Source organism: Ovis canadensis, chromosome 23 (assembly GCF_042477335.2).
Source record: "Ovis canadensis isolate MfBH-ARS-UI-01 breed Bighorn chromosome 23, ARS-UI_OviCan_v2, whole genome shotgun sequence".
In the NCBI taxonomy this organism is placed as follows: Eukaryota; Metazoa; Chordata; class Mammalia; order Artiodactyla; family Bovidae; genus Ovis; species Ovis canadensis.
Window position 1 is genome coordinate 17,914,666 of NC_091267.1, and position 288,358 is coordinate 18,203,023.

Genomic DNA, 288,358 nt, shown 5'->3' on the forward strand with positions numbered 1-288,358 from the left:
ACTGGAGTGGATTGCCATTTCCTTCTCTAGGAGATCTTCCCGACCCAGGGATTGAACCCTGGTCTCCCACACTGTAGGCAGACGCTTTACCATCTGACCCACCAGAGAAGTCTGAGACAAGTCCACGCTATAATCATCTTCCTCTTGTCAGGCCTTGTGACTGGATTTTCCATCTCCACTCATGTACTTATTTAATTTGTTCTTTGCAAACACCCAGTTACAGTGATGTGTATTGTCAGCCATGGTGACGATTGCATAGCTCTGTGAATATATTAAAAACCAATGAATTGGACACTTTGATTGGGTGAAGAGTCCCTTGGACTACAAGGGGATCAAACCAGCCCATCCTAAAGGAAATCAACCCTGAATATTCATTGGAAAGACTGATGCTGAAGCTGAAACTCCAATACTTTGGCCACCTGATGTGAAGAGCCCACTCAATGGAAAAGGCCCTGATGCTAGGAAAGATTGAAGGCAAAAGGAGAAGGGGGTGACAGAGTATAAGATGGTTGGATGGCATCACTGACTCAATGGACATGAACTTGAGCAAACTCCAGGAGATAGTGAAGGACAGGGAAGCCTGGTGTATCGCAGTCCATGGGGTTGCAAAGAGTCAGAGATGACTCGGTAATCAAACAACAATAACAACAACAAAAATACTGTTAAGGTGGCTGGAACAAAGGGTGTTCAATAACTAGTGCCTGAATGAGTAAATGAAAGAATAAGAGATAAAGGAAGACTTTTATATTTTAGGATAAGTGAGACTTGAATATGTTTATAGACTGAGAAGAAGTGACAGTTGGGAAGAGACAGCTGGAAAAAAAGGAGAGAAAAGATACATTTTTGGGGTCTAACTTTCTAGTAGAAACTGAAATTGATTGACCTTTGTATTTGTACTTGCATATTCAGAAGTGTATATTGGGACTTTTTTTCAAAGAGATTTTGTTAAATGTAAGCACCAGTAATTGATCTGTGGTTATTTTCAGTATCTCCCTACTAGGGAATTTATACATTCATCTCATTGGCTTTCTTCCCGCAGACTATTCACCATTGAATAAAATGCTTTCTTATTTATTGTAGTTTTGTGATTAAGTTATCAATCTTTATCCTGTTTATTTATTCTGACAGCAGTAAAACAGCAGAGAAGAGGATTTTTTTGCAGAGCTTTTAAGCTTGCATCCTACATGCCATGGGTTAAGGACTGCTGTTTCTTATACAAACAGTTTTTTTACCTCAGGATTTTAATCATTCTCTGAGAATGAGTATGTCACAGCAACTTAAACTATTAACCTTGATTTTCAACTTGTGTTTATTCTCTTGTTGAGTGTCTCATAGGAGGTTATATTTTCATGAAATATTATTTCTAATAGAGATCTGGCGCTTGGCAATTACTCATAAGTGTTGCATCTCCAAGGTTACCAAAACTGCTTACAGGAAACGAGAAAGGAAGATAGAAACATCCTCCAGGGAATATTAGACATACCCCATTGTTCCCTCACCAACTGAGAAAAAGCCTTGGTTGATAGTGTGATCACATGAGGATCAGAAAGAGATTGTTCTACAGGCTTGTTTCATGGGTTTTTGTATAGGAGCTAAACATAGAAATAGTCCAGTATAAAAGGAGAGGAATTAGGAAAAACAGGAGAGATTTAAGAAAATCAACAGGGAGATCAAAACATCTTTGAAATCATCAGACTCTTTGTGTACTCTCTCAACAGCAAGAATGTGTATTTTCTCAAAAAACTTTACATACTTGAATAATTCAGACAACTATTGAATTAGATAGATTTTGAAGCAGCAAAGACTATTTCTCAAGAGTTCTCTTACAGAAAATTGGTATAAAGACAAGAAAAATGAAAGTAGGGAAAGAGAAAAAACAAGTAAATAAGAGAAGAAAAGGAAACAATGTTATGGGGAAATAAAGACGCATGAAATCTGAGAGGTCCAATGTTAATAAAAATTTATGAGGAAATTAAAGAAAAACAGTAAGCATCGTTATTTCCATTGCATCTGATGATAGCTTTTATGCATATTTATTTGAGCTCTTTTCCACAAGTATGAGGGCTTCCCTCATAGCTCAGTCGGTAAAGAATCTGCCTGCAGTGAAGGAGACCCAGGTTCAATTCCTGGGTTGGAAAGATCCCCTGGAGAAGGAAACGGCAACCCTCTCCAGTATTCTTGCCTGGAGAATCCCCTGGATAGAGGAGCCTGGTGGGCTACACAGTCCATGGGGTCGCAAGAGTCATGACTTAGCTACTAAACCACCACCAGCACCACCATAAATATGCTTTGCCCTTCTGTAGTGGTGTCCTGTTAGGCTATGAAGGTGAAGACGGGAATGATGTCCTTTGACATTGAAGGACTCGTAGCAGAATATGTATCCATGAGTCTAGAAGCTCCCATCTCTTCTCATCACTTCATTTTCCCATGCAATAATAGAGGACTTTTCCTTAAAAAGAAAAAAAAGAAAATCCCCTCTTTGCTTGAGGTGGTTTGAGCTTGCAATTTAAATGCCTGGGTCCATATGTTTTCACATACATGAAGGTACCTGAAGGCATAAGAAGGTACAATACTGTTACTGAAAGGTGCGGGGTCTGGCTGCTCACTACTCAAAAGCCAATAAATAGGCTAGGTTGGTGGAAAGGAAAGTTTGATTTATTTCAGATGCCGGTAACTGGGGGAGGATGGACATCTGTCCGAAGGCTGACTCCGCCAACCCCGGGCAACCAGTGGGGCAAGAGCTTTTACAGACACAAGGAGGGGGCCACGTGCAGAAAACCAGCACAGTTGTCTCTGACTGTTCAGTCACTCAGTCATGTCCTACTCCTTGTGACCCCACGGCCTGCAGCATGTCAGGCTTCCCCGTCCATCACCACTTCCCGGAGCCTACTCAAACTCACGTCATCTTCAGTCATCTTTAAATTGGTCACTGGTGGCCTGGTCATCTTGGTTGTTTTAGGTACAGTTAATCACCCATTCCTGGGTTTGTTTGTTCCTATTTCTTTGAGGCCAGTTCTCAGAATTGTAGCAGTTTATCTTGTGGAAACAGTCTTGTCATTGTATGGTTAACTTCTCTACCTGTTTCAATATCTACAAGACAGCTCACAGGATACGGCTCAGAATATTATCTATAGCTCTTGCAGGGGAACAGGTCTTTGACTTTGCTTAATGACTACATTATTATTATTTGGTCTCCTTTAACTATTTTCTTTGCATCTGCATGTTCTCACTTCTCTGATTAAAGTTGTTCTTTGACTAAAGTTTTCCACAGAGAAATGGCAGGCAAAAGACATGGGGGGAAGGACCACAGGGTCCTGCTCTGTCTCAATACTACATGTAAGCCATGGTCCTTCCTCTCGCCTGGGTCTAAGCCATTGCATGCAAAGAGGAGTGGGTCAGGAGAGGAAGAGTGATGGGGAGAAGGGTCGGCATGAGGATCAAAAGGTTGAGACAGCAAGACTGGAGGCAGAGAGGAGAGAAAGCCATCGACAGCCCCAAGATGCAGAATTTAGGGAAGAGAAATGCATACTGGGGTTTTAGGAAGCTGCCTTAATCTGTTCAGCTGCTATAACAGAATGCCATAGCCTGGGTGGCTTCAATAAAACACATTCATTCTCTCACAGCTCTGGGGACTGTGAAGTCAGAGATCAGGGCACCAGGTTGGTTGAGTTCTGGTTGTAGAAGGCCTCCTTCTTGCTGTGTGTTCACATTGCAGAAAGAAGGAGAGAGAAAGGGAGAGAGAGTGAGCACAAGAGCCTGCTCCCCAGAGATGCTTGAAGGGCACTAATCCTATTCATCTGGGCCCCACCCTGGTGACCTCATCCTATCCTAACAAATTCACCCCTCGCACCAGCATGTTGGCAGTTAGAGTTTCAATATATGAATAAAAGGAGTTGGAAAATGATGCAGGACTATATAGAAACTCTTTTGAAATAAATGAGGTTCTTCGTATTCAAAACTTATCATATACTTCTTTTTATTAATTAGCTAAGATTAGAGTAAAGAGTTACCATTTTCTCTCTGATGACAGAAACAATATATACTGAACTTTGAGTTTCTAATGTTTTGCAGCCAACCTGAAAATTAGGGGAAAATACATGAAAGACATGGTAAGGAGAAATAAGAATGTATTGGGGAGCTTGATTTTCATCAGATGCTTTTTCATTACATATATACCTGTATATATATCTAAAGCTAATTGTATTTTGGTTTTGAAGACGTGGATTTTTAAACAATATAGAAAACATGTGCATTTGAATATCTTTGTCAAAAAAGGAAGTTATTTAACGAACAAATAATTGAAATCCAAGAAATCACTGAATAGGTTATAACAAGGAATTCTGATTAACCTTTAAATCCTTCAGTGTAGAATCACATCTCAGAACAGTTTTGTCATTGAAAACTCATTGTGCAAGTTTGTCTGCTTCATTCTATTTAAGTTAAAAAATAACTTTTGGAATATTTTGTGTTCAGTTCAGTTCAGTTGCTCAGTCGTGTCCGACTCTTTGCGACCCCATGAATCGCAGCACGCCAGGCCTCCCTGTCCATCACCAACTCCTGGAGTTCACTCACACTCATGTCCATCGAGTCGGTGATGCCATCCAGCCATCTCATCCTCTGTTATCCCCTTTTCCTCCTGCCCCCAAACCCCCCTCCCCAGCATCAGAATCTTTTCCAATGAGTTAACTCTTTGCATGAAGTGGCCAAAGTACTGGAGTTTCAGCTTTAGCATTGTTATGCCCAGAGTCCGAGTCCCCAAAACTGAGAGAATAAGACGTTCACAGCAATGCAAAAGCATGAAGGGGTTTTATTTCTAGCTCGAGCTAGGGCTCCTGCCACATTCAACACAGTGGAGTGGAGCAAGGAACCCCAAGCCCAGATTTACAGCAGTATTTATAGGTTTTAAAACAGAGAGTTGGCAAGGGCTGATTGGCTGCAGGAGTTTCCTAGTATTTACTAATTGGCTAATCTTTATTGGCTGCAGGGGTTTCCTGGTATTTACTAATTGGCTATTGGCTGCAGGGGGATGTCTTTTACATCCTGATAAACTCAAATCAGGTTATGGGGAGTATGCTGATTAGACAAGTCCTGGCACCCGCAGGGATGACCTCACTGGGCAATGACTCAGCTTTTCCCATGAGTCCTACCTTAGTCCCTGAAGCCTATAATGGCATTTGTTAGGTCCCAACAAGCATCACTCCTTCCAAAGAACACCCAGGGCCAATCTCCTTCAGAATGGATTGGTTGGATCTCCTTGCAGTCCAAGGGACTCTCAAGAGTCTTCTCCAACACCGCAGTTCAAAACCATCAATTCTTCGGCTCTCTGCCTTCTTCACAGTCCAACTCTCACATCCATACATGACCACTGGAAAAACCATAGCCTTGGCTAGATGGACCTTTGTCGGCAAAGTAATGTCTCTGCTTTTGAATATGCTATCTAAGTTGGTCATAACTTTGCTTCCGAGGAGTAAGCGTCTTTTAATTTCATGGCTGCAATCACCATCTGCAGTGATTTTGGAGCCCCCCAAAATAAAGTCTGATACTGTTTCCACTGTTTCCCCATCTATTTCCCATGAAGTGCTGGGACCAGATGCCATGATCTTCATTTTCTGAATGTTGATCTTTAAGCCAACTTTTTCACTCTCCTCTTTCACTTTGATCAAGAGGCTTTTTAGTTCCTCTTCACTTTCTGCCATAAGGGTGGTGTCATCTGCATATCTGAGGTTATTGATATTTTGTGTTACTGTATTTTATTTTATGCAAATACATGGATTCTCATGCATTTGTTTTAATTCCAGTTAGTTTACTTTTGTTTTGTTCCCTTCATTCAAATGGCTAAGTACTTTTTATTTTGGCATATTTAGCTTGGGTGTTTAGATTTATATTTGTGCTCTTCTGTATTTTTTAACTTTTATTTATGGACTTGGAAACTTTTATCCAAACATAATTTCTTTATGATGGAGAGTAGGAGTGAATTTTAAGTGTGGAGAGCTTTCAGTAATGAGGTATCTGTGGTGTAAAACTCTGAAGAGATGCAGTTTTGGGAAATGTACCTGAAAATGTATGTTTGAAGTGATTGCACTCAGGGATCATTAATTGTAACATATCTAACCTGAAGGGAATGGTAGAGATTATTTCACTTCCATCCTCTTGTTTTATAGCTAGAGAATGATCTTTTGAATTTAAATGAACTGCCCAATTACATTAATCCTGTTTCTCTTCTCCTAGAAGTTGATCTTGAATTCTACTTTCACAGAAAAATTAAAGAATAAGTACAGCACCTATTCCTTTAATCTCCACACTTCAACAGGACTTGGTCACCAAGCAAGTACAGGAGATGAGGGGAAAGGGAGAAGTGACCTTGATTCCTGGCCTCCTGACAGTGGGCAGCTGGCTGTTTACCAAGGTGACAGCCAGGCTTGGCATGGGTGTTGATGGAAGGACTGAGTTATTTTCAGGATACAGGGCATTGGAGGTGAGGTGCCCAGGAGATATTTTCAGGGGCAAACCTCAGAAGTCAGGAGACAGGTATCACGACCATTCCCTACAACAGAGAGCATCACATTTGGTGTTTGAAGAGAGAAGGCAGGTGAGTCCACTGGGATGCTATGAGGCCTCAGCTGGGAGGCACTAAAGAGAGACCCATGGGTGCAAACCAGTGGAGGCAGAATTCTGTGAACTGCAGAAGAGAGGGGTTTGAAGAAACAGCAGAGGGGCAGGTGGTCTTGATGAAGCCACACCAAAGATGTAACGGAGAGAGTTTGAGTATTAGTGGTTTATGCAGGAGGTAACTCAATGGAGCTAAAGATTCCAGAAATGGTACTCTTGAGACATGACCCAGCAGCAGCTGTGGCTGTGGAGCGACCTTAAATTACTCTGCTACCTGAAGTCTCATCTTTCAGAAGATCCATCATCTACCCTCCTTTCCATGCTGTGAAAGTGCTGCACTCAATATGCCAGGAAATTTGGAAAACTCAGCAGTGGCCACAGGACGGGAAAAGGTCAGTTTTCATTCCAATCTCAAAGAAAGGCAATGCCAAAGAATGCTCAAACTACCGCACAATTGCACTCATCTCACATGCTAGTAAAGTAATGCTCAAAATTCTCCAAGCCAGGCTTCAGCAGTACGTGAACCATGAACTTCCAGATGTTCAAGCTGGTTTTAGAAAAGGCAGAGGAACCAGAGATCCAATTGCCAACATCCGCTGGATCATGGAAAAAGCAAGAGAGTTCCAGAAAAACATCTATTTCTGCTTTATTGACTATGCCAAAGCCTTTGACTGTGTGGATCACAAGAAACTGTGGAAAATGCTGAAAGAGATGGGAATCCAGACCACCTGACCTGCCTGTTGAGAAACCTATATGCAGGTCAGGAAGCAACAGTTAGAACTGGACATGGAACAACAGACTGGTTCCAAACAGGAAAAGGAGTATGTCAAGGCTGTATATTGTCACCCTGCTTATTTAACTTCTATGCAGAGTACATCATGAGAAACGCTGGACTGGAAGAAACACAAGCTGGAATCAAGATTGCCGGGAGAAATATCGATAACCTCAGATATGCAGATGACACAACCCTTATGGCAGAAAGTGAAGAGGAACTAAAAAGCCTCTTGATGACAGTGAAAGAGGAGAGTGAAAAAGTTGGCTTAAAGCTCAACATTCAGAAAATGAAGATCATGGCAACCGGTCCCATCATTTTATGGGAAATAAATGGGGAAACACTGGAAACAGTGTCAGATTTTATTTTTGGGAGGCTCCAAAATCACTGCAGATGGTGATTGCAGCCATGAAATTAAAAGACATTCCTTGGAAGCAAAGTTTTGACCAATCTAGATAGCATATTCAAAAGCAGAGACATTACTTTGTTGACTAAGGTCTGTCTAGTCAAGGCTATGGTTTTTCCTGTAGTCATGTATGGATGTGAGAGTTGGACTGTGAAGAAGGCAGAGCGCCGAAGAATTGATGCTTTTGAAGTGTGGTGTTGGAGAAGACTCTTGAGAGTCCCTTGGACTGCAAGGAGATCCAACCAGTCCATTCTGAAGGAGATCAGCCCTGGGTGTTCTTTGGAAGGAGTGATGCTAAAGCTGAAGCTCCAGTACTTTGGCCACTTCATGCAAAGAACTGACTCATTGGAAAAGACTCTGATGCCAGAAGGGATTGGGGGCAGGAGGAGAAGGGGACTACAGAGGGTGAGATGGCTGGATGGCATCACTGACTCGATGGACATGAGTCTGAGTGAACTCTGGGAGTTGGTGATGGACAGGGAGGCCTGGCGTGCCACGATTCATGGGGTCGCAAAGTGTTGGACATGACTGAATGACTGAACTGAACTGTTTCAGTTTAGGCTGTTGCATTCCTTTTCTGGTTATTCAGTAGCTTTCCAATTTCTTTCCTTCCCTCCAATTCTTCTCTGTTTCATCTGTTAAACTGTGGCTGGAGAGTCCTCTGCCATAAGATTTCTTAGTTTCACCCCAAATGGTTTCATTTCTTTAGCTAGACACGTATCTATTTCATATATTCTGTTACATGGTTCACATCCCAGGTGGTGCTCCTGATAAAGAATCTACTGGCCAATGCAAGAGACGCAGAGATGTTGGCTGGAACCTTGGCTCCGGAAGATCTGGAATAGGAAGTGGCAATCCACTCCAGTGTTCTTGCCTAGAGAATTCCGTGGATAGAGGAGCCTGGTGGGCTACAGTCCATGGGGTCACAAAAGAGTCAGACATGACTGACTTGCTCCTTGGAAGAAAAGTTATGACTAAACTAGACAACATATTAAAAATCTGAGACATTACTTTGCTGACAAAGGTCCATCTAGTCAAAGCTATGGTTTTTCTAGTAGTCATGTATGGATGTGAGAGTTGGACCATAAAGAAAGTTGAGCACTGAAGAATTGATACTTTTGAGCTGTGGTGTTGGAGAAGACTCTTGAAAGTCCCTTGGACTGCAAGGAGATCCAACCAGTCAATCCTAAAGAAAATCAATCCTGAATATTCATTGGAAGGACTGATGTTGAAGCTGAAACTCCAATACTTTGGCCACCTGATGCGAACTGACTTATTGGAAAAGACTCTGATGCTGCGAAAGATTGAAGGCAGAAGAAGGGGACGGCAGAGGATGAGATGGTTGGATGGCCTCACTGGTGTGATGGACATGATGTGAGCAAGCTCTGGGAGCTGGTGATGGACAGGGAGGCCTGGCATGCTGCGGTCCATGGGGTCGCAGAGTCGGACATGACTGAGGGACTGAACTGAACTGAATGTCTCTCCTTCACAGACTAGAAGTCCTTCAGAGTAGGAGCTGGGCATTCAGTTTCACTCTCCCCACTTCACAGGGCACTCAGCATCTGGCCGGTTTCAGCTCATGTTTGCTCACTGAACGAATGGCCTGATCACAGGAAGGGAGTGAGAGGGCTCCTCGGGTGTTCTTTCACAGACTGAGGAGCTCCCAGTAAATGATTGAGGGTAGGGGTTCTTCTGCACTCTCCGCTCTGGTTTTCCTGGACTCATCGTGATGAACTCCCTCCACTGATGGAAAGGGAGCTGCCACCTTTAATCATTTCCATTCTTTCACCCTTCTCTGGAACACAGTGGGCTAAGGGGTCAAAGCTGAGTCCCTCTGAGGACTTTGGTGTTTGGTTTTGATTCGGTAAAGTAAGTGAAAGTTCTGCCTTCTTTCTTCCTTTCAAACATTTGACCAATTTTCTAACTCATTTCCCTGTAAACTCCCCTTCACATGCCATTTTCCACTCCAATTCTATGTAAGATACCTTATATTAACATTCTCTCCCTATAACCTACAGAGCACATATTGCTTCACTGATCAACTGGAAGGAGATGCTGCCTGGAAATAGAGCTAAATTATTTCTGCAGTGAAGGCATTGTGCGATGAGAGCTTACACCTTTCACGGGTCTCCCGCCTGTTTCATTTTATTTCATGAAGATCCTCAAAGTCTGAGTCTCTAAGAACTGTGCCTGCATAATGCCTCTCTGTGCTCTGAAAATAGTTCTCATAAGAAAATGCAGAGCATTCGTTAAACAGATCAAATGAGCCAGCTCAGATTGGACCGGAGATTTTCCTAACACCTGCAGGAGTTTATAGCACAACTATTCATTCAGCCATGCGTTCAGACACCTTTCCTGGTATACCAACGAGGACCATCAGTAATCCTCACAGGTGCAGTAAATCTCCTTCCTTGGCATTCCCATTTTGTATACCACAAGCCTAATATCCTATCATGAATGTACAAAATTTTAGATGACGTCTATTCCGCCTTCCAGTCATTATACTTGGCATAAATAGTGCTTCCTGCCAGGGCTGGTCATCTATATAGGTAGATTCATGATGCTCCTCATTTGCCAAGCTTTGTGGTAGACCTTGGGTTTGCAAAAATGACTAAATGTATTCCCCCTTGAGGTGATCACTAGCTGATTTACTCTAAGTGGCCACATACTCTGCCAAATGAAGTCACAGAACGTCTGCTGACTATCCATTTGCATCCGTGCCCAGACTCTTTCTCTGTCCCTTGAGATCTTGCTCTGTGTGTCAGAGGCTGACTGCTGTGTTATCTCCCTGAGGTTTCCTCAAGAAATATATGTTCTTCCTATGTCTTCAGTCCTGGTGTGTATATGGTGGGGAGGTGCGAGAGATGGTTTCCCTGTTGCTAGTGCATCATGGTCTTGGTTGGTTCCCTTTATTGTAATGATTTTTATTTAAACCTTTGAATGTGCCATTCATTTTTTGCTGAGACTCACCTGACAAGTCATAAGTCTAGGGCTGAAAGGGACCTTTTAAAAAATCTTAGTTTATCTTCTATATTAATTTCCTGGGTCCATGTTTCTGTATCTTATTCTTGCCTTTTCAGATCTGTCTATAGTTTACACTGTCTTTCTCTACTTTCTAGATAAATTGAGGCAAGGTCAGATACACATTTTTTACATTTATTTTTGGGGCTGACCCACAGAATTTAACACACAGACTTGAACATAATCACACTCGATATACATGTTTTTGAGAGTTCATTTAGAAATCAGTTTAATAAGCCAGCCTGATAGAAAGCTACCAATTGACAAATAATTTTAAATGAAGCCAGACTCTATTGCCTTTCCTGGTGGCTCAGCTGATAAAGAATATGCCTACAAGGCAGGAGACCTGGGTTCGATCCCTGGGTTGGGAAGATCTTGTGGAGAAGGAAACAGCTACCCACTCCAGTGTTCTGGCCTGGAGAATTCCATGAACTGTAGAGTCCATGGGGTCGCAAAGGGTTGGACACAACTGAGTGACTTTCACTTTCAGACTCTATTACTAGTAAAGTAGGAAATGGCAACTCACCCCAGTGTTCTTGCCTGGAGAATTCTATGAACAGAATTACCTGGCAAGCTACAGTGTATGGGGTCGGACAAAGCATAGGACACGACTGAGCGACTAACACACACACAAGTATATATGATAAATATGAGGATATATGGATGGTTCAGTATTTTCATTTAAAAAGATGAAAAGAAATTCAAATAAAGACACATATTAAAGCAGTTGTAATACCAAAAGAATATGCAGAAACATTTCCAAAGAGTGTGGGAAACAAGTCAATTCATTTAGATGTATTTGATTCAACAAAGAAATAGATTTTTATCTTTTAGAAATAGCACTGAGTACTTCAAAAACAGTACTTAGAATCAGAAGGCATAGATTTTTATCCTCCTCTATCATATTTTTTCTGGTTACTAATGGGGAGAGATTTGAGAACTACTTCAATCCTTCATTTGTGATATTTTGATTAAATGCTATATGTCTACACTCATGTTGGTCCAAATGTGTATGTTGGGATCACTTGTTAATATGCTGGCTGAATATGTAGACACCTGAGCCCCTCTTCTGAGGTGGGGTATAATTTGAAAAAGAGCTTCCGTCAGTTCTTAGGTGCATTAGATTTTGAGGAATAGTATTCTACAGGAAATGGCAACCCACTCCAGTGTTCTTGCTGGGAGAATCCCAGGGACGGGGGAGCCTGGTGGGCTGCCGTCTATGGGGTTGCACAGAGTCGGACACGACTGAAGCGACTTAGCAGCAGCAGCAGCAGCAGCAGCAGCATTCTACCCAATTCTATTAAATAGAAATCAGTCCGGTTAGTCTCTACATGTAGTAACAAAACAGCTAAGAGATTTAAGATCACCTTGCACAATCTCATCAACGGTTCTTGTTCTCAGCTTCCTCATTTGCAAGTGAGCAAGCCAAGGAGCAAGGACAGCCCCACAGAGGCTCTAGGATTCTAGATGCTCAGGGTGCAAATGAAGAGCTTCACATTTACAGAGACTGTGGAGTATTGTTGTGCCGTGCTTAGTCGTGCCTAACTGTTTGCGACCCTATGGACTGTAGCCAACCAGGCTCCTCTGTCCACAGGGATTCTCCAGGCCAAAATACCAGAGTGGGTTGCCATGCCCTTCTCCAGGGGATCTTCCCAACCCAGGGATCGAACCTGGGTCTCCTGAATTGCAGGCAGATTCTTTACTGTCTGAGCCAGCAGTTACATTTGTGCTTCTCAGTTGGTGCTAGTGGTAAGGAACCTACCTGTCAAAGCAGGAGACACAAGAGATGAGGGTTTAATCCCTAGGTCAGGAAGATCTCCTGGAGAAGGAAATGACAAACCACTCCAATCAATATTCTAGCTGGAAAAATCCTATGGACACAGGAGCCTGGCCGGCAACAGTCCATGGAGGTCTCAAAGACTCAGACACAACTGAAGTGGCTTAGCACACACATACACACACACTTGTGCAGAGAAAGCTACTCTGAGCTGTTAAAAGTCATCATTGCTCCATGTCTTAGCACAGTTCCAACAGAGCTTAAAATTTTAATGAGAGTAAATCACTCTCATGACAGTTCTAGTGTTTTTATTTTATGTTCCAATAATTTATCAGCTTCCTTAAAAAAAAGTGGCTTAATTACCCGTAACAATGTTACATCGTTCAGAAACTTTAGGAGGCAATTCTTTTCATTTTACTATGTGCTAACAAAACTATAAGGTTTATTCTCCTATGTTAGGAAAACAAATGGGCAAAAGGGAGGAAGAAAGATTGCAAACTGCAATTTAATCTCGAGGTACTGATAATGTCATAAACATCACCACAATCTACAGATTGAGTTACAACTCTGTAATCAGTCTCTCTCCCTTCCTGTTACCCAGCACAGAACAAGTGAAGGCAGGGATCCAAATCAGAGAACGTACCCAGCACAAGACTGATGGATGTAAGCTCCTTCTGAAACTTCCCCAAATGGAGCCACCACTTACTGGTAAAAATAAATGGATTTAGAGCTTTTCATATTCCAACTGGGGCTAAACCCATTAGATTTCTTTATGAAGACAAAGTAAGAACTTCAGAACCGGAACCCTTGGAACTTCCGCTTTATTGAAATAACTCTTAAACTTGAAATTCTGGGTTGCCTTAAATGGACAAACCCTCAGTTCTTTGCTCAAAGACGGCTTTGCCATCTGGGATTTTCCCATCATCACAAAAGCCTAAACCATATCAGAAATAGATGCTTCTCTGTTTTATAGAGTGATTCAAAATAAGGTATTGTTTTTGAATCATAGTTTATAAGTTATAAAATGCCCTGAAGTGCTTTGGCCCTTCATGATGCTGGAAAGAAGAAATTTGTGAAAATTAGCAAAGTCTTTTTATGTAATTAGAAAGTGGCAGTAAAGGAGTGGACTCATAGAAGGACAGGTAGCTAGATATATGAGATCCAGGTATAGATGCCAGGATCTGGAGGTCGTCTCAAATTCATACAGGGCATCATTCCATACCTCACAATTACCGTAGAATTAGTCTTTGAAGATTCTCCTTGCATTGTTATGTTTGTAATTGTTAAGTGTGTATCCTTTTAAAGAACTTGGTAATTTCCTAAGATGAAGTGCATTTCTCAGCACTGTTATAAAGCATTGTAAAATTAGAATTGTACACAATTTTAAAATGACCCTGGAACATTTTTAGTGAGATAGAATCAAATCAGAGTGATTGTTGAAAGTAATTACTTCTGAAGTTAATAAGCAAAACAAAACTCAAAGTTGGAAGACAGTGTAAGAGTCACCTTTATGACTTTATGCTCAAATTACATTATGGGTTAGTAAAATATCTGCAGAAAGATATAAATACTCAGAGAGAGGGTTTATTTTCTAAATGTATGTTTCCCCCTGATATCAGAAGCTGCTAAAAAAAGGAGCATCAGTTTTTCTAAAGGTACTGGGTGGTATTGATCAAATATTACATAACATTATATATTATTATAATATTATTGTATAATATTATATATTATAATATATTCATTTAAATAAAGGAAACTCATTGATACCTGCTAAACAAATATCAGTGAATGTGATAAGTAATATGTATTATAGTTAACAATTTTTAGTGTTGTCTATGTGCCAGGCACTACTTGAAGGACTCTATATTTGGAGTCATTCAATATAACAACCATATGAGATGAGTTCTCATATTATCCCATTTCACAGAAGAAAATGTGGTACAGAGAAATCATAAAACTTGCTCATGAACATGTGAAGTGGACATTTTGGAGCTGTGATTAAAGGCGGTAAATCTGTTTTTAGAGCCCACATATCTATCAACTATGATATTCTGCCTCTCACAAGCTAAGACTAATGTCAGGTCCTATATACTCATTAAAAAAAAAACCTAAATGCATAAATACCTAGGGCATTGGATATTTGGTATTTTCTAATCATTCCAAAAAATATGCTTTGAGACTTGAATTGTTTCTAATTTAAGTGTTATGCTGTCAGGGTTCTCCAGAGAAACAAGGTCAAAAGCCTTTTTTCATTATCATTTTTATCTTGGATTCTTAGCTTTTATTTATCTGTTTGTGGGGTATTTACCCTGCTTGAGCAGGTCTCTGAGCTACTTTTGATTTGTGGCTTGCCATTTGTCATTACATATGAAGTATCTCTGCCATTATCTCTTCACTATTTTTTCTGCCCATTCTCTCACCCTCTTCTCCTTCTGGAACCTAGATTTATCTTTCTTTAGTGTCCCAGCACTCTTCCCCTATTCTTCATTATGCTTTTTGTTCCTCTTTGGGTCTTAGTTTGGGTGTTTTTTTCTTGATTTAGTTGCAGGTTCACTGACTCTCATCTCAGCTGGGTCAGGTTTGGTGATGAAGATGTCAAAGGAATGCGTCATCTCAAGCATTTGCCTTCTTTGCTTATGTCTGCTCCTCGGCTGAAATCTGCCATCTGTTCCTCTGTGATGTCCATCTATTTCACTAGATTAAGCAATATATTTGTCATATTAATTTTAACTTCTCAGTCCGAGAGTTTCAACATCTGGACCATTTCCACATCTGTTCACTGTTTTGTTTTGACAATGGGTTGTTTCTCTTTGCTTCTTTGTTGTATCTCCCAATTTCTGGCTGAATATTGAATATCATATGAAGAATATCAGAGACTGAGATGAATAGTGCTTACGCCTAGAAATGAGCATGCCTTCTATTTGCATTGAAGGTGGTCAGGATCTGGGCTAGATGAGAGGTTTATGGTTGCTCGGTTAGGCTCCTGGCATCAGAATCTTCCAAGTCCTCTCTCTGGTCGCTGCTTCTGTGCTCTGATTAGCGAGGAGGCTGTGGCCCTAAGGGTTTGTCTGTCTAAGTGTTTCTCTTCTCCCTGCAGCCGTTAGCATTTTCTGCGTGGCCCCAGTAAGGAGTGGTTTCTTTTCTCCAAGTTCTTATCCATCTCTCATCTGTAGACTTCTAGGCTGATGGTGGGGTGTTTGAGAGTTCGTTATTGTCCTGACTGTGCAGGGGTTTAAGACGGGCTCCGTGGTGCGTATGCGTGTGTGTATATGTGTGTGTGTGTGTGTGTGTGTGTGTGTGTGTGTGTGTGTGTGTGTGTGTCTTTCTCCTCTTCCCTGCCTCTGCTTGCTGCGGAGGCAAAACGGTGGTGACTGCTCGGTCTCTCCCGGGGCAGTGCGTCCTCCCCACTGCCCGTGGTCATCACCTCCTCCTGCTGCCAGAATCCCAGGTACCAGATCTGACCCTCCTGCAGCTTGGGGGGTTTGTTTGCATTTTGTTTTTCCTACTCCAGCCACAAGACAGTTGCCGGCTCCATGTCAGGTGGAGAAAGGCACATTCTTCCTCCAGTCAAAGCCTGTGGTCTCTGGGAGAGAGGCTCTGCCCGCTCCGCACCCCACTTGGAAGAAGACGAGGTCAGGAAGTTGTCAGGGCTCCGCGCCCCCAACCCTGTCCTCCTCGGTGGCTGCCCACCTCCTGCGGGGGTTGAGGATCTGTTCCGCCGGCATCCGCACCTCCAGGGCTCTGCTCGCACGAGTGGTGCCCGCTTCCCCATCCCTGCCCGGGTCCAGGAGGCCCTGTCCAGTCGGCCCCTCTGTCCACAGGGACCCGCTGCATCCGTGTACTCTGAGGGCGAGTGGGAATCCCGCCTCATGTCTGGGCTTTCCACTGTCTCTCCACTGTGCCTTTATCCTACACTCAGCCTGTACCAGTTCATTCAAATTTAGGTGGTCCTTTCACACCGTGGGTTTTCTCCTCGTCCTCCCAAGCACGGATGCGCACATGCCCCGGTTCACCAGTCCTCTCTCTCATGAGTCCTCTCTCTCATCGCAGGGGACTGTCTTCCCTTGAATTTCAGGTGACCTGGTTGCTCTCCTTCAGCTTTCTGTTAGGATCAAGAAAAATGATCATTTCTTACAGTTAGGATAAGAAACTGTAAGGGCAAGAAACTCTGTCTTTGTATATCCTTGGCAGAAACAGGGTTTCAAGGCTGTGTATTTTTAAGAGCCAAGCATCAGATAAATCACGTTGAATTCTGTCATTTTCCAAGCCCGTGAATCATAGGAATTGAATTGACAAACTTCAGGATGGGAATTTTGTGCTCTATAGAGAGTAGAATAAATGAAAAAATCAAGGTAAATGTAGAAGTGACACAGACGAAATCCGTCTTCTTGAAACTAAAGTGTACTTTTCCTTGTTTTTTAAAAAATTACATTTATCCAGATGACCCAAACTTTTAACTGGACATATTGGCTACAGAAGTGTTCCACTGCATTTTCCTTTCATAGACTCACCTGAGCTATAACCGAACCATGCAGCCATAGGTAATCCAAGTCAGAGCTTAATGCATTTACTCATAAAAAGAGTGTCTCACGGTGGAAATGAATTTATATCTAGTTAGCTGAGGATGTTAGATAATGTATTTTACTAAAGTTTGTGCCTTATTATTTTTTACCTTTTAAATAACTTTTTTTCATATGCCTATTTCTTCTGTTCTGGTGATGGTGGTGGTTTAGTCACTCAATTGCGTCCAGCTCTTTGCAACCCCATGGACTGTAGCCCACCAGGCTCCTCTGTCCATGGGATTCTCCAAGGCAAGAATACTGGAGTGGGTTGCCATTGTCTTCACAGAATCTTCCCAACCTAGGGGTTGAACCTGGATCAACCGTCTGAAAGATAAAAAATGCATTTTGTGCTTCGTTAAACTATACATTAGGAGAAGGCATTGGCACCCCACTCCAGTATTCTTGACTGGAGAATCCCATGGATGGAGGAGCCTGGTGGGCTATATAGTCCATGGGGTTTCTAAGAGTCAGACATGACTGAGCAACTTCACTTTCACTTTTCACTTTCATGCACTGGAGAAGAAAATGGCAACCCACTCCAGTGTTCTTGCCTGGAGAATCCTAGGGACAGCGGAGCCTGGTGGGCTGCCGTCTATGGGGTCGCAAAGAGTTGGACACGACTGATGTGACTTAGCAGCAGCAGCAGCAAACTATATGTTAGGATTTGTGAGGTTCAGAATTAAGGTGACATTATCATGAATAAAATGAATGAAGCATAATCATGGCATAATTGCCAACTATTAAGATACAACCTAAATAGTTATGTAAATAAACATAATCATTATTTTTAATTTTTATTGGTGTCAATTATTAATATAGTTTACATTTTAAATGACTGTTCTCTCCAGATTATAACTTAATTTTATTGGAAGAATAATGATGACAATTTTAAATCTTGTGGTAAGTGCACATTCTAAGTGTCATGGGAGGGATGAGAGAAAGGTCAAGCGAACTGTGATACTTCTGAGATTGATGGCAGACTTGTGGGGGGAGTGCAAACACACAGACATTGTCTCCACCTGAGATTACTTCCTGGTTCCTTTCTGCCTCTCTATAAACTTACAGTGGGCACACTAGAGGGAAGAAGAGCTGTTCCCACCCTAAACTTCCAGTTTTATTTTAATCAAGTCAAATCCATTTTCTGATCTTGACTTTAGTAATGTCCAATTGTGTGTGCTTTGTCGCTCAGTCTTGTTCTACCCTTTGCCATCCTATGAGCTGTAGCCTGGCAGGCGCCTCTGTCCATGGGGTTTTCCAGGCAAGAATATTAGAGCAAGTTGTCGTTTCCTCCTCCAGGGGATCTTCCTGACCCAGGGATCGAACCCATGGTCCCTGCATTGGCAGCGGATTCTTTACTACTGAGCCACCTGGGAAGCCCCAGGAAGGCTTTGAGAACAACACAGAAGGAAAAAAATGTCAGCACTTGCAACTCACTCAAAATAAAATCTTTCAATCTCATTTATCAACAGTTTTGCACATGTACACTAAATTTCTTAAATTGAAAAATAAGTGAATCAGTTTCTGAAGCAATGTGTTTTACTTAATAGAATAAAAGGTTTTGTTGCCAAAGACAATGATTTGCACAAAGTCAGAATTCAATCAAGTTCATTTGGTGAATGCATTAATAATCAATATCCTGAATTTTTAATGCAAAGCATATGTGTTCATATTTCATCATATTTATTAAGTAACTCATTCATCATTCATAGATACTAACTCTGTTGTGTGTCAGATATTGTGCAGGTGCTTAAAAACCCTTAATCAAGTCTATGTGTATTTGGATAAAGTGTGTTTCTGAGTTTCAGCCTTAGCCCAGGCATCTGAACCAACATCACCATCGCAAGTAAAAATTGAGTCTCCCAGTTTCAGTTGCTGTCTGATGAGGAGTGAGATTGGACAATGTGAAATCCTGGCAAAATAGCTCACTGATGGTTATTTCCCTGAGATGTTGCACATGTTTCAGGAGTACTATAGAATAGAGGGTGTAATGCAGGATTCAGTTCAGTTCAGTTCAGTTCAGTTGCTCAGTCGTGTCTGACTCTTTGTGACCCTATGGACTGCAGCATGCCAGGCCTCCCTGTCCATCACCAACTCCTGGAGTCTATTCAAACTCATGTCCATTGAGTCAGTGATGCCATCCAACCATCTCATCCTCTGTCTTCCCCTTCTCCTCTCACCTTCAATCTTTCCCAGCATCAGGGTCTTTTCAAACGAGTCAGTTCTTTGCATCAGGTGGCCAAAGTATTAGAGTTTCAGCTTCAGCGTCAGTCCTTCCAATGAATATTTAGGACTGATTTCCTTTAGGATTGACTGGTTGGATCTCCTTGCAGTCCAAGGGACTTTCAAGAGTCTTCTCCAACACCACAGTTCAAAAGCATTATTTCTCTGGTGCTCAACTTTCACATCTCTCACATCCATATGTGACTACTACTGAAAAAACCATACCTTTGACTAGAGGAACTTTTGTTGGCAAAGTAATGTCTCTGCTTTTTAATATGCTGTCTAGTTTGGTCATTGCTTTTCTCCCAAGGAGCAAGTGTCTTTTAATTTCATGACTGCAGTCACCATCTCCAGTGATTTTGGAGCCCCCAAAACAAACTCTGTCACTGTTTCCACTGTTTCCCCATTTATTTGGCATGAAGTGATGGGACCAGATGCCACGATCTTAGTGTTCTGATTGTTGAGTCTTAAACCAACTTTTTCACTCTCCTCTTTCACTGTCATCAAGAGGGTTTTTAGTTCTTTTTCACTTTCTGCCATAAAGGTGGTGTCATCTAATATCTGAGGTTATTGATATTTCTCCTGGCAATCTTGATCCAGCTTTTGCTTCATTCAGTCCAGCATTTCTCATGATGTACTCTGCATATACAGCTTTGACCTACTCCTTTCCCTATTTGGAACCAGTCTGTTGTTCCATGTTCAGTTCTAACTGTTGCTTCCTGACCTGCATACAGATTTCTCAGGAGGCAGGTCAGGTGGTTTCGTATTCCCATCTCTTTCAGAATTTTCCACAGTTTATTGTGATCCACACAGATGAAGTCTTTGGTATAGTCAATAAAGCAGAAATAGATGTTTTTCTGGAACTCTCTTGCTTTTTTTTATGATACAGCAGATGTTGGCAATTTGATTTCTGGTTCCTCTGCCTTTTCTAAAACCAGCTTGAACATCTGGAAGTTCACAGTTCATGTATTGTTGAAGCCTGGCTTGGAGAATTTTGAGCATTACTTTACTAGTGTGTGAGATGAGTACAATTGTGTGGTAGCAAGAGCATTTTTTGGCATTGCCTTTCTGTGGGATTGGAATGAAAACTGACCTTTTCCAGTCCTGTGGCCACTGCTGAGTTTTTCAAATTTGCTGGCATATTGAGTGCAGCGCTTTGATGGCATCATCTTTTAGGATTTGAAATAGCTTGACTGGAATCCCATCACCTCCACTAGCTTTGTTGGTAGTGATGCTTCCTAAGGCCTACTTGGCTTTGAATTCCAAAATGTCTGGCTCTAGGTGAGTGATCACACCATCGTGATTATCTGGGTCATGAAGATCTTTTTTTGTATAGTTCTTCTGTTTATTATTGCCACCTCTTCTTAATATCTTCTGCTTCTGTTCCATTTCTGTCCTTTATTGAGCCCATCTTTGCATGAAAATTTCCCTTGGTATCTAAATTTCTTGAAGAGATCTCTAGTCTTTCCCATTCTATTGTTTTCCTCCATTTATTTGCATCGATCACTGAGCAAGGCTTTCTTATCTCCCCTTGCTATTCTTTGGAACTCTGCATTCAAATGGGTATATATTTCCTTTTCTCCTTTGCCTTTTGCTTCTCTTCTTTTCACAGCTGTTTTTAAAGCCTCCTCAGACAACCATTTTGCCTTTCTGCATTTCTCCTTTTGGGGATAGTCTTGCTCCCTGCCTCTTGTACAATGTCATGAACCTCTATCCCCAGTTCTTCGGGCACTCTGTCTGTCAGATATAATCCCTTGAATCTATTTGTCACTTCCACTGTATAGTCGTAAGCAATTTGATTTAGGTCATACTTGAATGGTCTAGTGGTTTTCCCTACTTTCTTAAATTCCAGTCTGAATTTGGCAATAAGGAGTTCACGATCTGAGCCACAGTCAGCTCCTGTCTTGTTTTTGCTGACTGTATAGAGCTTCTCCCTCTTTGGTTGCAAAGAATATAATCAATCTGATTTTGGTATTGACCATCTGGTGATGTCCCTATGTAGAGTCCTCTCTTCTGTTGTTGAAAGAGGGTGTTTGCTATGATCAGTGTGTTCTCTTGGTAAGACTCTATTAGCCTTTGCACTGCTTCATTCTGTACTCCAAGGCCAAATTTTCCCATTACTCCAGGTATTTCTTGCCTTTCAACTTTTGCATTCCAATTCCCTTATAATGAAAAGGACATCTTTTGGGGGTGTTCATTCTAGAAGGTCTTGTAGGTCTTCATAGAACCATTCAACTTCAGATTCTTCAGCATTATTGGTAGGAGTATAGACTTGGATTACTGCAATATTGAATGGTTTGCCTTGGAAACGAACAGAGATCATTCTGTCATTTTTGAGACTGCATCCAAGTACTGAACTTTGGACTCTTTTGTTGACTATGATGGCTACTTCATTTCTTCTAAGGGATTCTTGTCCATCAGTTCGGTTCAGTCGCTCAGTCGTGTCTGACTCTTTGTGACTCCATGAATCGCAGCATGCCAGGCCTCCCTGTCCATCCCCATCATCCAGAGTTCACTCAAACTCATATCCATTGAGTCAGTGATGCCATCCAGCCATCTCATCCTCTGTTGTCCCCTTCTCCTCCTGCCCCCAATCCCTCCCAGCATCAGAGTCTTTTGCAATGAGTCAACTCTTCAGATGAGGTGGCCAAAGTACTGGAGTTTCAGCTTTAGCATCATTCCTTCCAAAGAAATCCCAGGGCTGATCTCCTTCAGAATGGACTGGTTGGATCTCCTTGCAGTCCAAGGGACTCTCAAGAGTCTTCTCCAACATCACACACACAATGGTCATCTGAGTTAAACTCACCCATTCCTGTCCATTTTAGTTTGCTAAAATGGAGAATTAGAAATGTAATAACAAATATACAATGGAATATTACTCAGCCATAAAAACAAAATAATGTCATTTGTAGAGATTATCATACCAAGTGAAGTAAATCAGAAAAAGACAATGTCTTATAATATCACTTATATGTGGAATCTAAAAAAATTATACAAATGCATATATACAGATACAACAGATACAGAGCAGACGCATAACAGAAACAGACTCACAGAATGTGAAAACAAACTGATGATTACTGAAGGGAAAGTGCCATGGGGGATAAACCAGGACTTTGAGATTAACATATACTGTGGCTCAGTGGTAAAAATCTTCCTGCCAATGCAGGATATCCAGGTTTGATCCCTGGGTCAGGAAGATTCCCTGGAGAAGGAAATGGCGGCCCACACCACGATTCTTCCCTGGGAAATCCCATGGACAGAGGAGCCTGTTGGGCTACATTCCATGGGTTCGCAAAGAGACATGACTGAGTAACTAAACCACTATATATCAAACAGATAATCACCAAGGATCTACTCTAGAGCCCAAGGAACTCTATACAATATTCTGCAATAACCTATATGGGGAAAGAATCTGAAGAAGAATAGATATATGTATGCATATATATAATATATATGAATCACTTTTCTGTACACCTGAAACTAACACAGCATTGTAAATCAACTACACTCCAATATCAATCAAAAAAATTTAAAAATAAAATTGCTCACATTTGTTAAAAATAAAGAAAAGTAATAACATTCAGTTATCAGGTGGTTCAGATGGTAAAGCTTCTGCCTGCAATTCGGAAGACCCGGTTTCGAGCCCTGGGTTGGGAAGATCCCTTGGAGAAGGAAATGGCAATCCACTCCAGTACTCTTGCCTGGAAAATCCCATGGATGGAGGAGCCTGGTAGGCTACAGTCCATGTGGACGCAAAGAGTTGGACATGACTGAGCAGCTTCACTTCCATCAATTTGGGATGTTAGCTATCAGCAAATACTAAAAATGGTTTAAACTATGGTATATTAGGACTTCCCTGGTGGTTCAGATGGTAAAGAGTCTATCTGCAGTGCAGGAGATGCAAGTTCTATCCCTGGGCGTTGGGAAGATCCCCTGAAGAAAGGAATGGCTACCCACTCCAGTATTTTTGCCTGGAGAATTCCATGGACAGAGGAATATGGCAGTACATCATCCATGGGGTTGCAAAAAGCTGGACAGAACTGAGTGACTAACGCTTTCACACTTTCAAACTGTTATTAAATATTTTATACTAAACACAAAGTATATTTAGGATTTTGTGATTTTTTCAAAATCTTATCTACCTTTGGATGATTTCTTTTTAAATTATATAGTCATATATAACTTGAATTTAAAACAAAAATTTATTGAAATAAAGTAAAAAGTAAAACAGTCATGATGTTACAGTCCTATACTTGGAAATGTATTTTTTTTGCTGTAAAGTTTATTGAAAAATACTACCATGGTATAGCAAAGTGCTTCCCATTGGCATGAGTTGTCAGCTGCCATATAATCTACTACTACAGCAGAGCCCTTTGCTGGGGGAGAGGGAAAAAAGAAGCAGTTTTTATTTAACCCTACTAACCAAGGCTGTCTAAGCAGATAAGAAAAGGGAAATTGAATTTCTCAGAAATAATTTAGTAATAAATGGGTCAGAATGGGATGGAAATGGGGAAAAAAAGACAATACAACTCTACTTTCAAAATAGGAAGCAGACAAAAATTCAGTATGAATTGTCGATAAAAAGGCACTCACTTTCCAGCCTTGCTGTATGTTTCTATTTGCAGAGAGCTCAAATAGCTATCAACTGGATGCTCTAATAAAGGTGTGATTTCTGGAGGAAATATCCTAACTGTCCTATTTCTTATGGAAAGGGACAAAATCATGCAACTTCCACGTTGACTTTCCCACTAGATACAAAATAACACCCTCTATTTGTACACTACTTTAAAAATTACATCTTTGTAAAGAAATATTCATCTCTCATTTGCTAGTTTATTAAAGCCATAAAGAGAATTTTTAATAAAAGAATAACTATGGATATGCCTACCTCTGATACGCTCCAGTAATTTTCCCATAAACGCACTGCTGAAGATTATCTGTCTCATACAGCATGCATTCAAGTTATCTTGTAGACACAATTTACTTTCAAAGGCGAATCCCAGTTGGAATCCATAATTGTTTGCCTGTAAAATGAAGTGTATGTTGCTAAAATTTTACCTAATTAGTTACTTCAAAAGTCAAAGGAATAATTATCTAAAGATTAAATGAATCCTTTAAATATCCCACTGTGAACACAGGAATGGGCTAAGTGTCCTGTTCTGTGTGGTTCTTACTGTCTAATTAGAATAGACAAGATGACAACAGATTACATATATTTTATATTTTACATAACAATTTACTGAAGTATAGCTTCATACCTAGCAAAACATTTCTTACAAACTGTTGTCATGCCAATATTTAATGTCATTGTGTAGTTGCTAAGTCGTGTTTGACTCTTTGTGACCTGATTGGATTTATTTAAATTCAAATTGCTTCTCAAAATCCAGTACATTTATTTTTTTCTGGCTTTATTGAGGTGTAATTGACAAACTTAAATTGTATGTATTTAAGGTATACGCCATAATGTTTTGAAGTTATGAAATCATTACCACAGCAAAGCTAATTAATACACCTTATCAAAATATTCAAACCAATACAACTTATATGTAGAGAATACATATTTCAATTTCTTTTCTACAAAGTTGTATGAAGATAGATATTGGTTAGAAAAGGTATTTTTAAAACTCACACGCCTTAGAGACCAAGAAGTGAAAGTTGCACTCATTATATCTTACCTGTAGAATGTAATGGGGCTTCCCTGGTAGTTCAGCTGGTAAAGAATCCATCTGAGGTGCAAAAGACCCTAGTTCAATTCCTGGGCCAGGAAGATCCCCTGGAGAAGGGATAGGTTACCCACTCCAGTATTCATGGGCTTCCCTGGTGTCTCAGACAGTAAAGAATCTGCCTGCAACATGGGAGACCTGGGTTCTATCCCTGGGTTGGGGAGATCTCCTGGAGGAGGTCATGGCAACCCTCTCCAGTATTCTTGCCTGGAGAATCCCACGGACAGAGGAACATGGCGAACTAGAGTCCATGGGGTCAAAAAGAGTTGAACATGACTATGAGACTAAGCATAGCACACACATAGAACACAACACTTTAGGGTCTTATGTTAGGTTCTTCGGCTTTAGAAAAACAAAATTCATATGCCTTAGCCTTTATTTTCTTTCCTAATTCTGGCTACTTTATACTGTCTGAACAAAATCTTTTGATGTTGCAGGAATGTTGCACTTTCAGATGTAACTCTATACTTGGAACCATTGGCCCTATAGTGTCAAGAATTCCATTCACACACACACACACCCCCCAGAAGTATTAAGAAGAAGAGTCACAATATTTTATGTATATCTCAGAAAGAAAATTACAGGTGACCCATATTGTAACCTGTACCTTTATTTCTTAAAAGTCTTTCCTTCTTTCCTCAGTTCTCCTGGTCACAAGAGCTGCTCAGCATGTTAATATACCACTAATCCTAAAAACTTTGCTAGACACTCAGCCCAAGGATTGTATAAAGTTCTGATAAGATGGAAGGAAATCTTAGGCTGCCTTGGAATTGCTATAAAGGTTCAGGGCACCACATCACGTGGTTTTAAAACTCAGGCTCGTTACCTGGGCCAGGCAGAAGTGAGTCTCTTATCCAGGTCTTGCTTCAAATGGGTTACCACTTTCACAGGAGAAAATTGTGCTGAGAAGTCACTTTGTTGTCTAGGCAGACACCTCAATGGTCCCAGAAAGAGTGGATCAGGTGGGAATTGAAAGATCGCCTAACCTTATCTTTCTCCAGTCATCTCTCTCCATCTGGGCTCCCCTTCTTGCCTAAGGATTCTGTAAAATGATGACTTTTCCTAGAGCAGCCTGAACTGTCTTGTAAGTTTCTTCTCCACTAAAATATAGACAGGGACTTTCCTGCTGGTTCAGTGGCTAAGACTGTGTTCCACCGCAGAGGGCATGAGTTTGATCCCTGGTTGGGGATATTGTGCATGCTGCTTGAGGTGTGGCCAAAAAAAAAAAAAAAGGTGTAGACAACTCCAAGGGTTATCAGATTGCACTGACTACTTCCATTTTCAAAAAGGACTAAGGCTTTTATAGGCAGTAACATTTCTAGTGACATAAATTTAAATGAAATTTAGTAATAGAGATATTTTGGAATAATCAGAGCCTTCCTTCAGTCACCAAGATGAAAATAAAAGAAATAGAACAATAACATATCATAGCTATTGCGTTTGAACAATTTTATGGTAATAACAATGACAAAGTATTAATTATTATGATTTTTCCCACATTAATGATGATACAACAAATGAAGAAAGATGATGTAATTGTCCCACATTATCCCCCTAGTGAGTGGTGGAGCACAGAACATAAACCTTCAATGTTGGACTGATAGTCTCTCCTAAAACTGGACTATGTTCCATGCTCATCTATGTCAGTGGATAGTGAATTTTATGACGTTTTGCTTCATCTGCTTTGTGATCATTTGACCAAACATTCCAGACTTTCCTCATTCGGTGAACCATCTATTTCTTCTCAAAGTGGAACCACATATATATTTAACTAAATACTTGAATTCACTGGGGATTAGGGTTATTAGATAAAATAAAGGAGACCCAGTTAAATTTGAATTTCAGATACACATACAAATAAGTTTTTAGTAGAACTATAACCCAAACATTGCATGAGCTATATTTGCAATATTTAGACACACGTCTAGATTTTTTTTTCTGAAATTTGAATTAATTTGGTATCATATGCTTGCATTGACTAAATTCGGCCACCCTGACTGGGGCACTCCCAATTATGGAACTATCGGTTATAAATCCATCACTTCTTATCCTTGCTTTTATCCTTGTGTTGGGTATGTGACATTCGTTGCAAAATGTTGTATTGCATTTTGTTGTTGTTCAGTCACTCAGTCGTGTCCAACTATTTGCAACCCCATGGACTGCAGCATGCCAGGCTTCCCTGTCCTTTACCATCTCCCAGAGTTTGCTCAAACTCATGTCCATTGAGTCAGTGATACCATCCAGCCATCTCATCCTCTGTCCCCTTCTCCTCCTGCCTTCAATTTTCCCAGCATCAAGGTCTTTTCCAATGAGTCAGCTCTTTGCATCATGTGACCATAGTATTGGAGCTTCAGCTTCAGCATGAGTCCTTCCAGTGAATTTTCAGGGTTGATTTCCTTTAGGATGGACTCTAGGTTTGATCTCCTCACTGTTCGAGGGACTCCCAAGAGTCTTCTCCAGCATCACAGTTCGAAAGCATCAACTCTTCAGTGCTCAGCAAGAATTGCACTCGGGAGACTGTTGAGGGTACACCAGGGAATTATATCTTTCTATAATTGCGTTTCCTAAATTTAAACAGTGATTCTATCTTTCATTTTTTTTAAAACCAAAGGAAAAAAATGATTGGTGAAGAGTATAGCAAAATATCAGTTTATAAACATTATGAGCAGTAATACATGTATTTTCTTTCAGCACTAAAACATTTCATTTTGCTCTAGAGCTAAATTCAGTGACTCTTCCAATAAAGCCTGTGGTGATTTGGTATGTTTCTCATCCATCACTGCTGGCAGTTCTAACACACTTGATTGACTATTTAATGAAAAGGACATTTGATTGTACTTATTTTTTCATAAAGTTTGTAATGTTTTTCTCCTTATTGCAGTTGAAAGCACATAGGTATATGAGGGGCAATTTTCAGCAACAGGCTAATATCCCCAGGGGTCTGATGCATGTAGAAAATCTGTACAGATCAAAACTTAAGAATGTGTCCTTAACCTTTCTTTTGGCGAGGATAGTTTTATTTACTTACCCCAAAATAATAGCTGTAACCAAGAAATCGACATCGTGCAATACGATCATCACCCTGTAGCTTACAATGCATTTTTACTTAAGTTTTATTTAAGTCATAATAATAGCCTAGCGAACTAGAGGGTTTCCCTGGTGACTCAGTGCGAAAGAAGCCCTTTGTCACTGCAGGTTATTTGGGTTCGATCCCTGGGTTGGAAAGATCTCTTGGAGAAGGAAATGGCAATCCACTCCAGTATTCTTGCCTGGAGAATCCCATGGACCGAGGAGTCTGGAAATCCTATAGACAGTCCATGGACCACAAAGAGTCACTACTTAGTGACTAAACCAAAAAATAAGTGAATTAAACAAGGATTACTCCATACACAGCTGAACTAATTTTACTCCTTAATAAAAAAGTTTATGCCTTCCTGGGTTTGCTCAAATTCTGTGGTGGATTCATTTGGAAAAGGCAACTGTTTCTGAACAAATAAGAGGTCTTTAATGGAAAAGCATCCTGTAGTTTAAAACCTGTCAGCATGAGGGTTTTCTAACATGTAAAGAACATATTTGCTTTTTCTCTCTGCTAGTACATTAGAATATGAGTGATGCACTGTTTCTTATTGTTACATATACCCTTGTGTTGGATTATATGAGATGAGTTGCAAAATGTTAGAGAGAAATAGGACATCATTATGTAAAAATTGCATTTTTTTCAAGACTTTCTTTTTTAGAGCAGTTTTAGGTTCACAACAAAATTGAGAGAAATTGCAAGGATTTCCGATATATGCCCTATACCAACACACGCAAAAATATTGAATTAAAATATAAATATTTCACCAGTTGTATCAATAAAGTCAGGAAAAGTTAAATGGGATTAATGTTCTCAGTTTCTTGTGTTGTCCTGGGGGAGTGGACAGGTATTGATTAATATTAAACTTTGATATATTAAAAAGCTGTCTATGATTTATATGATAGAAACAAGAGCGTGTAACTTCTGAATTAAGCATGGATGCTCAATTGCGTCTGACTCTTGGCAACCCCGTGGCCTGTAACCCACAAACCCCCTCTGTCCAAGAGATTCTCCAGGCAAGAATACTAGAGTTGGTAGCCATTTCTTCCTCCGGGGGATCTTCATGACCCAGGGATAGAAACTGTATCTCCTGTATTGGCAGGCAGATTCTTCACTACTGAGTCATAAGTATAATAACTTTTTGATATTTAAAAGATGGCAAGGGAAGACAGAGAAAAGATACATAGAACAAGCAGTATAGTCAGGCTGAAAATAATTAACTATAAATTATTTATCAGAGATCTATCTAAAACATAAGAATACAAAAAGACTAAAAGTCAAACAACAAAATAAGACGTTACCAAGAAAATATTGAACAAGAAAGTTAGTGTAATATGCCACTGTGTGATAAAATAGGCCTTGAGGCAAAAAGAATAACTGGACACAAAATCTCATCTCTATATGATGACAAAAGATCCAACTTCACCAGTAATATAAAACAATTTGAATATTGTATCCTTCTAATCGTATAGTCTCCAATATACAAAACAAAAATTGATAGAACTACAAGCAAAACCAAGCCACTTCAAAATCGTAGTTGGAGATGTCAGCACATCTTCTTCAGCCAGATAAAACCAGTGGAGATGTTACAAAAGTGGGGTTTGGTCATTTGCCACTCGAAAGCCAATAAAGAGGCCAGGTTGGTGGAATGGAAAGTTTACTTTATTTTGGATGCCAGCGATGAGGCGTAGAGGAAGGCAGATATCTCTCCAAAGTCTAACTGCCCCCTTCCAACAATCAGAGGGTAAGAGCTTTTGAAGACAGAGGGAGGGGGCTACATAGTCATCTTCAAGCTGGCCATGCAGTGTTCTGACCAGCAGCATCTTTGGCTTTAGGTTCAGTCAATCTGCTGTGCGGGGGTCGGTTTGTTTCCGTTTCCTAGAGGCCGCTTCTCGGAATGGCAGCAGCTCATGTCATGGCTATTCTGGAGTCTTCGTGGAGGAAACTCCCTCCACCTGGTGAGAGTTTCAGTATCTACAAGACAGCTCACAGGAGGTGGCTCAGAATACTATCTATAGCCCTTGGAAATGAACAAAAGTTCCTTGACTATAATGACTGCATTATTATTACTTGGTCTGCTTTAACTGTTTTCCTTTGTTTCTGCATGTTTTCACTTCTCTGATTAACTTATTCTTTGGCAAAAGTGTTCCACAGACAAAAAGCAGGCAGAGGAGATGGTGGGTGGTGGCAAGGACCACAGGGTCCTGCTCTGCTTCAGAGGGACACAGTCAAACAGAATGCAGATGTTTTAAACAATAAAATAAGCAAACTTGGCCAACTGAATATAAGTAAGAAATCATCACAAACGCAGACTGTGCATATTTTCCTATGAATATGAAATATTTATAAGTACTGGTCCTATTTCAAGTCCTGAATGGCAACTTAACAACTGGCTGAGCTTCGTAATAAGCCTGCATTCCAGGTGACAGTGAAATAATCTGTCTCTGGCTTTTTAAGCTTTTGTAGAGGCAATATTAGAAACGAATAGTTTAATATCAAAACATTTGTTGGGAAAATTGGATGTGATTATAACTTCATTTCACTTAATAGGTCAACTATATTCTTCAGTAAATAGTCTTCAAGGATATTCTTCAAGTGTATGCTTTCTAATATTCTTTTTTATAGCATACTTTCTATACTCTTATTCTTCGGTAGGTATGAACTGTACCGCAAACACACTTAGGTCCAGCGTTGCTAGGGATGTTCTGATTACTCTTCCACTGTGATGGAATAGACACATATACACGTGCCTATTTGTAATCACATACACAACATGTATGTATGCATGTACCTACACATGGACACACGTGCAGCTATTTCCATATAAATAGCACATATTATAATGTTAGTCGCTCAGTTGTGTCTGACTCTTTGCGATCCCCTGAACTGTATATAGCCCATCAGACTCCTCTGTCCATGGAATTCCTCACAAAAGAATACTGGAGTGAGTTGCCATTCCCTTCTCCAGGGGATCTTCTCGACCTTACTATATCAGATAACTTCGAGCAGAATTTTTCATTATTTTTTAAATAAAATTTGAATCATTATAACATTTGTATCACTCGCCGTCTCAGGTTACTAATAATCACTTACTTCTCTACCTGCAACCCTGGTTCAGAATCCACTCTAAGGAATGAGTTTGCATTTTGAAAAGAGTCTTTGCTAATATACTCTCAACGCTTTTTGTATTTAAATAATGGCTACTGATAATGATCCCCTTTGACACTTTTGATGGTGGTTCTCATTTGAAACTTTGATAGCGTCTGGCTCCGGTACAAACCCCACGTAGAAGTCGGCTGGGGCCTGCCAAAGAGGTTAGGGTGTGAATCACACTGCCAGATGGTTGGAAGCACATTTCCAATTACAGACAGCGAGGAGCTAATGAATAGAGAAGCCTCAAATCGAAGGTTACTGGAACAGTACATCTTATTCGGCAATTGCAGTTCTAATAATGGTGTGAATGCACCTATGAATATGAACAACATAGAATTTCAAGCAAGAACCCTTTTTTTCTCTTGGAGCATATTTTTTTTAGTCACACTCAGAATTTAAAAGTGACATTTCCTCTAGGAAATTTCTACAGAGTTTGAAGGATTTTCCTCCCGGTAATTTTTCCCTTCGTAAGAAATACTGATAGCAGTGTCTGTGTTGAGTTAAATCAGTCTAGACCAGTATCATCCCTCCCTCCTCTCTCTCTCTTTTCTCATCTTATTATATGTCAGGCCTAACCATTTAAAATTTTATAGCCAATTGATTTACTGCTACAATTTCATCCCAGTGTTTTTGTTCTCAGGAGTATCCCTTTCAAGGACTTCCCTGGCGGTCCAGTGGTTGGGACTCGTGTTCCCAATGCAGGGGCTGCAGAGTTGATCCCTGGTCAGAGAACAAAGATCCCACACACCTAAAAAATATCCTTTCAGTCTATTCACGCAAACTCTACAGGCAGAGGAGAGGAGAGACTGGGAGAGACTGATTTCTTGGGAGAGAACACAGACAAAGGAAAGCCCGCAGGATTCTGCAACAGAACTTTAGAATTTGAATCCAGGTGTTTAGACTTTATGAGTTTGGGACAATCACTAGCCTCCATACACCTCGGTCTTCAATCCATAAAATGGGAACAAGACCCTTCATGGGAATGAATCTAGTGATGAGCAGAGGCCCTGTGGGGATGGGTGTTAGGCTGTGTGCGCAGTCGCTCGCAGCCGTGTCCAACTCTTTGTGGCCCCATGGACCATGGCCCAACAGGATTCTCTGTCTGTGGGATTTTCCAGGCAAGAATTCTTGAGTGGGGTGCCATTTCCGCCTCCAGGGTATCTTCCTGACCCAGGAGTTGAACCCACGTCTCTTATGTCTCCTGCATTTGCAGGCGGGTTCTGAACCTCTAGTGCCACCTTACAATAATGTCCAGGATGACAAATTTCTCTTTTCTGTTTATCACTCTTTCTTTCAAGCCCACCATTTTCCCTGTTCTTTTTACAGACATCTATAATTGCTTTTGTCTTTTGATGAAAATAGGGATGATGGGACCTGTATCAAGGGGTCACCATGATGACTAAGTAGAAAAAAGGAAAGCGGTCCCCCTACCTGGCACAAGGCAATACTCAGCAAGTCCTCGAAACTGGTAGTGCAGCTATTTCCTGTGAGTACTATCTCATCACAATATTTACACTTTAATTATTTACACATCTGCTTCCCATCTGCGTATCTTGCCCTTTGAGGATCAGCATGATGTGTCCTTCAAAAGTGTCTGTGGGCCTTATCTCAAGTGGTCGAGAGCATCCCGACTCTTACACTTTATGGATGATCATGTTCTGAGCAAGAATAACCTTCCCTAGGAGGAAGCAGAATTGCTGGGACACAATGTGGAGGAGAGAGTAATTGGCAAGTCCCAGATTTGCTGACTCTTTCCAAGCTCCATGGCCCAACTCCAGGCACCACGCGGTTCAAGATGTTCAATTTTTAGCCACGCAGGAGAAGCGGGTGTGAAATGATAGAGCCCAGTGCTTAATTGTTTTTACATCCTCATTTAAATGCAAGCTGAGTGTCAAAGATACACATCCTTTCATATCAACAAAGGACAGATTTCACTGACAAAAGTGGATCCTAAAACCACCACCTCAGAGAATCATTAGACCGCAAATGTTTCACTGATGCTCGATTCTGTTTTCCATCAGCCTGGGAGGCATTTACAAAAGCGTGGGGCTATAATACAATATTCTGGCAGACTGTCTCCTCCAGGGTCAAGATGCTTATGAACACAATAGGTTTTACTTTAAGCTACACACAGAGGCCAAATTAGTCAGACTGGATTTTCAGGCAAGCTTTTGTGAGAGTATTCTTATTAAATGCTGATTTACAGAAAGAATGTAATCACAAACAGATATTTTAGGTTGACTAAAAATCACGTGCTGTATGAAACCAAGATGACCTATGATTTCCAAGCTTTTTGCATTGACCCTGTCAAGTGAAAAATTAATAAATTGTTTAAAAGCAAGTTTAACCAGCCTACCAATGCCATATTACAACCTATACTTAGGATTTTGCTTGTGTTATGACCAGAAGCACAAGCCTGTGCTTCGTGAGATTGCATGCACATATATACATAAAAATTTCAGTCTTTTATAATATGCCAGGTAGATTTACTTTGTTTCAAAAGGACTTATTTAAGAAACAGAAAAAGAAATGATGGAAGAAATGAAAGAAAGGGGAAAAAAAGAAAAACAGTTGTTTAAGAAGTAAAATGAGAAAATAATAATGGGATATGTTACTCAGGGTTTAACATGATAGAGTTTTAAATAAAGCTTAATTTTCTCCAAGCCAATAGATGTTTATGGCACATAGAGAGAGATTCTGAAATTTAAAACTATCCAGTGTTACATAAATTGATCAAATTGAAGTTCAAAATTCCATCTCAAGTAACAGCATTCAGTTTTCGCTCTGTGTGGTAGAAATGTTTTGCTTCTTGTTAAAGATGAATGGCCTAATTTGGGATCTTTTCAGCTTTAAATAATGTTGTGAAATGATATAACCTGAGCCATCATACTAGACTGAAAGGAAATTTGCTCTTGTGTCAAGCAATTAATTTGATACTTTGGAATAAAAAATGAGCAAGGAGACATTTTTGGCACATATAATTATAATCGATGTACTTAATAATGACCACAATATTTTATGAGATAGAGATGCTTTTATAATTATCAATGTCAAATGCCTCAATCTGCCTGTGGTTTTAAAAATAAAGTGTCTATTTTCCCTCTGTCCTTAAGGATATACTTCAGCAGAATGGGAGTGAGACTTGTAACATATTTTTATAAATCAAGTCAGAGTCTATGACTATCAACCCAGTTTAAGGAATCATAGCCCATATATGGTTTTAACTAGTTTTTTATGTACACAGTTTTTCTGTTGGTATTGCACTTTTATACAGTCCCTTTGGGAGCAAGAATCCTCCAGTCATTTAGTGTAACTCAGTGTTACCCAAACCCTTTCTAAATGTCTCCAAGTTTCACTTAGAGGAAAACCAACAACAGCAGAGTACAGTGGACCCTCCTTTCACAGATTCTGTATGTGAAATTGCCTCCTTGAGAAAATTTATTCATAGCGCCCCAGTCAGTACTCACAGTGCGCTCGCAGTCATTCTTGGGCATGTGCAGGGGTAGAAAGTTTGAATGACCTGACACTCACATTCACAGCTGTGGATGCGCAAGGCTGCACTCTGCCTTGTTTCAGATCTTATTCTGTACAAGCATGTCTTTTCCTTCTATTTAGTGCCATGCTTTTCTCATTTTCGTGCTTTTGGTTGGTGGTTTTGCATTTTGAATGGCCTCCAGATGTACTGCTGAAGTGCTGCCTGGTGTTCCAGAGCTCAAGAGGGATAGGATGCCTCTTGCAGAGAAAATGCATGTATTGAATGCATGCGTGTGTTGCCTGCTAAGTTGCTCTGCTGCTGCTGCTGCTGCTAAGTTGCTTCAGTCGTGTCTGAATCTGTGCAACCCCATAGACGGAAGCCCACCAGGCTCCCCCCTCCCTGGAGAATCCCTGGGATTCTCCAGGCAAGAACACTGGAGTGGGTTGCCATTTCCTTCTCCAATCCAACTCTTTGTCACCCCATGGACTGTAGCCCGCTGTTGAAGTCCTTTAATGGACTGGAACCTGGTGGTCCGGAGTCGATGATAAGAAAGTAAAGGAGAGAGAAAGAGGCTGATATTCCTTGGTTTACGCAGAAAACCAATAAAGCTCCTGAAACGGGGCTTGCACTGTTCACAAAGGCACCTGGCACCCTCTCGATGGGGTGAAGGCACAGAATGCCTTCTTGAGAGGGTCTCAGAAGCCCGGGCAGGAAAGTGAACCCAGAGGGCCTCTGCACTCCAGAGAATTAGTCTGAAAGAGAGAGAGAGAGAAAGAGAGAGAGGGAGAGAGAGAGAGAAGACATGGGGACCCAAGCTCTGATGGAGCAAAGGTGTTTTATTCAAAATTGTGTGGTATTTATACTGTCTTACAAGGGAGCAATTTTCAGCAGAGATAAAATAAAAACTTACAAGTTATCAAGGAAACATGAGGTCATCCATATGAAAGAGAGAGTGTTGTAAATAATCACTTTTACCGTATGGTTCATAAAAAGGAAGAGGGTCGTAAATAGTTACTTATCACCATATGGAAAAACTAATGAAGGAAATGCATGCATCCCTAAACCCCAGGGAGTAGTTTGCTACTCCACTTAATTCTGGAAAATTGAGGAATTAATAAGGGATGGAAGATTCATGACAGATCCAAAACAGCACACAGGTAGCCTCCTGTTAAATGCTTCCTGACAGCTCACAAGGCTCCTTTGTCCATGGGATTTCCCAAGAAACAGTACTGGAGTGGGTCACCATTTCCTCCTCCAGGGGATCTTCCTGACCCAGGGATTGAACTTGCACCTCTGAAGTCTCCAGCATTGCAGACGAATTCTTTACCACTAGCACCACCTGGGAGAGGCATGCACATATACTAAGTAGATTAAATGTGCCTGAGAATAATTACTTGTTTCATGCCTGCTGCCTTAGTAGAATGAGATTCAGTGAAAGAGGGTTTCTTAGTTTCCCCGTTTTCTTGGCTTCTTCAGGATCTTGTGCAGAGCCTCGAAGATGAGCACAAAGGACAGAATTAAACACGTTGGGCATGTGTCTCACAGAAGGCAGAGTTTGAGCCCATAATCCATGCTAAATGTGACATCTTATTGTCACAAAGAGAAAAACGTCTTAGGAGTGTTATATCATGAGAAGAATATTAGTCCTCTCTCTGGGAATAAATAGCATTGTCAATGTTGGAAAGTCACCGAATCAATCAGAGTCATATGTTTTGATCTATGAAATGGGAAACTGTTGCCTGTCCCTTACCTGATCTGTCCCTTACCTCTACCCTGAGATATGTATGAATATCTAATGATGCACTAGTGGCAGAAGCAGGTTCAGATGCTTAGGGACATGGAGTCCTTCCCCTTTCCCCATCACCGTCCAGTAGTTTCTGTCATTTTGTCAATGTTTCATTCAACATTTAGAATTTGATGATTTCTTTTTAAAACTATATTCAAATAGAATTCTTCATATCTCAGGTTTTTCTGCTTGTCTTGCCCAAACTTTATGAGAGCTGGACCATTTCTATGTATCACTGAAATTTAAAAGAGGAGTTTCTTTAACTTGTATTTTGCATGTTTTCTCTGAGTTCATTTTAGCCTAATATCTTTCTGCATCAGAATGAACTATGAAAACAAAGAAAAACAGTTCTGTAAGTAGCCATCAATGGAATACATATTTTTAAAAAGATTTAAAAAATTTCTTTGCATATTTAGCTTGAGGTCATTAGATGATACTTAAAATTCTGGCTTTAGCTTCTCCCAAAAGTGAACAGTTTAGCTTTTCAAATGGCTGGTAGAAAAATTTAAGAGCTACATTTTAGATTAGAGCAATTTATTTTGTTTTTATGATGTGATACATTTTAACGCTTGATAAGTTCAATGAAAAAAGTCTTGTGTGAAGCATTTACTCAATAAATATTGATGCGGGTTGATTTACAGCACTGTGTGCCCTGTCAGATGCTTATGTTTTAGGGAAACCAATTTAAAATGGTAAACTGCTGAAGAATTTCACTTCCAAGAGCATGCTTCTTTCAGTCCACCGACTGCATGGATTACAAATGAAAATGTATTTCTCACAGCTCTAGAGGCTACGAGTACAGGATCTAGGGGCCAGCAGATCTGGTGTCTGGTGAGAACTCACTTTCTGGTTCATAAACCCCATCTTTTTGATGTAACCTTATGTGGCAGAAGGGGCAAGAGAGCTCTCTGCAGTCTCTTTTATAAGAAAAGTGGAAAAAACTAGCTTCAATCAAAAAACTAAGATCATGGCATCCAGTCCCATCACTTCATGGCAAATGGATGGGGAAGCAATGGAAACAGTGACAGATTTTATCTTGGGCTCCAAAATCACTGCAGAAGGTGACTGCAGCCATGAAATTAAAAGACGCTTTCTCCTTGGAAGAAAGCAATGACAAATCTAGATAGCATATTAAAAAGCAGAGACATTTTGCCAACAAAGGTCTCTAAAGTCAAAGCTGTGGTTTTTCCAGTAATCATGCACAGATGTGAAAGTTGAACAATAAAGAAGACTGAGCACCGAAGAACTGATGATTTTAAATGTGAGGTTGGAGAAGACTCTTGAGAGTCCCATGGACTACAAGGAGATCAAACCAATTCATCCTAAAGGAAATCAATTCTGAATATTCATTGGAAGGACTGATGCTGAAGCTGAAGCTCCAATACTTACCTGATGCGAAGAGTTGGCTCATTAGAAAAGAGCCTGATGCTGGGACAGATTGAAGGCAGGAGGAGAGGGGAGAACAGAGGATGAGGTGGTTGGATGGCATCACTAACTCAAGGGACATGAGTCTGAGCAAACTCTGGGAGATAGTGAAGGATGGAGAAGCCTGGCGTGCTGCAGTCCATGTGGTTGCAAAGAGTCAAAAAGAGCTTAGTGACTGAACAACAACATAAATGTGTGTTGACCAGCTGTATCTGCCTGTTGGTCCCATGGACTGTAACCCACCAGGCTCCTCTGCATATGGAATTTTTCAGGCAAAAATACTGGAGTGGGTTGCCATGCGCTCTCTCAAGGGATCCTTCTGACACCAGGATTGAACCCACGTTTCTTATGTCTCCTGCATTGGCAGGTGAGTTTTTTTTTACCACTAGCACCACCTGGGAAGCCCAAGGGCTCAGCTGAGTCATTCCAAAAGCAGAAACATTTTTTTAAAAGGTTTTGTGTTGTAACAGGAGAAGGCAATGGCACCCCACTACAGTACTCTTGCCTGGAAAATGGGAGGAGCCTGGTGGGCTGCAGTCCATGGAGTTGCAAAGGGTCTAACACAGCTGAGTGACTTCACTTTCACTTTTCACATTCATGCATTGGAGAAGGAAATGGCAACCACTCCAGTGTTCTTGCCTGGAGAATCCCAGGGGATGGCGGAGCCTGGTGGGCTGCCATCTCTGGGGTCGCACAGAGTTGGACACGACTGAAGCAACTTAGCAGCAGCAGCAGTGTTGTAAAAACATGATTGGTTAAGTATCTATCTTCTCTATCTGACCTCTTTGAGGTAAGTAAGACTCATTGTACATGAAAACTGATTTATTTCTTAAAACTGGATTTATATAATTTTATAGCCCCGAATCACATTAGAATTATAAACCCAAATAGCAACTATCTAGTAGAGTATATTATAGTATCCTCAAAAATGTTGACACTAAAACTACTTGAACACTTGATAAAGCAAACAATTTCTTTTAACTAAACATCTCACCAGTCCTACAAATGTCACTGATCAAAGCCAGTAGTGTTAGGGATTTAAGCTGAAAGTAAATAGCACACTAAAGCAGGGAAGAGTCTTTAGCCATAAAACTATAATCCTCTCTTAATATATGGGATTTCATTGCTTCACCAGAGTTGAGAGGCATAGTTTTGCTAATAAGTGGATAAAGGCATCAGAAGGAAGGTGACAAAGATAATGCCAGGGTGTTTTTTATTAGAAATAAGGAATCCTAGCTTGGCACCAGGCACTCCATTACCCTAGGAGGTTTGTAAAATAACAATCAAATAACTACATTTCTCTTTTATCAAATGCAAATGATCTTACTATATTTTACGTGTCAAATGACCTCCCTATGAATGGAATAGATATATCGCTAATAATTTGCACCTGTTTAATTTCTAGGTTAAAGTTGGTAACAATGCATTTATGTGGTGAGTAAGTTCAGTTCAGTTCAGTTGCTCAGTCGTGTCCGACTCTTTGTGACCCCATGAATCACAGCACGCCAGGCCTCCCTGTCCATCACCAACTCCCGGAGTTCACTCAGACTCACGTCCATCGAGTGGGTGATACCATCCAGCCATCTCATCCTCTGTCGTCCCCTTCCCCTCCTGCCCCCAATCCCCCCCAGCATCAGAGTCTTTTCCAATGAGTCAACTCTTCACATGAGGTGGCCAAAGTACTGGAGTTTCAGCTTTAGCGTCATTCCTTCCAAAGAACACCCAGGGCTGATCTTCAGAATGGACTGGTTGGACCTCCTTGCAGTCCAAGGGACTCTCAAGAGTCTTCTCCAACACCGCACTTCAAAAGCATCAATTCTTTGGTGCTCAGCTTTCTTCACAGTCCAACTCTCACATCCATACATGACTACTGGAAAAACCGTTGCCTTGACTAGACGGACCATAGTCGGCAAAGTAATGTCTCTGCTTTTGAATATGCTATCTAGGTTGGTAATAACTTTTCTTCCAAGGAGCAAGCGTCTTTTAATTTCATGGCTGCAGTCACCACCTGTAGTGATGTTGGAGCTCCAAAAATAAAATCTGACACTGTTTCCACTGTTTCCCCATCTATTTCCCATGAAGTGATGGGACCGGATGCCATGATCTTCATTTTCTGAATGTTGAGCTTTAAGCCAACTTTTTCCCTCTCCTCTTTCACTGTCATCAAGAGGCTTTTTAGCTCCTCTTCACTTTCTGCCATAAGGGTGGTGTCATCTGCATATCTGAGGTTATTGATATTTCTCCTGGCAATCTTGATTCCAGCTTGTGTTTCTTCCAGTCCAGCATTTCTCATGATGTACTCTGCATATAAGTTAACTAAGCAGGGTGACAATATACAGCCTTGACATACTCCTTTTCCTATTTGGAACCAGTCTGTTGTTCCATGTCCAGTTCTAACTGTTGCTTCCTGACCTGTATATAGGTTCTCTCAAGAGGCAGGTCAAGTGGTCTGGTATTCCCATCTCTTGAAAAATTTTCCACAGTTTATTGTGATCCACACAGTCAAAGGCATAGTCAATAACGCAGAAATAGATGTTTTTCTGGAACTCTCTTGCTTTTTCCATGATCCAGCGGATGTTGGCAATTGGATCTCTGGTTCCTCTGCCTTTTCTAAAACCAGCTTGAATATCTGGAAGTTCATGGTTCATGTGTTGCTGAAGCCCGGCTTGGAGAATTTTGAGCATCACCTTACTAGCATGTGAGATGAGTGCAATTGTGCAGGAGTTTGAGCATTCTTTGGCATTGCCTTTCTTTGGAATTGGAATGAAAACTGACCTTTTTCAGTCCTGTGGCCACTGCTGAGTTTTCCAAATTTGCTGGTATACTGAGTGCAGCACTTTCACAGCATCATCTTTCAGGATTTGAAATAGCTCAACTGGAATTCCATCACCTCCACTAGCGTTGTCGGTAGTGATGCTTTCTAAGGCCCACTTGACTTCACATTCCAGGATGTCTGGCTCCAGGTGAATGATCATACCATTGTGATTATCTTGGTCATGAAGATCTTTTTTGTACAGTTCTTCTGTGTATTCTTGCCACCTCGTCTTATGAGGTGGTGAGTAAAGTGTGATGCTATAGTTAAGTAGAAGCATTACTTGAGTAATGAAACACATATAGAGAAAATAATAACAAAATAGCTATGCATAGAGTCAGAAATGACATAAAATGCTGGAAAGTTTGTATACTTTTAAATTTTAAATAAGCCATCACTTAAAATGCAGCTACATTTCCCCCATCCCCTAGTCCCCTGCAACCACAGTCCTTAAAAACAATCTTGATAGATCCCAATTTTTTGCAGAAAGCTTTCCCTAATTCACTTTGTGAGTCTTGTTTCTTTCCTATGATTCTACAGTTTGTGACTTCTTCATTAAAGCGTTTATAACAGTTGTGCACTGGCTTACTAGTAGCTGTGGAATTGTTTCCTACAGCAGTGAAAGCAAAAGAAGCAACTTTCTCCTTTCCCCGTCTTCCTGTGCTGTTTCCAGTCGCGTTGGTTGTCAGTATGAAAAAGAAGAGGTTTGGTCGCAGTGGATACAGATTCCACGCTCTTCTTTCCTCCCCAGACTCCTCTAACCAACCATGCACCACAACAGCCACCATCATAAGCCACATTCTCTCCCCTTCCCCTCCCCAAATGTGTTCAGGAGAACCGATGCTTTCCATCTTTGAGAGACACGCATTACAATATATTAGCAAACTCCCATTTTTATCATTTAGATAATAAACTACATTAAAAATAGTAAACTTTGGGGGGGGCGGTCCTAAGATGGCGGAGGAATAGGACGGGGAGACCACTTTCTCCCTCACAAATTCCTCAAAAGAACATTTCAACGCTGAGAAAACTCCACAAAACAACTTCTGAATGCTGGCAGAGGACATCAGGCACCCAGAAAAGCAGATCATTGTCTTCAAAAACAGGTAGGAAAAAATATAAAAGACAAAAAAAGAGACAAATGAGGTGGGGAGGGAGCTCCGTCCTGGGAAGGGAAGCCCATCCCGGGAAGGGAATTTTAAGAAGAGAGGTTTCCAAACACCAGGAAACACTCTCCCTGCCGAGTCTGTAGCGAGCCTTGGAAGCACAGAGGGCAACATAACAGGAAGGAAAAATAAATAAATAAAACCAACAGATTACAAGCCCAACAATAACTCCCCAGCAGAAAAGCAGCACAGACACCTGCATCTGCCACTAACAAGGGGGGGGGGCAGGGCAGGGAGGCGTGGGAGGCGCGGGCTGCAGTGCTTCTTAAGAATCGGGCAGGAATGCCCCCGCGTAACCGGAATGAACTAACTTGGGCTAGCAAACCAGACTGTGGGATAGCTACCACGCGAAAAGCTTGAACATAAGACACCACCAGGACCGCGCACAGAACAAAGGATGGAATGGAAATAGCCAGCTGCAGACCATCCCCCGCCGGGGACAGGCAGCCAGAGCCGTAAGGGCTGGAAAGGGGCAATTGCAGCCCCAGAGGAACTTTACCTACCAAACTGCAAGCAGGCTTCTTTGCCAAGACTTCTGGGGGTGCTGGACAGTCACCATCTGCCTCACAAGGGGCGCCAGCCGTACACCCAGAAAACTGAGCAGCAGAGACGGGAAAGGCGACAGGTTGCAGCGATCGTGCTTGCCAAACACCTGAGATACTTGGACCTGGGAATGGCACAAAACACAGTCCCAACCGAATCTGAGCCTCTGAGGGCTACCTGAGTGCCGAACCCGAGCGGCTTATACCGGGGAGGTGCACGCAGCCTAGGGGCAGCCTCAGAGGGTTCCCGGCTGAGCGTCATAGAGCCAGAGCGGTTTGTGTGCCGCGAGCAGGGATAGGCCCAGTCGGGCTGAGACACTGTGTGCACACGACAGTGCTATTTGTGTGCAGCATCCCTCCCTCCCCACAGCGCGACTGAACAAGTGAGCCTAAAAAAGAAAAAAAAAGTGTCCACCACCACCCACCCCATGTCAGGATGGAAATCAGACACTGAAGAGACCAGCAAACAGAAGAAGTTAAACAGAGGGAACCGCCTTGGAAGTGACCCCATACTGCCCACAACACCAGAGAAACAGCCAGATATATTACTATTTTTACAATCATTCCTTTTTTTTTTCTTTTCTTTTCTTTTCTTTTTTTTGCTTTTGGTGATGCTGTTGTGGGGTTGTTTTTTCTTTCCTTTTTCTTCTTCTTTTTTTTTCTAACTTTTAAAAATTAAGTCCTCTATTTCTCCTCTAATTTTTATTTCTATAACCTACTATTACTTTTCAAAAAAAAAAGGACTCTATTTTTTAAAGCAAACACCGTATATAGTCTTTGTGTGGTTGTTGGTGGTGTTTTTTAAATAATTCTTGTGGCTTTTTCTTTTGTTTTTGTTTTTTTTTCTTTTTTTTTTTTTTTCTTCTTTCCTTCTTCTTTTCTTTAATATTGTATTTTTGAAAATCCAACCTCTACTCTAGATTTTTAATCTTTGCTTTTTGGTTTTTGTTGTCAATTTTGTATATTTAAAAACACAAACTTCACTACCCAATTTTACCTGAGAGCGAGATTACTGGCTTGACCACTCTCTTCTCCTTTGGACTCTCCTTTTTCTCCACCAGGTGGCCTCTGTCTCTTCCCTCCCCCTTCTCTTCTCTATCCAACTCTGTGAATCTCTGTGTGTTCCAGACGGTGGAGAACACCTAAGGAACTGGTTACTGGCAGGATTTGTCTCTCTCCTTTTCATTTCCCTCTTTTATCCTCCTGGCCACCTCTGCCTACTTCCTCCCTCTCCTCTCCCCTGTATAACTCCATGAATACCTCTGAGCGGTCTAGACGGTGGAGCACACATAAGGAAGTGATTACTGGCTAGCTTGCTCTCTCCTCTTTTGATCTCACCACATCTCATTCCAGTCACCTCTAATTCCCCCTCCCTCTTCTCTTCTCCATGTAACTCAGTGAACCTCTCTGGGTGTCCCTCAATGTGGAGAAACTTTTCATCTTTAACCTAGATGTTTTATCATCGGTGCTGTATAGATGGAGAAGTCTAGAGCCTACTGTAAAAATAAAACTGAAAACCAGACCAGGAGGCTTAAGTCCAAAGCCTGAAAACATCAGAGAACTCCTGAATTCATGGAACATTAATCAATAGGAGCTCATCAAATGCCTCCATACCTACACTAAAACCAAGCTCCACCTAAGGGCCAACAAGTTCCAGAGCAAGACATACCATGCAAATTCTCCAGCAACACAGGAACACACCCCTGAGCTTCAATATACAGGCAGCTCAAAGTTACTCCAAAACCATTGACATCTCATAACCCATTACTGGTCACTCCATTGCACTCCAGAGAGAAGAAACCCAGCTACACCCACCAGAACTCCAACACAAGCCTCCCTAACCAGGAAACCTTGACAGGCCACTGATACAACCCCACCCACAGTGAGGAAGCTCCATAATAAAGAGAACTCCACAAATTCCCAGAATATAGAAAGGCCACCCCAAACGCAGCAATATAACCAAGATGAAGAGAGGGAGGAATACCCAGCAGGTAAAGGAACAGGATAAATGCTCACCAAACCAAACAAAAGAGGAAGACATAGGGAATCTACCTGAGAAAGAATTCCGAATATTGATAGTGAAGATGATCCAAAATCTTGAAATCAAAATGGAATCACAGATAAATAGCCTGGAGACAAGGATTGAGAAGATGCAAGAAAGGTTTAACAAGGACCTAGAAGAAATAAAAAAGAGTCGATATATAATGAATAACGCAATAAATGAGATCAGAAACACTCTGGAGGCAACAAATAGTAGAATAATGGAGGCAGAAGATAGGATTAGTGAAATAGAAGATAGAATGGTAGAAATAAATGAATCAGAGAGGAAAAAAGAAAAACGAATTAAAAGAAATGAGGACAATCTCAGAGATCTCCAGGACAATATGAAATGCTCCAACATTCGAATTATAGGAGTCTCAGAAGAAGAAGACAAAAAGAAAGACCATGAGAAAATCCTTGAGGAGATAACAGTTGAAAACTTCCCTAAAATGGGGAAGGAAATAATCACCTAAGTCCAAGAAACCCAGAGAGTTCCAAATAGGATAAACCCACGGCGAAACACCCCAAGACACATATTAATCAAATTAACAAAGATCAAACACAAAGAACAAATATTAAAAGCAGCAAGGGGAAAACAACAAATAACACACAAGGGGAATCCCATAAGGATAATAGCTGATGTTTCAATAGAAACTCTTCAGGCCAGGAGTGCCGGGATCCAGTCCCGGTGGATCCAGGGAATTCAAAGCGGGGACAGCATTGGTGTGAGAAAAACTTATTTGTTTATTAATATAAGATTAGATTAAGAAACAATAGTGTAGTAGGAAAATTAAGTGGAGAAAGAGGGCTGAATAACTTGAATTATGTGGAAGACCAATAAAATTCCAGACAAGGAACTTGCACCATCTACGTTGGGCCACCAGAGCTCGCTTGAATATCTAAGGGTGCCTTGTCTTAGGCTCCCTTTCGCGTGCGTCTTAACAGCCAGGGCAAGTAAGTAGACTTGGTGAGCCTCCGCGCCCCAGATGGGAATTCAGCCTGAAATTAAAGTAAAGAGGAGAGGGAGGGAAAGGGAGAAAAGGAGAGAGAGAGAGAGAGACACGGGGGAAACCAGTCCAGTGACTGGCTCTGGCCTCTATTGTTCAGAAGGCCTTTTATACTTTTGATAAAACATGGAGATCAATGGGTAACACAAAGTTATGCAGCGTTAGCAGCCCAGACTCTTATCAAAAACCAAGCTTTTCTCTCTGCATACCTAGTTGTATACACAGGTCTTAGGTAATTTACATCATCTTCCAGCCAAAAGGGCCAATTAACATTTTACAGCCTTTTTCTGATAAGGGTTTGTCAACCAGAAGACTTATTTGTGTTGATCTTCCCAAGGTCTAGTGCCACTCTCAGAAAGCACTAAATAAAGTTACATTCTTACATAGCAAGGACACAAGAGGAGTGCAGTGATATATAACAAAGAGAAAAGTAATTAACTCTAAAGTCTAGTGTTGCTAACATCAAAACTACTATATATCTTTTTCCATATCCCATTTACATTGATTAACATCCTCCCAGGTGCCTAAAAGATAAAGAATATGGAGGCCTGGCGGCAATCATTGAGTCAACAGTGAAAACCTGTCACCAGTATGATTTTTAGCTCTTTAGAAAAGGCTCTGTATTTTTAAGATGCTTTGAGCTCTGTGCCTCTCGTGGTTGGGGGTTGTAAGCAATTCACAAGCTGTAAGAGATCCAGGGAACCTGTTAGGCAAGCTAGAGAGCTATCAGAGGGGGTTTAACTGAAACATCCCTTTCAAATGCAGAAGACTAAAGCCCTGAATTGACTTTTTCCCAGAGAATATCAAAAGAGTGGAAAAGCAGGCAGATTCTTATTTTTGGGGGGGTGGATGCTCAGGAAATTCCAGGGGGGAAACCTGAGGTCTGATTAGTCTTGCCATCAGAGCTCTGCCGCATGACCTTGTCACGGGTGGAATTCCTCATGTTGGCTCCCGGCACAGGGGGGAATGGCAAGACGTACTTGAAGTGATGAAAGAAAATAACTGTACCCAGCAAGGATCTCATTCAATTACGAAGGAGAAATCAAAATCTTTACAGACAAGCAAAAGCTGAGAGAATTCAGCACCACCAAACCAGCTCTCCAACAAATGCTAAAGGATATTCTCTAGACAGGAAACACAAAAAGGGTGTATAAACCCAAACCCAAAACAATAAAGTAAATGGTAATGGGATCATACTTATCAATAATTACCTTAAATGTAAATGGGTTGAATGCCCCAACCAAAAGGCAAAGACTGGCTGAATGGATACAAAAACAAGACCCCTCTATATGCTGCTTACAAGAGACCCACCTCAAAACAAGGGACACATACAGACTGAAACTGAAGGGCTGGAAAAAGATATTCCATGCAAATTGAGACCAAAAGAAAGCAGGAGTGGCAATACTCATATCCGATAAAATAGACTTTAAAACAAAGGCTGTGAAAAGACACAAAGAAGGCCACTACATAATGATCAAGGATCAATCCAAGAAGAAGATATAACAATTATAAATATATATGCACCCAACATAGGAGCACCACAATATGTAAGACAAATGCTAACAAGTATGAAAGGGGAAGTTAACAATAACACAATAATAGCGGGAAACTTTAATACCCCACTCACACCTATGGACAGATCAACTAAACAGAAAATTAACAAAGAAATGCAAACTTTAAATGATACATTAGATCAGTTAGACCTAATTGATATCTATAGGACATTTCACCCCAAAACAATGAATTTCACCTTTTTCTCAACTGCTCATGGAACCTTCTCCAGGATAGATCACATCCTGGGCCATAAATCTAACCTTGATAAATTAAAAAAAATCGAAATCATTCCAAGAATCTTTTCTGACCATAATGCATTAAGATTAGATCTCAGTTACAGGAGAAAAACTATTAAAAATTCCAACATATGGAGGCTGAACAACACGCTTCTGAATAATCAACAAATCACAGAAGAAATCCAAAAAAGAAATCAAAATATGCACAGAAACTAATGAAAATGAAAACACAACACCCCAAAACCGGTGGGACACTATAAAAGCAGTGCTAAGAGGAAAGTTCATAGCAATACAGGCATGCCTCAAGGAACAAGAAAAAAGTCAAATAAACAACCTAACTCTACACCTAAAGCAACTAGAAAAGGAAGAAATGGAAAACCCCAGAGTTAGTAGAAGGAAAGAAATCTTAAAAATTAGGGCAGAAATAAATGCAAAAGAAACAAAAGAGACCATAGCAAAAATCAACAAAGCCAAAAGCTGGTTCTTTGAAAGGATAAATAACCATTAGCCAGACTCATCAAGAAACAAAGAGAGAAAAATCAAATCAATAAAATTAGAAATGAAAATGGAGAGATCACAACAGACAACACAGAAATACAAAGGATCATAAGAGACTACTATCAGCAATTATATGCCAATAAAATGGACAACATGGAAGAAATGGACAAATTCTTAGAAAAGTACAACTTTCCAAAACTGAAATTGAAACTGTAATCAGAAATCTTCCAGCAAACAAAAGCCCAGGTCCAGACGACTTCACAGCTGAATTCTACACAAAATTTAGAGAAGAGCTAACACCTATCCTCCTCAAACTCTTCCAGAAAATTGCAGAGGAAGGTAAACTTCCAAACTCATTCTATGAGGCCACCATCACCCTAATACCAAAACCTGACAAAGATGCCACAAAAAAAGAAAACTACAGGCCAATATTACTGATGAACATAGATGCAAAAATCCTCAACAAATTTCTAGCAATCAGAATCCAACAACACATTAAAAAGATCATGCACCATGACCAAGTGGGCTTTATCCCAGGGATGCAAGGATTCTTCAATATCCGCAATTCAATCAATGTAATTCACCACATTAACAAATTGAAAAATAAAAGCCATATGATTATCTCAATAGATGCAGAGAAGGCCTTTGACAAAATTCAACATCCATTTATGATAAAAACTCTCCAGAAAGCAGGAATAGAAGGAACATACCTCAGCATAATAAAAGCTATATATGACAAACCCACAGCAAACATTATCCTCAATGGTAAAAAGTTGAAAGCATTTCCCCTAAAGTCAGGAACAAGACAAGGGTGCCCACTTTCACCGCTACTATTCAACATAGTTCTGGAAGTTTTGGCCACAGCAATCAGAGCAGAAAAAGAAATAAAAGAATCCAAATTGGAAAAGAAGAAGTAAAACTCTCACTGTTTGCAGATGACATGATCTTCTACATAGAAACCCTAAAGACTCCACCAGAAAATTACTAGAGCTAACCAATGAATATAGTAAAGTTGCAGGTATAAAATCAACACACAGAAATCCCTTGCATTCCTATACACTAATAATGAGAAAGTAGAAAAAGAAATTAAGGAAACAATTCCATTCACCATTGCAACGAAAAGAATAAAATACTTAGGAATATACCTACCTAAAGAAGCTAAAGACCTATATATAGAAAGCTATAAAACACTGATGAAATAAATCAAAGAGGACACTAATAGATGGAGAAATATACCAAGTTCATGGATCGGAAGAATCAATATAGTAAAAATGAGTATACTACCCAAAGCAATGTATAAATTCAATGCAATTCCTATCAAGCTACCAGCGATATTTTTCACAGAACTAGAACAAATAATTTCAAGATTTGTATGGAAATACAAAAAACCTCGAATAGCCAAAGCAATCTTGAGAAAGAAGGATGGAACTGGAGGAATCAACTTGCCTGACTTCAGGCTCTACTACAAAGCCACAGTCATCAAGACAGTATGGTACTGGCACAAAGACAGAAATATAGATCAATGGAACAAAATAGAAAGCCCAGAGATAAATCTACACACATATGGACACCTTATCTTTGACAAAGGAGGCAAGAATATACAATGGAGTAAAGACAATCTCTTTAAAAGTGGTGCTGAGAAAACTGGTCAACCACTTGTAAAAGAATGAAACTAGATCACTTTCTAACACCGCACACAAAAATAAACTCAAAATGGATTAAAGATCTAAATGTAAGACCAGAAACTATAAAACTCCTAGAGGAGAACATAGGCAGAACATTCTCCGACATAAATCACAGCAGGATCCTCTATGATCCACCTCCCAGAATTCTGGAAATAAAAGCAAAAATAAACAAATGGGATCTAATTAAAATTAAAAGCTTCTGCACAACAAAGAAAACTATAAGCAAGGTGAAAAGACAGCCTTTGGAATGGGAGAAAATAATAACAAATGAAGCAACTGACAAACAACTAATCTCAAAAATATACAAGCAACTTATGCAGCTCAATTCCAGAAAAATAAATGACCCAATCAAAAAATGGGCCAAAAAACTAAATAGACATTTCTCCAAAGAAGACATACGGATGGCTAACAAACACATGAAAAGATGTTCAACATCACTCATTATGAGAGAAATGGAAATCAAAACCACAATGAGGTACCACTTCACATCAGTCACAATGTCTGCGATCCAAAAGTCTACAAGCAATAAATGCTGGACAGGGTGTGGATAAAAGGGCACCCTCTTACACTGTTGGTGGGAATGCAAACTAGTACAGCCACTATGGAGAACAGTGTGGAGATTCCTTTAAAAATTGCAAATAGAACTGCCTTATGACCCAGCAATCCCACTGCTGGGCATACACACCGAGGAAACCAGAATTGAAAGAGACACATGTATCGCAATGTTCATCGCAGTACTGTTTATAATAGCCAGGACATGGAAACAACCTAGATGTCCATCAGCAGATGGATGGATAAGAAAGCTGTGGTACATATACACAATGGAGTATTACCCAGCCATTAAAAAGAATACATTTGAATCAGTTCTAATGAGATGGATGAAACTGGAGCCGATTATACAGAGTGAAGCCAGAAAGAAAAACACCAATACAGTATACTAACACATATATATGGAATTTAGAAAGATGGCAATGACAACCCTGTATGCAAGACAGCGAAAGAGACACAGATGTGTATAGTGGACTTTTGGACTATGTGGGAGAGGGAGAGGGTGGGATGATTTGGGAGAATGGCATTGAAACGTGTATACTATCATGTAAGAAACGAATTGACAGTCTATGTCCGATTCAGGGTATAGGATGCTTGGGGCTGGTGCACGGGGATGACCCAGAGAGATGTTATGGGAAGGGAGGTGGGAGTGGGTTCATGTTTGGGAACGCATGCACACCCATGGTGGATTCATGTCAATGTATGGCAAAACCAATATAAAAAAAAATAAAAATCACTTCTTAAAAAAAAAATTGTAAACTTTGGGAGGAAACAATTCCACCTCCCAAATCTCATCTAAGTATGTTTTTTGGCCTTTCCTAACCCAGCTTAATCAAGTTGACAGTGGACCTATGTGACGCAACCTCGTTAAGCTTCAACTCTCTCATAGGGATGGGGTGAAGTGTAAATGAAATAATTAGGCACTTATTTCACTATCTATCTTTCAGTTCAATTTTAGTAAGTTTGCTTTTTCTTAGTCGTACTGTTACAAAATAATCTATGTATCTATTTTAAGGGAAATGGCCTCATTGACACCCAGTGTAGCATGTTTTATGATGTGTGCCTGTGTGCTAAGTCACTTCATTCATGTCTGACTCTGTGGAAACCTATGGACTGTAGCCGGCCAAGCTCATCTGTCCATGGGATTCTCCAGACAAGAATACTGGAACGGAGAGCTATGCCCTCCTCCAGGGAATCTTCCCAACCCAGGGATCGAACTCACGTCTCTTACATCTCCTGCATTATTAGGCATGTTCTTTACCATTAGTGCCACCTGGGAAGCCCATGTTTATTATAATTGTAATTAAATGTTATTATAAAAGGAGAAAGAGATTTCTTAAATTTATATGGTTAGGAAAATACAGTAAATTTTAAAAGAACCCAACAACTAAATTAACAAATGTATCTAATGTGAGAGATGCTGAAATAAATTTTCTCTTCCAAAACTGCCTCTGGGCACAGTGCCGTGTTCTCTATGTGATGACTGAATTCTGCCACTTATTTCTCCATGAACATCAGAGAAATAGGATCAGTACACTATGCCAAGACATTATTTGACCTTTAGTTGGCTTAAATCAATTGTATTACCCTCTCTTTACAAGAGGATCCAAAGAATTCATAAACACAAATTGAATCTAGAACAATTAAAATATATGATAGTTTGGATAGAGAATAGTCATCCAGATTATCTAAAATTATATTATTGTCTATTCATTGCTCTTTTTGATAAATTTATTTTTCACTACGGATGTATTTTTGTGATATTTTCCATTGTTATAGGTCGAATTTGTTTTTTTTACAATGTATACATATTTTAAAATAATTGTTCCCTATTAATAAAAATTGTAAGTTCCAGAACCTTATTTTTAAAATTGTGCTATGCATGAAAAGATGCTCAACATTGCTAATCATTAGAGAAATTCAAATCAAAACTGCAACGAGGTACCACCTCACACCTATCAGAATGGCCATCATTTAAAAGTCTAAAAATAACAAATGCTGGAGAGGGTTTGGAGAAAAAAGAACCCTCCTACACTGTTGGTAAGGATGTAAATTAGTGCAGCCACTATGGAAAACAGTATGAAATTTCCTGAAAAAACTAAAAATAGAATTGCTTCTTGATCCAAAAATCCCACTCTTGGGCCTATATCTGGAAAAAGCTATACTTCGGAAAAATACAGGCACCCTTATGTTCACTGTAGCACTGTTTACAACAGCCAAGACATGGAAACAATGTAAATATCTATCAACAGAGAAATGGGTAAAGACTATGTGATACATATATGCAATGGAATACTACTCAGCCATAGAAAAGAAGGAAATTATACAATTTGTGACACCATTTAGGGACCTAGAGTTTATCATATGAAGTGATGTAAGTCAGAAAGAGAAATACTAAAGGATATCATTTATATGTACTTCCCGGGTGGCACCACTGGTAAAGAGCCTGCCTGCCAATTCAGGATACATGAGATGTGGGTTTGATCCCTGGGTCAGGACGATCCCCTGGAGAAGGAAATGGCATCCCACTCCAGTACTCTTGCCTGGAGAATCCCCAGGGACAGAGGAGCCTGGCAGGCTACAGTCCACGGGGTTGCAAAGAGTCCGACACAAGTGAGCTTGTCTGTGAAACAGAGACAGACTCACAGACGCAGAGAACAGACTGTTGTTGCCAAGGGGCTGGGGGCTGAGAGAGGCGGGGATTGGGAGTTTAGGATTAGCAGATGCAAACTATTATTTGTATGTACAAATGAACACACCAGAAGCTATCACAAGATCATAAATCAGCTATACTTCAATAAGGTAAATTTACAACATGCTGCTGTGAGTATCCTTGTAAGTGTTTCCTTGTCTTAATCACCAGATGCACAGCAGGACATAGGTACCTCCAGGTTCATATCTTGCACTCTCTTTTTCATTTATCTCTCTGTATCTATCTCTCATCACTTCTAGTTCACCCCATATGCAGTCCACATCTATGCATTCACACACCAAGTGTTAGATCACTGCTTTATAAATTAAAAGTCACACTATATGTAAGTTAGAATGGCTACCAACACAAACAAACAAACAAACAAAAAATGAGCAATTCTTCATCGTAGAGATTTAGTATTCGCTGGACCAATTTCTAGTGAATGTGATATGAGTAGTAGCTTGACTGAGCAATAATAGATACGTCGATTTCCTTGGTAAACCTACATTGGAGACCCGTCTTCGCTGGGAATAACCGCTGGGATGGAAATTGAATCATTTGATGAGAATGCCCTTTAATGAACTGTGTTTGCAATTTCCTAAATGGCAGGAGTGAGGGTGGAACGTAATTACACCTCCTCCCTAAATGATGGGAAGATGTTCACTAATCAGGCCTAAATGCTTTTATGTACTAATGTCATTACTAGGGAAAAAATTAAAATCACTTTAACTAAGGATTAAGCGTATGTGAGGATAGAAAGGCCATCGCTGAGCCCAGCCGTTCACTGTTCTTTGTAATCATATTTCTGTGCATTAAATGGCAAGAGCAACATGCTCAGATCAGGGGGCTGTGTTAACACCGCACGGCATCAGAGCAGAACACTGGCTTCCTGATCTACTCGCCAAAATGCTTTCTTGCAAAATCACTAGAAGATGTAGTGCCTCTGGCCCACTTGATTGCAGGCTGTAGACTCTGAGTCAGTTAGGTGGCTGAGCCTTGCAAGCTGAGTTGAATGCATAGTTAGTGGTAATGGCAGTGAAGGTCATCTCCACACAGCCTTCTAAGCTATTTACTGTTTCATTCATTAAATGTGTAAATTGGCAAAATCACTTAACCTAGTGTATATACAATCTGCCACTTACAAATGGGATAGAGTAGGCAGTAGGTAGCAGCAAGCCATCACTGCTACTGCATCAAGAATATCAATACAATTTTAAAAGCTGCAGCTTTTAAAGATACCAGGAGATTTATTAAATAAAAATTTTATTGCTGTATAGTTGATGTACATTGTTGTGTTAGTTTCAGGCGAACAGCAAAGTGAATCGGTTATGTATATACATTTGTTGCTCAGCTGCTAAGTCGTGTCTGACTCATTGTGACCCCTCCACTATCTTCTGGAGTTTGCTCAAACTCAGGTCCATAGAGTCGGTGATGCCATCCAACCATCTCCTTCTCTATCGACCCCTTCCCCTCCTGCCTTCAATCTTTTCCAGCGTCAGGGTCTTTTCTAATGAGTTGGCTATTCGGATCAGGTGGCCAAAGTATTGGAGCTTCAGCTTCAGCATCAGAACTTCCAATGAAAATTCAGAGTTGATTTCCTTTAGGATGACTGGTTTGATTTCCTTGCAGTCCAAGGGACTCTCAAGAGTCTTCTCCAGCACCACACTTGGAAAGCATCAATTGTTCAGCACTCAGCCTTTTTAAAATTCCCTTGGAGTAGGAAATGGGGAAATACCCACTCCAGTATTCTTGTCTTCAGAATTCCATGGAGAGAGGAGCCTGGTTTGCTACAGTCCAAGGGGTTGCAAAGAATTGGACATGACTGAATATACACGCACACACACGTCTTTGTTTTATAAGTGCTTTTGCTTGAGTTTCTTGTGGAAGTTGCAGAGTACACTTACTTTAAGAACCTATCAAATTGCTCAAATTCTTCTTTGCCTCACTTGTGTGTCCTTTGTTTGTAGAACATGCTGGTCTGCCTTTCTCAAGTTTACTGAGAGTCAGGCATTCAGATGTTATTATTTTATAACGGGGAACTTCAGCGTGTGCTGTGGCCACTTGGTGGGCCTAGCAGAGGGGCTGAGCCATCCCACAGGGTGGATCATGGCTCCCCAAATGCCAGTGTTCCAGAAGGGATGGAACAGAAGTTGTCAGCCCCCTTAAAGGACAGCTTGGAATGCATCCAGTGTCACTTCTTCCGCAGCTGATTCGTTGACCTGAGTAACAGACAAACTCTGCTTCCACGTGGGAGGGACATGAAATTACAGATGGAATAATCTCAAAAGATGACTTCGTGTACTTCTGACCTAAACGCTGACTCTTTCTTAACTAAGAAATTGGGGAGGCCACTTGCCAGGCAAAACCAAGATAGAAGTCTCTAGACTGAGCTGTTTTGCAACGTCCTCCTCTTTATAACCTTCTGGTCCCTTTTCAGTGACTGTATTGTTTGTGTCAAGCACCATCTGTATTGAATTCATCTTTTTCACAGATCAGAACTATCGGTACGGTGGCATAAACATTCTCAGTTTCTCCATTATTATTTGAATTTCATGCTTTTATGTTCATCGTCCCCCTGACCTGTGTTTGCAGTGATCTCCTTTCCCATTTGCACAGCTATGTCCATTTTCTCCTTTGCTGTCTTCTTAGCTTTGTTATAGCGTGCACTGGCGACATGCCATGGCAGCGTCTGGTTTGTTCTGTCTCCTCGAGGTGCAGAGTGACAACAGAAGTGGCTGCAAAGCACCTGGACGTGGGTGGCAAGGGACCTGCAGGATATGATTCAGACAAAAGGGCCCCCTCATGCATAAATAAAAGGGCTTGGGGAACTTCTTGAGTCACCCATTATCTTTCATATTTCTCAATACAGCCATTGACAGTTTTATTATTTTGCCATCTTATATCTCCAATTGACAAAGATAATTTTTCAGCTTCAAAAGGCTCTACTGAAAAAACAGGGTCCATGCTCAAATTTATGTTCACCCAAAAGCCACAGTCTGGAGTTATGTATAGTGAAAGTGAAAGCCACTCAGTTGTGTCTGACTCTTTGCAACCTCATGGGATTCTCCAGGCCAGAATATTGGAGTGGGTAGACTTTCCCTTCTCCAGGGTATCTTCCCAACCCAGATCTACCACATTGCAGGCGGATTCTTTACCAGCTGAGCCACAAGGGAAGCCTGGAGTTATGTACAAGCTTATTCTAGATAATATTTGATTAGAAAATTTAAAGGAAGAACAAACTAAAAGTGAAAGTGTTTAGTCAGTTGTGTCCAACTCTGTGAACCTGTGGACTATAGCCCACCAGGCTCCTCTGTCCATGGAATTCTCTAGGCAAGAATACTAGAGTAACTTGCTATTTCCTACTTCTGGGGATCTTCAGACCCAGGGATTGAGCTGACGTCTCTTGTGTCTCCTGCATTGGTAGACAGATTCTTTACCACTGAGCCACCTGGGAAGTTTGTATCTTGAGAGAGATTTAATCCATTTTTTACCTGACTCCAGTGCTGTGCAGTATGTTTTAAGGCCAATAATTCTGTGACTAAGTTAACTCTGTTTTCATCTGTGCTTCCCTAAAGCCATGGGGCCATCTTTACAGAAGTAGAGGTTGGCCCCGAAAGCCTTCAGGCTGGATGTATTTGAAGAAACACAAGTTGGGCTAAGAGAAACCCTACCCAGTGGGTTACATTATTTCTTTAAATGCAGTCTTCATTTTCCTATAGTTCTTTATTTTGTTACAAAGTCCCTCATCCAAGCTCTGGGTATGTTATACTTGTTCATTCACTACCTCTTTCACCCATCCATCTGTTCGCTTAGTAAATGACCATTTCATTCTCACTCACCATCAAGTACCATCGTCAAAAGCAGAGCAAGATCAACGTTATGTAACCAAATGGGGGTCTGGCTGCTTGATGCTAAAAAGCCATAAAAGAGGCCAGGTTGGTGGGAAGGAAAGTTTATTTCAGAGGTGAGTAATTGGGGGTGGGGGTGGGGGCAGCCACCAGTCCAAAGACTGACTCCTCCCTTGACAAATCAAGGGGCAAGAACTTTTATAGACAGAGGGTGGAGCTCCATGCTCCTCAGTCCGCTCTGACATTCATCTTCAAATTTGTTACCAGTGGTCTGACCAGCATCATCTTGATGGTTTCCTGTACAGTTAGTTTTCAGTTCCAGGCTCAGTTTGTTTCCATTTCCTTGAGGCCAGTTCTCAGAATTGTGGCTACAGTCTGACCATTGTGTCATTAACTTCTACCACCTGGTGGGGATTTCAGTATAGGACAGCTCACAGAATATGGTTCAGAATACTAGCTTTAGCCCTTGAGAAGGGACTAAAGGTCCTTGACCATGCTTAAAGACTGTATTATTATTATCTGGTCTTCTTTGACTCTTTTCCTTTGTTTCTGCATGTTCACGCTTCTCTGATTAAACTTATTTGGCTAAAGTTTCTCTACAGACAAGAGGCAGGCAGACGAAATGGGGGATGGCACCAAGGACCATAGGGTCCTGCTCCATTTTATTGAAACATTCCTCTCCTCCGATAGACCGCCTTCTGGCAGGGAGGATACATCACTAGAGAATACGTGAGCGTGCTTTGTGCTCTAATAAAAGGACTGCCATGCATCCTGTGTAATAGACACATGTTTTTAATAACTGCTCCAAACTCACACCCCATCTTTCCTGGGGTGAAGCCCCAAACTTCCTTTGGTAACCAAGTCTCCCCTGATCCGTTCATGCTATGTTGGATCATTTTGATTGAAAACAATCCGAGTATCACATTTTCTTGGACCACAATTAGTTCTAGGAGGGTCTTGGCCAGGAAGGACACCATGGAGCTTCTAAGAGCTTCTGTCTGGTTGGGAGAAGCTGAGTCATTTAAATCCCCAGGGTGAAGCTACAGGAGGACCCAGTCATGACCTGGGTTCTCAGGACCTGAGTCCTGGATCAAGCTGTGCCCGAGAACATTGTTACCTTTCCAGTTGTGGGAGCGAATAGATGACCTTTACTTTTAAAATAAATTTTATTTAGCATCTCTGCTGCATGTAAATGAGTGATTTCCAAAATACATTTGGAGATCACTTGTCTTTTTACTATAAACCAGCATGCCCCAAGGCGTGCTTCTGTGCAAGTAATAAGTACTGTTCTGATTGGAAGATGTGAAACAAAAAGTTACTGATTTACAAACTCAAATTGTTTTTGCCAGCTCATCTGGGAATATGCTTTTTGAATGTCATTTGAAATCTTAAAGTGTCCAAGAGCAATCTGTATAGGCAACGCTCAGTTGCTGTGTATATAATTTCAACAGGCTCTTAAAGAGATTATAGGATTGATTCAGATGCTTGATTTGATTTGAGTAAAGTAAATCTGGGCCTCAGAAAACTTTGTTTCCTCAGAGAGTATGCAATGCCATTCCTCAATGGCAGGGGTTGATGAATAATTGTGAAATGCTTAGATGAAAGAACAAAGGGTCCCCGTGTAAGTCCTAAAGAATCAGAGAAAAGCAAATGCAAAATGATAGTTGCTTTTTTTCTTTTCTCTATAGATTATGGGGGCTTCCCTGGTGACATAGTGGTAAAGAGTCCACCTGCCAATGTGCGAGATGCTGGTTGGATCCCTGCATTGGGAAGATCCCCTGGAGGAGGAAAGGGCAACCCACTCCAGTATTCTTGCCTGGGGAATCCCACGAACAGAGGAGCCTGGTGGGCTACAGCCTATGGGGTCACAAAGAGTTGGGCATGACTGAGTGACTAAACAGCAGCTATATATTAAGTAACCCCTGCCATCCAGTTTGTTGGTGTGGCCTGAGGCAGGGAGAGTTAACGAATAAACCACAGAGGGAAAATGGAGTAGGACATTTTTAGGAAAGAGATATCATTGATCTGATTACCTTTCTATGTTATTGATCTGCTGGTCTGCAAATAAATAACATATTTTCCTATTTTTAATATATTAGTGACTTCTGAGAAGATGTTATTTGGATATTTAATGAAATCTGAAGTAGAACACAATTATATTTGTAGCTCCCCAAGTATATTCAGTAACATAACCTTGGTGCATGAGAGGCTTGGATGCTCACGTCATGAAGGTCCTGCTCAGAGTAACAGGTGTTGGTGTCCCTTTGCTTCTTCAGCGAGTCCCTTTTGTGTATAAAAGGAATGTAAAAACCATATATTACCCGTGATCTCCCCATATGCCAAGGAAGCATTTTTCAAGTTACAGTATCTTTTCATTCAACACGATGGAATAGCATAAACTAGGAAAAACAGCATTAAATTATTTTTTAAAGTAGATTAACATTCTAATTGTTTCCCATTATTATGAATTTGATTAATTATGCAGGAAGGCCAAGATAAATAAGCCATGAGAAGCTCCTTTGATGCTGAAATGCCACTTAGGACTGATTTGCTAATTAAGAGACAAGCTGTAGTGACAATGCTCTTACTTCATGGGTGAATCCTCTTCAATTTCATTATTCTCAAAATCATGAAATTGACTGGTAAGTGTCTTGTTAGACTACTTCTTAAAGTACAGTATAACAGCATTGAGTAATTTTTATTAAATTCCAGCCAAACTCAATTAAAGAAAAGTAGTATATACTTATATCTTTTGTCTAAACACATCTCACTTTTATTATTTCCATTGAGATATTACCCTGAGACAAAGAAAAAGTTATGCCTAATTACATGTTCACTGACTTTTGTCTTTTTAACTTTGGCTGAATATTCATTGTTCTCCTTAACTTTTGGATTTCTCTTTATGTGTGCATGTGTGCTAGGTCGATTCAGTCGTGTCTGGCTCTTTGAGACCCTATGGACTGCAGCCTACTGAGCTCCTCTGGCCATGGGGATTCTCCCAGGGAAGAATACCGGAGTGGATTGCCATGCCCTATTCCAGGAGATCTTCCTGATGAAGGGATAGAATTCTCATATCTTGGATTTCCTGCATTGGCAGGTGCGTTCTTTACCACTCGCACCACCAGGGAAGCCCATCTTTATTATATTTGTCATATTATTGAAAGTCATGATGTACATACTAGCTTGGGTAAGTTATTTAAGACATCACCTTTTTAGGAAGCATTTTTGTCCAGTTTCAAATGAGCTATACAAGACAAATTTTGAAGCTGATCAGTTTCATGTGCACCTATAGGGATGACAACCAAGCTTTTCAGGAGCTCCATTTGGAATGGCAAACAGGAAGGAGGGAAGGAAGGATTTATTCTCCAATCAGCACAGACATCAGAGCTCATTATTCTGTCAATTTCCCTATGTACTCCTATTACCTTAATGTTGATAGTTAAGAAGTTCTAGAAGAGACAATGAAGGAAAAACAAAATCACTATGAATCCAGTACAGATAAATGTTGAGATGGGAGCTTTGGCCTTCTAATCTACCAGTAGGTGAAAGCATGATGCCAAATGCTACTGCAGGAGATTTTATCAGTCCTGAAGGGGGAAATGTTGCTGGTCAGTCGCTAAGTTGTCTGACTCTTTGTGACCCCATAAACTGCAGCACACCAGGTTTTCCTGTTCTTCATCATCCGCCAGGGTTTTCTCAGACTCATGTCCATTGAGTCGGTGATGCCATCCAAACATCTCATTCTCTGTCATCCCTTTCTTCTCCAGCCCTCAATTTTCTCAGCATCAGGGTCTTTTCTAACTTGGTTCTTTGCATCAGGAAGCCAAAGTATTGGAACTTCAGCTTCAGTATCAGTCCTTCCAAAGAATGTTCAGAGTTGATTTCCTTTAGGATGGACTGGTTTGATCCCCCTGCAGTCCAAGGGACTCTCAGGAGTCTGCTCCAACATCGCAGTTCGAAAACATCAGTTTTTCGGTGCTCAGCCTTATTTATTATCCAACTCTCACCTCCATATATGACTACTGGAAAAAACATAGCTTTTACTATACTGACCTTTGTTGGCAGAGTATGTCTGCTTTTCAATACTCTGTCTAGGTTTGCCATAGCTTTTCTTCCAAGGAGCAAGCCTCTTTTAATTTCCTGGCTGCAATCATTGTCCACAATGATTTTGGAGCCCAAGAAAATAAAATCTGTTACTGTTTCCATTCCTCCCCCCCCCTTCTATGTGCCATGAAGTGATCCCATCTACACTGTGACTATAGCCCATAATACCAACTCCTGCATCTGAGAGCAAACTTTTGTCTCTATAAGGAATGTTTGAGTCATACTGGCTATACCACGGACAAGCTTCTTGATGATTCTTTGAGCATCTACAAGTGTTTAAGATGCACGCAGATTTAAAAATTCCAAGAGGTACAAACTTCCAGCTATGAAGTAAAGCCACAGGGATGGATTATACAGCATAAGGAATATGGTCAATAATATTGTAACAACTTCACTGGGACAGATGGTTGCTACTTATTGTGGTGATCATTCATAATGTATGTAAATGTCTAACCACTATGTGGTATACCTGAAACTAACATAAAATTGTATGTCAATGATATTTCAATGAAACAAGTAACAATCCCAGGAAGTAAATAATTACCTTATGTGAAATCACTATGACAGATCCCTAATGTCTGATGAGATTTGTGAAGCATTCTGAGTCTCCTCTGTCTACTCCCTAGAGCATTTGGGACTTCTCCAGCAATCTCAACATGTCTGAACAAATATATTGGAAAAGCAACACTCTACAGAATCACAGAGCAGACTACATAGAATGATTCAGCTGGAGGCAGAGGAAAAAGGACAGAAAAGAGGGAGTTAACTTTTGACCAATGGTTACTCTAGCAGAAGCTGCGGTTGGTCTTCTGTAGCTGAGCATCACTGAGACACCCCAGTCTGCCTCCACTACAGAACGCAAGAGCTACTGGGAAATTCTTGTGCAGCAACCTATTTTAATACGTCTCTTCCTATGTTACAACTTTTGTGGGTTTTCTTTTCTCCAGATAATTTACTTGGGTTGATTCCAGCTAACAAGTGGGAGAAATGAAGTCAACCTTCAGATTCTGGTCAGTCAACAAAATGGTATAAATGCTGAACAAGTACTAAGCAATGTGAACTCTGAAGAGATGAGATATTTATGTCTAACAGGGCTCTGAGGAGTGGTCCAACCTTGGCCTGAGGCACATACCTTTTGAACATTGATTGATATCACTTCTCTTTGCATTTTCCATAATTTTGTGACCTGTTCTGTAACTCCAAGAAGTTTTAACCTCAATATATGATCAAGTTTAACCTGTGTTGTGGAAATGTTTGAAAAGTTAACCTTTCTATCATCAAGTTAGAGTAATTAAGTAAATATTGCAAATTTCTGTTTAGTTAACACGCACGCTAACAATTTTTAAATTTTACTCAGTGCTGGCCGTGATGGATTTTCTGTTAGTCCAGTGTTCACAATGTCAAGTGAGGTTTAACAGAATTTTAAACATCATTTTCACCCTTTTAATGATCCTAAGAAAACTTAGCATATGGGTTTCCTTCTGTTTCTTATTTGCCTGGATGCCTCAAGTTACATTGGCTGGAGCTGCCCTTGGTTAAGCCGGGATTCCAGTGCATCCACGCTGATTCAGTAAAACAGACGTTACAGATCTGAATGGTGACGCCATTTCTGGAACAGTGTTGATTCACAGGTCTATGATCCAAGTTGTTTGCTTTTGTTTTTGTTTGATTCTCACAGGATAGGAACATTTATAGTGTGGGAGAAAAAGTTTTGTTTTATTTTAAATAAGTAGAAATAGTCTTGCCACTCTGGTATTTGATATAGCCTGATTTTAAGAATGAAGTCGTCTTGCTTAATATCTACCTTTCTGCTCATGTGTCTGGGGTTTAATTTCATAGCTCTGTGGTGGTGACAGTCTCAAATGTGTGAATACAAATTGTAAATTGGTATTCACCTTTCGCTCTATCATTATGAAAGCGCCAGAGAAAATGGTGTCTGGAAAATTAGTTTGTGTTCATGCTACCTCATCTTACATTTTTTTTCTAACCTTGATTCCTTGCACAGGTAGATGCATTTTCATTGAAAAAAGGTTCCGTGGTCTTTTTTCAATGATTGAAAATGGTGCTCAATCATGTACTCATATCTCAATCTTCTTCCTGAAAAGAGCCACCATTGTCATGATGAATTATAATCCTTCAAATATAAATACATATACATAACAACAGATATTTCTGTATCTATCAATCATTCAAGTACTGTCTGTATAATCTATCATATTTTGCTTTTCAAATATAAGTGATATTGTATTGCTTCTTGTTTATTCACTTAACCAATAATTTGTTGTAGAGATCATTTCTATGTCTATGTATAGAATGTCATATATGTTAGATAAGTACGTTTCTCTTGGTAGAAATTCAGATAATTTACAACTTTCCTGCTTCAATCATTCATACAAGTACCTCATTATAAACGTCTTTCATATCTGTGCAAATATATTTTCTCAAATAGGTACAAAGCTTTGAAAATTTATGAATTTTTGCATGATACGTGAATAGTATGTTGCTTTGGGAAACTTTTAATAGGCTAAGAAAATTTTCCCAGTAAAAGATATGTAACATTTAAATAAATGTATCACATTGCCACAAAAATTTTTTTATCTTCAAACTTCTCATTTTTTCTAATCTGACAGTTAAGAAAAATTATATTCTACTATTTACTTTTCATTTTACTGATTATTGCTACAATTGAGCATCTTTTTTTAGGGTTCTTCAGTTCAGTTCAGTCTCTCAGCCATGTCCAACTCTTTGCAACCCCATGGACTGCAGCATGAGGCTTCCCTGTCCATCACCAATTCCCAAAGCCTACTCAAGCTCATGTCCATCATGCAGGTGATGACATTCATCATCTCATCCTCTGTTGTCCCCTTCTCCTCCCACCTTAATCTTTCTCAGCATCAAAGTTTTTTCCAGTGAGTCAGTTCTTCACATCAGGTGGCCAAAGTATTGGAGTTTCAGCTTCAGCATCAGTCCTTCCAGTGAATATTCAGGGCTGACTTCCTTTAAGATGGACTAGTTGGATTTCCTTGCAGTCCAATGGACTCTCAAGAGTCTTCTCCAACACCACAGTTCAAAAGCATCAGTTCTTCAGCACTCAGCTTTCTTTATAGTCCAACTTACACATCCATATGTGACTACTGGAAAAACCGTAGCTTTGACTGGATGGACCTTTGTTGACAAAGTAATGTCTCTGCTTTTTAATATGCTGTCTAGATTGGTCATAGCTTTTTTTCCAAGGAGCAAGCATCTTTTAATTTCATAGCTGCAGTCACCATCTGCTTCACTCTCTTCTTTCACTTTCATCAAGAAGCTCTTTAGTTCTTCTTCACTTTTTCTAGTCTTTCCCATTCTATTGTTTTCCTCTATTTCTTTGCACTGATCACTGAAAAAGGCTTTCTTATATCTCCTTGCTATTCTTTCAGTTCAGTTCAGTTCAGTTCAGTCACTCAGTCGTGTCCCACTTTTTGCGACCCCATAAATTGCAGCACTCCAGGCCTCCCTGTTCATCACCATCTCCCAGAGTTCACTCAGACTCACGTCCATCGAGTCAATGATGCCATCCAGCCATCTCATCCTCAGTCGTCCCCTTCTCCTGCCCCCAATCCCTCCCAGCATCAGAGTCTCTTCCAATGAGTCAACTCTTCACATAAGGTGGCCAAAGTACTGGAGCTTCAGCTTTAGCATCATTCCTTCCAAAGAAATCCCAGGGTTGATCTCCTTCAGAATGGACTGGTTGGATCTCCTTGCAGTCCAAGGGACTCTCAAGAGTTCTCCAACACCACAGTTCAAAATCATCAATTCTTTGACCCTCAGCCTTTTTCACAGTCCAACTCTCACATCCATACATGACCACAGGAAAAACCATAGCCTTGACTAGATGGACCTTAGTCGGCAAAGTAATGTCTCTGCTTTTGAATATACTATCTAGGTTGGTCATAACTTTTCTTCCAAGGAGTAAGCATCTTTTAATTTCATGGCTGCAGTCACCATCTGCGGTGATTTTGGTGCCCCCCAAAAGAAAAGTCTGACATTGTTTCTACTGTTTCCCCATCTATTTCCCATGAAATGATGGGACCGGATGCCATGATCTTCGTTTTCTGAATGTTGAGCTTTAAGCCAACTTTTTTGCTCTCCTCTTTCACTTTCATCAAGACGCTTTTTAGCTCCTCTTCAGTTTCTGCCATAAGGGTGGCGTCATCTGCATATCTGAGGTGATTGATATTTCTCCCGGCAACCTTGATTCCAGCTTGTGTTTCTTCCAGTCCAGCGTTTCTCATGATGTACTCTGCATAGAAGTTAAATAAGCATGGTGACAATATACAGCCTTGATGTACGCCTTTTCCTACTTGAAACCAGTCTGTTGTTCCATGTCCAGTTCTAACTGTTGCTTCCTGACCTGCATACAGATTTCTCAAGAGGCAGGTCAGGTGGTCTGGTATTCCCATCTCTTTCAGAATTTTCCACAGTTTATTGTGATCCACACAGTCAAAGGCTTTGGCATAGTCAGTAAAGCAGAAATAGATGTTTTCCTGGAACTCTCTTGCTTTTTCCATGATCCAGTGGATGTTGGCAATTTGATCTCTGGTTCCTCTGCCTTTTCTAAAACCAGCTTGAACATCAGGAATTTCATGGTTCACGAATTGCTGAAGCCTAGCTTGGAGAATTTTGAGCATTACTTTACTAGCGTGTGAGATGAGTGCAATTGTGTGGTAGTTTGAGCATTCTTTGGCATTGCCTTTCTTTGGGATTGGAATGAAAACTGACTTTTTCCAGTCCTGTGGCCACTGCTGAGTTTTCCAAATTTGCTGGCATATTGAGTGCAGCAACTCTGAATTCAAATGGGTATGTCTTTCCTTTTCTCCTTTGACTTTTGCTTCTCTTCTTTAGTCAGCTATTTGTAAGGCCTCATCAGACAACCGTTTTGCCTTTTTGCATTTCTTTTTCTTGGGGATGGTCTTAATTACCTCCTCCTGTACAATGTCATGAACCTCTGTCCATAGTTCTTCAGGCATTCTGTCCATCAAATCTAATCTCTTGAATCTATTTGTCACTTCCACTGTATAATCTACGGGATTTGATTTAGATCATACCTGAATGATCTAGTGGTTTTCCCTACTTTCTTCAATTTCAGTCTGAATTTGGCAATAAGGAGTTCATGATCTGAGCCACAGTCAGCTCCTAGTCTTGTTTTTGCTGACTCTATAGAGCTTCTCCATCTTTGGCTGCAAATAATATAATTAATTTGATTTCAGTATTGACCATCTGGTGATGTCCATGTTTAGAGTCTTGTCTTATGTTTTGGAAGAGGGTGTTTGCTATGACGAGTGCGTTGTCTTGGCAAAACTCTGAATGCCAAGCTTTACTAAGTTTGTCAGAAGGTTGCCTTCCCCCCACCCTGCCCTTGCTACTCATGAAAGCCAGCTAAGATCTTCTTCTCATCTGTTTTTTTTTTAGGGTAGATATTGGGAGGCTTAGACATGCACTTACATGAATTCCTTTTCTGCTGAAGGTAGTCATGTGACTGAGTTTTTGCCTGGGCAATGCTTGTAGAATTTACTGAATGGGCATTTCTACAAAAGAATTTTCTACAGGTCAAACTAACACTCCCCTTTTGACCTTTGCTCTGTCATGTTCTTCGTACTTAGAATATGGAGGAGAATTTGAATATGCAAATATCTTCAAGCCATGTGTGACAGAAATGCTTCAAGAACGGTATAACAGAAGAAAGAAGAGATCCATGTTTCTGACAGTGTCACTAAAACACTGTTTTCAGTGCTGAATTATTAACCATGATTTATTTAATCTTATATTCAGTTCAGTTCAGTTCAGTTGCTCAGTCGTGTCCGACACTTTGCGACCCCATGAATCGCAGCACGCCAGGCCTCCCTGTCCATCACCATCTCCCGGAGTTCGCTCAGACTCACATCCATCGAGTCAGTGATGCCATCTAGCCATCTCATCCTCGGTAGTCCCCTTTTCCTCCTGCCCCCAATCTCTCCCAGCATCAAAGTCTTTTCCAATGAGTCAGCTCTTCGCATGAGGTGTCCAAAGTACTGGAGCTTCAGCTTTAGCATCATTCCTTCCAAAGAAATCCCAGGGCTGATCTCCTTCAGAATGGACTGGTTGGATCTCCTTGCAGTCCAAGGGACTCTCAAGAGTCTTCTCCAACACCACAGCTCAAATGCATCAATTCTTTGGCGCTCAGCCTTCTTCACAGTCCAACTCTCACATCCATACATGACCACAGGAAAAACCATGGCCTTGACTAGACGGACTTCAGTCGGCAAAGTAATGTCTCTGCTTTTGAATATACTATCTAGGTTGGTCATAACTTTTCTTCCAAGGAGTAAGCGTCTTTTAATTTCATGGCTGCAGTCACCATCTGCAGTGATTTTGGAGCCCCCAAACATAAAGTCTGACACTGTTTCCACTGTTTCCCCATCTATTTCCCATGAAGTGATGGGACCAGATGCAATGGTCTTTGTTTTCTGAATGAATGTTGAGATTTAAGCCAACTTTTTCACTCTCCTCTTTCACTTTCATCAAGAAGCTTTTTAGTTCCTCTTCACTTTCTGCCATAAGGGTGGCATCATCTGCATATCTGAGGTGATTGATATTTCTCCCAGCAGTCTTGATCCCAGCTTGTGTTTCTTCTAGTCCAGCATTTCTCATGATGTACTCTGCATAGAAGTTAAATATGCAGGGTGACAATATGCAGCCTTGACATACTCCTTTTCCTATTTGGAACTAGTCTGTTGTTCCATGTCCAGTTCTAACTGTTGCTTCCTGATCTGCATACAGATTTCTCAAGAGGCAGGTCAGGTGGTTTGGTATTCCCATCTCTTTCAGAATTTTCCACAGTTGATTGTGATCGACACAGTCAAAGGCTTTGGCACAGTCAATAAAGCAGAAATAGATGTTTTTCTGGAACTCTCTTGCTATTTCCATGATCCAGCGGATGTTGGCAATTTGATCTCTGGTTTCTCTACCTTTTCTAAAACCAGTTTGAGCATCAGGGAGTTCACAGTTCACGTATTGCTGAAGTCTAGCTTGGAGAATTTTTAGCCTTACTTTACTAGCACATGAGATGAGTGCAATTGTGCGGTAGTTTGAGCATTCTTTGGCATTGCCTTTCTTTGGAATTGGAATGAAAACTGACCTTTTCCAGTCCTGTGGCCACTGCTGAGTTTTCCAAACTTGCTGGCATTTTGAGTGCAGCACTTTCACAGCATCATCTTTCAGGATTTGAATCAGCTCCACTGGAGTTCCATCACCTCCACTAGCTTTGTTCATAGTGATGCTTTCTAAGGCCCACTTGACTTCACATTCCAAGATGTCTGGCTCTAGATTAGTGATCACATCATCATGATTATCTGGGTCATGAAGATCTTTTTTGTGAAGTTCTTCAGTGTATTCTTGCCACCTCTTCTTAATATCTTCGGCTTCTGTTAGGTCCATGCCATTTCTTTCCTTTATTGAGCCCATCTTTGCATGAAATGTTCCCTTAGTATCTCTAATTTTCTTGAAGAGATCTCTAGTCTGTCCCATTCTGTTCTTTTCCTCTATTTCTTTACATCGATTGCTGAAGAAGGCTTTCTTATCTCTTCTTGCTATTCTTTGGAACTCTGCATTCGGATACTTATATCTTTCCTTTTCTCCTTTGCTTTTCGCCTCTCTTCTTTTCACAGCTATTTGTAAGGCCTCCCCAGACAGCCATTTTGCTTTTTTGCATTTCTTTTCCATGGGGATGGTCTTCATCCCTGTCTCCTGTACAATGTCACGAACCTCATTCCATAGTTCATCAGGCACTCTATCTATCAGATCTAGGCCCTTAAATCTGTTTCTCACTTGCACTGTATAATCATAAGGGATTTGATTTAGGTCATACGTGAATGGTCTAGCGGTTTTCCCTGCTTTCTTCAATTTAAGTCTGAATTTGGCAATAAGGAGCTCATAATCTGAGCCACCGTCAGCTCCTGGTCTTGTTTTTGTTGACTTTATAGAGCTTCTCCATCTTTGACTGCAAGGAATATAATCAATCTGATTTTGATGTTGACCATCTGATGACGTCCATGTGTAGTCTTCTCTTGTGTTGTTGGAAGAGGGTGTTTGCTATGACCAGTGCATTTTCTTGGCAAAACTCTATTAGTCTTTGCCCTGCTTCATTCGCATTCCAAGGCCAAATTTGCCTGTTATTCCAGGTGTTTCTTGACTTCCTACTTTTGCATTCCAGTCCCCTATAATGTAAACACATCTTTTTTGGGTGTTAGTTCTAAAAGGTCTTGTAGGTCTTCATAAAACCGTTCAACTTCAGCTTCTTCAGTGTTACTGGTTGGGGCATAGACTTGGATAACTGTGATATTGAATGGTTTGCCTTGGAGACGAACAGAGATCATTCTGTCATTTTTGAGATTGCATCCAAGTACTGCATTTTGGACTCTTATTGACCATGATGGCTACTCCATTTCTTCTGAGGGATTCCTGCCCGCAGTAGTAGATATAATGGTCATCTGAGTTAAATTCACCCATTCCAGTCCATTTTAGTTTGCTGATTCCTAGAATGTCAACGTTCACCCTTGCCATCTCTTGTTTGACCAGTTCCAATATGCCTTGATTCATGGACCTGACATTCCAGGTTCCTATGCAATATTGCTCCTTACAGCATCAGATCTTGCTTCTATCACCAATCACATCCACAACTGGGTACTTTTTTTTTTCCTTTGGTTCCATCCCTTCATTCTTTCTGGAGTTATTTCTCCACTGATCTCCAGGAGCATATTGGGCACCTAATGACCTGGGGAGTTCCTCTTTTGGTATCTTATCATTTTGCCTTTTCCTACTGTTCATGGGGTTCTCAAGGCAAGAATACTGAAGTGGTTTGCCATTTCCTTCTCCAGTGGACCACATTCTGTCAGGCCTCTCCACCATGACCCTCCTGTCTTGGGTTGCCCCACAGGCATTACTTGGTTTCATTGAGTTAGACAAGGCTGTGGTCCTAGTGTGATTAGATTGACTAGTTTTCTGTGATATGGTTTCAGTGTGTCTGCCCTCTGATGGCCTCTTGCAACACTTACTATCTTACTTGGGTTTCTTTTACCTTGGCGTGGGATATCTCTTCACGGCTGCTCCAGCAAAGCACAGCTGCTGTTCCTTACCTTGGACGAGGGGTATCTCCTTACCACTACCATTCCTGACCTTCAAGATGGGATAGCTCCTCTAGGTTTCTGTTAAACGCAGCTGCATACAATTTTAACTATTAGAAGTACAAACCAAATTTGAATATATTTCCCTAATTCTGTTTTTAGCTTTTCTCTCTGTTTCCATCCTATTGTTTTTATTCCTACACCAATACCATAATTAGTATGTAATTCATACAGATTATATGTATTTTTAGTATCTGAAAGGCATAACCTCATCCTATGTTCTTTATCCAATTTTTCATAAATTTTTTGCTTTCATTTGATTATTAAATTTATTATTTTGTCATGTTTCCTAAATAAGCCTTCTTAGATATGACACATATTAAACATTAACATTATTGAACATTTATCCTTTTTTTTTTTGGTATCTAAACTGATCAGGTTGTTCCCAGGTTTAGTGTAGCAAATTATAATATCAGATAATCTTCTTTGAATGGTCTTGAATCACAGAGCTAGTTGGGCATGGAGTACTTTTTAATTTTAATGCATTTCGATATATATGTAAAATTGCACAACCCTGTTTATGACTAACATTAAATTGTAGTTTTCTCTCTTTTCCTATCATTTTCTGGCACACTACCACGGTTATTTAGATCTCAGGAAATGATTTGGGTATTTTTCCATTGTTTTCTCTGGAATATTTTCTATAAGTTAGGAATTATCTGTTCTTGAACGTTTGGCAGAACTTGTTCATAAACTATTTAGGTGTTATGTGTAGGCTTAGCTCTTCAACTTCAAGGGTAGAATTTTTATTTAGAATGCATCCTTCAAGCATCTTATATAATAACAATTTCAATGTTGTTAAGTTGCTGATTTTACCATTTATACTTCATAATTCACAGATTAAACAAAGAAAATAAAATGGTTAAGTAGATATAAATTTTATAGTTAATATTGATTAATAAAAGATAGCATTGGGCATTTGAGTTTAAGTAACAAAAGGAATCCCTTATCATAAAGTAGAATTTCTTTTAAGAAAGTATTTTTTTATTTTATTAGGCCCTTCTAAGTAAAGGTACAGACTCTAAATTTTATTTATAACTGTCATAATATGTTTAAAATAATACTGTTAATGGTGATAATATTGAAATCATCAAGTAAGTACATGACAAAGAAAGAAAAATGTAAATTCTAGTGAGCATTATATAATATCTTACACTATTATTTCTTATGATTATAGGCATTTTCTATAAATGCAATTTTGAGTCAGTAACAGACAAATGACCTATTGCCTCTTAAAAAAGTAGGCACCTATTTATCTTCTAAAAATACTGAGCACAAAAACATTTTATATTCAAATAACAGGCATATTCATAGTTCAAATATTCAACCTATTATTAATAACACCATTGAAAGTCACTCAGTCTTGTCTGACTCTTTGTGATTCCATGGACTAAACAGTTCATGGAATTCTCCAGGCCAGAATACTGGAGTGGGCAGTGTCCTTCTCCAGGGGATCTTCCCAACCAAGTGATTGAACCCAGGTCTCCTGCATTGCAGGTGGATTCTTTACCAGCTGAGCCATGAGGGAAGCCATTAACACTACTACCAGGACTCTTAAGAGCTTTGAAGGTAAAAATTCTCATTTTGAATACATTTTGTGGTAATATTTCATGTAGCATTGTATTCATCTAGAATTGAAAAGCCATACATTTAGACAGTCAGAATCAATGATAATCATTCACTTATCTGGGGGACTTTTTTTTTGCAAAAATAAATACGTGTATTGGTATGGACTGAATTGTGTAATTTATTTGATGAAGCCCTAACCCCCAATGTGATGGTGTTTGAAGATGGAGCCTTTGGAAGAAAATTCGATCATGAGAATAGAGCCCTCTAAATGGGCTTGCTGCTGCTGCTAAGTCGCTTCAGTCATGTCCGACTCTGTGCGACCCCATAGACGGCAGCCCACCAGGCTCCCCTGTCTCTGGGATTCTCCAGGCAAGAACACTGGAGTGGGTTGCCATTTCCTTCTCCAATGCATGAAAGTGAAAAGGGAAAGTGAAGTCGCTCAGTAGTGCCTGACTCTTCGCGACCCCATGGACTGCAGCCTACCAGGCTCCTCCGTCCACGGAATTTTCCAGGCAAGAGTACTGGAGTGGGTTGCCATTGCCTTCTACCTAAATGGGCTTAATGCTCTTATAAAAAGAGTATTAAGAGGTCGTGAAAGATACGACCTGTCTGTCATGTGAAGACATAGAGTGCGGTCGTTTCCCAGCCCTGAAGAGGACACTCACCACATGCTGAATCTGGTCTGCTGACACCTTGGTCTTAGATGTCTCAGCCTTCAGAATCGTGAGAAATAAATGTCTGCTGTTTAAGCACCCAGTTCATCAGCCTGAACTGATGAAGGCAAACATTTTCAGAATACCCTCTCACATGCATGAACACACACACACTCATACTCCATGATACATGACTGGAAAGCACCTCAAACTTGATATAGCTTTAAATTAGATAAATTTTATGTTATCAAGGCTAACATCCCAATTTCTGCATTTGAAAATCAATTGATCTAAATTAAATTGAAGTCATAATCAATAATATTTCAAAAAAGCAAATTTAAAGCCCAAATAGAATTTTATAACGTTTAAAATTTAAAAAAAGCTCAAATTTATTTTTTAAAGTCCATACAAGAATATCAGACTGTAATAATTTAAATCACCTTAATGTTTTTAAGTAACCTATTATATACATTGACCTGCATATCCAGGACACACATTTATAAAAACTGTGATATGTAATATGTAAGTAACAGGGGTCAATGCTATCATAAATTTGCCCTCAAAACTAGTTTATTTGAAAGTCCTTAAAAATCTAGTAAAGATTATGATGTTTTATTTTTTTGTTTGTTTTACTTTAAAAGATATCAATAGCTTCTTACACAGAAACATTTTAGAAATTAAAGCTAACTATTTCATTTCTTTTTAGCTCATTATCAAGGTTTATTGTCTCTTTGTTTTGTTTCTCTCAGACTTACTAAGTTTATTAATTATTATTATTATTTTTTTACATTTTAAAACTTTTTTTAGACCTTACTGGTTCTAAAATACATATTACAGGGAGAGACTTCCTGGGTAGTCTTGGGGTATGACTGATCGACAAACAACTTTATGATAGTTTCAGGTGAACAGCGAAGGGACTCAGCCACACACATACATGTATCCGTCCTCCCCCGAGCTCCCCTCCCATCTGGGCTGCCACATAGCACTGAGCAGAGTTCCCTGTGCTCTACAGCAGGTCCTTGTTATCCATTTTAAATATAGTAGTGCCTGCATGACTATCCCAACTCCCCATCTATCCTTCCCTTCATCTTTCCCCCTGGCAACCACAAGTTTGTTCTCTAAGTTTCTCAGATTTACTTTAAAATGGGGAAACACAAAGCTTGGAGACTCCTATGATTACTTAAATAATAGATCTGAGTTTTTAAAGCCTCCTTATTTTCAAATCAGATTTTCTTACCACTAAATCTGCGAGGATTCTCAGAAAGACTAATTAACTCCTTCTTGTCACTGAAGTTGGTGAAAATGAAGTAGCTGTTCCTCGCAGAGGGGAAGATCTCTGGGCTCGGATTCTATGTGGGAAATTGGGCTACATGAGACCCTTGAGAAGTTAGGGTTGTTGTTTAAATGAATTTCAAGGTTAGTCCAAACACTGAATGAAATGTAAAGGTTTTTTTTTTTCTTCCCGGTTCATTTTCAAAGATTTTTGTTCCCCATATTTCATTTTTAAACTGCAGGTCTAATGGCATAGTGTCAGAAAAAAATGGAAAAAGACACCCCTCCCTCGCTGCCCATCACACACACAGAGTCAGAGAGAGACAGAAAGAAACAGAAAAAGGCAGAGGACAGACAGATGGAGCTGACACCCCTTTACCGTCTTTTGTGAGATTCTTACAAGCCCTGCTTCCCAGCCTGTGATTACTGCCTCCTAAGAGTGAGATGCAGTGTGACAAGAACAATTTACTCCTGTGAATAACAGCAGAAGGCACGCGCTTAGCTCCGTTATCCACAACAGGAAAACAGCAGTGCATTCTCTTTGCAATTTTGGTAATTTGTTTATTTCAAAGTTATGCTAATTTGATTCCTGGTAAGTTTGCACAGGTTTCTTCTTTTGTGAATTTCCTTTTAATTTTTTGCACTTTTTTTTTTTTTTACTGTTGATTCAGTGGTTTCGATTTCTTTGAGCCACAAACACCATTAAATTCTTATTACTTGCCTGATGCTGTGCTAGGTTTTGCCCGCTGGCTACTCCAAGGAGCGGAGGCTGACAAGACTGAGGAGTGCCAGCAGCTGTGTGGGTTTGTTGGGGACCAGGGGGCCAGCCTCTGAGAAATACAAATGGAAACCGGCTGCAGTCCTCAGAGAAGCCTTCAGACACAGATGCTGATCTGACATCCCCGGGAAAGGAAAGCGGGTGGGAGTTAGGTTGAAGGACTCTGACCACGATCCCAGAGCTGATGGTCTAGACCATGTCAACAAAGAGCTCCAGGACCCGGACTGCTGGTCGAGGCATCGCACAGGGCAGGTCCTGGCATCAGCTCCATGCTGAGAGCCTGGCTCTGCTCTGACGCTGAGGCAGCCCCCCAGGGACCACGTCTGGAGGAGACTCAGGAGATGCGAGTTTGATCCCGGAGTCAGGAAGATTCCCCTGGAGAAGGAAAAGGCAACCTACATCCATTGACAGAGGAGCCTGGCAGGCTACAATCCATGGAGTCACAAAGAGTCGGACACAACTGAGCACGTATGCCATGCCACGCCAGCCTTAGACCTGGATTCTCCCAATACCCGTCATTCACTTTCTTGTTCTGACTACAGTTGTATTCCCAATACCCACATCTTCCTAATCGGTCATCACAATTTGACTGATTACAATTGGAGAAGTCCTGACGATTCCTTCATTTGATGGAGTGATAGGGACCAGCTGGAGCAACAAAAATCATTTCTAGTGGAGTCAAATAGATTTCCTAAATAAGAAAGTTGAAAACATAAATGAATGTTACATTTCTAAACTGTCTTTGATATCAGAATCTAAAGCTCTTGGTAGAAGACAGATTGAAAAATAGTTTGGTTTCTAATTTTTCCACACAAACCTGAAGTTACATTAGTCTTTAGGCCAATCACATTTATACTCACTTATGCTTCATTCTTTCAACTGTTTATTGTTTTTCCAGGCAAAATGTAATTAAACAGCAACTAAGTGTTAAATTAATTTTTTAGGTGCAAGAGATTAGAAGATAAGTAACATTCAGTCTCTGTCATTAAGAATCTTCAAGTTTGGTGAAAGATATAGACACATAAAGAGACTGTATTGGGTTTCCCTGGTGGCTCAGTGCGAAGTAATCATATGTTGGATTCCTGGGTCCAGAAGATCCCCTGGAGAAGGAAATAGTATTCATTCAGTATTCTTGCCTGGAGAATCCCATGGACAAAGGAGCCTGGTGGGCTATAGTCCATGGGGTCACAAAAGATTCAGACACAACTTAGCAACTAAACAACAACATTTATGAATATTGTTATTACATGGGAAAGCCAGTGATAGAGATATGGTTAGTTGCCATAAGGTCAGATCCCCCAAACTGAAGGATGTGTTTAGAAACTCTACCTTAAAGAAAATGTCATGGGTGACTTTTGGTGTGCTTAGCTTAAACAAAGGGATGTGCGAAAGCAGCAACATTTGTGAAGGGAAAAGCCAAAGAATGATCTAATCCTGAGCGTCTTTCAAATTCTTAACATATTGGTACTAACAACACACCCTCTGAGTTTCACCAGATACGATCCCAAAGAATGAACTCAGAAAACTTGGATTCTGGAACCTGCTTTGTGCTTCTCTTCTGCTGGGGGTCACAGGATTTGGTCCAGCCTGTGAGGTGAGGCTGACTAGCTTTGACAGTTTTATAAAATAGAGCCACACCTCATTTAAAGGTAATAGGGATTAACACTCATTTTGCCTAACATAGTTGTGAAAATACAAATTATGACATATTTTAAAAGTGTATAGGTACCACGAACAAATTTGTATTAAAAAACCCCAGAAAATTCTTATTTTTCTGCAGTAGCAAGGTATGCTTTCTTGCCAGAATATGAATATTTTCTGTCTGAAGATCTATGTCTAATCAGAGTTATCAAATTTTTACCTTGTGGTTTATGATATGAGCAACTGTATATTTTAAGTTAAATTCTAATTAAGATATTGGGTGACATTTGAAATAAAGAGTAAAATCAGTTAATATTCTGTCAGAAAAACCATCTAGTGTTTTCCTGTTGATAAATTCAGACAATTAAGTTGTTTATTTGTGTATTTCAGATGACTATGGTACCGTCAAGGCATTTGTAAAATGTCTGATTAGTTTTATTACATTTAACCTTTTACCAAGGAGTAGAGTAGTGCCCTAGTACTGGAGTAAGAGGAGGCATTAAACTCTTGGAAGCAAATTCTCTTCTCTGAAGTTTTGGAGATTAAATATATTCTTGTCACACTGACTGAGAAATGATCTTTTTTACGTTCTTCCTAACAGCTTCAAGAGATGTTTGATTCTCTAAAACTGAACAAAAGGGAGCCTAAACATTGTCTTTCTCTCTCCTGTATCATTATGAATTTCTCTGACTTTCCAACATGTTCTTCAGAATCTTCAAATTAAAGTCAAACTAATGTCTAGCATATCATACGATCAGAGAGCTAGGACTCTTCAGTGTTCCCATGGACTAACACTCCAGCCCACAATTAGACAATCTAGGGAAGACTGATTTTTAACCTGAGTCCCTTAAAGTTGGTATTGAAAAGTCCCATTTTATTATTACTTTAAAATTGTATATGTGATTGTATGCAACCGAAGAAGTTCAGAGGGAGAGAGTTTTACCCTCTGTAAACTCAGAAGTGGTCACAGGAATTCTTTTACTAGCGCTTTCCCTAACCAACTTGGATCATTTTTTTAAAAAACATCTTTTTCTCACGTCCACCCTGTTTCCTCAGTATGGTTCGCCTGGGTCTGTAGTTTCTTGGTGGAGGTTTTCTGCTGTTGTCGTTGCGTTTTTGCTTATACAGCAGGTGTCCATTCCACAGGGTAGCAGAGTGGAAATCATAGTGAGCAGAGAATCAAGAGCAGCCCTGGCTTTGTCAGATAGCCATGCCCTTAGGCAAAGCATTTAACTTAGGTTTATACACCAAGATTGGGGCATTATGAAGGTTATTTTGTTTAACTTCTTATTCAAACATGAATCAGCTTGTTCTTGTTTTTCTCAGCTGCAAGTTAACTTGAACAATTGTATTTATGGCATAAGGAAGCTGGGAAGCTGGAATAAGATGCTGTGGGCAGAGCTCTCAGGGTGATGCCTGATACCTGAAGAGTTGCTCATATGTGTTAGACACTGCATTGTGGTGAGGTGGAGATGGGGCATGCCCGCATCCAGGCATTCAGGAAGGATGAGGATGGAGGTAAGATCACCCAAGAAGAGAGTTCAGAATCAGCCAAGACCCCAGAAAGACACAGGCTGATTCAGCAGCCAGTGGCTGCTACGGCTATTTCTACTGAAATTAATAAAGTAAAAACTTCAGTTCACCAGTCACATCAACTGCATTTCAAGTGTCTGGCATTCTCGTGTGTTCAGGGACAATGTAGACATGGAACATTTTCATCATCACAGAAAGCAGTTAACTGTGGGAAGCAGTTATCTAGAAGATGTTCATTCTTTACGTGTAAGCTCCTGCTCTATTTTTGAAATTTCTGTAACCTTAAGTGGTGATGAAGATTGGTGAGAATAGTGAAACAAATATTTTTAAAATAGTTCTTTTTAAACACATTTGTTTATTTGTCTGCATCAGGTCTTAATTGCAGCACGTGGGATCTTTTAGTCACACAAACTCTTAGTTGTGGCATGTGGGATCTAGTCCCCTGACCAGGGACTGAAGCCAGACCTGCGTTGGGAGCACAGAGTCATAGGCACTGGGCCACCAACAAAGTCCCTAAAAAATATTTCTGTCTTTTCTGATCTTCTAAGCCAAAAGATGTAGCAGATAATCTACCCAATTGCAATTTTTTCCAGTTTTATTGAGATATTATTGACGAATAGAAACTATTTAAGTTGTACACATGACGTTTGCTTATATGTATGCTTTGCAAAATGATGGTCACAGTTAAGCTATGAACACATCCATTTTCTCACTTAGTTACCATTTTTTGGTGGTAAGAAGACAAGATCTATTCTGTCAGCAAATTTCAAGTATACAGTACACATTATTAACTGCAATCACCCTGCTGTACATTAGGTCCCCAGAACTTTGATCTTATAACTGGAAGTTTGAACACTTCAACTAATATCTCCCCAATTTCCCCACCATTTAGTCCCTGGTAACTACTATATACTCTGCTTCTAGCAGTTCTAGTCTTTTAGATTTCACATACATGTGCGATAATACAGTATTTGTCTTTCTGTGTCTGGCTTATTTCACCGCACATGACATCCTCCAGGTTCATCCACGTTGTTGCAAACGGGTTGTCCCTCTTCCATTTGGTTGAATAATAGCCCAATTTGCATATATATATATATATGTATACACTTATAGATATATGCATATGTAGATATATGTAGATCTATATATATAGATACATAGAGGCCAGACAGCAAAGATCAAGTTGCCTCAGATTGGTCACTTCTGAGGCACCTCTCCTCGGCATGCAGATATCTGACCTATGGCTGTGTTTTCACAAGGTCATCTGCTGCCCATAGTTCTTCATTTTTGTATACGGTTGTTGCCCTTCAGAAGAATAGTAGGAAGATTACTACTGCTCCAGGAGAAGGCAATGGCAACCTACTCCAGTACTCTTGCCTGGAAAATCCCATGGATGGAGGAGCCTGGTGGGCTGCAGTCCATGGGGTCGCTAAGAGTCAGGCACGACTGAGCGACTTCACTTTCAATTTTCACTTTCATGCATTGGAGAAGGAAATGGCAACCCACTCCAGTGTTCTTGCCTGGAGAATCCCAGGGACGGGGGAGCCTAGTGGGCTGCCGTCTGTGGGGTCGCACAGAGTCAAACACGACTGAAGCAACTTAGCAGCAGCAGCATACAGATATAGATATCACATTTTCTTTAGCCATTCATCCAGGACTGGACTCTCAGGTTGTTTCCATGTCTTGGCTGTTGTGAATAATCCAGTGGTTCCTGTTAGTGTCTGGCTTGGAAGTCAAACCAACTCCTTGGGTGACATCAAAAAAACTAGCAGGGTTCTCTGATTTTAAGCCCAAGGCTTTTCCACATGTTATCTCTCCCTGGTGTATCCCTGATACACTTAGATGCACACAGCTTTCTTCTGATGCAACTGCCTTCGGTTATGAAGCCTATTGTCCTGCACTGTAAGCGTGTGCTCAGTCATGGCCAACTCTTTGCAGTCCCAAGGATTGTAGACTGCCAGGTTCCTCTGTTCCGGGGATTTCCCAGGTAAGAATACTGGAGTGGGTTGTCATGTCCTTCTCCAGGTATTCTTCCTAACTCAGGGATCAAAACTCCATCTCCCACCCTAGCAAGTGGATTCTTTACCACTGTGCCACCTGGGAAGGTCTGAGTCAAATATTTCCCATAAGTATAATTAAAATGGGGTATAAATTATTACCTTTCCTTTTTCCACCTGAAGAAAACCCTCAAGGCAGTGGCTTGATGACCCTGCCCTCCTTGTATTTTCCTCCTCCTATTTTGCATTATATCAATAGCAAAAACTGTTTAATGCTTTTGTCTGTTGAAGTTTTGACAACACTGTAGATTTATCATTTGTCGTGCCAAAGAATAAAATTAACACAATCAAAAACAGTAGTCACTCTGAAGTAGAAAATTCCTTTCCAGGGACAATCATAGTTTCTTTCCAAGACACTGCTTCCTCCCTCTTCTTCTGCCAGTCTCTTTCACTTGACAAACCTTTGCTTATTTTTTTCCCCACTAAGTGACATTTTGATGATATGTGTGATTCATGTGATGCTAATAATAGTTTTTATATTCAGCTCATTTTAGCCTCTGTATACTTACATAAGCAGAAAATTGCTATATTTGTGTAAAAACAGTTCTACAGATTTATCTGTGAACTTAGAGAATTATGATGTCAATTTCACACTAGAAATGTCACCATTGGATTATTCCTGCCATCCTACCAATCATCCTCTGAGATGTCACTTCATGTTAAGAGAGGAAAATGATGCTTTTAAAAACAAAACACAAGAAGAAACAAACCAGCATCTATACCTCAAAAACAAAACAAAACAAAACAAAACAAAACCATGACACCAGTCAAGTGCGTCAGTTCAGTCCAGTTGCTCAGTTGTGTCCAACTCTTTGCAACCCCATAAATTGCAGCACACCAGGCCTCCCTGTCCATCACCAACTCCCGGAGTTCACTCAGACCCTTGTCCATTGAGTTGGTGATGCTATCCAGCCATCTCACCCTCTGTCGTCCCCTTCTCCTCCTGCCCCCAATCCCTCCCAGCATCAGAGTCTTTTCCAATGAGTCAACTCTTCTCATGAGGTGGCCAAAGTATTGGAGTTTCAGCTTCAGCAGCATTCCCTCCAAAGAAATCCCAGGGCTGATCTCCTTCAGAATGGACTTGTTGGATCTCCTTGGAGTCCAAGGGACTCTCAAGAGTCTTCTCCAACACCACAGTTCAAAAACATCAGTTCTCCAGGGCTCAGCTTTCTTCACAGTCCAACTCTCACATCCATACATGATCACTGGAAAAACCATAGCCTTGACTAGACGGACCTTAGTCGGCAAAGTAATGTCTCTGCTTTTGAATATGTTATCTAGGTTGGTCATAACTTTTCTTCCAAGGAGCAAGGGTCTTTTAATTTCATGGCTGCAATCACCATCTGCAGTGATTTTGGAGCCCCCCAAAATAAAGTCTGACACTGTTTCTACTGTTTCCCCATCTATTTCCCATGAAGTGGTGGGACCAGATGCCATGATCTTCGTTTTCTGAATGTTGAGCTTTAAGCCAACTTTTCCGCTCTCCTCTTTCACTTTCATCAAGAGGCTTTTTAGTTCCTCTTCACTTTCTGCCATAAGGGTGGTGTCAGAGTAGCTAATTATAGTAGAAGAGGCTTGACATTTATTCTCACAGGAAAATGTATCATGTCAAGAAAACTATTGTTGAAAATATTAAAATGAGGAACTTGCCTAATGGTTCAGTGGTTAAGGATCCGCCTTGCAATGCAGGGGCCACAGATTCAACCCCTGGTATGAGAACTAAAATCCCACATGCACGAAACAACCCAACCCATGTGCCACAACTAGAAAATCCATGTGCCGTAATGAAAGATTCCACGAGCTGCAAGTCAGACCTGATGCAGCCAAATAAACAGATATTAAAAAAACACTAAAATGATTTAAAACATTCTTGCTTCTCTATGTTCAATAAACGCTTCTCGACGAACTAACAGATGCCAGTTTTTATGCAAAAGTACTTTTTAAGAAATGTAAATGTATGACAATTGTAGCAAAACATCTCTGTAGTCTTGCTGCTAGGAGCCAATATTTTGTGTTCATCAAGTATTCTTAAACTCTACAATGGAATATGAAATTTGAAAGAGAGAAAGAGTCATTCAGACGTATCCTACTCTTCATGACCCCATGGACTGTAGCCCACCAGGGCTACACCTCTGCCCTTGGGATTTCCCAGGCAAGAATACTGGAATGGGTTGTCATTTCAGAAGGAAATTTGAGGTAGAATTTTAACTTTCCTTTGGGATTTTATGGACTTCCCTGGTGGCTCAGATGGTAAAAGCATCTGCCTACAATGTGGAAGACCTGGGTTCGATCCCTGGGTTAGGAAGCTCCTCTGGAGAAGAAAATGGCACCCCACTCCAGTACTCTTGCCTGGAAAATCCCATGGACAGAGGAGCCTGGTAGGCTACAGTCCATGGGGTTACAAAGAGTTGGACACGACTGAGTAACTTCACTTGGACTTTTATATTTTTTAAATAAAAATCTTAAAAAGCAGCTCCAATTTACTGTGTCTTAAAAACTGTATACATAAATATGATCAATATGATAATTAATTAGAAAATTATATGTATGTTCTACTATGTGTCTTACACCTATTCAAGTCATTGTGAAAAAGAAATTAAATAGGGATTTCTCTGGTGGTTTAGTGGCTAAGCCTTTGCCTTCCAGTGCAGGTGGGGGTTTGATCTTTGGTCAGGAAGCTAGGATCACACACGTGCGTGTGTTAGTCTCTCAGTCATGTCTGGCTCTTTGCAATCCCATGGACTCATCTGTCCATAGAATTCTCCAGGCAAGAACACTGGAGTGGGTTGTTATTCTCTTTTTCAGAGGATAAGGGGATAAGATCTTCAGGGGAAGATCCCACATGTCTCATGGCCAAAAAACCAAAACTTAAAACAGAAATAATATTATAAAAAATTCAATAAAGACTTTAAAAATGGTCTACATCATAAATAAATAAAAGATACAAAATGAAGATCCTGATCTCCTGATCTCTGCATTCAGTAATTTTGCACAAATCCCCAAACGAAAAAAGTCACTTAGTCATGTCCAACTCTTTGCAGCCCCGTTGGCTGTACCCACCAGATTCCTCTGTCCATGGGATTTTGCAGGGAAAAATAGTGGAGAGGGTAGCCATTCCCTCCCCCAGGGGATCTTCCTGACCCAGAGATCAAACCCGAGTCTCCTGCATTGCAGGGGGATTCTTTAGCAACCAGGGAAGCCTACACTCAAACCAAAAAAAATGTTTCAAAAAAATAAAAATTGAACATAAAGTGTATAAGAAAATATTTGTAAACTACTTAAAGATATACCATTATTATTTTTAATATTCATTAAAATTGTTTGAGAAGGCCATATGGAGGATTTGGTGCTTAATATAAACCTCAAGGAAGTGCTAAGATTTGGATGAAAGTCTACAAAATATGTGAAAAGGTTTAGCTGATAAGAGACAAAGAATTAGATATGTAAAACATCTAAGAACCAACAAAAAAATAAAAAAATCATAAAATATCATAACTCTTGTGTTGTAAACAAAATTATGGTTACAAGAATTGGCTTTCTAATGTATATATGCAAAGGAAAATGAATTTTATTTTGGCTATTTAGTTCCAAATGAAGGAAATTCACGTAATTCACAATGATATGATGGTTATCTCTAAAACAAACTGGAAAGAATTATTTATATCCCTCTGACTATTTAACCTTATCATAAATATTTTCATACATAATACAATGTGGACGCAAATTATTTTTATGTCATCCGATTTGCCTTTGTGAGAAGTCTTCTTTGCCACGCTTGGGTCCTTTTGGTTTATTGTCATGAGGTTTTGCCAGTTTACTTTTTTGTTGTGGTTCAGTTGTGAAGTCATATCCAACTCTGCCACTCCCTGGACTGAAGCACACCAGGCTTCCCTGTCCTTCACCATCTTCTGGACTTTGCTCAAACTCACATCCATTGAGTCAGTGACGCCATCCAACCATCTTATCCTCTGTCATCCCCTTTAAGACTAGAGCTGTCTAGGGAAGAAAAGTTTTAATGGTTGTTTGTTTTGATGTTCTTGTACATTCACATATATCAGGGGATATGGGGAAATAGGGTCTAATGTAACTGTCAGGGACTTCCTTTGACTGACACGAGACGGAATTAGCTGACTTTACCATTATTAGTTCAGCTAATTCTGTCTCATATTATCAATAAAAATTAAAAGTAAACATGCGAGAGTTATAGATGATGCAATCATTTCTAATACTGGGATAAATTATTAACAACAGCAAAAAGGTATAAGGGGGAAACTTCATTGATAATAAATGAAATCAATCCTTAAAAGAGCTGTGTATTCAATGCTGAGAACTAGTACATTCATGCGTGTTTACTGGCTGAGAAGCTGTACGTGCTAAAAATCCAAATGGGCATTTTCTGCTGAGATGAGAAGAAAGTGCAGTCCTCCGAGGGTGACTCCCCGTGAACACGGCCCTGGGGAGGCTGCGGCAGGGTGCAGAGTTGAATGGACTCTGATGGCTAACCTCAGAACTAGGAGAGTCCACCGCAGAGACAGGAGGCTGAGGCCTGGTCTGGGAGGGTGCCCTGCTTTCCTAGGGCTGCCAAACACAGCAACACAAACAGACACAACAGAAGTTTGTCGTCTTACGGTTCTGGAGGCCAGAAGGCCAAGGTCAAGGTGTCAATAGATGCGCCTCCTTCCCCGGTTTGCGAGGGAGACTCTGTGTCCTACCTTCTCCCCGGCTTCTGGCGGCTTGCTCAGAACCTTTGACTTTCCTTGGTGGGTAGATAGACCACCTGGCCTTCACATTCACACGGAGGTCCCTGTGAGTCTGTGTCCAAACGACCCCCTTTTATAAGGACACCGGTCACATTAGAACAGGCACCCACCCCACTCCAGGATGACCTCATCTTAATAAATTACATCCGCAACGACCCTCTTTCCAAATAAGTCAGATTTTGAGGATCTAGAATTTAGGACCTCACTATACGGATTTTGGGGGCTTCCCTGGTGGCTCAGATGGTAGAGAATCCGCCTGTAATGCAGGAGACCTGGGTTCAATCCCTGGATTGGGAAGATCCCCTGGAAGAGGACATAGCAACCCACTCCAGTATTCTTGCCTGGAGAATCCCATGGACAGAGGAGCCTGGTGGGCTGCAGTCCATGGGGTCACAAAGAGTTGGGCATGACTGAGCAAGTAATCACTGCACAGTGAATTTGGGGGGATACACTTCAATCCATAACACAGGGAAATGAGGGATGAGATCCACAGGGCACCAGCTCTGTAGTTAGGAGAACAGACTCAGGGAGAGAGTCCTCCTTTCCCTTCTCCCTGTCACTCCAAAGAGGTCACAGGCACCCTGGTCAAGAGAATCCACTTACCAGCCCAGCATCACGTAGAGGTGGCAGTGTGTATTAATTAATTATTGTTGCTATAACAAATTACCAGAGATTTGTGGCTTGAAACAGAACAAATTTATTGTTGTTTTAGTCATTGGAAAAGACCCTGATGCTGGAAAAGATTGAAGGCAAAAGAAGAGGGTGGAAGGGGAAGAGATGGTTGGATGGCATCACTGAATCAATGGACATGAACTTGGGCAGTTCATGGGGCCACAAAGAATTGGACACGACTTAGCAACTGATCAACAACAATGATACTTCTGGGGATCCATAATCTTAATATTGTTACTCAATATTTAATATTTTATTTTTCTGATTGTGTGCCACTAAACATGAAATTGAAAAAGATTTCTAAACCTTCTTTGGAAGTTTATATCTCCAAAAAGAGAAAAACTCTTCTAAAGCAACTCCATTTTGGGAAGTAGCACCTTTATGTAAACAAACAAATAAAGATATCAAATAAGACTTTAGTTCAGTTCAGTTACTCAGTTGTGTCCAACTCTTTGTGATACCATGGACTGCAGCGCACCAGGCCTCCCTGTTCATCACCAACTTCTGGAGCTTACTCAAACTCATGTCCATTGAATTGGTGATGCATCCAACCATCTCATCCTCTGTTATCCCCTTCTCCTCCTGCCCTCAATCTTTCCCAGCATCAGGGTCTTTTCAAATGAGTCAATTCTTCTTATCAGGGGGCCAAAGTATTGGAGTTTCAGCTTCAATGAATATTCAGGACTGATTTCGTTTAGGATGGACTGGTTGGATCTCCTTGCAGTCCAAGGGTTTCTCAAGAGTCTTCTCCAACACCACAGTTCACAAGCATTGATTCTTCAGTACTCAGCCTTTTTTTTTTTTTTTTGTACTCAGCTTTCTTAATGTTAAATTAATTAGGAAATTTATATTGTGTTTCACCATGTGCCTGTTGTTTAGTCGCCAATTCATGTCTGACTCTTTGCGACCCCATGGACTAGCCTGTCAGGCTCTTCTGTGCATGGGGTTTTCTAAGCAAGAATGCTGGAGTAGGTTGTCATTTCTTTCTCCAGGGGATCTTCCTGACCCAGGGATTGAACCCAAGCCTTGGCAGGTGGATTCTTTACCACTGAGCCACCTGGGGAAGACCCGGTTACTGGAGTAGTATATCTTAAAGTCTAATATAGGCCTGAGTTCTCTGTATAGATTAGTAATTTACACCTCACTGATATCTGTTTTTACCAGCTTTGTTTTCACTGATGTGTGGGGACCCAACATTATTAAAGCAAAAGATTTAAAAGCCGCAATGTAATTTACTACTTGCTCAAGAGGGATTATCTATATTTTGGATGTATTATGATCAAAATTTAAATTATTTATACTTTCATATTTTCCCAAATGAATATTAGCATGTATTTCTCAAATTAAATATTTAAGATTATAGAAAAGATAATATTAGGATAAAGGTTTTCCAAAGCCATCATTTCATTGGAACCAGAGCTAAAAAAGAGAAGAGGTGATTTTTTTTCTTGGTAATTCTGAATTATTTTGGAACTTGATTCTTATTAGTTTCATTAATATTATTATATCCTATATCATTGAGTTGATTTTATTATTCTTATTAGCCAAGAACAACCAATGTTGTTAAGAGAGGGCAAGGGTGTGCTTTTAAAGTTTGCATCTTCATGGGCAAGAGAGTGTCAGAGTCAGAACATGCTGTTGGTGATAACTAGGAAATTAGATTTTCTGTAAGGCTGTGATGAGCTCATTAAATATTTAGAAGGTCCTGCATGAGTAGTCAGATCAAGGATATGCTGTGTTCAGCATTATGGGTTCTGGTCACCAAGTAGATGAAACCAAAGAGCAGCTCTTCAGTTTACTTCTAGTATTTTTTTTTTGTCCTTTTATGGTGAAAATGTTATTTATCAAATAGCAATTTCATCTTGATCATCACAGCGAGCAAAAATCCAGGGCTGGAATTCTCTATGTCGTGAACTTGATGTGTCTCTGAGAAAAGCAGCGTTGGTTCTTCCGACCACTACAGTGCCATGAGCTCAGGCGTGCTGTTAGGTCTGCTGGTGAGCAGCAGGGTGACCTTTCCGGGTCCCGAGGAGAGAGCCGTCACTGCAACAAGTGAGCTGCTGCTTTGTTTACTTCTTTGCTGCTTCCCCCATAACAAAACCCCCTATTCCCGCCTTCGCCCCAGGAAAGAAATGAAGGTGGTTGAGAATATTCTACCCCCAACTATGCCACTCTGCTGTAATGATTACTCTGAGTCAAAGACGGTAGTGGGAAAAGTAGACAAAGGATAATTCTCTGCCCCACTCCCCTCTCTGCCTGGAACCAGATCCTAAATTCCCTGTGTAGAGGGACCCCAGCCAGCCCCCACTGTACTGGAAGGGAGATGACAGTTCTCCAGTGGAACAACTGCTGAACAGTCTACACAAACAAGCCTTACTCCATGCTCCCATCTTCCATTAGTCTCCTCCGTATGCTTACCCTCCCATAGTCTGCACCCCTAAACGCCTGAACCCCCTTACCTGTGTCTCTTACAAGCATGTTGCTCCTTTTAAGGTGATATACAGTCCCAGGTTCTAATCACCCCTCTGAGTTCCTCATCACGGGGTTTCTTCCTTATGTAAACCCCGTGCACATGCTAATAAACTTTGATTTCCTCTTCTTAATCTTCCCTTTGTCAGCCTTATTTGCAGCACCCAGTCATGAACCTGTGGGAAGAAAGGAGAGATTTTTTCCTTTTTTCGTTTCCTATGGGCTTCCCAGGTGGCTCGGTGGTAAAGAATCAGCCTGCCAAGGCAGGAGACATGGGTTTTATTCCTGGGTCAGGAAAATCCCTTGGAGAAAGAAATGACCAGTTACTCCAGTATTCTAGCTTGGGAAACCCCATGGACAGAGAACCCTGGTGAGCTTTAGTCCATGGGGTTGCAAAAAGTCAGACTCGACTGAGCAACTAAACAACAACAACAGCAATAAAAGTAATGGGGAAATTATGGAATACAACTAAAATATTTTCATGCATCTGTGAGTAGGAAACTGTATAAATAAGATAAATTTTGAAGGGAGATGGTGTTTCATCATCCCTATAAATAAGGCTGGGGAAACTAGCATGGTGGTGAGCCATAAAGTATCAGGACATTCCACACTGAAGGTACAAAATTTATAGGTCCCCCAGGAAGGCTTCAGAATGCTCTGTGATGGGAATTTGAAACTTTGAGAATTCAGGGCTTTTTTGTTCCCTGGAGAGATTGTCTAAGAAATCAGTGCACTGATTCATCAGCCTGGCAGCCTCCTTCCAGGGCTGGGGATGTAGCTCAGTGGTAGAGCATATGTTTCGCATGCATGAGGCCCCAGGTTCAATCCCTGGCATCTCCATGTCCTTCAACAAATGGTGCTGGTTTGTTTTTTAGTTTCATTTTTAAGAAAACATGACTTCACAGGAGGACATGTCACCAGTGTTACATATTAATATAAATTACAGGTACCACTCTACCATTTTCAATGAACTATGTGTAATGCTAATGATGTGATAGCATCTTCTTTCAGTATTAATAACATAGTTTTTATTAATACAAAATAAAAATATAGCCTTTCCAACAAATCTTTATTACTCTATTTGATTCATATACATTTCTGTTAACATCCACCTTCTTTTAATAAACCTATATAAATGGTCAGACAGGAACTTACCTGCTATGCTATGGGCATGACCCACTTAAAGAATAAAAAGTACAACAAAGATATTTATAACAGTCCTTATTTCTAAAGTATCTGCACCTGTAATGCGTGCATGCTCTGTCACTCAATTATGACTGATTCTTTGCCACTGTAATATTATGTTAGTATTTGCAGCAAAGTTATATAAGCTAACTGTTCCAGCACTACCTTATTTTATTATTGCTTTATTATCCTAGATGATTACATGATTTAACTGTAGTATAATTCATGGAATTACAGTGGATTCATTGAGATCAAGCCTTTGATAGCTATCTCAATTTCGATCACCATATACAAGGGCATATAGAATAAAAGCTTTTTTTAAAGCTCCTGTATATCTTGGGTGGAGAGGAAGTTGACTCAAATCTTAGGATAAGTTTTGGGTTCTCCCCACCCACACAAGTGAAACCTCTTGACCCTGGGCATTGCTAGGACCTGGAACTGAAGGTGGTCCACTTTCTGCACACCACAGAGGTCATCACTGATGATCACACAGATGCATGTGTTTATTGTTCATTCTCTGCTATGAAGTATTATTCTATTTTGAAGAGTATTCCATCTTTTTTGGGGGAAACAATAGTGACATGGATTCAGATTAGCATGATGCAATGACAAAATCAAGTGATGTCGCTGGCAAGTCCTCCTCTCCTGCATTATGGGTCTCCTGAGTCTTTGGCATGTTTTTTTCCCCCTGTCATCTGCTGAGTTGTATTTATGCATCTCATGTGAACAGAATTAAGATAACCCTTGGGATGCCAATCAGCCTTTCCTCTTGGATAACACTTGACAATATTTGAAACGAATGAAGCTTCAGTTTCCCCTCCGTGCTGAACCTCACCCAAAAGTTGGCACTGATGGCCTTCGCTTGTTTGCATGATAAATAAATCCTCAAGATGAGCTGTTCATCGCATAATTTGCTAGGATAAATCTAAGCCTGTCAGATCAAAGACATTTTTAATTATGTAACCCAAGGTAGTACATGGGTTCATATTTCAGAGGAATATTAAAAACTCGCTTAACTTATTCACAGTCTTTGAGAAGCTATTAAACCTGAGACAAGAAGCAAGCAGTCTCTCTAATTACGAATATCTATTACACATTTTATTGCTTCCTTTGAAATCGTATCTCTTCTCAGCATGCTCTCAATGTCAGGGTTCTTTCCTTAGTGCCCTGAGATGTTTGAAAAGGGGAGAAGTGCTCCGGGCACTGACTCTGCCCCTGTCACTACCTGCCTAAGCTGTGACAATCCTCGTATTTTCCTGACAGCCTTAACTACATCCTTCTCTCTCTCTCAGCACCTAGGTGTGACTGAACTGTCAAGCTTTTGAACTGGAGTCAAATGCGATTCCACTTTTTTTTTTTCGTATTCTGGAAAATGAGAGGACTGTCACAGAAGTAAAAGCTGAAACCATAAAACAAATAAATAGCTACTGAATGCTTTCTATGCCACAGAAAGAACAGACATGAAAAAAGGAAAGAGCGTGACATCTGGCACAGTGATGGTAACAATGCTGGCAACAGAGTTTGCTACGTGTCTGGCTTCACTTCCAGCATCTCATTCATTCTGTAGAGCATCCTTAGGAGGTGGGTGCTATTTTAAGCCCTATTTTAAAGTTGAGGAAACTGGTGAACCAGGGCACTAAAAAATTGCCTCCGGTGGTATGTCTAACAAGGAGTGTGGCCACTAAACAGAAAGGAGAAGCAGTCTGGCTTTGAGGCTAAACAGCTTTATACTGTTGTGAAATACATTCGTTTATATGGGTTTCCATTCCCGCGCTTGCACATAGGAGGTAGTAGAAGCCAGAGCAGAGAGAGTCTGGGCTTTGTTGCTAGTTGGAGTCCACACTCAGGATTCCGACTTAGTGTCTGGTAAGGTTTGACAGCTGCATGCGTGCCTGATAAGTTGTTTCACTCGTGTCCGACTCGTTGTGACCCCATGGACTGTAGCCTATCAGCACCCCTCAACAGCTGTATTTCACAGAAAATTGCATTTGGGGGGATTTGAAAAGTTGACATATTTTACATGCCTCGCGGATTTCCTGATACATTGGCAATCAATAAATGTGAGTTCCTATTGTGTCCTTCTCTTAAATGATAGAAAGATGGTATCCATGAAGCTTTATAATTCTAAAACAAAGAATTTCAAGAATTCCCCAAATTCTGAACTATAACTGTTGAAAAATATATAACTACATGAAAACACAAATAATCCCAAAATGAAATATTTTAAGAAAAATTATTGAAGAGGATTCAAATGGAATTCAGAGTGTGGTAAAAGTGTTTTGAGTTTGGAAAAGGTTGGAAACTTCTGAAAAGGCTTGAGAGTTTTCCAAGGTTAGGGAGACAGGTTGCAGAGCCACTGAAGGAGGCAAAAACGTGTTCACCGTCCCTAAAGGGACAAGACATGCAGCAGAGGCCAGGTGGTGCGAGACTTGCTACAGAGATAGATGTATCCACATTAGATAGGAGCAGAGAGTTAATAGTGATGCAGAGTCAGAGAGCAGGAGCTAAAGCCCGGAAGGAAACTTTCAATCAGAGTTGGGATGACTGCAAAAGTCTAGGGAATTTGCTCTTGAGACTGGCGATCAAGGAAGCTAACTATTTAAGGTTAGACTCCATGTCTTTTTGCATTTTTTCATTTCCTCTTTTCCTTGATTCTCTAACATTTATTTTGGAATCATTCTCTCCTCCAAGCTTCTTCAGGTCTGCAGGCTATTATTAGTCTATGCATCTCCACTGAACTCTTGTATACCCCATGCTTCTTTTTATTACAAAACTTATCACACCTGATTGCAGTTCCTTGGCCATGTGTCTCCTCTTTCGACTGTGAGCTCCCAGAGAACAGAGATCATCTCTTCCTTATCTGCATGCTTTTTATAAACCATTTTACATTTATAGAAAAATTGAGATGGTAATAAAGTCCTCATGTACATCATGCAGTACATATCTTTTCAAACTGTCCTGTTTTATTTATTATCTATCAGATTTCTTCATGTTTTCCATGACCTCATAGTGTATGAATAATTAAAATGTGACAAAAATAAAGTTTATATGATAAGAGTATGTTTTCATCTACGGTGGTTATCATGAGGTGTTATGAGGCACCTGGGGTTTTGTTATTATTATTATTAGTTATTTGTTCTGTTTTTTGTTATTGCAGATGTTTAGTGCTAGAGTCGGGGGCACCTGTGATTCAAAGGTATGAATTGGGGAGTGTTTGAATTGGCCAAAAGTATATGCAATATCTGCAGCACACCAGGTATCCCCGTCCATCACCAACTCCTGGAGCTTACTCAAACTCATGTCCATTGAGTCAGTGATGTCATCCAACCATCTCATCCTCTGTCATCCCCTTCTCCTCCTGCCCTCAATCTTTCTCAGAATCGGGGTCTTTTCAAATGAGTCAGTTCTTCACATTAGGTGGCCAAAGTATTGGAGTTTCAGCTTCAGCATCAGTCCTTCCAATGAATATTCAGGACTGATTTCCTTTAGGATGGACTGGTTGTATCTCCTTGCTGTCCAAGGGATGTTCAAGAGTCTTCTCCAACACCACAGTTCAAAAGCATCAATTCTTCTAACTCTCACATCCATACATGACTACTGGAAAAACCATAGCTTTGACTAGATGGACTTTGCTGGCAAAGTAATGTCTCTGCTTTTTAATATGCTGTCTGCTGCTACTGCTACTGCTAAGTCACATCAGTCATGTCTGACTCTGTGTGACCCCATAGACGGCAGCCCACCAGGCTCCCCCATCCCTGGGATTCTCCAGGCAAGAACACTGGAGTGGGTTGCCATTTCCTTCTCCAAAGCATGAAAGTCAAAAGTGAAAGGGACGTTGCTCAGTCATGTCTGACTCAGCGACCTGATGGACTACAGCCTACCAGGCTCCTCTATCTATAGGATTTTCCAGGCAAGAGTACTGGAGTGGGGTGCCATTGACTTCTCCGAATATGCTATCTAGGTTGGTCATAATTTTTCTTCCAAGGTGCAAGCATCTTTTAATTTCATGACTGCAGTCACCATCTGCAGTAATTTTAAGGCCCCCCAAAGTAAATTTTGTCACTGTTTCCACTCTGTATACACAGATATGTATTCACGAGGGCTATGTCTTTTTTTAATTCAAAGTTTTCTTCCTCTAACATTTTTTTATGCTAGAATCACACTCAAGCTATACTTGACAATTTATAACACATCACATGTCTTATACACTCAAAAATCTATTGTTGAATTAAGAATTTCTAATATTGGTCACTGGTCTTCCCAGGTGGCTCAGTGGTAAAGAATATGACTGCACTGCAGGAGATACAAGTTTGATTCCTGGGCTGGGAAGATCCCAGGAGAAAGAAACGGCAACCCACTCCAATAAACTTGCCTGGGAAACCCTATGGAGAAAGGAGCCTGGCAGGCTACAGTCCATGGGGTCGCAAAAGAGACGGGACACGATTTAGCGATTAAACAGCGACAAGTATTGATCACTAGAGGAGAAAAACAGATGCTTATGGTGATTTGGATCTCCTGTTGTTTTAACTTTAATGGTAAAAACCTTGAATGTATTCTGTAATTGCTGAAACACACTGACAGAAATGTCTGTCTTGAATAATGGCATGAAACAGTCACCCATAAGCACCCTTTAGAAAACTGCAAATTATTGTCTATTACAATGTCCAGAGAGGTAAGCTTCAGAAAAAGAGACCAATCTCCTGGAAACTGCATCCCTGGAATGGTAATTCAGCTGAGCCCCAGCTCTGATCTGAGCACTCCTGTGAATGACGCCCAGACAGCCGCGCTGAGTGAGGAAGTAGATCAGGTCGTCACTGTGAGAAGAGGATTTCCCACTCACTTCAAATGCCTGGTAGAGGCGGGGGGAACTATTCTGGGCCCAACCTGCTTATCTTCACCTTAATTCAATTCCTCTCCTTTTATAGAACCGCTAAAATCTGGGCTCTAGTTAATAATCTGTCTCTTTATCAGTAAGTCAAACAGAAAGCACGTTGGTACTCAGACCCGAGGTGTTTGCAGAGGAGAAGACCCACTAACCCAGGTGCTGTGGGAGCCCAGTGCTGTGTGATGTCCTGGACTGCCAGCCCACTTGCCAGTGATCCAGGGGCTCCTCCACACATTTTCACTTTGCAGCTCTTCCAGATATGACTCCACTTAAATTTCCTTCAGTCTCTGGTCCTTGTACATAAACATTCTTATTTCTGTAACTTGTGATGGCTTTTTCTTCCTGATTTCCTCAGATTGATTTCCTCAGATTGATGTCCTGAGATTAGCATATAGTTGAGGATTTATTTGCACATTTGTAGACTGTTACAGATTTCTCAAGTGGCACAGTGGTAAAGACTCCCCTACCAGTGCAGGAGACACAAGATGTGTGGGTTTGATCCTTAGGTCAGGAAGATCACCTAGAGAAGAAATGATGTCATTTCTCACTGCAGTATTCTTGCCTGGAAAATTCCACAGACAGAGGAGCCTGGAGGGCTGCGGCTCGCAAAGAGTCTTCGATATGACTGAGCACACGTGTGCACGTACATACACACACACAGATTGTTATATTTTATGTATTTACCACCTAAGAGGAAAAAAAAAAGTGAGATGTAAATTACATATTGAGTGGTTACTTTTTTCTGGAATTTATACTTAGTTGAAAAAAATTTAAAATGTCATACATGTTATGTTACTTTATATGTAACATAAACACTTCACATGCAAGTCAAAATTATAGAAGAGTAATTAGATATTCTTACCCAATACAGAATAAACACCCCATGGTGCATTTATGGTCCTTACAAAGCACATAATCTAAGTAGGACATAGAAATGAATATCACTAGTAGTTCATGATTCATAGCCAATTTAGCATATTCATAGCAATCTATTTGCAAGGTGAGAGTTTAAACAACTGTTTAAAATGGTGACCTCCAAACTTTTGGGCACCAGGTTTGGATTTCTCGAAAGCCAATTTTTTCATGGACCGAGGCTGGGGGAGTTGGTTTTAGGATTCAAGTGCATTAAATTTATTGCATACTTTGTTTCTCTTATCATTCAGTTCAGTTCAGTCACTCAGTCGTGTCCGACTCTGCAACCCCATGAATTGCAGCACGCCAGGCCTCCCTGTCCATCACCAACTCCCAGAGTTCACTCAGACTCATGTCCATCGAGTCAGTGATGCCATCCAGCCATCTCATCCTCTGTCATCTCCTTCTCCTCCTGCCCCCAATCCCTCCCAGCATCAGAGTCTTTTCCAATGAGTCATCTCTTCGCATGAGGTGGCTGAAGTACTGGAGTTTCAGCTTTAGCATCATTACTTCCAAAGAACACTCAGGACTGATCTCCTTCAGAATGGATTGGTTGGATCGCCTTTCAGTTCAAGGGACTCTCAAGAGTCGTCTCCAACACCACAGTTCAAAAGCATCAATTCTTTGGTGCTCAGCCTTCTTCACAGTCCAACTCTCACATCCTTACATGACCACAGGAAAAACCATAGCCTAGAGGAAAAGAACAGAATGGAAAAGACTAGAGATCTCTTCAAGAAAATTAGATATACCAAGGGAACACTTCATGCAAAGATGGGCTCGATAAAGGACAGAAATGGTATGGACCTAACAGAAGCAGAAGATATTAAGAAGAGGTGGCAAGAATACACAGAAGAACTGCACAAAAAAGATCTTCATGACCCAGATAATCACGATGGTGTGATCACTCATCTAGAGCCAGACATCCTGGAATGTGAAGTCAAGTGGGCCTTAGAAAGCATCACTACGAACAAAGCTAGTGGAGGTGATGGAATTCCAGTTGAGCTATTTCAAATCCTGAAAGATGATGCTGTGAAAGTGCTACACTCAATATGCCAGCAAATTTGGAAAACTCAGCAGTGGCCACAGGACTGGAAAAGGTCAGTTTTCATTCCAATCTCAAAGAAAGGCACTGCCAAAGAATGCTCCAACTACCGTACAATTGCACTCATCTCACATTCTAGTAAAGTAATGCTCAAAATTCTCCAAGCCAGGCTTCAGCAGTACATGAACTGTGAACTTCCTGAGTTCAAGCAGGTTTTAGAAAAGGCAGAGGAACCAGAGATCAAATTGCCAACATCCACTGGATCATGGAAAAAGCAATTGTGTTCCAGAAAAACATCTGTTTCTGCTTTACTGACTATGCCAAAGCCTTTGAATGTGTGATTCACAATAAAACTGTGGAAAATTCTGAAAGTGATGGGAATACCAGACCACCTGACCTGCCTCTTGAGAAATCTGTATGCAGCTCAGGAAGCAACAGTTAGAACTGGACATGGAACAACAGACTGGTTTCAAGTAGGAAAAGGAGTACGTCAAGGCTGTATATTGTCACCCTGCCAATTTAACTTCTATGCAGAGTACATCATGAGAAAAGCTGGACTGGAAGAAACACAAGCTGGAATCAAGATTGCCAGGAGAAATATCAATAACCTCAGATATGCAGATGATACCACCCTTATGGCAGAAAGTGAAGAGGAACAAAAAACCCTCTTGAGGAAAGTGCAAGAGGAGATTGAAAAAGTTGGCTTAAGGCTCAACATTCAGAAAATGAAGATCATGGCATCCGGTCCCAGCACTTCATAGGAAATAGATGGGGAAACAGTAGAAACAGTGTCTGAGTTTATTTTGGGGGGCTTCAAAATCACTGCAGATGGTGATTGTAGCCATGAAATTAAAAGACGCTTACTCTTTGGAAGAAAAGTTATGACCGACCTAGATAGCATATTCAAAAGCAGAGACATTACTTTACTGACTAAGGTCCATCTAGTCAAGGCTATGGTTTTTCCAGGAGTCATGTATGGATGTGAGAGTTGGACTGTGAAGAAGGCTGAGTGCCGAAGAATTGATGCTTTTGAACTGTGGTGTTGGAGAAGACGCTTGAGAGTCCCTTGGACTGCAAGGAGGTCCAACCAGTCCATTCTGAAGGAGATCAACCCTGGGATTTCTTTGGAAGGAATGATGCTAAAGCTGAACTCCAGTATTTTGGCCACCTCATGCGAAGAGTTGACTCATTGGAAAAGACTTTGTTGCTGGGAGGGATTGGGGGCAGGAGAAGAAGGAGACGACAGAGGATGAGATGGCTGGATGGCATCACTGACTCAGTGGACGTGAATCTGAGTGAACTCTGGAAGTCGGTGATGGACAGGGAAGCCTGGCATGCTGTGATTCACGGGGTCGCAAAGAGTCGGACACAACTGAGCAACTAAACTGAACTGAACTGACTAGACTGACCTTATTCAGCAAAGTCATGTCTCTGCTTTTGAATATGCTATCTAGGTTGTTCATAACTTCTTTTCCAAGAAGTAAGCATCTTTTAATTTCATGGCTGCAATTACCATCTGCAGTGATTTGGGAGCCCAAAAATTAAAGTCTGACATTGTTTCCACTGTTTCCTCATCTACTTCCCATGAAGTGATTGGATCGGATGCCATGATTTTTGTTTTCTCAATGTTGAGCTTTAAGCCAACTATTTCACCCTCCTCTTTCACTTTCGTCAAGAGGCTTTTTAGTTCCTCTTCACTTTCTGCCATATGGGTGGTGTCATCTGCATATCTGAGGTTATTGATATTTCTCCCAGCAATCTTGATTCCAGCTTGTGTTTCTTCCAGTCCAGCTTTTCTCATGATGTACTCTGCATATAAGTTAAATAAGCAGGATGACAATATACAGCCTTGATGTACTCCTTTTCCTACTTGAAACCAGTCTGTTGTTCCATGTCCGGTTCTAACTGTGGTTTCCTGAGCTGCATACAGATTTCTCAAGAGGCAGGTCAGGTGGTCTGCTATTCCCATCTCTTGAAGAATTTTCCACAGTTGATTGTGATCCACACAGTCAAAGGCTTTGGCATAGTCAGTAAAGCAGAAATAGATGTTTTTCTGGAACTCTCTTGCTTTTTTGATGATCCAGCAAGTGTTGGCAATTTGATCTCTGGTTCCTCTGCCTTTTCTAAAACCAGCTTGAACATCAGGAAGTTCACAGTTCATGTACTGCTGAAGCCTGGCTTGGAGAATTTTGAGCATTGCTTTACTAGAATGTGAGATGAGTGCAATTGTACGGTAGTTGGAGCATTCTTTGGCAGTGCCTTTCTTTGAGATTGGAATGAAAACTGACCTTTTCCAGTCCTGTGGCCACTGCTGAGTTTTCCAAATTTGCTGGCATATTGAGTGTAGCACTTTCACAGCATCATCTTTCAGGATTTGAAATAGCTCAACTGGAATTCCATCACCTCCACTAGCTTTGTTCGTAGTGATGCTTTCTAAGGCCCACTTGACTTCACATTCCAGGATGTCTGGCTCTAGATGAGTGATCACACCATCGTGATTATCTGGGTCATGAAGATCTTTTTTGTGCAGTTCTTCTGTGTATTCTTGCCACCTCTTCTTAATATCTTCTGCTTCTGTTAGGTCCATACCATTTCTGTCCTTTATCGAGCCCATCTTTGCATGAAATGTTCCCTTGGTATATCTAATTTTCTTGAAGAGATCTCTAGTCTTTCCCATTCTGTTCTTTTCCTCTATTTATTTGCATTGATCACTGAAGAAGGCTTTCTTATCTCTTCTTGCTATTCTCTTATCATTACAACTCACCAAATAATTATACAGCTCACCACAATGCAGGATCAGTGGGAGCCCTGAGCTTGTTTTTCTGAAGCTGGAAGGTTCCCTCTGAGGGTGATGGGAGAATGATGGGGAGTGGCTGTAAATAGGGCTGAAGCTTCTAGCAGTCGCACCTCCTGCTTTGTGGCCTGGTATTTGTCCATGGCCTGGCGGCTGGGGACTCCTGTTTAAACAATGTTATTCAGATGTGGGTCTGGAAGAAATTCTTCCTAAATATGATAAATGCTGATTTTATTTTGAAATTTCTTTCATGTGTACAAGCAATGCTCAAAATCAAGATTTAAATATACAGGTCTATGTGTTCAATTTGCATACTCAAGAAATGAGTATGCTACTATTAATTGAGCTTGCTACTTTGCTTTTTTAATTTTTTAAAGATGTAGACCATTTAAAAAATCTTTATTAAATTTGTTTTAATTTTGCTTCTGTTGTATACTTTTGTTTTTTTGGCCATGAACTATTGTGGGATTTTAGTTCTCCAACCAGTAATTGAACCCACTCCCCCTGCATTGGGAAGGGAAGTCTTAACCATTGGATTGCTATGGAAGTTTCAACTACTTAAGTTTTTACTTGGCAATTATTGTGATCCAACCTGTAAAAAGAGAGTACTAGTTCCATCAACATGCTGAGAAAGATTTAATTTCCAGTTGTCAAAGCTGCTATAGTCTGTCCTGCAGAGTCTTTGCTGAGCACTCCCCACATGTGTTCTTTTGCTATTTGATGGTATTTGTCACATTTGAAGCTGCCACCTATGATGATGTCAACTAGACTTGCTGTTATCACTCAGAGCCCATTTCACAAACAGCAATGGATGTGACGGAAGGTGGGAACAAAAACACCTTCCAAAATTAACTGGAGGATTGTGCACTGTCATCTCTTTCTTTTGGCCATAGACAGGTGCTTTCTCCTTACATGTGTGTGAAGCTGGGGGAGAGTCCCCAGTCTTGATGACCTTGTGGATGGGGGGGTCTTCACAGTTTCACATTCACTTGGTGCCCCCTTGGGGGTGCTCTCAATACCTTTGTATTTACCTTTGGAGTAAAATACATTACACTTTGTGATGTTTGTGTATTTAAAGATCATTTAATACCTCCTTCAGGGATAATATTCTGGACTTTGCAACTCTGAGGTTGGTAAATGTGAAAATGTCCAATTACAGGCATTATTAAGCTATACATTATTAAATCTCTATTTCTCTATAATGCAAGAGTAACTGAAAAAAAGCATTTGAGAAGTGGAGCTTCTCTATTAATAATGCATTTTTAAAGCCATTTCTCTATGCTATTAATTTCATATTTCTTAAGATAGCAATTCTGTCATCGTGGTGTTTCATATTGCTCCAAGTCTTCTCTATGAATATCCAGTTACTATTCCAAAAATTAGAGATTCTTCAGAGAAACCAATTTATTAGGATTGAGGCTGAGATCTGACTTTTTCAGAGTGATATCTGCATTTCTGAGCAGTTTAGCTTTTACAGTTTATGTTAGAAATAAACCAGCCCTTCAGAAGTTGTGATGCATCTGTAAGTAATCTGTCATGCAGAAAATTATATATAAATGCATGCTTCCTTAATATAATGCTACTCAATTTCCAGAGTAAACAAGAAGTAAATAAGGAGACTGAGACAACTTTATATTTCTCACTAAGTAAATAGATTTATATGATTGGCATAATCAATGATTGTTTCCCCTCTCTTGAAATAAAGATGTTTAGCAGCAAACTACTTAAAATACAAAGGCAGTAGAACATTTTCCCTTTTTCTATGTTAGGAAATGGAGAGAAAAGTAATTTTGTCCGGGATAGTATGAATAACAAATATGGAGAATATTAAAAGTCTTAGTCAGTTTCCTCCTCTAATTTGCTGACAAGCAAATGTTGTTGATTACCATGTCTTTAAGAAAGAACTCAACCCATATATGGAAATGGCAACCCACTCCAGTATTCTTGCCTGGGAGATCCTATGGACAAAGAAGCCTGGCAGACTACGGTCCTCGGGGTCACAAAAGAATCAGACACGACTGAGCGATTAAACAACAACAACCCATATAGGAATATGCCCTTTTGAATCTATCAACTGTGACTCTGCAATTTATTTTCTACTTTGGCAATGTTTCAACAAAATGTTACTTCATTGTGAGTAAACAACTGCTTAAATATAAGACTCATGAATAATTTTCTTTGGTTGCTTATCTTCCATACACCTATACATACACTCAAACTGAAGCAGCAAAGCAATCAAATCATTATAGACTTTGGATTACCAATATGGTTTACTTCTTTGTGATTGTGATGGATATCATCTGCAAACTAATTTCTCAAAAATATCATTTATGTGGGCAGAAATCTACAAGAAAAATGACTAGCCTTTTTGGAAAAAATGAAACAAATTGGTTTAAGGTATGGTCACAATTTTGTGCACACATCAGATCTCATAGACTACATAAGCAGAGACACATGTTAAAGCCTTACCAAGGGCACGAGCTCTGGAGTCAGAATTTCAGCTCCTCCTTTAATAGCTGTGACCTTAAGCTAGTTATTTATACTTTCTGTATCTCTGTTGTTTATTTAATAAGGGATGGAATAATAGTGATAGAATTGTTGGGAAGATTCAATGAGCTAATAAATGTAAAATATTTTGAAGAGTGATTGGAAATGATGTTTTGTAATTGTTAGTCACTGTTACCTCATTTAACTTTATCAAAACCCTATGAGTTAGGAATTTTACTTTTCCATTTTTTTTTGAGATGAAAATCTCCTGAGATTTAGCAATTTTAATTAACTTGCTCAAGGTCACATGTCTTAAGTATTTTAGCAAGAATTATAGTCTAGACTTTATGATCCAAGTCCATGCATTTAACTCTGTGCTATAATTTCTCAATCCATATGCATTTTTCATCTCCCTCTTTCATTGTCCTTATGGCTCTCTAAAATTTCCACCACTGATATTGTTGTGGCACAGCCTAAACTTATCTATCTTACTGCTTTCAGTAACACTAATTGCCATGTGTTTTACTTTTGTTTACAGATCAGTTAGAATCTCATCAAAGAAGTGGACTTAAATAATAAGACTCCTTCAAAGTCTATACTATCATCCTGAAGGAGTAATGTTTGCTTAATAAACATGATTTGATTGGAGCAATTCTGGAAAGACAAGCTCAGAAATGTGCACAAATTCAAGTACAAATTTCTGTATGAATTTCCTGAAGTGTTGCCAAATATGTTTAGCAAAACACGTTCCGTCAATCTGTAGTCATAATTCCATTCCTCAAAGATCCTGATGCTTAGGTTTAAGGTTGAATAGGGTATCTCTGCATAGTGCTAACAAGAGGAAGACGTATGCTGGGGCCAAAGGAGAAAGTGTGTGGATCGTGCCACCTGGCCAAAAGGCATGTGTAATAATTTAACTGCGCAGTGCAAATGGCATTTGAAATCTGTGTTCTCGCTAGTTGCCAAGTCTAAGCTTGCTTCGCAAAACTAGTTACTTGGAGTGATTTTGAATTATAAAGTGGCAGTCTGCAAAGAACATCTGTGGTCTAAACTCTAGTTTAATAAATGTGAAACATGTCCATACAGGGTAATCTAGAATAAAATGTACTTGCTTGAGTTAGCGAATTAGAGACCTTGCTAGGTGGATAGACATTTACCTCATCTTAGGCAGCTGAATATTTGCTATGTCATATTTTGCACTATAGAGGCAATACATCAAAGACTCTGGTGGGACTCAAGTGTCATGTGTAGAACACTTAGTAGCAGTAACCTACGACTTCACTCCTTTCCTAAACTTAGGGTAAGTGTCTGTATTCAACAACACTTATAACCACTTGGGTGAATGCCAGGGTGTATATATAGCAAGAGGAAATGAATATATAGCTTGACATTTCTAATAGCACATGCTCATGTGTGCTAAGTCACTTCAGTCATATCTGACTGTTTGCGACCTTTTGGACCATAGCCCACTGGACTCCTCGGTCTATAGGATTTCAAGGCAAGAATACTGGGGTGAGTTGCCATGCCCTCCTCCAGGGGATTTTCCTGGCCCAGGGATCGAACCTGCATCTCTTAAGTCTCCTGCTTTGGCAGGCAGCCTCTTTACCACTAGGGCTACCTGGGAACCCTGTCGTGCATAGCACATGCTATATCTTTAGGGGCTTCCCAGGTGCTTCCTTGGTGGCTTAGATGGTAAACCATCTGCCTGCAATGCGGGAGACCCGGGTTCAATTCCTGGGTCAGGAAGATCCCCTGGAGAAGGAAATGGCAATCCACTCCAGCACTCTTGCCTGGAAAATCCCATGGACGGAGAAGCCTGATAGGCTAGAGTCCATGGGGTCGCAAAGAGTCGGACACGACTGAGCAACTTCAGTCAGTCAGGTGCATTAGTGGTAAAGAATCCACCTGCCAATTCAGGAGACGCAAGAGATGCAGACTTGATCCCTGGGTTGGAAGGATCCCCTGGAGTAGGAAATGTCACCCCACTCCAGTATTCTTGCCTGAAAAATTTCATGGACAGAGGAGCCTGCCAGGCTACAGTCCATGGGGCCATAGAGAGTCTGAGCACACACATATCTTCTTTATAAGAAATCTTTTAGTAAGAATATGCACAAGTGTATTTGTGATAAAATATGATTACTAATGTAAATGGTTCTCCTGCATTAATTTATATACATATATTAAACATGATCTGTTTCCCAAAGTACCCTTTTGAAGATAGATGTGATGTCAACATTTATGCAAAGAATGTCATTTATGTTTCAGCTTGAAAATAGAGGAAATTTTAAAGAGGTATGATCTGAATTGTAGTGTGTCTTCCCTCACTACAATGTGTAAAACTCCTAACTAAGAAAGTACTTTCTCTCCATCAATAAGGTTTAATGTTATAAAATAATATTTCCAATACTGAATTACTTATGACAAAAACCAGTAAATATCACTAAACAGAATTTTACATCACTAAATTAGGCCATTAGCAGTGTTTTATGGGTCAGTAAACTATTTAAAATGGACTCCAATAGGCAAATGCCGTCCATAGGGACATTTTCTTCTTACTTAAATTTTAGCACTTCTACCTTGGAACAAAATCATAGATTACACAATCATTTCCAGTAACACTCTATTCTATACAACCACTTCAGATATGTTGTAATCTGTACTTCTCACAACTTTGAGGATACTATATTTATTTAAAGTAATTTAGTGACTAGATTTGACAGTATAAACCTTGACTAGATCAAGGTTTAATTTCACTTGATATATAAAAATGAATTGCAATTTCATTGAAAATACTTGTGCATTTATTGCCACCTATTAAAAAAGTTAAGATAGCAATGAGAATGACCAACTATTAAAACAGATTTTAAAAGGAACAATAATAAATAAGAAGCTTCACAAAAATTCTGACTTTTGAAAAGGTCAAAAAAGTCAAAATTGAAAGCTAAGATTAAGATGGTATTTGGACAGGTAATATAGAAATACCCAACTCCATTTTTTCTATAACTCAATGCTATTTTTTTAAGTTAATTTGTTTACATTAAGTTTACCTCACAAGTGATCTCTCCCACCCTCACCTAACATGGAGCCACTGGTTTTTATGTTCTTCATGCCTTGAGCATAAAATCTTCCCACTAAAGATGTTTACTGCCTCATATTTGCTCATCTCAAGCCACAGGAAGAAAATGACCCTCCCTTACAACACAGAAGCTCTGTACCAAGTAGTGGTAGCCAGCTCAGCAGCTGCACCTACCCAACTGGCCAGCTTCTCACCATCTCCTGTGTCCTGTGTGTGCTTCGTCACTCAGGCATGTCTTACTCCAAGATCCCATAGACTGTAGCCTGCCAGGCTTCCCTGTCCATGGGACTTTTCAGGCAAGAATACTGAAGTGGGTTGCCATGCCCTCCTCCAGGGGTTCTTCCCGACCTAGGGACTGAACCAAGTCTCCAGCATTGCTGTGAAACTAACTCTTCTCAAAAAATTACATTTTTTATTAAAAATGGTCTAATCCCATTTGTGTAGATAGAACTTTATTTACAAGTGATACCTAACATTTTGCATTGCTTGTTTTGTTTACTAATATTCATTAAAAAATATATGGGACTTCTCTGGTGGTTCAGTGGCTAAAAATTCTGAGCTCCCAATGCAGAAGCCTGAGTTTGATCCTTGGTCAGAGACCTAGATCCCACATGCCACAATTAAGACTCAGCACATTGCGGGTTTTAGGAAAAGCAGGGGAACCAGAGATCAAATTGCCAACATCTGCTGGATCATGGAAAAAGCAAGAGAGTTCCAGAAAAACACCTATTTCTGCTTTATTGACTATGCCAAAGCCTTTGACTGTGTGGATCACAATAAATTGTGGAAAATTCTTCAAGAGATGGGAATACCAGACCACCTGACCTGCCTCTTGAGAAACCTACATGCAGGTCAGGAAGCAACAGTTAGAACTGGACATGAAACAACAGACTGGTTCCAAATAGGAAAAGGAGTATGTCAAGGCTGTCTATTGTCACCCTGCTTATTTAACTTCTATGCAGAGTACATCATGAGAAACGCTGGGCTGGAAGAAGCACAAGCTGGAATCAAGATTGCCGGGAGAAATATCAATCACCTCAGATATGCAGATGACACCGCCCTTATGGCAGGAAGTGAAGAGGAATTAAAAAGCCTCTTGTTGAAAGTGAAAGAGGAGAGTGAAAAAGTTGGCTTAAAGCTCAATATTCAGAAAATGAAGATCATGGCATCTGGTCCCATCACTTCATGGAAAATAGATGGGGAAACAGTGGAAACAGTGTCAGACTTTATTTTTCCAGGCTCCAAAATCACTGCAGATGGTAATTGCAGCCATTAAACAAAAAGACGCTTACTCCTTGGAAGGAAAGTTATGACCAACCTAGACAGCATATTCAAAACCAGAGACATTACTTTGCCAACAAAGGTCTGTCTAATCAAGGCTATGGTTTTTCCTGTGGTCATGCATGGATGTGAGAGTTGGACTGTGAAGAAAGCTGAGTGCCAAAGAATTGATGCTTTTGAACCATGGTGTTGGAGAAGACTCTTGAGAGTCCCTTGGACTGCAAGGAGATCCAACCAGTCCATTCTGAAGGAGATCAGTCCTGGGTGTTCATTGGAAGGACTGATGCTAAAGCTGAAACTCCAGTACTTTGGCCACCTCATGCAAAGAGTTGACTCATTGGAAAAGACTCTGATGCTGGGAGGGATTGGGGGCAGGAGGAGAAGGGGATGTCAGAGGATGAGATGGCTGGATGGCATCACTGCCTCGATGGACATGAGTTTAAATAAACTCCAGGAATTGGTGATGGACAGGGAGGCCTGGTGTGCTGCAGTTCATGGGGTTGCAAAGAGTTGGACATGACTGAGTGACTGAACTGACTGACTGACTGACATTATAGAAAAAGCTCTATAAGGTTTAAGTTGTCAATAAAACTCTATTAAATTAAAAAAAATACTCAGTATAGCTTAAATAAATAAATATTTAAATATATATGTACATATACATATAAAGTCTACATGAATTTACAATTAAAATATAAATTCTAGTTTCATTAAAAAATTGTAATATAAAAACAAAATGGCATAAAAAGAAAAATGTCTTGAGCAAGGTATCAGAATATATTAAAAACAAACAGAAAAAAAAACCAAAAACAAAACCCAAACCAAACCAAAATAAGACCCAAGCCCTCTCTTGAGAGATAAAGACTTTAGCTAAGGGTAGCCATGAATATCTAGCAAGCCTCTTGCTCGTTTATTTTCAAAGTTCTGGGCTGATGGACAAATAATTTTCCGAGTTGGGTAATAGTAGCTGGAAACAGCAGCATGTCAGAGGATTTAAAATTGCCTGCATATTGTACATAGTCCTCCCTCCTCAGGTTGCATACGTTTTACCTAATAAAGAGGAATAAAAACCTGAACATCTTTCACCAATACAAAATACGGGAATAGTGACTTATAATATGAAGCTTTTCATTCACTTCCACCATATCCCTCCTTTTGTAGAACGTTTGAGGAATGAGCATGTGTTTCAGAATTCTCACTTTAGGACTGTTCACTCACAGGGTTTTACTTAAAATTAGATCTGGATCCATATGGTATCACAGAAGTAAAAGATCTTGCCTTCAGTTGCAAGGGAAAACACATTGATCATATGCTTCTACCCTGCTGGAAAGTGGAATGTTTTTCCCTTTTATTAAGTAGGAACACAATGAGCCCCACGATCAGAGCACAGCTTATGGTCCTGAACCACAGGACTTGGCAACTGTAGCCCCTCGTGGATTTTGAAGCACTCGTGCTCCCGGGATAAATGTAAACGGAAAACTATCTAACTTGCCAGTTGGTACACCAAATACCCATGAAATGCTACCCCAAGGGTGGTCATGCCTTGAGGCCCATATGTTTCAGCATCTGTCTTAATTCCTATTCCAGCCTCCAGGGTAAACATAGTAACTTGTTACTTGGGTCACATGAGTGAGTTGTCAAACTCTTCCTATGCCCTAGTATTTCACAAAACTAGAGAGACAAAACAGGCACACAGAGAACAGAAAGGCCTAAAGGGAACACTATTATCCTTACCTTGGTATCACTAATGGGAGGAGGAAATTATCCTGCTTTGGAAAATAATGGTCTACTTTGCAAGTAGAATTTTTGTCTTGGCTGATGGTAATCTGCCTGCAATGCAGGAGACCCCAGTTCGATCCCTGAAAAGTGAGGATTCCCTGGAGAAGGGAATGGCAACCCACTCTAGTATTCTTAAGGATAGAGGAGCCTACTGAGCTACAGTCCATGGGGTTGCAAAGAGTCGAGCATGGCAGAGTGACTAACATTTTCTGCCTTTTGTTTAATTTTTCTAATTAACAAGTGGGAAGATATTTTATTTTATTAATAAATTAGAAAAATGGTACAGGGCAAATGTCTGAGAGAGGCATTAATAAGATATACATTGGTGTGTTCTGTTATTTCTTCTAAGTGTTTTCATCACTGAGTAGGTCATAGCAATGTTAGTCCCTAGTTTTCCCAAAGTGAAGTTTCTGTCCCTCTTCTCAACCTTACAACGTGGCACTAATATCAGGTTTAATTAACAACCTGCTTGGAAAAGACTTGGTGACAGGGTTGTGTTTCTTCTCACTGATATGAAGCGAAGAATATTTAGAATATAGTCCTTGTGCTAATGGCACATGGCCTTCTGATAGCACACATCTTAGTATACAAAGGGACACATGTTGTTAACGAGCTCTCAAAGCACTGGGTCTGGACCAGGAAGACAGAACAGCAGTCGGAAGCATTGCTGTCGCAGTTGTGAAAACGTGCCTACCAGATGCTCTGGCTTTGGCGGCCAGACGCTCCTGGTGTTCTGTATCCATTTGCCAGGCATCGTGCAGCTATTTTCATTGCTGCGCTTGGCACTTTCTTCCCATCTTCTCCAGATTTCTTTCCTTCCTGATCTCTAGGACACTGGGCTCTCAGTCCTTTTGCTCCCTTTCACACCCGCCCTCTGTCCTTTTGCTTCACCCTTGTCTTCTTTCCACCCTGTAAATGCTGGTGTTCTCTGTGATGCTTGCCGCTCTTCGGTCCCTTAGATTCTTTCCTTTATTCACGATTCAACTCCAGGGTGCTTTCAGCACCCAAAGTCTGACTGGTCTACAGTGGAACTCACTCTTTGCCTCTGTCCTGCCCCACCCAAGCCAAGCGTACTCCTCCTGGTGGTCTTTCTCAGGACTGATGGTGGCCCCGACCTCACGCTTATCATTTCCATTGAAAACCTTGACCTCGTCATAGACTTCGTCCTCGCTTTTCTCCGCTGAACTGGTGATTACGAAGTTGCGCTGCATCTTTATCCTGCCTATTTCTGAGCACCGCGCCCTCCTCTTCAGCTTCTTTGCTCTTGGCTGAGAGCAGTTCTTCCCTCATTAGGCTCTTCCATCTGACACCCCTGCATTAATACCCTATATTCATAATCATTAACATTTAAGTAGTGTTTGTTCAGTACAAATCGGCTCATCCAGCCACTCTTTCTGAAATCTTCATTGAATCCTGCTGCTCTTGAGTTTGATTTCAGTGTCCTCAGTATGCTCTCTATGGGGTCATTATCATCTGCCCCTATCTAAATTGCAATAGTAATCTGTTACTGCACAGCATATACCCCCAAATTCAGCAGATTAAAGCAGCAGACCGGCTCCCAGTGTCTGTGTCCAGAATGCAGCCACAGTTCAGCTGGCGCCTCTGGCAGACAAAATGGCACTCAGGTTGCCTTGGCCTGGAATCACCTTAAAGTCTGACTGGTTTGGGGGTTTCAGCAGAGCTTAGATGCTCAGTAGCTATTGATTGTATACCCTTAGTTTTTTGCCATTTTGGCCTTGTTAAGGTTACTCACAAAATGGCAGCTTTTCCCCTGAGAATTAAGGCTCTGAGAAAGAATGAGAAAGGAGAAGCAAGGTGGAAGTTAGGGAATGTTTGAAGCCCAGTCTCAGGAATGACATGCTATCACTTATGCCATCTTCTGCTTGGTAGAGAGCAGTCACTAGGGCTGAGCATAATAAGGATGTGTGTGTGTGTGTGTGTGTGTGTGTGTGTCTGTGTTTGTGTGTGTGTCTATCTGTCTGTGTGTGTCTGTGTGTATATGTCTGTGTGTGTGTGTGTGTCTGTGTGTCTGTGTGTGTCTGTGTGTGTCTATCTGTCTGTGTGTGTCTGTGTGTATATGTCTGTGTGTGTGTGTCTGTGTGCGTCTGTCGGTATGGTCAGTCATGTTTAGCTCTGTGACCCCATGGACTGTAGCCTGCCAGCCTCCTCTGTCCATGGAATCTCCCAGGCAAGAATAATGGAGTAGGTTGCCATTTTCTCCTCTGGGGGATCTTCCTGACCCAGGGATCAAACCTGTGTCTCTTAGTGTCTGACCCAGGGATCAAACCAATGTCTCCTGCATGGGCAGGCAGTTCTTTACTGCTTGTGCCCCCTGGGAAGCCCCAATCACAGTAAAGAGTGGGGAGTCGAAAAGGCATTAACACTAGCAGGGTTACCTTAGAGGCGGCCCACCACATTCACAGCGTGGCATAATCTCCTATAACTCCCTCTGGTCCCTGGCTTTTGTCAGGAGATATTTAAACATACTCCATTGTTCTCGAATCTGCTTTTGCACATACTGCTTCTTTTTTCTGAAACACATTGCTTTCCCTAGACAGATTGAACCACAGTCATTTACACTTCACTTTCAGGACAACCTCCTCTCTAAGGTCTTCCCTGGACTCTTGTATGTCTTCTGTTCCTTTGCAGTCGTCTATTATTGTATGTGTTATGTGATACTAAATTTATTAGTTTATCAATTCTCCATTAGACTGTGAGGTCCTTGAAAATATGAGCTCTGTTACATTCACTGCTCCTTGAATAAACATCAATAAATTATAAAATAAGCTGAATAGTCTAATGGATAGCTACACTATCATTTTAATGATTTTTTGTATCTAGTTTTATGTTGTATCACTATAATACCATCAATTCTATGAAAATAAGACATGCTACTAGTGAAAAGATAAATTCAGTAAATTATCATGACCTTTTATGCATTGCGTTGATTACTGGGCAAAAAGTACAATGTAAATTATGGTCTCTTCAAGGAGCTCATAATTTAAAAGTGGAAGGGTATATTAAAGATAAACCTGCAAATCTCAGCTTTATCTTCTTTAGTTATGCTTCTTTGTTGAGTCTACAAGTTTTTCAGCCCTTATAACAGCAATATTGATATCTGCTTCAGGGAGTTGCTGCAAGCATTAATTTTCATCATCTTCTTAATATAATATTTTTGGTGTTATCTTTGATATCAGTTGTTGTACTGTGAAGTAGCCTATAAATCTTTTTTTACCAGTCTTATTCTCTTCTATTGAATGCAAAATTAAATGTGGGATGACTTTCAGCAATTAGGAAATGTTAACTGGCAATATTATTTTCCCTGATCTGATTCTTCGTGACCCTTTGGCCTATAGCCAGCCAGGTTCCTCTGTCCATGGGCTTCTCTAGGCAAGAACACTAGAATGGCTTGCCATGCCCTCCTCCAGAGGATCTTCTAGACCCAGGAATCAAACCTGCATCTCTTATGTCTCCTGTATTGGCGGGAGGGCTCTTTACCACCAGTGACACCTGAGAGGCCCCTTCTTGATTCAATAAACAGATTTACTTGTATGGTACAGTGGTGGCAAAAAATGTGATTAAAGGTAACATGACAATATAATAAAATACTTAAAATGTAATAAAATATATTTTAACTTACTATGTGCCTCAAAAAATAACAAATATTTTCTTAGCAATTGTTTATAATAATGATTTAAATATTAAAATTTTAGACGTTTCAGAGACAAATAATTGAGTAGAAAATCATTATTTGGCGCTTTATTTACAGAATAGAGTATAAATGACACCAGTGACCTTGATATTGAAAAAGTAAAGTCGAAAAGAGGTAAATGTTGGGATGAGCAGTGTTAGACAGGTACAGTAAGTCACGATGTCTTTATTTAAAATTGATAAGTCACTGAACTTTTTGAGTTTGTTTGCATATACAAATTGGAGCTCATACCAATCTCACAGGGTACTATAAAGATTGTGATAATTTAAATGAACTGCCTTTACATAATAAACATTCACAAAACATTAGTTTTCTGATATTATTACTTCACTGATTTTGAGAAGAAAAATTGGATCAGTTATAGTATAAGCATGGTAAGATCAGAAGATGTCAAGTCCCTTGAGAGCCAGAATCGTCAGTTATTTTATGACTAGGATGATACATACTTCTAATTCTTATTTCATATAAAATTCCATCAAAATTTGACTAATTTTAACTAGGTTACCCTCACAGATATAATGTTCTTCTTTTTATGCTATATACATGTATATATACACACAAATATATATAAATATATGTGTACATATGTACATATATCTGGAGGCGGGCATGGCGACCCACTCTAGTATTCTTGCCTGAAGAATCCCCATGGACAGAGGAACCTGGCAATTACAGTTCATATGGTAGCACAGAGTCAAACACTACTGAAGCAACTTAACATGGCATGCCGCTGCTGCTGATAAGTTGCTTCAGTCGTGTCCAACTCTGTGCGACCCCATAGATGGCAGCCCACAGGCTCCCCCGTCCCTGAGATTCTCCAGGCAAGAACATTGGAGTGGGTTGCCATTTCCTTCTCCAATGCAGGAAAGTGAAAAGTGAAAGTGAAGTCACTCAGGCATGTCTGACTCTTAGCGACCCCATGGACTGCAGCCTACCAGCTCCTCCGTCCATGGGATTTTCCAGGCAAGAGTACTGGAGTGGGGTGCCATCGCCTTCTCTGTAACATGGCATGACATACTCACACACATATTTATACATACATGAAAAGTGAAAGTGTTAGTTGCTCAGTTGTGTCCAGCTCTTTGAGACCTCATGGACTGTAGCCCACCAGGTTCCTCTATCAGTGGAATTCTCCAGGCAAGAATACTGGAGTGGGTTGCCATTCCCTTCTCCAGGGATCTTCCCAACCGAGGGATTGAACCCAGGTGTCCTGTATTAGCAGGCAGATTCTTTATTGCCTGAGCCACCAGGGAAGCCCCATATATGTGTGTGTGTGTTTATATGCATATATATGTGTGTGTGTGTGTGTGTGTATATATATATATATACCACCGACTAGCTTGAATTTTTTAGAGTAGCTGATGTAGATTAGAGTTTATTGAATTCTTCTTACCACAAATCAAACTGCATCTTCATCACTTTTACTGATTGACCCTCCTTAAGCGTGAACTTCCTGATGTTCAAGCTGGTTTTAGAAAAGGCAGAGGAACTGGAGATCAAATTGCCAACACTCGCTGGATCATCAAAAAAGCAAGAGAGTTTCAGAAAAACATCTATTTCTGCTTGACTGACTATGCCAAAGCCTTTGGCTGTGTGGATCACAATAAACTGTGGAAAATTCTTCAAGAGATGGGAATACCAGACCACCTGACCTGTCTCTTGAGAAATCTGTATGCAGGTCAGGAAGCAACAGTTAGAGCTGGACATGGAACAACAGACTGGTTCCAAATAGGAAAAGGAGTATGTCAAGGATGTATATTGTCACCCTGCTTATTTAACTTATATGCAGAGTACATCATGAGAAACACTGGACTGGAAGAAACACAAGCTGGAATCAAGATTGCCAGGAGAAATATCAATAACCTCAGGTATGCACCCTTATGGCAGAAAGTGAAGAGGAACTAAAAAGCCTCTTGATGAAAGTGAAAGTGGAGAGTGAAAAAGTTGGCTTAAAGCTCAACATTCAGAAAACGAAGATCATGGCATCTGGTCCCATCACTTCATGGGAAATAGATGGGGAAACAGTGGAAACAGTGTCTGAGTTTATCTTTTGGGCTCCAAAATCACTACAGATGGTGATTGCAGCCATGAAATTAAAAGACGCTTACTGCTTGGAAGAAAAGTTATGACCAACCTAGATAGCATATTCAAAAGCAGAGACATTACTTTGCTGATTAAGGTCTGTCTAGTCAACGCTCTGGTTTTTCCAGTGGTCATGTATGGTTGTGAGAGTTGGACTGTGAAGAAGGCTGAGCGCTGAAGAATTGATGCTTTTGAACTGTGGTGTTGGAGAAGACTCTTGAGGGTCCCTTGGACTACAAGGAGATCCAACCAGTCCATTCTGAAGGAGATCAGCCCTGGGATTTCTTTGGAAGGAATGATGCTACAGCTGAAACTCCAGTACTTTGGCCACCTCATGCAAAGAGTTGACTCCTTGGAAAAGACTCTGATGCTGGGAGGGATTGGGGGCAGAAGGAGAAGGGGAGGACAGAGGATGAGATGGCTGGTTGCCATCACGGACTCGATGGACGTGAGTCTGAGTGAACTCCGGGAGTTGGTGATGGACAGGGAGGCCTGGTGTGCTGCGATTCATGGGGTCGCAAAGAGTCGGACACGACTGAGCGACTGAACTGCACTGAACTGAACTGAAGGGTGTTCACACTTCAGTTAGATGAATGAACAAATGGTGTCCTGAATTAGGTAGGAAAAGTTTACAATGACAACGTAGAATCCTGAATCCCAGCATGCTCAGCGTGACTACGAGCCTTGCACTGCTTTATTCATGTTTGTCCCATCTCCAGAATGTTCATTTTTTGAAGTTTCTGGGTTTTTAGAAAAATGAAGGATGGAGGGGAATTTACATGAAAATCAGGATTTAATGTTATCTGGAGTACTTTTGCCTTTTTCTACAGTCTATGATTTTCTCAGTCAGAATACTGGAGTGGTTTGCCATTCCCTCCTCCACTGTACTTTTTCTTAATTGTGGAAGTTATTCTGAATGCAATGTTGGGTTGTCTAAAATGTTTGTTCAGGCTTTTCCATATGCTGTTATGGAATATTTTAACATTTTAGGAAAAATTGAGGCTGTTTGGGTGAAGAAAATGGAGAGATATTACAGATATCTAGCCATATGAAAGACTCAGATGCAAGGGTGCCATGTTTTTGCTTCAGATTCATCATTAAGTGGCTCAGTTGGTAAAGAATCTGCTTGCAATGCAGGAGAACCCAGTTCGATTCCTGGGTCGGGAAGATCCACTGGAGAAGGGATAGGCTACCCACTCCAGTATTCTTGGGCTTCCCTGGTGGCTCAGCTGGTAGAGAGCTATGTGGGAGACCTAGGTTCTATCCCTGGGTTGGAAAGATCCTCTGGAGAAGGGAAAGGCTACCCATTCCAGTATTCTGGCCTGTATAGTCCATGGGGTCCCAAAGAGTTGGACACAACTGAGCAACTTTAACTTTGTCATTAAGTCCTAGAAAAGAAATGTCCAAAAACTTAAAACCTTATAGGAAGCTTTCTTTCCATGACAATTCTGAAGGTGTTTTGAAAGCCAAAATGGCTGAGAATTTAGCAGAGCTGCTGTGACTAGCAGATAGTCACCTAGAGTCTTCATTTTTGGTTGAATGCATCAAGCGGCACCACCTGTATACTGGCTAAACAATTAATTATATGAAAACAACTTTGAGAAAGCACTTGAAAAGTCTGTTTCTTCATACTTTGAAGCTGGTAGTTGCTCAGTCATGTCTGACTCTTTGGACCCCAGGGACTGTAGCCCGCCAGGCTCCTCTGCCTGTGAGATTCTTCAGGAAAGGATACTGAAAGAAACGGGTATCCATGCCCTTCTCCAGGAGATCGTCTCAGCCCAGGTACTGAACCTGGTTCTCCTACATTGCAGGTGGGTTCTTGACTGCCTGAGTCATCAGGGCAACTGTCATACTGAAAATCTGTCCCATATCATAGGTTTATAATTTTCTAAAAAGATACTTTCTCACAGCTTTTAGTGGGATATTATGAGATACATTAAATGAAAAATTTATTATTTTCATAGGATTTGGTAGAAATTCCAAGATATTATTACTGTTCTAAAAAATGACTTTTACTAAACTTGTTTTTGCTACATTCATAACCTGTAGTAATCAGGTTTCTTTGTGCTGTCAATTTTAATTAATGCAATTGTTTAATTATCTGCTCTGCTGAAGTGGCAAAGTCTCAGTATGGTATATTCAACTTTGGAAACTATATCTAATTTTCAGCATATTTTGCTTTGTGAAAACTTAACTAAAACCTTCTAAAATGCAAAACTTCCCAGCCCTTATACTTTTAACAATCCTGTGGAGAAACCTGTATACTGCATCTAGGTATTTTCCTTGTTGAATAATATCTTTAAATGTAGTTATCATAATAAAATTACAGTCCATAGCATGGGAAAGAGTTGGACATGACTGAAGTGACTTAGCAACACACATAGGCATCATAAGAAAACAAGAGGAAATATCAGTTGCTTTCCTTTTTTAAATTATTATAACCTGCCTATGAGTGTGGCTATTGCAACACAGACACTCCATAATACAGGTGAAAAATTGGACTTCATCACTTAAGTAGTTTCATTAAAGCAGTGAGTCTTTAATGGAGTTAATAAGCCAAAAGGAGCACAAACTACTACGGAACCTCAGGTCTTGTATGGGTCTTTAGTAGATAGGTAGACAGACAGATAGACTGACAGGCAGATTGACAGATACATAGAGATGTATGTATGTGCTTAGGCACTTCAGTTCAGTTCAGTTCAGTCGCTTAGCCGTGTCCGACTCTTTGCGACCCCATGAATCGCAGCACGCAGGCCTCCCTGTCCATCACGAACACTCGGAGTTCACTCAGACTCACGTTCATCGAGTCAGTGATGCCATCCAGCCATCTCATCCTCTGTTGTCCCCTCCTCCTCCAGCCCCCAATCCCTCTAGCATCAGAGTCTTTTTCAATGAGTCAACACTTCGCATGACGTGGCCAAAGTACTGGAGTTTCAGCTTTAGCATCAGTCCTTCCAAAGAACTCCCAGGGCTGATCTCCTTCAGAAAGGACTGGTTAGATCTCCTTGCAGTCCAAGGGGCTCTCAAGAGTCTTCTCCAACACCACAGTTCAAAAGCATCAATTCTTCGGCGCTCAGCTTTCTTCACAGTCCAACTCTCACATCCATACATGACCACAGGAAAAACCATAGCCTTCACTAGATGGACCTTAGTCGGCAAAGTAATGTCTCTGCTTTTGAATATGCTATCTAGGTTGGTCATAACTTTTCTTCCAAGGAGTAAGTGTCTTCTAATTTCATGGCTGCAGTCACCATCTGCAGTGATTTTGGAGACTGGAAAAATAAAGTCTGACACTGTTTCCACTGTTTCCCCATCTATTTCCCATGAAATGACTGGACCAGATGCCATGATCTTCGTTTTCTGAATGTTGAGCTTTAAGCGAACTTTTGCACTCTCCACTTTCACTTTCATCAAGAGACTTTTTAGTTCCTCTTCACTTTCTGCCATAAGGGTGGTGTCATCTGCATATCTGAGGTTATTGATATTTCTCCTGGCAATCTTGATTCCAGCTTGTGTTTCTTCCAGTCCAGTGTTTCTCATGATGTACTCTGCATAGAAGTTAAATAAGCAGGGTGACAATATACAGCCTTGACGTATTCCTTTTCCTATTTGGAACCAGTCTGTTGTTCCATGTCCAGTTCTAACTGTTGCTTCCTGACCTGCATACAGATTTCTCAAGAGGCAGGTCAGGTGGTCTGGTATTCCCATCTCTTGAAGAATTTTCCACAATTTATTGTGATTCACACAGCCAAAGGCTTGGGCATAGTCAATAAAGCAGAAATAGATGTCTTTCTGGAACTCTCTTGTTTTTTTGATGATCCAGCAGATGTTGGCAACTTGATTTCTGGTTCCTCTGCCTTTTCTAAAACCAGCTTGAACATCAGGGAGTTCATGGTTCACGTATTGCTGAAGCCTGGCTTGGAGAATTTTGAGCATTACTTTACCAGCTTGTGAGATGAGTGCAATTGTGCTGTAGTTTGAGCAATCTTTCACATTGCCTTTCTTTGCGATTGAAATGAAAACTGACCTTTTCCAGTCCTGTGGCCACTGCTGAGTTTTCCAAATTTGCTGGCATATTGAGTGCAGCATTTTCACAGCATCATCTTCCAGGATTTGAAATAGCTCCACTGGAATTCCATCACCTCCACCAGCTTTGTTTGTAGTGATGCTTTCTAAGCCCACTTGACTTCACATTCCAGGATGTCTGGCTCTAGATGAGTGATCACACCATTGTGATTATCTGGGTCGTGAAGATCTTTTTTATACCATTCTGTGTATTCTTGCCACCTCTTCTTAATATCTTCTGCTTCTGTTAGGTCCGTACCATTTCTGTCCTTTATCGAGCCCATCTTTGCATGAAATGTTCCCTTGGTATGTCTAATTTTCTTGAGGAGATCTCTAGTCTGTCCCATTCTGTTCTTTTCCTCTACGTCTTTGCATTGATTGCTGAAGAAGGCTTTCTTATCTCTTCTTGCTATTCTTTGGAACTCTGCATTCAGAGGCTTACATCTGTCCTTTTCTCTTTTGCTTTTCGCTTCTCTTCTTTTCACAGCTATTTGTAAGGCCCCCCCAGACTGCCATTTTGCTTTTTTGCATTTCTTTTCCATGGGGATGGTCTTGATCCCTGTCTCCTGTACAATGTCATGAACCTCATTTCATAGTTCATCAGGCACTCTATCTATCAGGTCTAGTCCCTTAAATCTATTTCTCACTTCCGCTGTAAAATCATCAGGGATTTGATTTAGGTCATTCCTGAATGGTCTAGTGGTTTTCCCTATTTTCTTCAATTTACGTCTGAATATGTCAATAAGAAGTTCATGATCTGAGCCACAGTCAATTCCCGGTCTTGTTTTTGTTGACTGTATAGAGCTTCTCCTTTGGCTGCAAAGAATATAATCAATTTGATTTCGGTGTTGACCATCTGGTGATGTCCATGTGTATAGTGTTGTCTTGTGTTGTTGGAAGAGGGTGTTTGCTATGACCAGTACATTTTCTCGGCAAAACTCTATTAGTCTTTGCCCTGCTTCATTCTGCATTCCAAGGCCAAATTTGCCTGTTACTCCAGGTGTTTCTTGACTTCCTACTTTTGCATTCCAGTCCCCTATAATGAAAAGCACATCTTTTTTAGGTATTAGTTCTAAAAGGTCTTGTAAGTCTTCATAGAATCGTTCAACTTCAGCTTCTTCAGTGTTACTGGTTGGGGCATAAACTTGGATAACTGTGATATTGAATGGTTTGCCTTGGAAATGAACGGAGATCATTCTGTTGTTTTTGAGATTGCTTCCAAGTAGTGCATTTTGGACTCTTTTGTTGACCATGATGGCTACTCCATTTCTTCTGAGGGATTCCTGCCCACAGTAGTAGATATAATGGTCATCTGAGTTAAATTCACCCATTCCAGTCCATTTTAGTTCGCTGATTCCTAGAATGTCATCGTTCACTCTTGCCATTTCTTGTTTGACCACTTCCAATTTGCCTTGATTCGTGGACCTGACATTCCAGGTTCCTATGCAATATTGCTCTTTATAGCATCGGACCTTGCTTCTATCACCAGTCACATCCACAGCTGAGTATTGTTTTTGCTTTGGCTCCATCCCTTCATTCTTTCTGGAGTTATTTCTCCACTGATCTCCAGGAGCATATTGGGCACCTAATGACCTGGGAAGTTCCTCTTTTGGTATCCTATCATTTTGCCTTTTCATACTGTTCATGGGGTTCTCAAGGCAAGACTACTGAAGCGGTTTGCCATTCCCTTCTCCAGTGGACCACATTCTGTCAGACCTCTCCACCATGACCCGCTCGTCTTGGGTTGCCCCTGGGCATGGCTTAGTTTCATTGAGTTAGACAAGGTCACTTCAGTCGTGTTCAACTCATTGTGACCCCATGGACTGTAGCTGGCCAGGCTCCTCTGTCCACGGGATTCTCTAGCAAGAACACTGGAGTGGGTTGCCATGTCCTCCTCCAGGGGATCTCCCTGTCTTGGTGATTGAATCCTCTATTCCACCCCTGGGTTTCCTGCTTTGCAGGCAGGCTCTTTCCCATTGAGTCACCTGGGAAGCCCATAGACATGTACGGTAGCATCTTTAACTCCATCCCCTGTGTCTCATGCAGCATGTTTCCTATTGCCAATGCTAACTGGAAACCATATAAGGAAAAGAATTCTGAAGAACTGGTGTGTCACCCAATACAAATTGATACATTACAATGTAACCATAATCATGCATATTTCAACATCTTTCAACTTTTGTTTTCCTCCACTTATTTCAGCTCAGTTCAGTCGCTCAGCCGTGTCCAACTCTATACGACCCCATAAACCACAGCACGCTAGGCCTCCCTGTCCATCACCAACTGCCAGAGTTTACCCAAACGCGTGTCCATTGAGTCAGTGATGCCATCTAACCATCTCACCCTCTGTCGTCCTCTTCTCCTCCCGCCTTCAATCTTTCCTAGCATCATGATCTTTTCCAATGAGTCAGCTCTTCACATCAGGTGGCCAAGCATTGGAATTTCAGCTTCAACTTCAGTCCTTCCAATGAATATTCAGGACTGATTTCCTTTAGGATGGACTGGTTGGATCTCTGCAGTCTAAGGGACTCTCAAGAGTCTTCTCCAACACCACAGTTCAAAAGCATCAATTCTTTGGTGCTCAGCTTTCTTTATAGTCCAATTCTCACATCTACACATGACCACTGGAAAAACCATTTTCTTGACTAGACAGACCTTTGTTGACCAAGTAATGTCTCCTCTTTTTAATATGCTGTCTAGGTTTGTCATAACTTTCCTTCCAATGATTAAGTGTCTTTTGATTTCACCATCTGCAGCAATTTTTGAGTCCCAAAATATAAAATCAGCCACTGTTTCCACTATTTCCCCATCTATTTGCCATGAAGTGATGGGACCGGATGTTATGGTAACATGATGTAACGTGTTGTGATACACTTATTTAGAGAATCTTTAATTGTTCTCAGTCATGTGTTATGGCTTGCTATGTAGAGATCTTAGGCATCATTTGTTAGATTCACTTCTGGGCACATAGTAGTTGCAATTCTCTTGTTAATGGTACCTTTGTATGTCATGTTCCAAATTTTGTTGCTGATTTATGGAAATATGACTAATACTAACATGTGTTATACCTAATACATTTGTAAGCTTATTGATTCTTAAAATTGGCTATATATTTTTTATGTTCTAGCTATAAGATGTTATTTCAAACCAGTAAATTATCTTATTCCATTCCAATTCTCATAATGTTTCTTTCTAAACATTTGTATAAAAAAATAGAGATTTCCTTAGAAGTTAGGAAAACAATTATTTGCCTGAAGATTTTTTTTCTTTTTTGTTTGAAACAGTACTTCAAATTAATCATAAAGAACTAGCCTTACATCATTTAAATGTTATACCACACTGAGAGCGTAACAGGCAGGAAGGCCAGGGGTATCCAAATGGAGGAAATAGCCTGCAAGTGTCAGGCATTTTATCTCTCTTAATTGGCAGGAGGAAACAAACTATCGATATTTTTTTCCTTCTCTATACAAATTTAAAAGGAGGTTTCTCTTAAAATTCTGTGTTGTCATAATGACGCCTGGTTTCACCTGAAGTTAACCAATGCCTTTTTCTTATGGAAATGTTTATCTTAAGCTATGCTAATGTACTATGCATTTACCCCAAACTCCGTCTTCAAGTTGGTTCCGCCTTTTGGGTTCAGAACCTACTTGATAAACCAGTATGTTATACTCCGATATTGTTCCTCTAATCTATGTAAATGAAACTATTTGTATGGTGATCTGCCCTTCTTCAAGATTCAAGTTAATCATTTCATGACCCAAGATAAACCATTTGGAGCAAGATTATCCCAAAATACATCTTATGGGTGAGGGGCCTGGTGCCATTCTAGGTTTTGAGACATTCCTTTCTTTCATTAACAGACTGCTGGTGACTATATAACATCCAGCTAAAGACTAGCAGGGGGGTACTCTTTCTGCCCCCTTCTGATGCCTATGTCAGAAGCTTTCTCTATCTCCTTTATACTTTAATAAAACTTTGTTACACAAAAGCTCTGAACGATCAAGCCTTGTCTCTGGCCCCAGATTAAATTCTTCTCCTCCGGGGGCCAAGAATCGCAGAGTCGTAATTCAACAACAACCTTTCAACACTCAATGTATTGCTTTCTTATATGTTCTTCAGTTCAGTTCAATTCAGTCACTCAGCCGTGTCTGACTCTTTGAAACCCCATGAATTGTGGCACGCCAGGCCTCCCTGTCCATCACCAACTCCCGAGTTCAATCAAACTCACGTCCATTGAGTCAATGATATGATCCAGCCATCTCATCCTCTGTTGTCTCCTTTTCCTCCTGCCCCCAATCCCTCCCAGCATCAGAGTCTTTTCCAATGAGTCAACTCTTCGCATGAGGTGGCCAAAGTACTGGAGTTTCAGCTTTAGCATCATTCCTTCCAAAGAACACCCAGGACTGATCTCCTTTAGAATGGACTGGTTAGATCTCCTTGCAGTTCATGGGACCCTCAAGAGTCCTCTCCAACACCACAGTTCAAAAGCATCCATTCTTCAGTGCTCAGCTTTCTTCACAGTCCAACTCTCACATCCATACATGACTACTGGAAAAACCGTAGCCTTGACTAGATGGACCTTTGTTGGCAAAGTAATGTCTCTGCTTTTCAATATGCTATCTAGGTTGATCATAACTTTTGTTCCAAGGAGTGTCTTTTAATTTCATGGCTGGAGTCACCATCTGCAGTGATTTTGGAGCCTGGAAAAATAAAGTCTGACACTGTTTTCACTGTTTCCCCATCTATTTCCCATGAAGTGATGGGACCAGATGCCATGATCTTCATTTTCTGAATGTTGAGCTTTAAGCCAACTTTCTCACTCTCCTCTTTCACTTTGATCAAGAGGCTTTTTAGTTCCTCTTTACTTTCTGCCATAAGGGTGGTGTCATCTGCATATCTGAGGTTATTGATATTTCTCCCAGCAATCTTGATTCCAGCTTGTGCTTCTTCCAGCCCAGCGTTTCTCATGATGTACTCTACATATAAGTTAAATATGCAGGGTGACAATATAGAGCCTTGACGTATTCCTTTTCCTATTTGAAACCAGTCTGTTGTTCCATGTATAGTTCTAACTGTTGCTTCCTCGCCTGCATACAGGTTTCTCAAGAGGCAGGTTAGGTGGTCTGGTATTCCCATCTCTTTCAGAATTTTCCACAGTTTATTGTGATCCACACAGCCAAAGGCTTGGACATAGTCAATAAAGCAGAAATAGATGTCTTTCTGGAACTCTCTTGTTTTTTTGATGATCCAGCAGATGTTGGCAACTTGATCTCTGGTTCCTCTGCCTTTTCTAAAACCAGCTTGAACATCAGGAAGTTCACGGTTCATGTATTACTGAAGCCTGGCTTGGAGAATTTTGAGCATTACTTTACTAGCATGTGAGATGAGTGCAATTGTGCGGTAGTCTGAGCATTCTCTGGCATTGCCTTTCTTTGCGATTGGAAAGAAAACTAACCTTTTCCAGTCCTGTGGCCACTGCTGAGTTTTCCAAATTTGTTTTGAGTGTAGCACTCTGAGTGTAGCACTTCCACAGCATCATCTTTCAGGATTTGAAACAGCTCCACTGGAATTCCATCACCTCCACTATCGCTGTTTGTATTGATGCTTAGAGGCCCACTTGACTTCACATTCCAGGATGCCTGGCTCTAGATGAGTGATTACATCATCATGATTATCTGGGTCGTGAAGATCTTTTTTGTACAGTTCTTCTGTGTATTTTTGCCACCTCTTCTTAATATCTTCTGCTTCTGTTAAGTCTATACCATTTCTGTCCTTTATCGAGCCCATCTTTGCATGAAATGTTCCCTTGGTATCTCTAATTTTCTTGAAGAGATCTCTAGTTTTTCCCATTCTGTTCTTTTCCTCTATATCTTTGCATCGATTGCTGAAGAAGACTTTCTTATCTCTTCTTGCTATTCTCTGGAACTCTGCATTCAGATGCTTATATCTTTCCTTTTCTCCTTGGCTTTTCACTTCTCTTCTTTTCGCAGCTATTTGTAAGGCTTCCCCAGACAGCCATTTTGCTTTTTTGCATTTCTTTTCCATGGGGATGGTCTTGATCCCTGTCTCCTGTACAATGTCATGAACCTCATTCCATAGTTCATCAGGCACTCTATCTATCAGATCTAGGCCCTTATATCTATTTCTCACTTCCACTGTATAATCATAAGGAATTTGATTTAGGTCATACCTGAATGGTCTAGTGGTTTTCCCTACTTTCTTCAACTTGAGTCTGAATTTGGCAATAAGGAGTTCATGATCTGAGCCACAGTCAGCTCCTGGTCTTGTTTTTGCTGATTGTATAGAGCTTCTCCATCTTTGACTGCAAAGAATATAATCAATCTGATTTCGGCATTGACCATCTGGTGATGTCCATGTGTAGAGTCTTCTCTTGTGTTGTTGGAAGAGGGTGTTTGCTATGACCGGTGTGTTCTCTTGTCATAACTCTATTAGCCTTTTCCCTGCTTCATTCTGCATTCCAAATTTGCCTGTTACTCCAGGTGTTTCTTGACTTCCTACTTTTGCATTCCAGTCCCCTATAATGAAAAGCACATCTTTTTTGGATGTTAGTTCTAAAAGGTCTTGTAAGTCTTCATAGAACCGTTCAACTTCAGCTTCTTCAGTGTTACTGGTTGGGGCATAGACTTGGATAACTGCGATATTGAATGGTTTGCCTTGGAAATGAACGGAGATCATTCTGTCGTTTTTGAGATTGCATCCAAGTACTGCATTTCAGACTCTTGTTGACCATGATGGCTACTGCATTTCTTCTGAGGGATTCCTTAGATATAATGGTCATCTGAGTTAAATTCACCCATTCCAGTCCATTTAAGTTCGCTGATTCCTAGAACGTCAACATTCACTCTTGGCATCTGCTGTTTGACCATTTCCAGTTTGCCTTGATTCATGGACCTGACATTCCAGGTTCCTATGCAATATTGCTCTTTACAGCATCAGACCTTGCTTCTATCACCAGTCACATCCACAGCTGCGTATTGTTTTTGCTTTGGCTCCATCCCTTCATTCTTTCTGAAGTTATTTCTCCACTGATCTCCAGTAGCATATTGGGCACCTACCGACCTGGGGAGTTCCTCTTTCAATATCCTATCATTTTGCCTTTTCATACTGTTCATGGGGTTCTCAAGGCAAGAATACTGTAGTGGTTTCCCATTCCCTTCTCTAGTGGACCACATTCTGTCAGACCTATCTACCATGACCCTCCTGTCTTGGGTTGCCCCTGGGCATGGCTTAGTTTCATTGAGTTAGACAAGGCTGTGGTCCTAGTGTGATTAGATTGGCTAGTTTTCTGTGATTATGGTTTCAGTGTGTCTGCCTTCTGATGCCCTCTCACAACACCTACCATCTTACTAGGGTTTCTTTTACCTAGGACGTGTGGTATCTCTTCACGGCTGCTCTAGCAAAGTACAGCCACTGCTCGTTATCTTGGACGAAGGGTCTCCTCACCGCCGCCCCTCCTGACCTTCAACGTGGAGTAGCTCCTCTTGGCCCTCCTGCACCTGTGCAGGCACCGCTCCTTGGATGTGGGGTTGCTCCTGTGCCACTAAAGTATGTGAAAATAAGAGAAAAGCTTATTTTAAAATATTGACTTAATATATTTGTAATGTACAAAATTATTTAATACTAAAAAAAGAAAAGTAGTCTAAGTAATTTATTTTTCTTCCAAGCTACTTGTTTCTATACCCTCGGTTGAGATCCATCTGCAAAGATTTCAAGGATTTAACGGATACATTTAGAAAAGTAAAAAGGTAGTAATAGAAAAAAGTTTCTTTCATTTAGCAATTTCTGAACACAAAATGAGCAAGAGCTACCATAATTTGCTAAGATATACAGATAATGTGTTTTGATCTAAAATGGCATAAATTGATTGGAATATTATAGAGCTAAAGAAGAAAAAAGATTGAAAATGATGGAGGTGATAACTAAAGTGATTAAGTAAGGAAGGGCCATTGTAAGCATTTAACTAGACAGCTGTGAGCTATATTTGTAATCTTCAGTTAGCATGGAACAGAGATGGAGGAGGAGATTTAAGTTGGTTATCAATCTGTTTTTAAAGATTGAAATCTATTAGGTGATACGTGTCTCTCTGTCATGGAAATTAGATATTTCTAATATAAGACAGGACAATCTCAGAAGCAATAAAAAACAGTGCTGTCAGACATCAATGTAATGACTCATTTATGTCTGTCGTTAGGTGGTTAAAATAGTCAAAACTCAGAGTGTTCTATTGTTGTTAAATATAACTCTGCACATTTGATTGTATTTTTTAAATATATGAAGGATAAAAAAGATGTTGTCTGGAATTGAAAAGAGAAAATTGCAAATATCTCAATGGCAATATGATTGAAAGATGAAACAGAAATGAAACTTTTTAAAGGTAAAATTGTGTACTATAAATAATTCTGCTAACGTGAACGTGAAGTTGCTCAGTCGTGTCTCTTTGCGACCCCATGGACTGTAGCCTACCAGGCTCCTCTGTCCATGGGATTTTCCAGGCAATAGTACTGGAGTGGATTGCCATTGCCTTCTCCAAGGAATCTTCCCAACTCAGGAATCGAACCTGAGTCTCCCACATCGTAGACAGACGCTTTATCGTCTGCGATCTCAGCCAAATATTTACAGTTCTTACTGAAACTATTGTATCCAAACTATTTTGCTGAAGGATATTGTAAGATTTCTTTAACCTTATTCTTTATTTCACACTTCAGAATAGTAAGGTAAAACTATGCTGGCTATGCAAGTTTTCATGAATGGGATTTATTATTTAAAGTTTCATATATTCTTGTTGTGTTTCTAATCATTCTTCCAAATAAATTGTGAAACAGAGAGGGAGAGTTTTCTTTTCAAAGTTGTCTTATCTGTGACTGACATTAATCTTAGATAGTACATATGTGACATGTGAATTGCAGCAATTCTGAATAAAATCACAAGTTAATCAAATAGCAAGTATTTATGCTCCTACACACAGTTCAAAACTGTGAAGGAGCTTAGTATCCATAGCAACTATCATAGCATAACAGTCTATTTTTTTCCATACCACTTTTTTTGTTTGTTTTGTTTTAGATTATGAAGAACTCCCTAGGCTTTTTGTTAATATTTTGAGCTAGCAAACTACTGAACCAAAGAAAGAATCTTGCCAGCAACTGTGTTTGAGATTAGCTTCTAAAAAAATTAATTTGCTAAAGACAAGAGTGAAAGGAAAATGATTACAATAAATAAAAGACAATTCAATATATGAAATTTATAGAGTCATTAAAAAGGTCAAATTTAGAATCACCCACTGTGAATTTAATTGAAAAAAAAAAGCATTCATTTCTTTATAGTTTTCTGAGAAATTTGATATATATGTAAAAACATACATTAGACAGAAAACCAACTGATGCTAATTCATTACAACTACTCAATATATTAAAAAAAATAGTATATGTATAGGAATCTTTGAATGCAAATCAATGCTAATAATTTTTTTTTGAAATTTAAAATTCCTCCAAATTTCCCCCAAAAGTAAACCTTTTGAGCTTATACAGGGTAAATGTATAACTTAGGCTTTTATATTTCTGCAAAGTCGGAGCTGAGCTGGAACTAATGATTTGAATGTGACAGTAATGATAACTTTGATCCTTCTTTTTCATTTTGAAAAGCACTTTAGGACCAGTTGACCAATGAAGTTGCAAGAACATCACATAACTTATCAGAGTAGATAAATAAATGCCATTTATCTCCTTTTATATATCACATACACCTTAGCCCAGTAGCTGTCAAACTTTAGTTCACGTCAGATTCACAGATGGAATTATTACACTTCAGATGCCAGTCTCTTTTTCTCATTCCCAGAAATTCTGCTGTAGTAGTTCTGAGATAAGGACTGAGAACTTGCATTTCTAGCAAACTGCGGGTTGGGGACCACTGTTTGACAACCAGTAACATTGAATACAAAGTGCCTGTTGCCTCCTACAACTATTAAAATTAAATGCAAGGCCTTCCCTGGTGGTCTAGTGGCTAAGACTCCACACTCCCAGCATCTGTGGAGCTGTGGCAGATTCACTTGTTACCCTGAAAGCAGAGTTGAACTCAGCCTCTTTTGGAGTTCTTGACTGTTTTGGAGAAAATGACAGGATGGTGGCAAAGACATGGCTTTCTGGAAGAGAAAAGATGAGGTTACTGTGATTGATGCTGGCAGAGATCTCGCCAAAATGAAGCCATTCTTAGATGTTCCAGGAGTATCCCAGAGAAGAAACTGACTCATCCTTCCTGTATCCCAGCTTTACCTATGATGGCGGGCATCCAGTTGGAAGAGATGACATGAAATTTGTACCTAACTTTAACTGAAATGACACCACTTCAGTCTTGAAGTTCATGTTAGCCACAACTCACTGGTCAGAGTGGTTTTGAGCATGGAATTGTGCAAGCTTTGGTCCTTGCTAGCTAAGTCCAGGTTTGTGCAATCTCTAATACTCCTGATTGATTAGTAATATTACCTAATATTCTAACATTATCTGATTGATGTCTCAGGCAAAGTGCAATACCCAATGCAGAAACCTGAGGAGAAAGTTGTTTGGCTTTCTAAGGAAAAATTAGAGTATGGGATTTTTCCAGCGAGTTAGGTCTGGGACCCTAAGGACAGAGTTGAAGTCAAGGTGGCCTCACTGAGCTGCTTGGAGTTCTACCGACAGTAGTTCTAAAATTTCAAAATGAGAGAAATTTAGGGGGGTTGGTATCAGCTTTTGTTGAGTCAATGGAATTCAATTAGAGTTGAATATTCTTGTGGGATTCTCCTGAACTCTTGTTTCTGAGCATCTTGCAATCAGTATGTGTTACCAGCTGCCTTTTCTCAGGACTGTCTCTTAAGGATGCTGATTTAAAGAACAGCTTCAGAAGGAAGAAGAGTCTTTTCCAGAATGCAAGGTAAGGAGCTTCCTGCTTTTATACATGTTCTGCTCTCCTAAGCTGCAGGCTCCTTTTCTGTAACACAGCCCATTTTGTGGGCGGATGTCATCTGATCCTTCTCATGGCTCTTTGTAGGAACTGGAGCAAGAAAACTCTTATACTTGGTTGTTACAGACTGAATGATGTTTTTCCCAAATTCACCTTTTGAAACATTAACCAATACCTCTACTGTATTCGGAGATAAAGCTTTTAAGGAGGGAATTATGTTAAAATGGGAGCACAAGTGTGGGTGCTCTAGTCATCCAATATGACTAGTGTACATATGCTCAGTTGCTTGGTCGTGTCTGTGTCTGACTCTTTGTGACCCCATGGACTGTAGCCCACCAGGCTCTTCTGTCCATGGAATTTTCCAGGCAATATCACTGGAGTGGGTTGCTATTTCCTCCTCCAGGGGATCTCCTCAACCTAGGGATTGAACCCATGTCTCTTGAGTCTCCTGCATTAGCAAGTGAATTCTATATCACTGTGCCACTTGAGAAGCCCCCAGTATGACTGGTATCCTTATAAAAAGAGAGGATTAGAACACAGACAAACGCAGAGACCACATGAAGACACAGGGAGAATTTGTTCACCTGCAAACTAAGGAGAGATACTTCAAAAGAAACCCATCTTACTGACATATTGATCTTGGACTTCTAGCCACCTTAACTGTTAAGAAAAAACATGTCTGTTGTTTAAGATACCTAGTCTGTGGTCCTTTGCGACAACATTCCTAAAAAACCAAACTAAGCAAAAAAAAAAAAAAAAAAAAAATCTTGATCCTGCTAATGGTGTAATAACATCTTTTCTCTGACCTAGGAGACTCAATTTTTTTTTTCCCAGCATCAATCCCAACTAACCTTCTAGCTTTCAAGCAAAGTTATACCTCAGATAGTCACAGTTCTGGGAAAAAGGAAGCTGGAAATATAGTCTCTGGGTGACCAGACACAATTCAGAATTGGAGGAGGGCTACTATTAATGAAATGAGAAAGTTGGAATAGACCCTTGTAGGGTGGGGAGGTCGGGAGACAAAATAATGATAGTGGAAGTGAAAGGAAGTAACAGTGAGGTCATAAGGACAAAGATGGACCATAATCTACTTATTCAATAATTTAAAATAGTGCTACGGTATTCTAGGGCTTCCTGGGTGGCTCAGATAGTATAGAATCTGTCTGCAGTATGTCTGAGTTTGATTTCTGAGTCAAGAAGATCCCCTGAAGAAGTGAATGGCAACCCACATCAGTACTCTTGCCTGGAGAATTCCATGGACAGAGGAGCCTGGTGGGCTACAGTCCATTGAGTCATAAAGAATATGACATGACTGAGGGAATCTCATACACACATGGTATTCAAAATCAGCAATTCTCAATGTTTATTCCAAGGGTCAAGACAGAAGTTTCTGGGTTAAGTAATGATAAACAGTGACTTCATTAAGAGCTTTCAGGGGTTTTAACACATAATGATTTTTTTTTGATTCTCTGAGATAACCACAATGATAGACTTTCTGAACATTGAAATTGACATGATCGTACTTCAAAAAATTTTGTTCAATAGCATAGAATTGTACTTAGATTGTAACACAATTCTAGTTCAACGTCTTCATTTTATGATTTAGTAAATGGAGGTCTTTATAATTAAGTGACTTCATTTAGAAGTATGCACTGGTATTGAAAAAGGGATCCATGTACTCTGATTACCATATGAATGCTTTTTTCAGAATAATGTATCTTTTCAAAAGTATCACAAATTTATAAAGTTTCAGTTCAGTTTAGTTTAGTTGCTCAGTCGTGTCCGACTCTTTGCTACCCCATGAATTGCAGCATGCCAGGCCTCCCTGTCCATCACCAACTCCTGGAGTTCACCCAAACTCATGTCCCTTGAGTCGGTGATGCCATCCAACCATCTCATCCTCTGTCGTCCCCTTCTCCTCCTGCCCTCAATCTTTCCCAGCATCAGGGTCTTTTCAAATGAGTCAGCTCTTTGCATCAGGTGTCCGAATTACTGGAGTTTCAGCTTCAGCATCATTCCCTCCAAAGAAATCCCAGGGCTGATCTCCTTCAGAATGGACTGGTTGGAACTCCTTGCAGTCCAAGGGACTCCCAAGAGTCTTCTCCAACACCACAGTTCAAAAGCATCAATTCTTTTGCACTCAGCTTTCTTCACAGTCCAACTCCACATCCATACATGACCACAGGAAAAACCATAGCCTTGACTAGATGGACCTTTGTTGGCAAAGTAATGTCTCTGCTTTTTGTAAACTTTTAATACTGATATGTTGATTATTACCAAAATCTTAAGATTATCCAGACTGTTAATATTTTAGAAAAGCTTTATTAATATCCAGAGAATTTTAGAAAATTTTTTGGGAGGATCATTTAAATGAGACATATCAAACAAAAGCTATCCTTTGAAAATACACTAATTTCATGTAGCAAATGTATATATTCAAAGTAATTCTGTAAATTTTTTGGAACTCACCACCACATCTAATTTGACAACATCATCAATATATACGTAAGGTTTGGGATATGATCCCCTCTTGAATCAGGGATTCATTCTTTATTCATCATTTGTTTTTGAGTTACCATTGCCACAATCAATGTTAAGGGGAAATTTTTAATGTTATATAGAAAGCAGTACTAGAGTGAAAGTATCTGAGAGCTAAAAATAGAAATGGCTTGCTATGCTGCTGCGGGTGGGTGGTGGTGTAGGACAAGGGTGGGTCACAGAATAATGGGCTTCTAAAAATGTCCTGTACTGATCCTGAGAACCTGTGATTAGGTTAGTTTACTTAGCAAGAAAGAATTAAAATTGCAGATGGAGTTAAAGTTGTTTATCAGCTAGAATTTCATGGACAGAGGAGCCTGGTGGGATAAGTCCATGGGGCGGCAAAGACTCAGTCATGAGTGACTGAACATTAACAATCAGCTGGCCTTAAGGAGGTTATCTTGGTTTATCCAAGAAGGGCTAGTAAATCACAAGGGTTTTAAATGGGGAAGAGTGAAGCCTAAGAACCCTTCCCTAACACTATTGTAATCTGATAAAGACTCATGGTCACGACCATGAGACAAAGCAGCCAGCCCCTGTGAGCTGGAAACGGCAAGAGAAGAATTCCCTAGAGCCTCTATAAGGGAACACAGCCCCACCGACACCTGGATTGCAGCCTGACAAGACCTATTTCAGAATTCTAACCTCTGGAACTGTAAGATAATCAATTTGTTGGTTTTAAGCCAGTGTATTTGTGGTCATTTGTTACAGCAACAATCAAAAAAATACAATCTCAAAATAGTATGTATATAACAAGGCAATATGGGTGTTTCCATCTTTCTGCTTCCTGTGTTATTGTGCCAGTAGGGTTCTTTTATAAAACTGTCAAGAATTACATGTGCACATTAGACAGAAATGGATAAAGGTAATGATAAAACAAGTGATCTTGAAAATGAAGCACTACTATTGCTCAGAACAGTGGTCTCCCCCTTCCCCATCATCTCTGCCTACTTCTTCCTTTTCCCATGCAATAGTCTTGTCTTGATCTTCCATCTACTTATGCAGTTTGGAAAGCAGTCATGGCCCATACTCAATTCTCATGCAAAAGTAGGTGTTGTGATTGGAGAAGTGTGGTTGTAAGTCACACCTTACTCATTACTAGACAGTGGTTGAGAGACTTGAGTGACTGCTTCATTATAAAGTGATCACTCCACTTTACAATGAAAAGTCTATTTTTCAGAAGAACCAAGCTAAAGTCAATGATTGCTGGGTATTTTTTCCCAACATTTTCCGTGGCAATCAGAAAAAAAAAAAAAATCTCTTTTTTAAAGAGCCTCTAAATACAGTAGCACTTAAAAGCTGATAGCAAAGGATTCATCAAAGAAAACTTGATAAGGGGTTTTAGCCTAATCTGCAATTTACAACTCCTTTCAGATGTCTTCCTTGACCTTTCGGCTTCACAGCAAGAAGAAAATGTAATTTTTTCTTCAGCTCTTGGAACTATCTCATTAAGGTGCCCAACTGTGATAATCTGACTATAGCGAGAACTTCTGCAGATCTCTTTCTGTTGGTTGGAGGTTTCTTAAATCAGACAAAGGACCTAGACCACTTAAATGACAATTTTGTCAAGCTCTCGTTTTTACATCAATAGTTCAGCTCTTTTCATGTTTCTGGGTTTTGCCCTTTTTTTTGACTTCAGATATGAAGACGTGAATTGTTTCATTTGTTGCCTGGTAAATCTCTCATGAAATTGACCACTGCTTTCTATGCTTTGGATGCTACATAACTGGATGGAATCAAAATAACCAAGAAACAGCTTGCATATTCAACTTTCTATACATTAGAAAAAAAGTTTACTTATTTTAAAACTTATATGTTTAGAAGATTATCCATATAGTTTGCTTCTGCTAAATCGCTTCAGTCGTGTCCGACTCTGTGCGACCCCATAGACAGCAGCCTACCAGGGTCCCCCGTCCCTGGGATTCTCCAGGCAAGAACACTGGAGTGGATTGCCATTTCCTTCTCCAATGCATGAAAGTGAAAAGTGAACGTGAAGTCGTTCAGCCATGTCCGACTCTTTGCGACTCCATGGACTGCAGCCTACCATGCTCCTCCATCCATGGGATTCTCCAGGCAAGAGTACTGGAGTGGGGTGCCATCGCCTTCTCCATCCATACAGTTTATTTCTTACTTAATACCTACTGAACAAGAACTCTGTTAAGCACTGTTCTAAGTTCTTTGAATACATCTTTTAATCAAAATAAACTGTGAAAGCTCTATTGTAAAAATATAATGTTAAACGCTACACTCTATACTGAATACAAAGTATGTGGGTGTTCGTACTCAGTCAAGTCCAACTCTTCGCAACTCTACCCCATGAACTGTTACACACCAGGCTTCGCTGTTCATGGACTTTTTAGGCAGGAGTATTGGTGTGGTTTTCCATTTCCTTACTCCAGAAGATCTTCCTGACCCAGGGATTGACCTGCGTCTCTTGCCTCTCCTGAATTAGCAAGCAGAGTCTTTACCAACTGCACCTTCTGAGAATACAGTTCAGTTAGGTTCAGTTCAGTCACTCAGTTGTGTCCAACTCTTTGTGACCCGACTACAGCACGCCAGGTCTCCCTGTCCATCACTAACTCTCAGAGTTTACTCAAACTCATGTCCATTGATTTGGTGATGCCATCCAACCATCTCATCCTCTGCTGTCCCTTTCTCCTCCTGCCCTCAATCTTTCCCAGCAACAGGGTCTTTTTCAAATGAGTCAGTTCTTCGCATCAGGTAGCCAAAGTATTGGAGTTGCAGCTTCAGCATCAGTCCTTCCAATGAATATGCAGGACTGATTTCCTTTAGGATGGACAGGTTGGATCTCCTTGCAGTCCAAGGGACTCTCAAGAGTCTTCCCCAACACCACAGTTCAAAAGCATCAATTCTTCGGCACTCAGCTTTTTTTATAGTTCCAACTCACATATCCATACATGACTACTGAAACGTGATAGTTTTGACTTAGACTGATCTTTGTTGGCTTACCTTTTAATATGCTATCTAGGTTGGTCATAGCTTTACTTCCAAAGAGAAAGCTTCTTTTAATTTTTTGGCTGCAGTAACCATCTGCAGTGATTGATTTTGGAGCCCCCCAAATATTCTGTCACTGTTTCCACTCTTTCCCCTTCTATTTGCCATGAAGTGATGAGACCAGATGCCATGATTTTCGTTTTCTGAATGTTGAGTTTTAAGCCAACTTTTTCACTCTGCTCTTTCACTTTCATCAAGAGGCTCTTCAGTTCTTTTTTTTCTGCCATAAGGGTGGGGTCATCTGCATATCTGAAGTTATTGATATTTCTCCCAGCAATCTTGATTCCAGCTTGTGATACTTCCAGCCCAGCTTTTCTCATGATGTACTCTGCATATAAGTTAAATAAGCAGGGTGACCATATACAACCTTGACGTACTTGGATGCAATCTCAAAAAGGACAGAATGATCTCTGTTCGTTTCCAAGGCAAACCATTCAATATCATGGTAATCCAAGACTATGCCCCAACCAGTAATGCTGAAGAAGCTGAAGTTGAACGGTTCTATGAAGAACTAGAAGACCTTTTAGAACTAAAACCCAAAAAAGATGTCCTCTTCATTATAGGGGACTGGAATGCAAAAGTAGGAAGTCAAGAAACACCTGGAGTAACAGGCAAATTTGGCCTTGGAATGTGGAATGAAGCAGGGCAAAGACTAATAGAGTTTTGCTGAGAAAATGCACCAGTCATAGCAAACACCCTCTTCCAACAACACAAGAGAAGACTGTACACATGGACATCACCAGATGGTCAATGCCAAAATCAGATTGATTATATTCTTTGCAGTCAAAGATGGAGAAGCCCTATACAGTCAGCAAAAACAAGACTGGGAGCTGACTGTGGCTCAGATCATGAACTCCTTATTGCCAAATTCAGACTCAAGTTGAAGAAATTAGGGAAAACTGCTAGACCATTCAGGTATGACCTAAATCAAATTCCTTATGATTATACAGTGGAAGTGAGAAATAGATTTAAGGGCCTAGATCTGATAGATAGAGTGCCTGATGAACTACGGAATGAGGTTTGTGACATTGTATAGGAGACAGGGATGAAGACCATCCCCATGGAAATGAAATGCAAAAAAAGCAAAATGGCTGTCTGAGGAGGTCTTACAAATAGCTGCGAAAAGAAGAGAAGTGAAAAGCCAAGGAGAAAAGGAAAGATATAAGCATCTGAATGCAGAGTTCCAGAGAATAGCAAGAAGAGATAAGAAAGCCTTCTTCAGCAATCAATGCAAAGACATAGAGGAAAAGAACAGAGTGGGAAAAACTAGAGATCTCTTCAAGAAAATTAGAGATACCAAGGGAACATTTCATGCAAAGATGGGCCTGATAAAGGACAGAAATGGTATGGACCTAACAGAAGCAGAAGATATCAAGACAAGGTGGCAAGAATACACAAAAGAACTGTACAAAAAAGATCTTCATGACCCGGATAATCACGATGATGTGATCACTCATTTAGAGCCAGACATCCTGGAATGTGAAGTCAAGTGGGCCTTAGAAAGCATCACTATGAACAAAGCTAGTGGAGGTGAAGGAATTCCAGTGGAGCTATTTCAAATCCTGGAAGATGATGCTGTGAAAGAGCTGCACTCAATATGCCAGCAAATTTGGAAAACTCAGCAGTGGCCACAGGACTGGAAAAGGTCAGTTTTCATTCCAATCCCTAAGAAAGGCAATGCCAGAGAATACTCAAACTACAGCACAATTGCACTCATCTCACATGCTAGTAAAGTAATGCTCAAAATTCTCCAAGCCAGGCTTCAGCAATACATGAACCGTGAACTTCCAGATGTTCAAGCTGGTTTTCGAAAAGGCAGAGGAACCAGAGATCCAATTGCCAACATCCGCTGGATCATGGAAAAAGCAAGAGAGTTCCAGAAAAACATCTATTTCTGCTTAATTGACTATGCCAAAGCTTTGACTGTGTGGATCACACTAAACTGTGGAAAATTCTTCAAGAGATGAGAATACCAGACCACCTGACCTGCCTCTTGAGAAATCTGTATGCAGGTCAGGAAGCAACAGTTAGAACTGGACATGGAACAACAGACTGGTTCCAAACAGGAAAAGGAGTACGTCAAGGCTGTATATTGTCACCCTGCATATTTAACTTATATGCAGAGTACATCATGAGAAATGCTGGACTGGAAGAAACACAAGCTGGAATCAAGACTGCTCGGGAAATATCAATAACCTCAGATATGCAGATGACACCACCCTTACGTCAGAAAGTGAAGAGGAGCTAAAAGACCTCTTAATGAAAGTGAAAGAGGAGAGGGAAAAAGTTGGCTTAAAGCTTAACATTCAGAAAACAAAGATCATGGCACCTGGTCCCATCATTTCATGGGAAATAAATGGGGAAACAGTAGAAACAGTGTCAGACTTTATTTTTGGGGGCTCCAAAATCACTGCAGATGGTGACTGCAGCCATGAAATTAAAAGACGCTTACTCCTTGGAAGAAAAGCTATGACCAACCTACACAGCATATTCAAAAGCAGAGACATTACTTTGCCTACTAAGGTCCGTCTAGTCAAGGCTATGGTTTTTCCTGTGGTCATGTATGGATGTGAGAGTTGGACTGTGAAGAAGGCTGAGTGCCAAAGAATTGATGCTTTTGAACTGTGATGTTGGAGAAGACTCTTGAGAGTCCCTTGGACTGCAAGGAGATCCAACCAGTCCATTCTGAAGGAGATCAGCCCTGGGATTTCTTTGGAAGGAATGATGCTAAAGCTGAATCTCCAGTACTTTGGCCACCTCATGTGAAGAGTTGACTCTTTAGAAAGACTCTGATGCTGGGAGGGATTGGGGGCAGGAGATGAAGGGAACGACCGAGGATGAGATGGCTGGACGGCATCACTGACTCGATGGACATGAGTCTGAGTGAACTCCGGGAGTTGGTGATGGACAGGGAGGCCTGGCGTGCTATGATTCATGGGGTCGCAAAGAGTCAGACACGACTGAGCGACTGTACTGAACTGAACTGTGTTCCATGTGATCAGATTGGTTCATTTTCTGTGACTGTGGTTTTCACTCTGTCTGCCCTCTGATGGAGAAGGATAAGAGGCTTATGGAACCTTCCTGATGGGAGAGATGGACTGAGGGGTAACTGGGTCTTGTTGTGATAGGTGGGGCCATGCTCAGTAAATCTTTAATCAGATTTTCTGTTGATGGGTGGAGCTGTCTTCCCTCCCTGTTATTTATCTCAGGCCAAACTATGGTGGAGGTCATGAAGATAATGGTGACCTCCTTCAAAAGGTCCGATGCATGCACTGCTACACTCAGTGCCCCCTGACCCTGCAGCAGGCCACTATTGACCCACGCCTCTGCCAGAAACTCCCAGACACCCACATGCATGTCCAGGGCAGTCTCTTGTACGGTCACTGCTCCTTTCTCCTGGCCCTGGTGCACACAAGGTTTTGTTTGTGCCCTCCAAGGGTCTATTTTCCCAGTCCTATGTAAGTTCTGGTGGCTCTATGGTGGGGTTAATGGTGACCACCTCCAACAGGGCTTATGCCACACCCGAGTCTGCTGCATCCAGAGCCCCTGCCCCTGCAGCAGTCCACTGCTGACCCGTACCTCCACAGGAGATACTCAAACACAGTTCTGTCTCAGTCTCTATGGGAATACAAGGTACACATATTAGTAAAATATGATTTCATTGTTCATCTGTTACAGAGTGCTTTAATTAAAACTTTGGTCATTTTATATGATATGTAATGTTGAGTAAATGCATTTTAAAATAAGATAGAGATGATTGTGTACACATGTGTCAAAATATTTCTCTAATTTCATTTTTTGAGCACCAATCAGTCCACTCTCCTTGATGAATCTTAATGCCTTATTTGTAGCACACCTCCCCAAGTCTTTATAGGTGCTTGTTTATCTAAGAGTCAGTGCAGTTAGGAAGTATAACTGTCTAACAGTTAGAACTATAGATTCTCCAGACCAGAAATACTTAGGAAAAAAGTGATTAGCACACTTTAAGTCTAGTTTAGAAGGTTCTAGTATAACAGCCAGGAAGACCCAGGAATAGCCGCCAGGAAGACACAAACACACAGGAGTCACATTTTCTTAAGTGAAATAAAAAAGAAAAAGTGAAAGTGTTAGTTGCTCAGTCATGTCCGACTCTCTGACCCCATGGACTCTAGCCTGACAGGCTGGTATGTCCATGAAATTCTCCAGGCAAAAATGGTGGAGTGGGTAGTTATTTCCTTCTCCAGGGGATCTTCCTGATCCACCCAGGGGTCGAACTCAGATCTGCTGCATTGTAGGCAGATTCTTTACCGTTTGAGCCACTAGAGAAGCCCTATGTGATATAACAAAACCTAAACAAAATATCAATAACCTCAAATATGCAGATGACACCACCCTTATGGCAGAAAGCAAAGAGGAACTAAAAAACTTCTTGATGAAAATGAAAGAGGAGAGTGAAAAAGTTGGCTTAAAGCTCAACACTCAGAAAACTAAGATCGTGGCATCCGATCCCATCACTTCATGGGAAATAGATGGGGAAACAGTGGAAACAGTGTCAGACTTTACTTTTTTGGGGGGCTCCAAAGTCACTGCAGATGGTGAATGCAGCCATGAAATTAAAAGACGCTTACTCCTTGGAAGAAAAGTTATGACCAACCTAGACAGCATATTCAAAAGCAGAGACATTACTTTGCCGACTAAGGTTCACCTAGTCAAGGCTATGGTTTTTCCAGTAGTCATGTATGGATGTGAGAGTTGGACTGTGAAGAAGGTTGAGTGCCAAAGAATTGATGCTTTTGAGCTGTGGTGTTGGAGAAGACTCTTGAGAGTCCCTTGGACTGCAAGGAGATCCAACCTGTCCATTCTGAAGGAGATCAGCCCTGGGATTTCTTTGGAAGGATGATGCTAAAGCTGAAACTCCAGTACTTTGGCCACCTCATGCAAAGAGTTGACTCATTGGAAAAGACTCTGATGATGGAAGGAGTTGGGAGCAGGAGGAGAAGGGAACGACAGAGGATGAGATGGCTGGACGGCATCACTGACTCGATGGACATGAATCTGAGTGAACTTCGGGAGTTCGTGATGGACAGGGAGGCCTGCTGTGCTTCGATTCATGGAGTCGCAGAGTCGAACACTGAGCGAATCAACTGAATTGAACTGAACTGAACTGAAACTCAAAGTGAGAGGGATTTGGTCATCTCCCCAGTCTTTATTCTGCAAACACAAATGAGTATTAGGAAATTTAGTCCTCAGACTTTTATTAAAAGTCTATAATGTGCCAACACTAGGCTAATGATTTGGAAGCTTAAAGATACTTCTGCATGCTGGAACATACTTCTTTGGTGAATACTTACATGGTTTTTGCCATAATTATTTATTTCAGCATCCATATAGCTCAGCTCATCTGGCTTCTGGGTGGTGACTTGCTCTCCCTGAAGGATTTTTTTCTTTCTCTCTGTCATTCAGCTCCACAGTCACATCTGTACCAATACCCTTGACCCTCCTTAATCTCAGCTCCCACCATCTCACCTTCTGACCCCTGCCTCATATCTTTTCTGCTCATTCCCTACAATTTGTTGTTGCTGTTTAGTCACCAAGTCATGTCCTATACTCTTTTGCAACCCCATGGACTACAGCCCACTAGATTCCTCTGTCCGTGGGATTTCCTAGGCAAGAAAACTGGAATGGGCTGCCATTTCCTTCTCCTGGGGATCTTCCTGACCCAGGGATCAAATCTGCCTCTTCTGCATTGGCAGGTAGATTCTTTACTGCTGAGCCACCTGGGAAGCCCAAAATGGAAAATAGGACCAGCTTATTCAACTAATTTCAATCAGCATTTACCCAGCATGGCACTACCTTCACGCACATGAAAACACTCAGTGCTTCCTGACTTAGGAGCAAATGGACATATATAAAACTTAGCAAAGAAAGGTGAAGCAAAAAAGAGAAGGAAATGATGAATCTGATTTACACAAAACATATTGCTCTGGCTTCTATACACAGAATAAAAATGAGGATTCAGACTTTTCAGAGGAAGAATTTGGATGACCTGTATCATATTGCTTTTTCCTTTTGTGCTTTCTCTGCCAGGTGGTGTCCAAGAAACTGTGTCCTTTTTAATTCAGCCTTTTTAAGATACATTTTCAAGCTATATAAAGATAACTGGATATAGCATGAATTCGGTTTCCATTTTTACCTGAAAGACTCCTTATCCATCCATTTTCTATCCATTACAAAAATATTAAGGAGCATCCACAGTGAGCCTAAGAATTATGCCAGAGTAGAATATAATTATAGAAAATTAGAGCAAAAAAATACCCTGAATCTTAGGGTGTATTATCCAGTCACAAAGAAAGCTTCCTGCTTAATAGCACAATTTAACAGCCTAAATAAAGTCTTACCCCTAATTCTGTAGTCTTAGTAAAGCATAGACTCATACATCCCACTTTGGACGTGACACCAAAATGGAGCTGAATTCCTATTTCGAGTAAAAAGAGTCTTGGAAAGGTTTAGAATGCATTTACATATTGCCTGAGTAAGGTGCTGTATTAAGCCACCTACTGAACCCTGTTGCATCGAACCTCACTTGCCATGAGTGGTGTGCTGTTGATTTGGAGAATATTGATGGCTTTCAGCTCTTAATAGGGCAGCGATCCTATTTTTATTCTGGCACCAACCTAAATAACACATATTTCATACTTAAAGGTAATACTGAGCTGAGCTGAATTCAAACTACTGACCTGGAAGTGAATAGTCTCATTTTTCTTTATAGCAGATTCTGAAGTTATCAGTTCCTTGATCCACTTAGAAAATGAGCTTAGGAAAATCTTCACCTTCTTCATCGTCTCTGTCTCTCTCACACACACGCATATACTCACTCTTTCTCTCCTATGTCTTTATCACACCAGAGTTACACATTTATAAATGTCAGGAAAACTAAAATGGGGGATATTAAAGTACAAGGTCTTTAAGAAACATATTTTTTTAAGGATGCCAGACTGCTGGCCTCCAGGAAAGTCTCAGTGACCTGATGTCCCGGACGAACTGGGCCAAGTGCAATACCGTTGATGAGTTTCATCAACCAGGGAAGATTTTATCCCTGGAGAGGAGATTGGAAATGGGCACCACACCTAGACAAATTCACAATGTATCACACCTCTTATTTATTCTAAGGGCTTGTTCATCTGTCTCAAATTCATTGGCTCTCCTCTTAAGAGGGCTTCAGCAGGATGTGAATCAAGAACTTCCAGATGTACAAGGTGGATTTAGAGAAGACAGAGGAACCAGAGACCAAATTGCCATCATACATTGGATCATAGAAAAGGAAGGGAACTTAAAAAAAAATCTACTTCTGCTTCGTTGATTATGCTAAAACCAATGACCATGTGGATCACAACAAATTGTGGAATATTCTGACTCGATGGACATGAATCTGAGTGAACTCCGGGAGTTGGTGATGGACAGGGAGGCCTGGCGTGCTGCGATTCATGAGGTCGCAAAGAGTCGGACATGACTGAGCAACTGAACTAAACTGACTAAGAGTAAGTTTTAAACACCTAGACATGTTAAATATATGGATATAAAGGGAAAAAGCTTAAACATTTAGACCACTTACCAACATGGGGGCTGAATTTTTATTTTAATCTTGGTTTATCAGCTGCAACGATACAATTAATCATGCTGAAAGTTGATAAGTATGGAGGTTCAGCAGTAAAAATCGGTAATAATAAAAGTTTATGTCTGGGAAAAGTAAAAAAATCTCAACATGCAAAAACTGGGAAAAAGAATTAATTTATTAATAGCATTCTATTAAGCTGCAACTTTACAAAACAAGGATTTACTCTAATCCATAAAGTTCCAATTCAAACCACCAGGTTTATTCTAATCTTCCCTCTCCATATTTGTTGTTGTTTGAGCTGAGACTGACTCTCTTTGCAACCCCGTGGACTATAGCCTGTCAGGCTCCTCTGCCCAGTGGATTTTCTTTGTAAACTTCTTTCTAAAATGGTAAAAAGCAAAACAAGCCCCCCCAATAAAACTCTGATTTCCAATGTACTTCACATATACTTGCTTATTTAATCCTAGAAAACACAGTAAGTAGTTTTAGAATTCTTGCCTCATACTACTGTGGAAAAATGATGCACCAAGGTTCAGCATTTTGAAACAGTTATTTTAGTATTTATGTCGACAGCATAAAGTTAATATACTACATTCAAAAGTTATTTGAGTTACGTTTTTGTTTTTGTTTTAGTGCTTTCCCCTTAAATTTAGTTTTGTTATTTTTAAAAAAATCAATTAGGCTTATATATTTCTGCTTGAACTCCATTTCAGATTTTATCTCTATCCTCTTTTATTTTATTATTTTTGTGTATGTACAATGTGAGCAACGTTCCAAATGTCCAAACTTTGGGAAAAGGAATTCTCAGGAAAATATCACCCACCTACCCAGTGAGAGAGTCATTTCCTAGGCAGGTTGATAAGAAGTCTAGGGGTCCCCAAGGAGAGAGGGGTCTGGAATTCTCATGGAGGAAGAAAGGACAAACTTTTTTTCCTCTACATTCCTTAGGATTATATAACAATGTATCCTGACCAAGGACAGTCTCTGGATTAAACCTTCTGGCTAGTCCTGTTATCTTAAAATGTAAATTATGGGAGTAGGTCTGGTCTTTATAAGGACTATAAAGGAAGGAACAAGAGACGTTGTTGACCTCTCTCCTCTTCCCTCTCTCTTTCCTCTTCTTAACCCTTCCTACCATTCCCTGTTTTTCTATTCCCCCAGTCCTGGATGCAGGAATCTGGTCGAAGGGCCCTCAGCCTGAGCTGAGGATTGGAGACTGATCACCTCCTCTTGGCAGAGAACTCGAATTCTGGTTCTGGTCTGGTCTGATTTCTGGTAGGGCCAAGTTCCAGTCCTCCCTTCTCTAGAGGCCCAGGGAAAAGTCCCATAATGCCTGGGTATCTGTAGGTGGCAGGAGACGTCTGTAAGGCCACCCTTTTTGCCCCCACTCTCCCACCTCCTCCCCCTTCTTTCAACCTGGCTTCCTTTCCTCCCTTGAAATCTTTGATGTTAGTACTTGGATTCTTGTATTTAAGGGCTTCCCTGGTGGTGCAGAGGTTAAAGCGTCTGCCTGCAATGTGGGAGACCTGGGTTCGATCCCTGGGTCAGGAAGATCCCCTGGAGAAGGAAATGGCAATCCACTCCAGTATTCTTGCCTGGAGAATCCTATGGACGAAGGAGCTTGGTGGGCTACAGTCCATGGATTGCAAAGAGTCAGACACAACTGAGTGACTTCACTTTCACTTTATAAGGATTATATAACAATGTATCCTGCCTGAGGACAGTCTCTAGATTAAAGCTTCTGGCTAATCCTATTATCTTAAAATGTAAATTATGGGGGTAGGTCTGGTGAGGTCTTTACAACCTCCAGACATTCTTTGGAGAGTATATAACTCCATTGCTAACACTAAGCAAGCGGGCACTCTTTCTACCCACTTCTGATGTCTATGTCAGAAGCTTTCTCTATCTCCTTTACACTTTAATAAAACTTTATTACACAAAAGCTCTGAGCGATCAAGCCTCGTCTCTGGCCCCTGATTGAATTCTTCTGCTTCGGAGGCCAAGGATCCTGGTGTCTTTGAGTGGTTCAACAACAACCTTTCACCCTCTCCCTGCCCCCAAGTTCCATTCACTTTTTCCAGGTATTTGGTGTCATTAGTTTCTGGATCACCTTCCAGTTTCTCTTTCCCTTTCTCAAAGCACATTCATATTCTCTTCCTCTTTTTTTCTTTTGCAATGTAGATGTGATTTTGCACTTTGTTTCTTCCCACTGAACAATATGCCCTAGAAATTACTCTTTCAGTCTATAGAAAGTGTTTTCTACAGCTGAATGCTAGTGTGTTGTATGTATACGTATCTTCAGTACAAACTTATGGAAGAAAAATTGCTGGGTAATTCACATGTAGTTTCAGTAGATACTGTCAGCTGCTTACTCTGCATTTGGCTAATATTACCCTTTCTCTGACTTTTAAAAATATTCACTTGGCTACATCTTCATTGCCTCACCTTCCCACCTTCGTCTGAGGGGTTTTTCACTGGGGCACATGGACTCTTTAGTTGAGGTGTGTGGGCTTAGTCCCCCCACAGGCATGGGCTATCTAGTGCCCCAGTCAGGGATCAAACCCTCGTCACCTGCACTACCAAGTGGGTTCTTAGCCACGGATCACTAGGGAAGTTCCTCTCTTTCTATTCTCCCTCCTGTATATTCAAGCATTCAAAGGAGGCCTCTCCTGTCCTTTTACTAATAACTCCTTTCTCTCCCATAATTTTCACTTTACAAGATTTTTGAGCAGGCTTCCAGTTCCTTCTCTTTAGTTGGTGACCTTTATCTACACAAAATTTCACATTTTCTGGCAGGTCATTTTAACCCACACTTAGGCTGTTTAATTCTCTCCATGCAAATTTGCCAGATGACTGACCTCATCCTTTGCAAAGACTGTTTTGAAAGATTGAGACAGGATGCTAGTGAAAATTAAGGTGTATTTTTCTACTCACAGTTTTTAATAGTGTCCTCTGTGTTCCTGTTGATCTGAAGACATGATTTACTTGGTATTGTATTTTCTAACATTTTTTTTTTGGAAGATATATGAAGGGATTCAGATTTAGGTGGTTGCATTAGATACCCGCTTGTGCTACAAATAATTTTAACATTCATGTGTGCTAGGATAATCTGATAAATTCCAAGTTCAGGGTTTTACATTTCATTTTTCATGAGATGTGTATTCAGTAATCCTCTGGGGGACTATTACACATTCCTGTCTAAGGAGCAGCAACATTTTTCTAATAGTTCTGCTACTGTTATTGGTAGAAATACCACTATTTTTACTGTAATCCAACTGAAGAGACCAAAGAGTAGCCTGATACAGAATTAAAACATACTCTATTGAAAGGGAAGAAAATTCAGTGTCAAAATCAGTAATGAAGCCAGTAAGTCTTCTGATGTGCAGAGGAACAAGATATTCATGAGAATCTAGTATTGGGAAGAAATGGGGTCAGAAAACTAATCGAGGACACTGAGGGTTTTCATTGCCTAGGGAAATGAGAAAGGGCATTATTGTCATGAATTAATTAGCAGTATTTAATTGAAAATAAATTTGTGTAAACTAAACAAATACATTTCACTTAAATGAATAAGAAAATAAATTAGTTATTTTTTATTATGCTTATGCAAAGTAGCAATGTCTCATCAAATTTAAACACCCCAGGGATTTTCTGAATTAGAGAACTAGAATGTATTTCAAGACCCAGGGTGTATCTTGCACCACCTCTTACATTTCTCCTGTAGTCTCTGCACAGAAGTCTCATTTTCTTTCTCTGCCCACTTGCATTCTCTATTTCTTGGTCACACAGTATCTGTACTATAGCTTGTGGCATTTCAGATTACTGTTCTGTAAACATCTCAGAGTCAATCAGATCTTCACACAAATGTTTGTTGACCTAAGATTAGGTCTTTCCACATTTTGGGAAATCTTATCACACAATGATAATGATTCAAGCATTTAATTATAGAGTAAGCCCAATCATAATATCATAACCTCATGTGGGCTATTTTTACCTATTAAATATGCTTTTGCAATTAGTGAAATAACCTCAAACCTAATTCTCCAAGAAGAACATTTAATATCTTTCTCCCCATCTCCCTCTCTCTCTTCTAAAGTGCTTTCTGAATTAATTGTCTCTGAATATGAGACATCAGAATTTCAAAGTTTTGTAAAAAGAATCCGAGTGAGTGATGTCTAAGTAGCATTGTTAAAAACTCAAGGATTTAGAGATCAGATTAGTGATTACCGGGGGGAAAGGTGTTGGGGGTGGGCAAAATGGGTGAAGGAGATCAATGACAGGGTGATAGATGGTAACTGGACCTGTGGTGATGTCGCTCTGTGGAGCAGACAGGTACTGAGTTACAGTTCTTGTATCCTTGCTATGAGCTTTCTAGGTGGCAGCAAAGATAAAGAATCTGCCTGCCAATGCAGGAGACACAAGAGACTTGGGTTCAATCCTTGGGTCATGAAGATCCCCTAGAGTAGGAAATGGCAACCCACTCCAGTATTCTTGCTTGGAAAATCCCATGGACTGAAGAAACTGCTGGGCTACAGTCTATGGCATCACAAAGAACTGGATATGACTGAGTGCACATGGACACACACACACACGCACACACACACACACACACACTTGTTTGTAGCTAGAACAGTTTGACATGCTTGTTCACCCTTGCTGAGTGCCTGTGTTTACTTCTCATTACTTATGTGCCTGCTCAATCATGTCTAACTCTTTGCAGCCCTGTGAACTGTAACCCATCAGGCTCCTCTGTCCATGGAATTTCCCTGGCAAGCGTGCTGGAGTGGGTTGCCGTTTCCTCCTCCAGGGGATCTTCTCAATCCAGGGATTGAACCCATGTCTCCTGTCTGCATCTCCTGCATTGGCAGGCAGATTCTTTACCAGTTGATCCAACTAGGGAGCCAATAATATGATGGCCTGTCTGCTATTGTTTCTGCCAACTTTGTTGTATTTTTGAGCAAGATATCTCTGCCTTTCAACGTCTTTGTATCTAAAATGAAAGTATTGCACTTCAGTTGTCTATTAAATAAGGCATACATTAGCCACACATAGCTATTTAAATTAAAATTAAACTAAAACTTCAGCTTTTCATCTGCACTAGCAACATTTTCTGATGCTTAGTTACCAAATGTGAATAACTCTTATTGGATGGTGAATGTTTTAGAATATTCCCACTATCAGAAATTTCTGGAGCTGCTACTGATTTACTGTCCTCCTCTCTGGCTACGTTGTACAATAATTCATATCTAGCTTATCATTTGGCATATACAAATGTTACGTGAATTAAAATTTTACATGTAAGATGGAAAAAATAATTTTTTCACATCTTTACCATTCTAAGCGAAAACTCATTGATATCAGCTTAGAATTGCATTGTCATTTTCAGAATTAAACAGCCCAAAGGATGATGTATAATAGAAAGATATTTAATTATCAACCATCTCCTCACTTTTTGCAGTTTAACACTCCTAAGGGAAAAAAAGAACATATTTTTTCTTATTTTCAACTAAAAGTCTTTTTTGGATAAAATTTTTCCTATTCCTTCCATTTCCTTGTTCTTCCTTTTCTGATAATAAATGTCATATTTTCAAAGACTAAAGTGAGCTTAGATAGTTTTTACAGTGAAGTATATAACTGAACATATAATAAAAACTCAGCAGTGATAGATGCAGACATTTTTGAATCTTAACATGGTTCTCAAAGTTATAGACAATTTTATATTCCTTTGCCCTCAAATTGCATTTAATATCAAACCAATGCTTTTATAATAGTCTTACCATATTCTTTTGTAGAAAATGTATGGAGGTGTATCACTGATTTATGGAAGATTTCTGAATTCTCCTTTCTTTCCCAAGGTTCTCCCAAAGAACCTTGTTTAATATTTTGATTCAATATGTAGTCATTAGGCAAAAAACCTAATGGAGAGTGTATAACTCCATTGCTAACACTAAGCAAGTGGGTACTCTTTCTACCCACTTCTGATGTCTATGTCAGAAGCTGTCTCTATTTCCTTTATACTTTAATAAAACTTTATTACACAAAAGCTCTGTGTGATCAAACCTCGTCTCTAGCCCTGGATTGAATTCTTCTCCTCTGGAGGCCAAGGACTATTATAAAAGCTTAATTCTGAATTCTCCTTTCTTTCCAAAGCTTCTTCCAAAGAACCTTGTATAATATTTTGTTTCAATATGTAATCATTAGGCAAAAAACCACAAATGTCTGTTTGCCGGTTCTGATCACCTTTCTTTTGATGAAAACAATTGAATTTAAATATTTAATTTACATAAGAGCACAGATTCAAAGACAGAGTTAATTTATAATTTTATCAGAGAATATAAAGAAATATATTGTTACTCATGAGTACAATTAAATATTTCACCATGGACTTAAAAAAAAATTATAAAGCCATGATACCTTTCAACTTCCTTGTCAATGTTTTTTGCCATACTAGTGTATATGTTTATAGCTCATTACAGATTTAGTTTTCATTTCCCTGATGAATTATGCTCTTTCCATGTGCTAATGACCATTCATATATTTTGTGAATGCTCTGGTGAAATATCTTGTCTAATTTTTATTGGATTATTTGTTTTATTGTAAAATTTTAGTACACATATATTTACATTTTAATATATAATTTTAGTTCTGTATAAGGATAGAGGCAGCACATACACTTTTTTGTGGGATTCCTGAATTTCAAATAAACACATATCTACCCAAGTGAAAGTGAAAGTCGCTCAGTCATGTCTGACTCTTTGTGACCCCATGGACTGTACAGTTCATGGAATTTTCCAGGCCAGAATACTGGAGTGAGTAGTATTTCCTTTCTCCAAGGGATCTTCCCAACCCAGGGATCAAACCCAGGTCTCCTGCATAGAGGCAGCACATATATTGTTTCTGGGATTCCCGAATTTCAAATAAACATGTATCTACCAAAAGCTCATTAGTTTATCCTAGCAGAATGTAGCTAAAAACCTGATTGGCCTAGTCAACCTCAACTTGGTGGTCTTGGCCTTTTAAGACCTGCAGGAAGCAGAGGAGACTTGCAGTCTAAGAATCCTCTTATTTTAGAAGATAGAGTCAGTGTTTCTATCAGATTCTCTCTCTCTCACTTGCTGTCACTCTCTTCCTTACTTTGTCACTCTCTAAAGGGGTGATAGCATTTCATGTCATTTTAAGCAAGTTGTAAAACGATATGTTGAAAGTCATTTCTGAGAAGTTTGTAGCTCCTCCAACTATATGTTAATTCATTTGAAATATCTACTGTCTACAGATTATATATGATGAAGAAATGAATTTATATCATGTAGCTAACTCCTTATGAAACTGTCAAATATAGTATTCCATGAGTCAGGAGAACTATTCCAATCATTCGAGTGGTAACTATTTCAAAATGCCATCATATAATTTAAATATGTTTGACATACAAATCTTGATGTGTAATACGCTCTTAATAAAATTTGAATGGCTTGTTAAAAAACGCGCAGACTGAAGAGTTCTTGATCTACATTTCCATCTTTCTTTTTTACTTAGTTATTTAAATATTTGAAGTCATCCAAAAGTTTCTGAAATATTTCTGAGAGGTCATTTCTTACTAATCCCAATGATGAGATTTAACTGAAAAATGATACCATTCCTGGAACTCAGAAGAACATGATTTTCAATGAATCATTGGAAATTTCCAGTGACAATAGAAATTCTGAACTGAAGATACATGACTTAGACCATTTGTCAGTGAGTGATGACTGCTCTAGCAACTAAGCAACATCATCAGTGATCGATTGTGCATGAGCTGAGTCAAGGTCAAACTCTGCCAGGACCTTCACCCGACAAGGGCAGAGAGGGTGGGACTGGTCCTGGGCTGGGATATAGCCAAAGGGCATGAATCACAGAGACTGCAGTCACCAAAGAACATGAGTCAGCAGGGGAGTGGTGCAGCCTCCTGCAAGGATGCAGTTGGCTTGAAAGCACCTAGTGCAAGGAAATATCTGAAGTCTTCATAAATTTTATTTCTTAAGGGAAAAAGTAATTTTATAGACACTGAGGAAACCAGAATTGAAAGAGACACGTGTACCACAATGTTCATCGCAGCACTGTTTATAATAGCCAGGACATGGAAACAACCTAGATGTCCATCAGTAGATGAATGGATAAGAAAGCTGTGGTACATATACGCAATAGAGTATTACTCAACCATTAAAAAGAATACATTTGAATCAGTTCTAATGAGGTGGATGAAACTGGAGCCGATTATACAGAGTGAAGTAAGCCAGAAAGAAAAACACCAATACAGTATACTAACACATATATATGGAATTTAGAAAGATGGTAATGATAATCCTGTATGCAAGACAGCAAAAGAGACACAGATGTATAGAACAGTCTTTTGGACTCTGTGGGAGGGGGAGAGGGTGGTATGATTTGGGAGAATGGCATTGAAACATGTATAATATATATGAAACGAGTCGCCAGCCCAGGTTCAATGCATGATACTGGATGCTTGGGGCTGGTGCACTGGGACGACCCAGAGGGATGGTACGGGGAGGGAGGTGGGAGGGGGTTCAGGATGGGGAACACGTGTATACCTATGGCAGATACATGCTGATGTATGGCAAAACCAATACAATATTGTAAAGTAATTAACCTCCAATTAAAATAAATAAATGTATATTTTAAAAAATGTAATAGAAATAGGCTATAGAGTCATTTGACCTGGGATTACATCAATGATCTGTGTCTTACTGAGGAGTCACCAGCCTCTTTGAACCTTTGTGACCACCTAATTAAATTGCTTATGTAAAAATCATCAATAACGGTGTGCACTGGAGAAAAATAGAGTAGAGATGGAATAATATCAGGGTTTTTTTGTCATCAATTTCACTGCTCACTTGAAAATATCTCATTGAGAACTGTTCTGGTCTCTGTCTTCATCTTTGCATGCCTTGAACACAGGCATTATTTATTAGAATAATGCATTATTACTTATTAATTCATTAGAATAAGTTCACTAATTCTTATTTTTCCATGTTCCATTACTGACTGTATGAAAACGTCTCTGCAGGAGGCATGCTGTGTCTTCACAAGGGCTCTGTGGGGAAGATTTCTCTGCTTAGTCCTTTAAATCCTCATATAGTATAATCAAAGGGTTTTTGAAATAGTGTGACATCTATTTTATTGAGATATCAGAACTGATGCAATATTGAGCAATATTTTTAATCTTCAAATAATGCAGTGTACTGGGTCATCCTACTGTATAGGGAGGGTTGACTCAGTATCTTGACTGTAGACTTAAAAATCAGAGAAGCCAGTTACACCAAGTGAAAAAAGCAGAGTAAACTTTCCAGGGTCTAACCTGGTATAGAGCACCGAAATATTGGGGGAAATTTTGATAGAATCAATGTTTTTAGAACTCTGGAAAATAACCAAGGGATTATATGAACAAAGCAAGTGCTGAATAAAAAAGAAAAAAAAAAGTAACTTATAAATGGTAGGAAAGTCCCATGGCAGTTTTGTTTGTGCTTAACTCAACACTTTCCTGGTGTGGGGTCATTCTAAGATGGCAGCCCTCCTTCTCAGTGTGGGATCCTGATTCCTGGGTCCAGAGAGAGCAGAACAAACTTCACCCACAGAGTTTGTTTGTCTGTTCTAGTCTGTCCAGGGTGATCTGAAGAAAGGATACAAGCCACTAGCCTTTGTTTCAGCTAACCAGCAACTTAGGATGGAAAACTAGTGGGCATTCTTTGAGAACATTATACAATGAATGAAAAACACGCAGATTCCTGGAGTGAGAGATTACAGTTGAAATGAACAATAGATTAACTGAAAATCTGTGAGTAAAATCTGGGGAACGCATTCTTTGGTGAATTAAGGCCCTGAAAAGTGTCCGTATACAGTGAGGAGTTTGGAGAGCATGCTCATGTCTGTGCAGAAGGTGCAGGCTCAGATAAGACTTTAAAAGACTCTAAGCTTCCACCTGCAGTTTATCACTAGGCATGATGCAAGCAGAATGTGAAGACAGAAGCAGAACTGTAAAAAGCCTGGCCAAGTGTTGGCTGATGGAGTACCCCAAACAAAGCCAACTCACAAAGACTGGAAGATTTTCCCTTTTTCTTTTTATTTATTTTTTCTTTATTTTCTCCTCCTTCCTCCCTTTCTTCCTTCTTTCTATCCTTCCTTTCTTTTCCTAGTTCTCAATAACATTTCTGTCAAAACACTAGCTCAGTTCAGTTCAGTCGCTCAGTCCTGTCCGACTCTTTGCAACCCCATGAATCGCAGCATGCCAGGCCTCCCTGTCCATCACCAACTCCCAGAGTTCACTCAAACTCATGTCCATCGAGTCCGTGATGCCATCCAGCCATCTCATCCTCAGCCGTCCCCTTCTCCTCCTGCCCCCAATCCCTCCCAGCATCAGAGTCTTTTCCAATGAGTCAACTCATTACATGAGGTGGTCAAAGTATTGGAGTTTCAGCTTTAGCATCAGTCCTTCCAATGAACACCCAGGACTGATCTCCTTTAGAATGGACTGGTTGGATCTCCTTGCAGTCCAAGGGACTCTCAAGAGTCTTCTCCAACACCACACTTCAAAAGCATCAATTTTTCGGTGCTCAGCTTTCTTCACAGTCCAACTTTCACATCCATACATGACCACAGGAAAAACCATAGCCTTGACTAGATGGACCTTTGTTGACAAAGTAATGTCTCTGCTTTTCAATATGCTGTTTAAGGTGGTCATAACTTTCCTTCCAAGGAATAAGTGTCTTTTAATTTCATGGCTGCAATCACTATCTGCAGTGATTTTGGAGCCCCCCAAAATAAAGTCTGACACTGTTTCCACTCTTTAACCATCTATTTCCCATGAAGTGATGGGACCAGATGCCATGATCTTCGTTTTCTGGTGTTGATCTTTAAGCCAACTTTTTCACTCTCCTCTTTCACTTTCATCAAGAGGCTTTTTAGTTCCTCTTCACTTTCTGCCATAAGGGTGGTGTTATCTGCATATCTGAGGTTATTGATAATTCTCCCAGCAATCTTGATTCCAGCTTGTGCTTCTTGCAGCCCAGTGTTTCTCATGATGTACTCTGCATATAACTAGCTAGACATAACATAACATAATGCACTAGCTAGACATAAGTAAAGGAATAGAGACTTCACAGATCACATATGACAAAGAAGACAGACTTTACAAAATTAGTTTGGAAAACTAACTAAACAAGCATACAGCCCACAGAAAGCAAAGAACAGAAGCAAAACAATAACAAAACTTCCAAACCCTTAGGAAGGACAAGAATGTGATTTTAAGATTTACCATATTATAATATTCAAAATGTCCAATTTTCCATCAAAATCAAGTAGCAGGTGAAAGAACAAGAAGATATGATCCAATTACAAAGTAACAAACTGTTCTTGAATGCTGGGGTCCAGCCCCGGTGGATCCAGGGAATTTGAAGCGGGGATGGCGTTGGTGAGGAAAGACTTATTTATTTATTAATATAAGATTAGATTAGGAAGAAATAGTGTAGTAGGAAAATTTAGTGGAGAAAAGGGGCTGAATAACTTGGTATACGTGGAAAGCCAATAAAGTTCCAGAAAAGGAACTTGCACCATCTACGTTAGGCCACCGGAGTCCATTTGAATATCGGAGAGTGCCCCGCCTTGGGCTCTCTCTCTTATGGATCTTAGAAGTCGGGACAAGTAAGTATACATGGTGAGCCTCCATGCCCCAGATGGGAATTCAGCCGAAAAAGGGAGAAAAGAACGACATGGGGAAGCCCAGCATCGGTGCAAGACTCCAGAAACCATTTTTCAAAATCAGCTTATATACCCCAAGTTGTACATAAAGAAATAGTTATGCAGGGGCAGCAGTCCTGACCCTCATTGAGACAAGGCTTTCTTTTTGCATACCCTCCCGTATACAAAAGGTCTCAGGTGGTTTACATTATCTTCTGGCCAAGAGGCTTGTTAACATTTTTATGGCTCTCTTCCTGGATAATTGTCTATCAACCAGAAAACTCCTTTTCCCTAGAAGTGTTTTTTCTTTACTCTGCATCACCCTCAGAGTACTAAATAAAGTTACATTCCTGTAGAACAAAGGTGCAGTGGGTTATAACAAAGAAAGTACTTGACTCAAAGATCTAATGTTTCTAATACCAGGTCTACTACCTGTTTTTCTATATACCAACTATATCTAAAAATAGAGGATATGAAAACTTGGCAGCAAGTATTGGCTCAACAAATGAAACCTTTAATCAGTCCTATTCTAACGATTTTGACTCCTCGGAAGCCCCTATATTCCTAGGATGTTTTAAGCTTCCTGTGCCTCCCGCAGTCAGGAGGCTTCAAACAATCACATGAGCAGCTGTACGAGTCCTGCAGGGAGGCTAAAAAGCCATCAGAGGGGTTTTTGGATTGAAACACTCCTATTATGCCCAGGAGATTTATTATCTAAAAGCTGTAATTTTTTTCCAGAAAAAGGTGGTGGGGGGACAGTGCCCTGTTAATGACAGAAGAGTAGGTGGAAAGCATAACGCACTAAAGCAGTCAGATTCTGGTCTTGGGAGGTGGATGCTCAGGAATTTCCAGGGGGAATCCCTGAAGCCGATCACGTCCTTGCGTTTTGTCCATGCTTCCTTCCGCATGACCTTGTCACTGGTGGGATTCCTCACACTGGCTCCTGGCATCTGAAGAAACACAGACATTGGACTTAATAAGCAATAACTTTAAATCAATTACTTTAAATATCCTCAGAGAATAGAAAAAATAAAGAGAAAAGTAAATGATCAAATAGAAAATATCAGTAGAGATAGAAATTATAAAGAGAGAACAAAACAGAAATTTTGGAGCTGAAATTTATTAATACAATGTGCTCAGTCACTCAGTCATATCTGACTCTCTGCAGCCCCATGGACTATAGCCCACAAGGCTTCTCTGTCCATGGGATTTCCCAGGAAAGAATACTGAAGTGGCTTGTCATTTCCTTCTCCAGAGGATCTTCCCTACCCAGGGATCATACCCATGTCTCTTGTGTCTCCTGTGTCTCCTGACTTGGCAGGCAGGTTCTTTACCACTAGCACTGTCCAAGAAGACCCCAAATTACAATAACAAAAAAAAAAAGAAAGAAAACATCAATAGAAATTTTTGAGCAGGCAGAAGAAAGAATCCATGAACCTGAGATAGAACAATTAGATGATCCAGTCCAAGGAACTGAAAGAAAAGAATGAGAAAAATTAACAGAGTCTATGAGACCTATGAAACACTGACAAGAATATGAACATATTCATAATTGGAGTCCTAGAAGGAGAGGAAAGAGAGAATTGGGCAATAAGAATATTTGAAGAACTAAAGGCTGAAACCTCCCAAATTTTATAAATGCATGAAATTACACATCAAACAATCTCAATGAATTCTAATAAAGATGAACACAAAGAGACACTTACTGAGACACATGATCAATTTGTCAAAAGGCAAAAAAAATTTTGAAAACAGCAAGAGAGCAATAACTCATATACAAGAGATTTCCAATAGGATCAACAGGCAATTTCTCATCAAAAACTACCAAGGCTTGAAGAAAGTGGCATGACATTTTTGAAGTGCTGAAAGGAAAACAACAACAACAACAACAAACCTATCAACCAAAGATTTTATATCCATCAAAATTCTTCAAAAATGAAGGAAAAAAGAGACAGTCTCAGATAAATAAAAGCTGAGGGAGTTCATCATTAGTAGACTTACCCTATGAGTAATGCTAAAAGGAGTCAGTCCATCACCTTGAAGTGAAATATGACAATAAAGAGTAACTCAAGGCTATATGAAAAAACAAAGAGCTCTGCTATACAGAGAACTGCAAAATATAAAACCAACATTGTTGATTTTTTGGCTTCTAATTCCTCATTCTGTTATCCATATTACTTAAAGAAACAAGTGCATCAAATAATAATTTGTATGTCTATGTTAATGGGAATGCAATATATAAAGATATAGTTTGTGGCAAAAACAACATAATGGGAAACCAGATTTGTATAGGAACAGATTTTTATATATTGTTGAAGCTAACTTGGTATCAATTCAGACTAGATTGTTACAAATTTAGGATATTAAAGGAAACCCCATGAGAAACTCTAGAAAAATATCTGAAGATAATTCAGAAAAGAATATGAAAAGGGAATCAAAATGGTGCAATACATACACACACAGAGAACAAAACAATTAGACACAAAAGAAGGAAGTACTGGAGGCAATGGAAAACCTGAGGGGGCATAAGATACATAGAAAACAAACAGTGAAATGGTAGAAACATTGATAAGTTCTTCCTTATCAGTAATTCATTTATATGTAAGTTAAATAGACAATGCTTAAAAACAAACAAACTAACTAAATACTGCTGCTCAATGTATGAAAAGGTGCTCATCTTCATTAAAATTAGAAAAGTGAAGATCAAAACCACACTGTGATATCACTTTGTTGCCAAAAGTAGGGGTCCAGCTGATCACCCCTCAAAAGCCAAAAAAAGAGATAAGTTGGTCAAAAGGAAAATTTGGTTTTTATCTTGGAGGCTGACAACTGGGGTAGTGGGGTGGACTGTTGTCCAAGGACAGATTCCCTCTCCCCCTGACCTGCCTACCCGCCAATGACAACCCATGGGCAAGAGCTTTTATAGATGGAGGGAGGGGGTTCCATGCAGAAACAGCACAGTCATCTCTGAAGGTCATCTTGAAATTGGTCATCAGTGGCCTGAAAAGCATCACCTTGATTGTTTTAGGTACAGTTTTCAGTTCCAGGGTTGGATCAGTTTGTTCCCATTTCTTTGGGTCAGTTTTCAGAATTGTAGCAGCTTATGTCATGGCTACAGTGTAGTCATCATATAGTCAGCTTCTTCCACTTGTTGGGGAGAGGTTTTAGTATCCATAAGGATACCAAAGAATCCATAAGGATACTAAAGAATCCATAAGGATCCTGCTCACAGGATATGGCTCAGAATATTATCTATGTCCCAGGAAGAGGCACTAAATGTTTACTTAATGACTAAACTATTATTATTTAGTCTTCTTAGACTGTTTTCCTTTGCTTCTGCATTTTCTCACTTCTCTGATTAAACTTATTTGGCTAATGTTTTTCTACAGACAAAAGGCAGGCAAAGGATGGGGGGACAAGGACAAGAGGATTCTGTTCTGTTTCAACTTCACGCTACTAATGTTTGCCACTCAATCATGTCTAACTCTTTCCAATCCTGTGGACTATAGTCCACCAGTCTCCTCTTTTGCTGGAATTCTCCAAGCAAGAATACTAGAGTGGGTTGCCATTCCTTTCTCCAGGCAATCTTCCTGACCCCAGCATCAAACTCAGGTCTCCTGCATTGCAGGCAGATTCTTTACTGTCTGAGCCACCAGGGAAGCCCCCTTACACCCACTGGATAGCTATTATTATTATTTTTTTTTAAACAAATTTTGTAAGGATGTGGACAAAATGAAACTCTCATAAATTCTTGGATTGTAAAATGATATAGCTCTGGAAAACACATTGGTGTTACCTCAAAATGTTAAACAGAATTAGCACAGCTCTACTTTTAGGTATACATCCTGAAGAATTGAAAACAGATACTCAAACAAATATTTATGCATACTTGTTTATAGCAGCACATTTCCAGTAGCCAATATGTGGAAATACTTTAATATCCATCAATGGATTAATGGATAAACAAAATGCACATAGATAGATGAAGTAGGAAATGGCAATCTACTCCACTATTCTTGCCTGGAAAATCCCGTGGACAGGGTAGCCTGATGGACTACAGTCCATGGGGTCACAAGGAATTGGACGTCATTGAGCGTGCATTAAGAATTAAGAAACATGCAGTAGATACTAGTCAGCCATAAAGATGGTGAGAGGGCCCATACATTATTCAGTGTGGAAGGATGTTTAAAATACTATGCTAAATGATAGAAGTCAGATACAGAAGGTCAGGTGCTATATGATCTCATTTTTATGAAACTCCTCAAACAGGCAAATTCAGAGGAGAAAGTCGGCTGGTGGCTGCCAGGGGCTGAAAGAGGGGGAATGGAATGATTGCTTAGTTGGCCTGTGGTTTTCTTTGAGGCTGACAAGAACACTGTGAAACTAAATAGAGTGGTGTTTACACCATATGGTGAATGTAACAAATGCCACCGAACAGTTTTTCAAAAGTTATATGAGTAATAAATATCGGACTTGTCATCTGGTCCATGGAAATTTCATAAGGGTGAATATTCATTCTAATTTGCACTGGCCTTTTCTTATGCAGCATCTTTCCCCCTTTGTGAAATCTTTGAGCTGTATTCCAGGAAACCTTGAGCTGCCTGAGTGGAAATTGGTTAATCTTGACTGATCCAAGGATACAATGGATCATGCACTTTCTGATTTTGCTGACCCTCCAAGCACAAGGTCTCTGTTTACTATTTAAAGAGAAGATTTATATTACATACTGCACCTGCAATTTTCTGTAATGTGTCAGGGCCCTTTTGGTGGGGCAGTTAAATTCGTCAAAAATTTGTTGTTAAAAAACACCACCAAGGAGGACTTTATTGTTGATGATGGCCTTTTATTTTTTCATGACGTATAATAATCTGCTTCTAAACAGACTGGAGGTGACTTTCAATACAAACACAAATTAATCATGGTCACCAGAATTAATTAAACAAAATGACTACTCTGGTTGCTCTAAGGGAATTAGTCTATCGTGTATTTCACAAGGCTCTGGTCCACTTGCCCATACTTCTGCTTTTCTTCCATTCCCCTCATATCAGGTTTTGTTACTAACATATCTATTTTGACATTGTATTTATTTATTATTTTTTACATTTTATTTATTTAATTGGTGGCTAATTACTTTACAATATTGTGGTGGTTTTTAAATACTTCCTTTCATCCTACTTTTATGTATCCATGCGTGCTTTGATTTGGGACACTTCATGTAACCACGGGCTGGTGTGCTCAAGTCGATGGGGTAACAAAGAGTCAGACATGACTGAGTGACTGAACTGAACTGAGTGAGGTAACCGTGGTTATCCTCTGTCTTCTGCAAGCCTTTATTCTCTGCTCCCCATGCTTCTAACGCCAAGAAAAGGGCTGGCTATGGATGTGACTCCATTCCTTCACTTCTATTCAAGAGCCATCACTCAGATTACAAAGCAGGTCTCAGATTGGTGGATCTGCCAGATTTCGGGTGACTTGTGGTTCTGCCTAATGAAAAAGAACATATCTGTACATTCAAGATGAATATATAAGTTCACATGGTGTCACCTGCCACGCCCCTTCGTTCATAAATAGAGTCTGATGGAGGGGACATGCCCTGCTCTTACTCTTCAGTGGTTCTCTATCCATGCTGACTGAAGGAGAAGAGCAGGGGGAGACGCAGCTGGTTTCAGAGGTCTGGGGTCCCCAGCAGTGCCAGGAGCCAGCACGGGCCATCCCACCCATGACAAGGTCATGTGGAAGAGAACTGTTAAGCAAGGCTTCAGGACTCAAGGGGCTCCCTAACCCAGCTTGAGCATCTACCCCCAAACCAGAATCTGTCTGTCTTACTATTTTGTGCCTTTCATCAACTCTCCTGACATACAGGGGGCTATCCCCAACCACCTTTCTCTGGAAAAAATCAACTTAGGACTCTAGCTAATAAGTCTCCTGGACATGAGAGGAATATTTCAAATCAAACCCCCTCTGTTAGCATTCTAGCTTGCTTGGCAGGTTTATCCAGACTCTTGCAGCTACACATGTGATTATTTGCAGCCTCCCAACTGTGAGAGGCATGGGAAGCCTAAAACATAGAGTCTTTCAAAGAGTTAAAAGTTATTAGAGTAGTGCTGGTGTAGGATTTCATTATTGGGCCAATGCTTGTTGCTAAGTTCCCATATCTCTTATCCACTGTGCACCTGGGAGTGCGTTAGTTAGCATAGTTGGAAAGTAAGAAAAACAAGTGTAGCCTTGAATTTAACCACATCAGACCTTTGAGCTAATTGGTTCTTTCTTGTAACTCACTGTACCTTTGCTCTGTGAGAAACGTATCTCTGTTTAGCATTTTCTGAGGCTGACATAGATTAGAAATATAAAGAAAAAACACTTTGAGGGAAAATAAGTTTTCTGGTTGAGCAGCCTTTATCAAAAGAGGGTCATAAAATGTTCACAGGCCTCCAAGGCCAGAAGATAATGTACACAACATCATTTGTGGGAGAGGTTTGCAGAAAAAAATCCTGGTTTCGATAAGGGCAAAACTGCTGGAATGTTTGGGCTGGCTTTGTATGACCTTGCATCTTTCATTTCCCTCTATGTACAAGTTGAGGTATAAAAGTCCCTTTTGAAAATAAAGTAATGGGCCTCGCTCGAAGAAGCTTGGTCACCCCGTGTCCCTTTTTTTCTGTCTCTTACTCTCTTTTTCAGGCTGATCCCTTGGAGCATAGAGGCTCCCTGCTTTCACTTATCTGCCCGGGTTTCTAAGATGTGAACAGGAAGATATTCTGCATCTTCACTCCCTCGGGAGACCGGGAGGGCACCTGTGGCCTCCATGAACAGGGCAAACTCCTTGTCTCGGGGTTTTATTGGCTTTCTATGTAAACCAAGGAATTTCAGCCTCTTTCTCTCCTCTATTCCTCTCTCATTCATTCACTCGTGAATGCCATTTCTCCTTTGGGTTCCCCTGGGTCCTGCAGGGGCTGGACCCCGGCACAGCAGGGCCCTTTGCAAGGTATACAGAAATCACCAAGAAATGAAGAGGAGAAGGGAGAATTTAAAATTAATTTTATCATGTCATATTGGGGCTTCCCTGGTAGTTCAGCTGGTAAAGAATCCGCCTGCAATGCAGGAGACCCCTGTTCAATTCCTGGGTTGGGAAGATCCTATGGAGAAGGGATAGGCCACCCACTCCAGTGTTCTTGGACTTCCCTTGTGGCTCAACTGCTAAAGAATCCACCTGTAATGCAGGAGACCTGGTTTGGGAAGATCCCCTGGAGAAGGGAAAGGGTATCCACTCCAGAATATTTATGAAAATAATTTCATTCTAAATAAAATGTATTATTACATACATTTAGACACAAATACTTATAGTAACAGCAGATGTGTGTTTGCACACCACGTCAGTGAAAATAATTCTTGGATTTTGGGGCAAAATTGTGGAAAAATTTAAGAAGACTTGCTCCTCTACCTCAGGTTTCTATAAGTGAAAAAATGAAATCAGGAATGTGAAAAATGGAACTTCAAGTATTACTTAAGCAAGTTCAGCATTGCTGGCATTTTTACCACTTAAAGTATGGTGAAAAAAAAAATAAAGTATGGTGATTACATAACACATTGTCAACAAAAATAGAAATAAAATCTATAGCTCTTTAAAACGTTTGGTATATAAGATCTCTCCAAAGGGATGGGGGCTTCCCAGGTGTCGCTAGTGGTAAAGAATTTGCCTGCCAATCCAGGAGATATAAGAGACTCAAGTTCAGCCCCTAGGTCAGGAAGATCCCCTGGAGGAGGGCATGGCAACCCACTCCAGTATTCTTGCATGAAGAATCCTATGGACAGAGTAGCCTGGTGAGCTACAGCCCACAGGATCTTACAGAGTGGGACACGACTGAAGCCACTTAGCATGTGCACACACACACACACACACACGCACAAATAGTGGGATAGGTCTTTAAAGATAGTGTCTTTCAAAGAAACCACAGGAAAATCTGGAAAGGAAAGCCTGGTTGGAACGTTAAAATGTGCTGAAAGGAGGCTTTTTGCTGAGGAATGAATTTATAAGGCTCTGAAACAAAGTTGAGTGACTAAAGAAAATTGCAGTGAAAGAGGAAAAGATGACAATGAGAAAAGATAGATAAATAAAGTTTACCTTGGGTGCTAAAGTCTTGAGACCACAGAATTCTGTTGGGTAAGTGTAGGAGGCAGTGCAGTGTCCGGCTGATCGCAGAAACTGTCTTTTAGAAAATTTGTGTCCTAATCCTTCCACGCCTGGTCTCTGAAAATCCAAACAATCAGTCACATTCCCATTTCTCTAGGTTGACAGCATGCAAAATGAGGTCAGTGGTGCTTGTCATGTCCTGAGGCACAAAATTATTACCAAGGTTAATATAATATTTTACAGGTGATTTTAGGCTAGTTAAGTTAGTCTTAATGATTTTAAATAATATTGTTTGAAGTGCATTTGTCTTCACAGATTGATTTCATAGGGTATTCAAGTCACAGATTGTAAGCCACTCTAGGGGGTGACTTTGAGGCTGGATTGAGCCATACCTTGATCAGTGATGACACCAAAGAAAGTAGGAACATTTATTTACTTGGATATCACAGTGATTAAGGATATGTGATGGAGCCTAGTGGCCTGGGTTCAAATCCCAACTCAGGGTTTGTTACCTAAGTGGGCAATTTGAATGAGACATTTGGTAATTCATTTTCCTTATTGGGAAAATATCACATAGACTACTTAAAACTATGATAGATGCACAGTTAAGATTGCTATTACATGATAAATAGCAATGCTAAATACAGGACTGGATCTCCCCTGGTGGCTCAGATGGTAAAGTGTCTGCCTCCAATCCTGGATACAGGACTAGAGTTGGATTGGGAAGCACAAATTTAAGTTTAAGAAATGCTCCTATGATGGTTATAAAAGGTAAGACAGAACTGACAGCATAGTGAAGTAAGATGTAGGATAAAACCTTTAAATTGTTGCTGTTGTTCAGTTGCTCAGTCATGCCCAGCTCTTTGTGACTCCGTGGACTGCAGCATGCCAGGCTTCCCTGACCTTCAGCATCAAACTCATGTTCATTTTGTTGGTGATGACATCCAACCACGTCATCCCCTTCTCCTCCTGCCTTCCATCTTTCCCAGCATTGGGATCTTTTCTGAATTGTACTTGTACTTTAAGACTCTCTGTGACGAAGATGGACTTAGACTGAATGCCTTCCTCACTGGAAGTTTTGAAAGCAACTTCGATGCCCCAGGTACCCCCTCTGTACCTGTCAAAATTCCAACCATTTCTTCAGTCCACTTTGTGGTTCTCAGTAACTGAACAGAACACTTCCTTTCTGTACCCACACCTTTCTTCCAGCAGCACTTAGAATTTCTCTTTTGAACATTTACAGTTTCTGAATTTTAATAGTTTATTTCTTCCTTGTCTCATGTGATAGACTGGAGGCTCACAAGTGTAGGCTATAATGACTCTCAGGGAACATTGATAAGATGTTTTGTGTTATCACAGTTGGAGATGAGGTATATTCCTGGCATGTGTTGAGTAGAGGCCATGGATGCTGCCAGACATATGCACGTGCTCAATCACTCAGTCATGTCCAACTCTGCAACACCATGGACTGTAGCTCACCAGGCTCCTCTGTCTACGAGATTTTCCAGGCAAGAATACTGGAGTGGATTACCGTTTCCTCCTCCAGATGCTAGACATCCTATACAAAATAGGGCAGACCTCTAAGACATAGAATGTCAGTAGTGCTTCTTTGAGAAACTCTGTGCTAGATTATAAAGTCAGTTTTGATGGCAGAGCAGATGTCTTATTTGCCTTTACTACCTGTATGTAGCGGATCTTTCATACAGATTTTTCAGTAAAGATTTATTGATTTTTGAACTTATAGCAATTGTGTAAATAAAGTCTTTGGGGGAAAATGTTTCTGTGTGAACCATTTCATGCTATAAAAAATGCTTTGGAGAAGATACTTATTTCAAAATGCTAGTACACGAGGATAATAATCAAAATGTTTCATAGAGTGTGCAACGAAACAAGAGCAGATTGGAGGCTTGGGCAAGCATTACTGTGAGACTGGTGGCTGCAGGCTGAGTGCTGGTTGCGCTTCTACACTGAACACACCACTTAACTTTTTCACAAATGCACTGTAGAGATCATTAGCTCTTTTAATAAGCCTCTGTTAGAGAAGGGATATTTTATGATACAGCTACTCTAATGTAAATACAGTAGATCCTCCCTTTAAAAATAAGGGCAAAAATGATTGGAAGCATGAGTTCTGAACTTAGCTTCCATCAGGCTTTTACCATAATTTATTTACTTATTTATTTATTTTTGGCCATGGACTTTAATTACACCAGCCCAAAGGGAATAATAAGTTTAAGGTTCAAGGCATACTTTTACTCTTTATATTTAATTTCTCCATTTATCACAGCATCACACATGATACTGTTTAATCACTTGATAAATTGACTTAATAATGCTGTTTACACAGCTAGAGGATAAATGAATGGAAGTTTTATTCCTTCTGAAAGGTAAAAGTCTCTTCTGAACTATCTGAGAATGTATCATAAACTGTGTACTTGATGATAAAATAATTAAATATTCCGCATGGCTCATTGAGTCTTTCTTGAGTATCACATTTAGGGAATTAAAAATTGGTTTTGAATGATTTCTTCTCCTTAGAGAATTATTATATTTTCTAGTAATCACAGATTTAGGAACCTTAATGGCAACCCACTCCAGTACTCTTGCATGGAAAATCCCATGGATGGAGGAGCATGGTAGGCTGCAGTCCATGGGGTCGCTAAGAGTCGGACACGACTGAGCGACTTCCCTTTCACTTTTCACTTTCATGCATTGGAGAAGGAAATGGCAACCCGCTCCAGTGTTCTTGCCTGGAGAATCCCAGGGATGGGGGAGCCTGGTGGGCTGCCGTTTCTGGGGTCGCACAGAGTCGGACACGACTGAAGCGACTTAGCAGCAGCAGCAGCAGCCTAGTTCTTAGGGCTATCGATGCTGTGCTTCATTTCTTAATTCTGGCGGACTCAGAACTAGCCATTTAAATATAAAGCTTTCAGTAGAGATTTCTTAATTAGCTTTTAATAAGAGAAAAAATTTAGCATCTGCGTGTCATTCTTTTTAGTCAGAGAAAGGTAAGTTACAATATTAAACAACACCATTGTTCTAAAATTTTTGGAACCCTCAAGAATTGAATTGATAATGCAAGACATAGGAATTTGTAAGTAACAAGGTTAATACTTCCAGTTCATATAGTTTGCATGCTTTGAAATTAGAGTTAACAGGATATTTATGAAACCTAATCAATATAAACCTTCTTTCTTGGACAGTGAAAAGAAAATATTAACAGACGTAACAGAATATATGTTTTGATATTACTGGAAGTGGATGGTCCTAAATAAATTTAACTTTAATACAAAGGCATGTGCTAATGTTTCCTTCAGTTACTTAACAAGACATTGAACTTGTAAAGTGCCTTACTCTGTGTGGAATAGAGAAGGTGCAACGAAGTAAAACCCTTTGCAACCTATGTAACCCTCCCAAAGTAGTTTATTCACTTGCTGTATTATTCAAATTCCATATATTCACACTTTATAGTTTTGCTACTTCCAGCAATATAGTTCAAAGTTTTATATCCTGTCATTTTTCAGAATTTCATCTCTCTCCTGCCCTAAAGATCACAATAATCTTTATATTTGGAATGTCTCACATCTAATTCTGTTTCTCCTCTCATTCCTGCCTATTCCTGACTCTTTCAAATAAGCAAGTTATCACACATTTAAAATACACAAGCTACAGGACAGCCACCATCAAAATCAGAAAGTAGGTGGAGGGTTCCCTCAAGGTAAGGAAAAATGGGGAAGCAACACAGATCATTTTACCAGAAAGTATACTTTAAAATCTCCTCTATTGGATGAGGTCGCTTATTCCTACTTTTCAGTAGCTTTGACAAAGGCAGAAAGGTAAGTTTCTCATGAATCACATTGTCTCTTAGTTAAGTTCATCACTTCTTTACAGAAGAAACTAACTTCCCCCTTTTTACTGCATTCTGAAAGAGCCTTTATTAGAATATAAAGAATAAGCAAAACATTGTTATATTTTAGTTATATATTTAGTTTTTATAGAAAAATTTTATATTGACATGTATTTTATCAAACAATTAATAAAATTTAAGGATATATCTTTAAATTTTACTTCAAAGACATTAGTATCTACGGCACAATGAATAAATGAAATGAAGATCACACAGCATGTCTCAGGATTCCTGAGGATTAATTATTTAGTCTTTTTGTAAAATTGTATGTATCTATCTATCTTTCATTTGCATTACATGATTAGTGTAAGAAATAAAAATTGTAACAAAGGTTACAACAGTAGTTAATAGCAAACAGTAGTTAATTTTTTGATAGAGATTAGCCATTATACAAATAATGAGGACATTTATTTTTAAAATATGTTTATGATTCTTATATAGGAGAAGAAATATGATTTTCAGAAACATAAAAAAATCAAACATGGATCAGACATCTCATGGTTTTCTCCCTCAATTTCTTTATCAATAACATTACCTCAAAAAGAAATTTACCATTAATTTAAAGTTTGGGCAATCTGTTTCTCTTATCATTACCATAAAAAGATCCCCAAGAATGGCTTTATACAAGGTATGCAGTTCATAATCCTTTTTCCTGTTATTGTAACATTTTTAAATGTGACTGCATTTCTGCAATAATTTCTTAACCAATCCCTTGTCTCCTTTTTTCTTCTTTATTCTTTGACCAAACTAGACTAGAGTTCCCAAACCACAGCTCTAATTATATTATTTTCCAAAGAAGAAGCCTTCATGGATGGATGCCTTAGAATGAAGCCAAGTCTTCTCTACCTCAAAATCAATCTAGAAATCAAGACCATTCAGCATCTAGAACCATTCTTGATCGATGGACATTTCACTTTCTTGGCAATTTAGTTTCTTCTTCCGATTAAGTTTGTGCTTTGCTGCTCCTCAACTTTATTCAGTATAGATTTCTGGCTGTTGAGACACTACTTATACATAAACGAAGCTAGATTTCAGTTGCACATTTCCTTGTTAGAAACATTCTTGGAGTTAATAGATTGCTCAATCCCTTTTAAGCAAATAAGGGGCCCAAGTCATTGATCTGACAAAAGTGAATAACCTCATTAACTGTGTAACTAGACTTTCCAAACTGAACTGTATGAATGCTTGTGTTCATTGAGAAAGCTATTAAAAGCATTTGATAAACATTAATGTAGTCTAATTACTTGTGTTAATTGGCCACTCCTAATAGTTATTGGTGGGAGAATGTGTTGGTCAATGGAGATTTTTCTTAGTTTTCCCATCTTTGTTGTTAATTGTTCCATGTACATCTTCTATTTGCTAAGGATCAGGATCATGGCAAATCCAGAGGTGAATAATGTGGTTGTTGCATCAGGAAGCAGGCAAAACACTGGGCTATATGGATCCAATCAACCCACTCCAGTACTCTTGCCTGGAAAATTCCATGGATGGAGAAGCCTGGTGGGCTGCAGTCCATGGGGTCGCTAAGAGTCAGACACGACTGAGCAACTTCACTTTCACTTTTCACTTTCGTGCATTAGAGAAGGACATGGCAACCCACTCCAGAGTTCTTGCCTGGAGAATCCCAGGGATGGCGGAGCCTCGTGGGCTGCCATCTATGGGGTTGCACAGAGCTGGACACGACTCAAGTGACTTAGCAGCAGCAACGGCAACAGCGGAAAGTACAGAACAGCTAGACAGTTTACTACCATGGCTCTCTGATAACAGACACTATCTCTTGCTTTTCTGCATATTTCTCTGATATCAGTTCTAGTTTATTCTAGCAGTTCTGGGGTGAGGTTCAGCTGCGTATTTGTTAAAAACCTCTCAAGATAATTATAACATTCAACCAAAGAATTAATATCAAAACTGAGAAAATTGGCCTCCCTTTGGCTTGCAGAAATATTTCAGCAATTTGGGGCAGTTGTAGATTGGTCAGGTCACAACTCATAGTTAGCTACCTTCTTCTGAGAGCTATTTTTCCATTTACTCCTCCCGTGTTCTTTGGAGTGGGTTACTGGACACCTGCCTCTGGAAGTGAGCATGAACAGAATCAGAGAAACCCTAACATGTGCAGAGAACATCCAGGGGGAATTTTGAAGTATCTGAACCTGATGTCTGAAAACATTTGTATCGACAGGCTCCAATGTCACCCTATTGTGTCACTTCCTATCAGGGCCCTTTCACATTTCAATTTCTGTTGTCCTTGTTCTTGGTGACCTCTGTGACCTTTTGTTAATCTGAATTCATAGTCTGTGATTCTCTCCTGTGTAGTTGCAATTTTGCTCGTTCTTGGGTGTACGCCCTTGGCTGAGGTTTATCCCTTACACCCCGAGTGAGGGGGGCGGATGATCCCAGATGCCTCAGAAATGATTCCTAATTTGGTTCAGATTTTCCTGGTAAATATATCTAAGACAGGCCTGGCACAGAGAACATTCTTGATAAATGTCTTTTAAATCAACATTAAAGGGATAAATTGTTTTTTAAAAAAGAAAAGCTAAAGGATAAAAATGTTTCCCCCCATATTTTTAGACAACAAAAGAAAATTCAAAATTATGGAGAATGTAATAAAAGAGTAAAAGTATACACAGCTTAAAAATCATCTTCTACCTTCCTTTATTGTTCTCCTGAGAATCTCTGTTGCTTTGGATGGTTTTCCAGGTGGCCCAGTGGTAAAGAATCCACCTGCCAATGCAGGAGATGCAGGAGATGCAGATTCGATCTCTGGGGTGGGAAGACCCCCTGGGGAAGGAAATGGGACCCCATTCCAGTATTCTTTCCTGGACAAACGAACCTGGTGGGTTATAGCCTATGGGGTCATAAAAGAGTTGGACATGACTTAACACAACAGCAACAACAAAGGAGAAACATGTTTCCCCCCATATTTTTAGACAACAAAAGAAAGGACGTAGAAAAGGAGGAGTAAAAGTGTGTTCACAAAGCTTAAAAAAACCGTCCCTTCCCTTCCTTTATTGTCTTGAGAATCTGAGCTGCTCTGGATGGTGATTTATTTCATGCCCGTAAGTTAGGAGATTTCTTTGGTGAAGCTGCCACTTTTCATTATTAATCTGATCAACAAGCTTGAGATTTTTGAGGGTAAGGAATGTAATCACAGTTGTATTGAGGTTTTGCTTGACAATCCTTTCAACAAATGGACATGCAGTGTAATTACTCTTGTCATTAAGCCCTTCCAGTACACCAGGAAGCTTAAAACATGTGCATTCCAAATAGGCAAACCCTCAAGGGCGATTTCCCAGAGAACGCTAGCTCCAAGTGGGGGGACAATTCACATAAATTCATAGCTATGTACTTTGAGGTAGTATATGCATTTGCAGATGACACCACCCTTATGGCAGAAAGTGAAGAGGAACTAAAAAGCCTCTTGATGAAAGTGAAAGTGGAGAGTGAAAAAGTTGGTCTAAAGCTCAACATTCAGAAAACGAAGATCATGGCATCCTGTCCCATCACTTCATGGGAAATAGATGGGGAAACAGTGGAAACAGTGTCAGACTTTATTTGTTGGGGCTCCAAAATCACTGCAGATGGTGACTGCAGCCATGAAATTAAAAGATGCTTACTCCTTGGAAGAAAAGTTATGACCAACCTAGGTAGCATATTCAAAAGCAGAGACATTGCTTTGCTGACTAAGTTCCATCTAGTCAAGGCTATGGTTTTTCCTGTGGTCATGTATGGATCTGAGAGTTGGACTGTGAAAAAAGCTGAGCACCGAAGAATTTATTCTTTTGAACTGTGGTGTTGGAGAAGACTCTTGAGAGTCCCTTGGACTGCAAGGAGATCCAACCAGTCCATTCTGAAGGCGATCAACCCTGGGATTTCTTTGGAAGGAATGATGCTAAAGCTGAAACTCCAGTACTTTGGCCACCTGATTCGAAGAGTTGACTCATTGGAAAAGACTCTGATGCTGGGAGAGATTGGGGGCAGGAGGAGAAGGGGATGACAGAGGATGAGATGGCTGGATGGCATCACTGACTTGATGAACGTGAGTCTGAGTGAACTCCAGGAGTTGGTGATGGACAGGGAGGCCTGGCGTGCTGCGATTCATGGGGTCACAAAGAGTCGGACACAACTGAGTGACTGAACTGAACTGATGTATTTGCCCATAAGTTATTATTGGTTTGATATATTTTGTCTCTGTCAATTGGTTATAGAAAATTGTTGTCATCATAACTGGTTTCCTTCAGGCTATAGGTTCTGGTTACCTTGGTGGCTCATTCAGCTTCTCCCAGTTTACCAAGCTTTGCTACACTTCAAGTTTCTCCTTCTCTGGAACTAATCATATTGTTCTGAGAGCATAACTTAATGCGGCCTCTGGTTTCTACACAGGAACCTGGCTGAGCAGTGTGCATTCACTTCTTTGATGTCAGTCTTACTGCTAATGACAATTGTGCTCCCATGTCCCTTACCAGACTGAAATCTCCAGGTTCCACAGCTATTTGGAACTCCACAAGCCAGAGTTTCCTAGGTCCCCTGGACTATTCTAATGCACACTGTTAATTAAGCAATGGTTATGTCACCTTCCATGTCTCTGATTCTACTGGGTCCTCAGGTTTCCACTTTACTACTGATACATCTTTATTCAGCATGCATGCTCAGTTGTGTCCAAGGACTATAGCTACCCCATGGACTGTAGCCCACTGTGCCAAAAACGTACCTCCTGAAATAACAATTTTGCTTCCAGAATATATTCTTGGAATTTTTCAGGCAAGAATACTGGAGCAGGTTGCCATATCTTTCTCCAGAGGATCTCCCTGACCCAGGGATTGAACTTGTGTCTCTTGAGTCTCCTGCATTGGCAGGTGGGTTCTTTATCAGCTAAGCCACCAGGGAATCCCTGGTACTCTAAAATCAATATTGTTGATATTCCAATATATCATGTAAGTTTGCCTAAGAGATATTTTATATTTAGAGATTCCACTGAACAATCTAGGGTTTATTTAACCAACATCTAAACTATCATTTCCCACTAATTCTCTGCTCCCCGTCCACCACCATGAATCTGGGATGTGTTCAAAGTTGGGATGCTTTCAAATGTTCAGCCCTGAATGCCTGGAAATCACAAGTCATGGTTTGTTAGTCCTCTGGCACCTCCCACCCCCAACATGGACATGCTGATGACCCCCAAATTCCTGTTTCCCCAAGAATTCAGCCTCATCAATGCCCAGGTTCCTCTAAAATGTAAACTATTCCTTACAGGAACTGAGGCCTTCAGACTAACCAGTGGTTGCCTACAAAGCTCTCTGGGCAGCAAAGCCATGACTTTTACAAGCAGGTCATTGGTGATATAGCATGGACATTACCCTGTGTCTTATTTGTCTGTTCTTGGTTTTTTTCTCCCTCCCCAGGATATTCTGGCCTGGAATGGAGGTGGGTGGACAGTGAATAGACTTTTTGTGTTTCAGATCAGACTGGGCAACCCCAAAACATTTCTGTGCGGGATTTCCAGGCCCATCAAAGGATTGGTCAGAGATCTAAGACAGCGGTCCCCAACATTTTTGGCACTGGGGACAAGTTTTGTGGAAGACAATTTTTCCATGGAAGAGTGGTGAGGGGGAGACCTCAGATTCCTGCTCATCCCTGAACCAAGCATGGTGGCCACTGACTGGGATGATAGTTACAAATCACTGTTCTTTAGAATTTTTAAATGAAATTTAAAAGTTTGATAGACCCTCTAAATACCTACCATATTTAGAATGTTAACTTAGCCATCTGAGGAACTGTAAAGTCAAATTCTTATAGGTATTTAATATATTCTGGAAGCAAAATTGTTATTTCAGGAGGTACGTTTTTGGTAATAATTTGTAACTTTTATGGCTCTGCTTGAGAATATGGAATGAATTAAAAATTAGGAAAAAAGACCAGATGCTTCATGTACTATCTGCATATATTTTGTCATTCCAGAAATGGCGAGACCCTAACCATCCTGAATATAGAAACTCAGAAGATGAGTTTTAAAACTCTAAACTGAGGCTTTTCCATGGAGAATGTAGAGTGTAATTCAAGGGATAAGCTAGCCTCTTTCAACCAAACATAATCATAATTTTTTGGGGGGAGGGGTTAAGGAGTTTTTTTGTTTGTTTGTTTGTTTTTTTTTTTTTTGGTTGCATAGTGCAGCCTATGAGATCTTAGTTCCCAAATGAGGGACTGAACTCATGTCCCCTGCACTGAGAGAGTGGAGGGGAGTCCTAACCACTGGAATGCCTGGGAAGTCCCAAACAAATGTACTTTTTAAACTCCTATGGAGATAGGCGTGGAAATTGCCCACATTATCTAGCAACATGTTCATTTATAACTCATTTTCCACATGTTTAAAATGCATCAGCCATTTTCTATATTAATTATCCATGCAGCTTTAAAGATAGTATAAAAATAAACTCACATATTTTGTTGTGAAAAGAAACAGCGACAAGTTTAAGACACTTGTGTGATATATGGTCATATTTTCTGATCATGTTGTTTATAGTCGAGACTTACATTCTGTGATATTTGAATCTATCTCATTCAGCACTTAGAGAATTTAGTTATGCTTCTCTGTGACCAAAGGAAACAGCATAAGGTTAGAAACAAATGACTTAGGATAGTTCTAAGCTAAGCAGATGCTTCCGATTTTGTAGGTAGCAGGCATGTAAGACACAGTGATTTGAATCTATGGAATGAAGAGTTTGAAGCTAATAATAATAATAATAATAAAAAGAAACAAGGGAGAATTGGAATGTAATATGCTTATCATGGAGAAGGAAATGGCAACCCACTCCAGTATTCGTGTCCATAATTCCATGGACAGAGGAGCCTGGCAGACTACATACAGTTCATGGTGCTGCAAGAGTCAGACTTGACTGAGCAACTAAACCACCAGCATGCTTCTCTTTGTCCAGAATAAGCTGGGGATATACATAGGCAACTAGAAATGTCAATTCTGTGTGTCTGAATTGCTGTTACAGGCAGACCTCAGAGACACTGTGAGTTTGGGTCCAGACTGATTTTCTTAAATTGATTTTCTAAACTGCTAATGGTAAAAGAGAAAGAGAAAAGGAGAAATGCTGGAGCATAATTTAGATTTAGGAGATACAGCAATCAAAATGAACACATAGGCCTTATTTGAATTTGGAATTGAATATCTATACTAATACAAACAATTGGTCCATCAACTGGAAACATCTGAACATGCACAAAATATTAAATAAGATTCAAATAATACCAAGTGATTAAGGTCAAATTTGTTAGGTAGATTAATGGCATGTTGTGGTGTAAAATTTATATTTTTTCAATTAAAATGCATACAGAAGTTTCAGTGTACAAATGATACGATGTGTAGAATTTGCTTTAAACACTCCAGCAAAGATTAATTAAAATAAATCAATCTTGAACAAATACTACACAAGAAAAATACAGGGGGGGGGGCGGGGGTTGACCAATAAACAAGACTGACAATATGTCCATAATTTGTAAAGCTGGTTGCTCAATATGTGGAGGTTTATGAAATAATATTCTCTCTATTATGCTTCAAATTACCACAATAAATAATCAGAAACAATGTTCTAGTTTTATATTTTCTTTTTTCTACATCAATAATTTTCTCTTCCTCATTGGTATATTCCTTTTAGCATATAAACATGCCACCAGTAGTCCCATATAATGAAACAACGTTGACAAATAAACAGACAGATATTTTTTTTTTCCAACTGCAAAAGCGTGTTTTTCTTGTTGTTGTTGTTCTGAAAAGTACTTCATTTTTTTTTTTTTTTTTTTTTTTAACGAGCCTTTAGCTAAAAGTACACTCCTGAAATACATAGGTCAGTTCAGTTCAGTTGCTTGGTCATGTTTGACTCTTTGTGACCTCATGGACCGCAGCACACCAGGCTTCCCTGTCCATCACCAAGAACTGGAGCCTACTCAAACTCATGTCCATTGCATCGATGATGTCATCCAAATATCTCATCCTCTGTCATCCCCTTCTCCTCCTGCCTTCAATCTTCCCCAGCATCAGGGTCTTTTCCAATGAGTCAATTCTTCACATCAGGTGGCCAAAGTTCTAAAGATTCAGCTTCAGCATCAGTCCTTCCAATGAATATTCAGGACTGGTTCCCTTTAGGATGGAGTGGTTTGACATTCTTGCTGTCCAAGGGACTCTCATGAGTCTTCTTCAACACCACAGTTCAAAACCATCAGTTCCTCAGTGCTCAGCTTTCTTTACAGTCCAACTCTCACATCCATACATGACTACTGGAAAAACCATAGCCTTGACTAGACCGACCTTTGTTGGTAAAGTAATGTCTCTGCTTTTTAATATGGCTGTTTAGGTTGGCCATAGCTTTTCTTCCAAGGAGCAAGTGTCTTTTAATGTTACGGCTGCAATCTCTATCTGCAGTGACTTTGGAGCCCCCCCAAAAAAAGTCTGTCATTGTTTCCATTGTTCCCCCATCTATTTGCCATGAAGTGATGGGACCCGATGCCATGATCTTTGTTTACTGACTGTTGAGTTTGAAGCCAACTTTTTCACTCTCCTCTTTCAATTTCATCAAGAGGCTCTTTAGTTCTTCTTCGCTTCCTGCCATAAGGGTGGTGTCATCTGCATATCTGAGGTTATTAATATTTCTCCTGGCACTTTTGATTCCAGCTTGTGCTTTATCCAGCCTGGCATTTCACATGATGTACTCTGCATATAAGTTAAATAAGCAAGGTGACAATATACAGACTGGAAGTACTCCTTTCCTGATTTGGAAACAGTCTGTTGTTCCATGTAAAGTTCTAACTGTTGCTTCTTGACCTGCATACGTATTTCTCAGAAGGCAGGTCAGGTAGTCTGGTACTCCCATCTCTTGAAGAATTTTCCAGTTTATTGTGATCCACACAGTCAAAGGCTTTGTCTCTGTCAATAAAGCAAAAGTAGATGTTTCTCTGGAACTCTCTTGCTTTTTCAATGATCCAGTGGATGTTGGCAATTGGATCTCTGGTTCCTCTGCCTTTTCTAAATCCATCTTGAACATCTGGAAGTTCATGATTTATGTACTGTTAAAGCCTGGCTTGGAGAATTTTGAGCATTACTTTGCTAGTATGTGAGATGAATGCATTTGTGCAGTAGTTTGAACATGTTTTGGCATTGCCTTTCTTTGGAAATGAAATGAAAACTGATCTTTTCCAGTCCTGTGGCCACTGCTGAGTTTTCCAAATTTGCTAGCATATTGAGTGCAGCACTTTCACAACATCTTTTAGGATTTGAAAGAGCTCAACTGGAATTCCATCACCTCCACTAGCTTTGTTCATATTGATGCTTCCTAAAGCCCACTTGACGGCATTCCAGGATGTCTGGCTCTAGGTGAGTGATCACACCATCATGGTTATCTGGGTCATGAAGACCTTTTTTGTATAGTTCTTCTTGTGTGTGTATTCTTGCCATGTCTTAATATCTTCTGCTTCTGTTAGGTCCATACCATTTCTGTCCTTTATTGTGCTCATCTTTGCATGAGATGTTCCCTCGGTATCTCTAACTTTCTTGACGAGTTCTTTGGTCTTTCCCATTCTAGTGTTTTCCTCTATTTCTTCCCATTGATCACTGAGGAAAGCTTTCTTATCTCTTCTTGCTATTCTCTGGAACTCTGCATTCAAATGAGTATATCTCTCCTTTTCTCCTTTGCCTTTCGCTTCTCTTTTTTCTCAGCTATTTGTAAGGCCTCGTCAGACAATCATTCTGCCTTTTTGCATTTCTTTTTCTTGCGGATGGTCATGATCACTGCCTTCTGTGCAATGTCATGAGCCTCCGTTCATAGTTCTTCAGGCACTCTGTCCATCAGATCTAATCCCTTAAATCTATTTCTCATTTCCACTGGATAATCGTAAGGGATTTGATTTAGGTCACACCTGGATGGTCTAGTGGTTTTCCCTACTTTCTTCAATTTCAGTCTGAATTTGAGAATAGGGACTTCATGATCTGAGCCAGTCAGCTCCCAGTCTTATTTTTGCTGACTGTATAGAGCTTCTCCATCTTTGGCTGCAAAGACTATGATTAATCTGATTTTGGTGTTGACCATCTGGTGATGTCCATGTGTAGAGTGTTGTCTTGTGTTGTTGGAAGAGGGTGTTTGCTATGACCAGTACATTTTCTTGGCAAAACTCTGTTAGCCTTTGACCTGCTTCATTCTGTACTCCAAGGCCAAATTTGCCTGTTATCTTTTGACTTCCTACTTTTGCAGTCCAGTCCCCTATAATGAAGAGGGCATCTTTTTGGGGTGTTAGTTCTAGAAGGTCTTGTACATCTTCATAGAAATACATAGAGTTACAGGTTTACTGTAGCGTGGTGATTTGAATCCTGTCTTGCTATCTGCCCAATAGTTTACTTTCTCACTGGACATTAAAAACAGTTTATATAATGTATTGTTGACATGGCCAGTGGCCAAATACTTAAAACTGTGCCTTGAATTTTATAGTCTCCAACATTTGTGAGCATAAACTGGAACAAATCTTTACTGCCTAAGTCTCTGGCTTGACTCACTATTTGTGGGATAAATTATGAGTAGCCAGCAATAGTGAATCAACACAATTCCATGTTAACTTATGTTTTTAAGCAATGTATAGCTTAGTCAAAATTTCCTAATAGCTCAAGATTGATACTCATTTTATTAAAATTTAATGTGAGGCTTTATTTTTGTCTGGGTTAGCTTGAGATACTTTGCTGTTGTTGTTGTTCAGTTGCTAAGTTGTGTCCAAATCTTTGTGACCCCATGGACTGCAGCACACCAGGCTTCCCTGTCCTTCATTATCTCCTGGAGTTTGCTCAAACTCATGTCCATTACTTTTAAAAATTATAGGTAATTTCATTGACAAATGTATTTAAAATAAGGCATTTAATTGTCTTATAGTTTAAAAAACTCTGCTTAATTTGAAAAATTTTATGTTTGAGTTTCTTACATTAACACTGTAGGTTAAAACAAGGGTGACTTTTCTGTCCACTAACATTAATGAAAAGAATTCAGATTTTGCTGTTTGAGGAGCGTGATTCAGAGAAACTTTACCTTATACTCTCATGAGAAACTGAGGCAGTGTCATCATGGTGGAAGCAAACCACTAGGACTTTTGTACCCGTTCCTAACTTTTCTTTTTATTTTGCAAAGTTAGATGGTTTGTCTTCCGTTTTAACAAATGCCAGTCATGCAGGGCAAGGTGTGTTATTTGTGACTCGTTGCAATGTTATAGAGAAAACAAACAAATACCCAAGTTACCTGAAGTTGGGTGTCAGATGAGAAAGTTAGTATAACTTTGAAATTTGTTTGTGAATTGATGAACAAAAAGAGTCAGAAAAACTGATTTTTGTAACTTGGATAGGCTTCATTGATTTTCCAGAGAGCATGTAATTATGGGGCTTCCCAGGTGGCCCATGGTGAAGAATCCACATGCCAATGTAGGAGACATGGATCCGATCCCTGGGTTGGAAAGATCCCCTGGAGGAGGAAATGGGAACCCACTCCAGCTTTCTTGCCTGGAAAATCCCATGGACAGTGAAGCCTGGTGGGCTACAGTCCATGGGTCACAAAAAGTTAGATACGACTGAGCCACTGAACACACAGCACACTCGTGTAATTATAAATTCTTAACTACTTTTCCAGGCCTTACTATTGCCATGAAACCCCCTCTCTTCACAGCATTGTTTTATGGAATTATGCAGCAAATGGGATTCCCTTTCCTACCAGTACCAATATGAAACTATCCTTTGAGTCCTGGGTTCCCCTTGAAATTATTTAAGCTTCATTTCTGGCCAAGGTCTTGATCAAACATTTCGCTCCTTGGATTCTTTTGTTGCTGTTGTTCAGTTGTTAAGCCGTGTTCACTCCTTTGGTAAGCTCATCGACTGTAGCCTGCCAGCCTCTTCTGTTCGTGGGATTTTCCAGGCAAGAATACTGGAATGGGCTGCCATTCCCTTCTCCAGGGGATCTTTCTGACTCAAAGATCCAACCCATGTCTCCTGCATTGGCAGTCAGGTGCTGTACCACTGAGCCAGCATGGAATTAGGTTTGGGCAATTCATTTCTAATTTTGCTACAGAATCTATCCAGGTTCTGATATGCAGGCTCATTCACTGTAGACCTCAGTGAGGTCTCTTGTATTATAGGATGGGAACACTCATGATAGGATAGATCCTTTAAGAATAATAGAATGCTCTCAGACAGGCTTCTCAATTCTCAAGCACTTAATTATACAGAGACTTTGACTGTAATCCTGCCAGTGGCTTCAAATATGATGCTATTTTATAGATTGGAAAAGAGGACTCAGGGTTATCTAACAAGTACATATAAATTGGATCGAATACATCATTCCTAATATGCAATTCATGCCATCTCTAAGAATTTGCTATATACAAAATATCCTTGGCATTTCAAATTATTTTGATACTTAAAAAGTAGTTTTGTGGCACAGACTCTATTTTACTATGTTTTTATTGAATAAATTCCACTTCACTATATTTTTCTAACATATTTTAAGACTTTTTTCCAATACCTATCATTGTGAAATATTCAGCTACTAATTGTGAGATAAATGTTATCATCACTCTTAATCTTCACTTCAGTTCAGTTCAGTCACACAGTGGTGTCTGACTCTTTGTGACCCCATGGACTGCAGCACACCAGGCTTCCCTGTCCATCACCAACTCCCAGTGCTTATTCAAACTCATGTCCATTGAGTCAGTGATGCCATCCAACCATATCAACCTCTGTTGTCCCCTCCTCCTCCTGCCTTCAATCTTGTCCCGCATTAGGGTCTTTTCCAGTGAGTCAGTTCTTCACATCAGGTGGCCAAAGTACTAGAGATTCAGCTTCAGCATTAGTCCTTCTAATGAATACTCAGGACTGGTTTCCTTTAGGATGGACTGATTGGATCTCCTTGCATTCCAAGGGACTCTCAAGAGTCTTCTCCAATACCAGAGTTCAAAAGCATCAGTTCTTCTGTGCTTAGCTTTCTTTATAGTCCAACTCTCACACCCATACATGATTACTGGAAAAACCATAGCTTTGACTAGACGGACCTTTGTTGGCAAAGTAATGTCTCTGCTTTTTAACATGCTTTCCAGGTTGGTCATAGTTTTTCTTCCAAGGAGCAAGCTTCTTTTAATTTCATGGCTTCAGTCACCATCTGCAGTGATTTTGGAGCCCCCCCAAAATAAAGTCTCTCACTATTTCCATTGTTCTATTTGCCGTGAAGTGATGGAAATGGACCATGATCTTAGTTTTCTGAATGTTGAGTTTGAAGCCAACTTTTTCACTCTCCTCTTTCACTTAAAAGGCTCTTTAAAGTGGCTCTTTAGTTCTTTAGTTCTTCTTCACTTTCTGCCGTAAGAGTGGTGTCATCTGCATATTTGAGGTTATTGATATTTCTCCTGGCATTCTTGATTCCAGCTTGTGCTTTATCCAGCCTGGCATTTCACATGATGTACTCTGCATATAAGTTAGATAAGCAGGGTGACAATATACAGCCTTGATGTACTCCTTTCCCGATTTGGAACCAGTCTGTTTGTTGTTCCATGTCCAGATCTAACTGTTGCTTCTTGAACTGCATACTGATTTCTCAGGACACAGGTCAGATGGTCTGGTATTCCCAACTCTTGAAGAATTCTCCATAGCTCGTTGTGATCCACACAGTCAAAGGCTTTGGTGTGGGTGTTTTTCTGGAAATCTCTTGCTTTTTCTATGATCCAGAGGATGTTGACAATTTTATCTCTGGTTCCTCTGCCTTTTCTAAATCCAGCTTGAACGTCTGGAAGTTCATGGTTCACATACAGTTGAAGCCTGGCTTGGAGAATTTTGAGCATTACTTTGATAGCGTGTGAGAAGAGCGCAGTTGTGCAGTAGTTTGAGCATTCTTTGGCATTGCCTTTCTTTGGGATTGGAATGAAAACTGACCTTTTCTATTCCTGTGGCCACTGGCATATTGAGTGCAGCGCCATCTTTTAGGATTTGAAATAGCTCAACTGGAATTCCATCACCTCCACTAGCCCTGTTCATATTGATGCTTCCTAAGGCCCGTTTGACTTCACATTCCAGGATGTCTGGCTCTAATCTTAATCTTACCCTTAAAAAAATAATCACTGTTAACAGCCAGATGAATGATATTCCAGATTTCTCTATTTATTTTAAAATATTTTGTTACAGAATACGGAAAATACACTCTATGCACTAGTAGACCAAATGCTACTTTTAAAAAGTCAAAGGTATTATGTCTTTTATCTGAGTGCTTTTGATACCTACTTTTTCACTGTTCTTTTGCACAGCCCCTCATTTCTAGGTGTAGTTTTCTTCATATCAAATCCTTTTGGTTATTTTACCAGGTTTTCTGATGTATAATGTATATGACATGATTCACTGATTTTTCTATACAATTCAATGATATTTAGTAAACTTATGGAGTTGGGCAACCATTGCCACTGTTTGGTTTTAGAACTTTGCCATCATGTCAGAGAAATCTCTGGGACTGCCTTGGGGGCCCCATGGTCAAGGGCCCCGCGATTAAGGGTCCTGTGGTTGGGGGTTCCCTGGTTGAAGGTCCCATGGTTAAGACCCTTGCTTCCCCTGCAGGGGGAGCTAAGATCCCACATGCCCTGCAGCTGCTGCTGCTGCTAGGTCGCTTCAGTCGTGTCCGACTCTGTGCGACCCCACAGACGGCGGCCCATAAGACTTCCCCGTCCCTGGGATTCTCCAGGCAAGAACACTGGAGTGGGTTGCCATTTCCTTCTCTAATGCATGAAGGTGAAAAGTGAAAGTGAAGTTGCTCAGTTGTGTCTGACTCTTAGCGACCCCATGGACTGCAGCCCACCAGGCTCCTCCGTCCATGGAATTTTCCAGGCAAGAGTACTGGAGTGGGGTGCCATTGCCTTCTCCATGCCCTGAGGCAGGGCCAAAAAAAAAAAAAAAAAAAAGAGAGAATCTTGTCCCCAATTCCAAGCAGCCACCAGCCTTTCATTCCTATAGATTTTCTGGCTCTGCTTTAAGTTTGTGGTACTTCTTGAATCTGAGGCATGACATGCATGAGTTTTAGAAAGTTGTTGATCAGGAACTCTTCAGATAATATTTGTGTTCCATTTTCCTTTACTGGACTTCAAATTTACACTCTGTTCCACATTATCACTCTGTCTTTTTCAATATTTTCTTTCTTCTCTATGCTACTTCATTTACTCCTTTTCACATATATTGAACTTTTTTTTTTTTTCCTTTCTGTACATCAAGAGCAGACTGAAAAATTCTGGATATCTTCTCTAACTCTTCCCTGCTGCTTTTTTGCTAGACTTCTCAGCCTCTTAGGCTCTAGGGATTTATAAATACATTGAGGGAAAAGCAGAAGCAGAGTACTTACCAACTTTGGCACCTGGACTCTCAGTGCTAAATGCCTGAGGAGACTAATTTTTGTCTTTCTAACATGATATCACTGCCTAATATCACTGATCAGCTTTTCTTGTTTCAGCTTCTTTTGTAAAAATGTAGTTCTCAGTTTCATAAAGAAAACTAATATGAATACTTCAAGTTGGAGATTTCTGTATTGCATCAACATTCAGAGCATAAGGAGAATTAAAATCATTGCTCCCTTAAAAATAATTATTTACATATATTTCTCAGGACTCATACAGGAGACATGCATATGGCTAGAAATTTGCTAATTTCTCCACTTTGTAAGAAAACAGTCTGTCAATGTGAAAAATATTGTTTCTTGGAAAGTCTTCAAAATTCGTCAAGTTCATTGATTTTTTGAAATGTTTCATTTATCTTGGGATCTTCTGCTATCTTAGGTACAATAGATTATATTCTATGGTTGAAAAATATTTATTACTCTGCATGGTATTCTACCTGCTGTAGAAGACGTAATCCTTTATAATTAGAGCCCTCACCATATTTTTATGATAAATTTCTAGTGGAGTGAATTTTTATACTTCTCAGAAATGTTTTGATAGCTGTAATCTTCAATAGGAAAAAAAAATCCTTTTGCCAAGAAAAATTGATAAGAAATAGCGCAGATCAATGACATAGATGTTTTTACATAATAATGAATAATTAAAGTCTACCATATATTGGATTTTAGGTTTGTTAGGTCTGGTTCTCAAGAACGCTTTCCCCTTGAGAACAATCTAGCACTAGCAGTGCTTCTGAAAGTGTGTCTGTGTGTTCACTGAGCGGTGTCCAACTCTGTAGCCCTCCAGGCGCCTCTGTCCATGGGATTTCCCAGGCAAGAGTACTGGCATGGTTGCCATTTTCTTCTGCAAGGGATCTTCCTGATCCAGGGATCAAACCCGCATCTCCCGTGTCTCCTCTATTGCAGGCTGATCCTTTACCCGCTGAGCTATTTATGTGGCTCAAAGATCACCTGCATGAAAATTCTTGCCTATTTTTTGTCATAGCAGATTTTTCATAAATAACAATTTGAATGGAAACTAACAACGTGCATCATTTCATTAAAAAGAAAATCCTACCTTTAAAGAAAGCTTTTATTCCAGTTATTTCTTACCACTTATCAGACTATCCTAAGTTTAGAGGTTAAAAATAATGACCAATGTATTAAATCTTATGATATTGTGGGTCTGACTTTCAGGCAGGTCTGGGCAAGTCTCTTGATCATCTGATGTTGAAGGGTTTTAGCTGATAGCTGTGCAGCTGGGCCAGGTTGTCTAAGATGACTGGTACCTTGGTGGGGGGCATGTGAAAGGAGGGGCTTAATGGGCTCCTGTGTCCCTACCATGTGGTCCCAGGGCCACTTCATGAGGGTTTTCTGATAGAGCAGTCATACTTCTGACTTGTCACCACTGGACACGAGAGGGCAAAGGGGGAGCTGGTGCTCCTCTTAAAAGCTATTAATATTTCCATAAATGCTGTATCACCTCTTCCACTGTACTTCTTACATCAAAGAAGTCACAGACTAACCCAGTTTCAGGGAGAGTGGAAATAGATTCCACTTTTCAATAAGAGGAGTATCAAAGAAACCGTAGCAATCATTACCAGCCACAAGTCTGAAGTATTTTCATATAGTATCCACCATTTATACTTATGATTTAAAAAAATTAAAGCTTTGAGTCAAAATTTAAAGTCAGAGTGGTTGTACTTCCATAAAAAATCAGCATTATTGCTAACATTATTAACAAAAATGAATGTATACTTTTGCATTTTCTCGTTTTAAAACACTTTCTTTAAATGCATACCAACAGGAACACTGTTATTACTTGAATCAGCTTAAAGCCATTATTTTAGAAAGTATAATAATTCCTTCCTGATTGTTCTGAGTAGTTTATATGATCAGTAATTTAGATGTGATCAACATATTTTCCTGAGTAATCTATGAGTGTCTCTGTGTTTTGGTTCTTTGAAATATGATAATTTATTTCCCAGGTTTAATTGTCATGTTTTATATACAAAAATGATACGCCACAGATGTCTCAAAAATTCCATTTCTAGCATCATTCGCTTTGAGATTCTGTTCCTTGGTGGCTCAGACGGTAAAGCATCTGCCTACAGTGTGGGAGACCTGGGTTCGATCCCTGGGTCAGGAAGATCCCCTGGAGAAGGAAATGGCACCCCACTCCAGTACTGTTGCCTGGAAAATCCCATGGACGGAGGAGCGTAGTAGGCTACAGTCCATGGGGTCGCAAAGAGTCAGAAACGACTGAGCGACTTCACTTCACTTTGTTTCTATAGACACATAGAAACTGATAATATAAGATTATGTGACCTATGAATAATGATGTTAAACCCAAGAATACGATAAGTGACCAGGATGAGTTAAACAGTTGCCCAATGAACTTAAATACTAAAGTGTAATTAATAGAATGTAATAATTCAAAATGTCTATAAAGCTAATGGGGAGAATTAATTAGAAATGTAGAATGGATTAAGGCTGAATTTATAACAAGTTTTCCATAGTAAAATCAGATATACATTGAAGTTAGATGTATCTTTAGAAGGGAAAATACTTTGTGGAAGTTTCATGTGAAGAAAAACCAGAACTTTAATTTGAGTCTTTTCATTTGGTAATGATCTGTAAGACTAAAGAAAATCACTATAAGAAGTGAAAATATATTACCTACAAGATTATTTTTCCATCGATGTTTTCAAAGATCCAACTTGTGTAGTTAATAATGAGACTTTACACTCTATAAACTTTATAAGTTGGAGATAAAAATTATTTCTATTTTTGTTTTCATTTAAGAAGATATTTCAAAGTGCACTGCTACAGAACAGAATCTTAAAAGAAAAGGCATCAGATACTTATATCTTCACTACATCATCATTTTAATCTTCTAGTCATTGTTGACAGATACGTGCAGTTAATGCTAGAACTTCTATGGAGGGCCTTGAATTTAGAGATTTTCTGAGAAGGGGAAAAAAAAGGGATTCTAAATCCTTAATAAGATTAATCCAGTTATTAGCTTAAAAAAGAATGAGTTCATTCACCTACTTAGGAAGCAAATTCTAGTATTGTAAGTTACATATATATATATATACATATATACTACATACTCATTTATCTATATATTTCCATTAATAATGAACTTTTAATAGAAAAGTTAAATCACCATAATGCTAAGTTAGTGGGAAAAGCCAAATGAAGGATGTAATATTGTGAACCCTGAACAGATGTCCTAATTAGATATCATTAAAGGAGACTATTAGGTGAATTAAAATTGAGCCTTTCATTTGATACCAAAAATATATCCTTTAATTTGTAATGAAGCAGTTATAGGTTGAAATACTCACCTGTGCAGTAGATGGAAAGTAGGTCTGACTTGTCTGGGTTAGTGTCTGTAGTCCTTGCTATCCTGCTACTGCAAAGTCGCTTCAGTCGTGTCCGACTCTGTGCGACCCCACCTAGGTCCCTAAAAAGAGATTGGTTATCTAATGCTGTTTGCTGAAAACAGTCAAATGGAAAATCAGACAAACCCATTTTCTTAAGCTTAGTTTCATGGAGATTCAGAGATGGATCATAAAGTCTTTGAGAATATTTTATAAGTTGTTTTAATAAAAAAATGAGATATTTTATATTTTAAAGTTATTTTTTAATAACAATTACCTGTGGGAATTTATTTTTTGGATAATATTTTAAATTTTTGGGTCAGTGTTTCTCAAACTAGGGAATGAAGCATGACCCCTGTAAGCCCTCTAGGATATTTGAGGTATATATTTTATTCTTTAACAGAGGCCTGTACGATATTCAAGTGCAGGATGTAAGTAATATTTCTAGAGAGAGAGAGGGAGAGGTAGCATGCTCACTCAGTCCTGTCTGACTCTGTGGGTCCCCATGGACTGTAGCCCACCAGGCTCCTCTGTCCATGGGATTCTCCAGGCAGGAGGACTGGAGAGGGTTGCCATTTCCTCTTTCAGGGAATCCTCCCTATCCAGGGATTGAACCTCCATCTCCTGTGCCTCCTGCATTGCAGGTGGATTCTTTACCTCCTGAGCCATCTGGGAAGCCCCCTATTCAACCAAATAGCATGTATTATATTGCATATTACTCCAAGAAGGTGTGTGTTTTATTTATTTATTTAGAGTTTGCTGTACACCAAAGCAGAATATAAAAAACAGGTTTAAGTGTTCTTTTTCATACTGATCTTTCTGCGTCAATTTATCTGTTTGACAATTCAAACTGACTTAGAAAGACAGATCTAATAGAGAAAGAGAGGACCTAGTTTTATTTCAGAGTCTCATCCAGACTGTTTTTCCATCGAGTCCAAACCTCAGAGTCTTTTAACATAGGTAGAATGGGCTATTGTAATCTTTCCCCAGAGTTTGCAGTTTACAAGTGTGGCACTATGTTAGATAAAATGCAGTTACTATAAACCTGGCATTTAGATATCTCCCAGGTTGCATTTAGGATTTCCCACACCTATTGGTTGCAAAATGTCCTTCTGGCTCCAACAAAGGAGATTTGTTTTGTTTTTTTCATGAGAGGACATGTGCAATGATTAAATGACTTACTTTGCTTTCACTAGTCACACAGCTTCTGACCTGTCGAAGGGTTGGGCTTGCAAAGTGAAAATGTTAGTCACTCCGTCATGTCCTCGGGTCTGACTCTTTGCGAACCCAGCCATCAGACTCTTGTCTCCATGGAATTCTCCAGGGAAGAATACTGGAATGGGTAGCCATTCCCTTCTCTAGGGAATTTTCCCGATCCAGGGATTGAACCTGGGTCTCCTGCATTGCAGGCAATTTTTTTTTTTTTTTTTTTTTTTACCATCAGAGCCACTAGAACTTGCAAGAGGTGTCCATCTTTTCCTCCCTTTCTCATTGCACATATTGTGAATTCTCCTTTGCTTTCACAGCTATTTCAGTTGCAATGTAGGTGTCCAGACATCCATCAGCCACACTCACCAACAGCTAGGATTACCTAAGTATCCTCTTATTGACTCCATATCCGGATGGGCTTGACCAGACAGATGAGGCCTTTCTCGCTTCATGGGAAGTTGAGGCTGTCATGGGTGCCAAGACAGGCAGGCAGTAAGAACCAAACAGTGTGATTAACAGGTAGGCAACCTGGCACCTGGTGTCCATTGCAAGTATTCCTTTCATGGAACATATGGAACACAGCCAGTTGGTTTTTCCTCTTACTTCTCTCAAAATATTTTTATTTATCAGGTGTTTTAATTTCACTAAGCAGGCAAGAGGGTTGGGTTTTGGAATATTTATCTCTTTTTTCCTGATTATATGCCAATTACCTACTGACTGCCAGAGAATCAATCAACGAATAAGTAAACATTGGCAGGGATGAACACGGACTGGGTACACTCACCTCTACCAATCTAGAGAGGATGGTGATGGTGTTATCTAACTCACGAATATGTGATTATATTCTTGCTATTTTGATCTATTTGCTTGGCGCACTGCATGTGATGATTAACATTTATGGTTTCCTTGCCAAGAAGTACAATGCATGTTTGGATACATGATTTCAACTGCAGAGTCATTTACAATTTATTTCTGTATGCCATATCATAGAGCTAATCACTTCTAGGAACTTAGTGCCAGGAATAAAAAAGGCATAATGGAGCTTTATCCACAGCTGTTTAGGAATCAAGGATTATGTCTCCATGAGGGATGTTTTTAGAAAGGGGAATATGGTTCCTTTTTCACTACTTTTTCCTTATTTCAAGTTTAATGCATGTATATCTTAAAATTATGACTTATAAAATAAAATTAAATGAATCAAATGAAGATATTATATATTTTAACATCCTGCCAGAAATTTTGCCCTCTTAACTCATAATCTTTCTTACTATCCCATATCTGTTACCTCAAAAAAGATTCATGTAAACTTGGGAATTCATATGCATGGGATGTATGAAAAATTATCTTCTGCAACTTGGTAATTTAATGGGCCATAAATAGCAAAACTATCTCGAAGAATAAAGATGAATGATTTCCTCTAATTGATATTAAGGAATGCTGTGGAGTGACAGGGCTTCCCAGGTGGCTCAGGGGTAAAGAATCCTCCTGCCAGTGCAGGAGATGAGGGTTCGATCCTTGGGTCAGAAAGATCCTCTGGAGAAGTAAAAGGCAACCCACTCCAGTATTCTTGCCTGGAGAGTCCCATGGACAGAGGAACCTGGTAGGGCTACAGTCCACGGGGTCACAAAAGAGTCAGACACAACTTAGCAACTAAACAACAACAACAATAGAGTGACAATAATTAAGACCATGAACTAATGGCATTTGGAAAGACAAATGGACCAGTTGACAATCCAGAGATACGCCTGTGCATACATACACGGTTACCTGAGTTACAAAACCTGGTGGTATGCAATTCAGGGGAAGAAATGCATCCTATTCACTAAATGATGCTGAAACTAATGCATATCCATATTAGATATCTCAAAGCCCACACACTAATTTAAGGTAGATCATAATCATAAATGTGCAAGCTCAAATTACAATGCTCTTATAAGAAGACATGAATTGATATCTCTGTGAATTTGGGTAGACAATAGTCTGTCAAACAGAACACAAAAGTAAGAGAAAAAGTTTATACATTTAAGTTCATTAAAATTTACAATTAAAAATTTAGATAAAAACCTTATCAAGTAAAAGATATTTACAGGTAATCGAGAAGGAAATTTCATACTGGGGCATCATTTTGTACACAAGGCATTCCCAAGGGGTGGTCTGCTGATCCCTTGGGGTTCTCGAGAGACTTTCAGAATGTCCGTGAGGTTGAAACTATCATCTTCAGAACAATTATGAGAATATTTACCCTTTTCACTGTGTTGACACTTACACTGATATTGCAAAAGCCATGGTGAGTGAATCATTGGAACTTTAGCCTCAACAAGTGAGTGGTGATGAACTATACTTCTGTCATTTTACTTCTCCACAGCACCACTCACAGGGGAAGGAAAAAGGCCAATTTTTACATAAGAACACACTTAGTGAGGCAGTGCGTGATGTGTGAACAAACCTTGACCCCGGTGTCTTTATAGCACACGAAATGGTCAGTATCCCAAAGCACACCTGCTCCATAAGGCAATTCCATCATTGCCTTTGAAGAGCATTTATGTGGTTCTTTGAGTTTTAGGCAACCACTTGTTTCCTGGACACTATTTTCATTTGAAGGAATGACTGGCAGACGATGTTTTTTTAGTCTTGAGTACTTGGCAGACATTTTCTCAAAAATGAACCAGGTGAGCCTGCTACTTTTTCAAGAAGCATTTGTTACAAATGATAAAATCCTAAGTTTCACAAGTAAATTAAAATTATGGAAAACTTATGTTTTTCACTGTGTGGTGGACAGCCCTCCAGGACCTGAAGTATTTTCCATCCTAGGACCAAATCACTCATCACAGCTGCTGCATACAACGGTGGTGACCACGCCCTCAATGTTGAGTGTACTGTTCATGCACACTGATTAGTAATGTGTGAATTTCCTTTCTTCCTTTATTCAATAACTAAAATATGATTGCAGTAGTTATTCTTTCAGGCTAATTATTATAACTGGCCTTTTCAAACAGCCCTGTTTCAACGGGGTCTTTGGAAGTGTATATTTCTGTATATAATTTGTTGTTCAGTCACTAAGTCATGTCTGACTCTTTGCAACCCCATGGACTGCAGGACACCAGGCTCCCTTGTCCTTCACTACCCCTTAGAGAGTGCTCAAATTCATGTCCATTGAGTCAGTGATGATATCCTACCATCTCATCCTCTGTTTCCCCCTTCTCTTCCTGTCCTCAATCTTCCCCAACATCAGGGTCTTTTCCAGTGAGTCGGCTCTTCACATCAAGTGGTCAAAATATTGGAGCTGCAGCTTCAGCATGAGTCTTTCCAATGAATATTCAGAATTGATTGCTTTAGAATTGACTGGTTTGACTCCTTGCAGTCCAAGGGACTCTGTATATAATAGAACAAGTTTAAAATAAGCAGATGAGTAAGCTTGGGAAAGAAACTATAAAGGTTAAAAAAAATATGATAAAACCATTTGTAAGTTTAGCATCCAAACAGCCTGTAGAAATTTACACTTAGTTTCTTAGAAGCCAGTGAAGGCATTAAACAATCCAGCTGCCTAATTCATTGCAAGATCTGAACTACCATAAAAGAAGACTGGCCAGGAGAAGCAAACCTATTTTTGTCACTGAAATCCAAAAGAGAATGCTCCCAAGAGTTCACATCAAGAGGAATCTTAGTGAGCTGTAAATAACATCATCAATAATAACTTCCATCCTTACTTGAAGAAAAGTAATGTGTGCCTTAGAATTTTTTTCTTAGAATCTTCCTCTTTTTGAACTGACAGAAAAATGCCAGAGCATAGCTTGGTAGGTGTCAAAATAATACGATCCTCGTGTAAAATTCTCCAGGCAAAATATCTTGATATAATGTATCCTATTATGATATGTACCAGTGGCTCAGTGGTAAAGTATCTGCCTGCTAATGCAAGAGTCGCAGGAGATGTGGTTTTGATCCCAGGATCGGGAAGACTCCCTGGAATAGGAAATGGCAATCCACTCCAGTATTCTTGCCTGAAAAATCCCTTGGACAGAGGAGTTTGTTGGGCTACAGTCCAAGGGGTCTCAAAGAGTCAGACACAATTGAGTGATTATATCCGCACGCACACACACACACACACACACTATTATCCTATTGGTTCTGTTTTTCTGGAGAACTTTGATTAATAACCTTCCCACTGGAATCCATTTATCTCCATAAAAATCCACTTCATTATGGGGAAGCCTGCAGCTACTTATTCAGGACAGAAGGAACTGGAAAGTCTAATGGCAATGCTGTAATGATCATGCCTGACAAATCTATGACATGCAATTAATTTAAAATTTTACTTGCTATTCTTCATACAATTCAGAATGGCTTGTTTAATTGCTGTTTCCATATATATTCGTGTTTTTGTTTTGCACTGTGTGCTAGCTCAGTCGTGTCCAACTCTATATGACCACACAACTGTAGTCCGCCAGGTTCCTCTGTCCATGGTATTTCCCAGGCGAGAATCCTGGAGTGGGTTGCCATTTACTCCTTCAAGGGATGTTCCCAACACAGGGATTGAACCCACCTCTCCTGCACTGCCAGGTGGATTCTTTACCACTGAACTGCCAGGGAAGCCCTCACACATTACGGAAAATACAAATTTCCAGTGTTATTATTTTTCATTATCTCTCCCACCCCTAGAGAAGTATAGACACTGCACCCAGGATGTATTTTCCTCCTTAGAGCTGTAAGCTTGGAGCTCAAATTGAAGAGTGCCTGGCATAGTAGACACTCAGATGTCTGCAGATTAACTAAATAAAATCTAAATACAAACAGATCTATGACAAGTACCATCCATTTGTGGTTAACAACAAAGGTTGTCTCCTAAACAATGGAGCATTTAAGATGTAGCTTTCCCAGCAGTAAGACCATTATTTTGTAATTTTGTAGAGAAATGCAGTTTATACTTTAAGCCATTCTTTCAGATGTGATACTTAAATTCATTCACTGAAGGTGAAACCATCATAACACCTGAGACAGAAGTCTGAATGATTAATATTCAGTTTTCTTGAATTTTGAATACATATGGAGATTATCTAGACATAGGTAAACTGTGTGATTCAGAAATGAGTAGCTAGTTTCTTCACCTCATCATTTACAAAGAGCATATGAATATAAAACATCCTACAGGGCAATGCCTTTCACCAATTAATATAATTTTCTAACAGATGGTAGAAAAAAATGGTGCTTCTGTTAACATTTTGAAATACCACAAACATATATAGTCAAGTAAAATTTTATTCAAATAATAGTAGGAAATGGTTTGTTGTATTTCATTCAACACATTTATTAAAATTGAATTTAATACATTTTAATGAAATCCAACTGTAAAAGAACACAATACAAAGATAGAAATTGCTCTTATCTATTCTTCACATGCCCAGGACCCCGGTTTTATCTTCTGGCTGCCCTCTGTAAAGAGTGAAGTGTGCTTAATTTCAAACCCTTAGTGCTACTATTGACTCTGCAGACATAGAGAACAGACTGTGAACACAGAGGGGGAAGGGAAGAGTGGGGAGAACAGAGAGAATAGCATTAACATGTAAACACTACAGTATGTAAAATAGCCAACTAGTGGGGACCTGCTGCGTAACACAGGGAGTTCAGCCTGGTGCTCTGTGATGACCTAGAGGGACGGGATAGTAGGGGAGTGGGAGGCTCAAGAGGAAGGGGATATATGTACACTTATGGCTGATTAACATTATTGTACAGCAGAAACCAACACATCATTATAAAACAATTATCCTCCAATTAAAAATAAACAAAAATCCTTCCAGTGCTTTTATATTGATATATGCACAAGTACACATATTTTTATATCATCTTTTATGAGTGGGATTAAGCATGTTGTTGTGTTTTCTTTTAGCAATTAGAGAGTTTCCATATATATATATATATTCATTAATTTATTTTAACCTATTCATTTTATAGTCACTTTGTATTTTTAACATGATATGTGTTCTTGGTCGTTCAGTTGTGTCTGACTCTTTGTGACCCCATGGACTGTAGCCCACCAGGCTCCTCTGTCCGTGGAATTCTCCAGGCAAGAATACTGGAGTGGGTTGCCATGCCCTCCTCCAGGGGATCTTCCAAACCCAGGGATTGAATCCAGGTCTTCCACATTGTGGGAGGATTCTTTACCATCTGAGCCACCAGAGAAGCCCATAGCATGATATGCTACAATATATTTAGCCTTTGCTCAATGACAAATGGGAGAAGGCAATGGCAATCCACTCCAGTACTCTTGCCTGGAAAATCCCATGGATGGAGGAGCCTGGTAGGCTGCAGTCCATGGGGTCGCTGAGGGTCAGACACAACTGAGCGACTTCACGTTCACTTTTCCTTTCACGTATTGGAGAAGGAAATGGTAACCCACTCCAGCGTTCTTGCCTGGAGAATCTCAGGGACTGGGGAGCCTGGTGGGCTGCCATCTATGGGGTAGCAGAGTCGGACACGACTGAAGCGGCTTGGCAACAGCAGTAGCAGCAATGACAAATATTCAGTTTTCAGATTATTATTTGACATAATGCTTTAAAGAATATCTTTAAAAATATGGTTTTGTTGTTCAGTTGCTAAGTTGTGCCCAACTCTTTGTGACCCCATGGACTGCAGCATGCCAAGCTTCCCTGTCCTTCACTATCTCCTGCAGTTTGCTCAAACCTCATGTCTATTGAGTCAGTAATGCCATGCAACCATCTCATCCTCTGTTGACCCCTTTTCCTCCTGCCTTCAATCTTTCTCAGCATCAGAGTACATCTGTACAAATAAAGTGGTTTCATTGATGGCTCTGCTAAGACATGCAGCTTTCACTGCACAAAAAAATCCAATTGGCTAACAGTGACTTGTGAGCTTTGAGAGATTTGGATAATTCTTTCTCTGCTACTGTAAATATGGAAGGAAGACAGGCAAGACTACAGAAGAAGATTCAATGTCTCCCTTGAGAATATTTAAATTCTCTACTGTACTGCTGTCACCCAGTGAGCTAAGATTTAGTTATGATTCATCATTCAAGCAATTTAATTTATTACATTGGTGATATCATAGCAAAAGCCAAAGGATTTGTGAGAACTGCTCTAGGATGTGTTACTAGGTGGGGTTGGTTTATTTGGTCAGATAATACATAGGGTCAGCCTAATCAGTTAAATTCTTGGATGTAACTTGAGTTAAAGAGCCAAGAGACATTCCACAGACAGCACAGGATAAATGTTTGTCTTTGCTAAATCCTACCAATAAGAAAGATGTGCAATGCCTTAGGAGGTTATCTGATTTTGAAGGACACATGTGCCTCCCTTGGTTTTTTTGTTAGCTATTATAGATAAAGTGACCAAAAATAAATATGAATTTAAATGAAAACCAGTATAAAAAATTCTTGCTGAAGGCTGTAGCTCAAGAGGTACTGTTAAGAATATATAGTTTCCATAAAAACAAATAATGTGAAGCATTTTTTTTCTGTACTCATTCACCATTTACAGATCTTGTTTGATGAAAGGTTGTTTCAAATCCTTGGCTTATTCATTGATTGGGGTTTTTCTTTCATATTATTGCCTTTTGAGATTTTTTTATGCATCTGGATTCAAGTCTTTTACCAGATATGTGGTTTTCAAAGATTTTTCTTGCAATAGAAGGCTTCTATTTCTAAACTCTTACCAGTAGTTTTTTTTTTTAAGCAAAATTTTGCATTTGGGGGAGCCCTATTTATCAATTTTTTTATGGTTCTTAAATTCTTGATTTTAGTTTTATGTATAAAAATGCATCACCAAACCCAAGGTCACACAGATTTTCTTATTACCAGAAGTTTAGTTTTATGTTTTATATTCTGGTTTATAATCCATTTAAATTTAGATTTTGTGGCAGCAGTTCTGAGGTATGTGTCTATTTTATTTTTATTTTTGCAAACAGATGTATAATTTTTCAGGTGTAATTTGTTGAAGGATTGTCCTTTCTGTAATAAGTTACCTTTGCCCACCTGTCAGTATTAGTTGAAAATGCTTTAGAGGTCTATTTCTGAGATTTATATTCTTTTTCATTCATTTACATGCAACTATTCTCAATACCTTTCTGCCCTTTTATGTAGTATGTCTTGAAATTATGCATTGTGAGTGTGCCAAATTTGCTCTTTTTTAGTATTATTTTGGTTTTTCTTGTTCATTTGCCTTTAGAGTATATTTTAAAATCAGCTCATTAATGTTCACAAAAGAAACTTTTTGAGATTTTTTTTCCCCCCTGGGAGGGTGATAAGTCCATAGATTAAGTGGTCAGAGTAAACTTCCTAACAAATATTGGGTCTTCCTTTCCATAGACATGGCCTAGCTCTCCTGTTATTTAGGTATTTGTTTATTTCTTTTGTCAGTAAGAGAAAAGCGGCTTGCTGCCAGTATGATGCAATCACCTGATCATTGTGCTGCAGGTAATCTGCTCTGCCTTCTCTATCTGAAGTTTAGTAAGGCTGGGCCAAGGGTTTTTATTTATTTGGGCTGGTGAGTGAGATAGTGGTGATGATAGAGATATTTCATTCCCCCTGTTAGTCATAAAAAACCTGTTACTGAGAATTCAGCAGGTCTCCTGAAGACAGAGATTCTTACTAAATTATACTTGCAGCACTCTTCTCATCTGTCAATGCCTCCCTTTTCCCACTTTCTCCTTCCCATTCTTGTTTTCTCAGCTATATAACATCCTGCTGAAAATGACTGAAAAATAGAGCATCTGAAAGTTTATGGAGGAAAAATTCTCAAATGTGTCTGAGAAGCATCAGAAGGGTCTGTGTGCCTTCTCAGAATGACTAATGACCCTTACAACATAAATATATCCCATTCCTTCCTCTTTTCATAAGTATACTGCAAGATTCTGATAAACAAATCCTTCCATGCTTGTCTGCAAACTACCTGCTATAATTTAAATTTGAGAACGTCCACTCCTCATCTAACCTGAGTTAAACCTACTTAGGTAGTGTGATCAAGAGTGGACAGTGCACATTTCAGTGTTGATCATCCTGGGGTATTTCCAGTGATAGGATGAAATTAGTGTTCACAAAAGAGCTGCTTCTGCATTCCACAAGCATAACATAACTTAGCTGATAAAGTGCTGCAGGGCTTTCAGTGTTTGATGAAACAATTATCTGCTCATTTCAATCACTTATGATTACCCAGCAAATCTAAGGCAATTAGATAGATTTTTTACTCTAAAAATGCAGGTATAGATGTGTACCTGCATACGTACTCATGCATGCATGCACGCACATACACATTATGTCATTTATAAAGTGTACCGTGTGCATGCGTGTGTACCAGTAAACTTGTTATGCAATAAATCTGTTTAAAAGTCACATGCTGGCATTATCTTGGCCTCTTGTTTTCTTTTTAATTCTTTTTCTTAGAGGTCACTTAAACTAAATCTTAAAGGAATCCTAAACACAGTACCCAAACTCTGGAAAACAGTTCTTTAAGAAAATACAAGAGCAGGCTTTTGCATGGACTATTGATTGGATATCAATTCAAAGCGTTCCATATGCATTTAGTAATGTAACAATATATGTTATATGTTGTGACCTACACTGGATGCATGAAAGACATTGCTTAAAATGTGTAAGCCAAAGTCTCAGATTTTAGAGTCTAATGCATAACAGAAGTGAGGAAAAATAAGAGTCCTAAAATGTTTAGCCAATATATTCATGTGAGCTCAGACAAGAACTGCATGATACTTTTTGTTGTTGTTCAGTTGTTAAGTTGTGTAAGACTCTTTGCAAGCCCACGGGCTGTAGCCCACCAGGCTCCTTTGTCCATGGGGTTCTCCCGGCAAGAATACTGGAATGGGTTGCTATTTTCTTTTCTAGATACCTTTTGGGGGGTAGTTAAGAAAGGGGCCAGGAAGGAAGAGTTGCACAAATGAATGGTATGATTTGACACTAATTCTTATTATTAAGGTATTACTATGATGATGATGAGCAAGACCAGCAAAGGCACAGAATTTGTCATGAGAGGAGAGATCAGCCTTAGCAGGAGGCTAGAGGCAAGGAAAGCAACTCTGGCCATTTTGACGTTTGGTAACACATGCATAAGTCATGTAGGGGGAAGTGGAAGACAAAGCTAGAACCTAGAAAACACAGTATTTTGTGGATTTAATTAAACACTGTAGGCTGCTATAGACTTTCATTTTAGGTGTTTCCCTGGTGTCTCAGATGGTAAATAATTCTTTCCTAGAGAATCCCATGGACAGAGGAGCCTGGTAGGCTATAGTCCATAGGGTCAAAAAGAGTCACAAACGACTGAGATGCGTGTATCTCGCAGAGCATATAGGGCCTCCAAGAGAAAGAATGTAACGGTTGAAGGCATGAACTCTGCTTTAATGATTTATTATCCTAGCTTTTCCACAATCAAGTTCATATCTATAATTCATTCAACATTTGTGGTTAAGCTTCTTTTAATACTAAATTATACATTTCTTCAAGGTTTTGCATTTAAGCAGATAATATGGAACTAAAATATAAGAGCTCTTGTCCTGAGGAGAATCTCATTCTGCTATCACAGAAAGGCTGTTTAATCAGCCCAAAAATGTTTGTATTTGTGGTCAGTTTTGAAATAGAAATCAATGAATTTGGTACGGTTAATCCCTCTTTTACTTTCTTTTTCATTTGTCAGCATTAGAAAAAATTACTGCTGCTTACTACAACCTTCAGAATTGGTATCTTGATCAAATCTATCCTAGCAACATAACCTTCAGAGTTATTAGTCATTGGTATTTCTGCAAGAATGTGTCTATTGGGAAATGTTATAAGCGGGAGTTAAAAGATTATGCTCAAGAGAAGCAGAATTACTGCCAGTTTAAATTGGGAAAGATTATGAGAAATAAAGAATGAAAGTAGACTGTATAAATGGTTTGTTGCCGGCATCTTGATCACTTAATTTTAATTTTGTATGGAAATTGCCATTTTGTAAGACATTTAAAGAACAAGCTTCAGGATTAACTTCAGTTTTCACAAAGAAAATTAATAAAGGCCTGTGGTAGCATACACAATATTAGAATCACACTAAGATGTTCTGAAAAGTTTCAGAAGTCATATTTGAAGGTTGGAAGAAATTAAATACAAAATGCCTAAGAATTATTCAATCTTGAATACCTCCATTAAAGAGATTTCAGTGTAATTACAAAATCTTGACTAAAATGCTTTCATTATGTGGGCATATAATTTGAAGCTCTAAGTTAAATTCACTTTATTTGTGCTAAAATCTCTCAGCTCTCATGGGTGTAGCAAATTAAGATAGTTGTCCTGGGCTTCATCGCATAACAGATTTGATTCCTGTAGAGCCTGTTAACAGGGCAGTGACTCCAGGAGGCAGCTGGTAGGAGAAATGAAGGTAGCTACACCATTTGGTGCCAAACAAAGCCATGTGGCTTATAAATTCATCACAGTCAGCTTAGAAAGTAACAGTGTATGTAAGACAGTTACCCTCTTGATTTGAAAAATGAGGCAGAACATAGTTATACATGCACAAAACATCCTATGTTCTTTCATTTGTTCTTTCAAAAAGTATGTATTGAACGCTAAAATTCCAAGTTAGTACTAATGTCAATGGCTCAGCGGGTAAAGCATCAGCCCACAATGCGGGCCACCCGGGTTCAATTCCTGGGCTGGGAAGATCCCCTGGAGAAGGAAACGGCAACCCATTCCAGTACCCTTGCTGGGAAAATCCCATGGACAGAGAAGCCTGGTGGCTACAGTCCATGGGGTCGCAAAGAGTCAGACATGATTGAGCGACTTCACTTTCACTAATGTCAGAAGCCAAAAAGAGGACATTAATAACATTGAGGGGAAGGTGAGCAAAAGAATAATAAAATTCAAAGTGAGTGATGGGCAGCCTTTTTATTTTCTTTTTTAATGGGTTGTTTGAGTAAAGTTACATAGAAAGAAACCTAAACTCAATGAAAAGAACATACATTTCTTTGGGAATAATTGTATATGCAACATCTTGGAAGAAGAAATTATCCAGTTTTGTATAAAATCAGCATTTGTTTTGAGTGAATATTTTGCATTTAGAAAAACCACTTTCCATGTTACTCGAATAGGATTATACTCTTAACCACCGTAGTGATTATTCACAGTGGAATTTCTCTTCTTGACAGAAAAGGAAAAAGTTACTTAAGGGTTTATAAATCTACACTTTTCCTCATAAGTTTTCTATTTTAAAAAAAGTTCATGCTAACATTGCGATTGTTTTAGGAAAACTTGTTAGTTGCTGATGATCCTCCATAGTCTGTAAGAGCCTATTAAAGAGATCATCACTTGTGGGTGGGGCAGGGTCAGTTCCTAGTGGAAATGAAAAGGTAGAGTATTTTGAAAGAAAGAAATTGAGGATTTAAAAAACAAAGAATTACCGGTCAAAAGAAAGCAGATAATTATGTTGTATTTCTGCACAGAGCTGATTAATTCTTGGTTTCTTTCTCTCTCTCTCTCTTTTTTTTTTTTTTTTTTGAATATTGCTCAGTTATGTCTGACTCTTTGAGACCCCATGGACTATACAGTTCATGGAATTCTCCAGCCCAGAATACTATAGTAGGTAACCTTTCCCTTCTACAGGGGATCTTCCCAACCCAGGAATCAAACTGGGGTCTCCTGAATTGCCTGTGGATTCCTTTTTTTAAAAAAATTTAATTTTATTTAATTTCTTTTTACTTTACAATACTGTATTGGTTTTGCCATACATTGACATGAATCCACAACAAGTGTAACTGAGCTCCCAATCCTGAACCACCCTCACACCACTCACCCAGTATCATCTCTCTGGGTCATCCCAGTGCACCAGTCCCAAGCATCCTGTATTGAACCTAGACTGGCAATTCTTTTCCTACATGATAGTATACATGTTTCAATGCCATTCTTCCAAATCATACCACCCTCTCCCTCTCCCTCAGAGGCCAAAAGTCTGTTCTATTCATCTGTGTCTCTTTTGCTGTCTCACATACAGGGTTATCATTACCATCTTTCTAAATTCCATATATATGTGTTAGTATACTGTATTGGTGTTTTTCTTTCTGGCTTACTTCACTCTGTATAATCGGCTCCAGTTTCATCCACCTCATCAGAACTGATTCAAATGTATCTTTTTAATGGCTGAGTAATACTCCATTGTGTATATGTACCACAGCTTTCTTATCCATTCGTCTGCTGATGGACATCTAGGTTGTTTCCATGTCCTGGCTATTATAAACAGTGCTGCGATGAACATTGGGGTACACGTGTCTCTTTCAATTCTGGTTTCCTCGGTGTGTATGCACAGAAGTGGGATTGCTGGGTCATAAGTCAGTTCTATTTCCAGTTTTTTAAGGAATCTCCACACTGTTCTCCATAGTGGCTGTACTAGTTTGCATTCCCACTAACATTGTAAGAGGGTTCCTTTTTCTCCACACCCTCTCCAGCATTTATTGCTTGCAGACTTTTGGATCGCAGACATTCTGACTGGTGTGAAATGGTACCTCATTGTGGTCTTGATTTGCATTTCTCTGATAATGAGTGATGTTGAACATCTTTTCATGTGTTTGTTAGCCATCCGTATGTCTTCTTTGGAGAAATGTCCATTTAGTCCTTTGGCCCATTTTTTGATTGGGTCATTTATTTTTCTGGAATTGAGCTGCATAAGTTGCTTGTATACTTTTGAGATTAGTTGTTTGTCAGTTGCTTCATTTGCTATTATTTTCTCCCATTCTGAAGGCTGTCTTTTCATCTTGCTTATAGTTTTCTTTGTTGTACAGAAGCTTTTAATTTTAATTAGATCCCATTTGTTTATTTTTGCTTTTATTTCCAATATTCTGGGAGGTGGATCATAGAGGATCCTGCTGTGATTTATGTCAGAGAGTGTTTTGCGTATGTTCTCCTCTAGGAGTTTTATAGTTTCTAGTCTTATGTTTAGATCTTTAATCCATTTTGAGTTTATTTTTGTATATGGTGTTAGAAAGTGTTCTAGTTTCATTCGTTTACAAGTGGTTGACCAGTTTTCCCAGCACCACTTGTTAAAGAGATTGTCTTTAATCCATTGTATATTCTTGCCTCCTTTGTTGAAGATAAGGTGTCCATAGGTGTGTGGATTTATCTCTGGGCTTTCTATTTCGTTCCATTGATCTATATTTCTGTCTTTGTGCCAGTACCATACTGTCTTGATGACTGTGGCTTTGTAGTAGAGCCTGAAGTCAGGCAGGTTGATTCCTCCAGTCCCACTCTTCTTTTTCAAGATTGCTTTGGCTATTTGACTTTTTTTGTATTTCCATACAAATTGTGAAATTATTTGTTCTAGCTCTGTGAAAAGTACTGCTGGTAGCTTGATAGGGATTGCATTGTATCCGTAGATTGCTTTGGGTAGTATACTCATTTTCACTATATTGATTCTTCTGATCCATGAACATGGTATATTTCTCCATCTTTTAGTGTCTTATTTGATTTCTTTCACCAGTGTTTAAAAATTCCAACATATGGAGGCTGAACAACATGCTTCTGAATAATCAACAAATCACAGAAGAAATCAAAAAAGAAATAAAAATATGCATAGAAACTAATGAAAATGAAAACACAACACCCCAAAACCTGTGGGACACTATAAAAGCAGTGCTAAGGGGAAAGTTCATAGCAATACAGGCATACCTCAAGAAACAAGAAAAAAGTCAAATAACCTAACTCTACACCTAAAGCAACTAGAAAAGGAAGAAATGGAGAACCCCAGGGTTAGTAGAAGGAAAGAAATCTTAAAAATTAGGGCAGAAATAAATGCAAAAGAAACAGAAGAGACCATAGCAAAAATCAGCAAAGCCAAAAGCTGGTTCTTTGAAAGGATAAATAAAATTGACAAACCATTAGCCAGACTCATCAAGAAACAAAGGGAGAAAAATAAAATCAATAAATTAGAAATGAAAATGGAGAGATCACAACAGACAACACAGTAATACAAAGGATCATAAGAGACTACTATCAGCAATTATAGGCCAATGAAATGGACAACGTGGAAGAAATGGACAAATTCTTAGAAAAGTACAACTGTCCAAAACTGAACCAGGAAGAAATAGAAATCTTAATAGACCCATCACAAGCATGGAAATTGAAACTGTAATCAGTAATCTTCCAGCAAACAAAAGCCCAGGTCCAGACAGCTTCACAGCTGAATTCTATCAAAAATTTAGAGAAGAGCTAACACCTATCCTACTCAAACTATTTCAGAAAATTGCAGAGGAAGGTAAACTCATTCTATGAGGCCACCATCACCCTAATACCAAAACCTGACAAAGATGCCGCCAGAAAACTACAGCCCAATATCACTGATGAACATAGATGCAAAAATCCTTAACAAAATTCTAGCCTGTGGATTCTTTATCAACTGAGCTATCAGGGAGGCATTAATTAAACCTATTTTCCAGTCAGGAATGAGACGCCAAAGTAGAGTGCAAACATGTGGGCCAGGTGGAAAGGAGAAGGTGGATGAATGGAGAGCAGCACTAACATACACTGCTGTGTGTTTAACAGGCAGCTAGTGGGAAGCAACTGTATCCCACAGGGAGCTCAGCTCAGGCTCTGTGATGACCTAGTGGGGATTCAGAGGGTGGCAGGCAGGCCCAAGAAGGAGCAGATATATGCATAGATATAGCTAATTCACATGGTTATACAGCAGAAACTAACAACACTGTAAAGCAATTATATTCCAATAATAATAACATTTAAAAAGTCAACGTCCCAATCTACTCAATTTCCATGCTGTTAGTTCAGTTCAGTTCAGTTGCTCGGTCATGTCTGACTCTTTGTCACCCCATGGAATGCAGCATGTCAGGCCTCCCTGTCTATCACCAACTCCTGGAGCTTACTCAAACTCATGTCCATTGAGTCAGTGACACCATCCAACCATCTCATCCTCTGTTGTCCCCTTCTCCTCCCACCTTTAATCTTTCCCAGCATCAGGGTCTTTGCAAATGAGTCAGCTCTTTGCATCAGGTGCCAAAGTATTGGAGTTTCAGCTTTAGCATCAGTCCTTCCAATGAATATTCAGGACTGATTTCTTTAGGATAGATTGGTTGGATTTCCCTTCAGTCCAAGGGACCCTCAAGAGTCTTCTCCAACACCACAGTTCAAAAGCATCAATTCTTTGGCACTCAGCTTTCTTTATAGTCCAACTCTCACATCCATACATGACTACTGGAAAAACCATAGCTTTGACTAGATGGACCTTTGGTCAGCAAAGTAATGTCTCTGCCTTTTTAAGATGCTATCTGAGTTGGTCATCGCTTTTCTTCCAAGGAGCAAGTGTATTTTAATTTTATGGCTGCAGTCACCATCTGCAGTGACTTTGGAGACCAAGAAAATTAAGTCTGTCACTGTTTCCCCATCTATTTGCCATGAAGTGATGGGACCAGATGCCATGATCTTCATTTTCTGAATGTTGAGCTTTAAGCCAACTTTTTCACTCTCCTCTTTCATTTTCATCAAGAGGCTTTTTAGCTCCTCTTCACTTTCTGCCATAAAGGGTGGTACCATCTGCATATCTGAGATTACTGATATTTCTCCCAGCAATGTTGATTCCAGCTTGTGCTTCATCCAGCCCAGCGTTTCTCATGATGTGCTCTGCATATAAGTTAAATAAGCAGGGTGACAATATACAGTCTTGATGTATTCCTTTCCTGATTTGTAACCAGTTTGTTGCTCCATGTCCAGTTCTAACTATTGCTTCTTAACCTGCACACAGATTTCTCAGGAAGCAGGTCAGGTGGTCTGGTATTCCCAACTCTTGAAGAATTTTCCACAGTTTATTGTGACACACACAGTCAGTCTTTGGCATTGTCAATAAAGCAGGAGTAGATGTTTTTCTGGAACTCTCTTGCTTTTTTGATGATCCAGTGGATGTTGGCAATTTGATCTTTGGCTCCTCTACCTTTTCTAAATCCAGCTTGAACATCTGGAAGTTCATGGTTCACATACTGTTGAAGCCTGGCTTGGAGAATTTTGAGCATTACTTTGCTAGTGTGTGAGATGCGTGCAATTGTGTGGTAGTGTGAGCATTCTTTGGCATTGCCTTTCTTTGGGATTGGAATGAAAACTGAGATTTTCTAGCCCCATGATCACTGTTGAGTTTTCCAGATTTGCTGGCATATTGACTGCAGCACTTTCACAGCATCATCTTTTAGGATTTGAAGTAGCTCAGCTGAAATTCCATCACCGCACTAGCTTTGTTCATAGTGATGCTTCCTAAGGCCCACTTGTCTTCGCATTCCAGGATGTCCAGGATGTCCCATGCTGTAAATATAGACAAATGACCAACTATATCATTATTATTAGCTCTTATTTTAAACATCCTAGTTATTTATGATATGATTTATAAGTTTAATCATTAAATATAAAAGCAAATTAATCTTGGATTAGTATCTTATTCCAAAAAATATGAAATGCTATAAAATTAATGATATTCAACTACAATGAAAATTTCAAACAAAGAAAAATTGTTTAACCTGTTTCAAATTTTCCATGGAGTCTGCTCTGGTGAAAGAATATCTATTTTTATAATAGGCACATACACAGAGGTATACAGATATGCACATAAAAATATCAATACAGACTATGGATGCACTGATTCACATCCTATTTAATAGATGCTTAGTCTGAAGAACATTTCTATAACAGAAGTATTCAGACTTCAGTGCTAACATAGAATTTAATAGGTTTTAATTCTAGCTTTGCTACAAAGCTAGAATTTAATTATATACATATATATATATAAACACTCAGTATTGTACAGGCTCTCACTTTATGATTTTGTAAAGAAGATCACATTTTTCTGTTTGGTTGTCTAGGCTATCTTTTGTCTTGCTACTTCTGTTCTATTTAAGCATGAGGCTCATCTAAGGTATGACCCCTTTAGAAATAAGAATACTCTGCAGTGGGCCTGCCCAAGCCTGTCATTTTTCTCTTTTCTCTCCTTAGAAGTGAGAACTGTCTTCTGTTTCTCAAAATTCAAGGAAAACCAGAATCTTTCCCACAAGCAATGTCCTAGATGGTCTTGTTTCCCAAGTGAAAAACAAACAAATCTGGGCCATTATTTCTTGTGCTCTAAAACTAAATTGAGAAGGGCAGCCTGACTTTAAGGTTTGCAGTTTGGAAAACTGAAGCATTCGAAAAGAAAGGACAGACTGCTTCCTCCAGCTTGTGCCCCTCCCTTGAGAGCTCCCGTTCCACGGGCCTTTGTTATCAACTTTCCGTGTCTATTTCTGAACTTTCTATGTTTTGTTTTATCTTAGGAACCAACTAGAAGAGATGGCAGCCAAGTCACTTGCAGGAGTAGGGGACTCTGAAAGAAGGATTTCCTCCTTGGTGAGTGAGTCTTCAGAAAGATTGGGATGGTGAAGGTGATGGGCTCAGGGGGAAATTAAGGCAGAAGGAGAGGAGGAGCAGGAGAGAGAGAGGAGGGGGGAAGGAGGGTGAAAAAAGGAATGAAGGGGAAGGAGAGGGAGCAGGGGAGGGGGAAGAAAGGAATGAGGTAGTGGTGGTTTGTTTGCTAAGCCCTGTCCAACTCTTGCAACCCCATGGGCTGTAGCCCGCCAGTCCATGGAATTCTCCAGGCAAGACTCCTGAAGTGAGTTGCCATTCCCTTCTTCAGGGGATCTTCCTGACCCAGGGATCAAACCCAGGTCTCCTGCTTTGCAGGTGGATTCTTTGTGGACTGAGCCAGGAGGAAAGCCCCATAGCTTTTTTTCCCCTTGATCCTTTTGCCACTACAGTCTATGTTGCATAGATACCCTTATAAATGGGCTATAATTTCTGTCAAAATAAACTCCTGTATCTAAGAACATTTCAAGACCGAAAGATCTGTGCATTTGAAATGTCAATATATACAGTGAGATTCCTTTCTGAAAGTGTAGCATTTTATTCTCCTAACAACAAGCATTAGTCTTTTTTTCTTCCTAACACAGGGTAGAACCTAAAACAGGCTGGGACTAAACTACCTGGGTTCAAATATCAGCTCCTGTGCTTACTCGATGTGTGCTTGGGTTAGGTTTTCTAAGCTCTGGGTCTGAACTCTCTCACCTGTAACCTGGGGACACTAATAGTATCTCATCCTGAGAATGTTATGAGGATTAATGCAGTAATATTGATGAAGGACCTACATTGTACCTGCATCATCTGAGAGATCTGTGTTTGTTAAAGAAATTGTAAAACTGTAAATGTGAAATTTTGACGTCTAATTACCTTTCAAATATGTGCGCTCCTGTGCTCAGTTGATTCAGTCGTGTCGGACTCTTTGCGACCCCATGGATGGTAGCTCGAGGTTCCTCTGTCCATGGGGTTCTCCCGGCAAGGTTGCCATTTCCTCCTCCAGGGGAGCTTCCCGACCCAGGGATTGAACCCCCATGTCTTGCACTGCAGGTGATTCTTTACCGCTGAGCTACTGGGGAAGCCTATGTTTCCTTAATACCTAGGAGGTTGAGCCATTTCCTATTTTGATAGAACATCTCTCTCTATATATATTTTTCTTATTCTGTTCTTACCTCAGTTTATAGAAAGCAGCTGTTTTGGCTCCTATTCACAACAGATTGTATTTCATTCTTAATCTTTTGACAATTGTATGCTACCTTTACATTCAGGTTTTACCAATTATGGCTTATCCTTTTTAAGCACTATTAGTTCTTTCTTTCACATTGTATCTGCATAGTTCATGAACAAATATCTGTGATAAATCCAATAAAAACAGAATGATTTAAGTGTAACAATTTGACCCTTCTCTTCAAATAATCAGAGGACTGTCTTCATTCTTTCTGATTAAGTACAAAGTCAGGATCTTATCCTGTTGTGTTCACTGAAGTATCCCCAGTGCATGGAAGAATGCCTGACCACATAGTCATCTTAAATGAATGTTTGCTGAATGCATCTTCAGATTGTTCTCTTTTTTTCCAAAGTCATTTTCAATGTAATAATAATAATAAAAAAAATCAACAAAGCAGAAACAAGTTCTAAACCAAACCATGCTTTGAGGCTGATTGGCTCAGATTATTTTTTTGATTATTCACATTATGTGTGCAAATCTACCAGTCTTTGAGGTCTGAATGCAGGCACTGGTCCTAGTCTAGCCTTGGCATAAAAATCCTTCCAACCCCCGAGGGCACCACAGTCTCAGCTGCTGCTTTTGTTTGTTTCTCCATTTCTGTTCATTTTAATCACCTCGGCCTCTTCTTCTGTATTTTGCTAGGAGAGGAATATAAAAAAGACAATGCAAAGGCCACTGTGCAATGAAATGAGGGCAAAGATTACTTGGATTCAAGAAGATCGCTGAACAAAGAGCATCAGTATAAAAAGCTGAATTTGTATTCTGACACACATAGGTTAAAACGCTTTAAAATTTTTAAATTGCTTATGCTTTTTATGAAATGTTTATCTATTAAAGTTGGAAAGCAATAGAAATTGTCAGACCAAAAATATGGAGAAAAATCTGTAGAGGACAATATGCTTTTTTTTTTTTTAATTAGTTGATTTCTTTAACTTTATCAAAGTAATATAAGCCTGAGTAAAAGTATAGAATTTATGATCATAATGTTAGTTGCTCAGTTGTGTCCTACTCTTTGCGACCCTGTGGACTGTAGCCCACCAGGCTCCTCTGTCCGTGTGATTTCCCAGGCAAGAATACTGGGGTGGGTTGCCATTTCCTTCTCCAGGGAACCTTCCTGACCCAGGGGTTGAACCTGCATCTCTTTTGTCTCCTCAGTAGGTAGGCAGATTCTTTACCACTGAGACACAATCTCCTAATTACTTTCACATGTATTTTATTATTGCATGCATTTCTACTCTAAGCTGCTTGTTGGAAATGAACTGGATTTACAACTAGGCCTTCTGCTTTAAATAAATTGTGAAATTATTGAATGATCCCCAAACTAGACATATTCAAATACTTTAAAATTAATTTTTCAGGATGATAGATATTATTTCTAACAGATTTCAGTTCCTTAAGATGCCCTAGGAAGTCAAAGTACTTGTATTACAATGATAAACAATTTCCTACATTATATCACTAAGCATTCATTAATAAATCACATGTCTGACATGAAGTTTTTCCTCTCTGGTAAATCATTTATTTACTCAATTTGCTTTAGTGTCTGTGGTATCCTTTAGCATTTGTGTTTCTTTTGGCTGGCTCCCAGATTGGGTTGTTTCCTTCAGAACAGCGCTAGGGGAGAATAAACAGTCTTTGATCACAGACAGCTTCAAGGGAGGTAGAAAATAAGATTCGTTTTACCTGACTTTTCAAAATTCTGTCCTTAAAAACATAAATAATTGTTGTTGTTCCAATAAACAATTGGAAATTGTTACGTTATATTTTGGCCACCTCTGAACTGTGACCACTTACATGTTTAAATATTTGGCCAGCCTTGTCAATTTCATGCATGATCCTATTACAGTTAGTTCTTATATTGGGTGAATGACACTTGTGTCTCACTCGGAGGATTTTGTGTTAAAACTGAAAGGTGGAAATGGAAACGATTTTGTAACCACTCATTACATATTCTCTATTGAAATGATTTCCAATGTTCATAACACATTCAATAATCAAACTTAAACACATATAGCCTTATATAACTAGATTATGCAGATTAATTAAAAGTCATCATCCATTCACTTGTTTAATAACTAAAGTATGAAATAAATGCCTCCACATAGTTTCTGGAAATTTAAAGATAATTAACAAAATCACCACTCTTAAGAAAGTCGTGAAAGTGAGAAATAGAATTTAACAGTTTATAATGCAAATTGGCTATTAAATGATAATAGACATTCTATTTGTCCATCAATTCAATATTGCTTATATTATCAAAATAATAATATTATTGACATCTTTTTAAGCATGAATGCTCTTTATATTTTGAATTATAATTTTAAGCTGTTATTTTTTAATCTATGTACTACACTGACTCTATTCATTGCTGCTGCTGCTAAGTCGCTTCAGTTGTGTCCAACTCTGTCCGACCCCTAGACGGCAGCCCACCAGGCTTCCCTGTCCCTGGGATTCTCCAGGCAAGAATACTGGAGTGGGTTGCCATTTCCTTCTCCAATGTATGCATGCATGCTAAGCTGCTTCAGTTATGTCCGACTCTGTGTGACCCCATGCACAGCAGACCACCAGGCTCCTCTTTCCACGGGATTCTCCAGGCAAGAATACTGGAGTGGGTTGCCATTTCCTTGTCCCTATTCACTGAAATAGAGGTGAAATATTATTAATACAATTTAGTGTTAAGACATGTCCAATGCCATTTCTCTAACTATATAGTACGCCCCTGTTTTTCTGAACTTTTAAAATTCCTTGAATAAGAATTCTTCTCTCCTGAGGCAGTTCTTTTCTCTAGGAGAACACATTCTTTTTACATTAGGATATTTTTACCCTTCTCTGGTCCTTCAGTTACTCTTGTTAACTTCACCTGCTACTGTTGTCTTTTTTGACACATTTAGGTTAAGTTTGATGCCTCTGCTGTATAATTTTATATCATCCTATACGTCTGTGTTGAGTCTGGCAGGCTACAGTCCATAGGGGCACAAAGTTGGACACAGCTGAGTGACTAAGCACAGCACAGCACACACTACTGGGTTATGGTACTTATCATTCTGCATTATAACACCTTGTTGAATGTCTATCTTCCCAACCCCATTGTAAATTCTGTGATGATGAGGGTCACTGTCTGGTTGATCAGTGAGGTCTTCATGTCTTACAATGGTGCTGGGAATGTAGCAAGCCTTGTATCAGTGATGAAATCAGATACATGGTTAAGCAGGTAAACTACATTATAATATTGTGAGTGCTTACTATGAGAAAATTAGTGCTGGGTGATTTATATGCCTTGGTCTTATTTAGTCTTCTGAAAGTCTCATTACTATGGTGCTGAGGAAGACTCTTGAGGGAAGTCTGATGTGCTGCAGTCCATGGAACCGCAAAGAGTCAGACATGACTGAGCAACTGAACAACAACAACAAGGGAATTAGACTTTAATCCTTTAACAGGTCTGGCAACTTGCTCAAAGGTCAGGTGGCACAGTTCAGTTCAGTTGCTCAGCTGTGTCCGACTCTTTGTGACCCCATGGACTGCAGCACACCAGGCTTCGCTGTCCATCACCAACTCCCAGTGTGTGCTCAAACTCGTGTCCATCTTGTCGGTGATGCAATCCAATCATCTCATCCTCTGTCGTCCCCTTCTCCCATCTTCAATCTTTCCTGTCACTGGGGTCTTTTTCAATGAGAGAGTTCCTCACATCAGGTGGCCAAAGTATGGAGATTCAGCTTCAGTATCAGTTCTTCCAGTGAATATTCAGGACTGATTTCCTTTAGGATGGACTGATTTGATCTTGCTGTCCAAGGGACTCTTAAGAGTCTTCTCCAACACAAGCATCAATTCTTTGGTGCTCAGCTTTCTTTACAGTCCAACTCTCATATCCATACATGACTACTGGAAAAACCATAGCTTTGACTAGACAGACCTTTGTCGGCAAAATAATGTCACTGCTTTTTAATATGCTGTCTAGGATGTTCATAGCTTTTCCTCCAAGGAGCATGCATCTTTTAATTTCATGGCTGCAGTCACCATCTGCAGTGATTTTGGAGACCGAGAAAATAAAGTCTTTCACTATTTCTATTGTTTTCCTATCTATTTGCCATGAAGATATGGGACCAGATGACATGATCTTAGTTTTCTGAATGTTGAGTTTCAAGCCAACCTTTTCACTCTCTTCTTTCACTTCATCAAGAGGCTCTTTAGTTCTTCTTCACTTTCTGCCATAAGGGTGGTGTCATCTGCATATCTGAGGTTATTGATATTTCTCCCAGCAAACTTGATTCCAGTTTGTGCTTCATCCAGCTAGGCATTTTCCATGATGTATTCTGCATATAAGTTAAATAAGCAGGGTGACAATATACAGCCTTGACGTACTTCTTTCCCGATTTGGAACCAGTCTGTTGTTCCATGTCCAGTTCTAGCTGTTGCTTCTTGACCTGCATACAGATTTCTCAGGAGGCAGGTCAGGTGGTCTGGTATTCCCAACTCTTGAAGAATTTTCCACAGTTTATTGTGATCCACACAGTTACATGGCACAGCCAGAATCAAAACTCTGTAGGAGAAGGTGATGACAACCAACTCCAGTACTCTTGCCTGGAAAATCCCATGGACGGAGGAGCCTGGCGGGCTACAGTCCATGGGGTCACTAAGAGTCTGACACGACTGAGCGACTGCACTTTGATTTTTCACTTTCATGCATTGGACATTGGAGAAGGAAATGGCAACCCACTCCAGTGTTCTTGCCTGGAGAATCCCAGGGACAGAGGAGCCTTGTGGGCTGCTGTCTATGGGGTTGCACAGAGTTGGACACAACTGAAGTGACTTAGCAGCAGCAGCAGCAGTAGTCTGTCTCACAACTAAATCAACACATTTGTATGCAATGAATATGCTAACTTGTGCTACTTAGGAGAATAATTAGTATTAGGTTTTACATTTCATTTGACCTTTGTGGTTACCTAGTGTCAATAATTAATCGTGTCCTTTTATGATTTTCCATAATGTTTTGGGGGCTTCCCAGGTGGCACTAATGTTAAAGAACCTGCCTGCCAATGCAGGAATGTAAGAGACACAGGTTCAATCCCTCACAGTTCCTTGTCAGGCAAGTGTCACAGAAACAGTTGTATAACATGATTCCTCTAAAATCTCTTTGGTGTCTGGTTTCTACTCCTGTGCTCTCCTGAAATACCAACCAGCACTGAAAATGGCAGTTGCAGTCCCAGGTACCATCTGCCACATCTTTTGAGGAAAGGGTCTATTTTACCATATGCTGGGACTAAAAAATGGAAATCTTCAGAAGTCATTTTGAATGAAAGTTTCTAGTTTTGCATAAATAACATGATTCCCTGAGGAAGGAAGCTGGATGTTGTGATCACTGGGCATGTTTTTCTATAACTTAGCTTATCACAATATTCAGTTCAGTTCAGTCGCTCAGTCGTGTCCAGCTCTTTGCGACCCCATGAATCGCAACATTCCAGGCCTCCCTGTCCATCACCAACTCCAGAGTTTACTCAAACTCATGTCCATCGAGTCTGTTATGCCTTCCAGCCATTTCATCCTCTGTCGTCCCCTTCTCCTCCTGCCCCCAATCCCTCCCAGCATCAGGGTCTTTCCCAATGAGTCAACTCTTCGCATGAGGTGGCCAAAGTATTAGAGTTTCAACTTTAGCATCAGTCTTTCCAATGAACACATCATAATATTAACATTTCTTAAAAAGCAGAGATATCACTTTGCTGACAAAGGTCCACACAGTCAAAGCTAGGGTTTTTCCAGTAGTCATGTACAGATATGAGAGTTGGACTAAAAGAAGGCTGAGCGCCAAAGAATTGATGCTTCTGAATTGAGGTGCTGGAGAAGACTCTTGAGAGTCTCTTGGACTGCAAGGAGATCCAACCAGTCAATCCTAAAGGAAATCAATCCTGAATATTCATTGGAAAGGAATGATGCTGAAGAGAAACACCATTACTTCAGCTGCCTGATGCAGAGAGTCAACTCATTCAAAAATCCCCTGATGCTGGGAAAGACTGAAGGCAGGAGGAGAAGGGTGCAACAGAGGTGATGGTCAGAAAGCATCACCAACTCAATGGACATGAGTTTTTCAGACTCCAGGAGATAGTGAAGGATGGGGAAGCCTGGCATGCTGCAGTCCCTGGGGTCGCAAAGAGTCAGACATGACTGAGCAACTGAGTAACAAAATAAAAATGAATAAAACCGGTTTCACATTATAGTATGCCTGCAGTGATGCAGATCAATTTCAACTCTCCTTGTAGCATTTATAGAAGTAAACATTATAATCATGCCCTTAAGGATTTGTGTAAATCACTCATGAAAATCTTTTATTTCTAAACTATAATCAATTGTTTCTGATTCACAGATAAGTTATCAGCTTTAGGTTCCAGTTATTTCACTGGATGTCAGCTCATTCAGTAGCTTGTTCTCATTGTATGTGTCTAGGTCATTGTCTATTTGAACATATTTGACTCTTAGGCATTTTGGGCACGTGTGAAGTTTGATCTTGTGAGTTTGGACGAATAACTACCCAGTGACTCCCCTTAACTCTCTCAGAAGCAGAGAAAACAGCAATTTTCTTTAATGGTTTACTAGAGCCACAGAAATTATGTCCATATTTTTACCCTCAGTTTTAAAAGATCTGAGCAAAGATTCCTTCCCCTTTTTTTCTCCCTCTTTCTCAACTTTTCTTACTTTTGTTTCTTCTTTTCATTGTTATTGAGGAAATTACATTAATATTCAGCAGTTAGGTCACTTGTACACTGATGCCGCACTCTGAAATTTTCATTTATTTCAAAGAAGTATCTTAATAGACACATATTCATAGATGGAGGGTCTGAATCATTCAAAGGGAAAAAACGACATGACTAAGAGGTTCACAAATATTCACTGGATTCTGTGCAAAATAATATATTTTGTTTTAAATTACAAATCTTATTACACATACTAATTTTTGATTAAAAAGTCTGCCTATTTTTTAGGTTTGAAAACAAAATATTAATATGCCCCTGATTTTTAATTAATAACATCCCATCACTGTAACACAAAATGAGCTTATCCATGACCCAGGAACCTGTGGTTCCTCCGTGTCCCAGCAATACAGTTTATCTCCCCTTTGTTGGATGAAACATGTGCAATACAGCCATGATCGTTTGAGCACAATTCAACCAGTAAATTGCTTATGAATGGCAGACAGCAGCAGAAGCAAACTTTCTTTGTTAATCACAAGCTTTTCTTTTCTGTCCCTGTGCTGTGACAGCCTTGGAGTAACCACACAGCTCAGTGTAAATGTGGTGTCCCAAACCAGGGTGATTTTACTTAGAATGACCCTTTTTTTTTGTTTCTTTTTTTTTTCCAGTAGACCTATGGTTACATGGGCAATGCCTAAGTTATAGAACTATTCAAGTGAAAAGCTTACTGATTTAGAAAAAATCACTATAATTATGAGGAAAATTATACCACATGTTGATAAAACCTGGAATGTAGAATTAATTATTCTAAATCCCATAAAACATACTACTGCAAGGTGAGTGGAAAAATTGCATTTCTCCTCTGCTCTTAACTTCTACATTCAGATTTTCCTTCTGCCAGGAGAAGAAAAAAAAAAAGCAGGAAAATGATTTAACTAAAATTTCTCAAAACTTGTATTTACTCATGGAGCCTGAGATGTTTTCAGAGGGAATAATGGAAAATGTCTTCACTAAAACCCAGCTCTATACATTCAGCCACATTCTCTGGGACCAAAGAACAAATATCTGATCAAATTACCCCCAAATCCCTCTTCTATCTCTACCCAAGTTAATATCAAAACTCTACTAATATATCTAAATAAGACTAAATTAGGTCAGAAAAATGCAAATTTGAAATGTGAGGTTGAAACTATGTCAATCTCTCTTTAATTTCTTCCAGTTAGGTGTTGTATCATTTTAATTTTATTTTTAATTGTGTGTATTCTTTTGGCTATTTTTCTAAGGCATTTCTCAAGCCTTTTAGCAAATTAGCATCAATTTGAGGGCTTTGTGGTCTTGCCATGGAGTGTTAGTGGTAAAAAAACTCGCCAGCCAATGCAGGAGATGCAAGTTCAATCCCTGGGTTGGAAAGATGGAACCCATTCCAGTATTCTTACCTGGAGAATTCCATGGACAGGGGAGCCTCTGAGGCTACAGTCCATGGGGTCTCAAAGAGTTGCACATGACTGAAGCAACTTAGCACAATGAGGGCTGTAAAAAAAAACACTGGTTCCTCAGCCTGACATCCAAAGACTGATTTAACTGAGTGGAGATAGGTTCAAAGCTCCTGAGGAGATGCTAATGCCTCGTCAAGGCCAAGAACCACTAAGCGCCTTTGTCTTTGCCTATTATTGTCCATGGTTCATAGCGGAGTCATTGATGGATTCTTACTGGAAACCCTTCACTGGAGAGATGCCTGGTCCCTCGCTGGGTGTGGCCACCCCTCCTGTCGTCTTTCCTTCTTGCTCCTCTCATTCCTCCCCTGCTTCCTTCCTTTCTACCCTCATCCTTTTCTTTTTTCTTTCTTAAATGTTATTGACAGAAGTAAGTAATCTTCAGCAGGTAAGTCACTGGATACCAATGCCACTCTGAAATTTTAATTTCATTTAAGAAGTATCTATAATAGATCCCTATCACAGAGATAGGGTGTGGATCATTCAAGGAAAAGAAAAGAAAAAGCCACAAGTAAGAAGTTTAGAAAATATTGCCTTGAGATGTTGAGGCCTTATTTCTAATTTCTTTTAGAAATAGCAGGCTCCACTTTCCACTTTCTCTCTTGTCACACAGTTGTGTGGCTTATATACTAAAATTAGATTTTCATCTCTATTCTCCACCTTCTCTGGAATATTAGGAGGAAAATCACACAGCTATTGGTTTATGTGAAATATGGAGTTACAAAACAATTAAGCTTCCTACAGAAGTTGTTTTTCTAAAGAATGGCTTCTCTTCCTGAATTTCTTTAATGTTTTAATCATGAAATATTTCATCTATTCAAAAGAGTATTTATTTAATTTAATTTTTTTTACTTTACAATACTGTATTGGTTTTGTCATACATCAACAGTACTTATTGATGTTTATTTTTAAAATACTTTAAAATAAATGTTGTATAGCCAACAGTCAGATTAATCAATAAAACATAGCCAATGATTTTATTTTATTGACATTTCTTCCATTAGTAGAGAGGCTGAGCATGGAGTTCTATAATCACTGGCCCTTTATGCATCCTTTTCTTGGAAATACCTGATGAAGAAATACTTTTGGCTCTAGGTTTTAGTTGATATCCAAAGTTGCCTTCAACTCCTGAACTAAATATTCCCATATCATTTCTTTAAAATTTGAGCTTATGATTAAATCATAAATATGTGACCTTGAAAGAGGTATTCATCATGAGTATTTTAGCTCATGTAGGATTTTCAAAATGATTAACATTCTAAGAGTAAGGTGGGACACATATCAATTTACTGAGATGGAAGTATGCATTTTGTGTATGTCATAATTTTACACAAGATTCAACTTTGTCCCATTATTCAAACTAAGAATTACATTGATTGCAAGTGAAAATAGCCAAACTTCTTGGTATCTGTGTATGTTTTGTGAGCATGCTGGTAATATTTTTAAAGCTTTGTTCTTTCAAGACATTCATCATTCAGCCCATATCCCCACATGTCAAACACTAAGGTAGACATTAGAAAGGAGAAAAAAATATGTCAACATCCTCTAGACAAAGCTTAAAACCCTAGAGAAATTCAGATGGAAAACAAATTTAAAAGAATAAAGAGTGTAAGTACTTTCTGTATAAAACCTGAAAAATAATCTGACTATATCTAAATATAGTGATTCTTGTTATCCACTATTCTTCTATTCTATGAAGTCATCTTAAACACTGAATTAGTGAATATTGAACCTTTGCTCCTCAAGGAGAAAGAATCAGGTTTCCTTCGTCCTCCGGTCACAATATTTTTTGACAACAAATCAATTCAATACATAACCTTGCTTTATGTGTGCTTCTGTTTAAAGACACCTTATTTAGTACTTTTTGTTGATTCATGAACACTGAATTCTCAGACAGCAGAACGGTAACTCATGCCCAGAGGGAGTTTAACTAATCCAAATCCAAGTGTTTTCTCCCTAAGGTTCATCGTATTTTTCTTGTGGTTAGGAATCCCACACAGCACTTCATCAGGACACTCATGGGCCATTTAAAATCATGAAATCCCTAACAGAAACCACAAAAATGGGTGGAAAAAAAAACCAAACACTGGGACAAAAGACACCAAGAAAAGGACATGTACAGTATGAGCTGAAACGTGAAGTGGGAAAGATCACATGGGACTACTCAAATCTTTTACCCCTCTGCACATGTCTGCAAATGGTCTGAAAAGGGGCACATACATTGTTTGAGGCTAAAATGCATTTTGTCAACAGGCAGATTGGTAAATAATCACTGAATCCATGAAGAATGACAATAACTGTATTTTCATAGGTTTGAAGCACAAATGTGTCTTTATATAAAAGTTTAACTGACCACAAGCTGCTTCCTAACTATTGGCCTGCATGGATGTGCCAAAAATCTAGAAGTAGCAAAATTAATAACACCAGAGCAGTAAAACTGGGTTTGTTTTACTGGGCATAAAAGAATCATTTAATGAATTGAGAGCACTAGAACCCAACCTGCTATGAAGTTCAGAGGCAGAATGTCATGAAAGTGAAAGTTGCTCAGTTATGTCCGCCTCTGTGATCCCATGGACTAGCCCATGGTATTCTCCAGGCCAGAATACTGGAGTGGGTAGCCTTTCCCTTCTCCAGAGGATCTTCCCAACCCAGGAACTGAACCTAGGTTTCCCACATTTCAGGCAGATTATTTACCAGCTGAGCCACAAGGGAAGCCCACAAGGGAAGAATGTTGCAAGATGAATTATAAAGTGAAAATAAAGAGGCTGTTTAATATCTACCATGATTGGTTATTCCAATGGGGGCTTTCAGCTGGAAGGGGATTGGTTAAAAGTGGTTATTTTATACCATTTTATGCAAATGACTTACATTTCTTTTCTGATGATCAGAGGCATTTAAGAAATAATGTTAAGTTAATAAGTTAATGTTAAGTTAATAATGTTAATAAGTTCATAAATCAAGCTAGATTGAATTTTGCTTACATACCTTGAATGGTTTTGTCTGCTCAGGGAATTCTCAAGTATGGTCTCCATTTTGTATTTTACTTTAAGAGGGGAGACAATGTGAAAAAAATCATATAACCAATGTGACATCTATTGATGGGAGAATGTTGTAATGGATAGCATTCTCTCTTTTTTTCCCCCTATTTTCATGTTAATAATGTTAACTACTATTTATTGAGCTACCCTATACTTTGGTCACATAAAAGCATATTTATAGAAAATATTTTTGAGTTAATTTGTTCAGGGTACACAACTAGCAAGTTCAAGGATGGGCATTCAAATCCAGACCTCTCTAAGTGAGAAGACATATTTTTTTTTTTCCCCAAACACGAATCCGCCTCCCACCTCCCTCCCCACAACATCCCTCTGGGTCATCCCCGTGCACCAGCCCCAAGTGTATTCTGCATCAGACATAGACTGGTGATTCGATTCTTACATGATAGTATACATGTCTCAATGCCATTCTCCCAAATCATCCCACCCTCTCCCTCTCCCTCTGAGTTCAAAAGTCCGCTATACACATGTATCTTTTTTGCTGTCTTGCATACAGGGTCATTCTCTTATTGTTGTTTTGTGGGGTGGAATTATCACTATCAGCCTTGAATTTCAGAGTCTGTTAGTCAAATGTCCAGACAGATGCATTTTCTGTGTGTTTTCTTTGGCTTTCCAAATATTCTTCAAAGAACTCATTGACTTTATTTTTTATCTTCTGTTATCTTAATCATTCATACTATTATCCTACTGTTGAATTGCAGTCACAGTATTCCCACTTTAAAATAGCACTTTTGAATCCACAGCTTTCGTATGTATTTCTAACTTCTTCCTGACAGAGTGGTCATGGCACAGAATTCACTTACAATACATTGAAAATTAGAGAAATAGATAAATATTTTGATCATCAAATGGCCCAAACTTGAGTCTATATTTTCCTATCATCACTTGAGAGCTGAGTCAAACTGAAACAGAATAAGGAAGCGATCATTTCTAGAAACCATGGCATTGTTATTCAGTTTGAAGTTTTCGAAGCTTTCAAAGACTTGTACTCAAATGACAAAAAAGGAAACATATCACTCAATTATGGGTACAGTTTTTTTTTTCTTTTTGTCAGTATAAGAAGTGAATTGAGATCAAGCAGAAAAGTTAATTTCAAAATATGTATATGTATTTTATTTTTGTTTTATTTGGAGATATGTGTGTACTTAGATGTTGTTACAGACCTTATAAATTTTACATTCTGTTCTGAGGAAGAAAATGTACTGATTAGCACAGGATATGTGTTTGTTTTTAATTGCGTAGTTATTTCTCCCCGTCTTTCAGGTCATCAATATGTAAATAAAGAATATAGTACTTACTATGTGATGCTGGCAATTTTTCCTAGTAGTCTACAACTGAACCAATTTGTTATCTTCCACAATTATTTCTTATTAGCTATGACTACAGATTATATGCAAGCACAGCAGTATTTAATATTATACATTATTTCAGAGATGGTGTTCAATAATTCAAAAAATAGTATTTGCCAATTATCAAGCTATCAGGGAGCATTACATACCTTGAGGAATTTTAAAATCTTGTAAGCCCAGCTGTAAGATCAGCTGTCAGGCATTCTGCCACAGAAATGAAAACTGAGATATTTCAACCTTACTATGAAATAGTGGGGTTGGCTCTAGGGAGCAAAGGGTTTTTGTTTGTACAGGAAAATTGCTTGGTAGTGACAGAGATTCATTAAACCTTTCATGAAATTTTGTATGATTTCCCAAGAGATGTCTCCGGGGGTCAGAGAACAATGGGGAACACAAACATAGCCCTTCTATTCTGGCTGGAAAGGAACAAAATTAATATAGGGGGATTTGAGCAGTGTCCATTCCACTCATGGAAACAAGTGCTTGTATTAGGAGTTGTTTGTCAGTGAGACCCTTTCATCTCCACCCACTTCTATTGCCCAGTTTCACAGGTGTCACTCTGACATAGAAACTGATGGGGTCAATCATAACATTAACATGGTCTTTGGGTTCTTCTCATAACACCAACATGTGTCTGATTAATGGAAGAAATCAGCAGTGTTTCGAGCACCTTCCTCAATGCCAGGCACCAGGCAATAGTCAAATGATATTTGGTAAAATTTAAATAACCTTTAATGTATGCTTTTTGTAAGCATAGAGCTTCCCTCGTGGCTAAGAGGTAAAAAATCTGCTTGCCAATGTGGGAGATGTATGTTCGGCCCCTGGATTGGGAAGATCCCTTGGAAAAGGAAACGGCAACCCACTCCAGTATTCTTCCCTGGGAAATACTATGGACAGAGGAGCCTGGCAGGCTACTATCCATGGGGTTGCAAAAGAGCGGGACACGACTGAGTGACTAAGCACCAACAATGAGTTAACACAGATTGTAATTTGATAGTTGTTTGAAGAAGAGAGGTGTAACATATAAAAACTATTAGCAAGGAGAGTCATGTCTAACGGTGAAAGGAAAACATAACAGAGCTTCCATGGAAAGGGAATTTGAAGAGACTCAGAGCAATTAAAAGTAAATTCTTTCACTCAGAAATGCCATTTCTAAGAATTTATTTTTTGAATGTTTGTTGAAGTGTTCTTTAAAATATTAATGATTAGGAGTGTTATAAATATCTAAATCTCATAAAAACTACTTAAGTGAATTATGTTGCTTTGATAAAATGCCATGCAGCTGCTAAAAATTCTCAGCTTCATGCATATTCTCTCATGGAATTTCTAAAATATACTGATAACTAAACGAGTGAGACACAGATAATTATGTACAGTTTGCTATCAGTGTCAGTCACTCAGTTGTTTGCTATAATTTGTGAAAAATAACAGAAGTGTGTGTGTCCATGTATTTATACATATTCATACAAATACATTTACATTTGTGTACACAGTCAATACTCAAGATATCCAAGGTCTTTGGAGAGATAACTGAATGGTTAAATGTCTGTGGAAGGAGGTGAGAAGGAGATTTCCTATCTAATTTTGTGCCACTAGAATGTATTATTTTATCTAAATAATTGAAATTTATTTTAAAATTATTGCAAGAGCAAAACTACAAATTAAACAGTGAAGGAAAGAGTTTTAATGTACTTTTGTTGTACCAATTTTGTTGTTAAATGTATAGACATCACTTTAGTGTTCACAACTTTTTCTGTTTGAAGCTTTCAGAAACATCAGGACTTTGTACCATTAATTTGGAAAACTCAAATCCAGGAAGTTTGTTGTTGGAAACAATGGAGGTAACTCAGTGGGTGAGATGTCCCTATAAATATATTTAAACACAACAAGCAAATAACTGAACATTTTGAATTGTTTAAGTAATGTTTGTCTGAATTTTAGCAGCTCATGATTCACAATCCTTTTAAAGGATCTGTTTGTCTCAGTAAGTCTGTTTAAAAATTTCCCTTAAATTACTATACACAACCAGTAATTTGTGATTTTTTTTTTTTAAACTGACTCCCCTGAGTCATACTGTCAGGAACTTCATGGTCACTTCAGTGGGGAAATTTCAAGTAAAATCACTTGAGTACTGAAAAACCTTACTCTGTGTTATAGAACAATAAAAAGCATGTTTTTTGAGAGTAGAAGACAATTTAGATTATTTTTTTTGACAATTTAGATTATTAATGAAGTTAATGCCATACAAAAAAAGAGAAGGGGAGAAAAAGAAAACAATTCTCTATAAAAATTCAATTCAGTTCAGTCACTCAGTCATGTACAACTCTTTGCGACCCCATGAACCACAGCACACCAGGCATCGCTGTCCATCAACAACTCCTGGAGTACACCAAAATCCATGTCCATTGAGTTGATGATGCCATCCAACCATCTCATTCTCTGTTTTCCCCTTCTCCTCCTGCCCTCAATCTTTCCCAGCATCAGAGGCTTTTCCAGTGAGTCAGCTCTTCACATGAGTTGGCCAAAGTATTGGAGTTTCAGCCTCAACATCAGTCCTTCCAATGAACATCCAGGACTGATCTCCTTTAGGATGGACTGGTTGTATCTCCTTGCAACCCAAGGGACTCTCAAGAGTCTTCTCCAACACCACAGTTCAGAAGCATCAATTCTTCAGCACTCAGCTTTCTTTATAGTCCAACTCTTACATCCACACATGACCACTGGAAAAACCATAGCCTTGACTAGACGGACCTTTGTTGGCAAAGTAATGCCTCTGCTTTTTAATATGCCATCTAGGTTGGTCATAACTTTCCTTCCAAGGAGTAAATGTCTTTTAATTTCATTGCTGCAATTGCCATCTGCAGTGATTTTGGAGCCCAGAAAAACATAGTCAGCCACTGTTCCCACTGTTTCCCCATCTATTTCCCATGAAGTGATGGGACAGGATGCCATGATCTTAGTTTTCTGAATGTTGAAGCTTTAAGCTAACTTTTTGACTCTGCTCTTTCACTTTCATCAAGAGACTCTTTAGTTCTTCTTCACTTTCTGCCATAAGGGTGGTGTCATCTGCATATCTGAGGTTATTGATATATCTCCTGACAATCTTGATTCCAGCTTGTGCTTCTTCCAGCCCAGCGTTTCTCATGATGTACTCTGCATAGAAGTTAAATATGCAGGGTGACAATATACAGCCTTGATGTATCCTTTTCCTATTTGGAACCAGTCTGTTGTTCCATGTCCAGTTCTAACTGTTGCTTCCTGACCTGCATATAGGTTTCTCAAGAGGCTGGTCAAGTGGTCTGGTATTCCCATCTCTTGAAGGATTTTCCACAGTTTGTTGTGATTCACACAGTCTAAGGCTTTGGCATAGTCAATAAAGCAGAAATAGATGTTTTTCTGGAACTCTCTTGCTTTTTCCATGATCCAGCTGATGTTGGCAATTTGATCTCTGGTTCCTCTGCCTTTTCTAAAACCAGCTTGATAATCTGGAATTTCATGTTTCATGTACTTGTTGAGGCCTGGCTTGGAGAATTTTAAGCATTACTTTACTAGCATGTGAGATGAGTGCAATTGTGTGGTAGTTTGAACATTCTTTGGTATTGCCTTTCTTTGGGATTGGAATGAAAACGGACCTTTTCCAGTCCTTTGGCCACTGCTGCGTTTTCTAAATTTGCTGGCATATTGAGTGTAGCACTTTCACAGCATCATCTTTCAGGATTTGAAATAGCTCAACTGGAATTCCATCATGTAGACTAACTTTGTAGTGATGCTTCCTAAGGCCTACTTGACTTCACATTCCAGGATGTCTGGCTCTAGGTGAGCACACTATTGTGATTATCTGGGTTGTGAAGATCTTTTTTGTACAGTTCTTCTGTGTATTCGTGCTACCTCTTCTTAATATCTTCTGCTTCTGTTGGTCCATACAATTTCTGTCCTTTATCGAGCTCATCTTTCCATGAAATGTTCCCTTGGTATCTCTAATTTTCTTGAAGAGATCTCTAGTCTTTCCCATTCTATTGTTTTCTTCTGTTTGTTTTCATTGATCACTGAGGAAGGCTTTCTTATCTCTCCTTGCTCTTCTTTGAAACTCTGCATTCAAATGGGTATATCTTTCCTTTTCTCCTTTAAAATATAATTTAAAATATATAAATAATTTCAGCTCTATAGAAGTAATTTCAGCTATTTAATGCAGAATTAAAGATAGATGAGAGAAATCATCACAGGGCCACCAATACAAAAACTGATTCTGGTGAAAACCATCAACAGATAGTAAAAGACAGGAAGAGAGATGGTTGAAAAAGTTATTCAAGTGGGACCCAATTACCTACAAGGTTTTAGTCATTAACAACAAAGGGAAACATTTACCTGTACTTGGGGAGAGCCTGTGATCACCCTGGTAACCAAGTGAGCAACCTTGGCATGGCCAACATCTTCCAGATGATAGACTTCTTTATGTACTACTTAAAAAGAGCAAACAATTACCCAGTATTGTTGAGGAATCCTTGTTGATCTGAAACCCAATCCTGAGAGACATAAACACACCTAGAACACTGGAATAAAATTAACAATTTAGAATAACCTTGCCTTTCAAAATATATTGTCAGGGAAAACATTGGGTGAATTTTGTAGATTAAGACTCTCTAAAGGGCCAAACATAAAAACCAGATTCAGCGTACAAACCTTGATTATGTCTTAGATCAAGTCAACATTCCATTCAGTTCAGTCACTCAGTCATGTCTGACTCTTGTGACCCCATGGACTGCCACACACCCGGCTTCCCTGCCCTTCATAGACTCAAACTCATGTGAATCAAGTTGGTGATGCCATCCAACCATCTTATCCTCTGTCATCCCCTTCTCCTCCTGCTTTAATCTTTCCCAGCATCAGGGTATTTTCCAATGAGTCAGTTATTCGCATCAGGTGGCCAAAGTACTGGTGTTTCAGCTTTAGTATCAGTTCTTCCAATGAATATTCAGGACTGATTTCCTTTAAGATGGACTAGTTGGATCTCCTTGCAGTCCAAGGGACTCACAAGAGTCTTCTCCAACACCCTAGTTCAAAAGCATCAATTCTTTGGCACTCAGCTTTCTCATATTTCTTTACAGCTTTCTTAACCTCCAAAATCACTGTAGATGGTGACTACAGCCATGAAATTAAAAGACACTTGCTCCCTGGAAGAAAAGGTATGACCAAACTAGACAGCGTATTTAAAAGCAGAAAGTGAACTTGCTCAGTCATGTCCAACTCTTTGCATCCCCATGGATTGTAGCCTACCAGGCTCCTCAGTCCATGGAATTTTCCAGGCAAGAATATAGGAATGGATTGCCATTTCCTTCTGCAGGGGATCTTCCAGACCCAGGGATCAAACCCAGGGATCGAACCCTGGTCTCCTGCATTGAAGGCAGATACTTTACTATCTGAGCCACCAGGGGAGCTGCCTATTTAAAAAAAGAGAGAGAGAGAGAGAGAGCTTAAAAAGCAGAGACATTACTTTACCAACAAAAGTCCATCTAGTCAAAGCTATGGTTTTTCCCGTAGTCATGTATGCATGTGAGAGCTGGAATATAAAGTAAGCTCAGCACCGAAGAATCGATGCTTTTGAACTGTGGTGTTGAAGAAGACTCTTAAGAGTCCCTTGGACTGCAAGGAGATCCAACCAGTCCATCCTAAAGGAAATCAGTCCTAAATATTCATTAGAAGGACTGATGCAGAAGCTGAAACTCCAATACTTTGGCCACCTGATGTGAAGAACTGACTCACTGGAAAAGACCCTGATGTTGGGAAAGATTGAAGTTGGGAGGAGAAGGGGATGACAGAAGATGAGATGGTTGAATGGCATCATCAATGCAATGGACATGAGTTTGGGTAAACTCCAGGAGTTGCTGATCGACAGAGAAGCCTGGTGTGCTGCAGTCCATGGGGTGGCAAAGAGTCAGACACGACTGAGCGACTGCACTGAACTCGAATGGGCTAATCTTCTGTGCCTTAATCTATATTCCAGGATGGTGATCTCTAGAGACTGTGTCATTGAAATTCTTTGCTTTAAAATTTTTAGAAGCTGATTTGTATTATAATATGAGGCACATTTATTTCATCCTTTCTGGACAGCAGAGTGTTGACTGTAATTATAATTGTGTTAGCTAAATTATGAACAGAGTACTGTGCTGAGCCCTGGGCTCAGTGTTCTGCCTGTGTGATACATTGTGCTTGCGTGCTTAGTTGCTCAGTTGTGTCCAACTCTCTGCAACCCCAGGGACTGCAGCCCACCAAGGTCCTCTGCCCTGAGATCCTCCAGGCAAGAATACTGGAATGGGTTGCCCTGCCCTCCTCCAGGGAATCTTCTCAACCCAGTGATCAAACCCAAGTTTTCCACATTGCAGGCAGATTCTTTGCCTTCTGAACCACCAGGGAAGCCCGAATTCACTAATAGCAGATGTTTATATATGACAAGAGCTAAAGGTGTTCTGTGAGCTTTCCTGGTGGCTCAGTGGTAAAGAATCTACCTACCAGTGCAGGAGACACAGGTTCCTTCCTTGGGTTGCGAAGATCCCCTGGGGAAGGAAATGGCAAGCCACTCCAGTATTCTTGCCTGGGGAATCCCACGGAGACAGGGGAGCCTGACAGGCTCCAGTCGATGGGGTCACAGAAGAGTCGGACACAACTTAGAGACCAAAGAACATCAAAGGTGTTATGTAACTACACATTTTCTGGAGACTTTTTAAGCATTTGTTAAAAATGGATTAACTTCCATGATGAAATATAAAGCATCTGCATTTTGCTTTACATTAACATGAATGTAAGTACTGTGCTCAGTCTGGGTAAAATTATCTTATTAGTATTGAGATAATTTTAAGAGAAAAACATGTTACATGTCTTATTAGACATTCTGATATCTGTATTTGAAACAATCTACTGCACTAGTGATTGCCATGCAAATAGGTTTTGAGTCAGGTCAGGTCAGGTCAGGTCAGTCGCTCAGTCGTGTCTGACTCTTTGCAACCCCATGAATTGCAGCACGCCAGGCCTCCCTGTTCATCACCAACTCCTGGAGTTTACTCAAATTCACGTCCATCGAGTCGGTAATGCCATCCAGCCATCTCACTCTCTGTCGTCCCCTTCTCCTCCTGCCCCTAATCCCTCCCAACGTCAGAGTCTTTTCCAATGAGTCAACTCTTCACATGGTGTGGCCAAAGTACTGGAGTTTCAGCTTTAGCATCATTTGTTCCAATGAACACCCAGGACTGATCCCCTTTAGAATGGACTGGTTGGATCTCCTTGCAGTCCAAAGGACTCTCAAGAGTCTCTTATTAGACATTCTGACATCTGTATTTGAAACAATCTACTGCAATAGTGATTGCCATGCAAATAGGTTTTGAGTGCTGCTGCTGCTGCTGCTAAGTCGCTTCAGTCGTGTCCAACTCTGTGCGACACCATAGAAGGCAGCCCACTAGGCTCTGCCATCCCTGGGATTCTCCAGCCAAGAACACTGGAGTGTGTTGCCATTTCCTTCTCCAATGCATGAAAGTGAAAAGTGAAAGTGAAGTCGCTCAGTTGTGTCCAACCCTCAGCGACCCCATGGACTGCAGCCTACCAGACTCCTCCATCCATGGGATTTTCCAGGCAAGAGTACTGGAATGGAGTGTCATTGTAATGATACTCAAATACTCAATACTCAAACACTAGTTCCAACAGTTAACATATTTTAAAGACTTTACTGTAACAAAATAACACTCACCCTTGAGTTTATTTACTTCATGAAGTAAAACCATTTAAACCACTAATTAAGGAAAAGGTCAACACACACAGAGTAAATCATCTTCTGACACAGAAACATATTCTCAGTCCATCTGTTGTATTAAAACCTTTTGGGCCTTCAAACATTGTTCCAAAAGTTTCTTTTTAATCTAAGTGAAAAATTTTGTTAATTTCTAGAATGTGTTGCCAGGTTACATCTGGATATCAAATAACTCTCTAATTCCTAACAGCTGACATTTGTGAAGCTAATCATGCTTGGGAAAAATAAAATCACTAGATGTCTTATTTTGAAGCCCAGCAAAAGCAAACTTAGCCTGTTGACATCAAGAACAGATTATTTTGAATATCTTCTGCTTTGTATGACAAGCTTATTTTGGTAATGATCATAAAATGTCTTCACGTATTTCAAAGAGCCACAGGTGTTGCTTCAATTATCTCCACTTTTGCCCTATTAATTAATTAAATTCCACTAGATCAATATTTTCCATGTTGACAAGGGCCTCTCACACGAAATTCTTGTTGAATTCAGAATAATCAGAAGCTAGTGGCTGCTTTCACTGAGATAACTGCAAGTTTCTCCAAATTCCTGCAGGATAAGAAGTATGCCCTTTTTATTCAACAGTTTCTATATCTGCCTAGACTTCTGAACTTTGATTCTTTGGTTCCTTGGAGCTATTACATTGGTTTACATAGTTAAATGGCAACTAACTCCTTGATTCTTGAGGCAGCATCGCTTTTTCTATTTAGACTTGAGTTCTGCCCTTGAATCCTGACTGAATGACAGTCTGTTCTCAAATTCTCTTGGCTTTTATTCCTTGATCCACTAGTCTGTTTTGTTGTTTGAACTCCTTATGGTTTCCCATGAAGCCAGAGGGATTGAAGGGGAGGTACGTATTTGATGAAGAATAACTCATGCCTTGACAGTCATATTTTATTAAACTCTGGTTATCTGAGATACTGCACATACTGAAATAACAACCAAAATATTTACATTTGGATAGGAATGGGTTACTTTATCAAGGAACAAAAGGACTGGTTACCAGTCTTTGAGCTTTCCTAATGGCTCAGTGGTAAAGAATCTGCCTGAAATATAAGAGACACAGGTTTGATCCCTGGGTCAGGAAGGTCCCCTGAAGAAGAAAACGGCAACCCACTCCAGTATTCTGGCCTGCGAATTCCCATGGATAGAGAAGCCTGGTGGGCTACAGTCCATAGGGTGGCCAAGAGTCAGACATGACTTAGTGACAAAAACAACAGACAAATGCTAAAAGCAAAGTACTGGCAAAAGTTATACATTTGACATCTAATAGATTGTTCCATTAATGTTTATGTTTTGAGTCATTCATTTGTTTTAAAGACAGCAACTCAAAATTAAACTAGAAAAATAAATTTCAACTTTGAAAATATTCAAAGATTGTATATAATTTGTACAAAGTAGAAATCATTACACCTCACATTTCACACTCATTAAAATTTTAAACTCAAATGAAAAAATGTGGCAATACAGATTTGAGCTCTTAAAGACAACAAGTCCTGTTCTTATCTGGACTTGGTATCAATTCCTACCGCATTACACCTATGATACACCAAGGAACATAGGCACTTACAATGCTGCATCTTTGGAGAACAAGGAGAAAGATTTTAAATTAGTGATTTATTTCAAGATGAGAACTGGTTGACATGCCTAAATGAGGTTTCTCCCAATTGCCTCCTATAATACATGTTAAAAAAAATGAAAGAAAGGAAATACCTTATAATATCAAACATTACATTAATAATAAGACATAGAATTTATAAAGACTTCACCCCAATTTTTTAGATGCTGGAGAAGACTCTTAAGAGTCTCTCATACAGCAAGGAGATCAAATCAGTCAATCCTAAAGGAAATCAACCCTGAATATTCATCAGAAGCATTGATGCTGAAGCTGAAGCTCTAGTACTTTGACCACTTGATACAAAGAGCCCACTTATTGGAAAGACCCTGATGCTGGGAAAGACTGAGGACAAGAGGAGAAGGGGGTGACAGAGAATGAGACGACTGGATGGCATCACTGACTCAATGAATATGAGTTTGAGCAAATTCCGGGAGATAGTGAAGGACGGGGAAGCTTGGCATGCTGCAGTCCATGGGTTTGCAAAGAGTTGGACATGACTTAGCAACTGAACAACAGCGTCCTAATTTTAAGGTAGGTGAATGTGAATGAGAAATTTAGAATAAGATAACTTTAATATTCTTGATTTATTTAAAAGGAGAGTAAAGAGGAAAGGATATATTTCTATATATATATATGGAGAGGATATGTATATATATAATTATGACAGATTTGTGTTATATGGCAGAAACCAACACAATATTGTAAAATTATTTTCCTCCAATTAAAAATAAATTTAAAAAAGGAGAGTAGAAATAATGAATCATTTTAGCCCTCAATAATTTAAGCATGCATAGCAAAATTTCAAGATTAAGTCCATTAAGAATCAAGGTAGAATTTATAAGTTACAAGCAATTGTTGGGAAACATAAAAAAGTATATAAAACATTATGAGGGAAAAATGAGACATTGAGGAACTAATGAAAATAAAGACAAAAGAAAAAATAATGACAAAAATACATAGAGGTATCATTGTATCAAAATACAGAGGGCTATCATCTCCATAAAAGAGACTGACAAATTCACCATTATTGTAGATAATTTTTAAAATTGGCAAAAAGTACTTAAGGTTAAAGAATATTTAAACAACATGCAACTTGACTATATATTGCCAAGTTAGAGGATGTAAATTTTTCTCAAGCATCAAATGACAGAAATTGCATACCCAATAGGCCACAAATCTTAAGCTGTTTTTATAAAATAAGAGTCACACAAGAAGTTAGCTTCTTTGATTAGAGTGCAATTGGCCAGAAAACAATAACTGATATTTAAGGTTACACTTGAACTCCAAAAGAAAACCAAACTTCAGACTGTCTCACAAAATAAGTAAGAAATAACACTGAAGTTACAGGATGTTTTAAACTCTGCCCAAACCCAACTAGATGCCAGCCTGGAAAGAATTGTCCAGCCTAGATCCTGAATCCTTGCAAATTTTCTTCCTTAATTTTCTCAATATGAGACACTATTTAGATTCTGTCAAGTAGTGTTCTCTCTTACTGCAACAAATCTAATAAGCTCAGTTTTTCTTGATTAACGTGTTTTTGAAGGCTTCTGGGGACTCAGCATTTGACAGAAGGCATTTCCTCTGGAATTACATTAAGGCATCTTAATAGATGAGCATTAGCTAAGACCTGGATTTCTGTGTTTTCACTGAATTGGGCTGAATAAGCCGCTCGGCTAACATTTCTCTGCTTACTTACAAGATGAGGAGCTCAAACATTTCTTCCACAAGATAGCACTGAAAGGCAACAAAAACGCTACCAATCAAAACTTCAGTGATATAGTTCAAGAAGATACTGTGGAAATTTAGAGTTTTAGGTGTATAAGTTAAATAAATAATCACTCAAGTTTAAAAATTATTATGCAAACATCCAAATGAAGAAGTCAGTGAAAGTGAAGTCGTTCAGTCATGTCCGACTCTTTGCGACCCCCTGGACTGTAGCCTACCAGGCTCCTCGGTCCATGGGATTCTCCAGGCAAGAATACTGGAGTGGGTTGCCATTTCCTTCTCCAGAGGATCTTCCCAACCCAGGGATCAAACCCAGGTCTCCTGCATTGCAGGTAGACGCTTTAACCTCTGAGCCACCAGGGAAGAAGTCAGGGAAAGATGCAAAAAATACAGAATATGCTCATAGGAAATGAAGTAAATGACAAAAAAGAAATGCATTACAAATCAAGATATAATAGAGATGTTCAAGAGATGATCCTATGCAAGTAAAAATATCCTATAAGTAGACAGTTTTACTTTTTACAAGGAAACATTAGTTGCTAACTCATGTCTGACTCTTTGTGACCCCATGAATTTTAGTCTGTCAGGCTCCTCTGTCCATGGGATTCTCCAGGCAAGAATACTGGAGTGGTTAGCCATTTCCTTCTCCAGGGGATCTTCCTGACCCAGGAATTGAACCCTGCTCTCCCGCAGCGCAGGCAGATTCTTTACCGTCTGAGACACCTGGGAGCTGAAGCCGGTGAGCCTGATATGACACTTTTAGATAAGTTTAATCATCCTTCAATGGCAGGCTTTCTAAGACATTTTTAAAATGCAAAATTAAATTTCTCATCTTAAAGAATGGGGTCAGTCTTTACTGGTGGAAATAAGAGAGGGCAGAAAGAATAGGTTTCTTCTTTTTACATTTTTTTTTTCTCGTTTTGAACTGAAAGGAAACACAAAATTCACATTGGCAAAGCTTCTATGGTGCCTTGTTTATCGTTAGATCTTTTCCTGGTTTCAATAGATCTTTTTTCCTGATTCCATTAGATCTTTTTCCTGATTCCAAGTGCTAATTCTGTTAACAGAAAGAATGAAAATAAATTAATTATTTGATCCAAAGATAATTCATTTCAGGTTTAATTTTGTCACCCACAGGCATGCATGTGGGAGGGGCATATTTATCTATCTATCATCATAATCATCTATTTTTGTTATTTAAATCTAAGGATGTACACACTACAGAAACGAATAACAAAAGAAGCTCTTCAATACCAGCTGCTCAGAGTTAACAATGACACAGATGTTTTCAACCTCAACTTCTCTTATTGGCAATCTACATTTACTATCACAGCATTTTAGTCTCATGAACAAACTCAGCTTTATTCTTCTCTGTGCTTTCCATTGACTGTTACAGGGACTAAAACTTTGAAGTCTCGGGATTTGAAACTGCCTGAATTTTCTCTCCGTCTGAACATTTTCTATAGCACCCAAATTTTAGTCTCAGATTATGCAAACTAGAATTTTCCATGTAAATATTTGTGACTTCCTCCCCTAGTATCTAAATAACCTTCAATTCACATGTCAAATGTGGCAATATTCAGTATCCTTTCAGTGTGAAATAATATTTCACCTGGGCAAAAAAGCAAGAAAGAAGTTTGGTCTTATACATAGATGAACAAATACTATACAACCACCCTGAAATTACTTCTGCTCTTTAAAAAATACATGGATACACTTAAGAACGTCTTTGTAGCAAAATGCAGTCTTTGATTTTTGATATGCATTTCTTAGATTATGAATGGTTTTCAGTACTTTCCCTATATTTTCTGGCAATTTCCAATTTTTTTCTATCTTCTGTGAAATAATTACTTGTATCCCTTACAAAATTTTTTACTTTGTACATTTAAAAAATATTTTTGTGAACTTTTTTGTAAAGTAAGGATATAAATGCTTTGTCTTACTTTTTTTAAAACCTCTCTCAGTGTCTTGTTTCATTTTGTTTTAGCTATTTTAACTTCTTTATATAAGATTTAATTGATATGGAGACAATTTTATCTTTTTATGGATTTCATGTCTTAGAAAAGTCATGGTCACTTCAGAACTAGAAATAAATTTATCTAAGTTACTTCTTGTATGTTGAAGATTTCCTTTTATTTAATTTTAGCTATTTGATGTGAACATTATTTTGCTGTGAGTCTTTGTACTTATTTATGAACAAGGAGCCTCTTTTTTTCTTTTTCTGTAGCTAAACACACTGGTTATTGTATACCTTTCTTCACTGATCTGAAATTATCAAATTGGTCACACATGTCCGTGACAGATTTTATGTTTCAGTGGTAACCACACCAATATAATGGCACCCCACTCCAGTACTCTTGCCTGGAAAATCCCATGGACGGAGGAGCCTGGTAGGCTGTAGTCCATGGGGTAGCTAGGAGTCAGACACGACTGAGCAACTTCACTTTCACTTTTCACTTTCATGCATTGGAGAAGGAAATGGCAACCCACTTCAGTGTTCTTGCCTGGAGGATCCCAGGGATGGGGGAGCCTGGTGGGCTGCCATCTCTGGGGTTGCACAGAGTTGGACACAACTGAAGTGACTTAGCAGCAACACCAATATAATCCCACTCTTTAACATCTTCTTTCTACATGACAGTGACTCTCCTCCATTGAAAGATGGGTCTGTGTTTCCTCCCCTTCAAACTGGGAGCACCTGTGTATCCAATGTGGCTGGTAGAATATGGCAGGAGTGACACTGAGTGGCTTCTGAAGTTCAGTCACAAAATACAATAGAGCTTCTCCCTGGGCTAATGTACCTTGGGAGTCATGAACTCCAAAGTCAGCCCAAGCATCCTACACCCATCAGTGGAGAAGATAAGCGGTGAAATCACAGGCAAAGACGGAGAAATTTGTGAGGGCACTCAGGTGTAACAGCACCCAGCAGTCTGAGTCTCCTCAGTCCGAGGCCAGACACTGAACAGGAACACATTTAGGTGACTCCAGCCACCAGGCTAGTCACATGCCCAGGATACCAGAAGGAGCAGAGAGAAGGCAGCTGCCCCTCGGAGCCCTGCCCCAATTGCAAATTTGTTGCTGGAACTTTTGAGGTGAACTGTCTTACAGCAATAAATAAATAGGATAATTCTCACTTAGCTCCCATTTTATCTATGCTTGCTATAATGCACTATTCTTTTATCCTTCCACACTTATCAGCTTTTAAAAGTTGTTGTTGTTTGGTCCTGTCCAGCTCTTGAGACTCCACTGACTGTAGCCCCAGCCAGCTCCTCTGTCCATGGGATTTCCTAGGCAAGGATACTGGAGTGGGTTACTGTTTCCTTCTCCAAGGATTTTCCCCACCCAGGGATTGAACCTGCATTGCAGGCAAATTCTGACTGCTGAGCCAACAAGGAAGCCCTTTTTAAAGTTCAGTTTAAAAAAATGAATAAATAAAGTTCAGTTCAGTTCAGTATAGTCGCTCAGTTGTGTCCAACTCTTTGCGACCCCATGAATCACAGCATGCCAGGCCTCCCTGTCCATCACCAACTCCCGGAGTTCACTCAGATTCACGTCCATAGAGTCAGTGATGCCATCCAACCATCTCATCCTCTGTCGTCCCCTTCTCCTCCTGCCCTCAGTCCCTCCCAGCATCAGAATCTTTTCCAATGAGTCAATTCTTCTCATGAGGTGGTCAAAGTACTGTAGTTTCAGCTTTAGCATCATTCCTTCCAAAGAAATGCCAGGGCTGATCTCCTTCAGAATGGACTTGTTGGATCTCCTTGCAGTCCAAGGGACTCTCAAGAGTCTTCTCCAACACTACAGTTCAAAAGCATCAATTATTCAGCGCTCAGTCTTCTTCACAGTCCAACTCTCCCATCTATACATGACTATTGGAAAAACCATAGCCTTGACTAGATGGACCTTAGTTGGCAATGTAATGTCTCTGCTTTAGAATATGCTATCTAGGTGGTCATAACTTTTCTTCCAAAGAGTAAGCGTCTTTTAATTTCATGGCTGCAGTCACCATCTGCAGTGATTTTGGAGCCCCCCAAAATGAAGTCTGACACTGTTTTCACTGTTTCCCCATCTATTTCCCATGAAGTGATGGGACCAGATGCCATGATTTTCGTTTTCTGAATGTTGAGTTTTAAGCCAAATTTTTCACTCTCCACTTTCACTTTCATCAAGAGGTTTTTTAGTTCCTCTTCACTTTCTGCCCTAAGGGTGGTGTCATCTGCATATCTGAGGTTATTTATATTTCTCCCGGCAATCTTGATTCCAGTTTGTGCTTCTTCCAGCCCAGCGTTTCTCATGATGTACTCTGCATAGAAGTTAAATAAGCAGGATGACAATATATAGCCTTGATGTATTCCTTTTCCTATTTGGAACCAGTCTGTTGTTCCATATTCAGTTCTAACTGTTGCTTCCTGAGCTGCATACAGATTCCTCAAGAGGCAGGTCAGGTGGTCTGGTATTCCCATCTCTCTCAGATTCTTCCACAATTTATTGTGATCCACATGGTCAATAAAGCAGAAATAGATGTTTTTCTGGAACTCTCTTGCTTTTTCCATGATCCAGCGGATGTTGGCAATTGGATCTCTGCTTCCTCTGCCTTTTCTAAAACCAGCTTGAACATCAGGAAGTTCACAGTTCACGTATTGGTGAAGCTTGGCTTGGAGAATTTTAAGCATTACTTTACTAGCATGTGAGATGAGTGCAATTGTGTGGTAGTTTGAGCATTCTCTGGCATTGCCTTTCTTAGGGATTGGAATGAAAACTGATCTTTCCCAGTCCTGTGGCCACTGCTGCATTTTCCAAATTTGCTAGCATATTGAGTGTAGCACTTTCACAGCATCATCTTTCAGGATTTGAAATAGCTCAACTGGAATTCCATCACCTCCAGTAGCTTTGTTCGTAGTGATGCTTTCTAAGGCCCACTTGACTTCACATTCCAGAATGTCTGGCTCTAGATGAGTGATCACACCATCATGATTATCTGGGTCATGAAGATCTTTTTCGTATAGTTCTTCTGTGTATTCTTGCCACCTCTTAATATCTTCTGCTTCTGTTAGGTCCATACCATTTGTGTCCTATATCGAGCCCATTTTTGCATGAAATGTTCCCTTGGTATCTCTAATTTTCTTGAAAAGATCTCTAGTCTTTCCTATCCTCTTCTTTTCCTCTATTTCTTTGCGTTGATCACCAAAGAAGGCTTTCTTATCTCTTCTTGCTATTCTATGGAACTCTGCATTCAGATGCTTATATTTTTCCTTTTCTCCTTTGCTTTTTGCTTCTCTTGTTTCCACAGCTCTTTGTAAGGCCTCCCCAGACAGCCATTTTGCTTTTTTGCATTTCTTTTCCATGGGGATGGTCTTGATCCCTGTCTCCTGTACAATGTCATGAACCTCAGTCCATAGTTCATCAGGCATTCTATCTATCAGATCTAGTCCCTTAAATCTATTTCTCACTTCCACTCTGTAATCATAAGGGATTTGATTTAGGTCATACCTAAATGGTCTAGTGGTTTTCCCTACTTTCTTCAATTTAAGTCTGAATTGGCAATAAGGAGCTCATGATCTGAGCCACAGTCAGCTTCTGGTCTTGTTTTTGTTGACTGTATAGAGCTTCTCCATCTTTGGCTGCCAAGAATATAATCATTCTGATTTTGGTGTTGACCATCTGTTGATGTCCATGTGTAGAGTCTTCTCTTGTGTTGTTGGAAGAGGGTGTTTGCTATGACCAGTGCATTTTCTTGGCAAAACTCTATTAGTCTTTGCCCTGCTTCATTCCGCATTCCAAGGCCAAATTTGCCTGTTACTCCAGGTGTTTGCTGACTTCTTACTTTTGCATTCTAGTCCCCTGTAATGAAAAGGACATCTTTTTTGGGTGTTGGTTCTAAAAGGTCTTTTAGGTCTTCATAGAACCATTCAACTTCAGCTTCTTCAGCATTACTGGTTGGGGCATAGACTTGGATTACTGTGATATTGAATGGTTTGCCTTGGAAATGAACAGAGATCATTCTGTCGTTGTTGAGATTGCATCCAAGTACTGCATTTTGGACTCTTTTGTTGACCATCATGACTACTCCATTTCTTCTGAGGGATTCCTGCCCGCAGTAGTAGATGTAATGGTCATCTGAGTTAAATTTTTAAAGTTACCCACCTTTAAAAAAGAAAACATGGTAGAAAAAATGTTTCTCTGTTACTGAAAATTTCTTGAACTTTTTCTGTCTCTTCTCATTTGTTCTTTCTTCCAGAAAAGCAAATTAATTTAATACCCTCAAGAAAAAAAAAAAGAACAACAACAACAAAACAAACAAACCCTGTTTAGTTAAATTGTTATCCTATTAAATGTTAAACACAATTAGGAGATAATTGTTAGTTTCATTTCATCAGCTCCAAGAGCAAGCTATGCTTTAAAATTTATTTACATCTTTATTTTGATTCAAACAAAAGGTTTTAAAATTTTATTTGTGTAAGTTGTTTCAATATAGACTATTTCCTGGCAATGAGTGCTCAGTAAATTTAGCTAATGTGGTAGTTTTGTGGGTTTTTAATTTTTTCATTTTGTAAGACAATCTTTATTTTCAATGTGTTTTCTTTACTGTTGTAAGTGGGATTTTTAATTCAATTCTATTTTAAAGGTTGTTTCATTTTTAATATTGATTTTTGCATATTAATTTTATTACTAATTACCTCATTACATTCACTGTCCATTTTCAAGATTCTAGATGATGCTCCCTAGGGTTTTCAGTTCTTCAGTGAAGACATAAAAGCCAATAAGTTGCTCTTTTATTAAAAAAATTATAATTATCAGGACTTTCCTGATGGTCTAGTGGTTGAAACTCCATGCTTCCAATGCAAGGGACTCAGGTTCGATCTCTGGTTGGGTAACTAAGATCCCATATGCTGTGTGGTGTGGCCAAAAAATTTTTTTAAAGTATCTGTTCCTATCGCACAATAATATTTTCATTCTCATTACTACCTTAACCTCTTGGCAGTAATGCAAGGCAGGAAAATTATTTCATGCACCAGGACTCACTGGAACCACAAGGATCTCAACCTTCACAATAACAGTGAGGCGGAGTGATGCTTTCAGTGGCTCTGAAATTCCAGGGAGGGACAGGAGGAGCCTGCCAAGATCCAGGATGCCCAGGACACAGGTGTGGCGGACTCCTGGGCCAACCCATCAGCTGCCTCCAGAACACTTCTTGGTCCATCGAAACAGCCACTCACAAAATCTGCCAAGCCTCCTGCAAGGTGGAATTAGACGGTGTAGACCTTCCATCACACCAGCACTCTGCTCCACCTCCTCACTTGTGTGTGGCTTGTCATGTTGTTGTTGTTGTTGTTGTTTAGTCGTGTCTGACTCTTTGTGACCTCCTGGACTGTAGCCTGCCGGGCTCCTCCATCCATGACATTTCCCAGGCAAGAATACCAGGGTGGGTTGCCATTTCCTTCTCCAGGGGATCTTCCTAACCCAGGGACTGAACCCTGCTCTCTCACATTGCAGGCAGATTCTGAGCCATCAGGGGCCTGAAGCCAGAAAGCCTGATGTGACACTTTTAGATAAGTTTACTCATCCTTCAGTGACAGCCTTTCTGAGACATTTTTAAAATGCAAAACTGAATTTCTCTTCTTTAAGAATGGGGTCAGTCTTTACTGGTAGAAATAAGAGAGGGCAGAAAGAATAGGCTTCTTCTTTTTACATTTTTTTCTCTTTTTGAACTGAAAGGAAACACAAAATTCATATTGGCAAAGCTTCTGTGGTGCCTTGTTTATCACTAGTTCTTTTCCTGGTTTCATTAGATCTTTTTCCTGATTCCAAGTGCTAATTCTGTTAACAGAAAGAATGAAAAGAAATCGGTTATTTAGTCCAAAGATAGTTCATTTGAGGTTTAATTTTATCACCCACAGGCATGTGGGTGTGAGGGTCATATCTATCTAATGATTTCTGTGTATCTATCATCATAATCACAGAAAAGTCAGAAGTTAAGGTCTTCATCTGAATGTGATTCTGCTGTTTATTCTTTGATTTTCAGAGTGCTGCATTAACAATTCGAGCCTCTGATTCCTCATCTAGTAAATGGAATAATAATATTTACTATAGGGAGAAAGGACATTTTGGCTCATTTTTTACTAATAGATGCTTCTATTACCCATCCTGGTTGTCTTACAATAGAACATAATTTAAAATTCTTACTTGATTATTTAGCACTGAAGACAATGTTTTGCAATAATTACCGGTGGTTGACATCATTTTGTCCTAAAAAGCCTAAATTCATCTTCCTTCTTTCTTCCTAGTTTCAGGGGTAGTCAGACCCAGGCAGAGTCAACGAGCTTGGGGAAGTCCAAATATGTGAACCCTTGACTATTACAGGTTCTCTGTAGCTGGATGGATCCATAGACTCTAGGTTCCACTTGGAATTTCTCTTTCTCTGTATCTCTCTCCCACACAATTACTCTTTCGCTGAATATAAGGGGTCAGGATCCCTGTTACTGATGGGGAGATGCATGTTTACAAAAATGTTTTAGTCAAGCACAGTGATTGCTTGCTGTAATGGGAAGATCTAAGTCAACATTACCAATGTTCAGAGGTATTTGTCATTTCATAGAGTATCTGTGTAAATTCTGACACTCTCAGAAACCAGGTTAGCTCATATTTAATTCTATCAAATCACCAATATGTTTGTCTGCTTCATACAGACAATCTAGAGCAGAGATTTGAAAGTGCACAGAAAAATTAGATTTGGCTGCAACTTAGAAATGCTGTCACCCATGAAAAGTCATATTCTAATTATCACATTTATATTGTCTCTTTTCCCCCTGATTATGTCTAGTGGAAGTTGTTTTATTTCATGCTAATGTTGCTTCTGTGTTTTGACAGTCTCAACCCTTTTTCTGTAACAAACAGTTGGACTTGATTTTTAACTGTTAAGATGAGGCTTAGATATGCACAAAAACTTTCTTTTGTCATCTTATATTATTAAAATGTTTCCGTGGCACAAGTCTATGTAAGTTACTCAGTTCTGAAAAATTCATGATGAGTTTCAAGTAAATCTCAAACTATATTTATATAAGATTCAAAGCATAAAATGACATAGAGTTGAATGTTTGATGACTTCCATTTTTATTCCCTATACCATAGCTTGCAAACATTTCCATACCCCATACTCTGTGACTAGTAACATAGATATATGTAAAGTAATTCAAGAGTTAAGAGCAATCCACTCAAGATATCTTTATTGTGCCATGTGCCACTGATTTTGAATGCAGACCTTAAAAACACAGGTGTTGGGCTGTCAGCAGTTATGCATTTTTGATTGATTACTGCATTACCATGCTATTGTATAAGAAATATCTCCAGACAGGCAATTGCTTTGTGAGATTGATCTAGACTCACAGGCGAATCTAGCTTCTAAAAGGATGGCCGGGTTGTAATTCTTCACATGCTGGAATTGTCATCCTCACAATTTCTTCAAGGATTATTGGCTACTCCAGAGTGGGCGGTTTCTGTCCTGAAAAGCATGTTGATGTTCAGTTACAGCCCCCTCCCATGTTAAAATAGAGCAGCCGCATCCTTGAAAATTGCACATCGATCAATTTTCCTCCTCCCCCTAAAGCATTTAGTGCTTGTGATTCATCTGGAGTGCTGTTTACCTTCATCAGAAGCATGGGCTTCAGTTTGGAGGTTTCCTGAAGATAACTGATGGATCGGGCAAAGCTTCCGTGTCCACCTGTCAGGGTTAAGCCCCCTGAATGCACAGACTTGCTTCCTGCTTGTTGAGTCATACTCGTGTCACTTGCAACCTGACTGACCACGAATATGCACTGAGGTCACACCTGCTGCCTCGCTGACTCCTCCCTGCCATTCTCTGAGTTCTCTACTCTTAAATACTCCCTCTCACTGTTATACCTCCCTCCATCCCTTCTTTAGGGTTTCCCTTGTGACTCAGATGGTAAAGAATCTGCCTTAAATGCAGGACACCCAGGATTGATCCTTGGATTGGGAAGATCCCCCAGAGAAGGCAAGGCTGCCCACTCCAATATTCTTGTCTGGAGAATCCCAGAGGAGCCTGGTGGGCTACAGTCCATGACAGGACTGAGTGACTAATATCCCTTCTTTAATGATGATCCTTTCGCAGGTGTTTAGAAAATCCACATTGTGAGATAAATGTCTTACCCTTTTAAAGTCTAAACTGCTAGAGAAAATCATCTGGCTATCCCTCTGACACATAATTCTTAGCAGGACAGAAATCCAGATGGTTTTTACTCAAATTTCCTATCTCTTATCAGCTTTCTTAGTCTCTTTCTTCCAACCTCGCGTTCTCCACATCGTGCAAACATTCACTCTGTGAGGTACACTCTAGTTTAAAAATAATTTTTTTTTGATGTGGACCATTTTTAAAGTATGCATTGCATTTGTGATGGTGTTGTTCCTGTCTTGTGTGTTGGCTGTTTTGACCCCAGGGCATGTGTGATCTTAGCCCCTGACCAGGAATGGAGATCACACACCCTTGCCTTGGAGGGCAGAGTCTTAACCACTGACCACCAAGAAGGTCCCCGAACTGCTCTCTATTTAACACTTCAAAACACTTACAATTTTCAATTAATTTCATTTCATATTTTCCACATTATATTTAATTTCATAAATTCCAAATTTGCCTAGACTTTTGACACCCAAACTAGGATTATTTCAGCCATAGGTACATGATACTATGATAGGTTTGGTTATATTGTGATTTATAAAATCTGAACCTTTATAATGAGAATTTATTTCTTGCTCAAGCTTGAAATCCATAAACTTCATTCTTTCCTCTTTTATGTATACTCCTGGTTGATAAGATTCATATGATATGTTCTAGGTGTAAAGTAATGTGTTTAAAATTGTGTGCATATGTGTGTATATAATCTATAGATTCTAAGAGTTGGGGAATTAATAGGGAATCTTAGTTTGCTTTCCTTCTGAATCTAGAACATATTTTTGAAAGAATTATCTCAGCACTTGCTTTTTGAAACATTGTTAGGAAAGGTTTTGATTTCTTAGTGGAAAGGCTTTAATGTAAATAAGTTCAGTTATTTATATTGACCATGGTCAATGAGGCTGAGAAAAGTAAAGAAAATAAACATAGATGCCTTGCAAGCATATAGATTTTGCTGTAGAGCGTATTTACCAATGGTTAAGTGAAGTGTTTTAATTTTACATCCTTAATGCTTTGGTTGCTGTGTTGAATATTTATATTTTGACAGTTTTATGTCCTTGGAGAGAATGTTGCGCTGTTTCTTTCTTTAGATCAGTTATAATTATCTCTTAAATATACCCATCAAGAAAAGTCAAGTTTTCCTGATTTTCATGATTAGATTAAATCTTCATATCCCAAGCTTCCCTGGTGGCTTAGATGGTTAAAAGTCTGCCTGCAGTGTGGGAGACCTGGGTTTGATTCCTGGGCCAGGAAAATCCTTGGAGAAGGAAATGGCAACCCACTCCAGTGTTCTTACCTGGAAAATCCTATGAACAGAGGAGCCTGGCAGGCTACTGTCCATAGGACCACAGAGAGTCCTACATGACTGAGGGACTTCACTTCACTTCAATGTACCTGTCATAAAAAGTCAAGTTTTCCTAAGTTTCTTGATTAGATTAAATCCTAATATCCTAAACATAGTTGTAGTTTTCATTAATACATATCATAATTGTATTCATCTACTTTACATGATTTTATTCCATCTACCAAACTATAAAATCTGTAAGGGTAAAAGACATATCAATATTTGACTGTTGGTGTACTTGTATTAGTGAAGCCTCAACACAGTAGCCCCTTGACCAAGATTTCTCATTAAATGGATCAATGCGACATATTTTTGAAGGCATTATTTTGTAGATATCAATCTTGTAAAGGGCAGATAGCATGATTCAAGTGTATCTAACCTCTAAGGCAGAGAACATTTCCAATAATCTGAGAAGAATTAAAATAAATGATTTCCCATTTAAACTTTTCAAATTGTGCCCTTCTTGTGAGATTGATTTTGACCCCTTTGTACATTAATAAAAAGACCAGCACACATATTTATATAGAGCCTTGCTATAAAAGCCAAGACCTTTCAATTGCAAATGATTGCCAGTCTTTCTTAAATAGGATGGACTGACTAATGAAACCAAGAAATACAAAGATAAGATGGACTTAACAGGACCTGAACAAGGAGGTGCAAACAATGTACAATGTTATAAAAATTTACTATCTATCTACCTGTCACCTATCTATCTATCTACCTGTCTATCTATCATCTATTATCTATCTGTCTATACTCTGGGCTTCCCAGGTGGGACTAGTGGTAACGACTCTGCCTGCCAATGCAGGGAACACAAGAGACTTGGGTTGGATCCCTGGACCAGGAAGATCTCCTGGAGTAGGAAATAGCAGCCCACTCTGGTATTCTTGCCTAGAAAATCCCATGGAGAGAGGGGCCTGGCGGGCTACAGTCCATGGGGTGGGTCACAAAGAGTCGGACATGTCTGAGCACACACGCACACGCATCTGTCATCTATTATCTGTCTTCTATCATCTGTGTGTCGTCCATCATCTATCTATCCATCTGTGCATCTCTCTCCTGTCTTCTCTCTCTCTCTGCTAATCACCCACTGCTCCATGCTCTTGCTCTCTCTCTGTCCTTCTCCCTCCCCTCCTCCTCTTCCCTCCTCCTTCTTCTCTCCTCTCCTCCCTCCCCTCCTCCCCTTCCCTCCTCCCTCTTCTCCCCTCTCCTTCCTCTCTCCCCTCATCCTCTCCTTCCTCCCCCTCCTGTTCTTCCTTCCTCCTCCTCTTCCTCCTTCCCCTCCTCCTTTCCTTCCTCCCTCTCCTCCTCTCCTTCCTCCCCCTCATCCTCTTCTTTTCTTCTCCTCCTCTTCCCTCCTTCTTCTTCTCCCTTCTCCTTCCTCCCTCCCCTCATCCTCTCCTCCCTCCCTCTCTTCCTCTTCCTTCCTCCTCCTCTTCCTCCCTCACCTCCTCCTCTCCTTCCTCACCTCCTCCTCTTTCCTCCTCCCTCTTCTCCCCTCTCCTTCCTCCCTCTCGTCCTCCTCTCCTTCCTCCCCTCCTCTTCTTCCCTCCTCCCTCTTCTCCCTTCTCCTTCCTCCCTCCCCTCATCCTCTTCTTCCTCCCTCTCTTCCTCTTCCTTCCTCCTCCTCTTCCTCCCTCCCCTCCTCCTCTCCTTCCTCCCCTCCTCCTCTTCCCTCCTCCCTCTTCTCCCCTCTCCTTCCTCCCTCCCGTCCTCCTCTCCTTCCTCCCCTCCTCCTCCTCTCCTTCCTCCCCTCCTCCTCTTCCCTCCTCCCTCTTCTCCCCTCTCCTTCCTCCTCTCCTTCCTCCCCTCCTCCTCTTCCCTCCTCCCTCTTCTCCCCTCTCCTTCCTCCCTCTCTTCATCCTCTCCTTCCTCCCCTCCTCCTCTTCCCTCCTCCCTCTTCTCCCTTCTCCTTCCTCCCTCCCCTCATCCTCTCCTTCCTCCCTCTCTTCCTCTTCCTTCCTCCTCCTCTTCCTCCCCGCTCCTCCTCTTCCCTCCTCCCTCTTCTCCCCTCTTATTCCTCCCTCCCCTCCTCCTCTCTTTCCTCCCCCTCCCCCTCTTCCTTCCTCTCCTCCTCCTCTCCTTCCTTCCTCTTCTCCTCTTCCCTCCTCCCTCTTCTCCCCTTTCCTTCCTCCCTCCCCTCCTTCCCTCTCCTTCCTCCCTCCCCTCCTGCTCTCCTTCTCCCCTCTCCTTCCTCCTTCCCTCTGTCACTCTCATAAGAACTGCATTTTATTCTCAGACAGGTTCCTTCAGAGTGATGGAAAAACGGCCACTGGCAGTTCTCATCTTACTGCCTTCTCATTGAGCAATAGAGAATCAAGAAAGCATCTTTTTGTAAACAGCAGTTGCAAAACTCCCTTATAAAATCCTCTTTGATCTACAAGGTGTCACCTGCCAACTGCTGATTCAATCACTGGAGTGACTGAGCTCAGCCTTGGGGCTTTGGGAGTGAGAACAGAGCCAACTAAACAATGATTCAGAGTGGGAGAGGGGGGGTTTCCAAACTGGTTTTGAAGGGCGCAAAGCGACGATCCCGTGGTGGTGAAGAGTGGTTTCATTTCTGGCTCTGAGTGATTTCATTCCTGATCCTGAAGTGTGACATAATAGCATCTTGTCTTTTATACACTTAGTGGGGAAAAATACCCTATTGAATGACTCATTTTACTTGTGCCTGTCTTTTGGTATGTTTTTATTTTAAAATATCTTTGTTCCTTTCTTAGCCACAGGACTAAGATCCACATATACCTGCTACTTAAAATCCTCTGAATTCAGAGGTCAGGGTTTGGAGAGGAGTTTTCTGTTGAGCGCACTGTTAATGCACAGCCTTTATCTCTGCTTCTCCATGTACCTTCACCTGCATTGCTTTCTTTTGTGTACGTCCTTTTCTTACCTAGAGTTGATATCAACTTAAGCTACTGATTGGCTCTAGCATCCAAATATCACATTCCTCTTCCCCTTCTTATAAAAATAGAGCATAAATTGGAACAAATTTTAATGTATCTATAACAATTGCTTTTCATTAACTATTGATTTACTTTTATTAATTAATATGTGTGTGCTCAGTTGCTCACTTGTGTCCGGCTCTTTGCAGCCCCATGGACTGTAGCCTACCAGGCCCCTTTGTTCATGAAGTTTTCCAAGCAAGAATATGGAGTGGAGTGCCATTTCCTTCTCCAGGGGATCTTCCCCACCCAGGGATTGAACCCTCCTCTCTTGTGTCTCCTGCATTGGCAAGTGGATTCTTTACCACTATTACCATCTGGGAATCTCCAATTAACTTGTATCTGTATTAAAATATCAAACATGTGAAAACAGGTGTTATGAGGGATATAAAGAAACACAGTCATTTGTGCCTTTTTAGGAACATGTGATTTAGTTGAGGGGATAGTCATAGTACTGTTGTCAATGAACAGTCCTTCAAATCTGCACCGGTGGGAGATACATTTACTGGGATTTAGATCATTGTGAGAGGATGTTTGCTGGGGTGGCCACTCAAGGTAGGACTTTTAAGTGTGGATTGCAGTTTAGAAGTTATTGGAAAGCAGGAAAAAAAGTGTTGTAATTTTACACTTTTCTCATCCAAATGGAAAATTTGTTGCCACAGAAAGATTTATCTTAGTGTGAGACAATAGTGTGGTTGACTTTATGTTTTGCTTAGAGGATTTTTTGTTGTTGTTTGTTCCTTTTCGCAGGTCACCAAGTGGAGCTCATGTCCAGGGTTGGAGTACAATAACACGTAAGTATTTAAGTAAATTAATTACTCCCTGTATTTTAGAGCTATGTAGACTCTGATAAGTAACTTTTTTTTTTTTTACCATTTACTCAACTCTATGAACAATACTCAGTTTAGGTTATAACTGTTAATAAATATAATGATGATGTTAAGAATCAGTTCAGTTCAATTCAGTTCAGTTGCTCAGTCGTGTCCGACTCTTTGTGAGCTCATGAATCACAGCACGCCAGGCCTCCCTGTCCATCACCAACTCCTGGAGTTCACTCAGACTCATGTCCATTGAATCGGTGATGCCACCCAGCCATCTCATCCTCTGCCGTCCCCTTTTCCTCCTGCCCCCAATCCCTCCCAGCATCAGAGTCTTTTCCAATGAGTCAACTCTTTGCATGAGGTGGTCAAAGTACTGGAGATTCAGCTTTAGCATCATTCCTCCCAAAGAAATCCCAGGCCTGATCTCCTTCAGAATGGACTGGTTGGATCTCCTTGCAGTCCAAGGGACTCTCAAGAGTCTTCTCCAACACCACAGTGCAAAAGCATCAATTCTTCGGTGTTCAGCCTTCTTCACAGTCCAGCTCTCACATCCATACATGACTACTGGAAAAACCATAGCCTTGACTAGATGGACTTTAGTCGGCAAAGTAATGTCTCTGCTTTTGAATATGCTGTCTAAGTTGGTCATAACTTTCCTTCCAAGGAGTAAGCATCTTTTAATCTCATGGCTGCAGTCACCATCTGCAGTGATTTTGGAGCCCCCAAAATAAATTCTGACACTGTTTCCACTGTTTCCCCATCTATTTCCCATGAAGTGATGGGACCAGATGTCATGATCTTAGTTTTCTGAATGTTGAGCTTTAAGCCAACTTTTCGCTCTCCTCTTTCACTTTCATCAAGAGGCTTTTCAGTTCCTCTTCACTTTCTGCCATAAGGGTGGTGTCATCTGCATATCTGAGGTTCTGATATTTCTCCCAGCAATCTTGATTCCAGCTTGTGCTTCTTCCAACCCAGTGTTTCTCATGATGTATTCTGCATGTAAGTTAAATAAGCAGGGTGACAATATACAGCCTTGATGTACTCCTTTCCTATTTGGAACCAGTCTGTTGTTCCATGTCCAGTTCTAACTGTTGCTTCCTTAAAAATAATGGATAATAATTCTTGACTTTTAATATGATGGTCATTATTTTTTCCCTTTTACTTATATTAATTTACTTAATTATTTAATTAATTCAAACTGCTAGTGCCTTCACTTTAAAGCTAGGAAAATTGATAACATTTTCACCAGATTATTATTCTAATGTTATGTCATCCTTCAAGTTTTCATTTTTATTGTGTAACTTTGATCATTAAACACATTTCCATGTCTACGTTGTTTTTCTATATTTTAGCTATACTATAGAAGATGCTCCACTTTAAAAATGCAATAAAATAAAACTAAATAAATCTTTCTTTTAACCTTGGTTTTGAAAGATTGTTTTTCATTTCCTAACTGACCTGGGCAAGCTGTGAGTTGCTAACTTTTTGTTTTAATTTTCATTTGGTTTCATTTTCATTTTTACTTAGTCATTTCACAAGAGGAGTAGAATCATATTTCAACTACAATTTATTAAGGCTATTTCCACAGTTAAGTGGGATTGTATAAACTGATAAGTATCATATAAACTTATTTATAATTTTCTTAAAGATCTTGTTATAGAATTTATCAGGTACAATTCAGTTGTTTCACTGTTCAATTTACAGTAAAAAATGCTTTGTATATTCTAACCAAATGTATCAGCTTACTGTCATCCATTCGTATTTTCAATTTCATAATTTTCAAATGAGATAACCTGGTTTTGTATTAATCTCATTGAAAAGAGACAAATCAGTAAGATCATATTAAAGTATTTATTAATATAAAGGATGCATATTTTTGTTCTGTACAGAGGCTTAGGTTCCTGTTAATTAATCATACTTTGTCTCTTTGAAAACAGGGTGAGGAAATTATACAATCTGTGTGTTCATTAGATGAATTACATTTGTAAACGTGTGTTTGTATGAATGACTCATTTTCCTGAAAGTGATATAAATGACTGCGATTACCCCACTGGCATCATCTTTATGTGGCATGATTTGTAAAAGTTATATTTTCTCACTGACTAACATGTATCATTATTTCATGCTATGACATGGCACTTAAAAGTAACCTATTGTAATTTTTGATGAGGATTAGATAAAATTATACATGTTTGGTGCATGCCCCTACTCTCTATGCTTAGACATTGGCTTTACAATCTTCAGTAGTACCTGTAGTAATTATGTTTATATTTTCACATACTTGTTAGATAGGGATTGTAATTAGACTATGAATAATTTTTACAAGGTCCTATATTTTCAGGTAATGAAAGCAAGTCATGACTTCTTTATATGTGTTTGATTTGTAAACAAACCAATAATACCACCTGAATCTTGAATCCAGAGTTTTCTTTGGAAATATACTATGGAAATATTAGATAAACCTCAAACCATTTAGGATGTCAGAACTGGTGAGATCTTAGCTTAAATCAAAATAATGTCTTATTATCTATGAAATAATTTGTTTTGTATATATTTTCTAGATAATTTATAATGTTATTTTCTTACAAATGATTTTTAAAGACATTTCTAACACACTATTTCATAAATTTTATGAAACTTTGTCCATTAATGCCAAGAAATAAAATCTTTAACTACATTACCTCTGGACAAGATATTATAGGATAGTCCTTGAAGACAAATTCAAGGAGCTTGACTACCAATTAAGGAAAAATATGAAAATAAGGGAATAACTGTCATCAATGCTTTTGCATCAATTATTCTAATAACCTGGAGTATTTCCAGCACCATTGACAACATGGACAAAATTTGAGAGGTAGGTTGATGTGATCCTCAGTTTGTCCTGGAACAAGTATATACACAGTTTTCCGACCCCTCCCCGCCAACACACCCATACTTAACTTCCCATCTTTCCATCAACACCCAAGCCTCCATGTTTTTTTCAGCTTCACTAGGCAAGTTTCTTCTGGAGAAGGAAATGACAACCCACTCCAGTATTCTTACCTGGGACATCCCACAGACAGAGGAGCCTGGTGGGCTACAGTCCATGGGGTCAGAAAGAGTCAGACACGACGGAGTGACTCACATTTTCACTGTCACTTTCTTTATTCTAAGACCCAGACCTCCCTTTTCTGAGAGCGTTTACTTCAGATAACTTTTCAATTTTCTCTGCCTCTTTGAGATATAAATCTATTAAAGAAAATCTTTTGGCAGTTTCAAGACCCAGGGAATGCCTTTCTCAGTGATCTGGGATCCACTCCAGGAGGTGTAATCCTCAGGAAGGAAGACCCCACTTACGACTCAGTCTCTGTGGGATGCGGAATGTCGGCCTCTAATGGGCTGCTGCTGCTGCTACTAAGTCACTTCAGTCATGTCCGACTCTGTGCAACCCTATAGACGGCAGCCCACAGGCTCCCCCATCCCTGGGATTCTCCAGGCAAGAACACTGGCGTGGGTTGCCATGTCCTTCTCCAATGCATGAAAGTGAAAAGTGAAAGTGAAGTCGCCCCGTCATGTCTGACTTGTAGCGACCCCATGGACTGCAGCCTACCAGGCTCCTCTGTCCACGGGATTTTTCCAGGCAAGAGTACTGGAGTGAGTTGCCATTGCCTTCTCCCTCTAATGGGCATCACTTGCCAACTTGTTAACCTATCTTCTGTGATGGTGACAGGAAAGTTTGCTTTTCCTTTGGGCAGGAAACACAGATGGCCTAAGATTCCCACTTCCCAATCCTAGCTCTTAAAAATTCTCCAGCCCATTCCTTTTGCAGTAAATTTGAGCTCAGACTGAGTTCTCTCTTTTCTATTGCAGTGATCATGAATAAGTTCTTCCTTGCCTCTTCAAATATACTCTGTTTAACGTTTGCTTTGACAATATTCCTGCACCTCCTCTTTGCCTCTTTTTCCCTTTCTATCTCTGTAGCCAACTACACTTCTGTTCATACTGACACCTACCTTTGGGCATACTGAATGGCAGTGTTGAAAATATGTGCCTTCTGTTAAGATATATGGTCAACTGGGTAATCCAAACAGGTAGAAAGTAGCCTATAATTTACATGCTCAAAGAAAATCTGCCTGTTTCCTCATTAGTGCTTTCATATAGTCTTAAACATTTTTTTTTTATTCTGTATTGGAGTATATCTGGAGTATATCTGATGAACAATGTTGTTCACCCTATCGTTTCGGGTGAACAGTGAAGTGACTCAGCCATACATATACATGTGTCCATTCTCCCCCAAACTCCCCTCCCATCCAGGCTGTCACATAACATTGAGCAGAGTTCCCGGTGCTCTACAGTAGGCCCTTGGTGGTCATCCATTTTAAATGTAGCAGTGTGTACATGTCTATCCCATCTCCCTAACTATCCCTTCTCCCAATTCTTTCCCCCAGCAATGATAAGTTAGTTCTCTGTGAGTCTGTTTCTCTTTTGTAAATAGGTTCATTTGTATTATTTCTTTTTAGTGGATTCCCTTTCTCATAGGAAACTTTTGATCATCTGATGAACTAGCGTGAACACTCCTATGCTTGGGTAAAGAGCCCATTTCTTACACACAGAGATGTGTACATATGTTTATCTGTAGTCTTGAAATTAGTTAAAGTGATAGAAAACATATGCTCATAAAAAAGCAATTAGCTAGACAATTTCCGCTTCTTGCCTTTGAGTTTTGTTCTGTGGCCATATAAACAAAAGTTGCATACTTTGGTTAAAGTTGGTGAAAAAAAAATTAATGATGAAAACAATATTAGATACAGCAGTTACATACTATGAATGTGTATACATGAAAATCAATATGGTTGGTAAAAACTGTTACCATTTGTTAAAGTAGTAAATTCAGTGACCCTCACTCATATTTAACATGCAAATGTCTAAAAACCTACCCAAGTATAATATAAAAAATCTGCTAGATGAGAATTTTACTTGGAACTTTAGCTCAAAATATTAACTATAATTTAACTATAGTCAAAGCTATGGTTTTTCCAGTAGTTGTGTACAGATATGAGAGTTGGACCATAAAGAAGGCTGAGCGCCAAAGAATTGATGCTTTCAAAGTGTGGTGCTAGAGAAGACTGTTGAGAGTCCCTTGGACTGCAAGGAGATCCAACCAGTCCATCCTAAAGGAAATCAGTCCTGAATATTCATTTGGAAGGACTGATGCTGATGTTGAAGCTGAAACTCCAATACTTTGGCCACCTGATCCAAAGAGCCGACTCATTGGAAAAGACTCTGATGCTGGGAAAGGTTGAGGGCAGGAGGAGAAGAGGATGACAGAGGATGAAATGGTTGAATGGCATCATCGACTCAATGGACATGAGTTTGGGTAAATTCTGGGAGTTGGTGATGGACGGGGAGGCCTGGTGTGCTGCAGTTCATGGGGTCGAAAGAGTCGAATACGACTGAGTGACTAAACTGAACTGAACTGAACATCCTAAATGGTATGAGGTTTATCTAATATTTCCACAGTAAATTTCCAACATGCTACAATCCATGGGGTCACAAATAGTCAGACATGACTGAGCAACTGAATGACAACAAGGTCTAAACTTACACGTATGAAGTATATTAAAACATTGGAGGCTAAGAGGATATCATCAAGATACCTTTAGGACACCATTCTATGCCTTGCTAGCACATACTAAATTCTGCCCATTTCCAAGCAGTAACCCAACCTGTGAGGTCCATTTCAAAACCACCCAGATAGAGTCCCCTAACCACATGAATACTTTCTCAAAATTTACTTGTATTGAGAAAATGCTAAGGCTGTCAAGGTACTATTCTATCATATTGCAATAACTCTAAAAACTAGATTCAACTGCTCAGCAATTTTACCCAGTCTCATGAATTCAGTAGTTAGCACCATCCATAATAATTTAAGAAATTTAAATTATACAGAGGAAAATTTTTATGGAAGCTATTAAATAAAAATTTCCAAAAGATAAATAGTATTTTGAAATCCAAGCCTTGTTTGATTTTAACCTTAATAATATCTTCATGACATTTTTAATATACCATATATTAAACTAGTTTAAAGAGCTATCTCTCACTGAGAAAATATCTCAGGTGTATGAAAAAAATAAAGTTTGCTTTCTTGCTTGAAAATATCCTTTAAAAAATATAATGTGACTTCTGTGTTATTGACAGATTAGCTGTGAATGTAAGAGTTTTTACTTTTTCTTCTTGAAAAGATTGAACCAAAAGTGAGGTCATTCAACAGTGCATCTGCCGTGTATAGGGGTCTGACAGAATGAGAACACTTAGAGCCCAAATTAAAATGTCTCATGGTGTCTCCCAAGTGATTCCGAAATGGAAAAAATAAAAGCCAAGGTCAGAAAAATGTCACCATTTGAACAAGCTGTCAAGCAGCCTCCAAGGAAATATGTTCAGATGGCTTCTATATACATAGAGTAAGTTAGTTAAGTAAGAGGATACAATTCAAATGTGCCTTCATTAAGCCTATCCGGGATTGAAAGAAAGACATCTTTCTCCATTTCCTCCGGGAAGAAAGGGCTTACTTTTCTTTCTTCCTTTAATTCTCTCTGCATGCTCGCTCACTCAGTCGTGTCCAACTCTTTGTGACCCCATGGACCGTGGCCCATGCTCTGTCCACAGGATTTTTCAGGCAAGAATATTGGAATGGGTTGCCATTTCCTCTTTCAGGGGATCTTCCCCACTCAGGGATTGAACCCACGTCTCCACATCTCCTGCATTGCAAAGTGGATTCTTTACCACTGAGCAACCAGGGAAGTCCTAAATTCTCTTTACTCCTCTAAAATTCTGGGGTGGGGATCAAGAAATTGCCTCTGTATTATGGTATCAAAAGGGGTTCCCTTTGGCATGGGGCATCAGGGGAAGAAGGTCACTAACAAATGAACTTTCTAGGTCTTTGCAGTAGGAACTGTGAGATTGTTAGGTCCAGAAAGTGCTTACATATATGGACTCCCTCACCAGCATACTCTAGTACCCGCCTGTCCACCTATATGTCAGTTTCACATAGCTGCTCACGTTTTGGTGTTAACAGGTGTATTAATATAAACTATTGATTCCCTGAATTTGCAAGGATTGTAGTCACAAGGTTTTACTATTTGTCTTAAATATGGAATTCCATAGTCTTATAGTAGATTGTTTAAACACTTATAAGAAAATGAAAAAAAAGTTTTACTGTCATGAAGGAAATAAATGATATAAATGAATCATTTACTGGTAAGAGCTGCAGGAGAAGGAAATTGTTCTTCCTGCTCAGCTCACTGGGACAGAAACTGAGAAGAGAAGCTCTGTTGGGAGAACAGTGTCAGAGACGCACGCACATCATGGGATATTACTCTATGACATGTATGTGTGTGTGTGTGTCTGTGTGTGTGAGTATTCAGGCTTTCAGTCATGTCCAACTCTTTGTGACCTCATGGACTGAAGCTCACCAGGCTCCTCTTGTCCTTGGAATTTTTCAGGGTAGGATACTGGAGTGGGTTGCCATTTCCCTCTTACAGGGTGTCTTCCCGACCCAGAGATCAAACTTGCATCTCTTGTGTCTCTTGCATTGACAGGCAGATTCTTTACCACTATCATCACCTGGGAAGAACACTCTATAACATAGGTCCTCTAAACTCTTTTCCCGCTGCTGCTACTGCCAAGTTGCTTCAGTCGTGTCCGACTCTGTGCAACCCCAGAGATGGCAGCCCATTAGACTCCCCCATCCTCGGGATTCTCCAGGCAAGAACACTGGAGTGGGTTGCCATTTCCTTCTCCAATGCATGAAAGTGAAGTCACTCAGTCATGTCCGACCCTCAGCGACCCCATGGTCTGCAGCCCACCAGGCTCCTCCATCCGTGGGAGTTTCCTGATGTCTGGGCTATACTGGCTTCGTGCCTCAACAATAATACCTTAATTGAGCTGCTGTGGACAACCGTGCCCTTGTCTCTTATCAAAGATTATTTTAAGGAATAGCCACATGGAGAAAATTATGTTATCTTTGGTCTCTTAAGACTATGTTATCTATGTCTCTTAAGACTTGATATCATACATTTTTTTAAAACATTGAGTGCCATGTGTATCTACGTAGTATGTTGCGTATGGATGTATATACTCACACATAGTCTGTCTTTCATGTTTCTTTTTTGAATGAAATCTACCTAAAATCATGTTTCAGTTTTATCTTCTTGGAAAAGCAAAATTAAACTGATTTTGTTGTTCTCTTTGGTTCCTAAGACTGTTTCCTCCTTCCTTTCCATCATTCTACATATTTCTATTTCATGGCTTTTACTTTTTATTTGTTCAGTTTTGTATGCCTCTTTTAAGCAAATGTAAAGTTTTGGAAGTTGTCAAGGAATCAATAAATGTTCAAAGAATTGTTCTGAATCTACGACAATGATGTATACACATCATAGATTTAATTGTAGATGAAGCAACGGAACATCAGAGATGTTAATGAACTTGCTCATTCCCACAATCGGCTGATAGTACGGGGAGGTTTGACTGAGCAGACTCAGAGCTGCTCATTCTGTGCTGCACTTATTATTCTTAGAGTTCAAGCACCCTGCTTTCAGTTCCCTCCACACAGCCTCTCTCAGTGCCTGAAAGTTAGTTTCCTTTAGTGATGCTCATGTGGGTCTTGGAGGCTTTCTCTGTCTTAAATGTCACCTTCAGTCTCTGTAGGCAGGTGTGGTGCAAGAAACTAACTTTCAAAGGGGGGACTCCAGGAGGACAGAGGTATTGAGAGACACTTGAATACAAAATGTAAATCCACTTAAAAGAGACTACTTCTAGTTGTTATCATTCAGTGTGCTTCAAACCACAAAACAGGCCAATAAATTCTGGACATTGTTTTTGATGTCTATGATATTAATGCCATCATAAGACTCCCCTTTAGATAACTCTTCATGGAAGAAAATAGAAAAAGTCTAGGTGGAAGCAACAAATCTGGAAGAAGCATCAGTTGAAAAGGAAAAATTGTTAAGGACTAAAAGACTAATGATGGTGAAATGATTCTGAGACAACTGGCAGTGATGAGTCTCATCTCATATTGAAATATTCAACCTTGTTACACAGTTTTAGGGGAATTTATAGAGATTTAGGGGCTTCCCAGGTGGCTCAGTGGTAAATAATAGGCCTGTAATGCAGGAGACACAGGTTCCATCCCTGGGTGAGAATGATCCCCTGGAGGAGGAAATGGCAACCCAGTCCAGTATTCTTTCCTGGGAAATCCCATGGACAGAAGTGTCTGGTGGACTATAGTCCATGGGGTCGCAAAAGAGTCTGACATGACTTAGCAACTAAACAACAATAGAGATTTCACTGTGGTTTGATCTGGTCTATACAAAATAGAATAGATTAAATATGTACACTTCTAGGGCTTCCCTGGTGGTCCAGTAGTTAAAAATTCACGCTCCCACTGTCGGGGTGCGGGTTCGATCCCTGGTCAGAGAGTATGATCTCACATGCCAGGCAGTGCAGTCAAAACAAATGAAAGACAAAAAGGGGATATATGCCTTTTTAATTTAGCCTTTCTTGAAATTTTGTGTTACTTGCAACATTAGAAAAAGAGACAATGCATTTTGGGGTTCATGGTAAAAGATAGTAGAGCCAACTTCCTGGGAAATGGAAGATAGCTGGCTGTGTTACATCATCACCAAATAAAAGTGAGGCTCCCATGGTAAAGGCAGTCAACAAGTCATGACAATATTTTTTAAGTGTGTAAAATTTGAGAAGGAAAAAAAAAATAAGGGCAGTAAACACAATGAAGATGTAATGTGATAAGTACCAAATGAGATGGTGTTCAGACCATTCCAGAAGAAGGGAAAATATGTCACCAGATTTGGTCTACTGCTTCAACAAGGAAAAAGTGTATTTTCAGCCTGATGTACAGAAAACACTACTAGATTTGGAATTGTGCATGGAGGAGATATAATGCTGTAAAATTCAAGTGAACTAACTTTGGGGAGAAATAAGCAAGGCTATTGAAAGAAGCCCAAATTCAATTCATATAATTTTTAATTTAGAAGAGAAAATCTGGAGAATAAAAACCATACACATATTCAGACTCATTGAAAAAGACTGTGATGCTGGAAAGATTGAAGGCAGGAGGCGAAGGGTGCCACAGAGGATGAGATGGTTGGATGGCATCATCAACTCAATGGACATGAGTTTGTGCAAGCTCTGGGAGATAGTGAAGGACAGGGAAGCCTGGCGTGCTGCAGTCCAAGCAAAGAGTCAGACAAAAGTTGGTCTCAAAGAGCCAGACACAGCTGAGTGAGTGAACAACAATAAAGAGATCTACCTCTCTGTCGTCTCCTCACATAAATGAAACTATGCATTTAAGAAAATCTGTTATTTCTTGTGCTCCCATCTTACTGAAAGTGAAAGTGAAAGTGAAGTTGCTCAGTCGTATCTTACTCTTTGCAACCCTGTGGACTGTAGCCCACCAGGCTACTCTGTCCATGGATTCTCTGGGCAAGAATACTGGAGAGGGTTGCCATTTCTTTCTCCAAGGGATCTTCCCAACCCAGGGATCGAAGCTAGGTCTCCCACATTGCAGGCAGATGGTTTAACTTCTGAGCCATCAGGGACAGTAATTTGGAGAAACAGCTTGAAGAAAAAGGGAAACTATTCTACATATCAGTTGGAAAATGGAGTTGGAATATGCAAGTCTTCTAAAGGAATGTGTGTACTAGGTAGCTACTGGTGCGTAACAAGTAGCCCCAAGCTTAGTTTCTGAAAATAACACCCAATTGTTACCTCAGATTATGGCTTGGCTGGTTGCATTTCTCAGGATCTCACAGGGATGCAGTCACTAACATCATCATTTCCCCTGTTCTGCTTTCCTGCTTAGCACTTTTCAGTGTCTGAGGTTCTTGTGTTGTTTACTCATATATTTTCATTGTCTTCCCTGCCAGCGGAATATACATTCTGTGAAATTTTGTCTGTTTTGTTCACTGCTATAATATAGGAGAAGGCAATGGCAACCCACTCCAGCACTCTTGCCTGGAAAATCCCATGGATTGAGGAGCCTGGTAGGCTGCAGTCCATGGGGTCAAGAGTCGGACACGACTGACAGACTTCACTTTCACTTTTCATTTTCATGCATTGGAGAAGGAAATGGCAACCCACTCCAGCGTTCTTGCCTGGAGGGTCTCAGGGATGGGAGAGCCTTGTGGGCTGCCCTCTATGGGGTTGCACAGAGTTGAACACAACTGAAGTGGCATAGCAGTAGCAGCATAATACCCAGTATAATATAAATTTTGGTATAAGCACTTTGGCATCTTACTTGGCAGGAGTGTTTTATTCCTGTGAGTCACAGTGGTCCAGTGTGGGAGGAATTTTCCACACCAAACGATGCTGGTAATCGCTCGTCAGGTGGGGCCACAGGACCAGCTCTGCAGCACAACAGCCTCAACCACATGGCACTTCCTTAAAGGTTAAAAACATGAAGGGGGAAGGCTGCAGCAGCCTTCTATTAACCAAAGTGCTCTGTGTTAAAATAAGCACTGGGCATTCCCAGTGGATATTTTAAGTGACTGTAACCAACTATTATTTGCAACTGTGTTCAGTTAAACCCGTTCTACTTCACTTAAAATTTGAAGAGAATGAGTAGCTTCAGCAACATTTCTTATCCTTTAAAAAAAAAAAAACTTTTTAGCATACTTCAGAAATCATCAGACAAAGTAGACAGTTGGAAAGATGCCTTTGTTTTTAATCTCATAATTGTTAATATTTCTGTTTGTCACAAAAACTGAAGATCATAGCATTTACATGTTATGTGAGCATGGATATGCTTACAGAATAATTTTGACCCATTTTAAGTGGTATTGTTATTATCTTTTAAAATTTTAATTGGAGTATAGTTGATTAACAATGTTGTGTTAGTTTCAGGTGTATAGCAAACTGAATCAGTTATACATATATATATGTATATATATATATATATACACACATATATATATGCACTCTATTTTAAGATCCTTTTCCCCTATAGGTCATCACAGCGTATTGGGTATTTCCCTGTGTTTTACACTAGATCCTTATCTATTTTATATAAAATAAAATGATCTATTTTATATAAAATGATCTATTTTATATAAAAATGTAGTAGTGTGTATATATTAACTCAAATCTCCAAATTTAGCCCTCCCTCTTCCCTTATTCCCTGGTGACTAAGTTTGTTTCCTATACCTGTGACTCTATTTCTGTTTTGTAAATAAATTCATTTGTACCTTCTTTTTTAAGATTCTATAAATAAGTGATATCATATGATATTTGTATTTTTCTGCCTGGTTTATTCACTCGATATGACTACCTATATCTTTATATTTTGTTCTGTGATACTTCAAATTAATCTGGAATGCTTTTTAATAACATGATGAGTGAAGTTAATCTTACATTTTGCCTGTGAACAGATAATTGCATAAATTCCATTATTTATAGTGTTCCCTGTTGGTTTGCAAAAGACTCTGGTACTGGGAAAGATTGAAGGCAAAATAAAAGGGGGCAGCAGAGGATGAGATGGTTACATAACATTATCCACTCATGGGGTCACAAAGAGTTGTGACTGAACTTAGTGACTGAACAAAAACAACCATTGATCTGAATGTAATGCTTTACTAAGTTTGCCAAAGGGTTGACCCCGCAAAAGCCAACTAAGACCTCCATCTTGCTTGGCTTCATTTTAAGGTAAATATTGGGAGGCTTATGCATGCTCTTACCTGGATTCCTTTGCTGATAGAGATAGTCATGGGATTTAGTTCTTAAAGCTATTTTGAAGAAATTTTTTCTAAGGCAAGAGCACAGTCCTTATAGAGTTGGGAATTTACCTAAAGAAAATGTCTTACTAAGTGTTTACCTTTGAGAAATTTGAGAAGGTGAAGCCCTTCTGGGGTTTGGGTTAGATTTTTGCTTGGTGACATAATTTACTGTTACACAATGTGAGGTTACCTGTGTGCACCTGGATTTTAAGGTATCATTCTACAAGGAGGAGATGAGAGACAAATCAAGTTGAGGCAACTAGGTGTCTTGGAGATGATTGCAGTAAAAAGAATGTCACATGACCAAGCGACTTCAGTAAATCTGAATGTGTAGCATCCAACTTTGTTTTACATAAACTTTATTTTTTAGGAAAATTTTAGATTTTCCACAGAAACATTTAGTGTAAAGTGCAGAGATTTCCCATATAATTCCTCTCCTCAGTCTCCCCATTATCAGCAACCCCCCCTCCCACCAGACTTATATACTTGTTATGATTGCTGAAGCTCTGCCAACATATCATTATTACTCAGAGTCCGTGGTTTTTGTCAAATTTCAGTCTTGGTGTTATAGATTCTATGCTGCTGCTGCTGCTAAGTCACTTCACTGTGACCCCATAGACAGCAGCCCACCAGGCTCCGCCGTCCCTGGGATTCTCCAGGCAAGAACCCTGGAGTGGGGTTGCCATTTCCTTCTCCAACACATGAAAGCGAAAAGTGAAAGTGAAGTCGTTCAGTCGTGTCCAACTCTTCGTGACCTCATGGACTGCAGCCCACCAGGCTCCTCCATCCATGGGATTTTCCAGGCAAGAATACTGGAGTGGGGTGCCAGTGCCTTCTCCGACAGATTCTATGGGTTTGGGCTAATGTGTGATGGCATGCATCCACCATGTTAGAAACATTATGAATAGTTTCATTGTTCCTAAATTACTTTGTCATATACCTATTCACATTTTCTCTTTCCAGCTTCTGGAAAACACTTATTTTTATTGTCACCATAATTTTGCCTTTTCCAGAACTTCATCTAGTTAGAATCATACAGAATGTAGCTTTTTCAGATTGTCTTCTTTTACTTAGTAATACGTATTTAAAGTTCCTCCATATCTTTTCACAGCTGGATAACTTATTTCTTTTTAGCCCTGAATAATATTCCATTGTCTGAGTGTACCACCATTTATTTATCCATTTACCTACTGAAGGGTGTCTTGATGGTTTCCATGTTTTGACTGTCATGAATAAAGCTGCTATAAACATCCGTACGCAGTTTTTTGGACATAAATTTTTAGCTCCTTTGGGTGAATACCAAGGAGCATGATTATTTGGATCATATAGTAAAAGTATGTTTAGTTTTGTAAAGAAACTGCCAAACTGCCTTCTAAAGTAGCTTCCAAAATGGTACTATTTTGCATACCCACCAGCAATGAAGCTTTCTATTTTAACTTTCTTTTCTCTACTGGCTTGTACTGTAAAATACCCCTATTAGTTTAGCCATCAGTAAATGTCTGTTCCTTATTATCTGTTAGTTTTGGTTTTGTGGAATACAGGAAGGGAGGCAGTGATTAGCATGATTCAAAGTGGTACAGAGAGAAAATGACATCCATGGCAGACAAAAATACGAAGAAGGTGGTGGTTCCCTGGAAGAAAGAAATAAGTGTTAATGGGTTCCCAGGAAAACATAAACCCCCTGGGAATAGGCAGAGCTGTTGTGTGTAAGAATGATCCATGAATTCCTGTATTATGCTGGATGTGAGCTCAAATAATCTTAGTTGAATTTTAAAGTAAAATTTAAAGATGTGTAGATGTTCCCACATTTCTTATATTTTTCAGGTACCTTTCCAATGTGAGACACATCACAGTGAGATTTGAGTAATTAGTGAAAGTTTTCTACATAACTTATCTTTGTATGTTTTCTTTTGTTGTGAACTTCTCAGGGATCTTCAAAAGAATGTGGGCCAAGACTTTCGCACACACCTTATTTTTATCATGTTTCTCTTTCTCTTGTCACACATATAGCAAGTTTGAAAGTTCATTGAGAACTTTCCCCAGAGCTCCTGCTTTTGTAAGCCTTCTCTCCAGTATGTGTTCTTATGGGTACTCTAAGTCTGTAGGAACAGCCAGTTTTCCCACTTTCCACACTTTCATATGGCTTCTCTCCACTGGGAGTTTCCACAGGTTTGGTAATGAATGAGGAATGAACACATTCATTATATTTTTAACACATATATTGAACTTTTACAGTGTGACCTCTGACATGTACCCTAAGGATGATGGACAACCGTATTCCACAATTTATAAGGTTGTCTCCATTTATTCCCACTTATAAGGTCATCTCCATCTTGGATTCTCAGAATGTGATTGTGTTAGTCATTTAGTCGTGTCTGATTCTTTATAACTCCATGGACGGTAGCATGTCAGGCTCTTCCGTCCATGGAATCCTCCAGGCAAGAATACCAGAGCGTGTAGCCATTCCCTTCCCAGGGGATCTTCCTGACTCAGGGATTGAACCCAGGTCTCCTGCATTGCAGGTAGATTCCTTATCATCTGAGCTACCAGGGAAGCCCAGGTTCTCAAAGAAGTCCTCAAATATGAGTGATACCTGTGGGCTTGTCCACATTCCTTATACCAAGAGAAATTCTGTCCAGGTGGGATCTGCTAGGATCCCACTTTCATCTCTATGGGATGAAGGATCCATGAGAGTATCTTTTACAACATTCATATGGTTTTATCCCTGTAGGACTTTCTTTCAGCATAATAAGATTTAAAATCTGAATGAAAGTTGCCCTGCATTGATGACCTTTACTTTCTTTTTAAAAAAAAAATTTTATTTTTACTTTATTTTACTTTACAATACTGTATTAGTTTTGCCATACCTTTACTTTCATAGAGGCCACCCATCAAATAACCTCTCAGATGCCTTTTTGTTCATGTGATGAACTTCAGTGCCATATTATTCCAAGTTTCTCTTCAGTGGAGGACTAGTAATTATTCTTTGTGATTTTTTCCTATTTTCTGTTCATTGGAATTTTTTGTCCATGAATATGGTGCTGAGCAACCAGTTCATTGGTTATAAGTTGAGTCTCACATGGTTTTGGTGCCAGTTTCCTGGAATTTTCAAAAATTACATCCTAGTAGAGATGACTTTGATGAGGATCCAGCAAAGCCCACTCCTAGGAGATGTTCACAGCCACATCCTGAAGGACCACAGTATCCACAAACAAGACAGATGGAGAAACTCCTGGACCATCTGCAGGCAGTGCTGAGATTCAGCACCGGGGATGTAAGAGCGTGGGCTGAGAAAAAAGACATCCACGATAAAATCTCCCAAGGGGAAACTCAGCCCAAAGACATGCTCCTGGGATATTGATCCCTGAGGAAGAGGAGTCTTCTGGTTCAAATACTTAAAAGTCTCTGTTCAAATCAGCAATACCATCCAAGAGGCAATTTAAAGATAGAGTTAAAGGGTAGAAGCAGGATTGTCTTGAGAAATCTGCACTTGGTTGAAAAGAGCTTGGACTACAAAAGCAGGCAGGAAAGGTGATATGTTTGATTTTTTTCCCCCCAACTGATCCCTGATATTTTCTTAGATTGTTCATTCAACTCTTATTCCTGTTACAGGTGAAACCAGGATAATAAGGCACATAAAAATAGAATGTTAGACCAGAGAACCTGAAAGAACCTTAAACAAGCAATTTGAATATATCACTAGCTTACATCATTTAAAGGGCAGTTTGGAAATCTCTTAATAAAAATAAATGTTTGAATTTGAGCCTGTGTCTCCCGGACCAGAATAATTGCTGATGCTGAAAGAAACTGACACTTGCTCGAACCACATCTCAACAGGACGACACATTTCAGAGCTTTTGTCATCGCTTCCGATTACTGGGTTCCACACTGACGGCCTGGAAAAAAACCGTTTCTGACGTTGCCGTGTTCTCTTAAATTTCTGGAAAGAACTTTCTTTAGAGAGGCTTTTCTGTGACTGTTTCCATTTAACATGTGGTCTATTAAAAAATAGAAATTAGAAACTACTGAGCTGGGATCACTGTCATCTTCTGTGGCCTTGAAGAGTTTCTTTGTTTCTCTGTGAAATATCATCCCTTCACCTTGCACCCACTGCTATGCTTCTCAACACCAATCTTAATATACAGTGAAAGAGAAATACTTTAAAGGTAAATACTATAGCTAAAGGTATTAACTACAGTTAAAGGTAAATAAATTCTACCTTTTGGAATACTAGTTTCAGACAGCAAGTCAAGAAGGAGTTAAGGAATATAAAAATATTTTGAGGACTGGGAATCCCTGGTGGTCCAGTGGCAAAGACTCCAACCGCCTGATGCTGGAGCCCAGGGTTCAATCCCTAGTCAGGGAACTAGATCCCACGTGCCACAACTTAAGATCCAGAGTGCCTCAACCAAGACCCTGCATGGCCAAAATAAAGAAACAGATCTTTAAAAATATTTTGAAATTCGCTTCTCGGGTTAATTCTTCCTTAACATTCTTTTTATCGCTTTTGGCTGTGCTGGGTCTTCACTGCTGCACAGGCTTTTGTCAGGTTGCAGCGAGTGGGTGCCACCCTGTAGTTGAGGCCCACACCCTTCTCCTTGCGGTGGCTCCTGTTGCTGCCAAGCACGAGCTCTGAGCACAGGCCCAACAGCTGTAGCACCCGGGCTTAGCTGCTCTGCGCATGTGGGATCTTCCTGGCTGCTGCTGCTGCTGCTGCTAAATTGCGTCAGTCATGTCAGTCGTGTCAGACTCTGTGAGACCCCATAGACGGCAGCCCACCAGGCTCCCCCGTGCCGGGGATTCTCCAGGCAAGAACACTGGAGTGGGTTGCCATTTCCTTCTCCAATGCATGAAAGTGAAAAGTGAAAGGGAAGTAAGTCTCTCAGTCGTGTCTGACTCTCAGAGAGCCCATGGACTGCAGCCCACCAGGCTCCTCTGCCCATGGGAGTTTCCAGGCGAGAGTGCTGGAGTGGGTGCCATTGAGCAGGGATCAAACTCGTGTCTCCTGCATTGCCCCTGAGCCACCAGGGAAACCCTTATATTAATTTCTTTAGTAAAAACTTATAAATAATTTTCAGAATTTATGGTTGTCTATAGCTATACATTTATATATATATATACATACTTTGATCTATTTAGTCTAAGTTGAGAGGAAGTCTCCAATTATTTTTGGAGAAATGAGAAAACCTAAAGAATAAACACCTTTTAAAGAATAACGTATAAGCACAGAAACTCTTTTCTTGCTTATTGTCTTCACCTATTGTATAGATTTTGAGCTATAATGTATATTAGAGGTCCTTATAAAAAGAAAAAATACTTTGTCATCATTCAAAATTTTTCTATCCAGGAGAAGAAAGAAAGTAGATGAAGACAGAAGTCAGAAGAATATACTAAAAACTGTTTTTTACCCTGCTCTGTTTTATTTCATTTCCCCAAATATACCAACTTTAGGGAGAATGGGTAAATTGACCCAAGATCACTGGATAATCAAACCAATCTACTGTTCTACTAAGAATATTGGAAGAGAACTCTGGAAATAAAGTCTGCAGTGTACTGTATTGCTGAAGCTAAAATTAACTTCCATGTAGATGTTTTTGAGTACTTCAAATTTTATAAAACGTGATATTGAGATTAGGAGTTTTGTTACATGAATCCAAAATAAATTATATAGATTTAAGTGAAATAAAGCAATCAGTACAGAAAAATCAGCAAGACTTCTAAAAGAAGTGAAGAAATTTATATTCCAATTTATATTGAACTTTTAGAATTTTGTTTTTATTGTTGCTAAAAAACATAGCTGGGTTTTCTGGGAGTGGTGGTTTTGTGTTTATATGCATATCTGTTCCCTAAGAATGGAAAAATAAATGCATTTTCTTTACAAAATTGAAAAGCAGCATTGATATTTGTACAATTAATGTTGAGCATAATGTTATACCTAAAATGATTTCAGAAAAGTTTTGTAATACTTTAATAATTTTTATTGTGTAGCTTGTTGTTAAATGTCATGTGTAAGAAATTTCTAATTACTCAGTTTTACTTCAAACAATTTAAAAGTGAATCATCTAAACATGAGATTAATAATATCTTTGGGATATTGACAAAAGCATTTAAAAATAATAACATAGAGAGAGTAATTGAAAGTAAAATGCTCTAAGGGCCTAGCATAGTTAAAAATGATTAAGAAAGAATTTATATCAGATGTTTAATTCAGAAATTAATTTGTGGTAAATCAAGAATATAACAGTTCTGGTTGAAAGTAGGATGCAAAATATAGGTTAATTTAATGATTAAGTGTATATATTTATATACAGAGAACAAAAACAAATTAATAATTAATTATAAAATTAACATATACATATAAATATGCAAACAAAGACTATTTAGAGTGTTCTGTACAGCACCAGAGATATTCAAAGCAATACAATTTGAGAAGCAATGCAATTTCTATAGCTATTAAGTAACATTTTCATATCAGATAACTACATTAAAATGAATTTTGTATTTTGCCACACTAATCAATGTAACAGATGTCACAAAACCCTTAGGCAAATTAAAAGTAAGAAAGGCTCCCAAGAGCAAAGAAAAGCAAAATGATAATTAGGAAAATCAATCTAGCAGAAATTCAGAAGTAGAGAAAATAGAATATAAAATTGTTTGATCAAGCATTGGTTGATCAGCTTTGAAGTGTATTTGATTCTTGTTAACTCTTTTTTTTAATCCTGGATCCTTCTTCATTGAAACAGTATGGAAGGATGAGTTTCTGGGCTTAATATACCAGGGAAGGAATGAGGGGACAAAGTTAAAAAGCCAGTTTGCTAATTTAAGGTTTTAATACATGTTATCAAATTTATGGAACAAGCAGGACTTTGATTTTAAATAATCATGTAGAATAATCATGTAGTTTTAACTTTGACGGATTTAATGCAGAATGTTTTTGCAACAAAAAAATTGATAGCGAAAACACTTGATCACATAGAATGATTTTCTTAGTGTTTTTCCAAGGGAGGAAGGAGAAGAGAAAGGCTCCATTTCCTTCTTTTGCTCCCCCTTTAGAACAGGAATGTCGGTAGTGTTTCTTCTCTGGTTGTTCCACAGCTGGATTTTGGGATCAGGTAATTTGTCTTTTCTTTTTTTCGGAGAAGGCAATGGTACTCCACTCCAGTACTCTTGCCTGGAAAATCCCATGGGCCGAGGAGCCTGGTAGGCTGCAGTCCATGGGGTTGCGAAAAGTTGGACACGACTGAGCGACTTCACTTTCACTTTTCACTTTCATGCACTGGAGAAGGAAATGGCAACCCATTCCAGCGTTCTTGCCTGGAGAATCCCAGGGACAGGGGAGCCTGGTGGGCTGCTGTCTATGGGGCCGCACAGAGTTGGACAGGACTGAAGCGACTTGGCAGCAGCAATTTGTCTTTTTAGTCTCATCATCCCACAGCTGGCGAGGAATAACCTCCAGAAGCTTCAGTGAATGGATTATACACAGGAGTCTCATCTACACCTGTACCTGATTTAGGTTTGGATTTTGAGTTGATGAGATTTACATAAAATTTTGCACTTCCTATTAATGAAATGGGGCTTCCCTTGTGACTCAGCTGATAAAGAATCTGCCAGCAATGCAGGAGACCTGGGTTTGATCCATGGGTTGGGAACATCCCCTGGAGAAGGGAAAGGCTACACACTCCAGTATTCTGGCCTGGAGAATTCCCTGGACTGTAGAGTCCATGGGGTTGCAAAGAATCAGACATGACTGAGAAACTTTCCCTTTCACTCTACATAGAGATTAAATAAACAGGGAGTCAATATACAGCCTTTACTTAGTCCTTTTCCAATTTTGAACCAATCTGTTGTTGTTCTCTGTCAGGTTATAACAGTAGCTTATTGAACTGCATACAGGTTTCTCAGGAGACAGGTAAGGTGGTCTGGTATATCCATTTCTTCAGGAATTTTCCACTGTTTGTTGTGGTCCACATAAAGGCCTTAGAGTAGTCAATGAAGGCTTCAGTCTAGATTTTCATTTCCAATTGCTGAGTCTATCTCATAGAATTTGGGTTTCTCAGTGCAATAGAAAAAAACACATTTTTTTTTTATGGATGGTGTTAACTATCTCATTTCATGTTTTTGGCCACCTCTATATGTTTCATTCCTCAATTACATTATAGTTTCTCTCTTTTTCTTTCTCTCTGACCTGTGCTTTCTAAAAGATTCTATTTAGCCTCTGCATTTGTGAGCACCTGGAAACAGAATGGAATTCAATTCACTTTATGGAGTGCTTTGAACTGTCTCTCTTTGGCTGGATTTGTAAAATGTAATAGAGGGTGTCATGGAGGGAACTTATTTTGGAAATCCAGAACTCATTTGCATCCATATTGTATTTTTGTGTCAAGGATTTAAGAAGGTCAAACACTCTCACTGAGTTCATAGAATAGATAGAGGTCATTCTTCCCTGCAGACAGAAACCCTTGATGATATTTATTCATGAACCAGGACAATCTCAACAGTAAAATAATTCATTGCCCAAAATATCTTTGCTGGAAAATTCAAATAGCCAGATGGTGGTGGTGCAGCCTTATATCCTTTCAGAATATGCTGTAGTCAACAGATTACAAGTCAGTGAAAGAAAGAGGAGTTGATATTCAGTGTAAATGTAATACAATCATAACCATGTATCTCCTGTAGGCAGAGAGGATAAGAGGGCAGAAGAAAATAGTGTTTTCCTTAGTACAGGTCATAATATTTTATGCTGAAAACAAATATACTTGACTTTGACTCTTACTCGATAACTCAACTGTGTAAGAATGTTCAGGACATCTGGTCTCATTAAAAAGGTAATTGCTAGAATGTATATAAAGATATGACAAAGACCTTTCTATATCATAAAATTCAATAGTTTAACTCTCAATTGCTATTTAGCATTAAATGCAAATCTATCAAGTCTTTTCCCTAGTTTGCCATTAAGAATTAGGATTAAATGTTACTTTCAATTGAAGAACTCCAAATAACTGCTACCTAGCTACTGATGTGTGCTCAGTCACTCAGTCTTGTCCCACTGTTTGTAGCCCCATGGACAATTCTTGAATGGGTTGCCATGCCCTCCTCTGGGGATCTTTCTGACCCAAGGATCCAAACCATGTCTCATGTCTCCTGCATTGGTAGGTGAATTCTTTACCACTAGCACCACCTGGGAAGACCCAGCTCCTAATACTGCGTTGACTAATTACAAGGGACTTCCCAATGCCATTTTTGCTGCTCATGTGGTACAGAATTGGGTCTTAGGGATATTCTGGCCTTAACATTGAGATGTATAATGTTAATAGTTGTAGTATCTTATAAATACAATTATCCACAACAGGCTGCTTTCTTTCTTTAAAATTTTTGATAGAGGGGGCAGAGAGCTTTATGCATTTGAGAAATATGGTAAATGAGAATCATCATTTTAGCTGGATGATTGGTTACAGAAAACTTGAACTAAAGAAGTAAACGTACAGGGAATTGACTAGTGGCCCAGTGGTTCTCACTGCCAAGGGCTCAGGTTCAATATCTAGGTGGGGAACAAAGATCCCACAAGCTGCATTGTTAATTGTTGTTTAGTCAGTAAATTATGCCCGACTCATGGACTAAAGCACACCAGGCTCTTCTGCCCACAGGATTTCTCAAGGAAGAATACTGGAGTGGGTTGCCATTTCCTTCTCCAGGGAATCTTCCCAACTCAGGGATCAAACCTGCATCTCCTGCATTGGCAGGGGGATTCTTTAACACTGAACCGCTAGGGAAGCCAACAAACCACAAGCCATAGCTGAAAAAAGAGAAGAAGCAGTCATGTTAAAGACCAATGTATCATTTTAGAGCAAACGTATTTTGTTCTACAGTTTTCATGAGTTAAAAGCACTCTGTTGAAGTACAATAATATTCAGGTTGAGAATATTGGTGTCTTTGCTCCATCATGCTTCAGGGCCTCTGTCTATGTTTTTCTCTTTTTAGAATGTGCTCCCTCCCTCCTTAGCCCAACCTCCTGTCATTCATTTCTGCATCTGTTAACTTTGCCTCAAGTTTTAGCTATCAACTCAGAGGTAAATTTCCCTGGGAGGCCTTGCTTATTCTGCCCGTACTGACTTATGTCTTCTGTTTTCATTTGAATCTTTCTTATTTAGCATTAACTGTAAATGAAACATTATTATTGATATAATTACCTGATTGGTGTTAGGCTCCTATTTTAAGTCGTGTTATCTGTAAAGGCAGGCAGTATGTTTTTTATAAAATATTCATAGTCAAGCAAGATAATTGGAGTGGGTTTCCATTTCCTCCTCCGGGGAATTTTTCATACCCAGGAAATGAACCCAAGTGTCTTGCATCTCCTGCACTGGCGGGCAGATTCTTTACCACAAAGATTCTTTACCTGGGAATCCCCTCAATCTATATCACCTAAAATCTCCTTAAGTCTCATCAGCTTGATAGTCTTTTATTCACCTGCCCACACAGTGATCACAAATACTCCAAACTTTCCTTTTTCCCAACTCCTCTCAATACTTGCTCAAAAGAAATGTTCTTTAAAAGACATACCATTTTATGATGCTCATTAAAACATATTAATGCTTTCCCAATCCTAAAATAAATTCCAACATCTTTTATGTATTTCTCAAGTCCCAAGTGAGTTGGCTGCATCTGTCTCTCCTTGTCAAGAACCCTTACCTTTTATACTAAAGAGTAAACATAGCTACCTTTCACTCCAATGGGAGACACTGCCTCTGTCTGCCAAGGCCTTTGCTGTACAAGTATCTCTGAAAAGATAATCTGGAAAAGAAGGTATCCTGTAAGCACAGACATGCAGAAACATGAGATTCCACTAAAAAACTGAATCTCTTCACATCCAGAAATTCTCCCTTTTAGACCAACTCTCATCATATAAAACATTTTTTACTTTTTCGGCTTTGTGATGCTTCTTTTTGGCTCTCGGATTTCAGTTTCTTCTGATTGGTATATTCTTGCCTGGTTGATCCCTGTGTCATTTGGAATATTGAAGTATTGAATCAGGGTCATGGGATCTTTTATTTTCTAATTGTAGCAACATTTCTGAAACATAATAATTTCTTAATGTTTCTTTATTAAGTAAGTGAATGAGGTCCATCTTGAGATCCATTATTCAGGGAAACACACAGCAGCTAGATGAAAACTGGTGAAACCACATCTAAGTGACCTCCTTGCATCTCCAGGATTTCGTGGATGGTGATATATAATTGCTACCCACCACATATTCTCTGAAGCATGATAGAACTGTTTGGAGAAAGAGCAGAGGAAGTCTTAAAGGAAGGGACTATAGAAAGGAGAATGTAAAGAAAAAGAAGATGATGTTAAAAGCACTAACACTAATAAAAAGAAAGATAAAGATACTTTTCAGGCAACTAAAATTTAAGAGAATTCAGTACCACCAAATCAGCTTTACAACAAATGTTAAATGGACTTCTGTAGTCAAGAAATACAACAAAAGAAAAAAGATCTACAAAATCAAACCCAAACAATTAGAAAATGGCAATAGAAACATATATATCAATAATTACTTTAAATATAAATGGATTAAATGCTACAACCAAAAGACACAGACTGGCTGAATTGATACAAGAACAAGACCCATATATATGCTGTCTACAAGAAACCCACTTCCCATCTCAAGACACATATAGACTGAAAGTGAGAGGATGGAAAAATGCATTCCATGCAAATGGGAAGCAAAAGAAAGCTGGAGTAGCAATCCTTATATCAGACAAAATAGACCTTAAAATAAAGAAGACTACAAGAGATAACAAAGGACACTACATAATGATCAAGGGATCAATCCAAGAAGAAGATAAAACAATTGTAAATATTCAAGCATCCAACATAGGAGCACCTCAACACATAAGACAAACGCTAACAGACATAAAAGGAGAAATTGATAGTAACACAATAATAATAGGAGACTTTAACACTCTACTCACACCAATGGACAGATCATCAAAACAAAATTAATAAGGGGACACAAGTCTTAAATGATTCATTAGATGAGATGGATCTCACTGATATCTTCAGGACATTCCATCCAAATGCAGAAGAATACACCTTCTTCTCAAGTGCACGAGGAACATTCTCCAGGATAGACCACATCTTGGGTAACAAATCAAACTTCAGTAAATTTTAGAAAATTGAAATCATATCAAGCATCTTCTCTGGCCACAATGCTATGAGACTAGATATCAATTACAAGGGAAAAAAAACTGTAAGAAACACAAACCATGGAGATTAAACAACACAACAGGTTTCTAAGTTATTTCTAAATAATCAACAGGTTATTGAAGAAATAAAAAGGAAGTAAAAACATTTCTAGAAACAAATGACAATGAGACCATGACAACTCAAAACCTATGGGATGCAGCAAAACAGTTCTAAGAGGGAAGTTTATTGCAGTACAATCTTACCTCAAGAAACAAGAAAAACATTGACTAGGCAACCTAACTTTACAGCTAAAGCAGTTGGAAAAAGAAGAATAAAAAAACCCACAAAATTAGTACAAGGAAAGAAATCACAAAGATCTGAGCAGAAATAAAGGAAAAAGAAGTAAGAAACAATAGTAAAGATTAATAAAACTAAAAGCTGGTTCCTTGAAAAGATAAACAAAATTGACAAACTCTTAGCCAGACTCATCAAGAAAAAAAGACAGAAGAATCAAATAAACAAAATTAGAAATGAAAAAGGAGAGGTTACAACAGACAATGCAGAAATACAAAGGATTATAAGAGAATGTTATGAACAACAAAATGATAACCAGGAAGAAACGGACAGATTCTTAGAAAAGTTCAATCTTCCAAGACTGAACCAAGAAGAAACAGAAATTATGAACAATCCAGTTAAAAGCACTGAAATGGAAGCTATGATCAAAAATTTCCCAAAAAACAAGCCCAGGACCAGATGGCTTCACAGGATAATTCTATTAAACATTTAGAGAAGAGCTAATGCCTATCCTTCTAAAACTCTTTCAAAAAATTGCAGAGGAAGGAACACTTCCAAATTCATTCTATGAGGCCACCATCACCCTGATATCAAAACCAGACAAAGACAATACAAAAAAAAGAAAACTATAGGCAAATATCACTGATGAACATAGATCAAAAATCCTCAGCAAAATTTTACCAAATGGAACTTAGCAACACATCAAAAAGCTCAAACACCATGATCAAGTTGGGTTTATTCTAGGGATGCAAGGATTCTTCAATATATGGAAACCAATCAATGTGATACACCATATTAACAAATTGAAATATAAAAACCATATGATCACCTCAATAGACGCTGAAAAAGCCTTTGACAAAATTTAGCACATATTTATAATAAAAACTCTTCAAAAAATGACCATAGAAAGAAGCTACCTCAACATAGTAAAGGGCATATATGATAAGCAAACTTTATTCTCAATGGTGAAAAACTGAAAGCATTTCCCCTAAGATCAGGAACAAGACAAGGGTGTACACTTTCACCACTATTATTCAACATAGTTCTGAAAGTCCTAGCCACAGCAACCAGAGAAGAAAAAGAAATAAAAAGAATCCAGATCAGAAAAGAAGAAGTAAAGCTCTTGCTGTTTGTAGATGGTATGATATTGTACATAGAAAACCCTAAAGATAGTATCAGAAAATTACTAATCAGTGAATTTAGCAAAGTTGCAGGATATGAAATCACTTGCATTTCTGTATACTAACAATGAAAAAGCACAACCTGGAATCAAGATTGCTGGGAGAAATATCAATAACCTCAGATATGCAGATGACACCACCCTTACAGCAGAAAGTGAAGAGAAACTAAAAAGCCTCTTGTTGAAAGTGAAAGAGGAGAGTGAAAAAGTTGGCTTAAAGCTCAACATTCAGAAAACTAAGATCATGGCATCTGGTCCCATCACTTCATGGCAAATAGATGGGGAAACAGTGGAGACAGTGGCTGACTTCATATTTGGGGGCTCCAAAATCACTGAAGATGATGATTGCAGCCATGAAATTAAAAGGTGCTTACTCCTTGGAAGGAAAGTTATGACCAACCTAGACAGCATATTAAAAAGCAGAGACATTACTTTGTCAACAAAGGTCCATCTAGTCAAGGCTATGGTTTTTCCATTGGTCATGTATGGATGTGAGAATTGCACTGTGAAGAAAGCTGAGCACCGAAGAATTGATGCTTTTGAACTGTGGTGTTGGAGAAGACTCTTGAGAGTCCCTTGGACTGCAAGGAGATCCAACCAGTCCATTCTAAAGGAGATCAATTCTGAGCTTTCATTGGAAGGACTGATGGTAAAGCTGAAACTCCAATACTTTGGCCACCTGATGCGAAGAGTTGACTCATTGGAAAATACCCTGATTCTGGGAGGGATTGGGGGCAGGAGGAGAAGGGGATGACAGAGGATGAGATGGCTGGATGGCATCACTGACTCGATGGACATGAGTTTGAGTAAACTCCAGGAGTTGGTGATGGACAGGGTGGCCTGGCATGCTGCAATTTATGGGGTGGCAAAGAGTCGGACATGACTGACTGACTGAACTGAACTGAACTGAACAATGAAAAATCAGAAAGAGAAATTAATGAAGCAATCCCATTCACCATTGCAACAAAAAGAATTAAATATATAGGAATAAATTTACCTAGGGAGATGAAAGAACTGTACACAGAAAATTATAAGACACTAATGAAATAAATCAAAGGTGACATAAACAGATGAAGAGATATTCCATGTTCCTGGGTAGGAAGAATAAATATTGTGAAAATGACTATACTACCAAATGCAATCTACATATTCAATGCAATACCTATCAAATTACCAATGTCATTTTTCACAGAACAAAAAATTTCACAATTTATATGGAAACACAAAAGACCACAAATAGCCAAAGCAGTTTTGAGAAAGAAGAATGGAGCTGGAGGAATCAAGCTTCCTGACTTCAGGTTATACTACAAAGCTACTGTCATCAAGACAGTATGGTACTGGCACAAAAACAGGAATATAGACCAATGGAACAAGGTAGAAAGCCCAGAGATAAACCCATCACCTATGGGTACCTTATTTTTTACAAAGGAGGCAAGAATTTACAAAGGGGCAAAGACAGCCCCTTCAATAAATGGTCCTGGGAAAACTGGACAGCTACATGTAAAAGAATGAAATTAGAACACTTCCTAACACCATACATAAAGATAAACTCAAAATGGATTAAAGACCTAAATGTAAGACCAGAAACTCTTAGAGGAAAACATAGGCAGAACACTTGATGACATAAATCAAAGCAAGATCCTCTATGACCAACCTCCCAGAGTAATGGAAATAAAAACAAAAGTAAACGAGTGGGACCTGATTAAACATAAAAGCTTTTGCACAGCAAAGGAAACTATAAGCAAGGTGAAAAGACAACCCTCAGAATGAGAGGAGAAAATAATAACCAATGAAACAACTGACACAGGATTAATTTCCAAAACATACAAGCCACTCATACAACTCAATAGCAGAAAGAAAAAAAAAATCAAAAAGTGAGAAAAAGACCTAAACAGACTTTTCTCCAAAGAAGACATGCAGATGGCTAACAAACACAGAAAAAGATGCTCAACATTGTTCATTATTAGAGAAATGCAAATCAAAACTACAGTGAGATATCACCTCACACCAGTGAGAATACTACTACTGCTAAGTCACTTCAGTCGTGTCCGACTCTGTGCGACCCCAGAGACGGCAGCCCATCAGGCTCCACCGTCCCTGGGATTCTCCAGGCAAGAACACTGGAGTGGGTTGCCATTTCCTTCTCCAACCAGTGAGAATGGCCCTCATCAAAATATCTACAAGCAATAAATGCTTGAAAGGGTGTGGAGAAAGGGAATACTCTTACACTATTGGTGGGAATATAAATTGATACAGCCACTATGGAAGACAGTATGGAGATTCCTTAAAAAACTAGGAATAAAACCACCACATGACCCTGCAGTTACACTCCTAGGCATATACCCTGAGGAAACCAAAATTGAAAGAGACACATGTATACCATTGTTTATTGCAGCAATATTTATAATAGCTAGAACATGGAAACAACTTAGATGTCCATTGACAGATGAATGGATAAAGAAGTGTGCTATATGTACGCAATGGAATATTCAGTTCAGTTCAGTTCAGTTCAATCGCTCAGTCATGTCTGACTCTTTGCGACCCCATGAATCACAGCACTGCAGGCCTCCCTGTCCATCACCAACTCCCGGAGTTCACTCACGTCCATCAAGTCAGTGATGCCATCCAGCCATCTCATCCTCTGTCATCCCCTTCTCCTCCTGCTCCCAATCCCTCCCAGCATCAGAGTCTTTTCCAATGAGTCAGCTCTTCGCATGAGGTGGCCAAAGTACTGGAGTTTCAGCTGTAGCATCATTCCTTCCAAAGAAATCCCAGGGCTGATCTCCTTCAGAATGGACTGGTTGGATGTCCTTGCAGTTCAAGGGACTCTCAAGAGTCTTCTCCAACACCACAGTTCAAAAGCATCAATTCTTCAGTGCTCAGCCTTCTTCACAGTCCAACTCTCATATCCATACATGACCACAGGAAAAACCATAGCCTTGACTAGATGGACCTTAGTCAGCAAAGCAATATATCTGCTTTTGAATATGCTATCTAGATTGGTCATAACTTTTCTTCCAAGGAGTAAGCGTCTTTTAATTTCATGGCTGCAATCACCATCTGCAGTAATTTTGGAGCCCCCCCAAAATAAAGTCTGACACTGTTTCCACTGTTTCCCCATCTATTTGCCATGAAGTGATGGGACCAGATGCCATGATCTTAGTTTTCTGAATGTTAAGCTTTAAGCCAACTTTTTCACTCTCCTCTTTCACTTTCATCAAGAGGCTTTTTAATTCCTCTTCACTTTCTGCCATAAGTTGGTGTCATATGTATATCTGAGATTATTGATATTTCTCCTGGCAATCTTGATTCCAGCTTGTGTTTCTTCCAGTCCAGCGTTTCTCATGACATACTCTGCATATAAGTTAAATAAGCAGGGTAACAATATAGAGCCTTGACATACTCCTTTTCCTATTTGAAACCAGTCTGTTGTTCCACGTACAGTTCTAATTTTTGCATACAGATTTCTCAAGAGGCAGGTCAGGTGGTCTGGTATTCCCATCTCTTTCAGAATTTTCCACAGTTTATTGTGATCCACACAATCAAAGGCTTTGGCATAGTCAGTAAAGCAGAAATAGATGTTTTTCTGGAACTCTCTTACTTTTTCCATGATCCAGCGGATACTCAGCCATAAAAAGGAGCACATTTGAGTCTGTTCTAATGAGGTCAATGAAGTAGAGCCTATTATAGAGTGAAGTGAATCAGAAAGAGAAAGATAAATACTGTATTCTAACACATATATACAGAATCTAGAAAAATGGTACTGTAGAATTTATTTACAGGACAACAATGGAGAAACAGGCATAGAGAACAGACTTATGACATGGGGAAAGAGGAAGAGAGGGTGAGGTGAATGGAAAGACTAACAGGGAAACTTACATTACCACATGTAAAATAGATAACCAATGGGAATTTGCTCTATGGCTCAGGAAACTCAAACAGGTCCTCTGTATCAACCTAGAGTGTGGGATGGGGAGGGGGATAGGAGGGAGATTCAAGAGGGAAGGGATATATGTACATCTATGGCTGATTCATGTTGAGGTTTGACATAAAGCAACAAAATTCTCTAAAGCAATTGTCCTTCAATAAAAAATAAATAAGTAATAAAAGAAAGAAAGACAAGGATACTCTGTTTGAATGTTAGATTAGCCAAGTGTGGGGAGGGGGCAGGCATTTGAAGGAGAGGAGGACCTGGAGAGAATTGTGATGCAAAGAGAAAATGGACTCAGTAATGAACTGCTGAGGGGGCTTGTGTCACCAGGAACACGTTTGTTGGCAACAGGCAGGGCTGGGAGTCAAAGGTCAGTGTTGGGAGTCAAAGGTCACTGTCAGGGTTCCGGGGACTTGTCGCAGGTTTTAAGAAAACCCTCCAAGTGGACACTGAAAAGGGTGAGTAGACGTGGGGCAAAAAAAGAATAGCTTGACCAATTCTGTTAAATGAGAGACAGTGGACATTGGAATACACAAATCTTTTGTCTATGCTTCAGTTTTCTAAATAAATTGTCCTGCCTTTCACCCAGGTGTGTGTGATTCAACCAACATAATGCCTTCATTGGGCACCACTTTTTTTTCTTATATGTTGAATTTAATTTAGCCTGACTTTAGAGACAAAAATAGGATGTTTAATATTCATGTATGTAGGTTCACTATTCACACTTTCAATCAGCTATTTGCCATATTCTCTAATTTCAAAAATATCAAGAGATGAATTTGAGATTAAGCCTATTATTGCATCAAAATTTGCATATTTATTTTATTTTGAATATGATTAGGAAAGAACATAGATCTTCCTGCTCCCAGGTAAATTCCAAATAAAATTCTGAAAATCAGGTTAGGCTAAACATGAAATGTTTATTTTGGCATTTTATTAATTCTAGACCCCTTTGACCATTAAGTTAATCTGCTATAATATATTCTTATCTGGATATAACTAAGTTTCATTGCTGAACACATAGGTTCCTAAGTGCAGTTTGTAATTTAGTTTCTGTAATTCACTATAGTTCTAATAATACTAAATGTAGCAATTGGGGAAAAGGATGTCAGAATAAATCTGCTATTTCTGCTGTATATTTCAGAGCCATTAGAATTATATCAAGTAAATTATATCAGGTATTTATGATAAAATTTCATTGGTCATCATTAAAAATCAGGCAAATGAACTAAAACTAAAACTCAAACTCACATTTCTAAATGATTTCAGTAAATCTTAGACTTGTGGCCATTGCTTGCTTCTTCTGCCATTCAGTCATCTAAGACAAGCAATCTTGCTTCCACTTTGGATCATTTTCTGGGAAATGATGTTTCCCCCAACTATGTCACATGCATAGGTATACTTTTCTTTTTAACCTTTTATTGCACAGGCATACGTTTAATGACCACTTACCACTTCCCAGTATTATGCATGAAATTTTTATCTTTATTTTTTAAAACTGTTATTTAAAAATTTTTGCAGGTCTGGTTCTTTATATCAATATTGTAGACTAGTCATCCTTAAATCTCATAAGAAGTTTGATTCTTTTTGTGTGTAGCCTCCTCAGCATCATTCATCTATTTCTTTGCTTTACTTTTTCTTGTCAGTACTCATTTAAACGGATTTAGTGCCAAGAAAGTATGGAGTTTTATCAACTTTTTATATTTTGTTTTTCGGTTATCAAGAGATGTAGGAAATTGACTCTTACATGAGCAGAGTGTTCACAAAGGACCTTGGACATCATGCTGAGGAGTTTGCATTAGATCAGGCACTTTGCACTTTTGAAAAATCTTAATCAAAGGACTCAAATTGTCTGTTCTGCTTGTTAGAGAGAATATTTGAAAAGCCATGTGGGAAAGAATTGGTTTTAAAGCAGGAAGCATCATTACGGGAAATCATTGAGTCATTTCAAGATCAAACCCTGCTTCCAATTAATCCTTTCCCCTTTTTTTGTCTCTCCATATTGCTTGCCCTTCGATCTCAAGGATTCTGTTGAAAGAAACACCTTTTTCCAAAGAGAGAAGATTTGTAAGAAATTTTGTTGATTTGCAGTTGAGGCAATCGAAGCCCTCTACACCGGACAGTTAGAGACAGTACATAGAATTGATCTTACACTCAATACCACATTTGTTTAAGTACATCAGAGCTGAAATCTTCGTTGAGTGTTCTATTGAATCTTTAGTTTGCACGTGAACATACGCCTGCTTCACAAAAGACTATCATACAGACTGAAGAGAGGGTCAGAATCAATACACTCTCCACTTTTAGTTGTCTGTAACATCAAGGTAGAGATTATAGCGCTGCCTTGCAGATATTGACTTGATCACAAGCGTGAGACTTAATATTCACACCTATAAAAGATTGCAAACTATTCTCTTAAAAACTTTATGTGAAATAATCATTATTACAAAACACATATACACACTCCCTTAAATTATTTCTTAATTGCTGCTCTTTGCAAAGAACAATTAGCTTGTCAGATATTGCCACTACTTCCACCTCCACTGTCCACACAAGACAAATGAAGTACAAAAATCATCTCTATCTTTAGCAACTTGTGATGTGTTTAATGAGATAGAATTAATGCCCATAAAATATTTTTTTAATGAATGCAATATAGAGTATAACCAAATGTTGAACTCTTTATAAATCATATCTATGCAAAGAAGTTTTCTGAGGAAGAAGAGACCTTTATAAACTAAAATATTCAAGAAGAAATTCATTGGGAAGATGGGAAACTTCTGGGTCTTCCATTTGGAGAAAGTTTGAAAATATTGTCAGTTAACAAAAAGTTAACACATGCTCTAAGCATATTATATCCATCCCATAATTGTTGGTGCTCAGTCATTCAGTGGTGTCTGACTCTCTGAGACCTCATGGACTGTAGCCCACCCATGTAGCTCCACAGAGGACTATAGGCTCCTCTGTCCATGAGATTCTCACAGCAAGAACACTGGAGTGGGCTGCATTTCCTTCTCCAGGGGAGCTTCCTGACAGAGGGATCCAATCCACGTTTCCGGCACTGGCAGAAGGATTCTTTACCACTGAGTCATGCGGAAGCCCCATAATTGGTTCCTTATAAATATCACATGAAGTTTTCTTGTCCCCCTTCACCAAGAGAAGGAAATCTCCGTGGCTGGTAAGATCACAGTGTATCTGCACCTAGGGTTCTTACCCTTGTATTACTTGAGTTTCAACAGAGAAAAGCATGAGCTGAAGGGCACTGGTGCTGAGTGCATTAGCTCATTGCCAAGAGACCCTGTGTTCTGGAAATAGTGATTGTTGAACTGAACCACCCATAGTGTCTCAATATGCAAGTTAAAAGCAAAATTTTGGTGACGGCAAATTTCAGTCCTGAAATGGAATAATCATTAATACCAAACCATGGATTACTAACTAACACTTTCACAAAAACTTCAACACTTGCACTTACACTTTCAGCAGGACATAGATCCATGGTTTTTTAATAATCATTAATCCAACTGATAATTTAGAAAACAAAATAAAACTGGTTAACTTCCTAGTGTACTAAATGTAAATAATATCTAAACACTTTAAAATTTGGGATCTACAGGATACTACTTTCCTAACATCATACACTTATTGTACTCTTACTAGAATAACATTTATGTAGCAAATTACTCTTCATTTCTGTATTTACTATGACAGAGAATATAAGTAGAATTATCACCATATCATATACTTTATGCATAAAATATTACTAAACATAATCTTTGTGGCATGAGGATTTTTTTAACTTTTGTTGTGGCAAGATGATAGGATATCATTTCATTTCATGAGATATCATAAGAATTTGCTTAACAAAACGTACCTCTATTCTGTAAAAAGAAAACACAACTTCAGGGTAAGAAAGTGCATCCAGGCAATACTTCTTTTCATTATTATAATTACTTTAGTTTGTTTCCAACTCAGGAGAATTTTTGATGTGTGTATTACTTTCAAATTATGCTTTGAGTCTGTTCACAATCATTGAACAACTTGGAGAAAGATATTTGCAATGTCTAAAATTAGTTATGAACAAATATCTTATGTAAGAGAATCCCAGAAAATGTTAAACTAAAAAGACAAAACCTCATTGGGGAAATTGTCAAAAGAAGATGTAAACAGGCAATTTATATAAGGGAACCCCCAGAAGAATAGCAAGCATATGCCAAGATGCTCAAACTCATTAGTATTTAGAAAAATGCAAATTAAAAGAGCAATATGATATTGCTTTGTAATATTACACTGATTAATACATCACACACTAGGAGACGTGGGATGCACAAAACTCCACAGAGGTAAGAAAGTTCGTGTTACAGCCTGCTCAAGAGCAATTTGACACCACATAGTTAGATTAAGTTCAAGTAGCACACCATATGACTTGCAATCCTGCTCCAGGGTGTAAACCCCCTAGGGAAGCCCTAACATATTCTGTAGCAGGGCATCCCTGGTGGCTCAGATGATGAAGAATCTGCTTGCAGTGCGGGAGACTCAGGTTCCATTCCTGAGTCAGGAAGATCCCCTGGAGTAGGAAATGGCAGCCCGCTCCAGTATTCTTGCCTGGAGAATTCCATGGACAGAGGAGCCGGGTGGGCTACAGTCTATGGGGTCACGAAGAGTTGGGCATGAACGAGTGACTAACACTTTCAGCAGGACACAGAGAAGACACTCTTTCCGGTGTTGTTTGTGGTGCAGGAAGCCTGGCTGGGGAGTGACTAGAAACGCGGAAGGTGCGTATTATTTTGGATTCAACAATGCTCTGGAAGGATCCTCTAGCTGTGCGCTTTAGTTCCACGAGTGATTTGACACACACACACAAAAGTGCCGAGTGAAAACATTTACACAACACAATTTTGTGCATATAATGGTCTGAAGGAAATTAAAATATCCTTAAACATGTGCGTTTATAAGAACACATATAAGGGCTTCCACGGCAGCTCAGTGGTAAAGAATCCGCCTGCCAATGCAGGAGACATGGGTTTGATCTCATGGTCCGGGAAGATCCCACGTGCCATGGAGCAGCTAAGCACGTATGCTGCAGCTACTGAGCCTATGCTCTAGAGACCCCGGGGCCTAAACAAGAGAAGTCCCCACAGTGAGAAGCCCTCGTGCCTCGACTAGAGAAGAGCTCTGGCTCCAAACAGCTAGAGAAAAACCCACACAGCAATGAAGACCCAGCACAGACAAAAATAAATAAATAAATAAAATTATAAGAAAGAAAACATATGAAGAATGTATGCTACTAAATTCATTAGGATGGCTGCATCTGGGGAGCAAGGGAGTCATTATTAAAGATTAGAAAGGGATTTTCTCTTTTTTAAAAGCTGGTAATTGGTTCAGTTAACACTGTCCCTGTAAAAGACAAATCCTTGAAATCTCAGTGGTTTAACACATGAAAGCTTTATTTTTGATTTACATTACAGTTCAATGAGTGTTTTTATAGGAAGGCAGCCCACCAGGTAGTTCGGCCTTTCCACCCACCTACAGTCAATGACTCATGAATCACTCACAGCTGGGGGACAAGAGGAAGGGTGGGGGTTTTCATGGGCCATGTCTGGAAGGCACATCCCTCGGCTTAGATCCCAGTTTCTCCCACATTCTGCATAGTACAAGAAAAGCTAGTGATGGCTAATCAAATTGTGAATCAACAGGAAGATAAAGGTTCATCTAGTCAAAGCTGTGGTTTTTCCAGTAGTCTTGTATGGATGTGAGAGTTTGACCATAAAGAAGGCTGAGGGCCAAAGAATTGATGCTTTTGAAGTATGGTGTTGGAAAAGACTCTTAAGAGTCCCTTGGACTGAATAGAGATCAAACCAGTCCATCCTGAAGGAAATCAGTTCATTGGAAGGACTGATGCTGAAGCTGAAGTTCCAGTATTTAGGCCACCTGATGCAGAGAATTGACTCACTGGAAAAGACCCTGATGCTGAGAAAGATAGAAGGCAGGAGAATAAGGGGATGAGGTGGTTGGATGGCATCACCGACTCAATGGACATGAGTTTGAGCAAGCTCTGGGAGCTGGTGATGGACAGGGAAGCCTGGCATGCTCGAGTCCATGGGATAACAAAGAGTTGGACATGGCTGAGCAACTGAACTGAACTAAAGAAGAGAAATGAGTCGCAAGCTTTCTGCACCTGGAAGATGATTATATGCCCTGAATTGAGACATTTGATCAATGCAACTGTCAGCCCTGGGATGCATTTATCCCTAACTAAACACTCAAATACACTAAGGTTTATACCAACCAAAACCATGGATGATGAAGTAAAATTATAAATACAATGAGTCCAGGTATTGCTATGAAAGCATGATGATTGGTTAGAATAAAGGTGATCAGTGAATAAATATGGCTTGAAAGTGGGTAAAGACTTGAATAACCAGGAGTTATTCTAAATAAACGTTAATACATAAAATTTATATCACAAAATTTAAATTATGTGCTAGAATAATTGGATCATTACTAAATAGATATAATTATACCTTGGAAAGCCACCCTTATCATGATATGTTTTCTTAGAATTACAGTTTGGAAAAATAGCAATGGAAAAACAGATACACTAGAGAAGTCCTGAATATTCATTAGAATGATTGACGCTGAAGCTGAAACTCCAATACTCTGGCCACCTGATGCAAACAGCTGACTCATTGGAAAAGACCCTGATGCTGGAAAAGATTGAAGGCAGGAGGAGAAGGAGACCACAGAGGGTGAGAGAGTAAACTCCTGGAGTTGGTGATGGACAGGGAGTCCTGGTAAGCTGCAGTCCATGGGACACAGCTGGGTGACTGAACTGAATTGAACTGGGAGAAAAGCACTCATTTGACTGAGGCCTTATGTTTGATAATTATGTGATAATGAAATCTGAATATCTAAACCTCAATTTCATAAAAGTGAGATGTGGATTTATTTTTCCAAAAGCTTTTGCAATATATTTATGGGCCAATTCAGAACTTATGAAAATGGATGGATAGTTTTAAAGGGCCACGATCAGAAAGAGTTACACAATTTAAAGTTGACCAAATGAAGGGCAAAAAAGAACGACTATTTTTAATTTTTCTGCACAATATAATGTATTTACAGCACATATAAAAACATTTTAAAAGTGAGATCATTTTTCTATAATTCACCGAATCTCATCATAAAAGCATGTATTTTATTTTTCACTTTTATTTTGGAATAGCATTCATTTCAAACCTTAGCTGGGAGGATCTTTCAGCTTGGTTAAGATATTATCTGTATCTTTTTTCTCCTGATGATGATTCGTGGCAGAAGTTACATGACTGATTCTGAGTGAAAATGACAAGGACACACCCAAGGGTTTTCCACATCCTTCATAAATAGTAATTGATCAAACTCCGAAGAGTAACACCCCGCATACCACTGGGGAAGCAGCCCTTAATATGTAAATATGGACTTTAAAAATAATGCTGATGTAGCATTCAGTTGTTTGTGTGTGTTAGTCGCTTACTTGTGTCTGACTTTCTGCGACCACAAGGACTGTCTCTCGCCAGGCTCCTCTATCCATAGGATTCTCCAGGCAAGAATACTGGAGTGGGTTGCCATTCCCTTGTCCAGGAGATCTTCCCAAGCCAGGGACTGAACCCAGCTCTCCCACAAGGTGGACAGATTCTTTATCATCTGAGCCACCAGGGAAGCCAAGATTTCAATTAGTTAATAAACTATTAATCAGCACATTGATTCTTTCCATGTATTTACATTTGAAGCTGAGAATTAAAATAGATTCACAATTAACTCAGGCCTAAAAAAAATTCAGCTGAAATATACCCAAATAACAGTCCAAACAGAGAGATTAAGCTTTTTTCCATTCTAACCTTCCCTTGCATTGACAGTCATAATCTGTCCCTATGTGACCATTTGACAGATTTCAGTCAAATATGTCCTGATGCGTCATGTGAAATAATAGGACCTGTTTTTATTCCGGGGACTGTGTTTGTGGTTCATTGCCTCTTAATTGTTAATATGATTTTGTGCGAACTTCGGCAATATGCATACTCATATTTTTTCTGTGTCTTCATGATGACTGAATTGTATCATATTGTTGGTTTATGTTTTTGCATTTTTGCATGCATACATGCTAAGTTGCTTCAGTCATGTCTGACTCTTTGGGACTCTATGGACCATAACCTGCCAGACTCCTCTGTCCGTGAGATGCTTCAGGCAAGAATACTAGTGAGTTGCCGTTTCCTCCTCCAAGGGATCTTCCTGACCCAGGGATTGAACCCCCATCTCTTATGTCTCCTACATTGGCGGGCAGGTTCTTTACCACTAGTGTCACCTTGGATGCCCTTTCGTGTTTTTATTCATCTCCAATTTTGCCTCCTCTTTCTTGCATTAGTTGCCCCAGGAGAAGTTTAAGTAGCTTTCTAACCTGGGTCCAGATTGCCTTGGCAGTGCTTGGAGGACCCAGGGCTCAGCTCCTAAGCCTGTCTTTCCTGCAGACTAAGTGGCTTCCCTCCCTGCTCAGCTCACCTGCTTTGACTGTTTCTTTCAAGGCTCACAATTTTGACATAGAAACTCCCAACAATAAGTCATATAAATATTTTGTCTGTTGAATTCTCATTCATATATTATATTCATAATCATAACAACTCTCACATGGCTGATATGAATAAAACTTTCTTGCAAACCTGGGAGATTCTTAAAATTAACAAATTTAATTACTTGAAAAATTAGGATGATTGCTTATATTTCAGGAAAAAACACACATGAATTGCCTGTTTTACAGGATGAATGATAATTTTTCTGAGACTCTTGGGTTCATAAGGTGGTGTTGGCCAAATATGATATATTTTTTCCTGCAGGTATTCCCTGTAAGTATGCTTGGTGATACACAGAACAGAAATTATATTTTAATACATGTGTGTGTGCTAAGTTGCTTCAATCATATCCAACTCTGTGGAATGCTATGGACTGTGGCCTGCCAGGCTTCTGTGCCCATGGGATTTTTCAAGACAGAATGCTGGAGTGGGTTGCTGTGCCCTCCTCTAGGATATTTTAGTATTTTAATAAAGGACAGAAATGGTATCGACCTAAGAGAAGCAGAAGATATTAAGAAGAGGTGGCAAGAATACACAGAAGAACTGTACAAAAAAGATCTTCACGACCCAGATAATCATGATGGTGTGATCACTTACCTAGAGCCAGGTATCCTGGAATGTGAAGTCAAGTGGGCCTTAGGAAGCATCACTATGAACAAAGCTAGTGGAGATGATGGAATTCCAGTTGAGCTACTTCACATCCTGAAAGATGATGCTATGAAAGTGTTGTACTCAATATGCCAGCAAATTTGGAAAACTCAGCAGTGGCCACGGGACTGGAAAAGGTCAGTTTTCATTCCAATCCCAAGGAAAGGCAATGCCAAAGAATGCTCACACTACCGCACAAATGCACTCATCTCACACGCTAGTAAAGTAATGCTCAAAATTCTCCAAGCCAGGCTTCAGCAATACACTAACCGTGAACTTCCAGATGTTCAAGCTGGTTTCAGAAAAGGCAGAGGAACCAGAGATCAAATTGCCAATATCCGCTGGATCATGGAAAAAGCAAGAGAGTTCCAGAAAAACATCTATTTCTGCTTTGTTGACTATGCCAACGCCTTTGACTGTGTGGATCACAACAAACTGTGGAAAATTCTGAAAGAAATGGGCATACCAGATCACCTGACCTGCCTCTTGAGAAACCTATATGCAGGTCAGGACGCAACAGTTAGAACTGGACATGGAACAACAGACTGGTTCCAAATTGGGAAAGGAGTACGTCAAGGCTGTATATTGTCACCCTGCTTATTTAACTTGTATGCAGAGTACATCATGAGAAATGCTGGACTGAAGGAAGCACAAGATGAAATCAAGTTTGCCAGGAGAAATATCAATAACCTCAGATATGCAAATGACACCACCTTTATGGCAGAAAGTGAAGAAGAAATAAAGAGCCTTTTGATGAAAGTGAAAGAGAAGAGTGGAAAAATTGGCTTGAAACTCAACATTCAGAAAACAAAGATCATGGAATCTGGTCCCATCACTTCATGGCAAATAGATGGGAAAACAGTGGAAACAGTGTCAGAATTTATTTTTTGGGGCTCCAAAATTACTGCAGATGGTGACTGCAACCATGAAATTGAAAGATGCTTACTCCTTGGAAGGAAAGGTATGACCAACTTAGACAGCATATTCAAAAGCAGAGGCATTACTTTGTCAACAAAGGTCCATCTAGTCAAGGCTATATTTTTTCCAGTAGTCATGTATGCATGTGAGAGTTGGACTATAAAGAAAGCTGAGTGCTGAAGAATTGATGCTTTTGAACTGTGGTGTTGGAGAAGACTCTTGAGAGTCCCTTGGACTGCAAGGAGATCCAACCAGTCCATCCTGAAGGAGATCAGTCCTGGGATTTCTTTGGAAGGACTGATGTTGAAGCTGAAACACCAATACTTTGGCCACCTGATGGGAAAAACTGACTCCTTGGAAAAGACCCTGATGCTGGGAAAGATTGAAGGCAGGAGGAGAAGGGGACGACGGAGGATAGATGGCTGGATGGCATCATCAACTCGATGGACATGAGTTTGGGTGAACTCCGAGGGTTGGTGATGGACAAGGAAACCTGGCGTGCTGCAATTCATGGGGTCGCGAAGAGTCGGACACGACTGAGCGACTAAACTGAACTGATTGATATATGTATATATATAAAATCCAATGTATATATATGTGTGTGTGTGTGTGTGTGGATGTGTGTGTGTTAGTTGTGTCCGACTCTTTGCAACCCCATACCATAGACTGGAGCCTGTCAGGCTCCTCTGTCTATGGAATTCTCCTGGCAAGAATACTGGAGTGGGTTTCCATTTCCTTTTCCAGGGATATATATGGGTTCAAATAAATACATATATTTAAAACTACTATTTGGTAAAACATAAAAAATTCATATATATTGAGATTATATATATATATAAGAAGGGTTCAAAATAAATAGACTTAATGGTATTTATTTTCAGATAACATGGACAGTATGTTCAGTCATTCAATCTTGTCTGATTCTTTGCTGCCCTGTGGACTGTAGCCTGCCAGGTTCCTCTGCCCATGGGATCTCCTAGGCAGGAATACTGAAACGAGTTGCCATTTCCTTCTTCAAAAGATCTTCCCCACACCGGGATCAAACCTATATTTCTTGTGTCTCCTGCATTGATAGGTGTATTCTTTACCACTAGTACCACCTAAGAAGTAGAAATGTGCTTACATGAGTGTTGAAAAGAGGTTCATGTGTGTCTGGGATGAACATTCTATCTGTGACATCCAGTTATTGAATGAGACAGCCTGTGCAAATGCTCTGATTTTTCAGTTGTATTTGCTCATTTCAACAGCGTAGGTCTATCCTTAAAAAGCAAGCTTACATCATCATCATTCCCTTTGCCAGAGAATGATGTATTTGTTGACTGTGAACTAGAGTCATAAGAATTGCTTAATGATGGTGAATTGTATTATTTTGGCAATCTGAATAGTTTTTTCCAGCATACTGAAAGTAATGTTAATATGAATAAGAAATACTTAAAAGACTTGGTAAAAATCTTCCTATGTAGTTTCCTGAACAGGGTGGCCATTGCAGTAGTACAGTAAATCACTTCCTCATTATTTTCCAGACATTACCAAATCCCTCTACATACTCAAAAGAATGTACTCAACAGAATTTAGACATCACTTCATATGACTTCTGCAAATGGAAAAATGGAATTAAATGCGCTTACATCACTTCATTCAGGAATTAATCCTCAACACTGAAATCTTTTAGAAAGGTAGTTTTCTCTTTCTGCAACTTGCTTATGCAAATTGAGTACTAGCGCTGATTAACATTGAAATAAAAAGAATCATTCTTTATATAGGATGCTTACTCGAAAAGAAAGGAACATTGAGAAATTTTTCCTTTATACTTTCTTTTTTTCTCTTTATCTACTCCTGCCTTTGATGTGGGTGTGAGGCTGGAAATACTGGAAATGCCTTGCAGTGTCAACACTATGTTGGAATCCTCGTGCTAAGGATGGCAAAGCAGAATGATAGAAGGAGCCTGAGACAGTAATGGCATTGAACAGGAGACAGTTTATCATCCCTGAAAGAAATCTCTATAGATACCTTTTACATTGTAAAATCAGTGCCTATTTTAGCTTAATTGGTAATTTCTGTTACATGCAGCTAAATGCACTCATAATTGGTAAGAATTTCTGATGAAAATTCAGGACTGTTTATGTTCAAATCCTGAATATTGGGCTAGATTCATTACTTCTTGAGAATATTTGAATAGTAATGCTTCCTGCCACCAAGTAAAACAAGCTAGTTATTTACAAGAATACCAAGACTCCTTTACTAGGAATGGAAAAAATATGAGATTGTAAAAAATCAACAATGTGCTGAAAGAAAACTTATACTATAGAACTATCTCTCCTGAAGTTTAAATATTTTTAGTAAAACAAAAGCTGGTGGAGTTTATTATCAATAGATCATAAGAAAGAAATAGGATGACTTCAGATGAAAGAAGAAAACCTAGATGAAGGACTAACATGCAAAAAGGAATAGTGAGCAAAGAGAGAGTGGAAAAATGAGATGGATCTCATATATAATACATATAATTTAAAATAGCACAGTGGCTAAGAGCAAGCCTTTGAAGCCTGGCTGCTAGGACTTGAATTCTACCTCACAACTTGCAGGGTGATATTAAGCAAATTATTCTCTTTTATTCTATTTTACCAATTGTTTAATGGGGAAATAATAGAAGCTATCTTAGACTCACTATGAGGATTAAATGAATTGTATACCTAAGGTAGAGAACTATTTTGAGCTGTACTAAGCTCTCCATGGTTAGGTATTATTACTGCAGGGGACATTATGCAGGAAAACCTCTGTTGGGATTGTATGTGTGTTAGTTGCTCAGTCCTGTTCAACTCTTTGTGACCCCATGGACTGTAGCCCACCAGGCTCCTCTGTCCATGGAATTCTCCAGGCAAGAATACTGAAGTGGGTTGCCATTCCCTTGTCTAGGGGATCTTCCCAGCCCTGGAATCGAACCCAGGTCTCCACATTACAGGTAGATTCTTCACCATATGAGCCACCAGGGACGTCCTGATTGGGATTAGGTCAGACAATAAATCAGATTCGACGTTGCACTTTTTCCAAAAAATGAATTTGCTAAGTTAGTCTATAGTAGCTCAGATTCTGGCTACCAGCCAGATTCCATGTCTGGAAACAAAATCAAAGGACCTGGATTTGGTAGATTCCAGTCTAGATCTAAGGATTCTCAGGTGACTCAGAGGTAAAAGTATCCACCTACCAATGTAAGAGAAGGAGACGTGGGTTCGATTCCTGGGTAGTGAAGATCCCTCAGAGGAGGAAATGGCAACCCACTCCAGGATTTCTGCCTGAAAAATCCCATGGACAGAGGAGCCTGGTAGGCCACAGTCCATGGGGTCACAAAAAAGTTGGACACAATTGAGCATGAGCATGAGAACTTCAAAAAAAGAGTTGTTAATTTTAATGACTGCTTTGCCATTTATCCCTAAGCTTTTTTTGAAGTCTTTGTATATGTTAGCCAGATGTGTTTTACTCAGTGGAATTTGACTAATTTGCCTTATTAGTGTATATGTGAGACTAAAAATATTTACTGATGCCACTGTCTTCAACCTTCTCTCACTGTAACAAACACCAGGTGGGTGTAGATTTGTTCCCTGAGCACGACTGTGTTTTCCAGCAGAACATCTCTGCTCTGCTGATCTTGCTAATGGTGTAAACAAACCCATCTTCTCATGAGAAGGAGGTGAAAGTTATAAAGGTAGGTGCGTAGCTTGCTCAGTCATTTCGCATAAAAATCAAATGTGCATTTTTCAGAAGTGTACTTTCTAGAGAGGAGCAGACTGTGTGGACTCTGAGCAATTTAAAGAAATCATAAAACTCTTAAAGGATCTCAAAATAGTGAAGTTCAGCCTTTACTGAAATTGATATCTGGGGTTTGACTGGAGGTGTTAATTTAAAAATAACAGGGAATTCTGGGTAACATTTACAGACAGAAATCATTTATAAATCCCTAGTCACCTCTAGGGCTTAATAGAGGATCGATATGGCCAGCTGATTCCATGTTTAGAATCTGATCATATAACATGACTGTCTATCCATATTTTCTTCTTAAGTTTTTGCCTTCACTTTATGTACCCTACTAAGTAGTACCCCTCATCTCTGTAAGTGTATCTGTGATATTGTATGTAATCTAAAAATAGAAAGTAAATATTAGGTTAAAATAAATAAGCCTGTAACATACTATCTCTGACTTTCACCCATGTTTTTAATGACTTCTCTATAACAGAGATACTGGGCATTATATAGGTGAATTTACCATAATTTTAACCTCTAACTAACCTTGTGAATAGGGTAATATTGACATTTTGGTATGATAAAACATACAGAATCATTAATTCAAATATGTCCTGGCTCTTCATTTATTATATTTAGCTCTCAAATTCTATTCCTCTTACTATGACTTCACTGAGCAATTCAGTCTACTTGTTTTGTTAATTCTTGGAATGCGTATACCTAACTTAATCCTTCTGATTACATTGCATTTTTGTTTGCAGTCAGAGAAATTTACTGTCTTTTATATTTAAATCACTGTTATAGTACATTTAAGTCTTGGAGACTGTAAATTTAAGTAGATAGGCATTAAACACCTATTGAATCATCATGCACACAGATAGATTAATAGACAAGTTAGACGCTATAGGATGCTAGTATTGTCACTGAGAGAAGCTGCACAAAGTAGAATGTTTTGAAGAAGAATGGCTGAACTCTGGTTCTGGATTAACTCAAATCCCAGGCT

At 39.5% G+C, this 288,358-nt stretch overlaps 1 non-coding gene across 1 annotated transcript; it reads left to right on the forward strand.

The window, feature by feature from the left end:
- Window positions 1-88,113: 88,113 nt before the first annotated feature.
- Window positions 88,114-88,185, forward strand: TRNAA-CGC (transfer RNA alanine (anticodon CGC)). The gene has a single exon. It is a non-coding gene; the product is annotated as a tRNA-Ala (tRNA).
- The last annotated feature ends 200,173 nt before the right edge of the window (window positions 88,186-288,358 follow it).